The sequence below is a fragment of the Triplophysa dalaica genome, chromosome 25 (genome assembly GCF_015846415.1).
Source record: "Triplophysa dalaica isolate WHDGS20190420 chromosome 25, ASM1584641v1, whole genome shotgun sequence".
Taxonomy (NCBI): Eukaryota; Metazoa; Chordata; class Actinopteri; order Cypriniformes; family Nemacheilidae; genus Triplophysa; species Triplophysa dalaica.
Window position 1 is genome coordinate 11,620,753 of NC_079566.1, and position 288,358 is coordinate 11,909,110.

General features: G+C 37.5%; 10 protein-coding genes and 1 long non-coding RNA gene across 15 annotated transcripts; 4 read left to right on the plus strand and 7 right to left on the minus strand.

Annotated features, from left to right (window-relative positions):
• Positions 1 to 4,021: 4,021 nt before the first annotated feature.
• On the minus strand, positions 4,022 to 15,669 carry snx27a (sorting nexin 27a). The gene is made up of 13 exons (XM_056741050.1): positions 15,145 to 15,669; positions 11,389 to 11,620; positions 10,995 to 11,187; positions 10,089 to 10,153; positions 9,885 to 9,989; positions 9,619 to 9,697; positions 8,940 to 9,103; positions 8,134 to 8,223; positions 7,796 to 7,945; positions 7,046 to 7,174; positions 6,860 to 6,919; positions 6,728 to 6,776; positions 4,022 to 6,077 (listed from the first exon to the last, which is right to left on the minus strand). The coding sequence occupies exons 1-13, from the start codon at positions 15,474 to 15,476 to the stop codon at positions 6,010 to 6,012; spliced, it is 1,716 nt and encodes a 571-aa protein (XP_056597028.1). The 5' UTR covers positions 15,477 to 15,669; the 3' UTR covers positions 4,022 to 6,009.
• A 1,325-nt stretch (positions 15,670 to 16,994) lies between these two features.
• Positions 16,995 to 18,164, minus strand: s100a10a (S100 calcium binding protein A10a). The gene is made up of 4 exons (XM_056741051.1): positions 18,110 to 18,164; positions 17,695 to 17,886; positions 17,331 to 17,496; positions 16,995 to 17,220 (listed from the first exon to the last, which is right to left on the minus strand). Exons 3-4 carry the CDS (start codon positions 17,469 to 17,471, stop codon positions 17,056 to 17,058), a joined length of 306 nt encoding a protein of 101 aa, XP_056597029.1. The 5' UTR covers positions 17,472 to 17,496; positions 17,695 to 17,886; positions 18,110 to 18,164; the 3' UTR covers positions 16,995 to 17,055.
• On the plus strand, positions 18,160 to 27,575 carry trim46b (tripartite motif containing 46b). Its single transcript, XM_056741049.1, has 12 exons — positions 18,160 to 18,319; positions 19,491 to 19,746; positions 19,850 to 20,000; positions 20,852 to 21,050; positions 21,162 to 21,308; positions 21,810 to 21,905; positions 21,981 to 22,234; positions 22,365 to 22,486; positions 23,549 to 23,887; positions 25,679 to 25,908; positions 25,980 to 26,047; positions 26,150 to 27,575. Exons 2-12 carry the CDS (start codon positions 19,497 to 19,499, stop codon positions 26,580 to 26,582), a joined length of 2,289 nt encoding a protein of 762 aa, XP_056597027.1. The 5' UTR covers positions 18,160 to 18,319; positions 19,491 to 19,496; the 3' UTR covers positions 26,583 to 27,575.
• A 12,139-nt stretch (positions 27,576 to 39,714) lies between these two features.
• Positions 39,715 to 41,578, plus strand: dpm3 (dolichyl-phosphate mannosyltransferase subunit 3, regulatory). Of its 2 annotated transcripts, none has more exons than XM_056741505.1 (2): positions 39,715 to 39,767; positions 40,285 to 41,578. In XM_056741505.1, exon 2 carries the CDS (start codon positions 40,338 to 40,340, stop codon positions 40,614 to 40,616), a length of 279 nt encoding a protein of 92 aa, XP_056597483.1. In that variant the 5' UTR covers positions 39,715 to 39,767; positions 40,285 to 40,337; the 3' UTR covers positions 40,617 to 41,578. The 2 variants fall into 2 exon arrangements, with proteins under 2 accessions (XP_056597483.1, XP_056597484.1); XM_056741506.1 differs by lacking the exon at positions 39,715 to 39,767 and adding an exon at positions 39,782 to 39,900.
• Positions 41,579 to 50,331: 8,753 nt separating this feature from the next.
• efna1a (ephrin-A1a) lies at positions 50,332 to 64,492 on the minus strand. 2 transcript variants are annotated; one of them, XM_056741790.1, is made up of 5 exons: positions 64,202 to 64,492; positions 53,165 to 53,460; positions 52,510 to 52,575; positions 52,327 to 52,416; positions 50,332 to 52,222 (listed from the first exon to the last, which is right to left on the minus strand). In XM_056741790.1, exons 1-5 carry the CDS (start codon positions 64,297 to 64,299, stop codon positions 52,098 to 52,100), a joined length of 675 nt encoding a protein of 224 aa, XP_056597768.1. In that variant the 5' UTR covers positions 64,300 to 64,492; the 3' UTR covers positions 50,332 to 52,097. The 2 variants fall into 2 exon arrangements, with proteins under 2 accessions (XP_056597768.1, XP_056597766.1); XM_056741788.1 differs by having other exon boundaries at positions 52,306 to 52,416.
• Positions 64,493 to 64,638: 146 nt separating this feature from the next.
• LOC130415256 (uncharacterized) lies at positions 64,639 to 102,452 on the plus strand. Its single transcript, XR_008905897.1, has 3 exons — positions 64,639 to 64,881; positions 65,549 to 65,663; positions 102,148 to 102,452. It is a non-coding gene; the product is annotated as an uncharacterized LOC130415256 (long non-coding RNA).
• On the minus strand, positions 89,434 to 171,602 carry efna3a (ephrin-A3a). 3 transcript variants are annotated; one of them, XM_056740823.1, is made up of 5 exons: positions 170,385 to 171,176; positions 115,519 to 115,820; positions 113,941 to 114,006; positions 112,869 to 112,928; positions 89,434 to 89,465 (listed from the first exon to the last, which is right to left on the minus strand). In XM_056740823.1, exons 1-5 carry the CDS (start codon positions 170,492 to 170,494, stop codon positions 89,440 to 89,442), a joined length of 564 nt encoding a protein of 187 aa, XP_056596801.1. In that variant the 5' UTR covers positions 170,495 to 171,176; the 3' UTR covers positions 89,434 to 89,439. The 3 variants fall into 3 exon arrangements, with proteins under 3 accessions (XP_056596801.1, XP_056596798.1, XP_056596799.1); XM_056740820.1 differs by lacking the exon at positions 89,434 to 89,465 and adding an exon at positions 107,988 to 109,771 and having other exon boundaries at positions 112,869 to 112,940; positions 170,385 to 171,602; XM_056740821.1 differs by lacking the exon at positions 89,434 to 89,465 and adding an exon at positions 107,988 to 109,771.
• A 16,299-nt stretch (positions 171,603 to 187,901) lies between these two features.
• On the plus strand, positions 187,902 to 190,402 carry si:dkey-266f7.9 (uncharacterized protein LOC100006223 homolog). Its single transcript, XM_056741838.1, has 4 exons — positions 187,902 to 187,950; positions 188,175 to 188,249; positions 188,794 to 189,364; positions 189,926 to 190,402. Exons 2-4 carry the CDS (start codon positions 188,194 to 188,196, stop codon positions 190,196 to 190,198), a joined length of 900 nt encoding a protein of 299 aa, XP_056597816.1. The 5' UTR covers positions 187,902 to 187,950; positions 188,175 to 188,193; the 3' UTR covers positions 190,199 to 190,402.
• Positions 190,403 to 226,215: 35,813 nt separating this feature from the next.
• LOC130416141 (nuclear GTPase SLIP-GC-like) lies at positions 226,216 to 232,138 on the minus strand. The gene is made up of 11 exons (XM_056742240.1): positions 231,896 to 232,138; positions 231,611 to 231,787; positions 231,287 to 231,475; positions 230,951 to 231,129; positions 230,802 to 230,844; positions 228,812 to 228,902; positions 228,594 to 228,730; positions 228,317 to 228,488; positions 228,067 to 228,220; positions 227,803 to 227,926; positions 226,216 to 226,242 (listed from the first exon to the last, which is right to left on the minus strand). Exons 1-11 carry the CDS (start codon positions 232,136 to 232,138, stop codon positions 226,216 to 226,218), a joined length of 1,536 nt encoding a protein of 511 aa, XP_056598218.1.
• Positions 232,139 to 247,116: 14,978 nt separating this feature from the next.
• On the minus strand, positions 247,117 to 249,961 carry LOC130415858 (uncharacterized). Its single transcript, XM_056741834.1, has 3 exons — positions 249,875 to 249,961; positions 249,694 to 249,763; positions 247,117 to 249,267 (listed from the first exon to the last, which is right to left on the minus strand). The coding sequence occupies exon 3, from the start codon at positions 249,180 to 249,182 to the stop codon at positions 248,199 to 248,201; it is 984 nt and encodes a 327-aa protein (XP_056597812.1). The 5' UTR covers positions 249,183 to 249,267; positions 249,694 to 249,763; positions 249,875 to 249,961; the 3' UTR covers positions 247,117 to 248,198.
• Positions 249,962 to 269,743: 19,782 nt separating this feature from the next.
• On the minus strand, positions 269,744 to 272,761 carry LOC130415856 (mRNA export factor GLE1-like). Its single transcript, XM_056741832.1, has 3 exons — positions 272,674 to 272,761; positions 272,493 to 272,562; positions 269,744 to 272,066 (listed from the first exon to the last, which is right to left on the minus strand). Exon 3 carries the CDS (start codon positions 271,978 to 271,980, stop codon positions 270,886 to 270,888), a length of 1,095 nt encoding a protein of 364 aa, XP_056597810.1. The 5' UTR covers positions 271,981 to 272,066; positions 272,493 to 272,562; positions 272,674 to 272,761; the 3' UTR covers positions 269,744 to 270,885.
• Positions 272,762 to 288,358: the final 15,597 nt, after the last annotated feature.

Here is a 288,358-nt window from a genome sequence, read left to right on the forward strand (position 1 = left end):
TAAGAGTCTCACGGGAGCGTGCTTGAACACTTAAGCTTGCTAAAGACACCTTCAGTCCACCAGACTACTACAAGTGGTCCTATGAGACTACCAGACTCACAAAGATACACGGTAAGTGTTTAATGCTTTGAGTGAGTCAAAAGGGAGGGGCTTTGACAGACACAAACTCTTAATGCATAGCTGAGGTTTGAGGTAAAGTGGACCAGCACTTCATTTGGTTTGACCTATGCATCGTTGGAGTTTAGCGCCGTATTGATCCCGTCTAACCTTATGTACGGCTTCATCCTTCAATTGTGCATTGGCAGTTAGCTTCCCGTTCCCTCTAAACTTTACAGTGCTTTTATGAAGACGTAATTATGTATGTAAACAGTGGGGGAAACATGCTGAAGCATGTAAGTGCATGTTCACGTGCAGTCTGTGGTTTACGGTATAAAAAGTAAATGTGGCTGCTTTATTTGGTTATATTGTCCAATAAAGTATTGATTATTCACTGAAAAAACACAACATGTAATATTTTCATCATTCACTTTGTTAGATTCAGATTTTAATTGTGTGGTATTGTACAAGGCCTACAGCAGATATGCAAAAAATCAAAGTAACCCCCTGCAATTCCCTCGTGAACCACCAGGGGTTCGTCAAACCTTTCCTTGTGTAGATAAACCACCTTTGTATTTTATTAAGCTAAAGTAACTATAGGAGATGAAATACAATTTGTTTTAACATAGATAAATATGGTTTAAACTATTGTTATTGAGGTGAGATTGTAATACATTTGCTGTTACAATGGTTTTACTAAAAGTTAAACCTTAAATTAATACAGAAAAATCTCGTGCAGAATGCAAAACCTTAAAATTCAAGGGGGACGAAAATGAATCTAGGTTTCTTTATAAAATGTTGCGTTTAATATGCTTTCAGCACATTTATCCTCTCATCTCATCGCTTATATAACTCTGCTTCTACAGTCCTAACATTTCCGTGGTGTATTATGTAAACCCTTACTTTCAAAAAGTTGTGCAAATAGCGCTACTTCTGCTGTTGATATCAATGTTGATGGCTCTGTCAGTTTAGCTCAACTATTTCACTTCATGGTTTGCTGTTTCTGTTTATCTGCTCAGGTTGTTCAAAGTCAACAGTCTGCGACGTATTTGAGATCATTTTAATCAGCAATAACGTAAAGCAACTACGGAGCCCCTTAAGGGGCTTGGTGGTGGAAAAATATGAGGTGAGAGAAATATATATTTTTAAGCTTTTGCGTTATATATTGCAAAACTTTTGTGTTCCCCTGAGAAACATTACGTTCCCTCGGAAAGATATTTGCCTTCTCTCGCAAAAGTTGAAACACGTCATGTTGTCCCGCTCCGTACATTAACAATGAAGCGGTTCACAGTAGATTCCAGGTGAAAAATGCACCCCTGCCAGATTAAGCACCCCCTTCACAAACACGCTGTCTGATTGGCTAATTCTAACCACTCCCCTCCTCCTTACACTGTATGCTCTGTTGCTGAATTTAAACTGGTTTTAGATAGCTCCGCCCACCAATATGTGATTGGAATAGAGTTTTCAAACATTTTTGGCTTAAGCATCCCTTTTTATGATTTTTTCAAGACAAGTACCCATTGACCAGACAACAACATTTACCTTAAAATTCAGTGAAATGAGAGTCTCTTTGCGGATGATGTCATCGTGCTGGCCCCATCAGACCAGGACCTTCAGCATGCACTGGGACGGTTTGCAGCCGAGTGTGATGCGGGTGGCTTGCTCACTTCAGGTAGGTGGAGAGTTCCTGCCTCAAGTGGAGGAGTTCAAGTATCTGGGGGTCCTGTTCACGAGTGAGGGAAGGATGGAGCGGGAGATTGACAGACGGATCGGTGCAGCTTCTGCAGTAATGCGGTCACTGTACCGGTCTGTCGTGGTGAAGAAGGAGCTGAGCCGCAAAGCGAAGCTCTCGATTTACCGGTCAATCTACGTTCCTACTCTCACCTATGGTCATGAGCTGTGGGTCATGACCGAAAGGACAAGATCCCGGATACAGGCGGCCGAAATGAGCTTTCTCTGCAGGGTGGCCGGGCGATCCCTTAGAGATAGGGTGAGAAGCTCGGTCACTCGGGAGGAGCTCAGAGTAGATCCGCTGCTCCTCCACATCGAGAGGGGCCAGCTGAGGTGGCTCGGGCATCTTTTCCGGATGCCCCCTGGACGCCTTCCCGGTAAGGTGTTCCGGGCATGTCCCACCGGGAGAAGACCCCGGGGAAGACCTAGGACACGCTGGAGGGACTATGTCTCCCGGCTGGCCTGGGAACGCCTCGGTGTCCCCCCGGAAGAGCTGGAGGAAGTGGCTAGGGAGAGGGAAGTCTGGGCATCCCTGCTTAGACTGCTGCCCCCGCGACCCGGCCCCGGATAAGCGGTAGAAAATGGATGGATGGATGGATGGAGAGTCTAACAGTTATGATATCTAAATGTATTAATTTATATTTTATGCATCTTTGTGTAGTCCTTATTTCATATAAAAATACTACTATGATAATTGATTGATTTTCATTATGTAATCTTAATGTCAGTTTCTCTCACATACCCCCTGGAGTACCCCTGGGGGTACACACCCCCATTTGAAAACCACTGGAATAGAGAAAGTGTAAGAACGAAGCAGTTTCAAACAGCGACGCCAGTGGTGTACAGTCTGAACAGCTTTGGCACTGGAAACTAGGGTTCAAATCAACCTCTCGCTGAAATCGGCCTTTTACATTACAGATCATAAAGGCATTTGTTTTCAATAAAATTGACACAAGACTTCAAATACATTTTTACTAATAAAGTTTGGGTTTAGGTTAAGGTTATGGGTAGGTGTAGGGCTTTAATATCTCAATAAGTAGCCATCATTTTTTATAAATATAATGATTTGCACATTTTTTATTATTGCATAATGTTAAATGCACAACAATACTGAGGTGCAAATAGTAACGTTATCTGCGACTATTTACAAGTACCAATACCACCTTACTACTATTTCTACTTAATCCAATGAAAATACAGCTATTTTCTGCATAAATATCATATCACTAAGAAATGCTGCTTTCACTTGTAAAAGTGTAAATAGCATCTATTGTTCAATTTCTCCTGTAAACGCAATCGCAAATGGTTCGATGGAGACCGTAAACAGCCCCAGGAACCCCGAAACCCCGCGGGTCTCCGGGATTTTGGCAACATAAATGTTGAGTTATTGTCTTCTTGCATTTGGCACCCTGGCTAGAAAATCAGCACATACTATCCTGTTATCAAGCTGTTCCGCAATCATCTGCTCATCCGTCACTTTATAATCTGAATTTTTGTTCTACATAGTAGGCTACTTTGTACTTTGATACTGGACTTTATCGTGGATTTTGGCACTCGCTTGTACGGTGTCTCTGAATTGTCAAAACGCCTCTCAAAATGATTCTTACGTATGCGAAAAACACAGAAAATCGATGTAAAATTATGACGGACGAAAATATCGGGGGCAACGTGTAAATGTGATTTGACACAACGTGAGGTCATATTCATTTTTTAACCTGCGCGGTAATTATGGACGCAAATTTCGCACTCGATGTGCATTGACCTTTACATTAGTCATAAAAACCGGTAGTCCCACCCAAAACTCATGCCATTGGCGGAGAACGGACGTCACGGTTTTCACAGAGGAAAATAAATAAATACGGTCACAAAGAGGAAAAAAGCTGACACAATGTTTTCATTGTTGTCATGTTTATAATAAATCTGACATAAACTTGATAGTTGTTCTTCAATGCTTTGTAGGCATGCAAATATATGCTGTATATTCAATGTATTATTTGGAGATTTATTCTAGGTCATTCTTTTACTGGCAAATTGCACTATTGATCATGTAACTGATCCAGGTACAAGACTAAATTGAAACACATTGCAAAACATTCATTAATTTTGGAAATTATCCATTCAGATTACATGAGGAATGATATATTGCACAGTTTCAGAAGCATACAATCAACCAACTAAATAAAAAACAAACAACTTTCTTCAATAGATCCTTTTATTTAAAATAGTACAGTATGTTACAAGGTTTCACCTACATGTTGTTTCTTAGTTTTTTCATAACTCTGGTTAGTTTAACCTTCACACATTTTAGATACAAAACTATTGTTTTCCAATATTATTGTTAATGTATGCCATTAGCTAGGCTACATGAAATAATGCAACATCTTTCATCTCTCCTTATGCTTCATATCTCTGTTTGCTTACAAAGTCCCTCCCAACACCAAAAGGCCTTGTTTCAATACCTTTGATTTAGCAGAAAAATAAATTAACATTTCAGTCAGAAAGGCTACAAAGACTGTGTCAGCACTACATATAAGCTGTAAATTTACAGAATAAACAGACAAATAGCCGATAAATTTCAAATTCGCATGTTGCCCCCAGCATCGCAAATAAACAGATTTTCCAAAACGCACCGGGTAACACTTAAACATTAATAATACTTTCAAGGCGGCCCTATAATGTAAAGAAAAAAACACTCAATGGGAGGCTAAGCATAGGTTAGTGTCTTACATTTTATAATGATCTTAATCTGCATTTCAAGTTAATTACAAAAAGTCTCATTAATAATCCTCCATATCATAAATACATTCTGGTACATTCATATTCTTTTTTTTTCGGGCACATTGACACAAAATGAACACTGACCAAACAATTATTATTTTATAGCGCTGGTGAATATTGCATGGTTCACACTTTTCTAACAAACGATACAAAAGTGTCGCACCTGCACTCCTGACAAAAGGACAAATTACACGACCATAATACACACACAGTTTTTTCTTTATTCACATTGATCAAACTAGTAACCTAAACAGGAAAATCATTAGGACCGAAGACAAAAATGAATTTGGCCAATTCTGTTAATAGGCTTTAGACCCAAAGACGGCGTTTGCTACGTTACTGCCAAGGTTATAGGAGCCTGTACTCTAACCAGAGAGCAATCGGATGTAGAACACACACACAACCTCTCACACTCATTGATCAGGGTTTTGAAGCCAAGCAGGCTTAAGCATTGAATTAGCGGATTTCTCGCTGTATTGTGCTGGAATGGTGGAAGCTTCGACTTTGCAATAGATGTGCATGTGTGGTGTGTGGGGAGGGGGGTTTCAAACAAACTAAACCGAATAGATATAAATCTCCTTCATATCCACACACAGTGCAATAAACATCGGATTGAATGTGATGTTGGGGCCTCCTACAGGCATCTTCACCAAACTACACTAAAATAAAATATGTTTCAACAGATTTGTGTTTGCGATGTCCTTCATTATAGTTACACAATAAAACAAACACAACAACACAATTTCCAATGTCAGTGCTCCCAGAGACTTCCTTACTCTCATTTCAATCTCAATGCAAGTAAATGTTTTGGGGTAAACGCAAGTCATCGATACTGGGTCAATAATGCTCTCGATTTTCTACACCATTTTACTAATGTATTTATTTTTTAACGCATGGTTTCACCCTCTCCTATATTTTCATTTTTATAATGACTGTGATGCAGTCGCAGATTCAGATCCCAAAGTGTGTTCCTATGCTGCCCAAATAACAATCCCGATTCCCAACACACCTCTCCTTCAGCCCATGCTTCAAAAATCCCAGCCAACAGAAAAAAGGTCTCCTAAACCGATGGCACGGAAGATCTCTAGTTTTATGCGTCGTGCACTTACTTGTGTGTCATCAACGAATGAAATGAAGGCAGAACCCAAGAGTGGTCTTTAAGTGAGGTGAAACAGTTTGGTTACGCGTCTACCTCGCCATAATAATAATGGCATTTCGTGTTGCCAAAGTGACGTGTTTGCCATGTGGAATGCTCTGCATATGAAAAGGCACACTTTTGTCTCCGTGGAAACATGGTTGGTATGGCGTCACCAGGGTGTTGCAGTGGTAGCATGGTTGTTATGGTGGTCCTTTCTGGTGCGACGATTCAGCTCATTTTATGCGGTTTCACTTTGACAGGAAGCATTAGGACGTGGCAATCTCGCCCCCTAGGTGGCACCAACCCTTCTGTTGCTCCAGCGGGGAAAGATAATCTGCAACACAAGTTTCTGTTGCATTATTGACAGTTTAAAGACATTTTCAATTTCCAGCTACCATCTGTTTGAATGTTTTATAGTTGCCCCTAATTTTTTAAATAAAACGTTTTACCTATAAAAAAGTAATACTTGACAAACACAACATTACATGCTAATGCTTTACTATTTCATTTTCATTTGGCAGGCGATTAACTAAACTTTTTTTCATGCCGCTGCAACGCGTCGTTTTAAATTTCAAGACTTCTGTCGTAATTGCAGGCGACAAAATATACCTGATGTACTTTTCATTTTAACTTCCACAAAAAGCGTAAGTATAAAAATAAAATTTAATCCAACACATTCTGTATTGATTTTTGCCTCTTTTGTATTGCACTTAAAATGAAGGCATCTATTATTTGAGCGAAAAAACATGTTCAATAAAAAAGTACATTTGCATTCGAAACGCATTTCTATTGTTTGATCTGTCAAAAAGGGGCATGATTCATTTAACACCTACTGTTTAAATGACATGTGATTTCATAGTCACTCAAGTGTACGCGAGATAAAAATTAACCAGTATTTCTGGTTTCTTTTTATGTGCATCAGATGATACGCTCAGAAAAAAAAAATGCATGTGTGTGTGTGTGTGTGATAACAGGACGTCTCACCATTATTACTACAGTTCTTATTTCCTTTGTCCGAGGCCTCTTCTTCAACCTGTCGGGGAAACACGTTCACATTAACAACCAATGACACCGAAGTTAATGAAACATAAGGCAGAAATGTGTTTAAGTTAATACCTCTTTCCTCCATTTGAGCTCACAGAAAATCCTTTCAAAGCACTCGTGCATGTAGTTAAACTAAAGAAGAGAACAAGCACAGGTCAGGGCTTATCTCTGTTCCACATGCTCCACATTCACATGAATGTTTTTGGAAATATTGAGTTGTATAGCCGTAATGAACGTGAGCAACTGTGCACAACTTACGTAAGGAGTGAAAATTTTAACCCAGCGAGGTTTCTTCTCTCCCCGCACATACTCGAAACAGAAGGCCATACCCTCTTCATCTGTGTCCCATCTCTGCATCTCTGACCATTCAAACATTATCACCTGATTCTGTGAGCGAAACAAACACTTAAACATGAATACATACACCACAGTACAATCAAACAGGTTATCCCCAAAATCTGTTAAAATCTTAAAAAACTGACACAGACTTTCTTCAGAGTGCATCTACATACAGTTGTGCTCAAAAGTTTACATACCGCTTGCAGAATCTGGAAAAAGCTGAAACATTTGGAAAAATAAGAGGATTTTTGGAAAATTAAGGTTTATTTTTAATTTAGTCCTGTTCATTCTAATGACATGACAAACAAGAAACCCTTAAACAGTTATGACTAAACATATAAACTGTTATTGATTGTTTAGATGACATCATACAGTATTAAGAATCAGGGGTATGTACACTTTTGCCCAGGGCTATTTTTAGTAATTCTGTTATTATTCTTTAGTGTGAACTTTATGTTAAAATTTCTTTAGTGAAATAACTTTAGAAAAATAAACCTTAATTTTCAAAAATCCTCTTATTTTTCCAAATGTTTCAGCTTTTTCCGGATTCTGCAAGGGCTAAGTAAAATTTTGAGCACAACTGTATGTCCTTAAAAGAACTTAACGCGCATAACTGGAGCTGTGAGTTTTTTTGTATTATATTGATAGACAAGCTCAAGCCCTGCCCACCTCCAAAGTGCCATCCTCCGTACAAGCGTGCAGTTTGAAATGCTTCATGCCAATTGCCGTGATCACGTGTCCTTTCCTCCGCGAGTCACATGCACAGTGAGGGAACGCGACCTCGTTGTACCCCTCGCATGAGCGCAGAAGACTCAGATACTGAACGAGAGAGGGATCACAGGAGAAAAGACATTCATTTTATGTGAAAGAAACCAGTTCAAAAGTTGCAGACTTGATGCTAAAAGATTTGCTTATAATTTATATTGTAGTCAACTTTTTAGTTATTTACATGTTAAAAATACAAACAATATTTTAACACTATTTGTGACAGGTGAAGGTTGTGATACCGTTGTCATCTTCCTCTGTTCTGCTAATTTCTGCAACTGATAGGCTTTATCTTCTGCTTTAATGAATCCCTTCTTTACATCATCCTGTGCCTGAACAGAGAGAGAGAGATGTAGGTGATGAGATAAGTTTCAACGTTCTTCAAAATATCTTCTTTTCTGTTCAGCAGTAGAAAGTAAGTCTGGATGATGTGTGGATGATTTTTAAATAAACTATGCCTTGAAGTTGAATAACTATGGAAGCCAAGGACGTGCTTTATAAGGACACAAACAAAGGCATCTTCTGTGACTTAAGTTCTTCAGCTATGCAAATATGATGACTATGCAAAGCTACAGTAAAAGAAGATAGGGAAGTAAATGGTGCTTTATCTAGACACTATGCATCCTGTACAAAGTCCATTTTCAGCATTTATGATCTGCATTTCCTGTCAATTGTATAGTGAAGTACTTGTGTTCACAGAAGTCTATAATAAATATTAAAAACAATCTTGTTCAAATCATTTGATGTATTTGGTACTCATACTCAGTCCAACCAAACTATGTAAACGATGCAGGATGAACCAGAGGCTGGGATTAGTGGCTACTGCACATGCTCAGAACATGAGTCATGGTGGCCAAGATGTTCAAGCCTCTCCCTTTGGTATTCAGCAATTTATCCTCATAACAATACTTATTTACATAACCGATCCCAAAATGTAAAACTTAGGAAAACAAAACGTTCAGTAGAATGAAGCAGATCGGCAGACCAACTTAGCAGATAATGGAGTAAATGAAGCTGTACTGATATGAAACAGGCTTGTGGGACTGACCTGATGAAAGCAGTAATGAAGGGCCAGAGGGTTTTCCCGCATCACTTCCTCTTCCTGTGTGCTGAAGAGCCACTTTCGCATCGTGAGACACGTTCCGGGCACTGCTGAGGTGTAGTTCTGAACATACAGCTTGTGTGGGAACTCATTAGGAGCTAATTTTCGCACTTCGGAGAAAACAGAGAAAACTCTTTTAAGACGCAGTCTCAAGATATCCAAATGTGTTTAAGCATCCATCATGTTTCCATAGTTGTAATGACTGACTTAATTCAGTTTGGTTAAAAATGAACAAGTTATTGATCGAGTAGATAAATGTCCAAAACTGTCTTAAAGATTCACCTTATTAAAATTAAGTCCTCATTTACTCACCCTAAAGTTCTTGGCCATCCTACCATAGCAGGATTTTTTTTTTTTAAGAAAGAAGATATAAAGTAGATATTTTGAACAATGTAGGAAAGCAAACAGTTCTGGGGCACTTGACTACCCTTGTCATTTTTCCTACTATTACAGTCAATGGTGGCCAAGAGCTGTTTGGTTACAGAGAAATATCCTCTCTGTGTTTATCAGAACGGAGAAAGCTTTAAAGATTTGGAAAAAGTCGAGGGAGAGTAAATGATGACAGAATGTTTATTTTTAAGTAAACCGTCCCTTTAAGTAAGGCAGAAATGGAGGGATTGCTCACCAAACGAGTGGTTTATAACTTCAAAAAGAGCAAAGTAACTGGCCATGGTGCTGTCCATTCCAATCTTCACGACAAGAGCCTACAAAAAAGAAAAATGACACTCAAATACTGATAATCATCTCTTGGATGAACATTTGATCTTGTGTTGGAGAGGGCACAGGTGAATGAGTTGATAACAGAATATTCTTTGTGTTATATGAATATCATGTGACACACTAGATGTCTACCAGCTGGTGTTGTGTTTATATAACCAGGTGACATTTTACCTGATAAACTTGGTCAGTGGTGCTGTTCTTCCGGACTCTTACTGAGACTGTGGTTTTATCAGGCAGAGCTATCCGTAACTCCACATCCGACACACCGTTGTGGTTCTACAAAGCCAAGGCACACTGAGTTAGCGAGCTAAACGACAGAATTATTTTTATTTTTATTTATATTTTTATTATGCATATCTGCACGCAAATACCAACCTCATTTGTTTCGGAGAGAAATTCTTGCATGATTTCACTCTCACCCATAACCCGTACAGAACACACTGTAGGAACAAAGAAACAGGACGTTTAATTATAGCACAAAAAAACCCATATTAAATCTCATGCAAATACCACAAGCTCTCTGACTCGTGCTAGTGCATGCATCTGTATAAAGTCTAAACTGCATACAAAACCACTTCCATACCGAGTGAAGGCATAGGTACATCAAAACATGACTTAAGCAAAACACGCCTGATGCAAAACAAATGTGCATAACAGCAGTGTGTACATTTTCATGCGCAAATAGTTTCTTCCATCTTAGCTTAATATGCAGCCAACTCTATCCCTTAAAGGGACAGTTCACCTGAAAATAAACATTCTGTTGTTTACTCACCCTCGAGTTGTTTCAAATCTGTATGCTTGTAATCAAACAGTTCTCGGCCACCATTGAATACCATCATCAATGGCTTCCTAAATTCCTCAAAATATCTTCTTTTATGTTCAACAGAACAAAGAATTTTACAAAGCAAATTTTCCTACTATGGTAGTCAATGGTGGCAAAGAACCATTTGGATCCAAGCGTTCTTCCAAATTTCGTTCTCTACGTTCATCAGAAAAAAGAAATGCATACAGATCTGGAACAACTTGAGGGTGAGTGAAGAGAGAATTTTCATTTTGGATGCACTGTTCCTTTAAGTGATATAGTTGGCTGCATATTAAGCAAAGATGGAAGAAACTGTTTGTACATGAAAATGTATACACTGCTCTTATGCACATCTGTTTTGCCGTGTTTGTAGACTGCTTTCCCAAACAATTTATGCACTGTGGCTCCTGGCACTCACAAAACCTGATATAACTTCTGCTGACTTAACCAATGGCATGAGTTTGTCATCCGCATCTCACCTCTCTCCAGATATTCCTCCAGTCCCCTCCGGCGTACATCCAGCTGCTGTTCAGACATGGAGAAGGGCCATTTCCCCGGCAGCTTTGGGAAATTATAGTTGGAAAACTCTCTCTTGAGGTTCTGATGAAGTATCGCAAACTCCCGGTAACGCTTTGAGCACAGCTGTCTCCCTGACATATACACATTATAGACCTAAAACCAGATCATTTGGAACCAAATTTTGAAGATTAATCACAAATGCACTCATACACATTTTGGTAAATTCATAAATTAGGGCAGCAACGAATTCTAAATCATTTTTATTCTCACTGTCCTACAGAGCTACCTTATTTGAAATAAGAATCATAAACCAACGAACAGTCTGAAAGTAGGTTACGAAATGGCAGAACATACCACAAATTTTTCCGAGTGCTGCTCCAAGTGTTTGTATGTGGGGATTGAAATGGGCACAGCCTGTTTGTCGCCATAGTCGTAATTGGGCGTCACCGAACCTTCGTCACCAGGCTCAAGTCCGTCTGCTTCCTGTGCCGGCATAGAGAGGACGGTCAACGCCAGCTCTCTCTCTCCAGCCCTGATCAGATCCACCACCTGCTTGTGTGTCGCCCCTTCTACGCTCACCCCATTACTGCAGGAGAGAGAGAAAAGTGTGTCAGGTCTCAGGGGGGAAATATTTACATAAGCATATATTAAAATGGCATCCACATTAACCTGTTGGTTTCACCACGGAACCAAATCAAACTTTTTTCAAAGGTTTAACTGTGGTCAGTGGTCACATTAAAATCAACCTGTTTGAATGTCAATGTCAAAGCATGAAAACAGAACAACGTCTAGTACTACATCACGCCCATAAACAGTTTTGATTGGTCATCTACTTCAGGCAATAAGAAGAAAATGTGAAATCTATAAGAAAAATCCAAACTTAAAAACAAAACAGACTAAATCAAAAATGCCATTAAAGCAAAAACGTATATTTTCTTCAGCACAAATGAACTAAACATTTCAACTAGTGTTGTGCGATATGGTCAGATCATTCTTTCGCTAGCCTGTGGATCGCTGATACATGATAGTATCAAGGGGCGGGGCACTTAACGCATTAATCTATGACAAATTTTTGGACAAAAACAGAATCTTTCTAGAAAATGCACATTTGTGACTGAAATTAGCATTCTATCGGAGTGTAAATTCAGTGCAGTTGGCAACATGTTACTTCCCAACGCAACCTTTTAACGAGAGAAAGTAAACTTGCTGTAAGTCAATATCGTTCATCCAAATGCGCAAAGTAAAAGCCAGTGCATTACAAACTCTCTCTCTGTCGAGAGGAAAAGCATAAGGAGCGTGCATTGCAAGCTCTCTTGCACAAAGAAATGCACAATGCGCGTTTTAAATATTACTTAGCAAAATATTTTTGCCAACTATCGTCTATGGAATCAGATATCGCCGATATGTCGGAGTATCAGTGATATGTCGGAGTAGCATCGATACACGCTAGTATCGTCAATCGGAACAACGCTAATTTCAACACTGTGAGCACGTTTTCACCCTTTAAAGAAAGTTACAAATATTGTGTAATAAATAATGTAAAACGAATAAATAAATAATAATTATATTAAATATTACTGTAAATAATTAAGCTTATGTAGTGAACGTCGTAGTTTAAGTGAAAGTGATGTAAGTGAATTTTTCATCCACTCCCCCACCTACAATCCCTACTGTTACTGAGGCTCGAACCAGCCACGTTTGGGTTAAAAGTCTGAGTCTATAACCATTAGGCCATGACTGCCCCCAATTCAACGATTGGGTTAACTTAAATTCAACACATAAAAACTTGAAGCATGCCTGAAATGTGTTGAATAAAGAGTTTGTAAAAGGAACAAGCTATTGTGTAATGTGACGCTCACATGACCGGCTGATGGCAGCAAACAAGGAATTATTCCATGAGATTGTGAAAACTTCCTTATTTCAGTGGAGAAGTACTTTTATAGTGAAATATGAGAATGAAGGAGGAAATGTTAACGGAGCATAAAATTTGCAACATTTTATTGCATAAATCAATTCCAAATATCCTCTTTTCTTTCCAAAACGTTCTGAATATGTTCATCCTGTTGAACAGAGGGAGGAGATGCTCAAGACCAAGAATGGAAAGCAGTCCATCTCATATAAATAAACATTTTAAAGATACTACTTCCTTAAAGGAGTTCCTCAGGAAATCAGCCTCGGCTTAGCCTAATGTGTTATGGCTATTAGGATACATTTATTAAGAAGAAAATCATTAAAATAAGTAAACAAATTATAGCATTATTGCTCAACTAATCGAGAAAGTTTATAAATCTATTGATTCGGAGCATCCACACACATTACAGAGAGCAGTCACAATGACCTAAATTCTTTTCATTTAGATTAGTTTTCAGAGCATGTTTCAATGTTAAACACGTTTATGGCACATGTAATAGTTTAGGGTGTAAATTAACGCAGTAACCCTTTTTTTTTACATTTTTTACAGTTTTACATCCTTAATAACATTATCAGTTTCAGTCAATATAGTTCCTTTCATTTCCTTCCGTTATTTTAGGTAGGTGAAAATGTTTTCTCGACATTTTTACTGAATGTAATATGACAAGACTGCACCAACTTAGCAACATCTAACATGCCACACAACCAGCTCATAGTAAATATGAATATTACTACTATTACATTAAGGATGTAAAAACTCAGCTTCCTGACACAAGTTGTGTACAACACTTTGACAGGCTATGACGAATGGTGCCTTTGTTTACACACACATACCATGAGTTGATCTATTGTACACAAATGATGACATGAGAGTGCATTGAGTTCAGGTGGTAAAGACTGCCTGGGAAAAAGACTCACAGCACATCACCATTCAAAGTACTGACCGTAACTAACCTATACTGTACCTCTGTGAGCATACTCAAGTGTTTTGACTTTGTTTTCAATATACATAATGGGGGATACGGTTGCCTCCCATGAAACTGTCTCATTTTTATAATGCTGATCATGTTACACAGAATTATCAGGGGAATTCATAAGGTCCTGGTCAAACGTCAACCCAAACGACATATAAATAAATAAAACTATGCAAATAAATAGTTTTGCATCAAAGATTGCTTTACATTTCACAGTAATTGTGCATATTTGATGGTTCTAATTCATGAGTGTGATGTTTTACTTCAAGTTTGTTTGTAATTTTATTGATGATTTTTTTTCAGAACCAATGTTATAGTTAAAAATAAAATTAGCAAGCACGAGAATGAATAATGCATAAATTAAAAAAAAATAGAAACACAAATAAAACTTATTTGAAGGGTGACACTTAATGCAGACATTACTGTCAGGCTTTGCCAAAGTTACCTTATGATGACTCAATGATGGCTTAATATAGAAAATGCAAAAAAAGACAAAATGTAACATGAAAGAGAAAGAGTCTAAAAGTTTGGATATTCGGCTATTGCTGGGATTCTGAATGTAATAACATAGGATGTACGTATACATATAAAGCCATACATTAAGTTATAACAGTAAGATAGGACAGGCTTCTCTACATAGTTCTGTCACTGGTTCAACACTCGTTCATGGATTTTTATTGACAAAAAATGATAAATTAAACATGTGTCTTAAGATAAATAAGATACATTAAGAGAGTTATATCTGTTATATAAAGTGAGAGATGTTTTCACAGCGTCAATGAAGATGCAACGTTTGTCACATACAGCCAACATGAATTACTGAATGAAAGGAATCAATGACCCTGTTGCACGACAATAGTTGTATAGAACGTATAACATTTGAGAACGCCACAATGCGCCTTTAGTACGTCTTATCTGCTCAACAACTCTTACATAATGATCTATTTACTGCTCCCAACGGGACGTGCTGGCACGCAGGGCCAAGAAGCTCAAACAAGTCAACAGAACCCCGTGTTATCTCGCTTTTCGCGTAAAAATAACGTAAAACAATCAGCGTAATGCGTACATACACTGAACTGATTGGAACAATGTTCCAACGTCAAACGTTTCAAGTGATAGTGACATCACCGCATAGAACGCAGTGAGATTGATACATTGTAACGGATAGTCAGCAGCGCAATTCCTCGAATAAAATGAGTAATAATGTGGCAAATAAACGACTTACACCTCTAGAATCCTATCTCCCTTCACGATCCCGGCCCGATCCGCCGCGCCTCCGGGTAACACGGCGCTGACATGCTGAAGAGGAGCGTACAGCTCCCCGTTAATGCTCCGCAGCTGGCCGCCTTCGCTCACTTGACCGCGTACGTTGAATCCGTAACCCGACTCCGATTTTACTATCCGAACCACGCGCGGACCCGAAGTCAGCACGGTCGGGGTCTGGCTCCCAGAACCGCCCGTCGAGTCGACCATCCCGGATCCGTTCACGCTGGACTCTATGGGTAACAGCGTCGGAGGAGCGGGCCGAGCAGTTTCGTCTCCCTCGATTTCCGCCATCTTTAACTCGGATTTAACCCCCCTCTCCTCCTGTAAGGCCTGAACATTCAAAACAACAGCCCAGAAAAACGCTAGACCCTCCCAGACATCACAAGACTGCTTTCGCTTTCCTTCACTATTCCGTATAAACGGGTCCTTTAGGGGACACAGTTGTATTTTGTCAGTTTATTTTGGTGAATGATGTCATTTTGTTTACAAATGGAACATAATGGAAAACTCCATTTCAAAGTATATTCGAAGCACCTCATCACGTCTTCAGAGAAGTCAAAGCAACAATTGTGAATGTTGGTTTAGAAACAAACTGTTATTGAGCACAAGGGTAGACTTGTGTTAGGGCGACACCTTGTGACATGTTTCAGTAAGACAGGTCTGACGACAGAGACTGTTTGAGTTGTTTAGTTCTCCACTTTTTGTTACATAAAACATCCACCTAGCAGACCAGATAAAGAAACTTTACATTTGATCTACAAAGTTTAACTACACTATGGACCGTTTTTCACAGACGAGGTTTAAGGCTAGTCCTAAACTTAAATTAATGTGATCTGACTTAACTGGATATAACTTGCTCAGAAATATCTTAAAATATATCAGTGCCATTGTTTTGTCTCAAGTTGCAGACCGGTAATGTATTCTTCCAAGGGATGTTTATTAAAGCGACATAAATAACTAAATTCAACGAAGGCATAGTCCTGGCTTAAGCTAAGCCGTGTCTGTGAAACCGCGCCTACATGTGTGTCTAATGCAATAATATAAAGTATATGGAGGGACTGCGTCATTTTTCTTCTAGACCGCCAGAATCCTTTTTTAATTGCAGATTAATTGTTGATTTTTTATTAAAAGTAAACTATTATTTCTAGTCAATACATAATCATTGTTATTCGGACATGTATGGGAAGTTTCCCAGAAAAGGATAAGCTAAAACAAAGACTAGGCTTTAGTTAAATGAGGATACATTGTGTTAAAAACATACTTTACAAAAAAAAACTGGTTTACGCTGAGATAAACATTCATATTTAAAAACTTTAGAGGTGCAAAAATATCCAGAACTGTATTTGGTTCCTTGCACAACACTCTCTGGTTTAATGACCTCAATGCTTTGTTACTATAGCAAAATGGCTATGATCAATCTTAATTTAAAAAAAAAAAATAGTATTGTGAACAATGTACTGAAATAAAGATGACAGGACATCAAATAAACAAAGCGTAAGGATATGAATTGATTCAGGATCTGACATAAACACATAATTCAAAAAGGTCATTCTATCAGTATCACAATAAGGAAAAATTAAGCAGCATTTCCATTACCCTAGAAACCACAATGTATTAATAATAAAGATTTGAAAATTTCAAAGCTGTGAATACTGTTTACGGTGCAAAGAACAATTCAACAATCATCACACACCCAGTGTACTTTAACCCAGCAGCGGCGAAGGAATTCTTTTATGGTTTTCGTTCAATAAATTCCTACCTGTCCCTCCTTACGCATACAATAACACAAACGCGTTAGACATTTTGAAATGTATATTAATATATATTTTAATAGATGAAAAGATCAACATCGATTTGTTCAAATGTATATTCATTTCCAGCTTTGTGTCTTCCTTAATCGCATCCTGTAGGATTCTTCGCAGGCAATAGATAAACCTAAAATCAATGACACAAACTCCTCAAAGTTCACCTCGCCATCCCTATTGGCATCTAGATCCTTCATTAGTCTGTCTACTACGGTCGGGTCCTTCTGAGACTGCAGGAAAGATAAAGAGTAAAATCTGTGTTAGGTATACAACACAGCAAAACAAAAAGACTGAACTGTAGAGATCAGAAACAAAGTCATTATGAAAAGAAGAGGGTCACCTTTAGAAACCCAGAAAGCTCGCTCTCCATCAGATTTCGGAGCTCGCGGCGGCTCAGGGTGCCGGGGGAACCCTCTTTGCCAGCATATCGATGAAACACCATGATGAGGGACTCCATGGCGTGTTCTAGCTCAGATGGCATGACTGCTCGCTGCTGGGATCTAGTACTATGAAGAGACAACATGAAGTCCAATATTAACAGTCCTGGTCTTGCAGCCGGTTCGTATTGATTTTGTAAAAAAATGAACTGCCTTCCTACTCAATGTGAAACTAGTTTGTTTTCCAAAAAGACCTCATTCATTCAGTTTTCTGATAATGTATCTAAGTTTTGCATTCTAAAATAAACATTTATTTAAAGGACCTACCGTGTGGATGTTGGAAATGAAGAAGAGATATGCTGGGTGTCCTTTCTCAAGACTTTATATCATGCCGCCCATGGGCAGGTAAAGGTGTTATCAGGAGCGATTGAGCAACAGCAGGGACTACAGCAGTGGACTTGTGCTTTCTTGAAGGTGTGTGACAAGAGGTTGATGACATCACGAATCATTGTGTTTGTACTGTAAAAGTTCAAGTCCTTTTCTCAGAACTGATGGAAATGTGCTATGTATTAAAGTGCTATATTCCAGACTATATGTTAATATATGTTATACTAAATAAAACCTTAAACATCATTCTTATGAAGGTAAAGGTATGTAATCTTTAATAATAACTCTAACAAACAAAAACATATTTTGTCCTTTTATACTACTTCAAAAGTAAAATAAACATATGTGTACATACATCTTACAGGCAATGTGAAGGCGCGGACGTGCTCGTTGCCACGGAAACGGGATGCAGGCAGGAGGCTGATACCGTTTGAAAGCATCTCCAGTCGCGCACCGATGTAGCGACATCCTACTAACCCACATTTTATCCAGAAAGAAGCAATGGCGTCCAAAATAAGATTTCCTGAAATATGAAAATCGACTGCAAAGACCCTGAAAACAAGCGGTACGTACTTCTACTCGCTACCGTGATAAAGATCATGATTATTCCGCATTGTGCATGTGGCTATGTGGTGCATGCGTTGTTCTAATAACGTCATTTATTGAGCGGCTGAAGCTGCAGATGGACTTTACGGTTATCGCTATTAAGATGTTTGTATGACGGTAAGTCCCAGGTTGTTTTGCGACAGTACTGATCCCAGATGAGCAAAGACAACGTCCCGTAATGGCGACCAAATATCAGGTGAAGGTAAGGGCGATGCCGGACTACCGCACCGAGCCTTTATAGAAGAGTCTCATATGGTCGTTACATCCATTGCATTTATTTTTTATTCAAATTACCATAAAGCTATTGCATTGCAAGGTGGGCTGAGGTCCAGCTTCATCTGACATTGGTAAATGTCAACCGTGACTTAAACTGCTGAAGGCCTAACACGTGTTATACGTTTACATTGCATTGCCTGATGCTTTTATTCAAAGTTCATTTAAGGGTTATTTTCGTTATGTGATGAAAAATCTATATCAAAATGTATGTTATTATTACTAAAATGTGAAAAAAGCCACGGTTAGAGAAAGCTTGTCTGATGCATGCAGATGACATTGTCATTGGAAGGGACAAGGTGACATGTGGTTAATTCCTAGTTAATTCCTTCCTGACTAATAAAGCTCAAGGTTTATAATAGAAAAGCATAATTATATGATGCAGAAAACTGGAAATTGTATTTTTATCCTCTGCCAGGCATATCCGGACTGCGTCATTTGAGATTGGGAGTTCCTTACTCGTCCAGGCCACCCAATAAACTCACAAAAATGAATTATCTAATTTTGTATATTAATTTTTCTTCCATAAATCAAATGTACTATGCATGACCAACCCATTAAACAAACACACATAGTGATAATAATTTATATCAGCTTACAAAGGTCTGCACTGCATTAAACTAAATTCAATTGAACCAGCAGGGCAAAAGTGTGCAGCAACTTTCTAATTTTAACTCACAAAAGTACATTTAATGCAGAAAAAAAAACTTATTTTACAAGATCAGCAGGTGGCGCAAGTCTTCACTGCTTTAATCACTGACATTGTCAATGTTAGAAGTCTCAATGGTCTTATTTGATGATAAATTCTAATAAGAGTAAGACTCAAAACCTTTTTCATTATCTGTTCCTATATTCAGTCCAATATGAAGAGTATGGAGCAGGAGTTGCAGTGTCCGGTCTGTAAGGACATTGTTAAACAACCCATAGTGCTTCCCTGCCTGCACAGCGTGTGTCTAATGTGTGCCTCCGAGGTGCTGGTTCAAAGCGGGTACCCCCAGCCCGAGCTCCCACCTGAGCCCAACTCGCCTGCTTCCACACCCAACACACGGTCCCCTCGCCAGATGCGCAGACCCATGCCCAAATCTGACCGTGTTGACCGCCTGTTGCGCTCGGGTATGTAAAGATAAGAGAGAATATTACTTATGACATGGTTAAAATGAATAGAACAAATGCAATATAAACTTATCTTTATGTCTGTGTGTGTGTGTGCACATAGGTTCAGGGACATACCCAGGTCGTAGGCGAAAGGAGGGTCCTCCTCCACTCATGCACTTCCCTTGCGTCCCCTGTGGGCGAGATGTGGAACTGGGTGAGAGAGGATTGGCTGAATGCTTGAGGAATCTCACGCTGGAGAGAATCGTGGAAAGGTATGACATGCTTATAGTATATATGAAGTGTCAGGAATATAAAGGATTGAGGGGACACAAATTCATCTTCGCTTTTTTTTAGTTTTGACACTATATATATATATATATAATTTTTAATGCATTTGGCAGGCGCTTTTATCCAAAGCGACTTGCATTATCCTATTCATTTATACATAGGTATGTGCAATCCCCTGGGATCGAACCCACAACCTTTCGCAATGCTCTTACCACTGAGCTACAGAAAGAAATATTATTTTAAATTTTGACCGTTTTTACATGAGTTTTGTATTTTTTTTGTATTTGGTTTGTTGTAAACAAAATTTGTTAATCCATATTATAAAAGCATAATTTGATACTGTTCCAAATAGCATATTAAATTATTTGATGGAAGCAAAAATAAATAATAAAGCATAGAAATTATGTGTAATGTTAATTCAGATCAGATCTTTAATATTTTTATTGATATATTTTTCAATCCTAAAACTTTGTGTAATTGTTTTAATCTGGTTTCTGATAGCTGGAACCCACTGTAACTTCACACAGTAAATATGCCATGTCAACAAATGTTTACCATTATTTCATCTCAATTATTTTAATAATTTAAGGAATTTCAACTTTTTAAATAATTTCTCAGTATACTAGATTCATCCTGATTTTAGGTCAGTTTCAATTCAAACTGAAATTACTTGTATGGCAAATCCTATTATACTTAAAATTATATGTAATTGACTAAATTATACCTACAATATTTTTTAAGAGGAATTAACAAACAATCACAATTTAGTCATTATTATTAAATGGATAACAACAGTTACACACGAAATCCTCAATCCTGTTCTCTCTGTCTTCAGGTACAGGCACACAGTGAGTTTGGGCAGCGTGGCTGTCATATGTCAGTTCTGTAAACCGCCACAGGCTATGGAGGCAACTAAAGGTTGTGCCGACTGCAGAGCGAGCTACTGTAATGAGTGCTTCAAACTTTATCACCCCTGGGGCACTCCCCGTGCCCAGCACGAACATGTTCAGCCCACCCTAAACTTCAGGCCAAAGGTGAGCCGCTGCTACAACATGAACCATATAAACCCTGTCCCTGAGGTCCAGTATATGATGAAAGCAACAAGCCTGTATTATTTGAACAGTGTCAAACTGTTAACTGTGTAGGTATTGACGTGCCCAGAACACGATCAGGAAAAGCTGCAGTTCTACTGTAAGTCGTGTCAGATGCTTCTTTGTGCCCTTTGCAAACTGCGGCGAGTTCACACTGGTCACAAGATCGCACCCGTCACCCAGGCCTATCAGACCCTTAAGGTATGTTCTACGGTTGGAGATGTTTTAGTGGTTTACTAGGCAAACTTGACCTGTCTTATATTATGTTAATGTGGTTTTGTATGTTGTAGTTGATATTATATGTTATTAAAGTGGTTTGAATTTGAAAAAAAATCCTGTTTTCAAAAAGCAACAGTGCCCCCTAATGGTATCAATGCGATATTGTGACTTTCTTCATAGCAACTTATAATCTTACTATTATTCGGTTTGATTGAAAAAACATGCATTTAATTGAATATATGAATATGTGTATATACAATATTTTTTTATAATAATCAGGTAAAAAAAATAAAGAAACACAAGTTGATTGTGTTTCAGTATTAATATAATAATTGACGCATGATTACATTTTTTAATAAAAATTATAATGATATAATCATGATTATATCTTTGTAGCAATGCACATACTGGTGCTTTTAAACAACAATAAATGATTCACTTTAGGCAAAATAGTTTTACACTGCATCTTTTTGTAAACCTTAGGACAAGATCACCAAGGAGATGAATTACATCCTGTCCAATCAGGACATGGTATTGACTCAGATCGCACAGCTGGAGAATGCCATCACTCAAACTGAGGTATGCCCACTTCAGTCATCTCTGTCGCAAAAGAAATGCAGACATTTGATTGGTTAAGCAATCGTGTGTGTGCAGGTAAACAGCGTATCGGCCAAAGAGCAGTTATCGCACTGCGTGAAGGAGATCATGGCGTTGCTGACTGAGCGGCAGGCGATGCTGGGCCAGGCGCTGGAAGGCTCACGGCAGAAGAGGGCAGAGGCCTTGTCCGATCAGGTGGCAGAGAAACGCAGTCTGCTGGAGCACGCCAGCCTGATGGCCTTTACTCAAGAGCTCCTTAAAGAAAACGACCCGTCCAGCTTTGTCCATGCAGCCAGGATGACACACAAAAGGTAAGACAATCAACCTGTGCTACTTTCTATTTATTCACTTCTAAATATGTATGTTTGATTTGTTTCAATTTTCATATTTAAAGAGAGAATGTAATTGTGTTTGTGATCATGAAGTCTTTCTCTTTCTCAGATTGGCCCATTCCATTGAATCTATGCAGCGTTTTTCTCTTTCTGCGGATCCTTCTTTCCGTCACTTCCAGCTTGATGTTTCCAGAGAGCTCAAACTTCTCACGGACCTGAACTTCATTCAGGGTAGGAAAAACATAAAAAAAGATGAACACTCAGATATTCATAGCCTTATGAATGGGGGTTAAAGTGGGGGTCTCGCTCTGCTCCCCGCATGTGTGCAGCTATTCTGGTGTTATGGAGCGGCACTCCGTCATGCCCCAGTATAAATCTTCAGAGGGAGATATATTGCATTTGGAGCGCACTGCGTGTCTGGGCGCGCTTGTATTTCCTTTCTCTTTAGGTGCGCACGATTGTTTTAACGTTATGTCGTGATGAGCTGTTTGTGAAGAAAGGATCGACTTCCAAATGATGTCATTTTAATCAAATTTAAGCATACAAAGCGGTTTGTTCATGGTGTGTGCTGCAGCAATGATGAACAAGTTTATGGGTCATCTTAATCATTGTGAATGTTGTATGAAGTTTTGACAGAACTGGAATACACAGGTCATACATACAATTCTATGGACATTAAGATATTTGATATTGACGGACATATCACATGTAGCTTGGTAAACTGCTGGTATCTAGAATGAGTTTGATCAGCATTTTATAGAAGGGCTCTCTCAATTTATATTTTACAGTTTGTCAATTAATAAGATTAAAAGCTTCATATATGCACCCCTCAAAACCCCCCACAGAACCCCTGCACATAACAAATGTTATTGACTTTTAATATATAAATAAAAGTATATTTTCTTTGCTTAAAATGTTGAATTGTCAGAAATGATCAAGTATTTTTTTTTTTTGTTTTTCTGTATTTAGATGAATTTATTTAGGATGTATTCATTAACGTTAATTCATTCAATTGATGTTTAACAACATAAAATGCAAGTTCTGCATTCCTCGTATCTAATGCTTATTATTAGTTCAGAAAAGTATACAAACTTAGTCCATGAACGTTACTTGCATAATACAGAATGAATATTTAATGGTAGAAATGCTAGAATTGCCATTATGGGCTATGACTTATGTAAAAGTTTCATAATATAGTCTCCTTGGACACATGCATACTTCAAATGTATTTTCTTGATAACCTATAATGTCACAAAACATCCGATCCTAACCAAACTTGATATTCCCCTTCAGCCCCTCTCGCACCTGTGATCGACACCCAGCGAACACTTGCGTACGACCAGCTCTTTCTGTGTTGGCGCTTGCCTCAGGACTCCACTCCTGCTTGGCATTTCTCTGTGGAATTCCGCCGCCGTGGGGTAGTGCCAGGGGGTGGAGCAAGAGGGGGTCTCCGAGGGGGATTGGCTGCCGCTCGCTGGGGGTGGCAAAGGTTGGAGGAGGTGACCGGGACCTGTACTGTGATTGACAGGCTGGAGATGGACAGTGTGTATGTCTTGAGGGTGAGAGGTTGCAATAAAGCAGGATTCGGTGAATACAGTGAGGAAGTATATTTACACACACCACCAGCTCCAGGTGAGGACATAACACACCATACTTTTACTGGGCATTTCTCTATATGCTGGTTAGAGGGATTAAAATAAGAATACTTGGTGATGTCACACGAAAGATACATTTTAAAGATTAAAGGAAATTATTTCATTGTGATGAAAGACACAAAATAAATAATTCAAAATAGTTTGCACAGAGTCAAGACATTATCTGAAATGATGCACAATTAATCATCTTTCTACATTCTTTCCTCTTTATTTTTCATTACCATTTTCGCCCTCCTTACAACCTCTTTGTTTTTTCCATGGTTTTGCTTCATTGACAACAGCTCCATACAGCCACCTTGCCTTCTGCCATTTAATAGCCCTTACAACTATTTCTGTTGGTCACTTTTCCCTTTCTTTATTTCTCTTGTTCACATTTCCCTCATCTTTTCATTCTCTTAATCATTTACTTTTTTAAATCGCCTGTATTTAAAATTTCCATATAAACCCTGTGATGAGGTAAAATATTTTAATCTGCTCTGAATGTTGATGTTGTTTTGTAGATATGGGCACACGTTAACTTTTAACGCTGCTAATATTTTTTGACCACATGAAATGTTACAGCCCCATGTTACAAATAAGATTTGAAACACCCAGACAAAAGGAAGACATTCCTGGCTAAATCTAACTGCTATAAGGTTAAAGCCCTTTGTGCATTGAGTCCGAAATTTGCGTCGAAATTTCCGCACGTTAAAAAATAGATACGACCTCAACTGTGTCAATCACATTTATAAATGCCTCCGACAATTTGTCCGTCATAAAAAAATTCAAACTGGGTTCTATATTCTGCGTTTTCGCATCCCTATTCAGAAACACTGTACAAACGAGAGCTAAATACGTAAAAAACATACAAAAATTTCGGACTGTATGTGCAAAGACCTTAAAGCAAAAAAGGGGAAAAATCTTAAATCGGAGATAAATAATAATCAGGCCTGTGATACGATTAATCACGATTAACCACATTCAGAATCAATGTTTGTGTCTACATAATGTCTGTGTACTGTGCATATAAATTTTGTTTTCAAAAAACATACACATACTTTTATGCACATTTAGGAGATATCTTATGTACTTATTTATATTTACCAATGATTTAAATTATATACAAATGTTTATTCATTTTAAGTATATATTTTTCTTAAATATATGCATGTATGTGTATGTTTTTATGAAACAAGCATTAATATGCACAGTACAAAGACTGTATATTATGTTAGCACAAACTTTTATTCTGGATGCGATTAATCCTTTGACAGCCCTAATAATAATATAATAAAAATATATGCTGTGTCACAAAATGATATACACCCGCTGCGGTCCAAATTTTCTTCAGGCTCTGTGAAAAGTTTGCACACCTGAACGCCAATGAATCACATCTTATTATTAACACAATTAAATGCAAAATACAAATTGTAGCATAGACAATGTTTTACTCTGACACCAGCAGCTCGACATCTAACTGTGATCGCATTCTTGGCCTTGAAACTCTGAGATAGTGACCTTTTTCTCCGCTATTTTGCTGGAATGCAAATCATCTTCCTTTTTCTCAGTCTTGCGTTTCACCCTGCTGTTCCCAGTATGTTCTCTTGACTGCTTTCCTTGTTTACTGTTTTCCTGATTCCTGTATTTACGCCCTTTTCTCCTTTTGCACGTCCCTTCTTTTTCTACGTCCCTCTGTATGGTGTCCTGAAAACTTCTCCCGGATTACCTTGCTGTTGTCTCCACCTCCCTTTCCTTCCTTTTGTCTCTGCCCCGCCCCCACCTCTGTCAGTGTTAAATTTTTACCTGGATTCTCGCTGGGGTCTGCACGCGGACAGACTGGTGGTGAGTAAGGAACAGCGATGTGCCCGCAGTGTGCCCGGTCTCTCCCTGCTGCAGGCCGCGGACCGTGCCCTCACTTCCTGTCACCTGACCACAGACTTGCTTGTGGGTGATGTGGCCATAACGCAGGGCAGACACTATTGGGCGTGCTCGGTAGAGCCTGGCTCCTACCTGGTTAAGGCAAGTTATAAAAGGAAATGCCTTTCATTATCAAGAAAAACACATTTTCACGTTTTCTTTCTGCTCTGCAGGTTGGTGTGGGTTTAGAATCCAAACTTCAGGAATGGTTTCATCTCCCCCTGGACATGGCGAGTCCACGGTAAGAGCAAAATCTGCCAAACAGTTAAAGCGAAGAACAGTTAAACATTAATTAAAATGTCTGACATCACTGTGACACAACTCCACCTCTTCCTTCTCACAGATATGATCCTGACAGCGGCCATGACAGCGGCGCAGAAGATTCCCCCGATTCCCCTCCGCCTTTTTTGTTCCTCACGATGGGCATGGGCAAGATTTACCTGCCCTCCTCTGCCAACTCCCATCACGCAAATTCCAATTGCAGAGAGCCCGGCTTCACCAACGGCCCTTCCACTCCGACCGGCGTGACCTATCCTCTCCCTCCGAGGTTGGGAGTGTGTCTCGACTTTGAGAAAGGGCGTGTCACGTTTTACGATGCCCACTCTCTCCGCCCGCTCTGGGAGGGACCCGTGGACTGCTCCGCCCCCGTGTGCCCCGCATTCTGTTTCATTGGAGGCGGGGCTTTACAGCTACAGGAAATGGTAGCCAATCGAAATGCGAATCAAACCCCTGTACGGCGGGTCACCATTCAATCACGTGTTACTAAACTGAACTAAGCCAAGAGATACTTTGATTGATTATTGTTTTTATATATTTAAATTTTACGATTTTTAACAGCATCTCATTTATTTTTTATTCACCATTATCTTTGAGAGGCCTTTATTGTTGCACTGCTTGCTGAGTTATAAACCTCTTCCAATGATTTATTAACTTGATGTCATCTATATAAAATACTCAAAAATTGCTTATCCATAAGTATATATATATATATATATTAAGCATATATGCAAAAATGTAGATTTCCCAACCTGAAGGAGGCAACCTCTGTGTTTGGGTGCAGTACAGGTGCCTCAGATTTTATATTTGCAAATTATTCTCCAAACAGAGAAGAAACTCCAGACTGTTACACAAGGCCTAATTTTGTAACCCAAATTATATGGCAAACATCTGCCATAACACTCTCTAGCCTTGTGCTTTCAGGACAGACCTGTTAAACTCTTTCAGCTGTCAACTGGAGCATTTACTAAAATATTTACTTGACGTATGTTAAACACCAGACCAAATGCTTCTTGCTGCTTCTTTGTCTTTGATGCTTGAGAAGAACCTTGATTTGTGTCTTCTAGGCCGCTGTAAGTCTATGAAAGTATGTTTTCTGAGCAATGTATTATATTGCTGAACAAACCTATATTGTTTAGAAATTGGCAAATATTAAAAACTAAACAAGTTAGACTAGGTAATAATAAACAGTATCTCAAGAATGAAAATCTGCAATGCAGTAGATTGAAGATGCACAGCTTTACTCAATATTTATGACATTGGAAGTGTGTGTGCGCGCGTGTGATGCTCTTAATCCACTATTGTAAATCACTTTATGCAAATTCATACAAAAGCTTGTAGAGAATACTTTTAAGAGTTTGACTCGTGCGATTGATTTCAGTTTGGCTGTGCTTCTCTGGAATGGCTTTAGAGAGATTTGCAAAATCTTTCTGGTAAGAACGAGGACGTGCCCTTTAATGCCACTTAATACACTAATAAAATCACAAAAATGACGTCTTGATACTTTATTCTTCAATGCTGCATTACTGCCTTTCCACCAATAGGGGGCATGAGTTTATGCTCACTATCAAGAATTACACAATTATTGCAAAAGGCAACATTATTGTTTTTCAGCAACACAGCTATCAAAGGAAATTAAGAAAACATTTTATTTGCCATAACGACCGTTTTAGAAAACCAAGACCCGATTATGTTGCACATGGCTGAGATGGCGGATTTAAATAAGCAAAGAAACTTTTTATTTATCTGAAACAAAACATTTGTGTACATGAAGAACATTACATATCACTTAACATCAAAATGAAACATGAAGCTCATTTTCCTTTCCACAGTTTAAAAGTCTTAATACACAAAATGCACATTTTCTCAATTATCCTGCCAAAGTTTTGATGTCAGACTCTTACTATGCAGATATGCACGCGTGTATATGCCGTCTGACCGTCTTATATGAAATGCACATATGTCTTTAATTGTTGCTATATTGGTTAGAAACCAGAACGTGGAGTGGTTAGGTATGTTTCAGCTTAGACAGATCCTTTGAGAAATTATGAGCTGAAGGAGGGGTTAGCCAATGTTTTCTCTCATGGAATGTAAAGTTTCAGAAATGTTAAGTTTTAAAAGCACAGATTTCTCTTTTGGCATACGTTTCTGGCAACGGCAAGACCCCCCACCCCACTTTTCCACATTTCTAGCTGGCCCTAACAAAAAAATCACTGCTCCAGAAAGTGTGATGTACAGATGAGCGCTGGGGGGACGTTTCTGGAAAATCATGCGTCGTGGGTTGATTTTTCTCTCTCTTTCATGTGTCTGTTCTCTCCTTTCATCTAAACGTCGTCCTCTCCATTACTCTTCTTTTTTCCGCAATCCATCTCCAAGTCTAATTTTTTCTCTCTTTATCTGCATATTGATCTTTGTCAGTCTTTTTTCTTCCTTCTCTCCCTCATCCATCCATCCATCTAGCCCTTCTTCATTCCCGGAGAAGAAAAAACTCAAGAGCAGATTGGTGTAGACCGACTGAAGGTATGTAGCCACAACACCACACGCAGATGGAACCTCTAATCCTTACCAGGAAGTCTTATACACAGTCGGGGGGAAATAGTTGGAGGGGGGATTTTAAATACCTCTGAAGCTTTGCAGCTGCTTAACCTTCTGTGATTATCGTTTAATAGAACCAGTCATTTCCCCAAAGTACCAGGGACTAAAATATCCGTGAAGGGTCGCTTCGTAGTCTCTGTGGCCTGTCGCTTTGCTGCGCCCGCTGATCCACTTTGCCATGAGCTTAGACCTCTACCAGCTGTTCTGGGTCTGTACTAGTTGTTACCATCTGTGTCAGGTCTGTAGTGCACAAGACTGGGGTGGGTGAATGGCTAGACGGTGGTAATACTGTGTTATTGTAGGATAATACTCTTCGACAGACCGGTGCACATTCATATTTCGATCACTTTCACCGCAATGTCCATCGACTTCTCAGAACTGTGTTGTCTGTTTTATTCAAAACAACAAAAATATACTGACAGTCAGAAGTTTGTGCACACTTGCTTATATTTTATTAATCATATTTTCCACATTAATATTTTAATATTTTTCAAATATATTTCAAAACTACCAAATGATAGAAATGGAATTTTGAGAGGGAACAAAAATGAATCAGTCATATTGTAATTCATATTCAGTATTACATTTTACATTCTTCCTAACTCGACCGGTCAACCACATCTCTCACAACATTCAAAAAACGACTTAAAACCCATCTCTTCTTTGAATACTTGACAGACAAATGAGAAAACTAACCCTTTCTCTTAACAGGCACTGGTCTGGTTATTGTTGAACTAGTAACTTTGTATTAGCACCTATTATATTATTGCTCCTTTATGATATATAACTTTATTGCTCCCCAAAGTCCCTTTGGATAAAAGCGTCTGTTAAATGACTAAATGTAAATTTCCTTGTTAGATGTGCCATTTTTAAGAATCATATACATTTGTATCATACATTATGATACGTTTGTTTTGCACTTCTCAATGTTTGTTTTGTGCGGAGACATTGTGATAACCCCGCCACAGGAGAGGGGAAATAACTTGAAACTTAAAAAGCATCTAAACCAAACTGTTCCTGTAGTGGCAAACATGTGACTAGGATTGATGTAAAAGACAAATCACAGGTGAGATCACTGTAATATCTCCAATTTAAAAAGAGAGAGTTTGCCTTAAAGTTTCAGAAAAAAACCTCAACAATGTCACAAAATTGAGCCCACATTACTCCGATTAAAAGTCAATTTTTTCAAAGATTTCAATATTAGCTCAAACATTTCTTATCTTTATCCAGATTCTTCTTAAAATTACATTCAGTTTACAGTTCTATACTCTTACTGTATAATTCTAAAAATAATGCAATATAATAATTTTCTTATTTGTTTCTATTTTTATCATAAGAAAATTTAGGAGAGACATATAAAACTATGTTTTTACTTATAAATCTCCTGGTCAATGAAAGCGCAACCTCTGAGACAAAAAAAATCTTCCTCCTAGTCCCTTTCTGAACCAGGGGTTACACATTAGAAAATCCCAAAAGTAAAACCGAAAACATTTTTTTTCCGTGACAGAATTTCTAGCATTCACTATAAACCCATATTGGATTGAATGGATTAGGAATGTAGTGCATTAATTTGAACCACAGACAGACCCTTGTCCCATACGAAGCGGGAATCAAAATTTGATTTAAATCAACCCGTTTCTTATCACAATAAGATTATAAAGCTAAAGCTGTCAGACATCTCCCTTCCCCCAGACTGTAAATGAAAGCTACAGTAATTCTCTCATGTCTCCTTTGGATCCTCTCGTGCGCTGGACCCCACGCTGCAAAGAAGCCAAATTCAACTGTTTAAACTCTTCGCCCCTCCCTGAAGAGCCCGTCCCATCTGTCCTACCATTAGTAAATCCCCAAAGATAAATAGAAGCTTTTGAGGATCATTGCCCAGGCTGGTTTTCAGCAGTCTGAGCGAGACCAAGTGTGGTTGACCTCGATAAAAACATTCCCTTTGCCAGACTTTTTCCACATTTCTCTTGTTTTGGCCAATTGTGTGCACGTGCGATCCGCCTGGCCTGGCACCATGTTGACATTAGGGCGAAATTATTTCATCGCAGGCTAATATTAGAGCAACAGCTGAGTAATGTGGTAATGGTGGCAAATTAGCCAGACAACACATCACATGCATCCAATTTTCTAAAGGCACCTGTTTGGTTTTGCATTGTGTGACATGTGGTTTCATCATTAACATTGGAACACAGTGAAATAATGACCAGACGCTTCACCGTTGCCCAACCCAGGTGTTTTCTCCACTGAAAAGCAATAGACTACACTTCAGATATTTTAAGCCAGTCAAACTTTTATGGCATTAAAAAGAAGCTTTAAATTGCATTGTAGTTTTGCCAAACTGTTGTTAAACTAGTGAATGCTTTGGGATTGTAAATTGATCGAAAAATGAACAAAAAAAATGACACGATTTTTAAGCACAATGCATTACAGATTGACTTACTTCTACGGTAAACTTTGGCAAAGGCAAGTTATATATCATCTACGAAACTCAGTATAATGCATCCCTGTGGACCATGACCAGCATCTGCTCAGTATTTAAGTTTACTTTATCCAAAGTTCATATGTCCTAGATCACATCTGGATACAGCGAGCTACGAAGTTATGTTTCAGCTGCGCACATGTTGTATTTTTAGCTTGTCTCCTTAAAAAAACCTTCCTCATGCTGAACAGCCCTGAGTTGAAACTGCATATTAACCTATTTACCATTGCAAGTGTTGAGTGTACAGAAATGAATGTAAAAAATTATAAATATTTCTATTTTTATTTACATCCCACATTACCTGTTTTTATGATTTCAGACACTTAAAGAGTAAAGCTTCAACCCCAGACAGGTGTGTGACGTGGACCCATTACTCATTGAACTCACTGAACATTGTTCCCATGGTGTAAAATAACACAAATCCATCAGAGGTGATCACCCTCCTCTAACTGCACATAACTGTTTTATATGAAAATGTCCATAATAGTTACTGTTCATTTTTAACAATTTGCAATAATTATGCACAATTATTATACATTTCTAGTGTTTTTTTAAAATTTATTTTTATTTCAATAATGTGAATTAATATTATGCATTAATATCTACTATATATTTTCAATGATAAAGTATGTGTTTTTGAATAGTAAAATAAAACTCTTCTTACTATTACACTGTTTATGAAACATGGAATTTTTACATCATAAATGAATGGGAAGATGAGCAGAAAATATGTATTTAATTGATGAAAAATGAACATTTTGTCATAGTTTACTCACCCTCTTGTCATTTCAAACCTGTACCATTTCTTTGCAGAACAAATGTTGGTAGCCGAACAACGGTGGTGTCCTTTCACTTCTATAACGTGGACACAAAACCAATGCAGTCAATGGGTACCACTGTTGCTCGGTTACCGACATTCTTTTAGTTATTTACAATAATATAAGGAATTGCCAATTTGTTGGATATTAGGAAAAACAGCTAACTTTAATCATAATGGCATTACAAATATAAATTATGGCTTCTTATAAGCCGACCAGCTAGACAAATAATACTGATATACGTGCAATTTATAGTCTTTTTTGACGTCTCCACATCTTACCGTGAAGTTTGACGTTATACTGAACACTTGTCAAACACACCGCGGCTATAAAAATTCCAGGTCCTGTAAAAAAACGAAAAGTCAGAGCGAGGCATAATGTCAACCAGGGGTTTGTAAAGAAAACACATGTTTTTCTGTTCTGCCCTGTCAGGACCAGCTGTGCACACATCACTATACTGAATGGTCACCAGGACATGAGGATGGAGAGACAAAAAGGGATGTGACTTGAAACCGTAAAAGGGATTATATGTAAACACTGTGATATGTACTTGCGTTTGGGGGACAGAGACGACCCGAGAGCGAGCCAGATAAAGATCGGGAGAGAGATACAAGGAGAGACAGAACAATGTCAGATGGAGAAAGTGATAAAATGAAGCTGGAGAGGTCAGAACATTTGAACTTTATAAAGGAGAAAAAGTAAAAGAGGCTGCAGGTATCTGTTTCACGGTCAACACATGCTTCTTTGCTGACACTCTTGAGGGGTTAAAGGTCAAAGTTGGACAGATCCAAGAAGGAAGGTGTTAAAGAAAGCATGCAAAGAAAGTCTAGCGTCAGATACCTGAGGTTGAACTGTGGTTTATACTCATAAAACAGTACTGTAGCGATATTTAAATGAATTCAAAAATACCAAATAATTTTCATCAGATTGTACAATAAATCATACATCATTTAAATCCATAATCATGTTTTACAATGAGTGTTACTCGATACAAAGAACACAATAAATGTTGTTATGAACCTAAAGCAAAATAACATTTTTAGTTAAACACAAAGCCTCTCCTCTTATGAATAGTGACAGGTTTGGTTTCAGTCTAGACGACAGGTATGAATGAACTCTCATGGAGGTCACAACAGTCTCTCATACATTAGCTCATTAAAATGTATGTCTGTTGAGCAAACAGATGAAATAAGTGTCCCGACTAGAGGCCTTTCCCAGCAGGTGCCAATTAAATATGATGTCAATAGCTACAATTAAATTGATATGAAATGAACTGCTGTCTGTAACGTCACGACAATGTTATGAAAATGTGCTTAACACATGGATTTACATGGATTTTTTCACACTTTCTGCAAAGAAATGCATTTGTTGTGTAAAATGAGCACATGGATCAACATACGTTATAAATGACATTATTTTTTTATTTACAGTATTTCAGACTAACATTTTTTTATAAAACATTTTTGGTAATATTTAATATTTAATTAATATTTCCCAAATATGTATGTGTTTTTGTGTTTTTGAATGGAAAACTAATATGCACAGTACACATACTTATATTATGTAAACACATACTTTTATTCTAGATGCGATTAATCGGCCCTAAAGCACTTTGTTTTACATATTTTCATACTGTTTCCATGGCCTTTTCCATTTTATCACATCACATTCTGAGATGGTAAAAGTTCACGCCAATCAAAACTAATGGATGAGACAAAACTGTTTTAAATAAATATCACAGAGTTAAGTTTATTGTTTTATAAAGGCTGGTCTTATAAGACAGGACCACACAGACATGGCATGAGTTTGTGAAGGATTGGAGAGAGCTGGCATCACTTTAGTCCCAAACCGAAGCAGTTTAACAAATGGAAATAGAAGACTGGGCTAGCAGCTAAGAAAGAGCTTCTCCCTTTAAATCCCTTCACATTTCCTTCCTCTCTGTAATGTCAATTATAAAAGATGTTTTTTTGTTCATTCAGCGTGAAATTACCAAAGAAAAGAGCTCTCAATAGACACGCTGTCGTAGTGAGTTGTATTCAATTATAAAATAAAGCTCATCTCTGGGGCATTTTTACATGCTGTGCGTATGAGTGACACTTTGGGAATCGACAGACATTTCTCAAGCCAGGGGTTCATGCCAACGTGTTTGAACACCACCATCATTATGTGCTCACAAAAACTATGATGTGTTTACAAAAGGTTTCCTGTTCTGTAATACACAAAAAAACGTTCCTCCCAACCCTAAAGCATCAAATTTACTGTATGTTTTAGAATTCTGACAGCTTTAATAGCCCTATACGCCAACATCTGACATATAGAAACAAATTTGCGGTGTCAGGAATTTGCGATACAATTGCAGGATGGGAAAATAAATGATTTGTAGTATACTAAATCCCTGATCTAAACCAAGTCTGAGACAGAAGTTTTGATTTAATTTCAAACAGAAGTTTGGAGACGACGACATCTGCATTGTGAAAACAACATCTTTATAAATAAACTCCGTCAATCTGTCATCTGGTAGTTGCAAACATACAATTTCCAGATTCTACACGATTTGTGTACTTAATATCAAGTGTCTTTCAAATGCATGACGTAAATGTGATTGAACTTAATTTCACTAATAATAAATAGTAGAAGCATTGTCTCCAAACACAGTTTGGTGTTTAAAACAATGCAAAGAAAACCTAATTCAATATTTACAATTCTTTGCTTTGTTTATACTGTATCTATTCAAGGGCAACCAACAAAAGAAACTAAAGCAGGATAAGAACTCTATTATTCCAAAAATATATTTCACCCTATTTGAGGTTTGGTTACCAGGACCTTTTGTTCTGTTGGTTTGTGTAGCTAGCAATTTACATAAACTTAAATTCATAATAAATAAAATAAAAGTGCCCAATAGAAACTAAATTCTACTTACGGTCTCATAACTCCATCTCTAAATTCTCAGATCCCTCCACCTCCTATTGATTTACGAGTTTCAATTTTCCCTGCAATAACAAGGCCTTCATTTTTGCTTATGATGTCGATGATATTATTATGGCACAGAAACAGATGTATTATGGGATTTTGAAATAAACCGAAGAATTGCTGACAAGCAGATTGAGAGAAGTGCATTCCTGTTTCCACATGTCCTCCTTTCCATCCTTTGTTTCTCTCTGTTCTTTTTCCATGGCGAAGCAGAAACAGGTGGACCTTGACAGGGAGGGCACAGATCCATCGCTTACACTCACACACACCTTCTGACTTTGTGTTTAGGCATGGGACGTCAGGTTTAAGTTTATGTTGTTTATATTTCATCCGTACGGTGAATATTTATGAGTCCAGCTGTCCCCTGCGCGTTGTCTTCATTAATGGAGCGTTTGATTCGTGCGGAGAAGAATCTGATCCGCTCGGGTTCAATAAAATGCCTAAAACCTCTCTGCCAGGACACCAAAGAGTTGGAAAGTCTCGACTGTCCGTGTCAAGATTTGGCCGGGATGGAGCTCTTATGGTTCTAACAGACAAGAATGATGGTACCATTTTGCCAAAATACACAGATAATGGAAAATGATGACAGATCTAGCCAGGTCGAATAAGAGCGGTGTGAATACGGGAATCTAAAATGTCTGTTTAACCCATTTCATCCTCAGCCAAGTGAAAATATCACTTAGAAAAGTAACAGCACAGCTCTGCTTAACAAACTTGATTTTATTAAGTGTATTGAAATGCTTACACCCAAAACAACAACCAAACTGATATTTGACACTAATAAATCACAACAATGCTTGTTCAATAATTCAATTACAAGGTAATAATTTGTTTAGAATTTTGCTTTTAAAAACATTAGTTTATTGAATTTGTACAATAAAACCATCAAACCTCATGAAACTCAGATGACCAGAGTTTCTCACTCATCTTGTGCGTGTGTGTGAGTTTGAGACCTCAAGCTCAGGAAACAGAGGGTTCCTGTTTGTGAGCCAAGAGCTATTCTCTCTCTCTCTCTCTCTCTCTCTCTCTCTCTCTCTCTCTCTCTCTCTCTCTCATAAACACACTTATCTGCAATTGTTCCCTTTAAGTCATACGGTGTCTGAACCATCCGAGACTTGCCCTGGTGCCATAGAGTTTCAAAGTGATTGTCTCATTTTAAATATAAAATAAAGGTACATCTTCACATTTCAAATTTCCTCCTTTGTCTTTGATTTGTATTGTATATAAGCTGATTTTTTTCCACTGAAGTCTCCAGTGACCTATTTTCCTGTCTATTGTTACTGGTATTGTAACACTGATCGTTTCAAGGACATTTCTACCATAAGAACACACACACGCTAGCACACATGCACACAGTACAGATCGTGTTGGGTGGTGGCAGGGGACCACCATTTAAGTGTGTAAGCCATTTAAGCATCTGGATTTAATGCAGCATTAAGGTCAGCTGCTGACCGGCTTGCACCTGTAACGCTCCCCGCCAAACCCAACACCCCCTCGCCTCTGACTGCTTCCAGCGTGCACTATCCTCCAGTCTCCACACTCCAGAAATAAAATTTCCAGATAAAAACAAAAGGGGACTTTAGGGTCTGATGCAACTGGAGGACCTTTATAACTAGATGGCATCACTCACTGCAAAAACTAAATCAAGAAAATGTTTTTGTCTTGTTTTACAATACAAATGTCAAAAAATTCTAAAATCACAAAATACATGATGTATGAAACTATCAAACATTCAAGTTTACTGAATTAACTTAAAGTTTAAATTTGTACATTTCACTCACTCAAATAAAAATGACTGTAGAAAGTGAATAAGGGCAATTTTTGGAGTGAACTACTCCTAAGTTTATTTTTTTACCATATTTTATTCATTTCAAAAACAAGACAAACATTTCTGTCTTTTTCTTCTACAAGGCAAAAAAGCTTTCCAAGAAAATTTGTAGATTTTTGGTTTTTGCAGTGCTTGCTCTGAAAAGTCTTATACTAAAATGTTTTCATCTAAATCACTTTTTGAGAGAGAAGTTTTGATTTAATTTCAAACAGATGTTTGGAGCCGACGACATTTGCTTTGTGGAAGACAGCGACGCAAATCAACTCTTTCAATTTGTCATCTGGAACTTGCAAACAGAAAATTATGTTTGTATACTTTTTAAGAAATATCTTTCAAATGCAGCCCCAGTATGACGTACATGCGATTGACCTTAATTTGACTGAAGTCAAAAAACAGAAGCACTTCTAAGACAATATATTTGAATGGCATTTAAAACAATGCAAAGAATACATACTACACAATATGTATGTTTATACTGTAGCTATTAAAGTGCAATCAACAACAAAAACTAAGGCAGGAGAATAATGCTTTTTGAGGTTTGATTTCCAGGACCTGGTGTTCTTTAGTTTGTCAATTGTCAAATTGAGATAAACAAAAAATTGGCCTCACTTCTGTAAATAATTTGATTTGACTGCTGAGCTTTACACACAACATTCACTATTTATATTTAGAGTCATGAAGAAAATAGCAAGAGTTTTGCAGGCCAACATGTACCATCTAGAAACAATTATTTTACTTTTTATAATAATTTTACATTCTTCGGATTCTGAGGGCACTTTGGCTACACTAAGAAGGAAACGATGCAAGAAAAATAGACTCCTCACTTTATTATTTATGGCAGTGTTGCATGCTAGTATTGATTTATAGGCTAATGATTTATAGCCTGGCAAGCAGTTTATCGTCAGCGGCGGAAAACTAACGTATATTGCTAAAGACTCAAGGGACAAAACATTGTATTCCAAAGCCCCATGATTTCCACACAGGATTTATTGAGACAAATATTCAACCGAGCCAACTGAACAAAACAACACACTCACGCTGTATTTTCACCTTTTCTGAATCGGCACACAACACACAAATTTGAGCGCAACATTCGCACAAAACTCAACAGAAGCTAGCTAACAGGCGTCCTCCAAAAATCTCGTAGAAAAGTTCAATTTCTTCACTAGTTCATGCTTATTTTTCATATGGTCATATAATTTGCCATAAAAGCATGAGACAAAGATGGTATTATTATGGCATAACATGATCACTGTTGCTGTCACTCATCAGGTCTCCCTGCTGGTCTGGAGCTCAGGGCAAACCCCAGTTAGGCATTTGCACCAGTCTATGCTAATTTAATTTAATACACATAAACCAATACACTGTTTTAATAACTAACATTCAGATAACGTGAAAACAATGATCTACAGTCCACCTCAACATTATACAGTGAACAATTGTCCTTGATAAGACCGAGGCTGCTGAACCCTATTGTTACCAGAAGCCATTAAAGTTAAATTTTAACAATGTGCAATTTTATTTGCTCCAATCGCTCAATGCTTTCATCTTCTCCTGTAATTCTGTGAGTTTATGGGATCCTCCAGCCTTGTTCTCGCCGCACTCCCTCCCTCACTCCCTGTGTTTCGGTGCAGGCTGTTCTGTTGTGTCTGCCAACTGCTCTCTGCTGGATCACAGGTTTCCTGAACTGAAGAATAGGGGACTGGCAGTCTGCAACACTGAGAACGGCCAACTTGCTTTTTTCCCACTGCGCTCCATGTACATTCTGCTCACTGCACACATACGCCTACACAAACGACCACGCAACATACAGAATAACATTATGGAAGCAATCAAATACATTAAAGCTGGATCTATAAGATCTGTATGTGTACATGCTTAGATAGATAATGCATGTTTGTATTAATTACATGCACACTTGCATCTGTTTCAATAAAATAAGCTATTTCTTTTTTTTTGTGTCGTTGCTTCCTTAAAGAAACATATAACCTATATTTTATAAGGAATAAACAAGTCCTTTCTTTGCATGCTACATATATGATGTACAGTATAGACTTATCAGTAAATGTTGTAACCATGATAGGTGCCCTCATGCTCAAACCCCCACTCAAATACCACATTACTTTATTTCCTTACAACCACTTGCACTGTTAAGGGACACATACTGACAAGAGTAAACATCTCTAAAAATAACTTTGCATTTGCTGAGAGGGTGATGATTTGTTTCTCTGTGCACTGTGTGTCTGTGTTGTTTGTGCGTCTTGGCTGGTGAGATGGTGTGACGGGTCATGGACTCTGATGCCCATCAGGGCGCTTCTGAATGGGCGGATATCACCCGCGGCATCCACAACACAATGAGCTGTGCCAACACGAGTGAAAGCTAGACAAAAACAGCTTTCAGATCGATACAAAGCAGTAGTTTCATTTCCTGAACAAATGACAGTGAGTCCACAGGGCAGAAAACGTGGGTTAAATGACCACAACAACTGTATGACTTGAAACAAATGTATAATACAATCCAATGTATGTCGCTTTGGATAAAAGCGTCTGCCAAATGCATAAAAAGCACCAGAAGTAGCCTATATTTGATAAGTTTTCATTATCAACGCAATAAATTCACTGATGTTTTTACACGCAACACTGAATGAAATTATGACTTTAGTTTAGAACTATATTGTTAAGTTGTGCAACATTTTTGTATTAAAAGGAGCATACAATAAGAAGGCAAACATCCAATGTACACGACGGAAATTTAATACATTTACATATTTAATACAGGTTAAGATGTATATTTACAAGTTATATATAACAATTAAAAACAATTACAGCAAATTGTGCTTATAGAAAGTATCAAATTAAATAGCATGGTTCAAAATAACAGAGGGGAGAAACGGATCACAGTAGCGCACTACATGTCCCATCATACCTTTCGACATCGTGGCGTCATCAAAGTGCGCTGTCTGTTCGAAAGCGGTGAGCTGGCTCTGTGAAGCAGGTAAGATTTGCATTGTATCAGTAAAAAGATCATTTTATCGGGTTGTTCGGTGTCATTATGTGACAGAATTTGTTGTCTTGTGATGAAGGATTTCTTAATTTTAAGCCTTTAACCTTTGCTACCGGATATACAAGTAGGGATTGATTCGAATATTAAACTGCATTTATTGTTTGTATTGAATTATATGTTTGGAAGTAGTTGTGTTACATTATATTTGTACAGTACACGTCTGTGTGAAGACCATTAAAATACAGCTGCAGATCACAGGTTTCTTTAAGCTGGACAACAATTTAAAGAGTTATTAGCGATCATTTTAAAAGTTTATGGCATATCAGGTCATGCGAAAATGATTGCAGTTGTCTATGTGAAATCTTAAGTTATTAGTGCATATATTAAACTAATTAATTTGCTCATTATTATCGTATATTTTAATTAAGATTCAAACCATTAGTTCGTCATTAGTCAGTATCATACAGTACCCAGACAAAAAATAATTATTTCACTTTTGTTCTCACAGGTGGATTCTGTCACTCTTATTTTACCCTCCTCTATCCCATAATCCTCTGCACCATGACCAAGCTTCTGGAGTGGGTCTTTGGAGTGTCGTTGATTGGCATCACATGGGGACTTGTTACCTTTGACCTCCTTGATTTACAGCTACCTCCACAGTATAAAGACGTGGCCTGGCCAATGCCCATCTATCTGCTGGTGGTGTTCGGGTGTTATTCACTGGCGACTGTGGGTTACCGTGTAGCCACGTTTAATGACTGTGAAGACGCAGCCAAAGAGCTGCAGGCGCAGATAAAAGAAGCCAAAGGCGATTTGAAAAAGAAAGGACTGAAAATGTGAAGTGTTCGAATACGTGTGTTTCTTATATGAACTTTCATGGACATTTAGACATGTTTTTCTTATCATCTTCATATACAAATGGAAAAGAAGTCTGATGTTACCGTAGGGTCGTGCCCTTTAATTCTTTTGTAACTCTGTAATACACCCTTTGAAGCTGCAGTTGTCCAGTTTCATGTGTAAAATAATCCTTAAAGCAGTCCAACTGAGTTCATGTTATTCCAACATGATGTAAAAGATGGCTGAATAATTGCAATGTAAAACCCCAAAGCTTTAAAATCTGCTCCACACCTGTGAATGATCTTTTTCCAGCGTTAAGTTATTTTACAACGTTACAGAGAGATGTGCGTATTGTCAACGGAGGACAGTGCTATTTCTGTACAACCACCAGAATGTGTGTATTTGCTTTGGCTGGGGAATCATTGTGTATTTTTGACCCAATTTCTTTTAGCAGTCAAATGTCTCCTCCGACTTAGAAACAAATCCACTACTAAAAATTGCACTTGAGAATGTTTGTCTAAATATATTTACAGACAGAATTTTGACTTGAGGATTGTTATTAAAATAGTTTTAAGTTGCATATATTATCTGAACATAGTTTAAAGGAAAATCTTTAAAGGGATAGTTCTGCCCCAAAAATGAAAATTCTGTCATTTGCTCACCCTTGTCATTTCAAACCTATTGGACTTTATTAGATATTTTAGAGAAAGTTAGTAACCAAACAGTGCTGGCACATATTAACTTCTATCGTATGGACACAAAACCAATGCAAGCGACCGGCTTTCTTCAAAATATCTTCTCTTGTGTTCTTCGGAAGAAAGTCATACAGATTTTAAATGATAGAATTTTTATTTTTGGGTGAACTATAACTAAGTTCTGTTTATAAAGTAGTTCGATGGACAATTTTATTTTGCGTTCCACGCAGAAAGCTTGTCATTGATACAAAATACAGACCATAACAATTTTTTGGTCCTCAGTCATGTGTTTACTTGATGCTCCCCCTGTTTTACATTAGATCAATCATTGGGGTTTGCCCCAACAGCGTGTGAATGGAAACTACTGTTGGTTTTACCAATTTTTTGGCCATGGAAATTGAGTTATAATTCTGAAATATGATGCACGCCCATGTGTTGGCTCTTAAAACACTAATCCTAAACCCACTAAGTGCACATGGGCGCTCGATATAGTTCAAAATTAATCTGATGTTTTTGGAAAGCAAAGCCTATTCAGTTCTCCAGGCTTTAAGTAGGCTTCTGGAGGCTTGGAGTGTTTTAGGTCCCTTTCACCCCCTGTTGACAGGCCTATAAACATCTTTTAAAAAAAGAACGTTCTGCACTTTTCTCATATAAAGAAGCTCCACCCCAATGCTGATTGGCTACTGTTCAAAGTGCTGTGATGTCAGCCCCGTAGCCTCCCGCACGCTGTTAACACATGAGAAAGCAGCCTCAGCATTTTACTCCATTGAAACCACATGATAATTAATGTGACCTTACTAAAACACTTGAATTGTTGCTTAAACAAGTCATTTTTCTTAACAATTTGCATTTATTTAATATCTATGCAATGGTTTTTAAATGGGCGATACACTTTTTGTGTCCATTGTTTAGACACAAAACCAAGTCAATGGGTGCCGCTGTTGTTTGGTTACCAACATTCTTCAAAAAGAATGCTTATTTATCTGGGCCCGTATTCTTAAAATCTTCTAAGAAAGATACTAATTTAGCTTAAAAACTTTTATGAAGGAGTCTTAGCTTAAAAGGGAATCAGGACCAATCTGAAAGCAAATCTCAGCAAGGAAAAGACAAAAACTTGTATCTTAGTGAGGAGGCGGAGCTGACCCCATTGCAATACATGACACAGTCTTTTAAAGATTGTGATTGTTTGGCTGGCCAATAAGGGAATTTTTTTTATTTTAAGTATAGGATCTAAGTATATATATATATATTTCAGGTGCTCCTCAATGTTCCAAGAACCAGGTTAAAAAATAGACACCTAATTTGTGGAATAATTTACCTGTACACATAAGAACTGCTCATTCATAATTTGATGATAAATGAAAAGTTGACATAATTTTGAAAGTGTATGTAGTCTGTCTGTCTTTAGGGACTAGTTTATTTTAATAGTGGGTGAAATGGTCGATCATCCAACATAAATGCCTCTATCAGTTATAAAATGAAAAAAAGTTGGTATATTGTTTATCCTCTATTAATAACACCTGGAAGTCTCCACTATTTAACCAGTTTGTTTAGGACGACACAGATTAATAGGCACATTTGTCTTAGTTGACCTGGTTCACTGCTCCCTTTAGGGTAGAGCCATTTCATACATGAAATATAAGACAGGTCATGCATGTCAAGATATCTCCGAACTTCACATTTGTCTGTTTTTCAATGTAATACGTGGCCTGCTCTGTTATTGTTTGGTGAATGAACAGCATGTGCTTCATTTCGATGGAATACGGGACTATAAATCAAACCTACTGTGGCCTCAAAAAGCGTTGGACACTGAAGTCACACAAATGTATGGATGTCATTACATCAGATTACAAAGTATGAAACCCTGTGGCATTTATTTAAAGACAAATATTTCAGGATTGTTTGGTTTGAAATGATAAATGGATTCAATCTATTTAATTAAAATGAAAATATTTGGGGGGATTTGTGCTTGTCAAACTTTGCAAGATGTCTGTAGTAACTGTGATAAATGACATCTGTGGTTACTCTTCTTGAGCACCTGTGTCAACCTGATGTGAATTGACTTCATACATCTATTAAGAATGACATCAGGACCAGAATGAAATGCCTTTTTTATGTCCAAATTCTTTTTCAGGACCCCCTATTTTCCAACAATGACTATTTTGTCCACGGTGTATTTCAAATTTCATTACAATGCAACCAGAAAACCATTCACATGTGTCAAAATGACAGTAAGTAAAACAATATATTCCATAAATGTCTAAAAGTATTAAAGCAGGAACTGCCAAAATGTGAACAAAAGTACCAGCTGCCTAACATTCTCTCTGCCTGTCTAGAGCCTTGTTCAAATAAATACAAATGTTAAAAACGGAGCAAAAGTGATGTGAAGTGCAAAGTAGTGCCTGAAAACAATTCCTTCTGTGAAGGTACGTATGTAAAGTTTATTCTTTAAGCTAATTACCCGCTGTGTTTGGTAACATGTGGTGGCAAGGTGTGTTGATGTTCAATAGAGATGTCTGTATGTACCTTACGGTTTTGTATGTCAAAGAACCTGAGATCATGGGAAAAGAATTCTATTAATCCCAACCTGCTTTCTGTGTGACCCAGACTTTACTATCCACCCAAATATGCCTTTAGAGAAAGAAAAAAATGACACGTCTTTATATACCTTTTCAAAAAAAGTTTAAATAAGTGTGCTGTTTACCTGCTTCATTTAAAGGGACGGTTCACCCAAAAATGAAAATTCTGTCATGAATTACTCAACCTCAATTTGTTCCTAACCTGTGTAAATTATATTTGAAAGATATTTGAAAGAAGGCAAGCAACTGAGATATCTGGGGTATCATTGACTACCATGGTAGAACATTTTAAATACACCTTAAAAAATTCTTCAAAAGATCTCACTTTGTGTTCAACAGAACAAAAAAATACAATATTTTTTTCTACTACGGTTTTCAATGATGTCCCAGAAAATGTCAGTTTCTAACATTTTTGTTGTGTGTTCAACCAAACATAAAAATATAAAAAAAGGTTTGGAACAACCTGGGGTGAGTAATTCATGACAGAGTTTTCATTTTTGGGTGAACTGTTCCTTTAAACTAAACACAAAAGTATTTTTCAGAAAAAGCAGACATAAAACTGGGCCAATTTAGTCTCAAGTAGTACTAAAATGGTACACTTACAAATATACAGTACTATTTACTACATTAAAGTATGTAGTACAGAAAATATGCCTTAACTTTGCGTTATATAATAAACTAGAAGTATACCAATGTTTGTACTCTAGGAGATCAATTCTGTAAACCTTCTCGATTTCAATTTTATTAAACGGGCAGACCAAACCGTTTGCATTCTGCTAACATTAAACCTCTCAATGAAAACCTTTGTCGTGTTTTCTCACGCCAGCAACATTTTAAAGATTTGTGCAGAATGAACGGTTAAACAGATGTCTGAGACCAAACAGTTCGCTGCATGCCTTAAAAGTAATGTCATGCTTAATTTATTCTGAAATTTACAACGAGTAGAACTTGAAATTCAGTCACATTTAGATTTTCTGGACAAGAGTTTTTGCCCAATCCATCAAGCCGAGCTAAAATCATAACTCATTCTGAAACACTATTGACAGTCTTTGTTTTTTTGAATCGCTTGATAATAATTATGCTGTTGATGTATGCATACTTCTGATATTATTGGACTAGTATTTTGTTTCTCTGGGTTTGGCTCTGTGTTCTTGAAATAGGATAACCTATTCAAAAAGGAAAATGTCAAAAACGGAAAATGTTACTGTATCAATATATATGCTTGCTATCAATCCCCATCCCCAATGAATCAGAATAATGACCCAAGAAATCAAAACACTCAAACACTGATTGCATTCATATTTTACAAAGGCAGAAATTATTTTTTGGATGTTCATCCAAGAGGAGAATATTAATCGTAACTTTACTCCCTTTGTTTAAAAATCATGTTTCCTGGAACGGCATGCTCATGTTCTCTCCAAGTTTCAATGAACTTCTCTTAAGGCCAAAAGCTGTCCAAAAGATGCATTTTTCGATTGTGAAATCTGCTTGATATTCAGCTGTGGGTCACTGAGAAAATAAAATAACAGAATTCCATTTGCATAAGTTATTGGCTTAGTTTGAAGGTATAATCATTTGAACTTGCTCTCAGATGGCAGATTTTCATTTGCTTTGGACAAGATTGCTTACAAAACCGATCCTTGTTCTTTTGCAAATCGTATGTCCAACTGCAAAAATAACAGCAAACCAATCCTATTGCAATACGTGAGACATATGTTCATAAACTGACCAGAGATGACATTGATAAACATTGACTAACCCACTGTTTAGCATTTCTATCAGACTTGCAAACATCTTATTTGTAAATATTAACATAAATATGTAGTTTTGCTTACTTGCTGAAGTGTTTCACTGCTCCACACTGATGTCATCATTCTGTTCTCTTTGAAGAATCTGACCAACCCCCATCCATGTTGGATAACAGCGTGAGACATATGCCGTCTGAGGAAGGCTTGTGTTATATTTCTCTCTACACGATTTCCATGCTGCGTCCAGACTAGTATGCTGTTCTCCAACCTGCTTCCTCCACCATGGACTGAACATCTAAACCCTTATAGAGCCAATATGATCCTTGATCAATAACTGAAGCGACTATGGACAGTCATTGTCAATTTATCTTGCCCTTCCTGTTAAGTTCATCCATTTCCTGTTGTGGTTGTATTGTGGCCCTTGTCACTATAAAATACATTTTAGTTTCTCAAGACTTTCTAAAACAAGAGCATTTAGAGCACATATGTCAGAGTCAAGGCCCGCGGGCCACATCCGGCCCGCGAGAAGGTTTTTTACGGCCCCTGGGATGATCTTGATTTATTATTAGAACCGGCCCGCAGACCGCAGCAAGCCGGCAGCCCGCAGATCTTTTACACGCACCAATACTACATTTCCCACAATGCAACGGTGACGCACCGAGCAGTAGGCTGCTTCATTTCAATATTTATTGGCACAGCAGTCGTCAGCATCACAGTAAAATTAACTTTCAGATACCCATCAAAAATGGCAAAACGGAAGGTGGACACTGAGAACCGGGGGTTTCAAACAAGGTGGGAGTCGGAGTATATGTTCACGGAGGTAGCTGGAAAACCTGTGTCTTGTCTTGAAAATTTGAGCCACTTTCCCAGCTGCCAGACCATGAAAGAGAAGCTCTCTACCAGTGCGTTCCCGAGCGCACAGTTGGCTGATAAAATAGGTATGCTTGCCGCTGACTTTCGACGCCGATTTGCTGACTTTGAAGCACAAAAAAGCAGGTTGGAACTGCTCGGTAACCCATTTGCTGTTGACGTGGAAAGCTCACCACCAAACCTCCAAATGGAGTTGATTGACCTCCAATGCAATGATGCACTGAGGGCAAAATATGCGGCAGTGGGTGCTGCGGAGTTCGCCCGTTTCCTCCCCGACACAATGCCCCAGCTGCGCATCCAGGCTGCTCAAACGTTGTCTATGTTTGGCAGCACATACCTGTGTGAACAACTGTTTTCTTTGATGAACCTGAACAAAACATCACACAGAAGTCGATTTACTGCTGAACACCTCCACTCAATTCTGAGGATTTCCTCAGCTCAGAGCCTTACCCCGAACATTGATGAACTTGTGGAAAAGATGGGACACCACCAAGTATCACCCTCAACCTCAAACAAGTGAACATTACTGTACAATCACATATTTAGAGTTTTTACTCAGTTCAAGTTTAAAAGTTAAAGTTTAATATTTGTTTTCACTGCATGTTACTTCTCCTTAAACAAAGTGTTGTTTTTGATTAATAGATTTTTGCACTTTATTTTATTGTATTTCAATCCAATTATATTTTAAAAATATTTCAGTTGAGTGGATGATAGAAAATTGCTATTATTGTTTTTTTCTTTGAAGTAAATTTAGCCCACTTTTGCTAAAATAGAAAATATAGGCTACTGATGGTGCCTTGAATACCGGTTTCTTTCATTTAATGTTCATGTTATGGGGATTTTTATATAAAGGAAATTTGTCTTTTGTGTCTGTTGAAAATTAAAGATTACTGACAGAGCCATAAGAAAATATTGCTTTATTTATCTGATCATATTGGAATATATTTGTTAGGTTTTCAGTAGGTTCAATTAGGTTCACTAGACTATATGCGTCATTGAAAAATTTTTCAATGAACATTCGAACAGTCCGGCCCTCGGCTTGTAGCTAAATTTTTTATTTGGCCCTCCGTCCATTTGACTTTGACACCCCTGATTTAGAGGCACAAATGTTTTTTATTATTGTGGGAAGTATTACATGTTAAAGAAACTATAATCTCATGTAAAATTAGCCTACCATAGTTTTAAATGTCTGCATCCCATCTTTAAATGGTGGTTTTGGCCCGTTCTGTCTTAGAGGTCACATAGCAGGTAAACATGTTTAAAACCATTCAGGCTTTTTTCGTAAAAGTCCACGAAAATGTAATTTAAGCTCAAAATAAATGAAGTGTTGTATCATGAATGGCTGGCCTTTGTCTCTCAGAATGCTGAAAATACAGAAATACACAAAGCCACAAAAACCGCACAAGAATGAAAGATTTGTTGAAAGATTTTTCTTTGTGTGTGTAGTGTTTATAAGCAAACACGCTCTGAATGTTTATTTCTATCTCAAGGACGAAAGCTTTACTTATTTATCAAGATTGAAACAGATGTTCAGAGACAACCTCATACATCTTGCAAACACAAAAATGTCAAAGTAACATTTTCAGTAGAAATATGAAGCAGATAAGTGTGAGCCAACATTTCTCTCAGAAGTTAGCTCAGCTACTGACTTAAAACTCTGCGAAAGTGCCCTCACTTTTTAAAATGTTATTAACTTCACCACAGACTGGGTTAGTAAGAGATTTTATCACACTAGTCTCATGTTATACTTTCAAAACAATCTTTTGCCATTTATTCCTTTGCAATGCCTTGCCCAAAAGACAATCAAATTATTTTAAAAAAAATTTTGGCATAAATGACAGAGCTTACAAAATTCGGGGAACATTAAGCTCCATAATATCTTTAACATAACTTTAAGAGTTTTAAATCTCCAATACTTAGATTTTGGGCAGTCTGATACATGTAAACTCAGGGTAATTGATTCAACATATAATAAATCGCATCCAACCTGATCTCACAGGAATTCGAAACAATCGTATAATTCATATGAATTTGTACGATGTGAATCTTCAAAAATGTTTATTATTATTAAAAATGATTATTAGAAAAGAGCAATACTGAAGCCCCTCCCCTAACCACACCCCTAAACCTAACATCACTGGCGGCAAAGAAAATTGTTAAATGTACCAATTAGATTGCACAAATTTGTAGCCACATCATAAAATAATTATTTGTCATATCTGCTTATAGACCTTTTTTTGTTTATGGATATTAGCTTTTATTTTCCTTAAAAACTTCTAATTTCATGTTCTATAATCTATTTAGAAAAATAAATCAGAAAAAGTTTGTAAAAGCATTACATTAATATTCCAGCTAAAGTCTGATGACGGTAAATCTCTTCTGACTTCTCATATTAACCACCAGTTTTCATTTCCTTCTGTTCATTTAAAATCATTTTATTCAGTTTATGCGCTTTTTCACATTTATTTGGTATTGCTGCCTCAACAGATGTTCTTTTACCACATCCCGCTGATTTCTTTGTCCCCAGACATAATTTTTTATACCGGCTCCTGTTGTTTTGTGTTGTCACTCCTTCTTTGTGCTTTCTCCGCATCAATAATGAGCATTTGGAGCAAAAGTCCTTCAGTGAAGAGCCACTTATTCCCTTCAAACTCTTTAAACTCTTCACATGAGGTCAGATGGTTAAGAGAGAAGCTGATTTACAGTCAGAGGGGTCAAAGTTCTGAAAACACACAGCCGGGGTGTGAGCCGCAGAGCCGGCCAGCCGCCTGACGGTCACAGCCATAAAAAGAAGAATAAAGGCCTCTGGAGATGAGCAGGAGGAAGGGAGCAACAATGGTCCGTACGAGACGAAGGGAGGAAAAAAAAGAGCTCCAGGGATGGTAAACTGAGGCTGTATGACATTAAAAGAGAGAAACAGAGATGAAGTAACTGAGAGGTAAATACAAAAGATGTGTGAGAGGAAGAAAGAAAGGTTTTGGAAGCGATGGGGAAAGAATAGGAGGCTGGAGAGAGAAAGCGAGGTTAAGTGAGAAGTTCTAAAATGGAAAACAATGATAGAAGAAGTGTGTGTTTGTTTACTGAGCTGACTGGCGAAGCTCCAAGTGTAGATAGAATACAAAGGGAAGAGTCACACCTGTGTTATCCTCCATAAACACACACACACACACACGGTCAAACTGATGCTCTGACCTCCGACCATTGTTATTTTCTTCCTGTCTGTAGTGTAACATAAACTTGAGGAGCAAATACACTGTTTTCAATCCGCTCAATGTTCTAAATTAGATTTAATATAGAGGATTAATTACAAAATTTTGATATTGATGCTGATTGGTCAATAGCTACTGTCACTTTTAACAATAAATATCGTAATTTAAATGTATAACTTTCTTTCTTCTGCAGAACTCAAAAAACGATATTTTGAAGAACGTTGGTAATAAAACAACGTTGGCCTCTATTGACATTCATATAAACGACGGAGACATTTCTCAAAATATCTTATTTTGTGTTCCACACACAACAAAAATCATGCAGATTTTGAACGATTTGGGCTAACAAATGATGACATAATTTCTACTTTTGGGTGAACTGTCCCTTTAAAGCTGAATTATCTATAAAAAAATTTGGGTGAATCCATTGACAAAAGTGGTATATAATACATAACTATGTCTTCAGAGGTGCGTAAAGACCTTCCATGACAAAGCGTTATGTTTTTATGACCTTAGAATGAGCCATTTCTGTCTACATACACCGCAGGTGCCCTTGAACGGAATAAAAGTGTGTACGCACTTAAAATGGATAAGAAAAAACAAGGTCGGCAACAAGCGGATTTTCCAAAAATAACATTTATTTTCATTTTCACATAGGAATCTTCACATTAACTGTTTTTTTTTCTTTAGCAAATATTTTTATATAATCCTCTTTATATACATAATATACATTTTACACAACACATGTACAAAATAAGAATAAGAAAACGAAATAAAAGAAAAGGAAAAACAAATCGGAGTGACCTAAGGTTAGTGGTATAAAGCTGCGTCAATCGTACGAACAACTGCTACATTGAACGCTCTGTCTTCAGTTAGAGAATCTAGTGTTTTGTTCATAGTGCTTCTGCTGATTAGTGTTAGAAATGTGCCTTTCCCAAATCATAAACCTGTCCAGTTTCCCCACATTATGCTTTTCACGGTAAAATAGAGATTTACATATATAATAGACTGATATATAAATCCGCCAGGCTGAATAATCTGACAAAATTTGGCAATTTCATAGGTATTGACAAGTATCACTCTACATATCTTTATCAGTTTACCGCAATAACAATTTATAGCTTTTGGTCCAACTGGCATACAACTGAAATACAATTCATTCTGCATATTAATCTTCTGCACCGAACAATAGGTTATGTCTGGTTAGCTGTTTCTGTCCAAAAAACACAGGATAATTGTTCAGGTCCAATGTGAGGTTTGTGATCTGTGCTTTCCGAGCGATTGTGTGCTTTCCATCGATTGTGCTTGGCAGTTTAAATGCTGAGGATGCTGTTCTGACCCAATAATATCAGGACAGACCAATCACAGTTCTTCTGCTTAAACACACACTTAAAAACCTGTTCACACCAAGAACAATAACTATACGGACGAATCAATAGAATTATAACTATATTAACCAACGGAAGATAATGTTACATTTATTTTATCTGCCTGTCCCAAAAAGTCGTACTATTTATTTACATTTACGATGATTTAAAAATATTCTTCTTCATATTTATAGTTATCGTCCTTGGTGGAACGGGCCTTGTGTGTTTTTAGCCGATCAATATTATTTCCTCTTATTTTTCACTTACACATCAAAATACACATTCAACCAATCAATTAAACTCTCTCTCGTCCCATTTTCTCTGCCTCTCTCTCGATCCCACAGTAAACATTTCTGTACGCTATATACAGTCATTTGTTCTACAGCAAACCTAATAATTTACTAACTTTAAACAATGAATGTACAAAAACAACAGCATTGTGTCAGCGGGTTTGGTAAACAGTATCGGAGTGTGTGTCTGTGTGTTGCGCTGTATTTCCGTTCGGTTCGGTACATAAAAAGCAGTCTTGTGAATGGAGATGTCGAAAATAAACCCCACTGCACTTGTGCTTCATAAATTAATACCCATCTGGACCAATCAAACACGAAAAAAGATCGCTTTGTGGTCTTTGGCTCATTCTTGGCTTGCGTCCCCTAATCATGACACAAGGGTGACAGATACAAGGGTGGTCCGTTTTCAAGACCGTCACAAATAAAATGTTTCAGTTTGTTATTTAGTCCGGATTAAAGCAAAAGGGGTGAAAAAAACTCCTTTCGCATAAACAATCTTTCCAGAAAAATACTGACGTCTTGTTTTTTCCTTAGAAGTGTCCGAAAGAAAGCCCACTTCATTCCAGTAAGTCCTTCCCAGTTTCCTCGTTGTAGAAAAGCTTAATTTCCTATTAGATTCCCCCAATGGCCAGCACTGGGCTTTAAAGAGCTACCTTTGTGTTTTTATCAACACAGGACTGTCTGTCTTTGTAGCTTTAAGTGTAATTTAAAGTCCAGTTGTCCATCTCAGTGTAAGACTAACAATAATACGAGAGGGAGTAACGTTGTGAGGACGGTCCAGGATGCTATCGACATGCCAGAGTTTGTCCGTATGCTTTTTTGTACGTCTGGCAAAGATACGATCGGATCATCTGTAACAGACCAAAAAAAGCTATTTCAATTTTTTGCAGTGCTAAATATACAATAACAACTTAAATGGAATTTTGAATGGTACCTAGGTGTGACGTTATCGTACCTGCTGGTAACCGATTGGACGGAGTATGAGCTCCGCCCCGTGTGCTCGGCCTGGTTCCACCCCCTGATCCAACCCTGGCTTCTTGTGAGCCTGAATAGACAAATTAAAACACAGGTCAACCAAAATCCAACACGCATGTAGACCCACCCATAACCTACAGACCACCAGGGCGGCAATACTCACCATCATTTGCAACTACCTCCACTGTGAGCCTCAGACAGTCCTGTCCATGGTGATGCAGAGGTTTGGCTGCGAGGTAAAAAAAGAGGAAGGTCATTATGATGATTGAGCAATGAATGGAGTTAAACAGGTCATTAGAAACTAGGTTAGTAGTGTAATCCATTTTCCGCGGCTCACTTGAGATTTAAGTTGTGACCATCTGTGATACAGTCAGCAATCTAATTCATACATAGACGTTCATTTAAACGAGCTCACGTAGAAAGATTTTTTCATTTCTTTCGCCAGTGTTCATTTGAAACTTTCATATTCCAATGCACATTCTCCCCGAGGAGCCGATGCGGACGCCAAAAAGACACGTAGCGGTTTCTGTTGCCAGTTTAGCTGTCCATAAACAAAGCCTGACTCCAAATGCAATGCATGTATTCATTACCGAGTGCTAACGGTCGGCTCAAACATGACTCACAGGCGCAGTATTCCCTGCATGGTTTGTGGGGCAATAAATCTAAAACTGGGGTTATAAGAGCGCTGGTTGCATTTTTCAGATCTTGTTTCGCCCTTAAACATTTCATTCTTCGAACCAATCCACCGTAAACTTTATACACATGCATCTACATTTATAGCTCAGGTGCAAAGATGGCTCATCAAAACCAGTACTCACAGATATAGTAGTAGCTCTCGCCCTGTCTGAATTCTTTTCCCAGAGTGAATGGAGTGAATCGCTGGAACTTTTCAGAAAACTTCTCCGGTGCGTGAGGGGCAAACGGATGGCCGCATTCCCATCGCATTTGGTCGTAGGACTGGGGACGGCAGGAGTCGTAGTCTTCGCGTTCCACCATGTAGAGCACGTAGCGCTCGGCGTCTTGCGACGGTATCTCACCCAGTGGGTAGTGTGGGCATACGATGTCAAGGTAGTCGTTCAGCTGCACCTCAACCGCGTAGTTGTCCCATCGGAACCTGAGAAAACAAAAGAGAGATTTAATAAAAAGACAATATTTCCCTTGATTTTTTATTTCTTTCCTCTAGCCACCTTGAAATGTCCAAAATTAGGACAGCTTCACATTTCGTCTCTAAAACCGCTCGGAAAACAAGAGTCGGCACTTTCTCTCATCGAATGACCACTCCGAAAAGTTAAACTATTTCCATCTTGATTCAGTGCCTAGTAAAATGTGTGCAATTCGCTAGTGCTTTCTGCGTGTCAACATTTAAAAACAATGAATAAGTACGCAGAAAAGACACGAAATGTGAATCAGGCCTTATGCTTCGTAAAACTTACATTACATGCCTGGTTAGAAAATGCGAACTTTTGCCTCTATCGCCATCTCAGTTGAAAACTTGAAATTGCAGAATGTTCTCTGTACTCATCTTTATGCAAGTTGAAGTCAAATGATGTCAAACTGACATTTCCTGCTAAATAATACCATTTAAATTATAAATCTATGTTTATCGTTGTAAATTGGGGTATGTACGACAGTTTAGAACACTGACTTAAATGCATACAAAATATGAATAAAAATATAGCTCACAAGATCATCTACCATCGCAAACAGCCAGTCCACAAAAAGCCTGAAAAGCAGAATAACTGCATTGATCTGACAGTGACAGGCAGACTTGTTCATTTGGAGAACTTTAAGAGCGTCTGACGTGAATGCCATGCCATGCAATCACATCTTCAATTGCCCTCGCATTGATCTACAAAACTGTCTCACTGACAAATCACAAAGGGACAGAGACAGGGAAGAAAAGAACAAAAAATGCCGTATGAAAGGGAACAATGGAGCCAGATGAGAGCTCTGATTTCTATACTCAGACAGAGACAGATGCATTAATATGGATTATTCTAAACACCGGTCCATTGATTAAACCACACGCTCTTCGTGTTCACAGAATAGGTCAGAACCAGCAAGAATGACAGAAACATTGCTGTGAGTGTGTATTGATGTATTGCCTCGTGATAGCAGAGTCTCAATTATGCAAAGACTTCAGCAATCAGTTGAGTTGCATCACTGGGTAATGACTTATTGACTAACCTCACATACACACACATGTACTTACAAAGAAACAAACAACAATATAAATCTGTTCAGTCTGACACACTCCCTTACTCATTAGAGATAAACACATGCAGTCCGACTGACAGAATCATACACGCCCTGTCTCTACCACACTCCTCCCTTTCAGCTGACAGATATGGAAGGAGGCGATGGAGACAGTCTGCTCCTCATTGGTGTATTATCTGTCTCTGTGTAGCCCACTGATAGAAGAATACCAGGGCAAGAAGGAAGACCGACGTTTACTTATTTATGCGTTCTCTCATCCAGAATCGCATGACTATGTGTTGGTTTGTAAAATAACTTGCATTTTAGATCCTTTATTCTCTGAACATTCAACAGGTCAACGATAAGCTATTAAAAGTATTATGGCTCATAGGGCACAACATTTTGGATGGTAATTAGGTTCAGGCGTGGCACAATATATGGACAGCTGCACAAAATGTATATCAACAATCGTTAGCACCGATAGCATTAAACATATGATAATATTGTAAACAATTCAGTTTCAATATCTAATTCTGTCATGAATCACTAACCCTCAAGTTGCTCCAAACCTGTATAATTTTCTTTGTTCTGTCGAACACAAAGAAAGATATTTGGAAGAATGCCAGCAACTGAGCGTTTTTAATGACATCATTGCTTTCCTGTAGCTCAGTGGTAAAAGCATTGCGTTAACAACGCAAGGTTGCGGGTTCGATCCCTGGGGATTGCATATACCGAAGTATAAAATGTATAGGATATTCCAATGTAAGTCACTTTGGATAAATGCGTCTGCAAAATACATAAAGGTAAATGTCATTGTCAATCATAGTAGAAAAAAAACGTAGTCCAAAGTGCCCCAGAATGGTTTGCTTTCCAAAATCCTTCGAAATATCTTATTTTGTGTTTAACAGAACGTAAAATAGTTTTTAATAAATATCGCCATAATATTACTGCCATAAAATAAAATCTGAAAATACTACAGCCCTAGTTCACATGCTACTCTAAAATATATTGTCTTATCTTGAAAGTTTGAGAGATCAAGTTTGACAAGATTCTTTCAATTTTGGAAGAAATTGTGATTGACGCTAATGCTAGAGTTTGTGGGTTGTTGTCAAGTCATTTTGATTTTTGTCAAGGTGTTTTATTGTGTGGGGTTGGGCCCAAGTCAAAAAAGTGATATTTGGTCTCTAGATTTACCTTTTAAAACCCTACAAGTTTTTCCCCCACTACATTACAAATGAAAGAAATACATCGTCTTAAAAATGTAAACACCTCAAAAGCGTATGTTAGTTTTCATAAACATTGTAATGGATTAGCTGATAAAATATCAGATCGTAAACCTCTAAAGAGGTCATTTGAGAGTTTGACGCATCTCTTCCCAATATCTGGAAATTTCAGCATTCCTTCAGTCCTGCTGGACACAACAGTAGCTTTACTTCTGTGGGTGTTTCTGTGTGGCAATATCCACACGTCTGCTCAATGATCAAAGTCGGCGAGCGACTCTCTCTCTCTCATTCCTTCTCTCTCTCTCTTTCTCTTGTTTGTTGATGGAGGACCCCCTGGTTTAAGGACAGACGATATGGCTCCAGACCTCTTCTAGTCTTACACACACCAGCCTTTTTAATTAGCCTGCTGCTTTCACTCACAGCAAATCCACACACACACACTTACCCATAAAGCCATTACACTTATCGCTACCAATTCAACCCTCACGAGGCCGAGCACGGCAGTCCAACACTGATCCCAGAGGTGATGACTTAATTTGATGAATGAAGCACATATACTTCGGCCCCAATAATACTTTACATGTTTCACATTCTTTAACGGCTGTCACCAGATGCTTTGGTGCACTCGTCTGGCGCACCAGCGCACACGCACACCCCGCTAAAGCCCTGATTAAAATCTGTTTGTGGTATGGCCCCAATGTGTTCATCAAAAGGGGGTCGGGAGGGGGGGCAATTAAAACACAAAGAGTGGAATTAAAGTGGCCCCAGAGGGGGGCAATTACGCCGTCCCCCCTCATCCCCCAGGGGCTGGGAGTCAAGGGAGGGGGTGGGAGAAAGCAGTGGGGGATGGAATGTCTCTCAATACGGGGTCAGCGGGTGCCCACCAGACCAGTGTCCTTTCAAAAGCTACAGTAACTTTATCAATGGCTTTATTCATACAGTAATGCCCTTTTCGAACATTTTCTTCGATTCTCACAGAAATACAAGGGTACATGTCATCTTGAGCAAAAACCACCATCGAAAAAATGACTGCAATGCTTTGGGACAATTACAATATTTTGCATTGTGACATTTTCATGATGATTAGGCGCACAAGTATTTTTTACAGTATACTCGAATAATTTTGTATAAATGAAAGTAGCAAAAACAAAAGCAGATAATATGATGTATGCATATTCAACAAGTACAATGTAAAACTCTCATTAAAGTAATGAGAATATGATTTGCAAAAATATGTAACTGTAATTGACCAAAGCAATTTTTTCTAACTTTCTAGTCTAATACACCATCAATATTCATATTAAGAACAATTTCTATATCAATTGCACTTTTTACTGTCATTGTTAACGTCAGTACACCAAGAAAAAGTGTAAACACGCAATACTTGGCAATAAATGTGAAAATGTAATATCACAGGTTTTGTGCGATTCAGCCATAAAGGTAAAGAGACAGTATCATGACATTAAATATACTCTGCTCACTCCAATCTCTGTCTCTTGAGTAAAAATGAGAACGAGTGAACTCTATGTTTGATTTGCGATTAGCTATGACTGAAACCTGGCGAACGAACATGCGGCCGATTCTGAGTCACATCCCCATTTACCAGAATGTGTGAATAGCTAACGTTCATTAATCCTGAACTCACCGTCTGTTCTGACCGAGCTCAGCAGGTCACCCTATCAGGAGACCTAAATCAGTGCCAAATGGGCAACCAGAGGGTTAATCTATGGTCTCTTAATCTTTAGTTCAAAGTTTTTTGTTGTTGTTGTTCTTTTTCACTCCCTCTGGTCTGTCTATCAATTGGTGTCCAGCCTCTCCCTCTCTGGTTTCAACACTCCATCAGACACTGGAATGCTGAAGCTGGGGGTGGGGCGGCGGGGGGGGGGGGGGGGGTTGAGCGATTGAGGAAATGCTCGATTCAGCATGACAAACCTTTCTTCTAGATTTCGGTAATATCTCAATGGTTTTTCCGTGTCATCAATGAGATTAAATGGAGTGCGAATGTTACATTTGCGTATGTCTCCTGAAGAAAAAAGCGAAATCTTAAAAAATGTTTTCTTTCGTGTTTTAGAACAGATCTCAACTATGTGACGAACTGAGCTCAGATTTACTTGTTATTATTGTCTTATCAAATTCACCCAAATCCAGTTTATTTTACCTCTACATTCATTTTCTAACTTCATACCCTTCATGTATTTTAGCAATGATCTCTTTGTTTTTATATTTTTCTTCTGAGCAATTTCATGAGAATCATCTGAAACTTGAAAGAATCACAACTGAGAGCTCCATAAAACAAGAACAATCTTCATGCAGTACAAATTTCTTCTGGCCGCAGAAAAGTTAATACTCTAGAAAAATGAGCAAGTTAACACTTCCTCTGGATCCACCTGTTTCACGGGGAAAGTTTAGGGTATTTGAACACACCCACCCACACACATTCCAACAATAGGTCAACCAACATCCCTGTCATCTGATCTGTGAACGTTTGTGACGTTCACCACCTGATACTGCAGTCGAAGGAATTTGACAAAACCCAGACCCGGGATCTGTTCTACCACCCATTCTAGTTTTGTTTATCCCTCCGCACACCTGCATCGACGGGCTGAAACGTCTGTGTCATTAAGGTTGAAACCTCGCGCGGATCGCCTTCCCTTGCTGTTTTAATTCAGCGCTAATGCAGGCGATGCTGTTCTGGGTGACTGGTTCGGAATGCAGTGCGGCTGGATCATAGGGTGCTCTGGGATTATCCTTCCTGGGTTGCCCAGGGGCCGGGGGTCTCATTCGGTTTAGGGAGAGACAGTGAGGGAGCAGAGGGGCCCGTCGCAAGCGCTTTTATTGTTCGGAAAACAGTTGGAGCGTTACAGTGGAGTGACTCGGTTGGAAACGGAACAAAGGCGAAAGCGATAGAAAAGAAGACACAGAACAGGAAAGAAAAGAGAAGGGTTTTAGTCTGGATTTTGTTAAACAAAACTGCTTTGTAGTGTTCAGGTGTAAGAAAAATAAACACGAAAAGAAAAGTGGAAAAAATGAGAAGCATCCTTTGATACATCAGAGCAGGGCCGGTTTCACTCTTTCATCTTTTCTTCGGTCCATCCGTCTCTGTCCACTCTCTCTTTCCTCCTTCAGTCCGTCTCTCAGCGCTCAATAAGCCTGTTTGATCCCCCATTCATCAACCGGTGACCCCGCCCCCAAGATGTTTTCAACCAATCGGAGTTGGAATTTGTGGCATGTTATTTAGTGACCTATGTTGGTGGACACTAACTCTGGCCTTTGTGATTACCGTGGCAACCAAAATCCAACCAGTTCTCCCTTTTCGGGATATATTCCACACCGGGGTTTTTCAATCTGTCATGTTTACATACAACTTATGCTCATCAATCTTCTTTCCTTTCCTTCAAACCCCTCAACCTTTTGACTCCAAGTTTCATCGATCACGTTGTCGGATCGCTTTTTTCTAATAACTGAACTCCTTCCTTTTTGTGAAGATGCTTAAAGGGATAGTAAGCAGACCAAAAAATGAAAATACTTCCACTATTTACGTACTCTCATGCCATTCCAAACCTGTATGACTTTCTTGCAAAACACAAAAGAAGAAATTTTGAAGAATGTTGTTGACCAAACAACATTGACTACTGTTGTATGGACACAAAACCATAAAGACATTTCTCAAAATATCTTCTTTTGTATTCTGCAGAAGAAAGAAAGTCTTACAGGTTTGGAATGACATGAGAGTACGGAAATGATGAAAGAACTAGTTTTTAGGTGAACTACCCCCTTAAAAGAAAAACAAAGAATTTCCATTTTAACAGTTTTAGTCAATTTAAAAAAAAATCATAAAAAGAGCAAAGCCAGCACACAATTAAAATCTACAAAATCCTACAATTAAAAATCAAACTAGGATGATGTTGTTAAAGGTACTTCAGAAATTGTGCTTGCAAGTATTCATCTGACCATTCAACTGTCTTATACTTGCTTCAACACAGGTGAAAGCAAGGATTAAAAAGAACGGCTTGAAATAAAGTGAAAAGGTAAGAAATTGGCTTTGGTAACTCCTTGTATTGTTCAGGAACAGGCTCGGCCAGCCTGCAGGGGGAGTTGCCTCACACGTCTAGTCACAGCATGCAGAAATAACATGCGTGCGACGTGTCGTGGGAATGGACCTTTGCGTCAAAAACAATTCCATTAAAGCGCAGGACAAACAACAAGAGCGCGGAGCCAAAACGCCATGCTAGGACTGCGATTATGACAACAAGATCCCGACACACACCTACAAATACACGCGTGCAGACTTAACCTTTGCTGATAATTCACTCACCGTCACAACTCGCTCTTATCTCTGACACAACCTTGTTTTGAAGAGGTTCTGAGTTTCTTTGCAAAAACACATTGAACTGATCCAGATGCATGTGTGCAGTAGAAACTCATTAAACGAGAACGTTAATCAAAGTCGTCTCAAGAATGAGATGAAAGTGAGAGACATAAATTACCGTCCGAGCGAACAACAATTGTGGGGTTTCTGAAGGGGTGAACGAATGGAGTACAGATGTGTGAAGAGAAAGATAACAGCATTACTAAGTCTTGATCTGTGGATAACTCACATTCTCAAGGCCTTTAACTTGTGAGTAATAATTCATGTGTGGGTAAAGGAGGAAGAGCGTGTCTGAGACTTGTGTAAGAAACCAGACGCTTGCATGCGCGAGTGTGTGAGAAAGGTATTGTTTATTGTGCGTGCAGGATGTGCAGTTTTCCCGGGAAAACACTTGGCCAGGAAACTCACGCTTAGCAAGGAAAAGGCGGCGGCCTCCTCATGACACGGATAAACACGCCTCTCTCATAAAAAAATCCAGTACAACCTTTCACTATCTTGCTCATTCGGGTTTGCAATCTTCATATAGTGTAAGAACAAATCAATTCTGGCCATGTAAAAATCCAATATGGTTTGACACATATTTCGCAATAAACTCAAACACTTTGTGTAGCAACATACAAAGCACTTACTCTACTGGAGAAGATTATCACTGGTCAACAATCTTTGTCAAATTCAATTCAAGAGACAGCAGATTAAGAGAGCAGATTGTGATTCAGCGGACGGACGGTGGGAGGGAATGCAGAAATTACTAGAAATGAAGTATCGTCATCATTTCAAGGAAGATAGCAGAGGGGACCATACGTACACATCTACATGGAATTCTACTTTTGTCCTTAAAATGGTCCAACCGCTATCTTTATATGTTTTTTTCTATTGTCAATAACACATTGGTTTATGAAAACAATGATCAACTACTGTAATGCTACGTAGACAATCATAAAGACATAATAATATACAGCTCAAAATAAATTGGATGTGTTTTTAATGCATCGTGGGAAGGTAAAAAGGAAAGAGAAGAGGGTGTGGGCTTGGTGGTCTTGCCTGCCAAAACCCAAAAAACTGGGGCCTAGGGAGGAAAAATTCACACCTACATTTCTTTATTCCTCCTCCATTCACAGAGGAAAAGGGAAATAAGGACAGGAACCGAATAAAGGCATTGGCATGTATGAGTGAGAAAAAAGGTATAGAAGCAACAAGAGAGAGACCAAGCAAGCCAAAAGAATGAGGTGGGCTTGAGTGGCAGGCTCCCTATCTGAAGACCACCAGAGAGAGTGACAGACTACATCAAATGAATGGCACTTCATCACTTCATATACACTGTGTTTCAGTGTAACACGCACACACACTCGGATCTGATGAGTTTAATGCTAAGTGGCATATAGACAAAAGCGAGACGGCACTTAATCACCGGTTTCTAGATCCGCTTCTCCACTCGTCCGCACGCGGGGACAGGCGCACTGCATGAATGGCCCTCCATCGCGGCGGTGAACTCTGCCCCGAGATTGGTCACAGTAGGCTCGGTTTTGTTCGCCGGCATATCTGCGGTGGGAGCGCGCTAATTTGGCCGGGACTTATAACAAAAAAGCACTTAGCTGGCAAAACCTCACAAGCAAAGCCTTTAAAAAAGAGATAGGCCTACCACTGAATGGGACATTTTGGGTAGAGAACCGAGAAAGAGAATTAAACCGTGTAAAAGGGCTCTTTCGAAGGGTGAAACAGTAACACAATGGGGTGACCGCGGACAAGCAGAGAAGAAAAAAAGATGTGAGGAGGTCGGAGAATTTGGGGATACAGATGGAATGGGACAGCGTCAAATAAGAGAAGGAAAGAGTTAAAGGGAACAGAGGAGAGGCTGAACTTTGTACCAGTTAACCGTGCGGTACGGGGCACACAGCCAGAGGAAAGATATGGGAAAATCAGGTAGAAGAGAGAGGCCGAGAGAGACAGAGAGAGAGGCCGAAAGAGAGAGAGAGAGAGAGAGAGAGAGAGAGAGAGAGAGAGAGGGAATCTCATTTCAAGCCTTTGAGAGCTAACAAAATCCCAGAGGAAAATGTTATTCCTCATTCATAGCTCTTAAATTAGGTCTCACTTATGCATCATATCATGTTTGTCTAAAAAAATTTTTTATTCCATATTAATTTTAAGGTTAAACTGGAAAATATAAACAACTGTTGTCAAAAAACAGTGAAATAAAAGATTATATGTTATATGTAAACAAGACCAAAAGCAACAAAGGTATTTAATTTGGAATAGATCACAACTACTGACTGGTTCTATAACAGTACTTTCATATAAAGTAAACACACAACACACTTTATCACTGTTTGCAAGAGTGTCCAGAGGACTTAATTGAGGAAGCTTGGTTAATAAATGTATGAGTGAGTCAGTAAATCATACCCAAGGGATGGATTACTCTATAAACTACTCACCCGGGCACACCTTAACCACATACACAGTCTTCCAGTTGATCAACTATCGAATGTGCAACAACAAACACATGTGTTCCTAACAAGCAGCAGCAAGCGCAACCGTAGCACGCAGCAACATATTCAAACATGCACTTTTTACACAACTTAACTCTAAATCACCCTGCATGAAAAAAAAACATGCTGAGCTGCATCGGTCAGTCGACCCTGGAGTCAGCCTTCCCCCAAGGCACATACACACCTTTACACTCTGTCAACCATGTGCATAGGAGGCAGGAATGCATAACCAACACACATTACATACTCTGAAACGATTTATTGTGAATTATTCATGAACTTGCTCTTTTGAAGAAAGAAATAAAGGCCAATCTCTACTCAAACATTTCTTAAAAACAGGATTGTTAGTGAATTATTACTTTAAATGATTTGGCAGTCAAGAAAGAAAGAAAGGGAGAGAGAAAGGGAGAGAGAAAGAGATAGAGAGAGAGAGAGAGAGAAAGGAAGGGAGAGAAAGAGAGAAAGAAAGAGAAAGCGAGAGAGAGAGAGAGAGAGAGAGAGAAAGAGAAAAAGAAAGAAAGAAAGAAAGAAAGAAAGAGAGAGAGAGAGAGAGAGAGAGAGAGACAGAGAGAGAGAGAGAGAGAAAGAAAGAAAGAGAAAGAAAGAAAGAGAAAAGGAGAGAAAGAGAGAGAGAAAGAAAGAAAGAAAGAAACTCAAACATTTCTTAAAAACAGGATTGTTAATGAATTATTATTTTAACTGAGCTGATAGTCGAGATTGCAGCGCTGAGCCATCGGTCTGAATGTAACATTCGTACTAACGTGTTAAGTACGAGAATTTACGTTTGGAGAATCGGTTCACCAATTCGTTTGAGGCATTATTATTTTTTATAATAAAATACATATTTGTTTACATTTTAACAAAGTTCAAAGACTCGCAAAGGCTTGGCAATTGATTCGACCGAATCATTAAAATGAATCGTTTCAAAAGAACATCGTTTCAGCGATCTCGGTTTTGCAATCCCAGCACCAGCGTGAGCTGTAAACGTATTTCACTCAACATCCACACACATTTCAACACCTCATTGACACGTAAATTACACTGTTTCCTCGCATATTTTCGTTCATGATTAAAACCTGACACGACATACATCTGTAAAAAAAAATTAAGTATCCCGTTAATTTAATACCACGATATAAAAATCGTTGCATAAAAGTTAATCAAGTTTGTTTATGCTAAATGCATATACGGTAACTGTAGCAGTGGGTATGACGTCTATTACGTTATCGTTCTAGATACAAGATCTGTACTTTTGTATTACATCATAAACTCGAGCACAGGTAAACAAACAGCAAAGTGATGCATAGTAGGTGGATTACGCAATCTGTTACAGGTAACGTAAACACGCCACAACTGCTGGGTCGTAATGCCTCCAATAACTCATAATGTAAACAAGCATCATCGTCAACTCATAAAACCAAGATGCTGGTTAGAAGCAAAGAAGCAATAACAGTTGGAAAAAAGGCAACAATTACTTCAACCCCAACACGCTAATTTAAATGCCACAATTATTATTACTGTTTATTGTGAACCAAGAAGATAACACACATTAAGGTAACATGGCAAAAGTGGTTATTTACTTACTTAGGGTTGGTACTATTCCAGAATACGGTGTGTCTTTCAGCAGATGCGAGAGAAGCGCAGATACTCGCCCCGATGCAAAAGATCCACAACAGATCCATTTAGACCCAATCCAAGAAAAACACCCAGTAATAAGTAACGTGTGTCTTATTTGCCTCGTTTCCGTACAGCTGTGTATGTAAACTAAACCGTTCTTTGGTTATTTAATATTTAGTTCGCACTCAGCGCTGTAAAGAATGGCAATAAATCAACAGCTCCGCGTCTGCGACCTATCAAACCAGTTCTGAATGAAACTTTCTCCTCGCGCTTTGGTTTTGTCAAAAGCCGTCCGGCATTACCACGCCCTCCTTCTCCGAACACCCAATCAGTGCTCAGTATTATTTCCAGTCAATACGGAAACTGTCGGTCGCCCTCTGCAGACAGACGGAGAAGGTGAAATATCGACTGTTGTTTCAAACATAGTGCAGTTATGAACATCAATAAATACGACGGAATTCCCTATATCCAATAAACATGATGGACTTCCAGGAATACACTGTGAGTTTTAAAAATGAACGTTTTATCGATTCGTTCACTTTGTGGGTGATTTTGGTTCATGGAAAGCGCCAGGCGAACAGCATCGCGATCTGATTGGATTACGCAAGTGTGATGCAGTTCGTGCAGACCTCTTTCGACACTTTGGGGTGAATGCTTTCATCTTTCCCGAATCAACAAATGTCTGTATGAAAGAACAAGTCATTAAAACTTTCACACAGACTAGACATCCTAATTGGTCTTTTCTCAATAACATTATTGTTTTCATTTGTCCTATCTTGTTTTACAACTGTTTACTGTTGATAGTAGCGAATCAACAACAATGAATCAGTCAACACACATCAAGTGATCACTGCCTTTGTTCCATTGAAGGCAAATAAAATGCATTAAATAAGGTTTGTAGTAAGGTTTAGGAGTCTCTCTCTCTCTCTCTCTCTCTCTCTCTCTCTCTCTCACTGACAGTGTATTGCACAATACACACTGTCTTTTGGCAGATTTAAGTAGTGCCAGCAGGCGTTTTAGCACGCTTGTCATAACAGCAGTTACTTCTGCTGAATGCTAATACATAATTCAAGCACCTCCAATGGAGAAAACCATAGCACTCATGTCTCCCCTTAATAATGAGGTGCACCCAGCATCCACTCATCCCACAAAAAGCATATATAAAACACAGACATCCAACTGTTTTTCATTATATTGCTTGTTAGAAATACCCTATATAATAAAATTGCTCAGATATATATGCAGCTTTAATGGATTTCATCCAATTGGTGTATTGCACATCACATACCGCTTATTGCTATTTCATGTGTACAGGTATGAGACACATACTCCGATTTACCTTCACATCTATGACACGTACTCCATCAGGATGTGATGAATGTAGTACGACTTCTGTACCGGTTCGATCCAGTTTGGTCCCGGACGACAGGTATGTAGCATAGTCTGCAACAGCTGTAAGTCATAACAGGTACAGAAAACCAGTCAGAACAGGAGCAGACATCACAAGAGACAACCATTTCCCATTCACAGATGACTGTTCTTTTTAAAAAAACAACGATTGCATAAATCAAGCTAGTTATTAGTCAGTCTTTGTTTATTTAAACATATATGAGAGCCTGTGCTTTCCTCAACTGTAAAGCAAACGTATTAGCTCTATATGAAAACTTAGAATGCAGACTTGACAGCAAATGAAAGCATCACAGGTGCGCTCCTGACATGTGGGCAGTTCCAAAATGAACATAATGATGCTTTTACGAAAAGCCTTGTTCATCGTATTTATGTTTTGTGGAACAGGCAATCCCAGAATGCAGCGCACTAATTGTAATGAAAGCTGACGAAGCAAGAAAAATGTATTTTGATTATATTGTATTCGGTATTGAATAGCTAAAGTAAAGCCGTTTCATGTGAGGCCTATGTAGAGCATTCCAAATAGGTCACTTATCCCGTTGAGTGAGTATGCTTCTTATGTAGGTGCAGTAGACCAGCATACAAGGTTTTGGAAAAAAGCCACTGTAAGCTCGTTGCGACGTGTTTATTTCTTGTCATGGTCTTGGCAGCAAGTTGAACATTTCACAAAATGCTACAAGGAACTGATTTTTCGTTTCCCTTTTCCTCCTTTTTTGCCGAGCACTGCTTACATTTATTTTAGATAGAAGGGACGCAGCGCTGAAACAAACGCAGAGACGGCCATACCACAAATTACACGTTCCGAGACTGACACAAGTGGCACAAACATTTAGCTCAGTTCACATTATTTTCTCACGGTGTGTATTGTAAGTCGCTTTGGATACAATCGTCTGCCAAATGAATAAATGTAAATCTAAATGTATTGCTTCCATATCTGCTATTGTGTAGTAGATATTCTCCTTGGTGATATATAGACAGAGAGACAACTCATTTTTTTCTAACAAATAAAGAAAGGAAATATACACTAGAGAGAAAAACTGAATGTTATCAAACCGTATTCTTGACTCTGAGAGCTGGATTTCCTAGAAACAGATTCTTGAACTATAAAAGGTAGGGAATTACCGTCAACGGTGACCTTAAGAGCAACGTTTTTGTGAATGTAAAACTGTCTATATAAGAACCTACTTGCAACCTTTGTGTAATTTATTGGACAAAGTCTAATGAAAAATTTGGCTACCAAACCACAGCTTCACTCCTCCACACATCTCTTCCATTGACACGACATTCAAGCAAACTGAAACTTTTGCCCTCTGTGCATTCTGAGCAGCAAGTTGCAGAATACGAATACAAATAGACAACAATGCAATAGGACTAGTTCCTCCCACGTGAAGCCAAACAAACAATGACAAACGTTTAGTTGGTCTGCAACTCCTACTTTGAGTGGCTCTTTTCAATTTCGTCTTTCATAAGAGTTTTATGTGTGCAGATTCTCTTGTCGGTTATCTGAAAGTGTTTATTGGCCGGACACTGTAGGATTGAATTTACATTTAGCAGACGCTTTTATCCAAAGCGACTTACAGAGAGTTCAGGGAGCAACAAGCGATATGTCATAAAGGAGCAATAATACGATAGGTGCTGATACAAAGTAGTTTCAACAAAAGCTAGACTACTGCCTGTTGAGAGAAAGAGATTATTTTTATGATTTCTCTGTCAAATATTCACAGAAGAAAATCCGAGAAAGGTTGTTGTTAGTGAGGTTAATTTAAGACTTTCCCAGGGATGAACTTCTGTCAAACAGCACGTGACCGTTATCCGGTCAGTAAAACTATACAGATACATTTTTAGTCTTCCTCTTGCCACTTCAAAACATTACACAATCTTTTCCTCTAACGTGCAAAAAACGTGTGGATGGCACACTTAAAAAGATCTCAAAGTCTGTTCATTTTATTTCCAAAACGGTTTTGACATTGCGATACATTGCGATGGCATTTTGGTCAAATGTAATTATGAAGCGGAAAAAATCCCAATCCCACAATTTTTTTCCATCTCTGGAAAGTAAGTCAATATTTCAGATATTTTGCTGATAAAAGCATTTGTGTTAAATGCAGAGGAAGTGGCCAGGGAAGTAGAACATTATGCGGTGGTCATTGTGGACACATAAAGAACCACGATTGTTGCATCTCAAAGACAAATTAAACAGAGGCCAGACCACCCGGACGGATACACACAATGTCAGCTTTCCCCGAAACAACAGCACTATGCCAACAGCCTGTCTAAAATTATAGCAGTTCTGCTGGGTTATACACACACATATCTTGCAGAACCTGAGGCCAGATGTCAGAGATAAGTGGGATGTTCCACACTGCATCTCTCAACAACTAGGTGTTCTCATTAACCCAAAAACACACGCGTATACACACACTCACACATCATCCATACAGTCTGTTCATCCACACAGGGCTGTCCAAAGATGCCAACACCTCGTCCTCAATGAAGAGAAACTGTCACTGGTTTGGGAGTAGCACAGAATCAGGTCCATCACTGTGAAGCTCAGACCTTTGCAGACACACTGTTCCTCCTGGCGCACAAAACATGATTTACTGACGGTGGCAATTTTTTGACAAAAAATGTATGTGTACTTCAGTATAAAAAGTGAGTTTCAAAATCTTAAGCAAAATTTAATGAAGTTCAGGTGTCATATAAGGGATAATGTACTGGCAGCCGGTAGTTATCTCAGAAATAAGCCCTAACAGTGTGATCAGGACTTGTATCACACTAAAGCGCCTTATTGTGCAATAACAGCCGGCTGCTTTGACATTATCCCACTTATTACATGGTTCTTTCCACATGAGAAAAAACCTGTACATAAAATATGAATTTGAAATATTTGATTAGATCATTTTTACCGAATGCAGACTTTCCGCTAGAAAAAGCTGTTAAGTTTCGAGATGTTGAAAACAACGTTCAAACGTCACCAACAGGCAAATTGGTTTAATCTTTGGTAAAATTATATTAAATATGTTACATATTTATAATACATTTTTGTCTAATATTAAACTGCATCCCCCAAATAGATTTGCAGCATCCAGTTTACAGGGTGTTATTAGTATTGAGCGGTTGTTATTTAAAAATAACAACCCTAGAAATGTTAAGACTGGCCAATCAGAATCAAGCATTCAAATGAGCCGTGTAATAAGGAGAAATAAAAAGATGAAGAAATCTGTAGCATGTTACAGTCCTGCTTCCCATGACATACTGTATACTAATTACAGTAAATATAATAACTGGGTAATAACTAGGTACCCTGAACCCCTAAACTTATACTATGTAGTTACTTTATACTACGCAGTACTTTCTTAGGTAAGAACACTGTAAGTACACTAGTGGTACACGTACTGTAATGCAACCGAAATATCACTTTTGAACAAAGGAATTAAGCATTTAGCCGGTTTATAAAAATAATCAGTCAAAAATGTCCCTTTTTACCGTTGTTTTCCATAATTTCCCTCACAACCTTATTTTTACATTACAGAAGAACTGTTCAGATACAGATTTGGGTAATTTTGATTCAAATGTATTCAATACAAGTTTATTTCTAAAAAAATAAAATAAAATAAATATCTGTTGGGTATATATAAAAATATATATATCACTTAATGTTTGTTTGTAATAAAAATATTTCTATTATTGCTCGGACCACATGATAAGTGGTCCTTATACAGTATTGACCCGTATACTTGACATACATCCACAGGCACACATGAACATCAGGCAATCCTTATAGTCGTAAAGATACATTAGATTTTTATATTAAACACAATACATGGTATTAAATCTTTCCTGTAGCTCAGTGGTAAGAGCATTTTATTAATAACGCAGGGTTGTGGGTTCGATCCCAGGGGATTGCACATACCTATGTAAAATGTATAGGATAATGCAAGTCGCTTTGGATAAGTGTCTGCCAAATGCATAAGAATGTGAAAAATGTAATGCAAGTCTTTCAAAAGTTAAGCAAAAAATACATGCATTAGCAACTCTCTCTGTGTGAATAATTATCTGTGGGTTTTAATTAGACCGTTATATTAATAGTTCCATCAAGTATGCATGCCACATTTTTTTAATCTGTAGTAATATCTATATATGCTGTTAGTTGGATTTTATCTACAGTACATTGTTATATTCATAGCTCTATTTAGTATTTGTGTCACATTTATGCAAAATGTACATGAGAAACAGTTTGAGCCCCAAGCTGGAAAATGACTATATCATGGGAGTACAAACAGGCAGCATCCAAATGCACGAGCGTGAGTCATTTAGAGCAGTTAGAGGTAGTTTGGGAACAGAACCGCAAACATCCACCACTAACACAGGATCTATACTGCAATTAGACGAAAGACAAATCACATCCAACAGCGATTCCCTCAGAAAACTTAAGAATGATGTCATAATGGAATCAAGAGCATTTTCACCCGTCCCCCTGCTGCTGGCAACATGGTTCCAATGTTTTTCTCTTGCTTATGCACGAACCAAATGCATACTGAGTTTTATATGGTAATGAGCCTAATGCGTTTAAAGTGGCACTGATTTAATTCTGAACTGAAAAAGGAAAACTTTGATGTTGGAAATCTTGTTTGAGAGGTTAAAAAGTCTTTGAAGTTTGTATGCACGTGTACTTTAAGATCTATAGGGAAATGAGAATCGGGTCTATTCTATATAGGAAAGATATTGAAGGAACAAGGGAGGTTGTTTTTCTTGTAAGTTTAAACTATGATTAAATCCGTCATTGCTGAAGCCTATGCAAATTGGCAATATTGAATCATGCTCCTAAAAAAACAAATAGACAACATTCCTTATAAGAAGAGGTTCTTTGCTGGACCTACGGTGTTTCAAAAATGCTCGGCTTGTCAGGTCTCGCTGGGTCAAATAAAACTTGTAAATATACACACAAGAGGTCACTCTGGTTGTTGGTTTACCGTGTGTGGTCTGCATCCATTATGGTGTGATAAACCGATGGCTGTTGCTCTGTTGGGTTCTAGTGTGTACTAATAAAAAGCACTTTAATGGCCATCACCCCTCCCTTTCACCTCAGCGTCCATCCTGTCCCCATCCGTACTGGCACACTTCTGCATTCAGCGTGCTTCACTGCTCAAGAGAAGAAATACATTTTACTGCCTTCATCCATCACTCTTCCGGTCAACCCCTCCATCTGCCACACTTCTACTGATTAGAAAATGAACTGTACCGTCCTCCCCTCCATCCTTCCTCTCCTGCCGTAATATCACACCGCATTAACTTCTGATTAAAATTTAGAACAAGAAAGAAAGAAGAGAGAGGGCATGGGCACTTCATGAAGAACTGTTGAAAAAGTGTCGATTCGTTTAAAGTTTAATGAACATCTCGGGAAAGGATGACAGAACGCTCGATGCTCTAATATTTCCTGATACCTTTAAAAATAAATAATGCAGGATGTCATTCTAATGTCATCTGCTGATGTAATGTCATTCATTTATGAAACGGAAAAGTTGGTCGAGACAAACTCTGGATTTGTCTGCAAGTTTGAAGGTTAAATAGGCCTTGCAGACCAAAAATCGGTGTAATTCATTAAAGCTTAAAACTAAAACCAGGTGAACCTGCCACCTACCACAAAATGTTCAAATCAAATTTACAACTTTCACTTTAAGACCTTCCTCGACGGAACAAATCAAGAGAAAGCGGAAGGGACAGATAACCAAACCTCTCGTTTACTCACATTTCTTTACTCATTCCTTCTGTCTTATTACTTAAGAGGAAGTTCTGCATTTTATTGCTCTTTAGAGCCCCTCCTTCAGTCCAAGTGGCACACTTTCACGATTACCTTCTTTGTCTGCTTTTTCGGTTGAATCATCTTTTAAGAAAGCAAAAAGTAAAGAGAGATTAATTGCTTCACTTCCCTCTTGACACTTTAAAACTGCGCTTACGGTCATGTTTTACCGTAGCGTTTATCTTTCAATCTCTCATCATCCTTCTATTGGTCTTTAACTCGCTCTCCTGCTGTCGGTAATGATACCGATATAAAAAAGAATACAATTTGGCCAGATATATCTTTTCGAAAACCAGCCGAATCCAGCTCATCCTTACATTTCAAAGGCTGGTACGTGAAGTCCATCTATACTAGGGAATGAATCCCATCACAATCATTACATTCCCCGAGCAGCGTTTGTCACTGTGACACCCATTGAAATGACCTTATAAAGAAAAGCACATTCTATTTTCCACCTTCAACACATCACTTAAAAGTTGGAGATCAATTTTACAGCTTCCTTCTTCCATCTGTCCTTTTGACTCATCCACTCTTTTTAAAGAGGCAGAAAATCCATTTTAAAGGTCTTTCCCGAAATGACGCCCCTTTCACAGAGGGTAGAGAATCGATTTAAAAAGCCCACCTCTCCTTCGGCCGCGACACACGTCAAACTTCTCCGGTGTGTTTTTTTGACTTAAACTCCGCGAAGCCTCCTCAGATGAGAAACAATAGGCACAAGCCATCATCTATTACTATTGTTTTACCTCTTCACTTCAAGAGATCCATAAAATCTTCTCAATGGTCATTCACAGGCACACACGCCCACCAACCACAGCAATCTGCTCTCTTACAATACATACACTAAACCGCATGCGGCATTACCATACAGGTGCTCCTTTCCTCTGTAAGACACACTTCTCTTCAGATCTGTTAACAATCGTGTGTTGAGGAGAACTGGGGGTCATTGTTTTAGAAAGATGAGGTTTTGGAGACAATCGAACACCCTTTGCTTTTGGTATTTCTGCGGCACCTGTTACACCATTGTGATGGCAGGTTTGCTGTTCATCTTAAATCCTTTCTCCATTCCAAACATGCTCTCACTGAGCAACCGTATAACTGCTTAGCAACACCCAGGCAACCACCTAAATCACCCTAACATCTTAGCAACACTAAGCACCTAGTTTTCATTTTTTCGAAAATATAACCACGATTCAATATTTCCACATTATATGTTAATATAGCAAGGCATCTTTTTTTTACCCATGTGCCTTAAAGCGATGTCGGCTGTACAAAGTTTTATGAGACATACAAAGTTACACTTTAATTATCACGGTGAGAACCAACGTACAGATCCCATCCCTTCATCTTTATATCTGGCCTGGAGGAAATCATGTCTAGATGCGTCTAGATGCAGTTTAGATTTCAAATATGGAATTTTCATGTAATACGGTAAAGGCAGGTTTTGACATATGTCCAGAATATGAACCTTATATCTTCACACATATTGTAAAAAATGAGAACATCTCCGAACGTTAAAGTTCGAAGAAGTTTCGTCTTTCGCAATTTCAAGTAGGTCAGATGTGGCTGTAATTGACAGAGCGTTGGAAGATTTTCTTCTGGCTTCAGCTTTAGCGCATGAACATCGCCTCAAAATGTTTGGAACGATGAGGAAAGAGATTGTGTGTGTGTGGCAACGTTTTTGAGATGGAGGCAGATTCTCAAAGACCACAACCCCTAAACATATCTGCAGGCCAGATGCTAACCACTCCGTCTCTCTCTCATTAACGTTATAATACTCCCACAATCTGTATATGCACACAAATCTGTGAAACTCAGTGGACGACGGTGTAGCTGTACATCTGTTGGAATGATTGATATTTCTCCCCCATGCGTACAGCTCTGCTTTATTGTAATGTTGGTCAGAATATATGATTAAGTGTGTGGTTGAGTGTGTGCGTGAGGAAACCATACGGTCACTATCTCATTAGTGTTGTGCTGTGTCCTCAACCCTTTCTGAGTTAAGATGTCATTGGTTTGGAAGGAAAATTCTCAACGCAGCCCTCGCCCAAATCTATTGTGTGTGTGTGCGCATATAAGTGAATTTACGGGCCTATACCACCCACATGCAATACAGTGCAACACAATTTTCCTTCGACTGGGGAACCGAGAATGTTTGAGAGTTTGGTAAAGATGGAAGAATAAGGGGGTGAGATGAGCTGTATTTTGAGGCTGACTGAACTATACATAAAATGAAATGTAATGGCATTAGATGTATTCTTTCATAAGCTGAGGCATTAAGTTTGTTAGGTCTAAACAATACTGACCTGCTAGACACAAAGCAAGCTGCTCAAAAATAACATACGCCTTCAACATACATATGCAAACATACACACACATAAATACTGCTGCGTCTGAGGGAACTTTCCTGCAATTGACTATTTTGGCTTTTTTGCATTATGTTCTCGTAGAAATCTCAGCGGACGTGTGCATTTAAAATAGAACCAATGGAGTCGGTCAGCAGGCGAGCAACCGCACAACGAACTCTGAGAACTTTTGTTTCACCCTCGTGACACGGTTTACTTATCTACTGTACCTGTAGTGTATCCTCATACTTCATAAGAGTTCTGCACTTCAGTCACGTCCTCAGGGTACAGAACAGGGAAATTCAACACTAGTGTTTATTCCAATACTATTCCATCTACAGTGCAGAACAATAATCTACTGTATCTGAACTCTTTAACCTTATAAATCACATAGCATCAACAACATAACCTGTAGGTTTGTTTATGTACTCAAAAGATGCTCTTTTAAAGTTTCGGAGAGCATCAACTTGGTGTCAGATTTTTCTCAAAAGAAACTTGAGGAGAAATAAAAATGAACTAGTTTTGTGAATAAAATATTGTATTATATTAAATAGTTGTATTATATATATATATATATATAGTTGTATTTGCCCAAGTCTCGGGGGGTTAGGTGGTTAATAATCGTTAGGAGTATAGATAGTTTGGTCTTTTTTACGTACATAAAAAAAAAAAAAACTGACCTTTTGGCAAATGTGATCACAGGTTGTTTCTTTAAAATCTCATCTCCACAGTTTTTTAACTTTACTAAATCTATATTGAATATCTTTTTGTAAATTAAAATCAAATTAAACAAATTAATATTCATTCAAAAACTTAAATTTTAAAAATAGAAATGTATTACCTGGAAAACACTAAACTAAAACTGAAATACAAGTCAATTAAACTTATGTGGCAAAATTAAAAATAGAGAAATAAATAATAAAATGACAAAAGTACATACAAAAATATTTTTTACATGAAAAATATAAGCTAATCAAAAATGTTTACCAAATTACAATAAAACTCATCTGAAACTCTTTTTCACAGGAAACAATCTGGCAAGCAGAAATAAGCAAAAGTCTCACTTTGCTCTCCTTCAAAGTACGCACATGTTGGGTTTCCATGTTTTATGGGGTAAAAACATAATGAATTTAAATCATTTTATACTGTTCAAACTGCATATTCTATCCCATAACCCTCCTAATAATGGATTATGAAGTTTTGAAACTTTGAGCATCATTGATAAAACAACTCTGACAAAGTGTCAGACCACTCACAGCGAGTTCCAAATAACGCCCACCTACCGGGAGAAATTCTACCTCAGCGCAGAACCGAGCAAGTTTGGCCTTGTGACATGATAACTGCAGTAAGGAATGAAGGTGAGACATCTGATTCCAGATCAGGCCTTTGGGACCGCCTTAGGGTCAGTTGTAGTCAAGCTGAACAGACTCTGGGGTTTTCAGTGGGGGTTTGAGGTCTCACTCTTACACCTTAGAACACTTAATTTTAATTACTGCTGCTAAACACTATCAGCTGTCACACACACACATGGACATATTCCTGAAAACCTGTCACACGCTCATGCTATTATATACACTAAGCAATTTGACATTAAAATAACACGGGAATCATATTTCATAAACACCAAACGTTTGACAGTCACAGCAGAATAGCAAAGGTTATACAACATTTGGACTTGCTTAAAAGTGGCAAACACACATTTTCTGAATGGAAACGGAAATGAATAGAAATGGAAATGGAGATTTTTTTGGGATGTATGAACAAAATGGGAGAAAAATAGATGAACTTTGTGTATGTAGGCGAGAGCGGATGAATGCACTAGTGGGTACACAAACGCACACATTTCAGATGAGACCACAGTGTTGTACAGATGCCAAACAAATGTCTCCAGCATGTCAGCGCAGTCAAATCTCTCTCCCCAATATCCATTTTCTCTCACAGCACGTCTGTTTCATTTCTCAGCCTATAATCTTTTGGCTCTTTCTATTTTTGCTCCGTCTACCCTTTTTATAATTTATTCCAGCTCGACTCTTTCGAAACGATTAGCTGAAGACTGTATTAAATCAGAGATGGAAGGGGAGATAATTGGTCTTCATTCAGGCAAACTATTAAGGGTTATTTTGCCTGTGCCCCAAGGCCTGCAGGTCAAATTGTGGGAAACAGTTGTATTTTCAAGCATAATATATTTTTTTATGTTGCTAACACCTAGTATAAAATCCATCAAATTCTCCCATAATATGCTTCATGTAAAAATTGAATATGTTATACATTTTTTCCAATAGCTGTTGGGTAAGCAAGTGAACACAATTCAACCATTGATTCAGAAAAAGCACAATTGAACTACACAATTAAAGATATATTTCCTAAATTTCTGGTTGGGGTAAGTTGTCCTGTTTTTAATTTACAATATTTGTTAGCCAAAAAAATTACTGATCAACTGTTTGTGTGTGTTTTTTTGTGTTATCATTTATAGTTTTGTGCTTATAAATGGTATACTGCTTAAATCCATTTGAAAAGTGTACAATAGCCTTTTTAAAGGATTAGTTCATTTGAAAATGTGCCCCCATTGACTTTCCATAATAGAAACAGAAATTACTATGGAAAGTGAAAGGGGGCAAATTTGAAGTGAACTACTCCCTTAAAGAGTACATAACTGGGTATTTCTGAGTGTCCAATAACAAGTGTATGTACAAAGAAGGTGTAAAACACTATTATTTCATGATAATAGGCAGTTTTTCTTACCTTACTTCTTTACTGACTCTGTCTCAGTCTGTCTAATCCCCTCCCTTCCGCTAGCCTAGTCTGTGATTGGTCAGATAGTCTAGCCTGCTGTGATTGGTCTACCGCGAATGATGCTCACAAACTACAATGTTTGGGGAGAAGAGTGAAGTTTTCGCGGGCAGTCCTAGCAAAACGTGGTGGGGACTATATGTAGTGATGTAAATCCGTGGCTGTTCGCGAATCGGACTAGGGACGACTCATTTGCGTGATTCAGAATCGACTCCCTTTTTTTCTAAACCAATAACTTTGTTATTCGTTCACCTACAGATTTACAACTTGGTCGACGGTTTATTTCAATCACAGCAACATTAAAAATGGTCATTTTCATGATCAAATGTTATGGAATCGTTTAGAGCATGTTCTGTGACAACTTACCCCATACACGAATGCTCTGCTATTTCAACATGATCTCACAGGAATTCGTAACTACTTTTTTTCAATGTGAGTTGTACAAAACGTAAGATTTTTTGAAAAAAAGCAAAACTGAAGTCCCCCCTAACCCCACACCTTAACCTAAAATCACTGGTGCGAAAGCAAATCGCAAGACGCAGATCTATTCAAAATAGTAAGCAATTCCCCTTTAAACCTTGTGCCTGTACAAAAGGCTTTTTGTGGCTTTTAAAAACAAACCATCACTAAAGTGGAGGTGTGACAACTAGCCCCAGTCTCCCTTCACAAGGTGACATTCAGAAAGTCACACAGGATCATTCTAATGTGTTCACCTCATATGTGAGTTTACTTCAGATGCCCCTAATGAACTATTAGATCATTGACCCTCCGATAACGCTGCCGGTTTGGCAAAAATAACATTGCAGAGAGTTTTTCCAGCTATTCAGTGAACTGAAATGATGCACTCTCTATTTCCACAAACCATTAACCACGGACCATTTTCAAACCGCATCAAACTTTATTGATATTGCAGAAAATTCTTCGAATAAGATGACCTGGCTTAATGCACTTTGAGGGTTGAGTGGTAACGCAGGGAGCCAATTGATTACCAACACTTTGTTTCGAGGCAGCGGTTGATGTTTTTTCCGGATGACTATGAGTCGGTCCAGTGCTGTTGTGGAGTCATAACCAGGAGTCTGACCTTAAAGTGGGGAACACAGAAAGTACAGAGGGGCAAAAGAGGCAGTGAACCAAACCCTTTAGCTTTGAACTGATATCTGGACACTGGGGGTGAAATGAGTTCACTGGCCACACATATGCTTTTAAAATGGGGATTTGATTTGACAATAATATTCCTCTAGCACAAATGACAACAGCCCAAGAAAACATTATTGGTCACTATTCCACATTTTTGTCCACATATTCTGAGCATAGTTGTCACATCAGTGTCCAATCACATTAGACAATATATGTTTGAGGTCAGATGTTAGAGCAGATCATATGCTCACCTCGAATTGTTTCTGGAGCAAAATCCACAATCCAGCTTGATAGCGTGACACTTGACTTCCACAGAAATGAAAGAAAACAGTAGCGGAAGTTGTTGAAATACGAGCGGTTATTAAAATGTCTATAATCATCTCTTGACACATCTTTTGGGCATCTTAAATACACACAAACATGTCTTAGGTGAGTCGCTTCCCACCACCCTTTCTTATTAACAAGTGTTCTACTCACAATTATTTTTGTGTGTGAAATCACTTCTTGGGATGCCATTTTGTACAAAGTTATGTATTGCACAGGATCATATTAATTTACTATAGTAATAATAATAAAGTAATAATATTCTACAACAGATGCCATATTAACAGTATTCTTTGTGGGACTGCAGTCTATGTGTGAAAGAAGGATGTTTATTGTTCGGCTAATGTTTTTGGATGAAATACTACTAAATATTAACAGATGCAATTGAAATTTGGGTTTGGTTTCAGATGAGGACCAAATGTTTGACAATTCTGCATTTAAAACACTGTAATCCAGATTAAAAAGACATTCAGTAGAGGTTGTTTTGAATACGTTTCCAACAGGAATCAATGTGACAACAGGATAATCCATCTGTCTTGACATCCAAGTGCTTTTCACCTTAGCTTTAAGAATTAAGAATAATTATTCAGTTTAAACAATGAAAATCATTGAGAAAACTGGTAAGAAAAAGAGAGAATGTTTTTGCAAAAACATGATGCAAAATTTATTAACGTGCAATTTGAAAAATTATTAATTTATCCAAAGTAAATTTATTTTGAGGCCACAATATGTTAGTCTGGTATGTACAGTAGCCCCCAAAAAGTATTTGGATACTTTATTTCTCCCTTAAACATGTCTGAATATTGCATTAGATTACCAAAGCAAATTACATTAATTCTGAAGACAACACCAGTATTCTTTTCAATTTGTGTTAGGTTTAATGTCATAAAACAACACCGATCCCAATGTTAAACATCCAAGCTCGATAAATTTAGAATGTACAATTCGTTCCATTGTCTAGCAAAACAATATTTTGTTGGCCAGGGATATGGTGAGACATACTGCATACTATACTAAACACTACTTTGAGTATATTTATAGTATAGCAGACTATGTCCTGCTGGTAACCTCTACTTTACGTCTGATGGAGAATTAGGAGATAATGTGGTTTCTCTGCGATGGGGAGTTGGCATTTTTTTCTAAGCTATCAAAATATTGACAAAACAGAAAATGGGACGGCGATCAAACAGTGTAATCTCACTGTCAGTCACGCAAGAAAAAAGATCTTGTGATGTAAAAGAGTGCATTGTACTTCTGTCAGTCTTTGTCTTCGGAGGCAGAACACAGTGGAATCAGATGAAAAGTGTGCAGTTGGTCTTGACAGGTCGGGCTGGTGTTCAGAGAATCACAGGCCTTTAGGCCTCCGACACACGCTACGAAACACTTCAACATGAATCATATCAAACCCGGCCCGTTGCACCTACCTAGTTCTTGCTGGGGCTGTTCAACAAGTCGAGAGAAGTTTGAAAGCAAAGATTCAACAACAGCATGCATTTAAGACACTGGATCAAAATGAATACTGTAAAATATAAATACAGTTTTTTTATAAAAGTATAGAAAAACATTGGTATGTACGGAGCCCTTTTGGGGACATGGTGGTGGAAAAAAAATTAGAGGGAAGAGAAAAATATTTTTTAAAACTTATGCGTTATCTCGCAAAATCTTTGCGTTCCCCCGAGAAACATTGCGTTATCTCGCAAAACTTTTGCGTTCTCTCGCAAAAACTTTTGCGTTCTCTCGCAAACATATTTGCGTTATCTCGCAAAACATTCAAACGTCCTGTTATTCAACTGCGTACATTAACAATGGAGCGGTTCATACTAGATTCCCGGACCAATAACTTGTGAGCTAAACGTTGTTATAACACGAACAACACATTATTCTTAGACAAGGATCAACAACCTAGTCTTCCTCAAAACGAGAATATAAATGTATCTCTATATGAGCAGGAAACATGGGGTAGTTCAAAGAGACCGTCTACAAATTGACTGTAAATCCAAAAAGCGTTATTAAAAAATTGTCATTAATAACTTAAATGTTACACACTGTAGTCTCACCAAATTCAGATTACACATTAATGGCCTCCTGCTGAATCTAAACTGGTTTTAGTTATACTACATTATGTAGCACTGAAGTGAATTACTATTTTGAGTAGCCTAATGATCTTCTGGGTTTGCCCTTTATAGAGGATCCCTTCGGTCTTGTCTCAGCCGGCTCCCGCCTGGGGCTCGTTTTGTTAAAATATTTAGTTCATGTTCATTGTTTACGTTACGTAGAATGAGGTATCATTTGTGTTATAAGAACCTTTAGTTCACTAGTTATTAGTTCGGGAATCTGCATATATAAACCAATGTTTAAGGAGCTAGTCTCAAACTCAGCCAGCAGGACATTAAATATATTCCCCTAATATTGTATTCTGTATTTATTCACACTGTATATCCTGCACTTGCTAATTGCACTTCTGGTTAGACCTAAACTACATTTCGTTACACTGTACTTGTATATGTGTAATGACAATAAAGTTGAATCTTATCTAATCTAAACAGGAAGTGTTTGTCCGAATTCAAAAGTTTTGCGAGATAACGCAAAGTTTTTGCGAGAGAACGCAAAAGTTTTGCGAGAGAACGCAAAAGTTTTGCGAGAGAACGCAAAAGTTTTTGCGAGAGAACGCAAAAGTTTTGCGAGAGAACGCAAAAGTTTTGCGAGATAACGCAATGTTCCTCGGGGGAACGCAAAGATTTTGCGAGATAACGCAAAAGTGTAAAAAAATATTTTTCTCTTCCCTCTCATTTTTTCCCACCACCATGTCCCTAAAAGGGCTCCGTAGGTATGTTATAATAAGAAATAATAAGAATAATAAGAAAGAAATTCCGTCATCATTTATTCACCCTGTTATTATTTAAAACCTGTATAAGTTTCTTTCTACTGCAGAACACAAAGGAAAATGTTTTGAAGAATGCTGGTAACCGAACAATGTTGGTACCCATTCTCTTCTATTGTATGGACATAAAACCAAAGCAAGTCAATGGTGTATCTCCGTTGTTTGGTTTCTTCTGTGTTCTGCAGAAGAATGAAAGCCATACAGAAATGACAATGAGGTTGAGTAAATGAGGGTTTCATTTTTGAGTGAACTATACCTTTAATGTATTAAGTTGATGTACAAAAAGTACACATGGTGCAGGTGAAATTCTTAAAAATGTATTTAATTTCAATTCAACCTTCTTAAATGGAGATTACCAATTCACATTCAACCATTGAAAAGCAATAGAAAAGTCATTGTTGAATTCAAATCTCAACAGTGTCAGAAAATATCATTAAGTATTTCATCAACAACAAATATTCATCAAAAATGTAAGTTTCCTTCAGTTGTATGAATTGGCAAAGGTTACTCCTGCAGCATCACTTCTGAGCATTTAAAAAATCTGCACAGCGGGTGTGTGTTAGGGTGACCACCACCCAACAAACCAAATGTGGGACACCATTGTGAAGGTAGCGTGAAACTGGGATATAATAACATTTTCGTGTTACTTTTAAGCATAATTTTTTTGTAATTAAGTCCATTCCAACCAAAAAATAACTAAAGCATAGATAAAATGTTATATAACAAAACAATTTAAATGGCGATTTCAATTTAAGGGTCACTTTAAATGTTGAGCACAGATCAGACCCGGAGTTATCATGTTGATCACACTTTGAAGATCTCCTCAAAAAGAGAAAACTAAAGGAATAAAGAACAAACAGATAATGAAAAAGAGATTCTCTTTTAAAATGCATCATTGTTAAATAATGCATTTCATGATTTGCAAATCATTTTATTTGAATACGCTAACCACACCCTTTAGGCAGACACGGAAAAATAAAAGTTTCAAAGCCATTCTGTGTTCGTGACTTTCTATTTGGCAAGTTAACATGGGAGGATCGTTCACCCATCTACTGACAGACGTTTCAGCCTCTTGATGACTGAAATCGCCGCCTTCTTATACACTGGATAAAAGGCTTTCAAAACTCGTTTTTACACCGGGTTTCTGCTTTTGACACAGCGCTGTTAAATAGTTAAACAAACATTTGCACAAACAAGCGTCTCATGTGCATTTCAGGTTGAAGAACGTGTTTCGTGAAAATATACGTGAATATATTTTCTCAATATGTGCTGGACAAGGAGTGAAAATGCTGTGCGATACAATGTGAAGCGGGACCGGTGGTCACCCTAGCATGTGTATGAAATCTTCATTTATGTTCAGACTGAAGCAGTTTAGGAGCTCAGCCCAAGGGCTGTTTTATCCACCGGTTCATATTCCAAACAGCTGACCCTCTTTCTGCTTGACCTGTTTTCTTCAGGCCCGACTATTATCCACACCGAAGCCATTTTCCCCATGGACTTCGACAAAGCTTCATTTCGCCCCGAAACCCTATATTCAAATTTGCATTAATGTAAACAGTGTTTGTGTATAATTTGTTAGCTGGGCCTTTTTGCTTGCTAAGTGAAATCTAAATAAAAATCATTATCTTAAGAGGATCGGAGAAGAACAAGGGGTGTACTCTTGAATAACAGAACTATAGATATTCAAAGAGGAAGTCCTGAGGGTTCAGACGTATGTGAAACCAAAGATGAGCAAATCTGTGTAATCTATACATTTCTTTCCTAATGAAATACAGGAGTTGATGTAATCTAGCCCATCGCCATGATTAGAGAATGTAAATAATGTTTTACCCTTTTCTCCTGTTCCTCCCTCAGTGATGTCCGGGGTTTGTTTGAGACACTCTATCAACCTTATAAAGCAAGTCTACCACATAATTTATATACATCAGTATAACACATAAACTTATTAAATTAGGAACAAATAGTTGGAATGGGATTGTTTTCACACTTTGTCATACAACAGATGACAGTAGTGAGGCAGAGTTTCATTTTCTCATTTTCAATCCCAGAATGGTTGTGGTGGTGCCCAGACAATAATTTGCACCATAATGCACTTAAACTAACTTAGAGTGATCTGTTTTAATGTACTAACTTTGTAAAAAAATTATTGTTTTTGTAGTACATTCAAAGATAATCTTAAAAAGACTAATCTTAGTGTACTGTACTGTGCTATTCTATTCTGAGACACCATGAACAGAAGTTAAAAAACGATATATTTTGTATATTACATAAAACATTAATGTGTGACAATAGAGCAGTATAAATATATTATGGAAGCTTACTTAAATAAAGTGTACCTTTTAACCTCGGTGATGATATTCCCCTAAAAAATATATTTAAGTGTGCTATTAGCATACATCTTTTAAACAAACAAAAAAAGTATACTTTCCATCTACTTTCTACAGTATACTTCTCAGAAATAAACTTTCACAAAAGCATTCTTGACTTTTTCTTTACTTCTTTTCAAATAAGTATATCGTCCAATACTTTTCCTCAACCTTTAGAATGACATATTCTGAGGATGCTTATAGTTGTGTTTACTCTTTACATTTGAGTAGCCTAATACTTTTTCATTGGCTGTATTAAGCTTAAGAAAACGTACAAATATTTAAAGTCTTACAAGACATAAAATTATAGTACTGAGAGTACACTTCAAAGTGTACATAAACAAAAACTGTTGTTTAAAAAGACATATTGGCCTGAATAAGATCGAGACTTTCTCAAGCGAATGCGTCCTGACTGCAATCTTACGACATTTCAACGTGTCAGTAGAACTTAGTTGGTTCAACCTGAATTCCGTCTGGAGCTGGTAATGCCTTTTTGTGCGCATAATGCAGTAACATAATACATACGGACTGTTTTGATATTGACCCCATTTGTGCAAAAGCCTAGGGTTTTTTGGGGGGGCTGGCACATGGGGATGATTCGTACTGCAGTCTTTGCAAATCTGAACATTGGAGATCAAGATCGGATCTCTTGGAAAACTCAATGCTCTTATACCTGGAAATTTGACCAAGAGGATTAAAGCGCATTTGCAGCCTTTTTGTGTGGATTTGTTCCAAATATAAACACAACACATGGGTGTTAAGATGTGATTTAAAGAAACAATCTGTTTGACAGCTATTAATATCCTGTGGGAGTTTAGCATCCTTAATGTGTGTTACCGTGTCTGTGAGATTTTCCTCCAGGAATTTGTAAAATTTCAATATGCTTCACTTTCATCCATGTTACCTTTAATCTCCGTCTTCATCTAGAACTCTGGATATGAGCACTGACACTGAAAAGCAGCGAAAGATTAAGAAAGCTTAGAAACCGAAACGCAACCAGATGGAACAAGTTTCAGTCCGACGCGAGTGAATTTAGGTGAGAAATTATTGCCAGACTGGTGCAAAGTATAAATTCACAGCCGAGCTGTTGAGAAGGTTCTTTTTACAGTGCATTCATTGTGCTGCTCAAACGCAGGGAGTAATGTGACATGTCACATCAAAGACTATTTTAGCTCAGGTCAAATATCATAAATCATTGAAACTAACACAAAAGGCTGAGAGCCAGTATTGAACAAAATTGAATTGCACTTTTGTGAAGTGGGGAGCAAAGATTGTCACGTCTAACAAAATACTAATATGTTAAAGTCCATCAGGCTCATTCTTCCAGAATGAAGCATAATCGATCTTGACATTAAGATGCAATAGTAAAATGAAGCATGTAAAAGTCATAAAACAAAAACAAAAACTTTGCTAAAATTTGTACATTAAGTCTAAATTAAGAGTGTATTTGCAAAAACAGATAATTTTTAGTTTTTAGAAACTTTAAGATACTTTTGCATCACATTTTTATTTTTTTACTTATTATTACTTAGTCAAAACAACCCAACTGAAGTTTGATTGATAATACTTGGAATGCACAATAATTTTTTTAAGTTTTCTGTTTTTGCCAATGAACTCTTTAAAAAAAATATATGTTTAAATCTCATGTCTCTCAATACTTGGTGTTGTGATTTACTGTAGGCTCTATAGAGGGTGTGTCTAAGATGAGTGACAGGCGACACGGAATAGTGTGTGGGTGTCGCATTCCTGCAGACATTTGAGATCACGTCCACGTCTAAACAGTTCTTGATACTCTTGACAGCCACACTCCAGGTAGAACTTTAGAATCATTCTGCTGTTCTTGGGATTTCCAGGAATCGAGTCACGTCTACATCAAGACATACAAGACAATCCAGGCGCAGTACTGCCAACAAAGATGTTCATTGTTATCTCATGTGAGTGAAAAGATCTAATGACGTAGATGGTGTATTGTGTTGCCTAGTTCTGTGTTCAGTCCAGACAGAAAGATAGAGGCCAAAAAATTCCTAGAGTAACATTTCTATCAACCAACCATAACCCTGACCACATTCCTGAAGTCTCGTGTGTTAATAAAATGCTGATTCAGTATCGTGTCATGCTTTTCAACTGAAAGTCATCATTTGTACAAAACCCATTGTTGTGGCAGTCACATTTTCTATTTAAAATTGAGTAACAGGTCCATTGTCAGGGGCCCACTAAGGTCCTATTGTCTATACATTGGGAGGGAGACGTACATCCATTAAATGTCCTGTGCCCAACAAATTGCCATTTACATCAGATAGTGACCCGTCTATGACCCGCTTCTACTATCAAGATCATTTCTTTGATTTTCATAGAAAAGAAGATGCATGTGCATGTGTGTGTGTGTGTGTGTGACTTGCGTGCTGATGAGGAGTGTATATGGTAGCGTGTCTCCTCCCCTCTAGTTTACCGGCTATTCTGGGGAGTTCCAAATTACAGTCTGTCGGTGTGTGGTTGGGTTGTGTGGTTCCCAAACACTGTTTTTCTCCTCCATCCAGTTTTCCCCTTTACACTATGGCCTCAAGCCTCACAGGAGTTTCCTCCAATCTGTACCCCATCTACACATCAAACCACCTTTTCTTTTTCCATCACACACTTTAGACTGTATTTAGACCATTAAACGTTCCATAATTACTATCGCATATGGATCTCTCTTATAGCTCCACAACCCATTTGAAAACACAAAAACAGCCACAAATAATGTATTCTGTATATGCTGTAAATAGGCGCGTATAGAACAAAATACATATTTAAGGACTTATTACCATAAATGAAAATTATTTCATTATTTATTCATTCTCATGTGATTCCAAAGCTGTGTGACTCTGTTCTGCACAACACAAAAGATGATATTTTGAGGAAAGATGCTAACCAAACTACACTGACTCCCATTGTATAGACACAAAACAAGACATTTCTCAAAATATCTTCTTTCGTGTTCCACAGAAACATAGTAAAATACAAGTTTTGAACAACACAAGAGTGAAATAATTATGACAGAATTGTGTTTTTTGGGTAAACTATGCCTTGTGCAGCATAATGTAGCTTATATGTTTTTCCTGGCAAGTAGGTACTAACGTTACTTTTGTTTGTCTTGTTCATCTGCACTTTTTAACTATAATAAATGCCAGCCTTGGAAAAAGAAAGTGCTCTCAGACACACAAAAACACAATGTTCCCTCTATATTCCCACATTTTGGAGGTTGATCCATAACTATAGTGTGTGCATTGCAAGCTGGAAGGACTGAGGTACAACTTAAAGTCACGGACAGAGAGCCAAACCTATTTCCTGTTGACGTCATTGAAAAAAACCCTGAAGATAAACAGTGTAGAGCAGTGATACTGTTTTCTGTGACCACTATAATCGTTTACCTTTGGATTCATTTAGATACTGTATATAACACACTGCAGTTTAAATCTATCCTTAATAAACACACACATGCACAAAAAGGCTGAATAAGCAAGTTCTATCTTGACAATTCCTTCGTAATATCAGTATTACTATACTTGTGAAAGCATGTGTTCAGACGTAGCACATCACAGTGTTTCATCATGTTTAAAGCTATCATCTTTTACAGTAAAGCCATCAAGACTGTGAAACACAAAGTAAAGTATGGAAATTACACAGCGACCACAAAATGTTAAACAAATCAAAACAATTTTATATTTTAGCTTCTTCAAAGTGTCCACCCCTCCCTCAGATTATAGCTCTGCACACTCCCGGCATTCTCTCGACCAACTTAATGATGTATCCACCTGGATGGATTTTAAACAGTGTTTAAGGAGTTGGCATGTATGCTGGCCGCTTGTTGGCTGCTTTCCCTTAACTAACCTGTCCAATTCATCCAAAAAACTGTGATTTTGACTTGCCTTAACAAGTCATGACCTTGACTAAATTCATCCAATGTGTTCATTTTTACTTAATATGTTGAATGTTTGATATAAATTCACGTTTTTTACTGTGTCCTAAATGATTGATTACACACAGATGTCATTTTTCAACTTTTCATGAATACAATATTATGTACAAATATTACTGTTGTATTGAAAAAAATATTAAATGAGCTTGTTGTCTTTGCTGTATTTGAGGTATTTTCTGTAATTTTGACCCGTTTCTCCAGTTTTCAGTTTTTTAGTTGAAATTAGGAGAAATATTAATAGTTCAAAGAATTAAACAAAAATTATAATTTTACCTAAACAAATACCTAGATAGTACATTTTAAAATCAGAAAAACTGGCTGTATAAATATATATAAACATATTTTTAGTCATATTTGGCCTATATTAAATATAACCATGTTGCCCATTATTGCAGTGATTTAAGCCGCCTTTATGAAAAACGATGTTATTGGTGTGAATCTTGAGACGAAACAATGTCAGTCTTCCGTTACTAAAGCTTAAACATCATTTAACTCTAGGACTAGCCTTAAGCCTTGTCTGTGAAACTGTGCCTTTATGCTTTTTCAATGTGTATTGCTAAATTATAACAAAATCACAAAAAAGCTTTTTATTTAGACACAAATTATAAAATGAATAGAAGATAAAAGTTTTTGGAGGGTTTGGCAGTTTCATCCACTGACCATTGGTCGAACCAGAAAAGAAAATGACTTCATTCACTTTCAGCTCCTGTATTTTGTGCTCTATTTGTGGAAAGCGAATGTTGGCAATGTTTGCTGCAGCAGATGAATTTTAAGAACAATAGTAAATCATGCTGCAGACTGACATTTTAACATTTTAAAATCTGTTGCCGTGCACAGACTGAAACCTTGTCTTAGCATATATACACACTCTTGAGTTGTGCTGCATGCATGAGTGACCAGGTTCAGAGAATCAAGCATCAGGGCCAAACCTAGAGGAAGTGGCGAAGCTAAACTCTACACACACACACACGTACTGTCTCTTATTCATTCAGCCTCTCTGGGGTCAGGATGTCTTGCCAGGGCTCTCCTGCACCACACAGAGATGTTTGCTCTGGTGTCTTGGTTACTGACACAAATAAATATAATCTGTATGCAGTGCAAGTGTCATTCGGGTGGTTGATGTGGTGACCGACAGTGCCAAAATACTCATCAGAGAATTCACAATCCAAATGCTTTTATAATGACTTCGACTTTGGCTTTTGACTTGACGGTCATCTCTGATGGTAAAAGTTTGGGCCAAATTGCATGTGGATTTAACAGAACTTCTAAATTAAAGGGTGAAGTAAAGCTGGATGCAAAATGACTAATTGCTCAAATATGACCATGAGGTCATGCGTTCTTGTTTTGACGAATAACTGTCATGTTGTGTTCTCTGTTTATGGTATTTTCGTATAAATGCTCCTGTTGCTATGCAAAGCAAAAGACTTGCACACCACAAAACAAGCAAACAAATAGAGCTGGGCCGTAACGCTGCAACATAACAAAACGATTGGTTTTATGGGCCAGTTTAACAGTATTTCTCAGTAGTGAGGAAGCAGTATTTTAGTATTAAAAGGATAGTTCATCCAAACCAAAAAAATCTGTTTTTATTATTAACCCATCCTTTATAAATGTCTTTGTTCTACTGCTAAACACAAAGGAAGATATTTGGAAGAATGTCACTAACCAATACATCTCATCCCCCATTTACAGTCATAGTAAATAAATACATAGGGGAGTTATAGGGGATGAGATCTGTTTGGTTACCGACATTCTTCCAAATATCTTCTTTTGTGCTTATCAGAACAACGAAATGTACACAGGTTTGGAACAACCTAGGGGGGGGGGGGTAAATGATAACAGACTTTTCATTTCTGGGTGATCTTTGCCATTAAGTTTTTAAGCAGGCAAGTCATGTATCATAACCCCAGTCCAGCCAAGAAAATATATAGATGTTAAACATTATACCATCAAAACACTAGAAAGGGTCAAATGCTAGCATGCCATTTTACTGTATATTTCCTGTCTGGTTCTCTGAACTTCGCACTATATTAACAGATATAAAGAATAGAAAGAAAAGCCAACACTTTGCCCAGTGTGTGTGTGCGTATGTGTGTGTGTGTGCATGTGAGAGACATTAAATCAGATGATTGGTTAGTGGTCACAGTGTACGGGGTTATGTGAGTTTGGCTCTTTCAGTGAAAGTGGTGGGTGGGTCACATCATCGGTTGACCAAAGGACACACAGCTGTAGAGGGAGAAAGAACAAAAGAGAAAGATCAAGATTTAATTTACAGTATGATTGCTACTTTGTTTTCACTAATGCGTTTTAGTTTCATTTTATTGTAAGATAGCGTAACTACTGTATATTTAAGTATTTTTTATTTCTCTGTCTATGAATGAGGTCTTTACGAATAAAACAGAATAAAGGCTATTGAAAGAGAACAATACATCCACAGGATTCTCAGCATCTTCAAGTGGTGTGAGGCCCAGTGACTGGCCCAAAAGAACAAAAGACTACAGAATCCCTCTCATCCCCACGTCTCTCTCTATTCTCACATGTGCGTTTGTGTGTGAGGATATTCAGTTCCTTTGCAACACTCAAACAAAACATTTGTTTCATGCCTAAACCACTAGACTATTTCTGCTAATGCCAACTCTGATTTTCTAACACTTGCATAACTCAGTAGATTCAGGGTGTTATCCGTGTATCATACTCAAAAGTTTTTTCTACAATTCTTATGGAAAGTACAAATAGCACAATATAATTGGTTACGACGTGTGACAACCAATAGCATTCGGATTTACTGACGCTGCTTGACAGCTCCAATGCTAACTCACACGGGTTTGGAAAATAGCAACAGAAGAGTCATTTTGAGTAAACTTTTGCGTCTGTTTAACTGGTTTAAATGTGAAATTGTTTTCATACGAGACAACTTTTTTCATTTCTAGCATATGATATGTTCAAGGGGCTGACTGTAATGCACCGCATCCCAGAATGCCACAGTTCACAGTGTGGTAACAAACATCTCCCGGGTCATTGAGAAACACCACGTGTCCTTGACAAAATATCACGATCCCTGTTGCTTCAGAGGTGTTGAAATATGGTTGAACCTTTCTCCCCTTCTTGGTCCGGCACTGTATGAGCTTAAGACAAAAAAGCACTGTTTGACGTATCGTGCTCCTGAAGGATCGGTGTCCTACAGAGTTGAACTCCAGTCCTAATGAAACACACCTGAGGCTGAGCAACTCAAGGTCTTCAGGAGAACTTGAAGATCGGTTGATTGACATTGGACAAAAATCTGGATTACAGCAGCCCTTCTGGAACAGTACACGACTCCCTTGACATCATCAACGTTTACCAAAGTCGTTCCCAAAGTGCATTTGCATTCACAACATCACCGGAACTGCAAAATGATTAAACACGGTTATTATTCCCTGCGCTTCATGTTTCTCCTGAGACTTTACATAGAATCCGGATATAAACAATCAGCGTCTAACCCGTCCTCGTAAAGTCATTAATTCAGGGGTTGGGCTGAATGCTAATCCTCATGCAGTGTGGGTTTAACATCTGGTGTGATGAGCTAACTGCTCAATGTATCTCGCGAGGGCCGTGCAAAAGGTTTAAGAGCTGGATGCTAGCCTTGACTTTCAATGCTTTGAGTTGGTCCAGGAGACGGTCACAACTCTGAGGTAATTCAGATCAAGAGAAACCAGATGCTAATGGAGCTATAAAGCGCTTTAAGAGTCACACAGGAAAACTTGTTGACTTGAGGAACATGGAGCTGTGTTAATGAAGGAAAGATCAACACATGCCTTCCTCGCTTTTTAGGTTTTGATTTGTCTCAAGAATCAGATAAAAATTCCTCAGATTTATTAAGAGGGGGTCAACATGCTAACGGTTCATTTCATGAGCGCTAGCACAGGAATAGGTCCCTTAGCAGTTTTCCCTAAAACAATGACGGACAAAGTATTATTGTACAAAAGTAACAGTTGTGTGAAAAGAAAAAGGTTGTATGTACAAACTGAATGCAAAAACTATCTCAAGAACCTTATAATTCTCTCTCTCTCTCTCTCTCTCTCTCTCTCTATAATGTATATACATAACCATGGATAAAATTAAGAGACCATGCATTTCAAAATGAATTGAATTTCTGAATTGACTATTTATAGGTATGTGTTTAGGTAAAATTATCAATTTTATTTAATTCTGTGAACTACTAACAATATTTCTCCCAAATTTAAAATACGACAATTGTTTCTATTTGGATTTATTTGCAGAAAATAAAAACTGGAGAAACAGGTGAAAATAACAAAAAGATACATTTGTATTTTTCAGACCTCAAATACTGTGAAGAAAACACGTTCATATTCACTTTTAAGTTTATTTAACAGTAATATTAGTAAATGTATTTAGGACTTGATTTACGTAAGACAAGATAAAAAGATAAAATATCTCAAGATAAAACTATTTATGTGCAGAATTTCAAACAAACTGTCTTTTAGCAAAATGTAAATATACTGTATATATGTATAAATGACACATAAAAGTATATTTCGTCAAGTAGCAACGTAGTTAAAAAAAGTTCATTATAATACACTTAAATGTTCTTTAAGTGCTTTCCACACACAATTTTTTTACTAAATATGCAAAAATGTGTATAATAAGATTTACTTAAGAAGTGTACACAACTGGGCTAACAGTTTTTTTAGTATATTAGGTACAAATTAACGCGTGACAATAGAGCACTTTATGTACATTATGGAAGTGTACTCATAAGTGCACTTTTATACCAGAGAAGAGTCATATTTTGCACTTTAAAAAGCTATTAAAACCAATAGAATAGAAGTGTAGAGAAAATGTTCTGTGGTTATTTGTGAACAAACTACACTAGTGAGAGTGCAAAATGTGTTATGAGTTCATTTTGAAATATTCAAACTGAATGTTAGACTAACTGTTCACATTTCAGTGCAATTCTTCTAATCCTGCTTTTATAACAGCATTCCTCTTTTTTTATCATTTTCATATCTACTTTAGTGCATATTTACGGCACAGTTTCATGGAAATGAATATGCTGTTCCCTTTTGCTGATTCTCAGCGCTTAGTGTTTCATAATAGCTGCATGTGAGTGGAAGCGCGCATTTACGCCGTCGTATTTCTCTCACAATGTGAGTGTTTCATAAGCAGTTTGTATTATGGTTCTGCTTCAGGTGCTCATTACACTGTGAAATAGAGGAAGGGTTAATAACCCGGGGAAGGGGAGTCACTGAGGGCAGACAGGGCCAAACCAGGTCTGCACATCACAATGTTCCAAACTAATCTCTTATTTCTAAAGCCCATATATTTATCCTAACAGTTGGTACTTTTTGGGCTTAAAAAAGGCAGCCAAAGACGAATGTCATTATCAGTAATCGCTACCTCAGGTAGACCGAAAGATTCACACCGCGTTTGAGAAACTCAAGTGATCACATATTGTGTTGAATTAGGCAGGTTAAGTTGAGACATCTGTGGGTCTCTTCGAAATCACCCGGTAATGACCCTGAATTTGAAGGACAGAATGTGAAAACGAAAAAAAATGAGCTCTGAGGAATTCCTGTCCGCTGAGATTCTGGAGTGGAATTGTTAGTTCTGTAAATGGATGCTGGAACTTAAGTCCTTCAGTTCTTTTTCAAGTTAAAAAAAAATCAGAAAGCCTAATAAAAGTTAAATGTATTAAAACAAAAGATGCTTAAGTACCGTTTAAGAAAGTCTCGCTAGTTCTTGTGCTAATATTCATTTTTGTGCAATCCCTCTTCTAAAGCATGAGACACAAATAACATTCATTGTCCTTTTTAAATCTAATGTAAAGATGCGTTTTTAACATTGCAACATGTTTTGTGACTTTTTTGTGAAAAATCAACCATCTAAAACCATAAATATACATCTACTGTTATAATGTAAGAGTTTCTGATAGAGATAAAGCAGCCAGAGACATATTATCCTCAATAGACCCTTCATGGGAAGAGGCGATGGTGGACATGAGGTCAGTTATGGATTTGTCCAAATGGCAAATACTACAGTTACTCAATCCAAAGCAAACCCGGGCAACCTCAGACATATTACATGAATGATGGAACAAAACATTTATTTGCAAAAGCAGATAACTCAGTTTTTAATATTTTCTAAAATTACATTTTTTATTATGTTAAGATATTTTATTGAGTTTTATTGTGTTGGTTTGCTGTATTTTTTGTTTAAATTTAAAACATTTTTTTATTTTTTTCAACTATTCCAAAATACAAAAATGACTACACATAATGAACTTTAACATAGAACCTTGCTTATCATTAACACTCCTAACACATGTGACCCTGTTAAAAAGAGCAGCCATAAAATAAAACAGTAATTGTTATTCTTAATCTATCAACTGTGATGATGTTTCATTGTATCTCCTTAAATGTCTTTGTCTATATATAGTTCACCCAAAAAATAAAAAATCTTCCTTTATGCAAAGGTTTAGAAAAATGTGTGAGACACTTAAGTGACAGAATTGCATTTTGGGTAAGCGCCCTCTTTAAGTGAGAAATACAGGCAATGCAAATATTTATTTGCACCTTGACACTTTCTCTTATGTGCTTTTAAAATAATCTCCATAGAATATTCGTTTCCCATCTGTAGAGTTCATAACAGATAATTTTCTTCACTTTTGACTGTTTTTAAATACTTTAATTTGACGTTGCCCGAAGGGGGTAATTTAAAAATCACTGACGTTTTCCCGCATGTTTTCTTTTCTTTCATACACATTCCTTTATATATTTCTGGCTTTTGTCACCCTTATGTCTATGACTTTACGCTAACAGGAGGCCCCAATATTCTTATATAAATATCAGTAAAAATGATTCATAATTAATCTTAACATTTCAACACTGCAATATGATTTCTCTTTGAATTTATAAATGCAAAATGACCTGAAATAGCGGGTAATTCTCTACATTCCATATGTCTAAAAAAACATAATTCTGTTGTGCATCAAAACCATTTTGTGTCCGTCTGGTCTGATCCGTAAATGTGAGTTTATGGATTAAACGAAGCCCTTAGCATTTTTTTTAAACATAATGCATATTTCTAAAGTGGATTACTTTTATGTATCAGCACACGTGGATAATACCAGGGTTTGTGCTGTAAAGTTCACCATGGGTCTTTGAACAGCAGATGTTTACTGTTAGTGGTCAGAGTACAGTTCATATAGGGTAATGGGTTAAGCCCCGCCTCCACCTTTCCTGACCTTGACTGTAATTTATTGAAAGTAAGATTATATTGAGTTTATGGTGAAGCATTTGTGTCCTAACAGCATGAGCATCTATACTTACCCTAGTATGACACATGTATGACCTTACACGACACAAAGACAATATTTTAGAGTTGTACATTTGCCAGTTTTCCTGGGATAGCATAGTTAATAATCCTGAAAGCACACAGATACATTCTAGCGTTCCTTCTACCACAACCACTAGATTACCCTTAAGCACACGATTTTACCTTTGATTCGTACTGGATGTTCACCATATTATCGAGGATTTTCACGTTCACCTAAATTGACGTTTGACGTCCGTTAAGTGCATGTCTGGAACGACGGCCGGAGGCCTTTAGATGTTACTTAGATAAGCAAAACAAAACATCTGCAGTGGCTTTCAGTTTCATCTCCTGTAACACAACGCAGATGTATTCTCTGCTGCACTGTACGGTTCACTTGATGCTTTTTGTATTTGTATTGTTGCTCTATAATGAACAGGGGGAATAAACACACATACCACGGTAAGCAATCAAACTAAGAACATAATGACATGATGATATCTATATTTATATGATGTCAACCGTGACAGCAGGTGAGTACAAAAGCAGCGCTAATGTTCCAGAAAGGAATCTTTATTTATCGTCGCACAACAGGGGCGGTGGAATTAGTTTTAGTTACTTTTTCACGCAACATCGCCACAGAATGGCCACATTAAAACTCGACAGGTCAGTCTCTCCGGGGAAAACAGGGGTTGTGGGACATGCCCAAAGGCATCGTGGCTTACTTAGAGGGTCAAACCAACAACCATACATTTGCAAACCTTAAACCTTGACCGCCACACCAAGCCTATAGAAATTTTGAGCCGGAAGGGCGAACGGCATCAAGTCACATGTTCAGTTCACCCCCCCAAAAATCTGTATTTATTTACCCTCTTCTCGTATTTCATTCTTTATTTTGAATAATTTTGGTATCCCATTCAACTTCTATTGAACAGACTTGTGTTCTGCAGAACAATAAGTCACACAGGTTTGAAACGACAAGAAGGTGAGATAATGATTTTTCATTCTATTGAATTCAATGTAAACATTTTATCTGTATGTGTGTTCCATGGGAATGAAACTCACAATCTTTGCGGTGTTAATGCTACAGTAGTCTCAGTCTCAGACGTCACGATCCGTTGGCTGAACGTCTGATGCATATGGCACACTTTTCTGGAAACACATAAGAATTCATCCCGATCAACTAAATGCTAAATTCTTTAAAGTATGCAAAGTTCATGGCATAAACTTAATAATCATTGTTGTGTCTGTCAACTTCTGACACGTTCGTGAATGTACATCGGTCTGTTACTGCGGGGACATTTCCACGGCTCTAAACATGACGCGGCACAAAGCGAAACGTGATTGGTTGCATGACCTGTCAGTCATTTGGCATCTTGGGCGGGCCTTTCCAAAGAAAGTGGCGATAAGGTCTGGCTACGCGAGACTAATGCTACAGAAACACCCCATCACAACTGTCCAGCTTTTGAAAGTTGTCCTTTATTCACACAAACTGTTCTTTTGAAGTCGATTTGTCTTCTTCACTCGAACACTTCAAAGTTACAGACATCCTCATTTTGGTGCAGTAATGAGTGCGCTACAGCAGAATAAATGAGTTTGTTTCTTGTGCGGAATAAGCTGTGATGTCGTTGTCCAGTACACACACTGCAGGGCGTCTCTCCAGGACGCAAACTAATGACTGTCTCATTGCCATCAATTAAACCGTCGCTTCGCCTAAAAGCTCCAGGGGTTCCGTCACGATTGTAGTTCCCCAGAAAATCTGCTGAACCTTTCCAGCCCTCGAGGATTAGTATTACACTGCCTGGAACTCTTTGTGTGTGTGTGAAGTATGTAGACACATCATCTTACAGTAGTCTGTGTGTGTTTGTGTGTTCATGGGGGTGTGTGTGTGTGGGTGTGGATCTTAAACTCACTCCCAGCTGTTGAGCGCCGTGCAGATGCAGAAACAAAAATAGAGGATTAGACCTAAATATAGGCTAAAAGATGGAGGGAGAAAAACGACGACTAGAAAGAACGAGACATTCATGCGTGGCAAACATCAGGAAATCGGAGGAACGAAAGGATTAAAAAGCAAATAAAGGAAGGAGAGAAGGAAGATTAGTACGGATTGTGAAAGTGTTTGAAGGATGGAGACAAAATGAAAGAGAATGACTAGATGAAATGAGACGAAGGGAAAAGAAGTTCTGAAATACTAAGCAAACAATATGGATATTATCCAAACTGTCAGAGATCAAGAGAGAAGTGACACACATTAAAAGTTGACATGAGTAACTTTGGTGTGGTGTCTTTGATGGATGATCTGATGTGATTACGCAACAAATGTTATTATACGAAGATTTGGCTTCAAATAGAAGTTGCGCAAGGCCAGACATAATGTTTTAACGTCTCATTCTTCACAAATATAATCTTTGTGGAGATCACGGAGGCGTTTATGAGAGTAAAGTGAAGCGGAGCTCCTCTATCATTTCTGCTCAAATGGAAACGTATAGCACAAAAAAACTCACGACCTCTATAATTAACATATAGCACCAGACTCACTGCCATGTCTGAGCCTTCCTACACATGTGTATTTTTGACTTCGAGTTACCAAGTCCAATTTAAAGCTTTTATGAGAAGAACAGCAAGGCAATTATAAAAATGTACGTTTTCAGAAGAAGACATTACAGCTTGTACCTCCAGCGGAATGCTGCTGCAGGGTGGTTGCTAGGGTATTCCACTTGGTTACCATGGTAAATCAAAATCAGTGATAAATTGAATAAACTCATGTGCATGACGGACTGATTCACAATCTGAACTGAGTTTTTCTTTATGTCATGGTTGTCATTGCCGGACCATCACAGGGGCCCCAAATTAGCGTTGGCTGAAAACCCCTCGAGGAACCAGGAGCTGCTTGTGCTCAGATGCACGCTCACACTTTCCCCATCTCCAGCTGAGCTGCTTTTCAAAAACAAAAACTGTAATTGCGGGATGTGTTTCGACTCGTCTGTGTGCCAGAGGCGCCTGAACCTCGAGGTGGCCAGCAGGAGTTTTGGACTCTGTGTTTTGAATTGACTGAGTTTGTCATGCAGCTAAATAGTTTAGAGAAAATTGATCTGTAGTGAGATCTGTGTTTTTACTCAGGTTGTTTGGTAAATAGATGGTTTGGTCTGCTGCCAGTTTAACCTGTCAAGCAAGCATGAAGGTATTGCATTATTTGCATGAAAAGTCTGAATAAAATATATGGATTGTTGGCACATGTAGGCAGATACAGTGGAGACAGAAAGTTCTCAATGTTTTTATGATAAATTCTAGTATGAGCATTTAAGTGTTATTCCTTGAATTTTAGAGTTTATCGGATTTTGTAAATCCCCCTTTTACTCTGGAACAATAGTAGATTCCTCACAGTGTACTCTCTTAATGCAAAACCTGATGATCTATGGGTCTCTTCCAAATCTTTTCATAAGATGTATGAATGTCCTCCTAAAACTTTTCTCAAAAACTGATGATAGTCGATATACAATAATGATAATATTTACCAGGATCATAAATGCAATCATAGATACAGCGGCTGAAAACTACAACTATTCTTCATTTTCTTGTGGTCATTTCAGTCCAGTGTCTAACCTCAGGAGTGACTAAGTCATCCAACAGCAATGTGAAAGAGTGACAGCATGACAAGACACATGAAAACCGTGATAAAATCCAGGTTATCATATATAAATGTATTTTTTTACTTTTCCTAACTACATGTACATTTGGCCCAACAAATATTGTTATATACAATTGTATATAATTGTGTTGTTTTGCCTAAAAGCAATACATGCAAATACAATCAATATCTGTCCTAACCTATAAATAATAATTACAGAAAAGCTGAAAATTATTTTTAAATGGTCTCTTATTTTTTCTGTGGCTGTATTTAGACCAGAAGTGTAGTCGGGGCCATACACATATATATATATATATATTAATAAATGCCATATTTAACTGTAATAAATGACATGTTACTAGAAAAAAAAAACATTGACATATCTTTTTTGGCCATTTGGGGTCCTGGGTAATGTTGTATAGTATAGTACACCACTTTTTTTGTTAGGACTACACCACTGATTTGGACCCCACTGTTTATAAAGCCAAACTGAAGTGATTAAATGAAACACAAAACATTAGAGTTTCAGTTAAATGATCTCATACTGAAAGGCTCAATGCTATCAGTCTGTTCAAATGTTTTATTATGTGTCTCTTTATGATCCAGCCGTCTGTTCAACACAGGCCCAAACCTGCTGCCTCTAAATGACTCCGTGTCATGAGCGTGTGAGCTCATTTCAGTTTTACCTTATGTTAAGCCTTTATGTTTTCATCTTACCACTTATCTCTGGCATGTTATCTTTTGTTTACCTACAACTAACTTTGTAATGTAGCATATTAAAGCATATTTCACCATCCACTACAGAAAACTACATTTTAATCTCCATCTCAATTTTGCTCTGTTCACGTAATCGTGATTGAAAGCTCGCTTCCCTTGAGCCATCTGATGTATGTCAACTCGATAATAAATGAAAAATAAGGTTCGTCTTTACATGAAATATTCATGGATCTGCATATCTCACCTCTGAGCTGTGGGAGAAGGTGAAATACTGAAGATTACAAGAATAGATGAGTACAATGACAGAGTTCCAGGATGTATTTGTGTATGTGTGCAACATTCTCCATCTCTATAAATATATATTCTCTCCATACCTACAAGAACTTATACGATATTCAATGGTGAACTCTTTGCATACAATATCTGTTTAAAATAATGTATCCCTGAAACCAGATATTTTCTATTTTGCATATATCTATTTAATATGTAAAGTCATATTTTTAAGTATAAAGTGAAGGATTTTTAAGCAAAATAACCAATGTTATTCCAGCATGGTTGGAGAATGTTAAAAAAAGAAAATCTGCTATTTTGCACCAAATAGTAAACGTGGTCAATGTCACGACTGTGCTTATAAATAGTGACCTAGAAATAGTGCTGAATCTAAAATCTTCAATTCTGTTTACATCACAATGTTCTCCATAATGAACCGAATGATCCTAAATTTGGCTTCCTCTGGGATTAAATCATATTTGAAACCCCAGATTGTCAGTGCTGTTACAATATTTGGTATTATGCCCAAGCAATCTTACATGAATATGAAATGCATGTCATATTCGACTTGCACATGTCAATGAGATGGCTCACACACCATTTGCAATCTGAAAAAACAGCAACAAAAATATATATTACAAGCAGTCAAAATGTGATGAGTTGTCCTCTTAAATCCATTACGTAACGCATTGTTAATAAGCATTTGGACAGTGGTTTATATAACCACTGCTGGCATAGGACTCTTGAGTCAGAAACTGAGTATAAATTGGGGCCCCCTATAGGTAAGCACATGAATTAAAATTAAATCAGTAGTGTAGCATATTTGAGCAACAGATATGTATCCTATTATTTAAAAAACTACTATAAACGAATGTCAATACAAAAATATATTATTAAAACGTATAACACAACTATATAAAATAATGCTAATATAGGCTAATATCAAAATTATAGAGCAACCAGTTTAAAATATAATGCCAATATAAAATATATGATTAAAAGTATAAAGCAAATATATAAAATACACTTCCCTGTCGCAAAAAAGTCACACACTCATTACGGCACGCATTCGCTGTGACATCATTTCGATAAGCTTCTGCAATGTCCAGAACGTTCATTTTTTCTTGTCCAGAGTTGCAGACAATTTTCGCCAAGATCTTGTTTTGATGATGGGATAGTCTGACCCCGGAACACCCCAAAGATTCTCAATGGGGTTAAGGTCAGTACTCTGTGGTGGTGAATCCACGTGTGAAAATGATGTCTCATGCTCCGTGAACCACTCTTTCACAATTTGACCTTGATGAATCCGGGCATTATCATCTTGGAATATGCCCGTGCCATAAGGGAAGAAAGGACTCATTGATGGAATAACCTGGTCATTCAGTATTTTCAGGTAGTCAGCTGACCTCATTCTTTTGGCACATAACCTAGACCTCCAATCCCATGGGAGGCTCTATTTGCTTAGTTTAATCCAGGTGGTGACCTTTTGACGGGTAGTGTATATTGCCAATTTAAACAATATATGAACCAACCACTATAAAATATAATGCCAATATAACCATTTATTAAAATGATCAAAATATAAAGCAACGCTGTCAAAATTACTAAAATGTTTTTGTTGCATAGACAAAAATGTAAGTAATAAAATGTTAAGTTTAAAGTATTTTTTTGTTATTTTGAGAAAATTCAATAGTTAGAGAGCAGTATCTGTTTTCAATATTATAGACCCTATAAGAGATCCCCACCATTGATTATTCCGCAGGAATATGTGAGTGGAATTTCAACTCTCAAAAGCATTAAACATGTCCTGTACAATATAGATCTATGTTACACATACACCGATGTGCTATATGATGGATTTATTGTTGGAATTTCCAAGTACATTTGCTGTTTAAAATGCACTCAGTCTCAACCTGATAAATGAATTAAAAATGCTTGCATGAAATAAAGATTCCAGTCACATCAGCAGCCTAATACAAACCATATGATTTTATACAGAGTCACATGAGTCGCTTTCTTTACATCAACCACGTCTGACTGCCAATAACACACATTTGTCGGCTATTCACAAGGCGAGAGCTCAACAATGTCTCTTTGACACAATTCGCATCCTAATCCCTGTCGTAGACATTTTGCTTCAAAGCCAAAAACAATTTACAAGATTAATTCTACATAATCGTTGCAACTGTAGACTCATTTCACTCATCATTACACTTGCAGCGCAATAAAAAAAACGCATTGTTTCTAAAGGAAAACATCTGAGTGCAAATTGATGAATTAAGCTGTGCCGAAGACATTTCTGCAGCGTTCCGAGGAAACGAGAGAGAAAAAATGAGAAAGACGCAACAGCAGGAGGGCGATAAAAAAGATTTAGAGTTAATGAGAAAAAGAAGAGAAACAAATCAGCATGGAGAGGGAGAGATCATCAAATCTGGCAAGCTTTGTGGTTGCATCTGTATCTGCGGCGAGTCCAGACGGTGAAGATAGACCGAGGACCACACACACGCATGAGCACGCACTCACACACACACACACACACACAGATGGTTTATCTCTGCACTAATGATGCTGAAAATGTAGAATAAACCCAAAGTGACTGCCAAATAAATTGTCTCGGCTCCAATTGATGACTTTGTCTTCCCTATCAATCAGACGACAGTTGTGCGATGACATGAAGCTACTTAAGCAAACAAACATTCAAGATTACATAAATGTACGTTCGCATCATATTCTCTCTTATAAATAAACATTCTTCAATGCTTCTTATAGCACTTGAAAGTAACCGCACAGATTTCCAGTGAAGGATGAAACTTTGGTGGAGAAATTTGTAAAGGACCAAACACATTTTATTTTGTGTTACGCAGAATCATCTGGTTTGTAATGACATACAGGGGAGTGAATAACAGATTTATTGGGGTGAACTTATCGCGTGTGTGTTGGTGGGTGTGTCAGACCTCAGAAATGATACCGGTGTTCTTTCAGGCATTGATCTTGGAGGAGTGGCACCTTTAAGCTCATAATGACTGGAGAAGGGAGGAGTAAAGCTGATCCTGATCTGAAGATTGGAGCCAAGTGTCAGCCAGAGGGAACTTCATATTGACTGCTTCTCACATTGAGCGTATGAGGAACACTGGGGTTCATCTGCTCCAGACGCCAGCAGCTAAGTTCTGATTTACACCTCAGAGCCTCAATAAGTGATTTACATCCCCGCTGAGAACTTGAGAGGATTTTTAGATATATAAGAAACGTATTTAGTTTGAATCTATTATGTGCGAGTTGCTATGAAGTCTTGTGGTAGGCCATATTCAACAAGGCAGTCATCTGACATGCAAAATAAACATTTGGTACCTACATTACCTATTTATTTGTCTTATCTTACTAAGCATTTTGTCTTGTTCTAAAATATTCTTAAAGCAAATTTTTGCTTGTGAATTATAACCGTGGCTCACTCCACCTCTGCCTTTCGAAGCACTATGGCGGCTGAGTAAAACTAAAATGTCATCAAGTTTTTTACGTTTTTACGAAATACGCTCTGTAGAGCAGTTTGTCCGTTTAGGGCCACTGTAGAAACAACATGGTGAATTCCGTGTAAGGCTACCCGCGGCTCATCCTCAGGTAATAAAAACATAACGCTTCATTATGTAAGGTCTTTATATGTGTATCAAGATACGTTCACTTGTATCAGGATACATTTACTTAACAAGGAAGACGAGCGAGTTTAAATAAGCTAAATAAATAAATACAATTTCCCATTGAGCTAGGAAAAATAAACTTAAATTGGGTAGGCTACTTAAGGAAAAGATCACACTTACTTCAAGGTTATTTTTCTAACCCTGTGGGCAGTATTTTAAGATAAACTTAACTAATACATATCTTTAATTTCATAAAACAAGACTAATCACTTTCCTAGTCGAGCAAGTGTATCTTGATTTAAGAATAGTCAAACATTTTCATGCATTTTTAACATTTAATTGAAAAGCAAAATGACTATGTTTCTAGTTTTTTGAGAAAAAACTATGTCCATGCTTGAAACAAGCAAAAATATCTGCCAATAGGGTGAGAAAAAGGTTTTTTTCCAGAAAATTAATTTAATTTTCATTCAAATTCAAGTCATTTGCACTTAAAAGTAGTAAAAATACTTAGTGATGCCGCAGTCAGACTAGACTTTGAGCATGCTTAAATAAGTTTGGACGCTGCTGCGAAAATTGGCGGGAGCGATTCCTCCATCTTTTACATTTCTGTGGCGTGAGGTCACGAACACGATGTGACGTCTCGATCTTCTGTTAGTCTCTGTTGGTCTCATGCCCTTTGTGAGTTCGCAGGTCAGAGTTCACCGAAGTTTGACTTTGCTACGCAGCGAAATATCTTCGGACTTGCGTTTCCGTTCTGCCGCTTTCACAGGGAGCAAAAAGGTAAGTGTGAACTGGGCTCAAGAAATTCATTTGTTGCAGAGTACACCCGTGCTATATGCAAATATCGCAACAAATTTATGCATGTTCTCCGAAAAAAACAATTGCATTAAGTCACCAAGAGTAAACTCCCCATTGGTTACCAACAGAAATACAGTTTAGGTTAGAAATCAGGTCGTGTGTGATCAGCTTAGACTTTAAGCTTTGAATTGAGTCGGGATTTGCTTCCGTGTACAACAATGGAACGAACGGAGGGAGTTAGCAAATTAGCATCTAGCTGTGCAAAAACAACTAGCAGGTTGCCTTTGAAAACAACTCATGTGAAGATAACAATACAACAATGCGATGCCCTTTTAACCAGCGTTTTTTTTTGTTCATTTTAAAAACCATGTCACCTTTATCCCATCTCCATGTGTTTGGCATACAACAAAACAGACAAAGCAAAATTCTAAAAGATTAAAATGAGCCTAAAAACAGGGTGTAAATACAGCTACGACACAACTGATTTCTAAATGAACTATATAGGAGCTCGATTTGTACCCAGTGTTGGTTTTCCCATCTGTCAGATGATACAATCAGCATTGGCAATAGTGCCATCCTCCCATTTACATCATGTGTAATAACTAGCATTGCTGTTGTTAATGGTGCAGGATAATTGGGAGTTGAAGCCCGCAGTTGAACCCGACACCCTCTGGTGGTACACCCCGGACTAATGGACCCCTCTGTACCTGGGAAAGCTGCCAGACCAAATGTTGAGATCAGCGACTCGCTCACGGCCGCAGATTACACAACCAGAGCGTAGACATCAGTTTGAGCTTAAAGGATGAGTTCACCAAAAATGTGATAATGATGTCATCGTTTACTTACCCTCATGCTGTTTCAAACTTGTCTGCTAAAAATGTGGAAAGAAAAAGAACTTTGAAGAACCAATTTTTCCAGTAAAAGGTCTTCCGACAAGGAATCTAACACCGTTTATACACCGGACCTGACCAACGCAACACGGTTTGTTTTAATACACTAACCAGAATAAAGTAAATACTACTAATACATTTAGTTTTTGTTAAAATATCAAGTAAATGGTATCTTTAAGTAAACAAAAAAATACGCTGAACAAAAACACATGTCTAGCTACAACCTCACGGATCACTTACGTTCATATTGAAATATACCTTTTTTTACAACATATATGGTCGAGTTATAAGAGACTAGTGATATCTGTACTGGTATTAGCACAGTTACTGCACAATATGTGAATTAACACACTTCATGACTAATGTTATGCCTCCCTCAGTCTAGGCCCCATCACAGCTCTTCTTAACAATGGTAACAACTTAAAAACCAAAATTTAAAATAAAAAAATTCTAGAAGATATATCAACAAAAAAACACGAACAAGTCTTTCCTTATACTGAAAAACACTTAAAATGACAGTTAATCTTGAAAATTAATCTCGTAATGCAGTCACATACAATTTATGCTGGGAACTACATATCAACTGCCAAGGTAGTTATATCATAAAAATGATATATGTAGTCACAACACAAAATAAATAAGTAAACTTAATTTGACCAATTTAAATGGGTTTAACATAATAAAATTGAGTAAGATTTACTTAATAATTTGTTCAATTAAAATGACTCAAACAAAATAATTAAAATCTTAACCAAAATTTGTACATTTTATTCCCAAGATTTGTTTTAGTTATTTTGACTAATTCTTTTTATATTTTAATAAGCTGTTTTCATAAAATCTAAGGGACATAATCATTTTTCAGTGTTGTCGCGTTGCACTGAATCCAGTGTCGACAAAATTTCAAATTCTAATGGGTTCTAATGTATTTTATTGTCTTTTGTTTCGTTGCGCCTCGCCCGGTGTAGACACGGTCTAAGGGTGAGAAGGGCGAAATATAGAAAGTAGATGAACCAAAAAGCTGAAATACAAAACTGAACAAAGATGCCAAATTTGAGTGGGTAGTTTCCAAAGAGCGGGCAGCAGCAAGTCAACTTTGTAGGTGTGTTTCCAGGCATTTTTGTTAGCGATTTTCTGCATCCACTCACAAAAAGAAAGTTTTGATATATTTATGCAACAAGGTCTTTTCTTAATATCCTTACGATTTTTGGCATAAAAGAAAAACCTATAATTTTTACCCATACGATGCATTTTTGGCTATTACTACAAAAGTTCTCATGCTACTTAAGACTGGTTTTGTAAACCGGGGTCACATTTGATGTTTTTAAGAATTCCTCACAATAATCAAACTGGTACTAAGATCTAGAAGTTGAAAGAGGGTCAGCGATGAGCTTGTCTTACAAAAGTTGCTGATAGGCATCAGAAAAGAAGCTTCATTCAGATCAGTGCAAATCATATTTCAATATATTCTGGCAGTAACTCACAATACGAGAACGGTGTGATTGACACATCAGTGATCCATGCAAAGACACAGCCAATAATGTTTCTTGAGAAGTTATTGGACCGCTCATAGGCAAAAGCAGCACGAGAACATTGACTGGTGTGTCTAATGAGACATTAAATCTCGGTCACCCTTGTATCTCGAGTGTCTCATTTGTCTGCGCTTGTACGTTGAGTGTCCTTGGATAGAAAAACAGAAAAAGAAAGTCAAGCAGATGTGCACAAACACGTTATGCTCCAGGGTGTTTTGCCTGCAGATGGAAGTGGCGAAATTAAAAAGAAAAACCGCATCTTCCCAGGACTGTCTGTGTTTTATGATGATGCTTTTGATTTGTGTGCTGTAAGAGGAGTGTATGCAGGTGAACGGCTTGAGTTTCTAGGTTCAGATTCTCATCGCTACACAAAACTTTTACCTGAGACAGACAGACGTGTGTTTGGTCTGCTTCAGTCTGAACAAGTCTGTCTGGTGAAACTGAGAAAGGACACAGCGCAGAGCAGATGGACAGATAAAAGCTAACACAGACTCAAATGTGAGGGCTGTTCACAGAGTATTATAAAAGTTTGTGTAAAAAGATGATTTAACGTTACATTATTGCATAACTGTCAATAAAAAAAGATATTTATTACATTACATGGCTACTTTCATGAAATGAAATTTTAAACAAATGTGTACAAAGATGTGGTTCTTAACGTAATACGTAAGGCCATGTTCAGACTTGACTTCTTTTTCGAAGCTGCTAGCGTCTGTTTTACATTATAATCCTTTGGAGTAAACTGTGTTTTCAAAAAAACGTCCTGAGCGCTCTCTTAAACGCCAGCATCTGCGTCTTTTTTGCACGTCACAGCGTCTTTTGATGTTTCCATTACAAAATGCGAGGAACGTGATTGGTCGAGAACGCTCAAGCTCGAAACATTTAATGGTGGCCAAAATGTCTGATCGAGATGTCCAGGACCTCTTGTACAAACGTAAGTTCACATCAATAAAGATCTATTGAACAGTGGACATGGGGCATTTTTTAACTCTGTGTGTAACAACCTATCTTGTGTTATTGCTGCAAAAAAACTTCCAGTTCCAGTATGGCAGATTAATATAATGGAGTTTGTGGTGATGGAGGTGCAGTTTTCCTTTATTATTATTAAATGCTTTGTGACCACAAAATTAATCTGATAACTGCAATTTTCCATCTGTTCTCTTTGAAGAGTCTTTAGCCACTCAAATTCTTCTCCTCGCTGTGCATTGAGACAGTATAGACACACATCCTGTTTCAAGCAGATTTTCAACATCTCCAGTCCATTAAAACCTCTTGATCATTGAGATTTTTTATTGATTTAACTATTTCCTTAAAGCCAAGAAAATGTAAATATCAATGGGACTATACTTGTGAGGTATTTTACTAATTTAGTCATAGTCATAGTTATTTTTTAAGGATGACAATAATTGTGACCAGGGTGTACCAGATATTTTTTTTTCATAATGTTATATTCCCCCACTTCAAAATGTTTTACTTTAATGAAATCTTGGAATATTGTGGATTTTTTGAAAATAATAGACCAAATGAAACAATGCTAATTTATTTTTACTGCTTCTTTGCTCATATTTACCAAGTATGCCAATATTAGTGGAGGGCACTGAATGCTGTAATTTTATGAAAATAACTAAGTTTAGTGTTTTCTCCATTTTGAACAACACAACCCATATTTTGATGGTTCAATTGAGCCAGAGCAAGAGTTGAACTTAAATGCATTCTTCTACATATTATGTATGTTCAGATTCAACCTGGTAACAATGTGTCTCTTTACAAATAGTGATTGACAATCAGCACATCGTGAGATTAAGGAGCGGCTTAAAATCTTTTCAGGCAAAAGAAACAAAAAGAACGATTGTCCTTCACCAAGCTTGAATGAGTCTTTGTACGGTGGAAGATGTTTCCAGACGTCTTCACACGAGACATTCTGACATCAATGTCATACTTACCATTCCAACAAACCACACACAACAAGACTGTTAAAATAAGAATGGTTTATTAAGTTTCATTCTGGTAATTGTCATTCATGGTTCGTTTACATGTTTAATCATTCTAAGGTAAACACGATTGATACTGTTGTTTCCAACAACGATAAATGCTTTCGTCATCATCCGCCACATTCTCGCCTCTCACGCAAGCTTGAATATTCAAAACCTACAAATGTGTATCTAAATGAATATGAAAAGGCCAAAATGTATACACGCTCTTCCATACCATCCCCTGTAAAGTGCACACTCATAAAACACACATACAGACACATTTACAAAGACATGTACTCTGCATGGCGGGACTATGCAGCCGTGCGAGTAATTCTGACGTCCGGTAAGCCACGCCCACGAGAACCCCCCTAACCCCGCCCGCTGATATAAACTACAACAACCTCACAATGTCCTATAATAACGACTCTCCTTATGGAGAATTTAACTATTTCAATTGAGAGCAATATATGAAATGCATGTATGTTCCTCCATAGGATTGAACTATGAATTGCTGAATTTGCTGGCGCATGAACCTGAAACAAGCTGTGAAACAAACAAAAAAACGAAATAATTTGGCATCAGCAAAGATAAGGAAGGAAGATCCCTCGAGAATGCAGAAGAAAACTCACAAAGTTCCAAAAAAAGATCAAATGATCAATAAATAACTCAATAAATTAAGTTTATAAAGCTCTATACTCAAAGAGCAATTGTTTAAATATGTATTGTGCGGTTAAAATGAATTCTGCAATGCAATTCCTTGATATAAAACAGTGAATTGCAGTGTATGACTCTACCGCTCTTTCAAAACCACTGAACGGTACCTTCTCGTGATAACATAAACATACTACATAAAATGAAACAAGACCGTCTAACTATCACTGTTCCGTCTCCACTCCCGTTCATTACAGTGTCCTACAACGCAAGACTCGGCTACGATGACCAAAGCCTTTTGGTCACACAATGTTCATCGTACAAAAGTGATGGACCGACCGATAATGCGCCTTTAGTCTCTAAATTTAGGAACAGAACTTTCTATCACAGCTCACGGGCACGGCTTCAGTCCAGCAACCAGCAGATATAGCAGCTGCGATCGATAACGTGAACTTACACCTCAAGTTACGGACTGCCAAATGAGATTTATTGATCTGTAACGCATGTGTCATGTCTGTCCACAACACACACCGGACTCTGAAGAAACAGGGGTTCGGAGCGAACTTTGAGATACCCTTAAAGGTCTCCACAACCCCTTGAGTTCCTCAGCAATGTTCGAGCCCAAAGAAGAGGGCGGATCACTGTGTAATCCATTTTTTCAATGAACGCTGCCCTGGTCGGCAGTCATTAACCCGGCGTCTGGAGGAACGGAGACCTCAGAGTCATTCTATCATTTTCCTCCCCGAAAAGTGGATGTTTCATCGAAAGGCAAATTCTGAAATGGATGCCTGGATGAGCGTGTCATTCTCAGTCCTAAGGTTTCGGTTTGGTGCGTATCAAAGTTGTGGAGACAAAGGCCACTGTTTAGGTGCGGTAAGTCTACGATTGGCTCCCGTATTAGGGCTCAGCTAGTGGTTATTCTGTTCTGATTGGATAATCTCCCGCACAAGTTGAACGAAAGGCGATCTTTTGGGGCTCGGTCCTGTTGCCGCAGTCATGTTAGAGAGACGGTTGCTAGGACACGAGGAGAGCAGCGAGGAGGAGCGTCGCCACGGTGATCAACAGCCGGTCTCCAGACGGACTGCTGCCGCTGACGCTCTTCTCCAGTTTGGGGATCTCAGGGTTAAATTCATCTGAGAGAGAAAGACAGACAAAGAGAAAGAAAGAAAAGAAAGAGAGGAATGAACAAACGTATCCCAATTTCCATGCACCAACTTACTAAAGAACAGGAAAACAAGACAGCAGGAAAAATAATGACTTCCTCTTTTCTCTTTGACTAATATCATCACCTAAGGAAATCTTAGTTTCTCCTGTTTTTTCTTACAGTCATTTTAAAAGGAAGATAAAACACATCCATTCATTCTCGCTATTACCACTGGCCCAAAAACTCAACGTATAACATTTTAATCGATAGAAAGATAAAGCAGTGAGAAAGAGAGATAGCGAGAGAAAAATATTTATAAATCTACGGAGAGAATGTGTGACATTTCTTATCTGTGTTGGCAACATTGTACGATGATAAAGAATGCTCGGGCAGCAGAGCTGTGAGTGAAACTTGTGAAAACTATCATATTGTATTTTGACAAAAACAAAATCTGTATGTTACATAAAAAAGAAAATGACATTTAAAGGAATAGTGGACCTTCATCATTTACTTACTCTCAAATCTTTACAAATCTGTAAATCTTAGTATCTTATATGAAAGTTTCATCGGACGCGCGTGCACCTGCACCCCAGCTAACTTCTGGTTTGTGTTTGGCTAGTGTATAACTTAATATTTTATTTAATCTATGTAAATATTCATTTATAATATGTGACCCTGGATCACAAAACCAGTCTTGAGTAGCAAGGGAACATTTTTAGTAAAACCAGGGTCAGGGTCAAAATTATAGATTTTTCTTTTATGCCCATAATCATTAAGATATTAAGTAAAGATCATGTTCCATGAAGACATTCTGTAAATTTCCTTTTGTGAATATATCAAAATTTTATTTTTGTGAGTGGATGACCAGTAACAGTGCCTCTTATTACCAACTTCAAAGGCGATTTTCTCAATATTTTGATTCCTTTGCACCCTCAGTTACTAGATATTTGAACAATCTCCACCAGATATTATCATATCCTAGCAACCCATACATCGGTAGAAAGCTTAATTATTCAGCTTTCAAATGATATAAAAATATCGATTTCGAAAAATTGACCCATAAGACTGGTTTTGTTGTCCAGGGTCACATATTATTTTATTGTATAATCATTTTATTATATAACAATTTGTAGAATTTTTTTGTATATTCATTTTATTAAATAAACAATTTGTTGAACGGGTCCAGTAGTTCGGTACATTGGTAGGTTTGGTACATTGACATCTAGTGGTTGAACTTGGCATCGCAGTCTAAATTCAAAATATTGGAGAGACAAATTTAGCCAATTAACGCTTCTTCTCATTTTTTTTTTATTGTTATCAATAGGCACTTTATTGTTTGTGAATGTGTTCGGGAAGTTAAGGCGAACCACATAAGTGCGCATGGGCAGTAACGTTTGCTTATGTTGTTAAGATGAAATCGTCTATATAATGAAAGTGAATAAGGACTTGTGGTTGCTATGGTAACCTAAATGTTAGTGAGTAACAGCTGCAGCCCCATTACATTTCATTCAATGGTTAAATAAAGAGCAACATTCTTCTCATACAGAAGAAAGTCAGTCGTATGGGTTTTGAACAGCATGCGGTTGAGTAAATAATGACAGGATTTTCAGTTTTGAGGGGAACTAACTCTCTAAGCAGAATAAATGTTTTAACACAGCGTCGGCGTAAATGATGGAGTTGTGAACAGGAAACAGAAAGTTCCACCGGCTCTTTAAAATCGCTGCATTCTGCATCTACAGACATTTGTCATCATTAGACTCGGCTGACCTGTCAGCGATGTGGTATTAAATACAGCTTTCTTATTACGGTACAATTTTGCCTTGAGGACAGATACAAATGTTTTCACGTTAAATCAAAAAAACATATTGATTGATATGTTTAACTTATGAGTTGAGAAACAATACAAACATTTTAAACTCAATGGTGTTGTGATGCTGACAAAGCTTCAGAGTCAGCCGAGTTCATGCAGTGCATGTATGTCATGAACAGATATTCCATTTTAATACAAAGTGCATTTACACACACACACATGCTGCTGCTAGAGAGCGTCTGGATGCCTAGAGCAGTGTGAAGCACCAGCTATTTGTGCTATTATGCATTTAAGCAGAAGCATGTGGGAGTCGAACCGAGCCGTACTTCCAGTTCCCAGAATGCAATGCAAGAGCCTGAGGTGTGTTTGGATGAGCCTCGTGTGAACTTGGACTTCTTGATAGTTCATTTCAGATGCCAATAATCCAAGAAAATTCTAATTTGCAATGTAAAATAAAATATAAATGTGTCTAAATGCAAATTGGCAGCTCGGTCGAAAGCGTCTTGTAGAAAAAAGCAGTATTTGTGTGAGGTTAAAGTGCAAATAATGATAAATAAATAATGGAAATTAATAAATGCATTCATTTGTATGTTGATTGCCAAACCCCTGGTCACTCTGAGACAATACCTGGGTTAAAGGAGTCATAAGACACAGCTAACATGAATGTTATTATAGATGTAATGCAATGTGTATACACCATTTAAGGTTCAAATAACATGCATGTTTGTATCTCCTATTTGCCCCGTCTCCCTGAAACGTGCAGATCTTTTACAAAGCTCATCGCTCTAAAAAGCGAGGTGTGCTCTGATTGGCCAGGTTACCAGTGCGTTGTGATTTGTCGTATACTGCAAGCATGTGACGGAAATGTAACGCCTCTTACCATATTTGGAATATCAGGTTCCAAAGCAATTGTACTGACAAGTACACCCACCTTCCTTGCGTATACATTTGGGCAGTCTTAGTCAAGTCATACGAACTGACGCAGATTTGTGGGGGTGTGGTTACACAAAGCGTTTCAGGCAGGTCTGGGTGAGCACTCGCTTTTAGATAGATTGCATCTTTTCCTTGACACTTTCATTTGTGCAAATGTACGTGTCTAATACATGCATGGGCAACTTATAACACACCAATGACACAGAAAAACACGTATATGCGCCATATGACCCCTTAAATGAATATTGTTATACTTTTATTCTTATACTTTTTATGGAAATTATCAAAATAAAGAAACAGGGGGTCAAGTCCAAACCTGTCAACATGAGGTGTGTTTACTTACCGATGTCATGGAGTTTGGGTCTGACGGTGTAGTCAGGAGGACTCTGGTCCGAGTCGTCATCTGCGGTAGAGACTACCAAATTAGAGACACAATCTCACTACATACACAGGGTGAGTAAAGCCAATGTAGAAAGGTGGGTGATGCATTAAACAAACATGTATTTACCCCAATTCAACCTACATGAGTTTCCTTATTTAAAGGAAATTCTGCCAATAAACTATTCTATTCTATTTTTCGTCTGTTCTATCCTTGTGCTGCATCTCAATACACATACTATCCGTCCTAAATAGTATTCGACAATAGAATAAGTATGTCCTAAATCATATTATGCTGAAATGAGTTTTCTCAAAGTACCCGGATAGTCTACTATTATTCTAGGAAATAGTTCAAAGTGTGAATCCATGGACACTTAATGGCTGATATAACCCACAACTCACTGCGAGAGGGCGGAGTTTAGTGACGCTCCACTGAATTCATAAGATTAAATAAAGCAGAGCAGTGTGAAGCACCAGCTATTTGTGCTATTATGCATTTAAGCAGAAGCACGTGGGAGTCGAACCGAGCCGTACTTCCAGTTCCCAGAATGCAATGCAAGACCCTGAGGTGTGTTTGGATGAGCCTCGTGTGAACTTGGACTCCTTGATAGTTCATTTCAGATGCCAATAATCCAAGAAAATTCTAATTTGCAATGTAAAATAAAATATAAATGTGCCTAAATGCAAATTGGCAGCTCGGTCGAAAGCGGCTTGTAGAAAAAAGCAGTATTTGTGTGAGGTTAAAGGGCAAATAATGATACATAAAAATAAAAGATGCTTTGCTAAATTAATAAATGTAAGTATACAGTAAAGAATACAAATGAAATAATGAATGAATACATAGTTTTTTATAAATAAATAAATAGTTTTGCGACGCTCTAAAATATACTACGCACTGAAAGCATGTAGTGTTTTTCTCATGGAAAAGTATATGGAAGTAGACCAATTGAGACACAGACTTCTATTCTATTCTATAGTGTGTATTTGTGTATATGGCTGTGTTTTTGTGTATTACTACTGTATATTAAGATGTTTACCTGTAGAACAGCAGACAAACACCCTCAGTCTTAAACAGCTGTGTCCGTGGTGGTGGATTGGTGTTGCTGTAACACAAGATACACACATATTAACCTACTGCCACCTAGTGGACAATGATGCGTACTCATATTTGTATTTTCAGAATGACATCCTTGCATTTGCCTATATCTGCAGTATATATACTGTTCCTTTAAATTATCTAAAGCATTGCTCCTCTGGATCACATTGATTGAAACGAGATATGGCGTAGGATTATTAAATTATCCATTTCCACACACTAAAGATACCGTCTTTAATTTATAAACTGGCTCCACCTGAACTCCCCCGAGCGACAGCAAAGATAACGTTTCTTGCGTTTGAAGTTGACAAACGTATGGGCAGCGTTATCTCATTTCTCAAATACGTCCGCTGTCATCGTATCACAAACAACCCGCCGGTCGCAGCAATTAGAGACTGTGCTAATGAAGAAGACAGATTAGGTGAGATATTCGTCAGAAAAGTATCATTAGCAATGCTCTATTAACACTAGCTTTATAGCCGGCATTAAAAAAGAAGTTTTCAATCAAGACGGGTGCACACTAATTGGTAGCGATTGACCCAAATGCCAGGAAGATTGATGATGAGCGGCCCTCTGTAACGTCCGGATCCCGATAACAAGCTCCTATGGCAGGCAAAACTGTCTCCATTTTTCCAACAAAGCAGTTTCGAGAGCAAACAGAATGCTGGGTAAAATGCATTTGCCTCCTTTATTGCTGTCTTTTATATTCCTGGGTCGCTTTTTGGGAACATGAAAGACAAATGGCTGTGCTTGAAATAACCCGCCGCCTACCTTTAAACTACCATTTCATAATAATAAAACCCTTTAAAAAACGATTCCATGCCCAAATTGAAGGTTTTTCTTTTGTAAACTACATTTGTATGGTGGAAATGTAGCATTGTCCATGGGGAAAGATCACAGCACTCAACATTAACTCAGGAAAAAAAACCTACTGAATTCCGGATGGGAGGGGCCTGGATCGACTCATTGGTACAATCTCCATACTATGAAAGAAAAGCTCCTGCCAAAGCACTTCTGCTATCAATGTCCCCTTGAACAAAGCACTAAACCTCCATCTGCTCACCAGTATGCCGTTGCTTGTGTAATAACCTTCTCTGTCACTAAAGTTTAGGTGAAGTATGTCTACTGAATTCTGGAAACTAACAGCAAAGAACAGTAAAGGAACATATCAGGCACTTTATAAAGTGCAGAGACGCATATATCCTGTTCACTTGTCGTGGAACTTAAAAAGACTTTGTGAATAACCTACAGCTTTTTTTATAAGTTCACCTTCTTTTCAGCTGTAAAAGGACCAAAAAGCTCAATATGATTCTTGCAAAGCATTTAAAATCACCTGTAGCTATTAAACAGCTTTGTGTGAGAGCTCAAAAAAAGTATATTTACTAAATGTTTCACATTTCTGTTCCGTTTCCAAGAAAAAACAGCACATGATTTAATTTTGATTTTCAAGTAAAACAATTTAATGTTAGAATGTCTCTATTAGTTTATCAATTGATACTGAATAACATTATATACTCACATATATAGTAGTACTCATGACCCACGTTGAACTCGTACCCTAGCGAGAAAGCGCTGTAACGCTGAAACTTCTCTGAGAATTTAATGGGCGCGTGGGGGGCGTGTGGCCGGTTGCACTCCCAGCGTTTGAAGCCCATCTGCGGGTCACAGGTGCGGTAGCCTCGGTAACTGACCATGTAAAGAATGTATTGCTCGGCCACGCCGCGGTCCAGCGACCCCCGCTGGCTCTGGTTATAGTGCGGACAGTAGATGTCAAGGTAGTCGTTTACGCTGACCTGTACGGTGTAGCCTTCCCTCCGCAAACTAGAGAGAGAGAGATAGAGAGACATAAAGGGGAAAGATTAAATATAATGTTTTTCGTTTTTCAAATGACATCAAAATGAATGTGTTCAATGAAATACTATTTAAAACTTTATTTAAAAGGATTTCTGATCAGATATCATCTCAGAAATAAAAGTGTAAGATGTAATTTAAGGCAAGTATTTGACAAAAAAAAATCACAGTCCGTTAGACCTTCCGGTTCATCTATCAATCTGAAAATGTAAGGTCAAGTGAAGTGCGTTGCATTGTGGGATACAACATGTTTAAGCACATTTGGCTGGTCATCTGGGTATTCTTTGCATGCAGAAAACATGCCAACATTATAAAGAACCAGTAAGAACCGTGTACAGTCGACAGCAACTGACATTTCTTGTCGACTGCCTGTAAATGACACAGAAAAGTGAAAAGAGAGACAGAGAGCAGGAAGAGAGAGGGTTGATTTATCTCACTGACCTTTCCAAAATGTACAAGTCCTGCTTGAGCGGAAAAGCAGTTTTATTTCAATGCTTTGTCAAAGTATTAAAACGGACCATTATTCATCCTTATGATGTGTAAGTCACAGATCAAACGATAGGGGGCAGTGTTTCATTTCTCTCATTTGGATCTCTTTGTCTTGCTCACACGGAAAAGCGTGCAAACACACGCTGGCACGCTTCTGGGTCAGGTCCCGCAGGAGATTATTATTCAATTACAAAACGAGGATCATAAATGTCACCCACTACTTCTGTATTTCTCTCCACACATCCACCCCTAACCCCTTTTCTTCTCGCATTTGTTCTTTACTACTTTTTGCTTCCGAATGCACACTATTCAGTTTTGTCCCCTTTAGCTCACATCACAAATCTTTGTCTTCGCTGTCTTTGCTTCTCCTGCATGCCTGCAACCTCTTTTTAGACCTTTTATAGTAAAGTCTAGAAACTTGACAGAAACTTCAAGGCAGACATAGTACTGTGTGTACGTCACGGTTATGGAATAATGCATTATGCTTTTACGTTGGCTGATAGATGCAAGCAAGCACTGTTTGACGTACTGAAGTGTCTTTGTGAACGCAAAAAACATATTTCACCAAATATTTAATAATAGAAGACAGGATAAAGAATGCTAAATTACGATACATGACTTTACTTATAATTCTTCCCGTGGCCACTTGGTTATGGTCCGAGGGGGCCTTAAAAATTGCAGATTATTTCAGATTTGCATTTTTTCTTTAATCAATGTCTTTTTTTAGCCTTTTATCAATACACGACAGATGGCAATCACATCCTTGATTAATGCTCACTCGCTCTCTCTCTAACACGCGCACACACACACACACACAGAATGAAGAATTTTTTTGGGGAGGGATTCTTCAAAGCTTCTATATTTAGGAAGATGGAGAGGGAGCAAACATGATAGAAGGAGAAGATGAAAGAGTTTGGAAAGATGAAATGAGCGTGCTGGAAACAAAGGATTGAGAAGGAAAGAAAAGGCACAGAACTGATAAGGGGGTGTAGATGACACACTTTTGAAGAGGATGTTTGAACGTGCGGGCTTACATACACTACCTGTCAGTAGTTTTGAAGTCCCACCGAATGTGGTTTTTTTGACAGCTTATGCTTAAACATGTGAGATTAGTTCCGTAGACTGAAATCAAATGGAATAAATGAAATATCTGAATATTATTGTAAATAATGGATAGGACGGTGAAGGACGATCAGCCAACAAGTGTCCAGCATGCAGTGGAACTCCTTCAAGACCGGTTGGCTACATGTAATGTTGGTTGAGAGAATGCCCAGAAAGTGCAAAGATGTAATTTTGGCAAAATGATGCTACTTGAAAAATATTTCCTTGATTAAAAAACAGTTTGGTTGCTGCATATTTTCCCGAATTCTGTTTCATAGTTTTGAATTCTTAACTATTATTTTTAAATGTTACAAAAGTGCAAATAAAGAATGTATCACTAAACTGAAATGGTAGTGTAGGAATATTTTGATGACAAAACCCAAACTTGACTAAATCTGACATCCAGTGATGTTTCCGAAAATAAAAAAGCTGTACAATGTGTTTTTTCTTTCAGTAGACTGCACTAGACCATCATCCCTCTCCAAACCCAACACACCAAAGAAAGTCCAAACCCATACCTGGCAGAAAAAGCACTCCCTCGACTCTATCATGCTGTTTACAAAGCCTAAAGTTTGAGAAACTAGTTTCAGTAAAATCTATCATGTAACAGTTTCATACGTTGTATTCCAAAAACAAGAACAAACAAAACAGCACCTTTCATTCTACATCCTACAAATAAAGACACTTTTTTTTGTCAGGGTGCACTTATTTAATATTTAATGAGCTTATATTTTTGTGATCCAGAAAACTGCTGAAAACACAATTTTTAATCTGTGTAACTGAACAAGTAAAGGATGTAAGAGACTCAATAAATGAACATGGGTAGGCTACTTCAGCAGTTGTATAGGTGTACTGTTATGCAACTATCTATATATTTGAGAGTGAATGAGGGAGGGAGAGATACAGAAGAGTGAGAGAGAGAGATGGATCACTCCCCAGGGATGTGCACATGTATTGAAGTGTGAAAATGGAGTAATGGCTTTTACTGTTTCTCACTCCTCCATTCTGCTGTCTCATCATCATTCTCTTTTGGGTGGGAAGGAAAACCTTGTTAGTTAGAAGGCAGAGAGAGAGAGAGTGTTAGAGAGAGAGAGAGAGAGAGAGAGAGGTGAGGCGATTCAGATAGAGGTGATGTATCCTGCTAATAATCGCGCGAGGATGCAATAAACAGCCGCCAGCATAAATGCATCAGCGCTAAAGTCGTACAAAATTCATCCATCAAGACACATTACAGAAATTTTCCAGTGTTAGAACTTTAAACTTGTAGTTTTGTTGCTCAGATGATGGTCTGTCGGGGATGATTGACTCATAGTTCTCTCACAGGACTGGAAATGACAACATCATTAGTCAGACTGTTTGGTTGGCGGTCGAACAGACGGACGGTAAATCTTCAGTGTTAACAACGCTTCTGTTGTACTATCTGTAAATAATGATATCAGATCGCACGGTTCGCTTTTTCTCGGCTATTTGTTTGCTTGATTTTACCATTTACATTTTGTTTACCCTTGTAAAATCGAACACTTTAGTACGCCATCAGATGTATACTTTAAATTCTCAGTATTAAAGGCAAAACGTGCTATAAGTGACTGTTAAAGAGATACATCACAACATCTAACAAGCATTCAGTTACAGTATTGAAACTTTGACAAAGTTAGGAATGTTCCAATATCAATCTCAAACTAGTTTGTTTAGTTGATGCCTACACAGTAAACTGCAGCTTTGTGTACACTTTGCTTTTTGGGATTTAAACCATCTGAGAGAAAGTGAGATACAGAAATGGAAGAAGATTCTAGAGTATCTTCTGTACATAATCTAAACTCAAACACCCTGCGGTTAGATCCCACAGAAATGGCCTTTATCTTGGATGAATACGTTTTAGGTACAATGCCAAACGCACTGTTTGCTATTAGCTCAACCATCATGTATCCCTAAAAACCATTTAAGCATTTTAAGGCATCAGTGTTCACACGGACCACAATTCACAGCGGGAACAGACAGAATTCATTCATTTTCAATGAGACCTCTGGCAGCAACTGTTGGCAATGCAACGTGGGTGAATCTTAGGAAGGTCTACATAATAACTGGAGAAAGCTTTCAGATTTCCCCAAAAATAGGAAGCTTTTCTATTTATGTCAAAGGTAATTGTTTGGTTGGTGCAGAAGACATGAATCGTGTCATCGTTTCTCTATAGATTACCGCAGAGATGAGATATTTTTGTATGCAAACCCCCAAAGCGGGTTAGCATTTTAGCACTTCCGGTTCCGTTGCGCCAGACTCAATGTTTTTTTTACTAGGTTTTTGGTACATTGCCTGAAATAAGATCCGTGGTTAACAAAAGCTCTATATATTTTCACATTTTAACCTATGACAAAAAACACACCGATTATAACGTCATTGCGCATAGAAATCTCACTAATAATGCGACATGATGCAACATCTCTAGAAACATGAATGGGGATTCAATCACGGAGTAGTAACTTACCAGGAAACACATTTATAATAACGTTTGAAAAGTTGTCGGAGGCTTGTTGGTGTTGATATCGAGCGACTGTGGTCGAGTCTGTTTATAGCCTCGTGTTAGTGTTTTACTTCTGCTGATTGTATTTAGGCTTCAAAAATGGGATATATTGTGTTAATTTGTGTTAATAATCTCTTAATAGACAAAACTTGTAAACATCATAAACCGTTGTTAATCACATATCTTATTTTTTGCGATCTTCCAAAAATGCATAGGGTTTTGGTTGAGGGAACCAGTGCGGCGCTAACTTCCGGGTTGGCCTACAAAATAAAACGGCATCTCTGTGGTACTCTATAGAGGAGCTCAAATTGAGCAATAAGCACTATATGACTAACCAATCAGGAACTGTACGAAAATAACATTATCTGATTGGCTGACAGAAGTATAGGAACACGCCCAGCACCAACTCCTGACACAAATAACAACAGAAAAGTAACTCAAGTTTAGACTTAAACTTACAGTACTATAATATGATGACATGGTTGGGATGTTTGTGTTGCTTGCAAAACACATTTGGTCAGAATATACACTTTGTCCAAGAAGAAAAAGGTGGAACCAGATGGTGTTGTTACGGCTAAAACCAGCAGGAGATCGAGAGGCCTTGCTAACTAGCCCAACCCTGACTGCTAACTGTATCAGCAGAGGCAACAAACTCAAGCAAAGTTAACTTTAAGAAAATGAGCAGTGATGCAATGCAGCAACTTTAAGAGTAAAGACTCCCGTGAGGCATTATACTGAAAGCTAGATGAAGTTAATAATACTGCGATTTGTCTCTGCCCACATACAGGGACGTAAAAACTGATGCATGTCAGAAACTGTCGGCATTATAAGCGAGCTTGATTCATACACTGATAACCGTTCATCTTGTTCATGATATGATATATTATCCACTGCTACAATTTATGTAGAAACACGTTCCCATCCAGCATGTGAATCTTTTTTCTTTAAGACAAGAACAATGATTCATTGTCAAAATGGAATGAATCTGCTTATTGAATGATTAGATTGTATTTTCCACATCTAAACTTTCTTTTCTACCATTAACAACTAACTTTTTAGGGTTGAAGGTCTAGGGCATCTCTATCTGTACTTCCTTACATATTATACAAACTGCAGTGCTTTACAGTACTGAAATAGACACCCGCAAGTGCTTTTATTAGACACTTAAGTAATGAATGAAGTTTCACAATAAAACCGCCCACTCCACAAGCTGCAAGTGTGTGAGAGTCAATAGGCAAGCTTTTCATTTCGGCGCATACGACAACACTGGCGTCTTATCTCTTGACACGTTTCATTCTGAAGAAATCGCTGCACAGCGTTTCATGGAGGGCACAGACAGAAAAACACTCACTCTCGCTCGTCTTTACTCCTCTCAGTGAGATTGAAAAGGTGAAGCGTCTGTGTGCTCGACTAAGCCTTTGAATAGCATGTATTTAACTTGAAATCCAGTTCATTTTGCATATCGGATTCATCTTGAAAGGGGATTTAAAGCATTTTACGGGATTCATGTACAAGTGGGGGTGACTTGTTCAGAGGTCAGGGCAAACAGATTTGAATACATATATTATTTGATCAATTTATTATTTGATCAATTTATTATATTACTAGCACAACGAATACGAATGTACAAAACGTTGTACTATTTGCTATGTCCTTGACAGCATGCACTTAAGCTGGCATGGATTTTACAGTTTACACAAAACCTGAACAATGTTACATGCTTCAAGATGAAACAAGCTTTTTCTTGCATTTTCAATCCCCAAAACTTGATTTCCAAGATTTAATTAATTTTTGTATCATTTAATGTGAACACTTATGCCTCCCACTGTGCTTTACAAGTGAAACACAAAACTCACTATTCAACATCTAAGAGACTCTCAAATCAACATAATAGCAATTCTTGTAGACTAGAGATGTCGGTGTGTGAACAATTACATGCTAATCAATATTATCAAACATTTATGAGTATATCAATTATTTAGGTCTATTAAGATCTCTCTCTCTCTCCCAGCAGAGCTCTTACAGTACGCGTTCAGACACACATCACCGAGAGCTTTATTTGGCAGACAAATTACAGTAAACCCACTTGTCTCTGTTCAAAGAGCTGAGAGTGAGCAGCGCTCGCTTTGAAGTCAACAGTACGATGGGGAAGCGTCACTCTCTTCACGCTCTAATGTTAACTCTTGCTCTCCTCTGCTGTGACACGCCTCATGATTCAATGGTAGAAAAGAACGATTTTTATATAATAGTAAAATATTGATCCTGAATCTTGCGAGGGTGGTGAATATATCTGGATAATATTTCACAACCCAAATCCAAAATCAAACTACAAATTGTCTTTTGAAGAAAAAGCCTAGTTTTAGGGCATTGAAGGAGTAGTTAATTTCAAAATAAGCCCCCATTGACTTTCCGTTGTATTTTTTATTCCAGCTACTGAAAGTCAATGGGGCTTATTTTGATGTGAAATAAGATTTTCTTTATATCGAGAGAATTGTTAAAGGGATAGTTCACCCAAAAATGGGAATAATGTACTCACTCTATTTTCATTTCAAACCTGTATGACTTTCTTCTGCTGCAGAACACAATATCATCTTGAAAAATGTTGGTAACCGAACAACCGCGGAAGAAAGAAAAAGTCATACAGGTTTGATATAACAGGAGGGTGAACGATGGCAGAAGTGATATTTTTAAGTATTTTAAGTGTTTGTAGTATGGTCGTACAAAAAAAAGTAAAGATCTGCATCTGCATGTCTCTTGATACGTTTTTAACTGTTCAACACAGCACAAAAACAGGTGCCAAACAGCCTTCTTAAGTGAATCTTAACTGTAAATCTAAAAATGACAAATTCACGATAAAAAAATAAACTCTCAAAAATCAGAGTTCGACATCTTGATGCATTCTGTTCGATTTTGAGGTGAACTATAGACCTGGACATGTTTTCGTTAGAATCCCCTATAATGTAAGTTATTTATTCTATACTCATTTGGAATTATGTAAATTTGAATCCTTAGACGTCATGTGCGAGACGGAAACACAGTTTCAAACCCATCCTTCATTGTGACCTTATTGCATTAAATAAATTATTTCCTGTTTCTTCTCTTCATTTCCTCGTCTAATCAATGGCAAACAATAAACAAACAAATAAACATGCACACCCTTGAGAGCATTTTTAATAAACTGCATGTTAATATGATTTAAGCTAATGCACAGTAAACCGTATCTCATGTGCCTATTCTTCATAATTATGTTTGATCATGCATACACATCCACACACACGCACGAACGTTGCGTCACAGAAGGCCTCTATCCTCCATGAATATTTGATCATATCGTAAAAATAACCAGCCTTTTAAAATAACCGTTCAAACACCCCTGAGGTAGAGCAGCCAACGAGAAAGCTTGAGTAATTATTTACACTTTGCACACAATAGCATAGACACACACACGGACACACACCGGGTGTGCTGTGATGATGCTCCGGTGTGAGTCGGTTGGATACAGAGGGTGAGATGGGGTAGAACAAACCATCTGCTGCTGTGCTGTACCATATAAATTAAAAATTTACAACCATTTCCAACTCTCTCGCTCGGTCTCTCCTCACCTCCCTCTTTCTCCCAGCTCTACCGAGACATCTAACTTATATAACTCCCATTACATCAAACTGCCTCCCAAAGGCATTCTGGGAATAAATGTAGGGTCTGTCTGCTGAAGAGAGGGTGCTGTGCTATCAGGTTCACATCAAATAGAGGACCCATCAGAAGGTCAATGTCTTTCATCAGTTGGAAAGCGACGAGAAAGGCGAGAGGCCATTTATCTTAATAGCTCCTGTGGTAAGGAATGTCAGGGGTAAAACTGTTCCTCTTAGTCTCCTGCTAAACGGGAAATGGAGCTGTAAATTAGCCAAGGTTTGCAGGCCGGTCAAACCAAATTTTATAGATTAAAGGGTGTATCTGTCCACTTTATAACTTTAGATTTTTTGAAGTTTTCATAAAATCAGGGTTTTGTGGAGTTGTGAAATTGTAATTGCAAGGTTAAAAGATCAACTAAACATGCATACATTTCAAAATAACAGTCTTACATTTTTCTCACCATTTTGTAATTGTTTTATTGGAAAAAGCTAATGGTTCATAGATGTATTTGAATGGAAACCAATAGAACTTCTGTGATGGTTTCTATAGTTTTTTCATTGCGACGAAAGACTATTGGCTATTTTTATTAATGAAAAGGTGCTTCAGCAATGCATTTGTATGGCTGCTTCCTTCACTTCAACTGTCTGCATCAATAATCTTCAGTAAAACCACTCGAGAGAGTATTTAGATTAAACGCAGGCTATATCTGTACTCATTCTGATTCTCCTTCCCTTACTAGAAGAATATTTTCAACAAGATTGTACATTTTCAGCAAATATCTTATGCTTTGTAAATTTCGATTACATGTGCATTTCTTATAATGCGTTTTTTTGTCCTTTTAATCGATTTTAAACTGTAGATCATAATTCAATCAAGAATGATCTTTCTTACATTCACTTCTCGTATAAATACTGACTGAGGGTTCTCGAATTCAAGTTGTGACAAATGAGAACCTCTGTAACTTAGTATCCCACCTTTGAATATTCATGTCACATTCTGGTATGTTTAAATGTACCATGCCAATGAGATTTTGGGTCCAAACGAATCCCAGAACACAGCCAAGTGTAGGGAGTGTCTTCATTGTTAAAAGTGAACCCTGTCCTATTATCACAGGCGTCATTGGACATCTTGGGAAGCTATCCAAAGATACTTTGCTTTACATATCCCAGAGGATTAATTTGTTCGCTCTGCATGCTAACAAAGCACTGGCATAAATAGGTTTCATGCCTAAATTTACCTGTGCGCAAACATCATGAGGAGAAAAATCCACAAACGCATTAAAAAAGATTCCTCGCATGTCAGAGCCGTGGCTTAGTGGCTACGGCTTCGTGTGTTAAAATCCTTGGTGCTCATTCAGAAACACCAGGATCAAATTTATGCCATAACCCAAAATCATTTTTTGTCTTTCTACTACTGTGGCTGTCAATGCAAAGTGGCAAAAATGCATTCAGTCGCGCGTGAATTTGCATCTGACATTCTTTCTGTAAGCACGCAACAGAGAAAATGAAATATAAAGGAATAAAAGACTAGCGGGATGCCTCCGAATCACACTTTCGATGATTAATGTAACATTTCGCTTTCCTGTGTCAGCGGGTGTGAGTGGGCGTCGACAGTGAATCCTTGTCTGGCGCGCTGTCATCCGCCCACACCCGAGGGGGAACCTCAGGGGCTGAAGCGTTACTCGCCAAGAGCATTAGCGTTCGGTTTTTGCAATGAATCAAGCTACTAAACCATAAACGGACCATAAATTCACAGACTGCCGAAAGTAAAGCGCGCAGCTTGCGTGGGCCGTTCTACACCAGCAGCTGCTGCAATGCGCAATATGTTTGTTTGCTCGCGGCAAATGACTGCCGCCCCCTGAGCGTATATGTTCACATCAAACAGCAGCCTCGGCACGCGCTGGGCGGTTGGGATACATTTCGGTGACAATTACAGTTTGAGAAAGCATGTGTGCGCGACAGTGTGTGTACAGACATTTATGTACACACCCTAGAACCTGGAAAATGGGTTATTAGCTCAGGAGCCAACAGAGACCACACAGCAATTCGGAGATCGGGTCTTGCTCAAGGGCTAATCAGGTAACTCCGGTAAAGCCTCGCTCGAGACCCTCCAGGAGCATACGAGCGACCCGCTTACTATAGAACCGTGAGCCATAGGGTTATAATCACAATTCTAAATCAGTGCCAGGAATCTGAAGAACCGTTTCAAACTGAAAGACATAAATCAGAATGTTAGCACATGTTGTCAGAGTCGTGGTGGGTTTGGTATATCTGTCATCATTTCAGCCTTACGTCTTTCCAAACCCATATGACTTTTCAGAGTGACTAGAGGCTGTATTTACACAAAGGCTTCGAATTTTGTGTTCCAGAAAGTAATGCAGGTTTGGAATGACATAACGGTGACTAAAGAACGACAGAATTTTCGTTTCCGTGTGAACTATTGCTTTTACCAATGCAGGTGTGTTTTAAGGAGGTGTGAATGACTTTCGTTGCACATGAGGAAATGACAATATGCAAAGAAATGAAATTTCACAAATGACACACGGGCGAACCCATACAAACTCGCTTCCTGAGCCACAGCTGTTTCTTAGCCCATTTTCACTTTCGCACCACAAGCCAGACAACAATCCTCAAAGCTGGTGTGCTACACACAAACAAAAACACACACACAATGTGTGAAAGCACCGTTAGCTCTTCTAATCAGTGTTAATTACTCTACGTACTGACAGTCCCACCTGTCAAACAATAGCTGTGATCCAAAACCTAATGAGCTGCCTATCTAGACAGCATCATGTGTCCTTCTAATGAGACCCTATTGAACAAACAGCTTGGGCCTGGTCTAATATGGTCTTCAGTTTCGGCAGGTTGGGTTCCATTTTAGAGGAGTTTTGGGCAAACAAAATACCAGCTTGACCAGGCTGAAAGACCAGCACAGCACATACACATTTACGAATTAAGCAGAGACTTTTATCCAAAGGAAACATATGAAAGTAGAGAAAGAAATCCCAGAATGCACTGCACCAAAAAAAAATGATGGATGTTGACTATAAATTAAATTAGATACCAAAATTGGAAAATTATATAGATAATAATTAGATTATATTATTGAATTAGATTACATTCATATGTTAAGTTATTTTCCTATAATGTTATATTATATTTAATAATTTATTACATGAAGTTATTATCATAATTATATTATTAAAGCAGTAATTCATAATGTTTGCCTCTCTGTTAGAAACATAAAATTACAGGTTGTTTTAAGTACTTATCTTTCCATGTGAAAAAATTGCACTAAAATGCACTTAAATGTATTTTAAATGCTCGGTTTTCTTAATATACAGGAAATGAATTAAAGAAGATTTAAGTGTACTCAACTGTGCTATTTTAAACCACCATGAATAGAAGTACTGAAGACTTCTTTTTTATATATTTAGTACAAAGTAATGTGTAAAAATAGAGCACTTTAAATAAGTTAAGGAAGTGTCCTAGGTGTGATTAAATAAAATGTATTTTAGTTCACTTTTTTATCTTGGTTTACATGGGTTGAAATAATGTCAGACATTTAGCAAAATCCGACCCGCTAGCGCAACATATAAATATTATTAGGCTTACCATTGCAAATCGGGGAAATAAAACCGCTCTACAAGATTGCAGCTTCAATAATAGTTACAATCTATAAAGAAAATATTTGTGTGCATTTTAAGCTTTTGTAAACAATCCATTCACGCATACATAGACTCCTGAATCCCTTAAGAGGTTTCATTTCTGTTAGTACAATATGCCGTCTTATAAGGTTGCTGCCTGTAGCCAGTAAACAAGTTTACAAGGTTTGGAACGGAGCTAATGAGAGCAAGCCAAAGAAATAATAATGCTGTGAGGTGCGTGTTCACTTGGCTCTGGCCACACTCATATACACATAGTTGTTTGTGCCCGCCACGGGAAGTTTTGCTGTGTGTTTGTATATTTCAGCATACTGGCATGCTGGTTAACCTTTCTCTCGGTTTGTGTGCATGCACAATCTGTGTGAGCCGCAGAATGTGAAATAGTCGTCTAAAAATACCCAGACTGCCCAGTGTGCACAGAGGCTACTGCGGTTTGATGTGCCTAATCTCCCTTTTCTAACTCTGCTATACTGTTTCTCAAAGAGAGAGCTGGAAAGAGAGAGCAAGGAAGAGGCGCTGACCCGGCCCAACACAACCATCCCTCATTACACCGGGGAATACGGGACCGAGCGGAGCGACAGGGTGAGAGAGAGAGAGAGACAGACAGCTAGAGGACGAGAAAGAGATACAGGGAAGCCTGTGGTCCACAGGAACCGGGCAGAGATACAAGCGGAGGAGATAAGCGCAGGGACGGAGGGAAATTCAGTTGTATGTAAAGAAACAGCATGTCTCCAGATATGGACAAGAAAGAAGAGAGAAAAACGGAGAAGGAAGACATGGTCAAGAATAATAAATACATGTAAACTATGAAATAACACAAATGGTACTGTGGGAATTAAACATTTCAAAGAAAATGTAGACTTGCCATAGCATTTATAAGTACTTGTATTATTGGGATATTTATGGAAGTAGTCAAAAGAAACGCATTACTATGTAAAAACACATAGCAAATAAAGAAACTGAGAATGGTTTAGCAGTGACGACAAAAGACATTTAGGTGAGCATAGAAAACACACAAAAGAATGAGAGTGGGAACGAGAATGTTGATAATAAACGTGCTGGCTGTTTAATGGTCATGACCTTCAGAGAGATAAGAGTCAGAGAGATTTTACCAGCATGGAGAGATCTTTACTGCTGGTGTAAAGAGTGATTAGTATTGCGAGGAGAGAGCGAGGGAGAAAAAAGCAGACGTACGGGTGAAGAAGTGAGAGGGAGGAACTGGACCTGCTCATGTATGCAGGAGTGTGTAGAGAGTCTAAAGGAGACTGTCTGAGCACTGATGCATGCAGAGTCACCCCCTGTTTGAGGTCACGTGTCTTACGTTAGATAACACCCATCTATTTTAATGCATGTGCAAGAGAGAGAGAGAGAGAACTCAGAGTAAATTGAAACATTAAAGCTGAACCGTGTTGAAATGTAATACACTAAATGCTTTGCTGGACAGCATGTCATTTCTCTCCAGTGCTACGTTAGCTTCCGACTAAGAGAAATAGAAAATGTGTCGCCATTAATTCACTCTTTTGTCATTCAAAATCCCTTTCTTTAAAAGAAGATATTTTAATAATTGTCACTGGGTTTATATGTCCATAAAAATAGAAGTCAATGTCGGTCGATGTTGTTTGGTTGCCAACATTCTTCAAAATATCTTCTTTTGTGTTCTTCAGAAGAAACAAAGTCATACAGGTCTGGAATGACCTGAGGGTGAGTAGATGAGAGAGTTTTTATTTTGGAGTGAACTTTCCCTTTAATTAGTTTTACATTTATCTGATGTGTTTTTTTACTTCAGCACCTGGCACCAGGGTCGGAAATTCACACTCCCCAAATTGTAATAGAAATTGGCATTGGCGTTTAAATAAAATGTTACCATTAAAGGTTACGGGCTAGTTGGAATGACGAAAACAATGGTTTAAATCCTTTCCAAATCTCATTAAAAGACAGAAATGGCCGAATAAATTCAAGTTACATGTGGTGTCAATTGCAATGGACCACAGTCAGTTACAGACCAATGGTGGAACAAAACAAAGCTATAAAAAAAATATTCTCACCCATATCCACTGAGGAGAGAGTCATTTTGTTTCAACGCGCTATATTTATTATCTTCATGTATATTTTGCTTACTAAACAAACTACAAATAATCTATGTTAGTTTTTTTTTAAATGCAGTGCAAATAGCATCTGTGATGATTCATACTTTGTGTAAATAACATCAATCACTAACACAACTTCTGTGACCTGTCATGTCATGTTTTATATAATCAGATATGGCAATATTTAGAGGGTCAGCAGTTGTGAGTACAGAACATGCTATACTGATCCTAGTCTTGGCCTAGATCTACAATTCCACAAGACAGACAGACAGACAGACGACTAAAATAAGGACTTGATCCACGCCTGTTTGAATGTTCAAGGTGCTCAGAGACACTTCTGGAATGGTTTGCTAATTTAGATGATGGAACCAATGACTTAACGTCTAGGGTTATTTACCACGCAGCTGCCCGGGTGAGTAGACAGCGTTTGTGCTGGAGGACGGGCTAACAGCGGGTTCTTAAACAACTTTGTGCAGTTTGCGACCACGAGGACAACAGACTGACATAAAGGGCAAATGTGCGAGATATCGGTCACATCATTTTTTTGTCACGATAGACAAATATAAATTAATAACACATTTAGCATGTGAGCTGAAAATATTGAAAACACATAATGTGCTTTCTTCATGCTCCAAAGTACTATAATATACATCACAAAAGGTGTATGTTTGTGATTGTCGTTCATCAATGGTGAATGGCTTTTTAATCCAATGCTTTTTTCTTCCCGTTCGCCTTATTACGGCTTATTACTTCTCCAGAAAAACAGCCGTCACGTAATTTATTAAGGTGAGCGCCCCTTTTCTGAAACAAATTGAGAGTAATGTAAACCAGTGCTTTATTTAATTGCTTTGTGCTGGGCTCCGGCATCTGTATTTGAGCTCCATCGACTGCGAGAATATTAGATTTCTATATTATTATTATATTTACACTTAAGAGACTCTTTTGCTCCGTTTCAAAACACAGAGAGCTGTCCATGGAGGCAGCACAGGTACACGTGTTAAAAGAAGGCAAATTGATCAAAAGGGCCAAATTCGGGGAAAACATTGCATGCAACAGAAAATAAACGAAAAGACTTAATCTATTAAATTCATTTAAGCTGCGATTTTTAATGTCTGTCTCTCTAAAGCCATCAGTTTAAAACATAACATCGTACTTTACATGGGTTGCGAAATGACATCAAACTGACATTGCAGATATTTGTTAATCTTCAACAAAAACGTTACAGATCGCAGCTTCCCAAACAGACAATTATTAATAGAAAAATAGTTGAGGATCAATTAAAGGTGCTGTGTGTATTTTATTGGTGGATCTATTGACAGAAATCCAATGTATTCAGAGGGGTATAAAGACCTTACATAATGAAGCGTGATGATTTTATTACCTCAGAACATTTCTATCTACCTTTTGTCCACTTACATGAAATTCAAAATAAAAGGACAAACTACTCTACAGTGCGTGTTTAAATAAATACATCACCTTCGGCAAACAATCGAAATTGTGATGACATCTTAGTTCTGTGTCATCCACCATCCTTCCGGGAGGGATGGAGTGAGCCGTTGGTTGCAATTTGCAACCTCACCACTAGATGCCACTAAATTTCATACAATCGACCTTTAAAACAGTACTATTTTACTCAATCTGAGTATTTGCCAAGTATGTTTGTGTTGACTAGAGTATCGCGGTTAATGATTAAGTAGACCAAGATGCAGCTGGCTTAGTTTAAGAGCAGAGCCTTTGTGTGACTTTCTCTAGGTAAAAAAAACGCACGCCTTTCCTGCCACCACAGACACGGGTCATCGCTTGCAGTCACACTGACAGACACCTGTCATCTTCCCTTCAGGTTCCTCATAGCGCACGAGTGTGAAAGAATGACAGGAATATGGCACGAAGAAAGATGAAGAGAAGCGTCCACGAGCGTCTGGAGGAAGGCAGATACGGGCGGAGAGATTTCAGGCCTCTGTGAGGTCATCTTCACACCCTCTTGTTTTCTTCATCCTTCCTCTCTGTGCCTGTAACCTTCACCAGGAGGCCACAGCGGACATGATGAATGGAATCAGAGCCGGGAGAGAGGACAAAGATGAGGGCGGGAGAGGCAGATGAAAAATGACAAACTCTGAAGAGGAAAACAGCGAGAGAGACGGAGCAGGTAAACTTGAACAACAGGCGAGAGAGAGAGGGAGCAGATGAAACTCGAAAGGAGAAGAGAGAGTGCAAGGTGTAATGAGATGAGAAGATGAGGGTGAGAGGGCAGAAACGAAAGATTGAGGGTGAAAGAGAAGGTACATAGAGAGAGAGTGAAGGTGACTGAGACGGTGAAGGGTGAACCTCCACGAAGCTGGTTGATGGGCGATGATGACCGCCGCAAGATAATAACAGCTCACACACACAGCGTGCCCTCTGTATGTCTGGTGTCCTCACGTCGAGAGAACGATTTAAGTTTTAAAGTTACAGTTTGCCAGACAATGGATATTCGGCGCAACACAAAAGGAGACGTGACAATGAAAGTAAATTGGGATGGATGCTTTCTACCACTAAAAAAAGACACAAAAAGCACCATAAAAGTAGTCTGTGTAGTTTTCTGAAGCCATATGACAGCTTTGTGTGAGAAGACCAAAACTGTATTTTTGTTACTTTCAGGTTACATTCAGATACAGCCAGTCTGGGTTAGACGTCAATTACGTCTCGTGGGTCTCATATAAAACTTGTATTTCAAAAGAGAAATATCCATATTTAAAGGGATGGTTCAGCCAAAAATGAAAATCAACCTCAAGTTCTTTAAATCCTGTATAAATTACTTTGTTCTTCTGAAAACGATGAAGATATTTGGAAGAATGTTGGCAACTGAGATTTCTGGGTCTCCATTGACTAGCATTAAAATGGTTGTCAATGGTGCCCTGGAACTGTTTGATTTACTAAATTCTGCAAAATATTTTATTTTATGCTTAACAGAACAAAAAAATAATAAAGTAATTATTTCTACCGTGGAAGTCAATGGTGCCCCAGAAATCTCAGTTGCTAATATTCTAAAATATCTTTCTTTGTGTTCAACAGGACAAAGAATGTATACAGGTTTGGAACAAGTTGAGGATGAGTAATTCATGACAGAATATGAATGTTTGGCCGAATTATCCCTTTAAGGCAAAGCTTTTTTTCTTCACCCCTCACTAATCTATTGTACCAACCAAGGGCACATATTAAAATGCTGTTGTATTTACCAGCTTTACTTCATTGTGAAAACTTTTATGCATGAGCTCTTTGCAGCGAAGTCCAATTTAATCACCATTTCACACATTTAACTTTGCTTCTAATTGATGGAGCTCTTATAATTAGGCACAAATTACATCGCAAAGCAGCAAACTGCACATTCCAGGCACAAAAAATTGTGGCGGTTGCCAAATTCTGAAGACTGAAAACTGCACGGCCAAATAATTCTGAAAATCACAGTCTCGTGCCTTCTTTCTTCTACACCCCCAGCCGCTCCGCAGCCCGGCACAGACGAGTGGAGTGACAGCCAGAGACGGCAGGGCCTCTTCCCCAGAGAGCGGGAACGCATTCATCCGTACTGATCTTAAAACAACAGCCCACTCCTCCTCTCTCTCCTTTTCACCCCTCACTCTCTTCTTCTTTCCCTTGACAACGTACCCTCTCTCTCTTACATGATTGGCTCGCCCTCCATGCATTCCCTCTTCCTCTCACCAGCCTGTGGATCGGCCACATCTTTCACCTCTGTTCCGCTCGTCGTTTTTTTCCTCTTTTCATCGTGCTGACGCATCTTCCGTGCCATTTCCTCCCTCTACAGCTCATTCATGCTTCTGAGGTGCTTTTCTGTCCCCTCACCTGTTACCTTCACTTTTTGGTCTGTGCAAAAATCGTGTTATTCCATTTAATTTATTCTATTCAAACAATTCAGGTCATTTTTCAGCTCAAAACCAGAAGAAAAATGATACATTTTTGAATCATATTTAATTTAGCTAAATGAAGGGTCTCAGCCACACTTAGTATTTTAAATCCCTTCATGCTTTTTTTCAGAATTCATAGTATTAGTGAAAATTACCGTTTCACTGTAATGAATTTCTTAAATGAATATTTTACTATAACGAGAGCCTTCATGGAGAAAAATGAAATCAACTCAAAGAAAAATATGATGACATGTTGAGCCAATGAGAATTTCAGTGGAAAATGTGTCAAGTTTCTGTCCAATGAGCATACAAATCGCTTAATTTTTTCATGCAATATATTCCAATATTATCTTCTAAATAATGTTAAAAATCATTTGACCATGTTATTGAGAGTCATCCTTAGATATTCCAAGCAAAGGTCTTCGAAGTACCTCATCGAAATTAACTCTATCATAGCTTCAGTGAAACGCCCCATCCAAAATCAAACCTTTTTTATTCCTGATACATTTTTTTATTCTTGTTGTTGTTGCCTTAAAATGAGAAATTTCAATTTTGACTTTAAAAAATGTTTTTAAGGCAATATTCACCTTTGCAAATCCTGTTGAAATGCCTAACTTTGCTTTATTTGCTTACCAAATAAAAGAAGTGATAATCGACATATGGCAAGTGACAGATGCGAGAAAAACACTGACTTTGAAAAGTGTTATTTTGAACCCTAAATGAATAATCAATACTTTGTTTACAACATAAATAAACAGCTTGAGTATCTTTGAGTAGGATGGTATGAGGCATATGTGTTAAATTAAATTTTAGGCTTGCTTGAAAGTGAGTAAAAACACCTTTCAAGAAAACCTGCATAATATTAAAAAGTTCTGCTTAGAATTCTTCTTCCTACCATAAATTTAGACCCTTTCTGTCGGAAGCAATACATGTGGGACATGTTCAAAACTTGCCTATTTTTAGCTTCTGATACAGTACTGAAGTATATACTGAAAGTGAGGCTTTCAACTGCTTTGAAGTTCATAGCCAGAAATAACCAGAAAAGCTTACTGACAGTTTAGAGTTTCAAAACTATTAAGAAATATGGCTTGTATTAGTTAAAGGAATTCTACAAGACAAGCAGGATGAAAAAATGAAATTAAAGGGGAAAGAAAACCCCTATAAAATGATTGTAGAGCGGCACGATTAATTGTTAAAAGATTGTGATCTTGATTCAAACACCCACACGATCTCATTTATGAAAACAAACGATTCTCATGTGTCCATTAATTTACACTAAAATCATAAAGCCTAAATCTGTGTTGGTGCTGCAGCCCAAACAGAGAAAGCATTATCATCCTTAGGTATGAATGGATGTCTTTTCAACCACACACTATCATTGTTTCTGTGTCGAATGATCACAGAAGACGAGACACAGGCGTTCACAATCTCTCAGTCTGCCCAAATTAATCTCAAACCAAATAACATACCATCATAAAGTAAATACAGCCTAGCAACAAAAATGCTCTTATGATAGCTTTCAGGGTTTGTGTTACATTGTTCTGATTATGCTTCACATCTTAACCGGACAGGTTTGAAACAAACTTTACCGACTGCAGTTTGTAGTGCAGACAAATCCGAGTGTGTGCTTATATGTCAGTGTTAAAAACACATACAGTAATGAGAGTGTGTGGCGCTATATTACTGTGTGAACGCTAGAGAAGCTGCGCAATAAGAGCTTTTCATAAAGTTGCCCAGCATTTCATGTTTTCAGGTTATTTTGAACGGTTGACAGGTGTGTGTTTCTTAAAGACATCTTCAAGAAGTGTGTAGATTTCAGACAAATTGATAAATTGCAAGTAGTAATTTGTTTTAGTGTAGAAATATGTCATATAGAATTAACTTAAATGTATTAATACTTTTGAGGAATTTAAACTTTTACATCTTAATTAAAACTTAAAAAATTACCACTTTAGTTGTATATTTATATTTGTTGTAAAAATGTTCTCACTATAGTTACTGTAGGTTAACCATAAAATATGTAATAATATAAAGCCCTAAATATTACATACCTAAATAGACAAATTTTTGTCAGAACCAATGATGTATTACTTTTAGTCGTCATTCAGAATAGTAAAAGTATCGCAATCTCTGTTTGAAACCAAAGAATCCTGATTCTCAATTTATCCAGATGATTACAAATTAAAACAAAATGAGTACCTGCCTGCGAAAGTCCAGCTAAAGTCATTTTTGTGATGTATTGTTTTCTACATATAATCATCGCGTAAAAAACATCCTGTGAAAATATAACCTTTATATATTTAATACTGACCGACTAAGGCCATGTCAAACATTGAAATTATAGTCAAATTAATGACTGAAATAAAATGTTGATGCTTGTTTGAGATTTCCATCTGGTGTTCACAGGCAGGGTCACATAATTCTAACAAACATGTTTTGATTAGAGAAAGGAAAATAACATTCAGTTAATTCTTAATTGCCATTCTTTTGCATAAAAGTGCTGTGTCAAAGCACCTGTGGACATGGCAAAAAGACTAAATTAGCTGAAACCCCATGTACGTCATGTACATCTTTCTCATAAAAATAACTAATATGATTTCCATCTTTTAGAACGATTTGAATAATTCAATATATAAAGACTTACCGAATGGAGAAATTAAAATGTACCCCATAACAAGAATGACACCATATACTTTCAGATACCTCCAAAAAGCAATCAAAAGATAAAGAGATTGAGCCAAAGGAAATGCTGTGAGAAAATTCACATGAGCAAGCCTGTGGCTTTAAAGCTTTTTTAAACAGGTGCACAAAATTAAACAACTGTGAGATTCTTCGTCCCTCATGAAGGTAAGATGGGGATGATACAGACAAGACTGATACATATACGGATTATAGGACCTCTGGTGATGCACTTATATTTGTACATTCTTTGTATTTAATATGCAAAGACATTTGTAAAATTGTAAGGAAGACTTGCAAGTTATTTATTTTAGCCCAGTTTTTCCCTCTTTTGGTTTCTTTTAGTCTGATTTGCCTTTGAATCAAACTCAATCAGTGTCCAGTGTCTGGCTGTTTCTACAGCTCGCAGGTGTGATAGACCCCCTGCTCGCGGCCTGACCTTCTCTACAGTCTCCCGCCCTCCTTAGTGCCCAATAAAGAAGCTTTTTCTCGACCTCCACTCTCATGCTTTCAGGTCGCAAACATTCTGCCTCAGACTGGGCCCCCAAATTGATTTTGTGGTGCATTGTTCGCACTACCCCACCCGTACCATAAAAAAGCATGAAAAGATGGTTCCAGCTGGGGTAAAAACTCAATCGTCAGAACCGAGAAGAATGCAGGTGTCGCTTTTGTTCATCACAACATAGACAAAACGCGGGTAATTTCACTTGATTGGGCTTCTCCAGCTCAACTTGATCAGCCGTTTTTCTTTGTGATGCCCTGCAAATCCTCTCCCCAATCTTTCCCATTTTCCCCTAACAAGTTTGACACACCCGTCGTCTCGTTTTCCGGTGTAATACTAATATTGTCTCTCGTGCACACACAGGCTTCCCTGCAGACGCTCTTTCTCCAGGTGCACATTGACCCTGCTGCTCCGGGGCTGGTAGAGGGGCTTGTTCCTCAGAGCCGCTCCACTGAACATGACTGACACAAACCACAAAGACTGTAGGAAGGAAACGAGCGAGAGATCCAGAGAGAGAGAGAGAGAGAGAGAGAGAGAGAGAGAGAGGGGAAAGAGTGTAATGTATGATCGATGGCGTTTCTCAGATTACCATCCAATTAGAGTTCCATCTCCTCTGCTGGTGTTACTTAAAGCTGTACAGGCGAATAATGCCATAAACAACTGGCAGAGGATTAGATATGTGCGCACACACACACATCTTTTTGTCATGGAGATACCAGATACACATTACAAACGCCACTACAGACACCGATCAAAGGGAGGGAAACATAGACACATACACGCATATATAAAACACACACACTTACATATGCACATATATAGGCTACACACCAGCGGTTGTGTTAACTGAATATTTTAATTCAGAATCTGAAGGCCATCCTTCATTTTGACAGATTACACCGAGGGTGATTTGTTGTAAGTTTTAACTGTAATTTCTACATCTTTGTCCAAATGTCACGGCAGCTGTGTATGAAGTCTGAGGAGGAAGGTTTTAGTTCAGACAATCAGACAAAGTCGATTTTAGTTCAGTTCATTTTTTATCAGTTTTGTGTCTTTGTAATCTTAATTCTATTTTTGTAATATTGATTTATTCATAAAAATCTGATCTGTGTGATGCTGAACATCATTGTCTGATTTATAAATAAATGTATAATCAAGCCTACATGCTTGCACTGCAAGTTCATGATTATAAATGAAAATATGAATATTTTATAAAAAACATGATTTTTTTTGTTCTTTGTTAAATGTCTTATACACAGTCAAATATAAAACATAAAAAGATGTGTAATAGATTGACACATTTTTACAACTGACCATCAAAACGACGGACAATGAGATAGTGTATATTCCGTACAATACATACTGTAAACTAGGTTCACATAATATATATATACATTAGTAATAGTAGTTATTATTAAATTATAATGTAAATGTCTCCAATGATGTCGCTATAGTACCTAAACTTCCTATTTTATATATACACATACATACATACATACATAATATGAAAACACCACACACACACAAACACACACATGCACAGACACACACACAACACCACACATGTGCATGTGTGTGAACTAAAATGTCAAAATGGAGCAATTGTGTGGGAGATGCAGGTGAAATCCAGCTTGTCAATGGTGCTGTGTAAGTTTATTACTTTAAGATTAACGGCGGTTCAGGAGGCTAAAGCCTGCTAATACATCAGCGCTGTTTTAGTACAGCCCAACACTCTCCCAGTCAATATGAAGCGTGAGAAATAGAGAGTGGCCAACCAGAACCATAGAGACAGGCAAAGGAGAGGGGAAGTGCTAGAAAAACTGTGCTGTAAAATAGTACAATATTGTATAGCACGGTCTAATACACTAAACAATAATACAGTATAGTATTACCACATACCACAGCGTTTTAAAGTATAATAAAATAGATATCATTTTAACTTAATTCCATCAAAGGGCATGGTTGTGATCACAAAAAACTTTTGCTCTTCAAATGACTACAAACACAACCTTCAGTTTAAGGTTTTAAACAAAGCTCTAAATTATTTAGACGTTGCTGCATACTAATAAGACTTTAATGGAGTTTATTCATTTCCACAGTGTAACGCTCAGAGAGCCGGAGCTCAGTATTGAATCCGGATAGGAAATGGGAGCCAGTTCCAGCCGGCTGGACACAGTTGAGTTAAGTATTGATTTTCAGGGGGAGTTTGAAACCCTCAGACACACTGCACAGTAATCCAGGCTCAGGAAAGCATCTAGCATCAGTGGGCAACTGAAGTGTGTGTGTTCCACAAGGCCCACGGGATCTTTGACCGCAAACATGGGGAGTATGAGACCCTGTTCGTTCACCATCAGCGGGGGCTACTGGGACGATACTCCCACTTTAATTTTGTTCGAAATTAAATTACAAATAGGTTGGGAGAAGCAACTTTTTCAATACATGGGGGTATATACATTGATGCACTACCTTATACCTAAATTCATGATCTGAAAAAATAAACAAGCCAATTTGACTTAAAAATGCGATCGCATTTTTCAAACTTCGGTTACTGTGTAATATTGCTATGATAGCATAAATAATACTTGCAAAAGGATAATGCTCAAATTTAAATGCCAAGCGAGATATTGTCTTCAACAGAATTCACTTTTCAAGGAATACAGAGAACAGCTGGAATTGACTACAGCTCTCTACTTCCCGGGTACATGATGTCACTATTCCGAATGCATTTAATAACCTCCACCCAAAGGAATACGCCAAAAAAGTGTCGAGGTCTTCCTTAGAGATGAAGAAGAGCCGCTGGAGTAGTGTTTGGTTATCAGAGATTGTAACCATTTGACTAAACCACGCGCTTTATTACTCTCACTTTCCTCACAGTCCTACATCTGGTGATAAAAAATTAAGATACACACATTCTCAGATAACCAACGGTCAAATAACAACTTCCACGACTTTCACATTGGCTGTGAAAGCCGTTCTGTATAATACACTGATATTGTGTGTGTACGCGCATACCTCTGTCTAAAACAATTCTATGAAACGTCCTCTGAAGTCCTGCTTGCAGTCTCCTAGTCAATCTGTTTATTATCCAACTCATGTCCAATATAAAAAGGCAAAACTAATGCTTCCGTTATTAGTGATAATATAACCGGTCTGACCCAACCGGTTCGGTGTCATTTCCCACGCCATAGTAGAAAAAAACGTGATCTCCAACAAAGATTGACTCTTGCGTAAGCACTAGCAGACATCCATTACAATTCGATCGTTCCGCATGTTTTTAACCGATGAAGTGAAATTGACGCCATTGGTACAGTTTATTGCTTAAAGCCAAAGATTTTGAATTCATGTGCACTGAGAGGGGGACCGACCAATCACAGCAGCTTGAGGAGCGGAACTCGTTGATATGGTATGGGTGGGACATCTTCACATACACACTCTTAGCGGGGAACCAATAACGTCAGACCTGGTCAGCTTTACCAATCAGAGCGTTTTGGAAGATTGGACTGAAGGAACCGGAAGAAATACAACGGTGGATGATAGACTTGACATATGTGAAATATAAAGGGTTTTTTTAAAACTAGAAACATGAACATTCATTGCTAAACACCCAAAAAACACAATCAAAGCTTCGAAAACAGGGAAAAATGGGGCCTTATTTGTCCATATTTGCAATACCTGTGGGCAGCTATTTCAGTCAAGACCAAATCCTGTCAACTTCTATTGGCAAAAAACATCAAATCTTTAAATATACTCACAATGGTTGCAATAAAACAACAAAATGCTATCAAGAATCAGCTATGCCATTGCTAGTTTGTTTCTTGAATTCAAATTGCCCTGAAAACCATTGTTCCCAACTTTTCCAGGACGTCCTTCACTACAGCAGCTGTGTTGCGCATTGCACTTTCCCTCATTCACAGTAACAGCACTGCAGCATCTTGTTAATACCTACAGTCTTTGGAAAAGAACTGCCTTAAATGACTTACAGAAATGTCAGAGCTAATAACCAAAACGACCCGTGACAAACAACCGCTAAATAAGAGAACAAACTAGAATTCCAACTCGCCGCACTCACAGAGTTAGCAAGCAGACAGAAATGGGTCATTGTAATGTACGGTTTCTGGAGGCTTAGCTCCTTCTATCCCTCTTTTCTAACGTTCGCAGCTAATGTATCACATCTGTTTTCATCTAAAAGCATATTCATATAATAAACTTATCTATGCGTCTTTCTAGGAGCAGTGTTGGTAGGAAAGGTCTCTTCCCCAATTCAAAGAGCAGCCTGATGCAATCTTGGTTTTATCTTGATGTAAAGAGACGCAGCAGACCCAAAGAGCACCACATATAATCCTTCTGAGAGGCGCTCTGTGGGAATTCTTTTACAGAATATAGTTCAAACCAATGCTTCTGCTGAGAGTTTTTCACCAACTCAGCATCACTTTTTTTGCACTGGTTTTTTCCCCATACGTAGAAGACGCACACTTGGACTGTTACAATGGTCTGAGAATGTTGGACTTTCAAGTCACATTAAAGTGAAAAGCAAATTACCAAAAGCAAGAAAGAATTAAAATAGTTAACAAAAAGTCCCTTGATCCAACTTGTTCACATACTGTTATTCACTTTCATGTGTTTCAAAATCAGTACATGAATCTTTTCTTCGTGGATATTTTGCAAAATGTTTAGGTGGTTTTGAGTCCTTACACTGGAAGCCAATGAGGGTCAGTCTCGTTTACCAACATTCTGCAAAAGTCATACAGGGTTGAAATGACACGAGGGTGAATAAACTATAATTATAATATAACCCTCCTTTAAACAATCACAAAGAAAGGGGGAACATTGCATACTGTAGATACATTTGAAATCTGTTTGTTTCCGTTTAAGTTGAATAAAGCCTTGGTTAAAAAGACACACATGGAGTCTAACAGATCATTCATCCGAATATAAAATAAGGATTATCTTCATTTACAGCAATGGGTTGTTACTCCTTTGTTCTCTGTCCTTTCTCATTCATTCCGTCTTTTTAGTTTAAGATCACCCGCTACACTCCAAATTTATTTCATTTGAATCCAAATTGTGTCATTGTCATGACAATAAATTCTTTTTTTGTTGGCAAGCTGTGAATGCAAACAAACAAATTGAGCAAGGAAACAACGAGCGTGAACAATAAGCGGTAATTATGAGGAATAATCACGCAGCTAATCCAATGAATAAGCGTACGACAATTAACGTGCCGAGATGAATGGCTGCGTTGAGTTAGTGTTGGCGGAATCCCGCTGTGACGCGGGTCATGACAGGTGGCTGCTTGAACGCACCTGTCATTAGAGCGCACCTCTGTAACTCTCTCGGGAGGGGGTCGATTACCGTTAAATCACACGACATTTGTTGGCAGTGTTAAAACAGTCAGCGGTGAGCGGGCTAGTTTGTCTCTGTGCTTTAGATCTTGGGCGTCTGGCTTCCTCTGATTTTGTGCACGTTACTGACAATGATATACAAGGGTAAACATGCACATCAATAACATAATCCATATGCTTCCAACTATATCAACATCATGATTTTATTCCTGAAAATCACTATTGACAACATATAGCAGCTCAATTCATTTAACTGAGTAAACTATCAGCGCCTGTTTGTTTTTCAATCTACATCAACAAGCCACAAGCCACAAATACTATCAGAATGTGATATTCACAAAAATAACAACATAACTATGCCACGAAAGACAAAATCTTGTCGAACGCCCACTGTGTCCTGTAAACAAATGAGCGTTTTTATTGCACGCTGCCAAAGAGAAATGAAATGAAAACAAAGCTTGCCATGGGAAAAGACAGTTAACTTAAGCAGACTGCTTAAGCAAGCAAAACATCGCAACACAATGGACAAGAGCAGATGGGCAGTTTGAGTACAGTGCAATACATCAAGCTGTTTCACAGCACAGCATTAAACTACATTTAGCGAGGAAATAATTATGTCCCAAACAACTGCTCTTATCCTGAACAAGCCAAAAAACTTTAAGTGTCTTGCTACCTTTAAGAGCCTGAACCATCATAAACCATGCAAACCATAAACCATGCTCTTAAATAGGATTAATTTTGATTTATTACATTCAGAATAAGAGTTTGTGTCTACATAATATTTGTCTGGGTAATGTGCATAAAGTTGTTGTGTCTATAAAAACTTACACAGACATACATATATTTTAGAAAAAATATAAAAACATTACTAAACATTTATATATAATTAAAATGATTGGCAACTATAAAAAAATACATGTAAATATTTCCTAAATATGTATACATGTATGTGTATGTGTTTATAAATACAAAATTAATATTAGCAGTACACAGACATGTATTATTTAAACAAAAACATTTTATTCTGGATGCGTTTAATCGGTTGACAGCCCCAATATGTTTTTATTAATATAGCACATTAACATTATGTCAAGTCTGATTTTTCAAACAATATGTAATGCAATATATTCCCTATGTACGGCCTTTTTGTCCTGCAGAAAACAAAAGAAGATATTTAGAATAATGTTGGTAAACAAAAAACGTGAGTCCCCATTGACTTGCATTGGTCTTGTGTCCATAAAAAAGAAGTCAATGGGGACCAAATGTTTATGTTCACCAACATTCTTCAAAATGTCTTCTTTTGTGTTCTGCAGAAAAAAAAGCAAGTCATAAATGTTTAACGGTGAGTAAATGATGACAATATTCATTTTGGGATGAACTATCCCTTTAAATAACCGTTTCACTCAAAAAATACATTGGGATTGGGTTGGAAATTTCTCGTTAACCTATGCTTCCTCTTGTCTTTTAAAAAGATACATAAAATGTTGTAGGCGCTTCTGCAAATATGACTAAAATGACTCCAAGCTTCATTTATTGCCTCTAAAAAGACTAGAGGCAACGCTCCAGTACCTTGGCAGACCTTTGTGTTGTGTCAGCCAATAAGGGTGTGATACAAAATGCTATAGGTGACAAGAACTTTGCCAAAGCCGGATGCTGCCAATTGTGTGCAGACAATGATGGCACCAACAGGAAAAACCCTGAGCCCCCTGTTGTCAGATCAATGTTGAAAATAAGGAAGGATAAACAGCTGGCACTGGATTAATACTGTCTTCAAGATCTCATTAGAAGGTTCTATTTAAAAGTTTGCAAATTATGAAACAAGCAACATCATTTTGATAAGTATAATGAGATGGATAAGATTAATTGTGCTAGTACACAAAAGTGAATCAACATGTGCAATATTTTCTGTCAAGCTAGATCATAATTCTGTATCAATAGTACATACAATATCCATAAACTAAACTGTACAGTCAACATTTACAAACTGAAACTGTGACACTGTTGCACTGCATTAGGAGGAAAGATTACCGTTAGAAAAGGACATCGCATTTTAATACATGCATGGCAATGAGCTTTAGTCCTGCAGTGTAAGAATGGCATTACTAACCCATGCGTCTTAAACATGCTAAGCTCTATCAGACTGTGTAATTAGAGAAAGTGCTTCAGTCTTCCCATTTTTCCGTCCGAGATGCGCTCAGCATGCCGTCAGTTTATCCGTGCGACAATTTTGCAAGTTGTCTTTCATTCTAGCCCTCGCTTTGCTTTCTCTGCGTGAAGGTGCATCAAGATTCCTGTCTTACTCTTGCCCCCTTGCTCCTCTGCAATGGCAGCTAGTCTTTGATCATTGAAAAGCACTGTGATGGGATATATTTCACAGTTGGCTTAATTCCTAATTCTGGCGTAATTCTTTCGGTAATGCTGTTGTTTTGGTTGATTAACAGTCTCTGGAGTTTCTCTAATAACCAGTCAGTATTCTGGGCACCGTCTAACAATTCGGATAATCTCAAATGGCGTAAAAATGAGCTTGCTTTAAGAAACAGTAATACCAAAACGAGAATGTTGTCATCATTTACCCAACATGATGTTACAAACCCATCTGACCCATATGGTTTAGTAGATTTGGGCCAAAGCTTTTATGCTACCATTATGGTCATTTTTTGTCTCTTTTGAAAGCCCATTCATTGTGGAAAAAATACAGCATAATCTCCACAGAAAAAAAATCATACTTTATCTTCAACAGAGGTGAGTGAATAATAACAGACTTTTTAATAATCAAAATTTATTGGAAAATAAAGGTCATTATTTTGAGCCCTAGGGTGAGGTACAATTGATATGGGTCGCTAGGGATCGAACTTGTAACCTTGCCAGCTCTAAAAGGTATTTATCAGATCGAAGCATTCTATAAGATACAAGGTCAATTGCTTTACCTATGAATTTCCTACTTCTGTACACTTCTAGATTAACTTGTTACCAAGTTATGAATGTAAATATGGATGCAGATGTGCTCAACAGCAAATAGCCCTGGATCCCCCCAATGCACATTTCCTTTCTTTTTGAATACGGCCTTGGCATTTTGTTGGAGCCGGGATGGGGAAAATGAATGTAATTACAGTTAAACTGCGGCACCCCACTATTCCAAAAGCGCCACGAGCAGCTAAAATTATTCTAGGAGGCCCAAAGCCTTGCGGACGCTGCGGCGTGAGTTATTGTTGCCATGTCACTCAGTCCTCTGAAAGCCGACGGGATCGTGGGGCGAGTGCTCGCGCTCGGCTAGCTCTGCCTGCTCTCTGCTCTTGTCCGCTTTTGAGTGGTGAAAAAAGCCCCCCACCCCATGAGCAATTCTGGCCAATTTTTCTCACACAGTAAGAGCCTGGGCTCTATTAGCATGGCGATGGTGCCCCTGGGCCCTGGCGCTTTTAGAGAAACGGTGGGCAGCGCTAATTCAATTCCGCTCCATTCAGCACTAATAGCTGCCACTGTTCGGAAGGAAGTGAAGAGAAAGAGAAATACGGGGAGGGAGAGAGAAGTGATTATAACGTGCCAGATAATGTACCTTGTACTTTCACGGCCACGATCTCACCTTTTGTTCTCTCTGCTTGACTGCGTCACTCTCACATCTTTCAAACCTAACTCCCAAAGTCCTAATTGTCCTTCATTACACAAACTCGCACACTTTTGTCCATGTAAGACCTAATGCACAGAAAAACAGACTGTTGAACTGTATAATGAGGTGAAAAACAAGCCAAAAGACAAATAAAAACTTACAGCATCAACAAGTTATATAAGCGCACGAAGAAAATGGTTTTCCTGACATAGTTTTGCATCCACCCTATAAAGGTTTATTGCTTTTTGATGCTTCTCAAGTATGCTTCCTTTAAAGGTTAAGATAAATGTTGTACGACTCAAATTAAACTAGTCATTATGCAGTTCCAAATGCAGAGAGTCTTATCTAGACAGTATTTTCTGGAGGTAAAGATCCAGCTTTGTTGTGCTGCCAACGGGTTGAGATATTTGACTACGAACACTATAGTGCCAATTTGCAATGTTTAGGGTTGCAAACTCATTTGAGGGGAAAAAGGTGAGACACTCATTGCAGGTGTTACTGATTCTAATGCTTTTGTTAAGATATTTTAGGGATTGAACAGTAGAAAACGGTTTGGGCAAATTAACTTTGCAAACGGTGAATTTAGCATTACTGAATGTTATCAGAATCGGGAGGAGCTTTATTGCAGAGTATTTTTACACACACAGGGAATTTGACTTGGCAACAGGAGCTTAGTGCAGAAGAAAGTGTACACATGGTGTAAACATAGTGCAAATATACATCAAGATGTATAAATTAAATAAAAACAATAATGCTAATACTATAATTTATTATATATAATACTATATACAAAAAGTGGAAAAATATAGACAAAAAAACAACATAATTTTTTTGAAATCTCTCTTTTGTTACAAACGAGCTCTTAAAGAGAGATTTCACCCAAAAGTGAAAATGCGATCATCATCTTTTTCACCAACCTTTCTTCGTATAAGCTTTGTTTTCAGCCGAGCACAAAAGAAGATTTTTTTAAATGTTCAAGATCCGAACAAAACTAATGAAAGCCAATGGGTACCACTGTTGTTCAATCGCCAACATTCTTTAAAATAGCTGCTTTAGTGTTCATACAAAGTCAGACATGTTTAAAAAGACAGGAAAGTGAGTAAAAGATGACAGATTTTTCATTTCAAACCATTCCTCTTTAAAAGCATCCTTATGGGCAGGGATGCTCTTTATTCAAGTTAGTATAAAGTAAGATTAGAATTCGCATTAAAAGATGATGTTCAACATTTCAGCCTTGCAAATACATCTCTGCTGGTCTGTTTCACTGAGCTCTCCTCCTCGCTCACAACCCCTCTTTGAATCAGACAGAGAAATGTTACAGCATGATCAAAACATTCTCGCTCTCATTCAATTCCTATCCGACATGCTCTGTCCTCCCGGTCTTTTTACTTCTGTCATTATGTGAACAATTTTGTCACAATTATATCAGCTTCTTTCTCTGTTCTTTGGTCTGTTCTGTACTGTACAGTCCTTAGTCATTGTCATTACTTTCAAGACATACATTTCTGCTTTCCTCATAAATCCAAAATTCTTCAAATAGATTTGACTTTAGTTTTTCATTAACTAATGATTTCTGTTCCACAGAATGAGAACCATTATCATTCATATAAATCAAGATACACATTGTACAAAAGTTTACTTTTCGGATTCTAAAATACTAATTTATGAGTATGCCAGATCAGGTAGAAATCCGCATACTCCTCAGGCAAGCATGCCGGAACTGTGCCATGCCCATCGCATCCAGTCCTACATTTTTTAGTGTTGTCGCTGTTACGCGATTTGCACAAAATCCTTGAGGAACTAGTTGATAAAACAACAGACACTGTGCACATAAATGACGCCCAGTGGGTGCAATTCTTCCACCTGCACTGTCTCTCCTCAGAGGTCTCGTCTCATCAGAAGGATATTTTGCGATTTGTGCCCCTGTGTGGTCGTCTTCCAGTCTTTTCCACAAACCTGTTAAAGCAACTGTGATGGTGTCCTGCTGCGTAACTTTCATCGCTGTTTTCCATCAAACCACACGACCAGCATTTCTAGGACACTTCATATTTACTGAAGGTTGCCAAATTGTATTCCAAATCTCATCTTTTCCATACCCTTCAGACCTGTTCATATCTTTGTAAATATTCTCTGCTTTTTGACATCTTCCATATGTAACAGCGTGGATTAAGGTCAGGATTTGTTTTTTAGCAGTTTAGTTCGTTTTAAGATTGTTAAAGACTACAAAGGACGTATTAGCCTATTTATGTTCCGGCAGTTAAGAAGGTTTAATTCAAAGCAGCTTATACACAGTAAATGAATTATGCAATAAAGCTCTGAGGAGGTTTTTTTTTACCTCTCATATCCTACCCAAGACAGGCACTGAATATTACACCACAGGCTCTGAAGACCAGTGAGAGAAAGAAGGAAACAGAAGTAAAGAAAGAGCAGCATTCTCTACTGTATATGACCTCTGTGTTTAGGCAAACAGTAATGTCTTATCCATTCAGTTAATGAACTAATCCTCTTAATCTTATTATTCATATTTATGCACTCACAGTCCGTTGACTCCCTGCAGCTCAATACACAAGGGATTTCATTTACCTACTCATCTGTTTATTAGGGAAGGTCACTGGTGGGTGGGATAGTTTAGTTTATTTACACACCTTGAACTTATAAAACTTTGCGAAGAACAAGTCATTAACAACTTCCCATGTGTAGTTACTGGTGGAACAAATCAAAACATGTTCCCTGTGATCCACACATATGTTAGTAAATCAGAATATGACCACACGCCCTCTGCCAGCATACTGCTCGAAGGCCTTCGTTGCTCTTTGTCTGCTTAACAACCTGTCCATCAAACCTCCGCCAAGGTCTCAGCTCACCCGTCCTCGCGAATATTCAGGAATATCAATCACGCCATATCAGTGCATATTCCTCTCCAGAATGTTTCGGGAGAGAGTCAGGTCAGAGCACAGCCAATCAATCTACAGACCACTGGATCGGGCCAAGTTATGACATCATGTGCAGATGGCGCGCTAAAGCGTCCCAACCAGACGCGGCTGTTTGGGAACGCTGACCCCCCCTCGGTATCCATCGTCCCCCTGTCATGGAAGAGATGGGCGTCCGTGGCTGTAATTTGGAATTAATGGGATGGTAAAACTTTTCATTCAAGCGCTGCCTTAGGGACAAAAGCATTTGCATACAAATGAACACAATTTCCTGTTTGTTTCGTATGCAAATGCTGGAAAGGAGCATGCCTAACGAGCGCGGTGTTGTGTTTATGTATGCACGGGGGGCGGAGCTTGGCAGCTCAAGCTGAGCGCTGGGCGAACGCCGCACCAGACGCCCAACTGAGCACATCAAAAAACAAAAAGAAAGGCGTCTGCGCTATCAGGCCAGGGCAGGAGGTGAGCAGAGCTTGTCCCTGAAGAGAGGCAGATCCTGGGGGAGAACTTTTTACCAGTGACCTTTTTCTCTGCCACTCACACCTGAACACAACAGGCGGGAAGTCTGTTTGTACCTCCATCCCTTCTTGAATACCATTATAAACCGCGACTCTGGGGCGGCGTGGTGGAAGAAAAGTCGATGGTGCCAACCCAAGGATAGAGGACACACAGTGTCAGATCGTTGCATAAAAAGGCGAAATATTTAGCAGCACCATTAATATTCTCATATCGTTAGCAGTTTTGTGTTGAAGTTTGCCCTTCTACAGAGTTTGTGGGTCAGTTCTCCTTCCAACAACAGTAGGAAACTGGACCGAAATCAATAAACTTGCACTTCCTTCAGCAGGCGGTGTACAAGAACAATTATTCATAATGGAGGTAACTGCAAAATTGAACATTTTACTAATCAACCTAGCAAAGGCTTATGGTACTCGTAGTTGCAATACCGAACATAATACATGTATTTAACTTTACTGTAAATCATATCAAATAAGAAAGGCACAAAATTCACTTTTAAGTTAAGTTAAGTTGAGCAGATAGAGTTACCAGCCGATGCAGATCATTGTAAAATGCAACGATCTGTCGATTTATTAACTTCACCAATATACAATCCTCATAACCAAGAAGGTCTGGTTTGGGTCCAAGCTATAGAGCATACAAAGAAAAATATAATGACATATTTGACATTTCCCTGCAAATACTTCAAGCGTTTGTTTACTCGAAGCTATGCTATACAGTACATCATTACGTCATTTCACAAAATGACTCAATATTCTGTTCAATATGAGACATGCTTTAGCAGTTGGACTGGTCATAAGAAACTTGCTTTTTATAGCTTGAGTCGATGAACAATTTCACAACATTAAATAAAGTCTTCATCTTCTGAAGCGATCGGACACTGCTCACTGACTCCGAGTTCAATGACGTTTAATAAAATTTCTTCAATAATTGTTTCACTCGAGGGCAAAAATTAAGCACTCTTGAACCAACCGTGCTTCTTGTCATTTTCTTCAAGAGAACGGACCTGAGGGACCATGTTAATGAGCACTTTTAAAGACTGAACCCTTAATTTATGAATGCACTAAAGCCTTGGAATTTAAAACAAAATTAATGTTTGCGATCTAGCACTAGGACGGACATACATCAAGAATATAGTAGAAACCCAATGAAGTCTACAAAATCACTACATATCATTATCTCCACACAAATCATGTCAACTTGCTATGATTAAACACATACTGAAAACAATAGCAAGACTATATAAGACATCCATAAAAACAGATGGGACTAAAAAGAACTCCAAACTGCTAACACCCGTATCTTAGATACTTTAATTAAGTCCGGTGTGGTTACATTGCCCTGTCATGATTGATGGGCTCGCACAGAATTAAGGATGATGTGAAATAGGAATGGGCGGTATGATGCAACAACGCACGGTGGAAGAAACAAGTCGAACGATAGAAAGCAGAAGAGATTTCAGAATTCGAACTCTAAAATACTTAAAATTGCAAAAATGAGCAATTATAATACATGACTTTTTTTTTTAAATCAGAAGAAAAACGTTTACTGTATAAACCCACAATTACAGAGATATAAAAATAATTGTTCAGTGGTTGGATCCGGTCTTCTAATTTGAATAAACTGGAAGCAAGGAGCAGTTTATGAACGTCTGCATTTTCTCTAATTTTAGAAAACTGTGGCCAAATTGCGTTTCATTTACTCAACACCTTTCGTTTTCTAAACCAGTTGCATAAACACAATAAAACATTCATGGACATGCAAAATACAGTCTGATTCATTGTAACGGCACTCTTGCTCATGTGATACTGCTTTATCAAACCATGATATAAGATTTTGGTCATACCGTTTGTCGCTGATCTCAACCACTGCACATTTAAATCACTCAAGCTACGTTAATGAGACCTCTTCCAGAAACCGAGAGGGTGACGCCGCACTTTTATTAGATTCAGACAGCCAGGGGAAGATGTGGCACAGGGGAGCCATATTTCATACGGCGCTGCAGTTTTTTTTTTTTAAAGAACCTCACACATCCTCCGAAACTTGCCACAACCGTTAGCAATACCTCACACGCAGAAATGTCTCCTCTTTCTCTACTCAATTACACAGGCTTGCATTGCCGCCTGTAATGAAAGATGAGCCGCTCCTTAGTCTTCTCACTGCCAGTTGGGCCGATAATTCAATCGTTTCATTATTTAAATAATCGAGTGTTTGTGTCAACACAGAAATCATGCTCGGCTCTCCCTTTTTGCATAATCACCCGCTGTGTTTAGATGTGCTAACTCAGGCGGAGAGTTGGGCGATAACACAGTTTATCATTCCCATGCTCCTCCACTCTACAAAATTAAAGGAACAGTCCACTCAAAAATTCTGTCATTATTTACACACCTTTATGTTGCTTCAAATTTTAGTCTTTGCCACATAATGACCATGCCTTTCAAGCTTTAAAAGGACAAAACATGAGGTCCATATGGCTTGTTTGATATATGCAATATATCAGTTTTGTGTCACAGCATCTGCAAATATTCCCTTATAGTGAGCTTGAAATCAGACCATTAAAGGAACAGTTGACCCAAAAATTCTGTCATCATTTACTCACCTTTGGGTTGTTCCAAATCTGTTTAAATGTCTTTGTTCTGATGAACACAAAGATATTTGGAAGAATGATTGTAACCAATTTGGCCACCATTGACTACCATGGTAGGAAAACTTTATATATAATTTTAAACAACGAAGAAGATATTTTGAAGAATGTAAGACAGCAAACAGTTCTGGGGCACTTTTGCCTACCATTGTGATTTTTCCTACTATGATACTCAATGAGGCCCTGTTTGGTTACAAGTATACGACTAAATATCTTTCTCTGTGTTCAACCAAACAAAGAAATGTATACAGGTTGAGTTACTCAACTAGAGAGCGAGTAACTCATGACACAATTGTCATTTTTAGGTAAACTATCCCTTTAAGTAAGCAAGTAAATAAACTCAACTTAATCAATATAATTGGTAAATAAATCTCTCATGCGAGCAAATTTGTTTGAATCAGCTGATCTTAAATTTACTATGTCGGTGAAAATTGACATTGGTTTTATCTCACACATTCCTATTAAATGGCTTGAGAAGAGGAATATCAACTGCTGTTTTGTGTTCCATTTACAAAAATGAAACATTAGGGTGGGTAAATAATGACCCTTTACTTTATAGGAGATGAAAAAATTTAGATATTGAATTTAACACTCCCTGAGACCGTTTTAAGTAAGAGCCTAGAAAGGCAATTTCCTTGCCATTTAAAAAAAACACAATTCCTTTCCAATCCTCCTCTCAAGCTCAGCTGCATAGACTTCTCATTAAAACACACCTAGATACCTTATTCATTAAATATGAAAGATACCCCAAAATTCTCAGTGGACACTAACTGACATGTTGGATTGAATCATAGTCCAACCTTTAATCTGTGCCAGGACGGAAACTGGGCCAGAAAACCCAGGCCGAGGAATCTAAGGGTACTGTGCAGATCGCATTGCACATTTACATCCCGAAACATAAGGCCTGATTAAATCTGTGCTTAATTGGATCAAATCTAGTCGTGATGGAGCGTGCCTCCTCGCGTTTAACCTGCGGCCCTCTGTCAAGTTGGGAGTGGGAGGTTGAGAAAGACTAGGGAATTAAGAGCTGGAAATGAATACCAATGATAAGTAATGCTAATCATCTCACTCAAGAGGTCAGGACCACACGTGATAGATACAGGTATGAGCAGAGGTTCAAGGAACGAGAACTACAGAAACCTACTCAAAATATATTAGTAGGTGCACGTGCCCTTTACAATCTGTCTGCAATATGCCAAGCACTCGGGGAGATGAATGCACGTGCAGGTTGATAAAATGCTTGAACTATGGTTTTTAATTCTTCAACCCATGTGCTGTACGCCAGGTGCAGAAGAATTATGTAAAATACAAAATGTGGGTGTAGATTTCGAAGCTGTGGTCCTTGTGCTTTAACAATCCAAGAATTGGTGCACAATTGGTTGATGCATAGTCATGTCCAAGAGATTTAAAAGAAAATGATGTCATCGTTTATTCACCCTCATGTCGTTTTAATTTCTACTGTGCAACACAAAAGAAGATATTTGGAGATATGTCTCAGATGTTTTTACAACGTAAGTCAATGTGGGCCAATATTGTTTGGATTCCAAATTCTTCCAAATATCTTCTTTCGTGTTCTCAAGAAGAACGTCATATAGGTCTTGAAAGAATTTTCATTTTTTGGTTGACCTATCCCTTTTAAAGATGTTTGGCTGAATGCCCTTATATATAAAAGAATCAATGACAAGAAGACAAATGCAAGAGTTCAACTCTAAAGTTGTTTTACACAAATCTATGACATAGATTTAGTACTTAGTTCGGAGCTCACAGCTTCTCTCTCTATTAAGTTTCAAAGAGCAGCATCACTATTCTGCCTTTTGTGTTGCACAAGTGTCACATCAGCATCAAAAAAACATTTGTTAGCGCCATGTCTCCATCTCCCGACACTGATCCACTCATCAGTCCATCCACACGCTCTCAACAGGAGGGCCGTGATTACAGATGCGATTGTTAACACAGTTACCCTGTGGGTTAGTGAAAAGCAAGATAAACCATTTAGCAACACTACCGAATCAAGCTAAAGGTTATTTAGAAACGCGCATCTGGCAGCCATCAAGCACCCGAGATCGAACCCTGCCGATATCTGTTGGGATTGACTTTATTTTCTAAATGGCACTGTTGCTTTGGGCTGCAGAATCATAGAAGACAATGAGCTAATTCTAACCTCCCCTGTGTGGTGCGAAAGCTAAAGAGCAAACCTGCGCCGCCTGCAAAATTAACCAAAACGGCATATTCGTGAATTATTCATGAGGTGACTGACTGCTGATGAGATGTCTAATGAGAGGAGAGGGTGGGGCTGCTGACAAGTTCCTTTCGTGTTGGGTTTTAAAAGTGAGAATACGCATTCAATCTGCGCAATGGGAATGCTAATATCTCTCCATTGCTCATACTGGACTGTCATTACCCACATGCAAAACATCAGTCAAAAAGAGTGAGCGTCTGACATCCTAAACTGGGATTGGGCAAACTCCAGTCATGCAGAAGTATTACACACTTACCTACACAAATTAAAGCCAACGGGAGGCTGTTAGTTAATAAAACCAGCCAATTATGCATAATGCCTGAGGTTAGCAACTTTTTAATGGATAATGGCTACACCTTTGGGTTAAAATTATTTAAGCTAACAATAAAAACAGGTGGATTCTGAGGTTATATGTTATTGGTACTGCCTATGTACACACATTCAACTTTATCAAAACACTAAAAACCCTCTAAATCGGGACAGTCTCTGTCCAGCAGACCTGCAAACAGATACTAACACACATTAAGTAACCCAAATAGCACAAGTACGTCTGCTTAATATCTGGAAAACATCTGCAGTGTAAAAACACCTTAGAAAGAAAAAGAGTTCAGTTTTACATACATTCTAAATCATAAACATCTTACAGACATCTTCTAGATGTCTATGTGACATCTGACAGCAGACGTCCCAGAGACGTATTGCAGATAAGCAAACAATAAAGAAAATCTTTCAGCTGTAAATGGAGATATCAAATAAATGTCTGCCAGATGTGTATATGAGCTATAAGGGAATTCTAATAACTATCTCTATAAATATCTCTTGTGTGTATGATCAACAAACCAACCGATCTTTCCTACACCTGGTTGAAAGCATTACAAAATTATCCAAAATGTTAATAAAACAAACACATAAACTGGAGGGTGTGCAGAACGTTGTGAATGATGAGCATTTGTATTCTGATGATGTGCAGTTTCCAAGCTGGCCAACCGATGATTCATAGCTTGTGATAATATTGACGTTTCATTGTTCTACTCAGTATTCTTTTCTACGAACATCTTTTTTTAGTTCAGTATTCCCCACGATGCGATATCCACGTTCGCCTTCCTTTTCCATTATTCTATATTTACTTTATTCCCACTCTCCTCTATGGATATAACCTTACCTGTCATTGTCCATTCACTAAAAGACATCACACAGGTATGTGCGGACCACGCCACGGGACACATTCTCTCTACCTACAATCTTGAACATCTCAAAATCTCCCTTTTCTTCCCCCCCCTCTCTCTCGCCTCCCATTTCTGCAGCTTGTATCCTTTTTTCTGTCTGTAAGCTAAATCTGCCCTATGACAGGTCTTGTCAGAGATTTCACAATCCTGACATAGTGTTAACTCGCAAAGCACCTGTAAGAATGGATGTGCGCGTGTATGTCATAACAAATTGTGTTCGAGCAGGTTTTGTGTTATGGAAGTGAAACAGGCTACAGACAGCCATCACGGCTTGATTACAATGATCCACAATCAGTGGAGGGCAGCACGGCTTCAGACGCTGATGAGTTCAGATTGAAGACTAGTGCAGAAGAGATTCTTCTAAAATATAGAAGAATAGCGCCTTACACACGCTATAAAGCAGGGTTAAATGTGTGTGTGTGTGTGTGCGTGCGTGTCTAGGCTGTCACCGAATCAGAATTTAATTTGAATTGAAATAGCAAACAGGATATAAAAATTTAGGAAATTAAAAAAATCCAATACATAAATAAATAGAAATTACTGTATACATATCTCATGTGTGTTGGACATGTTGTAGAGAGGTATGGCAAAAATAAAACAATGATGATTGACCTTGTCTTTCTAATTCAACATTCTGTGGGGTGTGGTAAAATCAATTAACATTCCAACTCATGAATTCATCTGGAGCTAATTCTTTATTTTGTCCAACGTTTGACATTTTTTTCCTCCAAATGTGAACCTGGCAGGTCTCTCCCTCAACACACGCGAATAGGTGACCCTTGTTTTCCAAGCACTGCTCTGTGTGTGTGTGTTGATCATTTCTTGAGGGAGAAAAGCTTGTGGTCTATGAAGAATCTCAACTGTCTGACACAACATTAATATTCTCACTGCCTGCGTTTTCTCTTTTCCTGCTTTCTCTCCCTCTGTATCTGTCTCTCCATCAATCTTTGTATGTCCCCTCTATCACTCTTATCAGAACATCTACAACCTCCACAAACCTTTTTAAAAACAAAGACAAAAGTATTTTTCTTGTCCTCTCTTTATTAATCAGAACTCTCTCTCTTTAAGTTCCTTTGAATCTTTACGTTGCTGTAAAATCAAACATATGTATCATAACATTGCTGCCCAGCATTTTAAAATGAATTTAAATACAGTTTCTATACATTTACAATGTATTTTAGTCAGCAGGCACTGTGCAATATGTACGGTGTGCTCGATATGTAAATTTTATGCATGCATAGAAAACCCGGATGAATTACAATCTTTGCTAGAATTTTCAGTGTGCAACCTGAGCACACTGCATTGCATACTAAACTGTCTGGAATGCTCTATCCCACAATGCACCTGGCTCCACCTGACCTCATTTATGAATGACGAGCAATATCAACTGCAATTTCTGTGATTGCTACAATAAAAATGAGAGTTTTACCAAAAAAATATTAAATTAATAAATTCTTGATGATTTTTGCCAAATATAACATGAAGTAATGTGGTGTACTACTATTAGAAATGTTAAGTGATGTTAAGAATACCAGTGTCTATTTACATGAAGTCCATATAGCTATTTTCATTTAGCTTTCACAGTAACTGTTCAGACAACTTACATTTACATTTATGCATTTGGCAGACGTAAGCGACTTACATTGCACTATCCTATACATTTTATATAGGATCGAACCCACAACCTTGCGTTGTTTACACAATGCTCTTAACACTGAGCTACAGGAAAGCTACATTACACTTCGCATTTTACTGCTATTAACATTGTGTGTCAACATTGTGTGTACAACCGTTAGCACATTGTAAACGAGATGTCGCTTGAATACTGTGCCTGTTAGTATTCCATTCTGAACTTAGACTTTGCAGAAGCCTTTTTCCCAGTAAATACATCCTCATAAAACACCAACCTTCCACATCCATGCCCTCCTCTGGGATTTTCAATTGATGCATAGGTTGAGCAGTACCCTTCTACCGGGCTGTATGAACTACTTCCTGTCTCTCTCGTACCCACACAGAGTAGAGTTGCTTATTTGGTGCCCCCCACAACCAATATTAAGTAAGTATTTTACCAGGAAACACATATTTTTGTGTGGGAAGAGGAGGACTACAAAGACCAAGAGCTAAATGACTCCCTGACATTGCGTACAAACTCACCCACGCAGGCTACACACTCGACGCATCCACCTACTCGCACACCAACACGCATCCTGCCCTGGGCTCCTGCAGGCTCTGTGGATCTACGCACTTTTAAAGCCCACAATGAGCGATTAAACAAACAATAAAAGCTTCTACGTTTTAATAAACAATAAAATTGCATATGTTACCTTTGTGTGAGAACACACAAACACTAACAGCTTTGCACACATTCTCTTAGGGGCGGACGAGAAGAGAGCACAGCAGGACATTGATATTCAGCACACCCACACACAGTGTGGTTAGGATCTGAGATCTGGACTCTCCGAGAGTTTCCTACTTAACGCACACCGCAGTCCTCCGCAGTATCATCATTAGGCCGGCTGGCTTGCAATGTACACAAATTTACTCGCATTCTCACGGTATTATTCCGGACCAAATTGCCCTGTGCATTGTAAACACAACAGATTTTGCTGCCCAATAAAAATACAGCAAAAACGTAACTCAATATGCACAAACGAACGCTGATTTTCTTTGCTCATTGCCAGACGGACAAAATGCATGACATAAAACACACATGCAGCAAGTGATGACGTGTGCACACGTATTGTGTGACGAGTAAAAGAGTCAATAAAACCAGCACAGATTAAACCTTGTGAATGTTTGTAAAGGGTTGGCAGATGATGCCTAACCTCATGTATTAAACATAAAGAAATTTACACATCAAGGCAGCCGAATGGATTTCTGAAGCAGGCCTACACGAGACGTGAGTAAATGATGAGGCCAAAACGTGCAGGAGCGCCGGGCGCAACAATCTGGAGCCGCTCGTGTCAATGTTGGGAGGGAGGGGGTTATCGATCTCTGTTTGTGCTTTCTGGTCCAAGTTTAGCCGTGAAATGGGGCGGCGCTGACAGACTCAAGGCAACTTGAGCTTAATCAATGGAGATGAAGGTTTCGTTTCCCGTTTTCACTCGCTCAAGGATGACACATTGAGGATAATTGCCATCTTGTTTTTCAATCAGCGAACAAATGTGGGATGATGAGAACTATGTAGCAAGCGCTTTCACCTAAGCAATGAAGTAGGTATTAGTTCCACTAACTTGTATTTGGAGGAGTTGGTGTTTAAGGCTTCATAGTCTGTCGCCCTTCAGCAGAAACGCTGCATGCAATTTCCTCTGCAATGACGCCCTGTCTATACCGCTTAATCTGAATCGAACTCCATCGGCCGCGATGCCGTAATTAAATGGACTCGTTTCGCTTGGAAGTTTTCCCTCAGATTTTAACTTTCCTGGACGTTTGAAGTAGTCGGATTTAACTTCTGTTCGCCCCTGACTGCCACTGAGGAGAGGTCAAATTACATTTTTGCCTGAGTGAATGTGCACAAAACTGGAGCGAGATTTCAATTTCTCTCTGATGTTCTCATTACTGTGCTGATGGCAGCCAAAGGGTCTGAGATCGTATAATTACTGCATCAATAGGCAAATTCTCAATTATAACAGAATAACTAATTATTACGTCCAGATTCAAAATAGCCTTTCTTGATAAGTTGTCTGAAGTGTCCCGTTTTAACAGTGCTCAAGGGAGAGTCAGAGGTGGTTGTGTCTTTATTAAAACCAAAGGCTTTAAACTTTAGCAGAAAAGAAATATCAGACATAGCACCCAGCGGTACAGTCGTAAAAGTCAAGCGCAGACAATGCACAGAGAGATTTGAGGAAATGAAAACTCCAAATCTAAATGCGCTGTCAGTGCTTATACAGACATGCCATAAAAGTTGATGCCTCACGTAGGACTAGGCTATAAACTGAATATTTGCAATCAGTTTTCGGTGATTAACTTTTCACAATAAACATTTTTCGTCTAATTTGCAACAAATGTTATTTAGTTAAAACTAACCGTTCACAGTTAATTTCTAGACATCTATAAATATTGCAGACAGGTTTTAAACTATAAATGAAGTTTGAGTTTTTTTGGAGCTCCAGTATATGCCCAAGTCTTATCGTCACATCTATTTTTATGATAGCGCAATAAACACCGCCCTGTATGGAAAACATCATCATGTTTTCCTCATGTCAACCCAACTCATTAGGCTTCATGGATCGGTGATTTTCATTGCTTAACAATGTGTTAAAATTTGCATCTTAACAACAAAAGCAATTTTTGAAGCTAGTGAAAATAATAGCGTGTCTTTAGCGTGTCAGGCATACTGTAAATCATTGTGATGAGAAGGGACTCACAAATTCAGGGTGGCTATTCACTTCACCATTTGCATTCATTGAGTCTGGAATTGGGTTTATCTGTCTAGTGCGAACCCATCTCTACAGGATTTGGAGGTTCGGTTAAATGAACACTCCATAACCTTGGAACCAATGGAATACTAATGACTTCTGAATAGTAAATCTGAACTTTCTTCTTGCCTTCTACCAGCACTATCCTCCCATGATGCCTACTACACTTACAATACAGCTGCAACTGGATATCTAGGAGCTGACAAGTGTACAACGTATGGTTTAGTATGTTTCTTTCGGTTGTCATGGCAGCCACATACAGAACATCTAACCATCTGACCTTTTGACAACTACGACACCTTAGGTTACAATGTTGACAGTACTTTTTCACGGAGGCTATCAGAGGGACTGGAGAATGTGATGTCACACACGACAACCTTTCATAAAACAAACAGACCTCACTGGAAAATGGGTTTATCCGTCACATGAAACTCCTGGAGTGAACAAAAAGCATCTGGGTTGTAAGGGGTAGATGGAATATTTGAACATGACCAAAAATGAGTCAGCGACGACTTTTGATGCTTGTTCAGGACCACATAATTAATTTTACTATGATCTCCATTTTTGACCTAACCTTACTCAGTTAATATTGAAGAAATTAAGATAATTTTTCAGATTATGTCACATTTTACCATGGGCAAATCTGCAGATTTTTCACATATTAGCATCAAATCTGAACTTCACCCAGGTACGTAACAGTACATCATTTTGTACAAATTTATATCCCTCAACGCATTTTCTTAGCTTTTCAGTCTGAAAGGTCATCCTCCTCAGGTATGAAAAGAGGCTTGCGTTTTCATAAAGAGGACATCCATCAGCACTCAAATCAGTTTGATGAAATTTGACCATCTGTAGTATTAGTTCCAGGTTTTTGTATAGCAAAAAGTAAAAAAATGAGTAAATAGCCTAACTATAAAATCATTTTATATTAGACTGTATTGTTTTGTGTTGTCATTATAAGTGTGTTTGGATAGACCTAATAAGTGCATGTGTGCAGTTGCGCGCAATGTTTGTATACTTTACCCAACTCTGAGGATAGTGGGGGTCTCGAATCCCTGGCACTGTTATATTAGGGGTCGTGGGCTGAAAAGTTTGGGAACCACTGGTATAGAGCACAGTTTTAAGGAGGTATATCGACAAAGAATTATAATAGACAATATATTCAGTAGTATTATACAATGTACTGAACTCAATTTGGCTTTCTTTGTGTTTATACCAACATGGATAGCTTTAGAGATTATTTTAAAAGCACTTGTACCTCTACAGGTCTGACAGAAGCAGTTTTCTGAAGTGAGAGTAGGTCACCACAAACAGTGCATTTAAGCGTTACATAAATCCACAGGCACTCTCAGAAGATCTAAAAATGACAGTAAAGACATTTCTTTTACACATATGGTGCACAAGTCTAATTCATCTTTAACATCTACAGTTTATGATTTTTATATCTTTTGGTTTAGCACCTGAAACTAAAGTGAGAACAGCTGTGAGATCAGAGTTTACCAAACACTATTTTAAACTAGATTTACCATTACAGGGGAAAAACGTTGAGTGGTGCTTGCCTGTGTGAAACCATGATGCTATTCTGGGTCGCTGCCAGTGAGTTTCTAAAATGTCCAGAGGGGTTGTTAGTACATCTCTATGCGGTTGCTGTGCTGCTCAGGGTTGTTAGGGGGTGTCTAGAATGGTTACTGTTCACTGTTAGAAGCAAACCTATATAATACGCAGGTTCCATGATCCAGGTCCATCTTCAATGCATGTTAAAGCATCTCTAGCCTTAGGTTCCTCTAACACTGTTGCTTGCCTTAGATAGCATCACAAGTAAATGGAAATGCTTCACCTTCATAAAAGTATTTATTTTAAATGACCCATATCTACCTCTCCGCTGCCGACTACCCATTCACATTACTTTCCTTCTATCTACATTTTCCTTTGGTGTCTAAAGGCTGTGACCCCAGGCTAGAGAAAGCTCATCTTTACCCTCACTTCTCTAAAATTCAAATCAATTTCTCCTCTCTTTGCCCACTCTGGTCTCAATTCTAATTGGTATTTCTCACACACCGTCACATTCAACCAAAAATGAATTTACGCATTGATTATCACGAGGCCTGAAATCGACCACTCTTCAGGCACCGAAGGAGCTCATTTCTAATGGTTATATATTTATTTGGAGGCTAGAGGCCCTTCCTGCATTCAGCTTGAATCGATCACCCTCTCTTTCCTCAATCTAACTTTCCCGTGGGAACGCCAAGGAATTACACAGTGAGCCATTGGTTTTACTTTGCAGAGGATGTAGGAATGAGTCACAGAGTGGCAGGGAATTCACAAGGTCCTTACGGACTGTCATCCTCCATGCCGAAAATAAAGAGGAGGAACAAGACGGACACATACCTCTTTGCAGTAATAATGGGCGCTATACCAGTTTATACCGAACACCAGTGTATTGCTGTCATGACATGAATTTTAATATTAATATTAATTTTAATAATACTAACGATGTATGTCTCTTAAACAACGTGCAGAACATTGCGAAGCGCGACACTGTTTCAGTGGGCTCCCTTTTCACTGTTGCACTGTCACCGGCCATTGGCACAGATTGCGTCTTTCTATGCCACGGCACTAGTCTCATAATTTTTCTATTTAAACATGTGCTAAACGGAGGCGTTTGGATGTTCGCCTGCATCTCGCACAACAACGGAACATATTCTGTTCGTATCACAAGGGGAGCATGCACCGCGTGGCTTAACAGCAGACTGTAACACGTGTAGCAATTGCAAGTTCGGATTACATTATATTAAATACACTCACAAGCAAACATCTTCGAAAACGGAGCGTGTACCCCTCATACCTGGCTCAATATAAGCATAAAACATGATGTTTTTAGCTTTACCTGATTATCTGTATGCTTTGATGAAAAATAAGGGTCAGTAGAGGAAGGAGGATTGACAGTGTGATGCGATCGCTTTCCTCTCACAAGTCTAATTTAAGCCTTTGATTTATAATTAAAAAATATGATTTTTTATATCACAAGCATGTTTTCTGCTAAAATTTTTACTATTTTGTCTACAAGTATTCAGACAGATGGGTGGGTGCTTCTAACTCTTGAAGTGCTACCCATAGATATGGTGCTACCAAGGAAAAAAGTTTATTTCTAGCACTGTTCTCTATTTATTTTCATAAATATCATGAATGCAAGTTGCCTTAGCATGATATTCAGTTAAAGAAGTCTAAACTTTGCAGTTATTATAGGGGAATGGGATTGTTTACATTGAGTAGTTGTGCAGTTACAAGTTGTTTGCGAAATTTTCACAATTAAGAGGCTATGTATATTGACTGAAACTGTCATGGATCATGATTCCTTCAATTCATCATTAGTGCCACTCTTTATAAACAGCATCATTTTGTGGGTCTTGCAAACCTGTAAAATACTAGTGTGGAATCTTTCTACAATATTCACTCACCATGACAGTATAAAAGGGCATTTTAAGTCAATCAACTGCAGTATTTCCTCTCTCAATCAGTAGAAAATGTGGTTTTAAAAAATACTATCATGTACCAGGAAGACGTTATAAATCTGGGAAATACAGTTATATTAAGGTCATACCGCCCAGCACTACCATGCAGCCGCTCTCTATACGTTCTTCCAGACGGTAGAGACAGGCTTTTTCTTTATGCATGCAGAAGGCAGAAGACTAGAGGGATGTTAAGTACAGATGTGTCAGTTCTACAGGAATGATCCAGACTTGTTGGGAGCAACAGAAAACAGGCTGTAGTGCATTCACCTCATTAAAGATTCACTCAAGTAGATCACACGTCGATTAGGGTTCTGACTGATTAGGTTTTTGGAAGATCTGATAGCGAAAGAGAGAACACTATTTGTATGCTAAAGCCTGTGCAAATCATTTCAAAAATAGCCATTTCCTATTTATTCAGAAACAGACATTGGCAAGGAATAGCTTAATACAGCATGCTGGTAAATAAGGTACATTTGGTATGCAGAATCACCAAGTCTTTTCCATCAGGCCAAGCCAGATGGACTGCCTCTCATGTAATCTGCTGTCAAATCCACTTGTCTTTTTCTTTCCTTGATAGCGTTGCTATGGCATAACGGAGTACATCATTTCACTTTTCTTTGTCTCACAGCACAACGATTACTGTCACACATAGCTATATTATTTTCCTACATTTAACCTTTTCCAGGCAAAAATCTTTTCTAAATGATTCCCGCATTCTATATCCTCCATTTCCAATTAACTTTCTAATCTTCATTCTTGCTCCTCATTTATCCACTTTAATTAATTTGCCAGTCCCAACTGTTTTAACACCTTGAGTAATTCCTTGCTCTGCTAATAATTTTATTCTGTGTTCCATTTCATCAATACCTGACTTTCCTCTTGTTTCGCAGACTAAAAAACATGCTCAAAGACTGAAATAGATTTTATCTACCTGCACAAATTAAGTCCCTTGCCATGAGGACTAACTTGGAGAACCTGAATTCATTACAATTTCACATCCAAGTTAGACAATGCAGGACCTAGATTCAGACAAATGCATTTCTGACATTCAATTATTGCTAAAGCAAATCTGTAGTAATCACAAATATAATTATAGTTTTGGTCGTGATGTGCACATATTAAAAGTCAACATGAAACATGAGTTGCGATTGAATTCATTTCCGTATCATGAAGTATATCAGTGTGTGTCGTAATGCGCCCAGAGTTGGTTAAGGCTCAGAAAACACTGATTATAATCCCCAAAAGTGTTTAATTGAGTGCAAAATTGAGATGAAACATGTCCACCATAGTATAAAGAACAAAAAAAGAATAAAAATCGTACAACCAGTTCACAAACATAATGTCACTAGACTTAGTGCATACATTGTCACAACCTGAATAAAGAAAATAGTTGCTTTAAGCAGCAGAACAATATACAGCGCAAGGACCACTCCCCCTAAAGTTACAACTAGACTGGCTTAAATAACCTGGACCAGCATCCCTTATAGAAGAACCCTACCAACTATAGGGGTGACAAAATCTCACAATGAAGATATACCACATATGACCTTTAAAGGTCTCATGAACTCTGCTTGTTTATTGTTTTATATTGTTATATGAGATCTACTTATGACATTCGCGTGGTTTTTACATCCAAAAACATCAAAATCAATAAGTAATAGGCTATTTTCTACACTGGTTTTGAGGCCAGCTCTGCAAATGCTCGGTTTTAATGGGCATGCCGCATTGAAGACACTTGAAAGTAAACGCCCACCGCTTTACTTGGATAACAGTTTGCGTAGTTGGTGCCTTCTGTGAATTTGGTTTGAGACTTAACGTTAGGTTAAACATAAGCACCATTCACAGTTTTTGCAGGGCATTAGTATTATCTGGAGACCTCCTGTGATTTATAAATGAACTCCCCACATCAGTATTTCATGTGACACAGTCGCACGAGATGATTTTACTTAAATTTACAGCCTTATTTCCCGGATGTGATGGCAAGGCTTTGCGTATGGTCTGTATAGCCTATACTTCTATTGCGTTTAATGATAAATGACCGCACCTGTCAGCATTTCAGACCAGTGATCTCGAACCGGACAAAGACTGTTTTTGAATTTTAAACTCTCCACATATTCAGTGTCGACCTGTGCCTTGTTCACAAGGAAACCTCGGAGAAATGAAACGAACAAACGCTCCTTGTCTTTCCCACATGAGCTTGAACGTCTTTCAAAATAAAATTTAACCCCGCATTCCTAATATGGGAATCCGAATGAAGGTTATGCAGTGACTTTATTCTTCCAGAACCAGGGATGGCACAATATTTAGCTATCTTTAACAGCATGTTTGTTTATTGATTGCTCGCCCTATCTGGTTCAACGGCACATCAGAATTGTCATGTGGGGCTAGAGAAGTAGTCGGTGAAATTTTTCTGTGGACGAGGTGTTCAACCTATCAATGTCGTCATAAATAGGTGCATTCCAAAACCTGGCGTTCGCTAGGCATGGTGTCAATAACAGATGTAATCTCAGTAACAAGGGCGTTTTTAATTCTGACACTTTCATGATTTCGTGTGAAAACGATTCCCTCTTTTATAACAAAAGCTTTTTTATTTTAATTCATGCCTCCTTTAAATAATAAAATCAATGAAGAAAATTATTTAAATTATAAATCTTACTATTGTATTCAACTCTAAACAGCTTTGAAGACCCTTGGTCACAACCTTAAGCCTAAAGATATATTAGGCTACTGGCCCCACATTCCAATATGATATGACCCACAAGAATAAATAAGGACAACTATTGTCCCGCCCTCTTAACAGGAGGTACCAATCCAGGAAGTGGTGAGAATGCCACAATATGCTACAAAATAAATAATTTAAAATCTTCAATTGGTCTCGGTTTGTTTGAATATTGCTTATAGGAACTATTGATGTAAAATAGTCTGACATTGATCACTAACATGTGCTCCTATCAGTGAACAACATAGCTAATGTTAGCAGGTGTACATTGGCAAGATTCTCATTTAATATAACAACACTACCCAAAACTTAATACATAAATAAAAATAAACTATGAATCACAGAAACCCATAGTAATAAACATTCCAAGAAAGGTTTAAGTCTGCAAACAATAGTGGCAAATTACACAAACCTCATGGTAAGCATGAAAGTGATGACTACAATGAACAAATCGTCATCACAGAGTGATGCTCTTCCCTTATAGATAGGTTTGTTGCAATTTGGGCCTCGGGGAGGGCTAAAAATGCCATGCCTGGCCATTGGAGAGTCAGTACTCCTACCTCATTGTTGTTGAGGGGAGAGTAGCTTAATATTTTTGAATAAAGATAACAAGTGCGAATAAATAAAAAAAATAATGGTGTGCCTGGATAAATCATGTATAATAATCACTGCATTACTGTTTAAAACACTTAGAATTTCATGGTGACTTTAAAATAAAGTAAAGTGTCTTTATGTGTTGCTTACCGAAGCAGACATTCTTTGTTGTCAGCAACTGTGCTCAGTGTGCGACCTTGTTTTTCTGTGTGAGTTTTGTCAGATTTTTTTCATTAATAGGATATATGTGAATGTAATGAGCTGCAGGAGGAAGCCCCCCCGCTCGGATGGTCATTGATCACTCCACCCAATGCCTCCATTTCCCAGGGAAGCCATTTGTCAAGATGATAATTTGCTCTGTAGCAAAGGAGATTGTGCACTAAATATTAGAAAGTTTCCTACTCCTTGCCACTGTTTTTCCCACCAACTAGTCTTGTTTCATCTAACAGTAAAGCAAAATGCAATCCGACTGGTCTTATATTAAAGAAAAGATCCATAATGGTAGCAACATTGCACTGCCACCTCCGTAATTAGATTTTCTTCTTAAAATCAAAGCTTTACATCAAAGAACATACAGCAGCACTGCTACAATAAAACATGCTCCATGACTACTTAGACCTTAAAACAGGAGCAATTCTAGACTAAAACTTAGGCCTGCTTAAAATCACTTTAATGCCACTTGGTCCACATTTTGGTTATCTTGGCACCAACCCCAGAGAGCCATCACAAGCAACACAACCGACATGCAATTACAGATCATATTTACTTGAATTGGGAATAAGCAATTGCTAACTGCCGTCCAAACTTACATTTCAATAACATATCACTAATACAATCTCAAACCAATCGTCTTTATAATTTTCAGGTTGGTGCTGCTGCAGCACGTAAACAGGAGGAAATGGCTTTTACCAATGAGGTGATTTGCAGTGAGACAGTATATCAATAGATTTTTTCCAAACAATTCATGAAAATAAAAAATGCTTAAATTCATTAAAACCCACTTGACTGAACAAATGAACTACTTCACGAGTTTCAAAATCATCTGACCCAGTTCTTGAAGGTGTATCGCAGCATTTATGTTTCTTTTACACAGTACAATCCCTGAGATGACAATTCTATTGTCTCTCTCCTAACGTAACTCTGCTCTTACATAAGCAGTACTCGTGCCCTTCACCGCTGCCTAGAGCGCCAAGTGTTTTTAGCTGTGCTATCTGAGAGCAGGGCTCTCATTTGTTATCATCATGTTGACAGAGGTTGACCAATTAATGGGCCCTGCTCTGATACCTGGCAGTGACACCAACCTTGTTCTGGGTGCAAAAAGCCACACCGCCACAGGAAACGTACCCTACGGCTACCATGCTCCGCTGCACATGTACCGCATCAAACTTCTCTAATGAGCAGAGAACCTGGGAGCAGCATTGATTTATTGTGTGTGTGTATGCATATGTTTTTTTTCTGGTCACTTCATGTGTACTCGTGTACTTCTCATATGCTGGCTTGTCAGTTCAATACGCATTTTGTACATTAGCATGGACACTTGTGTGCTACAGATTTTGCATGTGCTTTTGAAAGCACGTATCTAAATGACTTTGTGTGCGAGTGTGTGTTCCATTAGCCGGGACAGCTGTAATGAGCTTGGGTTGCTGGCACTGCCACTGCAAAAGCTGAGAGCGTTGACTGCTAATGGGGCCGTGCAGATGCAATCAAAGCCCAGCCGTGTGTTACCGAGTCATCCCCACCATCCGTATCCCTGCACTCCACGCTTATTCTATTTGCTTGTTTACACCTATCTGAGCTACTCAGAAGACTCAGTGCAAATTCCAGTTCTATTACACTAGAATCCATGTTCTTTCTGACTTTATCCCGATTTGGCATTTTCCCCAGACACATCATCTCACGTGATTGATTATCTTCCATTCGCTTGACTTTCCAGAGAAATTTCAAACAGATTTTGTGAGCGTGGTTTCTCGCTGAATCCATGAAATTGCTTTTATCAGTCAACACTTTTATCTGCCTCTGCGTTGCGAGCTGGGAGCCACGGGCCTTTTTTACACTTTCTGCGGGCGTTAGCCACGTAACTTCTCACTGGATGTCCTGATGTTGCCATCTGGAAGGAGCGTTAAGCTTACAGATGTTGCAAAGTAGGGTCTCAGCTAGAGCGGTGACGACCCACTGGGCCACTTCCCTGGCCACAAACACTCACATACCCTTGAGGGGCTCATGGGAACCGGTTGGTAAGGAGATTGTTGCTCCAGTTTGTACCATGCCTGTATGCGCTTCTGAGCAGCGTGTGGCCCGGAGCTTTAAGCCTCTCAGGACTGATCCGGGATCAGTATTCATGCCGAAGGCCTCGGCGGGTTCCTCAGCTACCTGCAATCTGGGTCAGTTTACGCATTATTTTACAGATCTTTTCCCAGTGTGGGAGTAGAAATAGGCTCAATACTAACAGAAATATGCAGGTAGCGATGTTCTTGCACAGAGTTCTGAACATGAACACAACTAATAGAAGTATTCATCAGCTCTAGAGACACTACAGGAACACAAAAACACATCACCAGTCCTCACAAATGGTGTTTTTCCTCACTACCACATTCAGTCTCACCAGGCTTACAACTGCCAAGGCAAATAATAACCACACACACTTTAGAACTGTATGCTTTGTCTCAATTGTTCAATCTCACATAGACGTACACACTTTTTATATTGTCTACTGAATAAAGTAAACCAACCACCTGGTTATTATTAATCAATGAAGCCCGTTTTTTATCTCACTGTATGAATTCAGATAAATAGACATCTGTAGACATCTAACCAAAACTTGTGTTCAAAGACAAAGGATAATTAAAGGTAAAAGATAACAGCATCAACAGAATGTGACACACAGGAAAACGTGTGACTGCTGTGCACTTTGAAGATGCTGCGGTTAAGATAATGAGACCTTGGGTATTAATGAGGCTCTCTTCTCATCTCATCTCTACACACAAACACTCACACACTAACTCTATGACACACTTAATTGCCACTGCAGCTGGTGCTTGTTGTGCTGGTTGTTCGTGCCAGAGGTTTTTGAGTAATGCCAAAGCCAAGTTGGGAGTGCAATACTCCCTTGCACCCATGGGCCATTTATTCTGATGCTCCGTTTAAATATGACGATTTATATATTATTATTTATATCAAAGACAAAGTGATGCATATCAAAATGTCAAGACAAGTGGGAATAATACAGCAAAATAAAGGAATAAAAGTAGGTAAGCAGAGCGGGTATGCAGAAAATCGTCAGGAGAAAAGTGGATGAGATGAATACAAATAGACATGGGAGGAGGCGGAGGATGGGGCTCGCCCTCCCTTTTATCAAAGGAGAGATAAATGCGATTAATCTTAAAATAATAACACTAAAAGCACAAGACTTCTCATTTATCACCCTAACACTTCTTGTAATTATAGAAAAAAATAGAACATAAAAGATGAAAGACTACAGTAGAGAAGACATATACACAAGGGGAAGGGGCAACATGGGCAGCATTGGTACAAACATAAAAAACCTCTCGTTTCAATATAAAAAGAGGAGAAATGTAGCCAAAAGCAACATAAATATATCCTCACAGATTGTTTAGCCATCTAGTGTCGGCTGTCAGATAATGTGAATTATCACCTGTCAGCACACAACCACAGAATCCAGTTGTATGACAGCGAGAGAAATAAATCGGTCTGGAGGTAGAACCAAACGTGACTCAATCATGACACTTTATCAACGTGCTCAGAGCACCAGCCAAAAATGTGGCACGTCTCTTAAACCAAAACTTACGAGGAGAACTTGAAGTGTGTGTGCGTACGAAACCTGCCAGGAACACGTCCGGGTCATAAATCATTTCAAAAACCAAGAGAAAGAAATACGCTGTTTTCTCTAAACTATAAGAAAAACGACAAGTTATCATTGACAACTGGTCTTGGAAGTCTAAATAAAAGTTTATTAAACGGTACAGTAAGATTATGGGGTGAACAATGTCAAAATAACGCAACAGTGTAAAGCGATCGTCATTAAACTATGCTTTGTTTACAGTTAAAACGTAACAGACAACATTAACATGATCTTGACATATTTTTGACAGGTGCCGTGATACACCTGTGCCTGTTTTCTCAATCCTTCTCCACGTATCATCCAACGCACGGGAATCAGTCCCTATACATCCGTATTCTACAAAGAAAACTTGCAGACACACTTACTGTATGTTTGAGCTGTTCCAGTACACGGCGTGGCGATTGTTCCCGTGGACCTGACGCGAGTTCATCCACGCGAGCGCGAGGAGGTAAAGGCAAACCGCCGCGAGAGCCATAATTATATCCCTCCGTTACCTTGCACCCGTCTCCCACTGTCGATCTTCGCCTTCTTCCACTCTCAGTCCACCAGTCCAAACTAACGTTTTTATAACATTCTTGCGATATCGCCAAGCGCACGGTCAGTCTCAACGCGTCTCTATCTCAAAGCCTTGCCGCAGTGTGGCTGTTTGTTAGTCAGAGCTTTGCGTTTTTCCCAATACAACTCCAAAGAAGAGAAGCGCTCATCCAAGGCATCCTGAGCAGCCCTGTCGGAATTCACTGAAACAAGTTACAAATCAATTCCTCCTTGTACAAAAACGTCTAAAAGGAAGAAAAGTGATCTGGTAAAATATCGAGATACAAAAGAGTCCGTCGCGGCAGGTGACTGCTTGCCTATATGACCAGCGTTACCATTGACTGACTGTCTGAGGTAAAAACTAAATGACTCTTTAAGTCGGACAACTTACAAAACCTGTAACGGAACTTCTGTGAGCTTCTCTAAAATCCCGCATCTACTCTCGAATACACGCTGTCACAATGCAAATCAGTTAAATCAAAATAAGGCGACTGTGGGGTCCTCACACACGCTTTCTCCTCAGACTGCCGCCGCGCTGTGTGTGATTGACAGGTTGGTTGCTGTGTTAACGGCCACGCCCCCGGCTCTCACCTTAACTGTTTGCTATACGCGATTAATTGCCCCTTTTTCTCTTTATTGAGGGTCATTTGTTGAGGAACTGTTGGTGTTGTGTTGTGGATGGATTTTTGTTCTCCCTTAGTGCGTTTTATGTCCGAATTTGAATTCGATATGTATCAAGGGGCTGTTAACATTGATAACGTTACATAGCGGCGTCAAGCTGTGTCGAAACATGCAACACGATAGTACAAAGGCCAGGAGACATAAAAAGCACGTCCAAATTTACAAAATCCATCGAAAGACTGTCTGAAACCAGTTTACCACTTCAATTTGGACTCCACTAAATGTTAAGCTGCTTTTGATTTAGCATAAATGTTTAGGTGCATGTTATTTTACATAGGCCCACTTCAATTTGGACTCCACTAAATGGTAAGCTGATTTAGATTTTGCATAAATGTTTAGGTGCATATTATTTTGCATAGGCCCACTTCAATTTGGACTCCACTAAATGGTAAGCTGCTTTTGATTTAGCATAAATGTTTAGGTGCATATTATTTTTCATAGGCCCACTTCAATTTGGACTCCACTAAATGTTTAGCTGCTTTTGATTTAGCAGAAATGTTTAGGTGCATATTATGTTGCATATGCCCACTTCAATATGGACTCCACTAAACGTTAAGCTGCTTTTCATTTAGCATAAATGTTTAGGTGCATGTTATTTTACATAGGCCCACTTCAATTTGGACTCCACTAAATGGTAAGCTGATTTAGATTTTGCATAAATGTTTAGGTGCATATTATTTTGCATAGGCCCACTTCTATTTGGACTCCACTAAATGGTAAGCTGCTTTTGATTTAGCATAAATGTTTAGGTGCATATTATTTTTCATAGGCCCACTTCAATTTGGACTCCACTAAATGTTTAGCTGCTTTTGATTTAGCATAAATGTTTAGTTGCATATTATGTTGCATAGGCCACTTCAATTTGGACTCCACTAAATGTTTAGCTGCTTTTGATTTAGCATAAATGTTTAGGTGCATATTATTTTGCATAGGCCCACTTCAATTTGGACTCCACTAAACGTTAAGCTTCTTTTGATTTAGCATAAATGTTTAGGTGCGTATTATTTTGCATAGGCCCACTTCAATTTGGCCTCTACTAATTGTTAAGCTGCTTTTGATTTAGCATAAATGTTTAGGTGCATATTATTTTGCATAGGCCCACTTCAATTTGGACTCCACTAAATGGCAAGCTGCTATTGATTTAGCATAAATGTTTAGGTGCGTATTATTTTACATATGCCCACTTCAATTTGGACTTGGAAAGAAAGTTGTTGTCATTATATTAGTAATAAATGCAAATCTAATTTCACTGCACTCTATGGGGTCTCTAGACTTCTAAGTTTATATATTTGAAAACAAACCAGTGATGTATGACTAATTGATCTATCCTCTATCTCTTGCTTATATGGGGGCCTATTGTCATTCCCTACATCACTCTGTACCTCCGTCTTTTTTTGTGCATCTTTCAGTTGCTCCTCTCCTCTGTTGTTTTTGTCAGGGTTGCTGCCTCTCTCGTGTCCCCTCCAGGCATGTTGCTGTGGTGACAGCGGTAAAGGGGATGAGAGAGATGGAGAACTATTACTTCTTTAACTCCCTGTATCTGCCATCCTTGCGTTTGCCTGTGCATAGAATGTCACGTCAATTGAGTCTGTTGTCAATCACTTTCTTTTTTTCCTCTCTCTTTCTCTCTCTAGTGTCCATTTCTCATCTACAGTATTGAACTGTTTCACTTGCAGTACCCCAGGTCTTTGTGTTACAAGATTCTCACTTTATCTTCCTGTTGCAGAATCAAAGTTTTCTGAAACTCCGCAGTATTGGAGCAAATGGGTGTGATAGCGGTGGGGGAAAATCAATAAATAAAAAGATTTGCCATATTTCGCTTAGTCAACAGTGTATCAATATTGATGTGGCAGAGTCATTATATTATTCGCATGAATAATTTTGGCAAGAAGTGATGAAAGGAAAACAAGTAAGTTTTATATCATAGTATTAAAAACTTTATCCTTTATGTAAAGAATTTAAAAACTGAGTCAATATTTTTATCCCTGCAGAACTCCACCTGTTATGCATGATGGACACCCATCCTGTCCTGTCAGAGACTTTTGGATGAGTACGTAAGTTTAGCATATCTGCATGTTGCTAGCATGTGCTTGCTTATTATGTGCATGTTTACATACGGTTTAAGTCACATGTTCTTTATGTGTCTATAATCAGATACATTTGGCTCCTGTTTTGAGCGATGGCGTGGTGCTGATTGTGGCTCAGGCGTTGCTAGGCAGCGGGAGACATTAGTAAAACTAGGCTGTTTCTGTTTGCTTTCCTGTGTTGGTTGTGATTAATTCATGAGTAGTCCTGCTATGGGCACATTGATTATCCAGATAATCCATTATCATCAATCTGACTCGCTGTAGTCATGTATCCTTGTTTGGTGTTTAATTGCTTTTCCCAAGGTTTTTATTCACGGGGCATACAAGATCACACGGAGATGGGTGCGTTCTGTTCTCCGCCTCCTCTGTTAGCTGTCCCTCATTCATCTTTTTCCCAGTGAACTAATTCATTAATTTTTCCATATTCTTCCCTGCGTCAGTTGTCACGCCGTGTATCTGAACATTTCAATCTTGCGCGTGTTTTATTTACTTATTATTATTGCTGTTGTGTACTTATTGTCTCAATCAAGTAGTTTTTATATCCCACAGACTCAAATGCAATAGAATAAAATTGTTAAAGTGTGTTGTCGCGGTGCAGGAGATTAACTCGAGATTTATGTTTTTGTGTTTGCTGCTTTTAATATTTTCATGTTTTTATATATGTTGACATTTTCGCCACAAACACCTGGGCTACATGCTTACATTTCCTTGGACTATATCTTTCAGCTGTGGATTAAGGACATAATCAAGTTTGTGGAGCAAGAAATACATTTAGCTCTGTGAAAACTATTTTTCCTTGAATTTGTTAGCTGACATGATTAGCAGGTTTTAGCGACACCTGCAAAACCTTCAGGTTTTTTTAGATAAGAGTAAAAATAGCAATTGTCTCCGAATTAGATTCATAATAATAGAATATGAATTCATGTGTTTTAAAGGATGCTGTTCATATGTGCATGCATATAAATGAAAGGATCAAGAAGTCTCTCTGAAAACGTCCAGATGCATGTCTCTGAATGCAGATATCAGTGTGTATCAGTGAATCTGAACTCCATGTGGACCTCTACTGTTTGTACCCTTGAGCAGCTACTTAACCTGATTCGCTTCAATGCCACCCAAGCTGCATCATTGGCTAATGTGATTGTGCAAACGGGCCTTGAATAAAGGCATCTGCCAACCAAAATCGCTGATAATATTCTGCAGTGGCACAACTTAAAAGCTGATTTAGATTGAGGAACCAAGGGTGGAGAAGAGAGATGAAGAAAATGAGAAAAAGAAAGATGTACTGATGCATTAACAATTTGATTACAAAGATGAATGAAGAGAGAGGGGATAAAGAAAAAGGATAAGACAAAGAATAGACAGCTAGTAAATATGCGGCAAGCGGCAACATGAATAAGATAAAGGAGACAAAATTGTTAGAAATGCTAAATGTTTATATAGCTGCAGAAAACAGTTGTGACTCCTCTTAAATATATTAAATACTGTTTCGTTCAAAGCTCAGAATGAGTGAACGCATTCTAGAACTGAACTGACTAGCTTAAATTGCCATGTTTCATACCTGTATTTTGAAAGTCTGTTTGGTAAACAAGTTCAGGGGAAACAGAGCTCCACTGATCAACTAGTTTTTCATCAAATAGCCTTTCGTGTGAATGTTCACAGGGTGCAGCATTGATCATGTTGGGTACTTGTAACACTGAGATTGAGATTTGAGTTACAGTAAATGCCATGTAAAGGTTTAGATTTGATCACTGTATTCCGCCAGAGATCTATTGGTTTTTTGTGATCTGAGTGTGACCCAAGTCTTGCCCTACACTGTTATCGGTTAATTCAAGAATAAATTCACCCAAAAAGAAAATTCTGTCATCATTTAGTCACCCTTTTGTTGTTCAAACCCATATTACTGTTGGATTAGACTCGTATTAAATTAATTTGTGACTTTGATATAATGGATGCACATTATTCACTTAAAATAAAACACCCAAGAAAATGAATGATGACCGCCATGACACCTCGTGATGTGTTTATTCATTTAATTATGTATTTTTTGTTGTAAAAAGGAAAGGAAATGTGACTGAACAACATTTGGGAATTATTGATGAAAGATTTTTACATTTTTGTAAACTGTCCCTAATGTCTTGTGCTTTTGATTTTGGTTGTTAGCTCATTCTTAGGTATTCAGGTAATTCTTGTAAGTTGTTAAACACAAAAATTCAAGAGTCCAATTTTTTTAAATGGTGTCAATTAAAATCAATAATCGTGTGAACATAGTCAAAAAGAATCACAGTCTTTGGCATCTGGGACAGTTTATTCAATTGGCCCATCTGAGATGATTGAGCAAGGTTTGCAAAACGCTGACTCAAAGCAAACAATGAAACAGTCCAATAGGAAATTATATTTTGACAGTCTGAAGGTGCCAATGCATAAGACATCAAGGTCAAAAATAAGCAAATGTTAAATGACTTGGAATGTCTTGAGAATATTGAAAGAGTTATCTAAATGGACATGTGTGATCAATGTAACCAAGGCTACAAAGTTGTGTGGAGTCTGCCTTTTTAATTTTTAAGAAAGAAAAGGAGGAAGAATAAGATTAAACGGGAAAGTAAAATGTGTCCTCTTCGTGATTTGCAGATTGAGAGGTGAATTTGTGTGGCGGCTGTGTAATATCTTCATCTACTTAAAAGACTGCAGTTTCGCACTCAAAAGTAATTTCAAACCAACAACCAGTGGAGAGACAAAGCAGACTAATTACGTTGTCTAAAATGCAATTTAAGGCAAATTGGCAAGGAAACACAAAAGTCAATTTCAATCACACTGTGATGGCAATATACAGAATTTGTTAAAAATAACAAGTAGTTGCTCTGTGCCAAAACTTTGTGAGTAATACCAGTTCAGAACTGACAACTCCTATTTTCTACGTCCTATTAATTGATTATAACGTAGCCTGTTAACTGTCACCCGTTCCGTGTACGGGACACCTAAGTTTGTGTCAATATTGTGCATGTAATTTCTAATCGAATCATGACAAACTATATATCATTCGAAAGGTCTAAAACTCTAGAACATAGAGTTCTTTGTTGTTTTTTAAAATAAGTTATGCAGGGAGATTAATTGATTCTTTTTTTATAAAGAGTGTGCTTAGATTTTTGTTATCCTTTTGTGACCCGTATTTTTTTAATTTATTTTTTAATCAAAGAAAAACATAAACTTATTTTTTTATTTATTTTTTAACTTAAACCTAACAACATACATTTAATTATTTTTGTGTGTGATTTTTTTTTTTTTGTTTGTTTTGTTTTTTTTAGCAATAATCAGCCACTTTTCTTTTTTCAAACGAGGACAAATCTAAGTCTGCATTCTAAAGAATTTAGGAGTTACCGCCATTTTAGTTCCAACATGGGTAATCGAATTCTGAGAACTGCATCAAATCCCAAATATCCAACTATTAAAATCAGAGCAATTTCTTGAGCATCTCCTTAAGCCACAGAAATTTTCGATGAGTACAGCAAAGCTAACACACAATCAACATACGGCTCAATAACTGGCCCCATACCAGCCATCTCCACTGACCAAACAGCAATCAGGCCGATCGATTAAGGAAGTAATTAAGTAAGACTCCCAATGAATCCATATGTGTGGTCATTGGTTGTTTTGTTGTTCTCTGTTTGTCTTTGTCCTTTTCTTCACATTTCTCATTATCTCTTACACTGCGTTTGCTCCTATTGCCTTCTCTGATAAGATAAGCAGTGTAGTCCTAAAGGATTTAAAGACGTTTGAATTTGGCCTTGCCTGAGCCACTAGTATAGGAAGGACTCTCCTCTGCTGAGCTCGGCTCACTATTTAGTCTGAGATTAGTTGAAGAGTGACTGATGACTCTCTCTTATTGATAAGGTCACGCTAATGTGCCACAATGCACTAATGTTGATTTGTGTGCTTAGAAAGATCTAAGAGAGAACATGCTCCGCTGAGGTTGGACACAGGATAGATGTGCCAGCTTGACAGAAATACATCTTTTCAAGTGGTCTTACGTAATGTTTAAAAGGAAAAGGTTTAAAGGTTTGAAGCAGCACAATAATTAACTGAGTAAACTCATGTTGCTTTTGGATCACTGATGTCCTTGGGCGCTGAAGTACTGTACTTGTAGTCGACTTGATCCTTCATGTATTTCTCTGCAGTTATTGAAACACTTCTTGGAAAATTGTTTTGGAGCACTTTGAGTTTTATTGATGTGAAATAAAATATTATACAGTCTTTGCATGGTTTTAAAGCGCCTGTAAAGATGACTTATTTGCATCATTGTAATTATTGTACAATGGAGGATAATTCATTGTGATACGTTAAAAGAACCCTGTTATAGTGATGCAGATTTAAAACCAGTTGTTAAACTCTGATTAGAATTCTTGCTGACATATTTAACTTTATAGTCACCTCTAAGTCAGTTGTGTGATAAAATAAAAATGTTTAATGTCTTGTTTTACACCTGATTTTCAAGAGCTTATAAAATTGCCTATTGCACAATGGTCGTTTGAAGCTGGTTGGCTGGAGAGTTCAAAGTTCTGGTGTGCATTACCAATAGTATTCTCTTTGCCGTACTTTTTGACCTGTATATATTTTAGTTTTGTGGATTTCTTTTGCCTTCAGTATAAATGTGATTCCAAAGGTTCAGGATAAAATAATGGTGCTGTTGACCTTTCTCCCTGGTATGGCAAGATGAAGGCAGGTGGGAGGTAGAGAAAGGCTCCTACACAAGATTTAGAGGTAACACAGGGGATCAACAGAACCCTCAGGGAGAATAGATGAAATGTCACAATGGCTATCAGAGAGGGGGCTCACTTTGTGTGTGTGTTCCTCTATACACAATTCTTTCTTTCGGCTTTATAAGTGGGTGATAATGTTAGCACTTGTGTTTGGATGAACATGAAACCATATTTTGTGCTTGAGGCATATGGTCATTTACGTCTGTTTTGAAAAATTACATTCAGTTATGCAATTCACATTGTGCAGAGGGCAACTTATTGGTTCTTACTGAAAGAGGAAGGAAAATTCAATGGATGTTGATTGAGGTGGGCAAAGCAGGTGCCCCCTACTGACTTAATCATTTTGGCTGTGTGAGTGTGAATGTGTGTACGTGTGTTCACCATATGGGGTAACCAGCCTCTTTCATTTCGCATTATTTTGCAAAACCTAATTGCCGACGATCAATGGTAGGTTTTTGTGGTTTAAGTCAACATGAAATGCACTTTATAACCTGTTTGAATTATATAGCAAATTTCTTAGTTAAAAAGATCTTTCACCCGCAAGACAAACGTTCCTATTTGTTCACCCTTATGTTGTTCAAAACATGTTTATGTTTGTTTCTTCTATGCGAAACAAAAGAAGATATTTTCTCTTGAAATGTCTGTGGTTTTGTGTCCATACATGGAAGGCAATGGGGTCCAAAGTTGTTTGGTTACCAACATTCTTCAATACATCTTTTGAGTTCTGCATAAGAAAGAAAGCCATACGGTTTGGAGTGACACAAAGGTGAGAGAACAATGAAAGAATTGTCATTTTTGTACTTCAAAATCTTCTTGAGTTAACCAATCAGATCTTTAACTGCACTGTGTGAATTTCAGATCACACTGCAGAGTTCTAGAAGGTTCCATAAACTGTCCGGAATTTATAACAAACTCTGGAGACCGGCGACCACCTCAGGAGTTTTTTAGTTGCCGGTACATCCAAATGGGGAAGTGAGTTGCAGGCCAATCATAGATTCTGTTGTTTCGAGCCCTGAGGCGGGAGGGTCAGTGGGTCAGCCTGTGGTGTCTCATGCCTGTGCGCTGTTGGGGCCTAAAGGAGGCGAATGACCTAATTAGCCGTCTGAATAATAGCCTGAAAGTCTGTTTGAGGTCTGTTGGGGTCAGTTCTGTGTGTGTGTGTGTGGGCAGTCTGAAAGATAAAAGTTTTTCTTTCTTGAGGTAAAAGAGAGCTGAATGTAGGAATGTAGGTAATTATGTTATGTGATTATGGCTTTGTGATTGCATTTGTATGTTGTAGTTTGCTCCAATGTACGTCTGTCTACGAAAAAGCCACAAGCTCTGTTCTAAAACCTAGAGGGCTGTATACTGCCTCATGTACATAAGCAGCAACTCAGGAGATTTAAGTTGCAATTGATTTTAGTTGTATCTGGTATCAGCATGTTGCTCAGCTAATGGTGTGATACTACTATAAGCATAAATGGTATGAATATTGTGTATACAAATACTGGGTAAAATCATTTGAACTTGTTTGTAGGAATACCTTTCATTTCGAATGAACTGTAAGCTTCATGAACATGAATCCACATCACGTATTTTGCAGGAGTACTTCAAATCCGATCTCATGGGAATTTGGCGAATTTGTATGTTGTGAATTGTACAAAAACGTGCAATTATTAGAAAAATGCGATACTGAAGCCCCTTCCCTAACCCTGCCCCCAAACCTAATATCAAATCAAATCATACCGAAACATATGAATAGAAATGTGCAAATTATAAAAAGTTACGATGTGAGATTGTGTTGGTACATATGATGCCTACACTTAGTGTCTTGCTCCACATTGTGTTTTTTATAACAATATTTCAGACCAGCGGGAGTTCTGCACGAGAAGGAAATATCGCCCAGACCTGAAGAACCATGTCAGTGTATAATGAGCTACGGCTTTTCTTTCAGAACCTGATCGCGATTCACAAACAAAAGACAGCTTTAGGCTGTGTGGCTGATCAATCGCCGCCACGGTAGAATCACATAGATTTTATGGCGTTACATCTCATGTTTTATTCTGAACGCTGTTGGGTTATTGCATCAGAAACGCTGGTCTACATTCTCGCCTCTTGAGTTAGTTCAGCTATCTTGGTCTAGATTCTCGTGGGAGATTTGCTGAATTTTTTTAATCATATTGTGGCTGTCTCAAAAACCTAGTATGTACTGCTTTCCCTTACACAATGTTTTGAGGCGAATTGCATGCGTCTTTTAGTGCATAACGCATTGTGACAATCTCAGCAAAGATTTCCTTCCTAGATAAAGGGCATTCAATAACAACATTCAATTTCTTTATATAACTATTTTCTTGTGCAATGTTACGAAGCATCTTCACAAAAGAAATGGGGAATTGTCTGTACGTTTGCATTCAGTACTAAACCAAATTTAAAGAAAATAGTTATTTCCAATTAATTGTAATGTCTTACTCCATACTTTGCATGTATTCACATAACCACCAGTTGTCTAATGTCAGAATCAATTACCGTATTGGCATATTTGTGGATTTAAAGAACATTCTCGTACCAACATAGTCAAAGTCATACGGATTGGCAATGGCATTGGGATGAGTACATCTTTGCCTAAACTAATTCATTAAGATCCTTCCGCCACCCACAGCTTTAACACTTCCTGTGCTATGTGGCTTTATTGTTGCTTTCACTGCACTTCTTCTATTGCTTACGCTGCTTATTAGCAGAGCTCTGATCTGTAGGAGTGTGACGCTAGTCCTATGGGAAATCAATGGCTAATCAGAACGAGGGTCATCCAAATCTTCCGTAGTGATTCTGCCTCCAGTGTAGCTTCACTGGCTGTGGAGCCAAATGAAAACACGTAGTAAAGACATACTGTACGCCCTCGGACCTTAATCGCCTAACCAGTCAGGGATAAACAGTTCTGCTTAGAGATGTAGTAATGTGATCGAAATTGGCCCGGAAGAGAAACCTGCAACATTCCCTTTGAGGATTCAGTGTTTGTTTGGGTTTAATGAGTTTTTTAGTGTGGTGTGCCACAGGAAATGTGCTTGTGTTTGTGCTGCTAACCTCTGCTTTATCTCACAGATAGAGATGGCGAGAAGCGAGCGAGAGGTTGATAGCGGAGAGATGCTCTGCCTCACACGCACACGATTTAATAATAATAAACAGGTACGATTACCTTATCGGCTTTTACTGAAACAAACAGCACAAATGTCTCCGAAATGAAATGGGTTGCAACACTTAATGATGTTGTAGAGAGACTCTAAGAAAACAAAAAATCTGTTTGATTTAGCCGAGTGGGATATACAGTGATATCAAAAGCCTCACGACGGCTGCTTATTAATACAAAGAGCGCTCGATGACACAGAGGAGCGCGACGTTTTCCAGAGAGCCGAGCTGTAGCGCGCTATTGATTGGCTCGTGAAGAGGTCCTCGTGCAACAAGAGCCGGCGCTCAGTCCTCCATTATGTTAATTGGGTTGTGCATCACATCTGTCGTATCAGCACTGGCACAACCAATGAACAAACAGTGACAGTAATGATTCTGCTTTGTTTAAAATCGCCCTTCATCCCTTTTTTTATGCTGATGATGGTGCATTACAAATAGATTGAGCAGGCCTGATGATGGCCTTGAGGCAAACAAACAGATTTCATTACAGGGAATGAAAATGCTAATGTTTGTTTTTCTGTTTTTTTTATGAAACCTGTGGTGCATGTGTGGTCTGTACAATGGAAAATATATTTTTATTATTATTTGCTCAACCACATGTTCTTCATCCATTTTGGACCTTTCCTACTAACTTGATTTGAACATTAGGGACACTAACACACCAGTGGTTGGGAAAATATGGTCTCACAAACCAGAAGTTAAGAATTGCCCAGACATGGATTTAAAAGGTCAAACTTTGCTAAAAAATATTCAAGAAACAAACATGCCCAGGAGCACAAACATGTACAATCGCACAACATCTCCCGTTGAGGGCCGATCAGATAACAGCCCCACTTACCACTGGGGCTTTGCCCCGTTTCTGTTTGACATGCTGGGCGTGTCCCAAAGGAACCCGCTTTCATGAAGCAAACGTTTGGAATTAGCATTTTCACCAAAGGGCAGCAGGGTTCTCTTGTCGGAAATGTTTAAAGGTCATCGGGTTCCTGAATCAAGACTCCCGCAATGCTGTTATGCCACTCATCTCTGCTCACCCGTACGATCAGCGAGGGCGTCAGAAATTTAGCGATAACTCTTCTCTATCTCCGGTTACATTACAAGGGTCGTTTAGCACTAAGATTGAGGGCCGTAATTGGTTATGGGAGGTCTGGCACAGAAATATGGACAGAGTCTCCAGACTCAGAAAGCATGGAATACATCCACACATACGCAGTCACTTCTGATCTTGGCTAGCAGAACAGCTGAGAGGACAGGCGCTGAGGCATGCCGCCTCAACTTCAATGTGTCCTTCTGCCGGGGCTGGTAGAGCGTTGCACGGTTGTCTGTCTATGAACCAGCCAGACGTGGTCCCCTTCGGAGACGACCTTCCGTTGGGTGGGAGGTGTGCGTTCCTGCTGGTGTCAGGAGGGAGGAGTGGGTGGCGTTTTTGATGGGTTACATGCTTACACGGATGAGTTAGCTAAGCCGAGAGATAACAGAGACATGTAGTGGCTTTAAGAATGAGGCGAAGGTTCAGTGGAGAAGATATCCAGCTGTTGTGAGTGTGTAATCATTGATGGAGAGGACAGAGTCATACTTCAGCAAAGCTATGAGGCTTAACTTAAATTCCAGCTCTTTTTTAACTAAATGGAGACATCACTTTAGTGTATGACAATGAATTGACTATTTCTGTTATTAAACAGAATCTGGAGTGGTATTGCAAACGGTTCACTGTGATTTGGTGAAGATAGTTGTAGTTCTGTTTTATTCAGTTTCATCCAAGTGTATAATGTTGAGTATAACATGTCTTTATACATCCTAGTATAAAGATATTGCAGAACATCCAGAGTGCTCAGTACTGCACGTATTGTATTAGATGAATTATAGATACATTTTACACATTATTTCAACGTTTTTTTATTTTTAATATTATATGCATTTTATTTTTATTTAATATTTGTTTGTTTATTTTTTATATTTTATATTGAATTTATTTAAATGTTTAATAAGATATTTATTTTGATCTATCATCAGTATATCAAATTGTGGATTTTTGTTGAGAATGAGGAATTAATGTCACTACAGGGATTATTAAATAAAAAACGCTCTAATACTAAAACCATATTGCTATTATTAAAACAGAAAGTGAAAACAAAATTTAATGGAGAAAAAATTGATGTAATGGGAATGGAATACGGCATGAGCAAGACTCGACATCCATCTTCCATGAGAGCGCCACAGCTTTGCTTCAGAGGACGATCCATTGAGTCTTAGCTTCATCAATATTCAGTAAAATATGAATATTGTATATACCTAAAAAAAACATCTCACCGTTGAAGTCATCAGCAAATAAAGCCTTTGATTGATTTTACCAAATAGCAATTGTTGTGTTTAAATAATAAATGAAATCCACTCGTTACAGTAAAACAACAATCTTTCAAATCTATAAATATCTCTTGACATTGAGCAGTCAAACTGTGCCGTTTGACTTCTTAATAGCTCATGTGGCATTTACTGTAAGTGCATATTGATGTATTTCTACTCTATTATATACCTCCACAGCTTATCTATCACCACAATGTAGATATCGCACATCGCCGGCAAAGTGTGTGTCAAATGTCTAATTCCACAGTGTGAGCTACAAGCACAGCTCAGCATGGTTCCTCACCGCATTAAGTGTATTCAATTTCAATCTGACATCTGGTCATTATCATCTCGCTTTCTGCCCCCCACTCTCATATACCCACTCATCGTAAACAATTCCGTTTGAAAGCCTATCCTGCTTCTTATGTATTTTAACGTCTTCTCAGCTCTCTTCTTAACATCCCCCCCTCCTACATCGTGTTCGTCCTTTAGTCCTTTAGTTTTACATTGGAGCAGGTGAGTTAATCACAGAGATGCTGAGTTGGAGATAACGAGCCGATGGGGGATTCTTCACGCTGCGTATGCGGTGCCCGAGGCTCAATAGAAGACGAGGGACAAACCAGCACAGATGTTCACATGATGCACCGTGATGGAGCATCGTGGGGATGAACTCTGCATGCCTCTGAGGGGCCTACAAACCGTGGTCCTTATTGAAAAGGTGAACGAGGTGTGTCATTTTGCATCGCTTGTGTCACCATTTTCAAACACTTTTAGTTTTGCCGATGGTTAGACAATAGAGAAATGAAGAAACACCCATTACGAATCCTCTATATGCTGTTAGCTTCATAGAGCCATTGACACTGAAACTGATTTGAATGTAACCAGATTTGTTTTACAAAAAAATCCTTTTGTAAAGAAAATTAAGTAAACTAGCCTTTAATTTCATGTTTCAAACACAGATGCTAGATTATGTTACAAAAGTTACAAATTTCATCTTTAAGACAGACAGCCACAAACATTCTAGATATTTATTTTCAGTGGCTCTTACGACTGACGGACAACAATGAGCAGTATTGATCCAGATATGCGTGTGTGAATATGAAAACCCATGTTTCTGAATGACCACACCTGTAATCTGAGTACTGCTACAGTGTACGTCTACCAGCTCAAGCTGCACAGAAGACCACCTGTGTCAGTGCATCTCATTTACATTTCTGCATTTTGGCAGAAGCTTTTTATCCAAAGCGATTTGTTCTCTGGGAATTCGAACCAGTGACCTTGGCATTGTTAACACCATGCTCGACCAGTTGAGCTACAGGAAACCACCTGCAGTCCACCTGGATAATCTCAGGTGATGTTTAGCATGTGTGAGATCAAGACCCATAAACATGATTATGTTTTATTATGTATATTTAAACAACAAATAACTTTATATACTGTATATTATATGTACTGTATATGTAAGCCAAAAATTAAGGAACTTCGTTTCTTGACATATAATGATGGTATTTTCAGCCTTTCGCCAAATATAAATACAGTAGTGGCCTCAAAAACACTTGTATCACACATCAAAGCCGGAATGTCTAGTTATCTAACAAATGTTCACTTATTTTTAGAGACAGATGGTCTGCATGCAGCCTGACTTATCTGCATCTGCATGAGTTCTACCAAGTGACTGATGAATTTGTGCCAAATTGAAGCAGCGTTTGATCATACAGCCTGTGACATAAAGGTATGGAATTTATTTGACCATTCCATTTATGCATAAAGTTGCATTGTATTGCTTGAGTTTAGCTTTGTTTTCGCCCTACCGTCTGTGACCCCATCAGAACAGACAGCAGTTGGGAACAACTGTATTACAAGATAAAGAGATTTCTTGAGAACGGGGAATAGATGTAGGCAAAGAGAGGTGCGAGATGGATAAAAATATACAGTTTTAAGAGGAGTAATAAATAAATGATTTTTGAAGGACGTAAGGTGTAGCTACACTTTGAAACCGTAATTAATCCACCATAGAGAGAGAGACAGATAAGAGGCATCAACCAATAGGAAATTACGGTTTTAACTACAAATACAAAACAGAGATGGAAATGAAACAAAAGGCTTCTTCACAATACACATCCAATTATCACAGACGGAGAGAGAGAGTATTTGTGAAAGTGAGAAAGATAAAAGGGTAAAGCTCAAGTCTCTTAATTTAGAGACAAATCTTAATATAAACAAATGATTATCGGCTTTGGTTATAAAAATTGCAGTTTTATGAGTATATTCATTTCTTGGTCTCAGGAAATCTTAATTGAGTAATGCGGTGGGGTAATTTTAGTGTTTAACAGGCTCATACAAGGTTGTGTAAATGATAATGAAAAATCATTAAAAGCATTAGAAATGAACCCTGGTTCTTATCACTTACACATTCTTGCAGATTATTATAGATTTGTGACGGCATACAAATGAAATGTTTGGAATTATATGCAGAATTGCTCAACAGCTCATGTAAATGAATTTCCACATGACTTGTTGTCAATAATATCGCACATATAATAAAGTACTTTAAAATATGCATTTGAAACATTGAGCTTCTGATTGGACTCTTGCAGATGTAACCAAAGGTTGTAAAGTTAATTCAGTTCCATTACATAATATTGTTCACTTAATTGTAACTTGATGTTAGCACATTAAGCTCGTTGGCTCTTATAAAAGCCTTTCATGTTGAAATTACTTACAAAAACCAGCACAATCTACGGTTTTAATAAAACCACAAACATCTGAGAAAACCTCCCTTAAAACTCTGAGGAAAGAGAAATTGAGAAATCGCATTGATCATGCTTGTTTGTGAAAGCAAATGCTTGAAGTCAGAATCATTGTATTAGGATTTGCGTTATTAAATGCTTGATGGCCTCAACACAATAACATATTTGCAGACAGGAAAAGCACAATCGGGTAAATTAGGATTAAAGGAGGAACAAGGCACATTTTGATTTTAATTGAATTTGTTTATTATTTATTTCAGAAGATATGGTTCAGGGAACTGAGCGGATAAACACCCTGATCTCAAATGCATGATGGGAAATGGGAGACGTGAGATGCATCGATAACAACATGCTGGGCACCAGTTTCATTTTTAATTGAGTTTGATTAGTTTCGAAACTTCAGAATTGTAAACATGAATGTGTTTTGTGGAAATGTTGTTGCTTAATACTGTAGAGCCATGATTAACAATAGGAACGTTGTTCGAATGATTTCTCTTTGTTAGGTTGCTGCATGATGAACACATGAGTAGTCTTCTCTCTTGCATTGATTTATATTATTTGCAGTTTTTTCTTTATTTACAAAAGTAGTAACTAATAGTTGTTTTTCCTCGCTAGAAACCCTCTGTTTAAAATTACCTTCAAGGATTTAGAGAGTTTTTTGAATACCTAATGGTGGTCCTACTGTATCATTATCCTTATCTATTTAGGCAAATGAACTAACAAAGGTACCGCAAGGTTAATGGTGAATTTAAAAATGTGATGCATCTATATTCAGCTTCCAAACGTAGCATAGTTGTGTTCGTTTTTTATTTGTTTTTTTACAGTCTTCAAAATACAATGAGATGCATGCTCTCCATACCTTGTACACCAACAAAGCTGTTTGTTCTGTTTTATTCCATGTATTCTGAAAGCAGGAACATTTCCAGGAGTTTGAAACTTTTTAGTTTCCCCTGGGAAAAAGAACAGTAGTGAGATCACAGAAAATGTAAACTTATATCTTCCCAAAAACCCTGCGAAAATATATCTTTAGCCGTGTTTATCCTTATCCGACCTGGCTTCATGTTTATTCACCCTGAACCGACCTGTTTACTCTACAGATAGTGTATCTAACAGTATTTTCATCTATATTTATTTAGACCCACATGGTAATACTATACTCTCAGCTGTTCTTTTCTTAGTTTCATTAATAAACATAAATACTAGATATATTATGATAGTTTTTGGAACTTCTAAAAGAGTATACTTTAGATATTGAAAGATACTTTTAGCAAGGTACTGTACTTTTGCCTTGAAACTATAAGTAGCGCACTTCATAGGCACTATATATATATTATATAAACGTTTATTTATATCTGTCTGATGCACATGCCAGCCAAGTTCAGTTGGGACTGTTTTGTCTGCGATCATCGAGTCAGCTTTTACTGTACATTTCTAAAAGGCACAATAACCCCACAAACAAAAAGGTCAGTTGGTAGTGGTGCCTCCAACAAGTTCAAGCCAGATCTGTGTACTTGCTGGGAAAGACAGCAAATACAACAGCTGTCGTTGAGGCTAACCTGAGTAGTTTGTTCTCCGTGGCATCAAACCGCCGTCTTTGGTTTACTGGCAAATCCGAAAAACAAGGTAAGATTTCTTGGCTCGGTTCTCTGGCTCTAATAATGAAACCAGTATTGACTTTGTTGGAAGGTCTGAGGTTTTCCATTTTTGTGGTAAAAAAACAAGTATACAATACATTGCCATAAAATAATTACGAAATGTCTGCTGTTTAAGTAGGGTTGTGTCAGAAAAAGGGCTGTAATTGTGTCAGTGAAATGTAAATGTAATTATTTTAATGATTATCTTTATAGTAGAGGATCAGTGGCCATTATGGAAGGCACCAGAGGACACATTTTGGAGCTAATGGTAATGGGCATTTTGCTGGGGTAAGGTTCTTAAAACCCATAATTGTACAACCTTTTCACAGTATACTACATAACAAATTGCAGTTCTTATTTCATAAAGGAAAATCCATTTTACTGCGAAGAAGAAGTCAGACATCTGCTATCCATTAATTTAACGTGTGCTTTTATACCAGACTGGCCAAATGTTTTCTCTTTGTCTACCTGCTATTATCTGCCACACACGAAACCATTATCTCATTTTATTATAGCCAGCCATTATAAATAATCTTGTATCTTTTAGTAAGACGTAAGGTTTTTTATATCAAAGGGGTGTAAAAATACAAGTACATACGTAAGCTTAATTAAGTAACAAGTCAAGTATTAAAAGTGAAAGTTTCTGAAAGGCATGCAAGGAAAAGTTTTGTCGAAGGCCTTTCACACTTAATTGAGTATTTGATGGTTAAAACTAGACTTTCTTTGCTTTGGCTTACAGACTGATGAAATCAAGAGACAGTAAAGATTTTCTAATTTAAGCAACTTTGATGCACAGCCTCACCTCTTTTTGTTTATACTATAAAACCCATAGCGTGGCCAGCCGGGGACACGGGGTCATCCAAACACCTGACTATGATGACACCTCCACGCCTGAGATCCTAAACCCATCATGGATGTCCACAATCCCTAACACCTACCCCCTGTCAGACGTGACAATGCCTGGCACCCACAACACCATGGCCCTATACGGCGGATCGCTCGCCGAGTGCAACTCCTGGCCTCTTGCCCTCCAACTTCGCGCCGGAATCCGCTTTCTGGATATCCGGGTTCGTCACGTTAGAGGCAACCTCACCATCCACCACGGGATCTCGTATCAGTATGCTCACTTTGGGGATGTGCTGAGAGACGTGGTGGCCTTCCTGAGGGAGTATCCGACCGAGACGGTGCTGATGAGACTGAAAGAGGAGTTAAGTGACACAAGAGATATCTACGAGGCAGCTGTGCGCTACATTCATGAGTACGCTCACTGGGACCTGCTGTGGCACAGCCGCGAGATGCCCACCCTGGGTGAGGCACGAGGAAAACTGATTGTTCTGCAGGATTTCTCAGGGCCTGACATGGGGATGTACTACAACTCGCTGGACATCGCAGATCATTGGATGGTAAAGATAATAATTTTAATAGTAATAATAAGTAAATACGTAAATAATAATAAGTATACAAGTCATCATTAGTAAACAAATAATATAGCAATAATAATTTAAATAATTTCATAACAATTATTTATAATACATATTTAATTTTATCATAATAATTTCTTAATAAAATGTAATTAATGTTGTGTGCATAATTAATTAAATTGTGTGTACAAATAACATTGTCTCATCATTAAAACTTAAGATTTCTGTTATTTTGTATTTCGTTAAACTTTTTAATTATTGATTGGAAATATTCAGTTCACTATTTAACCTGATCATATTTAATGTGTAATACATTATGCATTATTTATGATGACCCTATTATAAGATAAAAAAATATCAAATAAAAATAAGTTACTTTCCAAGTTTCACGTTTCCAGATTTGTTCCGATTGTTTGGAGACTATTTATATTTAATTTCCAAACTCTGATGTTCATTCTGTCAACTGTCAATCCATCAGAGAGAGTTTGAGAACCCTCACCACATAAATTAGCTAAATAAATCCATCACTTTTTCTCGCTGCAGGTATCCTCTTTACAGCCAGAGGAGGTGGAGAAGAAATGGAGAAGTGTGTACACCCATCTGGAGGAGGCTGCGGTGGGTAACAAAAAACATATGTTCCTCACCTACAGCAGCGGAGCCAGCATCCTTGCCCATCCCAACGCTCTGGCCAAGATCATAAACCCCCGCCTGCATGAATATCTGAAAGCCTCTGTCGGTCAAAGGAAACGGTTTGGTATTATAACAATCGACTTTCCCGGTGCAAATTTAGTGCAAACTATTATAGGATTCAATTAAGAGAAGTAAGCCAATACCAGTATGCCTGGAACAACCCAAGATATCCATTAATTGACACAAATTCGGGACATATCATATATCTGTGACTTAAAATACCCATAACTCTCACAATTTCAAAAATTGACAGAGAAAAAGTTTGAGCTTGTGTGTGGCAAGTTGTGGAATATATGGCCCTTAATAAAGCACAATGAAAAGTTTCAGTGTCATATCACCATGTCAAGACATAATATTAAATAAAAATGCTCTTCAGTGAACAGTCTTAATTTCCATGCTATTGAAAATTGAACACAATGTTCTCCGTATCTCTCTTTAGCTGTATATGAACATCACGGGTGTAGAGACCAATTATAACTCTTTTTAACATGGTGACACAGAAATTTCTACATATGTAATTATTTCTTATTAAGTAGAAATAAGGAGTTGATGGTCTTTTCTAGACTCCAGTTTGTTTCTTGCATCTATTTTATTTCTGGTTGTCCTCTCTATTACCCTGCCAAAGACCAAGATATCTTATGTATCTCGATCTAACATTTACATTTGTTCATTTGCCAGATGCTTTTATCCAAAGCGACTTACATTGCATTATCGTATACATTTGTTTTCTAAGTATGTGCAATCCCCTGGGATCGAACCAACGACCTATGCGTTGTTAGTGCCATGCTCTTACCACTGAGCTATAAAGGAAAGCTTACGTTACTAGTCAAACTGAAAAAGTAAAAGTTAAACATCTGTTTAACTATGTGCACAGCCAAAATGGAAATTCACATAATAAAAAGACTAAAACATTTAACTCATACTCTACTTGAAACAAATGGCTTAAATTTATACAGTTTCATCCAACAGGATTTGTTTTCTTAACATGTGCATTATGATGGAGGGTAAACGATGAAAGTTTGTAACACATGCCCACCAGTAATGCACTGAACACTGGCTTCCAACCGCCATAAATGTTACAAGAACACCTGGCCCCGTAAAATAACAGTTTTAAGACCGAGCAGAAGCATCTGTAAAATGGCTGCAGTAAAAAAGCAATGCTGCAGTGACCGGCATCTATCTACCATCGTCTTTTCAACACATCTGGTACGATGGCTGGGACTCAGATGTTATCAACACAATCCTTCTCACACGTAGACACTGCGTTTCTCTTTCACACAGCTTTCTCTAGAAACATTAAAACGTTAGATATCTGGTGTGTCATTTGTTGGTAAGCAATCTGTTCAACATTGGATTCTGCAGAGTTACTCTATAACTGTAATAGTCATGGAAAAAATTTATTTGCTCATGACTTTGTATCTGTACCTTGATGTGGGGGTTAATGTGTTGCCTCAGACATAAAGATATTCAAAAATGTATAGCAAGGAACGAGATATGTGTTCATTGTATATTTCATATATTTCTATAATAAGTGTGTATGATAAATGATTTATAAGTGGTCCCAAAGAGGGCTTTGGGACATTGAACTATATAAACATGTAAAGTACACACTAATAAATGCTGGGTTATTTTCAATGCAGTTTTGCGTTAAAAAAGGGACTGCCGTTGGGTTAAATTAAGGCCGGAAAATGTTGACCCAAATGTTTAAAAAAATCCCTGCATGCATTTATTTACAACCCAACAGTTGCTTTCGTGCCTTTTTGACCCAGAAAATAACAAACAACTTTTTAGAGTTTATCAGTAAAAGTTATTGTATTAGATGGCAAAATACTTCAACTAGCTGGTGCTAAGGTGTTTTTATAAAGTAGAAAAAAATATAGTGTGTTTTAAAGAGTAACCAGCTGTACTATAGTTTATCACAGTAAGTATGAACATGTTCCACTAAGCAAAACATATGTATATATTTTTAACTTATTTTTAACTTATTTTATATATAAATGTCCTCGTTCCAAGATGTGAAATGTATGTATTGTAGATGAACAAATTCAATAAATACACAGAAATCGACACTTTAATTCTGTAAATATGATAAATATCTTTTGTGACAAAGCACACACTTATAGATGTTTGGTGCTAATGGAGAATGTGTGCTACAAGAATACAGACCGAGTATGCATGAACATACATTACCTAAATGTCCTCAGTGTGCCTTTTCTATAAATATAGGATGTGTGCGAACATGAATTCTGGTTGTAGGAGATGCTCTAGCAAATAGTCATGGCCCAATGCAAGGCGCTAGACTGTTAACCGGTGGTGTAACGCAGCAGGAGGTAACCAGCTTTGCATCCTCAAAGTCACGCTTCTCACCCCATCCCTCCTCTCTCCCGTGTCTGTGACATCCCGCGAATGCCATCCGAGGAGCGAGACACAAAAATCTAAATCCCAAGAGGACAAGAGATGGATGACAGGAGGTGAGTGAATGTATTTAACACTGTGTCCAAATTGTTTCTCTACCCTCTGTCAAATGCACATTGGGACAATGGAGAAAGCAGGCATCGGTTTCCAGAGCCTGTGACTGAAGTCCATTAAAGAACAAGCTTTTGACTGAAAGCATGTGCGCAGTGACAATCTCGCCATTTGAAACGTAGGTTCCTTGCTGCACAAAGCAAATAGCGCCAATTACAACCGTCGGAACACAGTTCAGCTATACAGTACGTCATGGTGGTTAAATCAATCAGTCTTTTAGCTTGAATGCCTCTAATGACAAGCCGTTTGCGCGGTACAACCCTCGCTGATCTGAATACTTTAAACTCAGCGTGCTTTGGCTCGGCTGAATTGATTTCACAGTGTAAAAAATAATAACCGTATAGGGTGTGAAATCTGGTGAGTCATTAATCTGTTCCCTGTTTTGCTCGTGATTATGACCGGTCTGATTTGTACAAATTCATCATCGACTTTCTTTGCTCGAGTCACAGGAGCTAATTGTAATGCAAGCGCTCAGGCACTAAATAACAGTGCCATTAGCACAAATTAAACTGGCTTGCGTAATGGGGCAAAACTAGTTCATCGGCTCTTGTGCTATAGACGGTTGCTATAGGTAACGTTGTGACTTCTCCAACAGCGCTGAGCTAATGGTCTTGTACCGGCTAACTTGTTCTCCTTATTTAAGAGTCAAAGGCAATTATATTCAATTCCCTGCTAGTTTTATACAATTAGAAAGTAGACAAGCTTATCTGTTAGCAGACTTGTTAAGTAATTTAGTGAATTTGTTTCTTCGGTTCTTCACTTGTGGCACTTTCGAAGCACTGTGTACTTTGCAAGGTGTTAAAAGAATAGTTCACCACATAATAAAAATTCTGTATTTATTCTTTCACCCTCATGTCATTCAAAACCTTTATATGTACCTGTGGAGCACAAAAGATGTTGTTTTGAGATTTGTGATATTTTGAGATTTGTGGTTTTGTGTCCAAACAATGAAAGTCAATGAGGATCAGTGTTTTTTAGCTACCAGTGTTCTTCAGAATATCTTACGTTTTCTGCAGAACGAAGGAAAGTCAGACAAGTTTGGAATAAAATAAGGGGAAATGATGCAAGATTTTTTATTCTTGCGTGAACTATTCCTCTACAGCACTCTAAACAAAGATGGCGTGACAAATGTTTGTGTAACTTCTATCTTTTTCTATTCTTTTCACTGTTTATAGCTCATTGTCTCTTTGCTTTGCAACTTAAAGGGTTAGGCAAAACCTAATACATATTCTACATATTCTTCATAAATGGACACAGGAAAATGTAACTATTTTATGTTTTATAAAGAGCCATCCCTTCTACATTCATTCGGTATTATAGCTTTAGGATTGTGCATTTTATTTTACAGAAATCCTACAAAGTTTATCGTTTCCCAAAAAACACGTCCTTTTTGGTCATATCCAGGTGTTTGTTTCCCTTTATTTAAATATATATATTTTCCATAGACTGACATTTTTCAACATCAACAAGGGTTCAGTAAAATATGAACAGGTGGTTCAAAATAATCGTAACAATTTCATTCTCTGAGCATTTTTATGTCACGTCCATAACGCAAAATGTGACCGTGTGTGTGAAATCCAGGTTGAAGTTTCACTAAGATGACAAGCATTACTGTGCATTCAGAACGCCAGCGACTGTGTCGCTAGTATCTTGCTACAAGGTCTTTAGAAAGCTCTAGTAACATTAATAAACCAACCCTGAAGTTGTTGACAAGAGACGGATAGCTGCTTTACTCCTATTGGTAGACTCTAGACACGCCCACTTCCTGTTGCCGACGGTCACTGTCAATCGTGTCGGTGGAAGTCGCCGGCTCTCCACTTAAATGAATGACATCGCCTTTCTTTGTCGCTGGCGGTCTGAGCGGAGCGTTAAAATTAATTTCAAGCTTTACATTTACTATGATCTTCAATCTTTGACATGGCATTGCTTAGACAATATTACATTTTATAGACAATGTTATATTTTTTCTCTTTTTTTTTACATTATTTTAAAGACAATTGCATGTTCTGTATTTATAATGAAAGTAGATTTTACTCTGAAAAGCACCTATTAAATGATTACTCACAAACCTCAAATCACAAAAATCTCATTTGTGTATGAATAATCATTCCGTATACATACTGTATTGTAGCGACAGAGATTCTTCAGAATGTCTCAGATCATAAAGGTTTGACTTGTAAATGATACAAATGACACAATTTTTGAACTATTTTTTAGATGCCAAAACAATCTTGCTCCATGCTGGTCGCAGAGCTTATTTTCTGTTTGTGTCTCAGAGGACCAATTAGAGCAGATTGTGTATTTGAATATGAAGATTTATTACTTTTGCACTGTAAGCTCTCCCAATGTCAAATGTCACATACTGTGTCACGGTTATACATTTTTACAGTTTGTTTAAAAATATCTGCATTCTCAATAGAATTAATTTGACTAATGCAGATAACGTGTAGGTGTTTTATTTGTTTAGCAAATCATTTTATTTTATCGTCCAATACTTTTTACAGTCCAATTTGTACAGTGATATCCCTCATGATTTTTAAGAGACCCTCGTCGGGACAGAAAGGCAGCTTGCGCAGTAAACATCTTGGATTATTAGTCATTTGACGCAGCTGTTTAATTGAGGTGGGACCAAGGGGTTCTCTGTAGTGAAAGATTGGGCAGGCTGCACAACAAATCAAAATGTGTCATAGACGCCAATCGGTCTCGCGATGATCCAAATAAAGAGAAAATGGCAAAAAATAGTATTGAGATGGAGAAAAGGGGATCGTAAGCCCCAAAAATGAAACGTGTCTAGAGAAAGCGGGGGAAAAGAAAAATAAAGAATAGACGCCTCGCGTGACAGGAAACGCTGGCAGGGAAAAGCAGAAAGGGAGGAGGAGAGAAACGGGGGAGATTGGGAATCATAAAAAGAGGAAAACGCATTTATAAACACGTCTCTATAGTAACCAACTGGTAAATTGGCTGGTGGGAGAGGAAGAGAGCAAGGGAGGGCATCGGGGAGCAGCATTTACCATAGGCCTGTTATTACGAAGAGAGAAAGAGGAAAGAGAGTGAAGAATATGGGGATAAAAAGACTAGAGAGATGGTAATACGAAAACGATGGATAGAGAGAAGGGTTGTATTAAGGGAAGAGGAAAAGAGTGTAGAATACTAAATGAAGGCGAGTAATAGGACAAAACAAGAAGAGATTTGAGGGGGATAGAAAAGGCAGGAAGACGAGATTATCAAACAAATTTCAATGGGCTCGGAGATCTGTCAGGACTGAGCGGCAGAAAGCTTTTATCTGATTTTCAATCACTCTTTAAAGGTTACACCAAGCAAATTTGCTAAATTTGACAATCGGAAGACGGAAAATCCATAGAGGGGACGTGAAAAAAACAGGTTGGGTAAATCGGTTCCTTAGTGCTGTCATCCAGTGAAATTTGGATTGTGGTTATCTCATTTAGATCTGTTTTGGTTGCAAGGGTTATGGAAATTGAGAACCATTGCTATTCAGAATTAGTGCCATTGTAAAAAAAATAAAAAATCAGGTCCCATAAATGGTTTTAAACATCTGTGTTTTCTGTCAATGAAGAAGCACTGTACTTAAATACAGAATCCACAGCACCATGACAAACATCTCTATACAGTATATACAGTATAGAGAGACAGTGTCTTGTATCGAAAGATACAAATTTTGGACGTGTCACAGAGCTTGAATTAAAAACTGATAGAACAGCTTTGGGAAGAATTTAAAGGTCTAGTGAGTAATTTTGTTGGAATATCTATTGACAGAAATGCAATATAATATACAGTACACAACTATGTGTTCAGAGATGTATACAGACTTTACATAATGAAGTTATGTTTTTACTTCCTCAGAATGAGATATTTGTATCTACATTCACCGTGGGTCCCCTTGCATTGACTTCGTCATGTTGTTTCTACAGAAGCTCTAAACGCACAAACTTCTCTACTGAGTGTGATTGCATTATCTCTTTTGACAAATAAGTGAAAACATAACGACATCTTAGTTCTTTGTCAGCCTTGTTCTTAGTGCTTCGAATGAGTGAGCCGTTGGTTGAAATTCGCAACCTCCCCCCTAGATGCCACTATATTTCAAAGCAAAAATGTTGTGATCGCAATCAGTTTAATATTTTTTTATTCCTATAATAACGGCAAATATAAGGTTTCATTTGTTACCATTAGTAAAGGCATTAGGTAACATAAGTTAAAAATGTGCAACACAGTTTTTCAGCATTTATTCTCTTTCTAAATGTTAGTTAAGTAAATTGTGCATTTACTTTGATTACGTTTTTTGTATTATATATTTATATTACTTTTTCTTTTAGTGAATGCCAAAATGAACCAACTAAGATACATAAATGCTGTAAATCTTTTGTTCATTGTTAAAGTTAGCAAATATAACCTTGATGTAAAGCGTTACCTTTAACTGCATATAACACTATATGTTATGGTATAGTTAGCGTGAAGAATTTTTGGCATTTGTTGCATCATGATTTTTATCCTTTTGCTTAATAGTTTTACTGTAGTTTGAGTGTGAAGTAAATTACACGTTTCTTGTGCCATCTCTTCCTCAGTGTGAACAATCACCCACACTTATGACCGAGCATCAGATCCCTGATAATAGGGCTTGCGCCGCCGAGACATCACTGTGGTGGGTTAGCGGGTGTGTGTGCGTGAAGATCCTACATGTGATACACACACCCATGTCTGAGCGAGTTGCATTCTGTGGCAGTCTGGTTTCACAAAAGCTGTCCAGCTGGAGAGGGTCTAGAATTGTAACGGGCTGTAAATTGGACCATCTTTTGCTCCAATTTCGCAGCCAACTGCTGCCCCAAATTTCAAAATTGTATTGGAATTGACCTCGTCTGTGCCAAAGTGATTTTGTCCAATGTCTTTGTGGGACAGTGTGAGCACAATAGCGCACACATTTTGTCTCATGTTATGCAGGTCTGGATCCACCGTCTTTGGCAGGGGTACGCTGGCGGTTCTGTTTCTGCTCCTCCCGAGGCTCTCGCATATCGGGACACCCAAGAATAATAGTAGAGTCGCAGTCTCACCAGCTCCAGCTAAACCCCCTGGAGACCGGTTCCCTTGATGGGGGAAAATGAAAACTTCTAGCCTAGAATGCAACATTAATCACATCTCCACTCCCACAGGACCATCCGGGGCGCACCGCTAGGGTTCAACTACGGTGAGTAGAGTATTAACAGCCGTGTACCACTGTCTCCATGAGTGATGGTGCGGGGCTCCAAAGGGAGTTTTCGCCTTAATTCATAAACCGGAGGAGGTGGAATAGGACCCAATGTCACACTAATATCGCTAACGGTGAGCAAAACAAAACACGGCCCTGCCCAGCGGGCTAGCGTGAACCTATAAAGGCACGTTGTCAAGATTAATGTGCAGAACAAATCTACTTATACGCAGCCTGGATGTGTCTTGACCAGAGGTAGCCTCCAGGTACAGTATTTCTTATGTTTTGACTGTTGCATTCTGGGAAAGGCCCATGGGGAAATGTATGGGGAACTAATGGCTGTCTGACGTGACACTCATAGTCATAGCTGCTGTTATGCTGTCATACCCCAGTGGTGGCGCTTAAGTATAGACTTGTTGTTTCTGCACAGAAGGTGGCAATAAAAGCGCTGAGGGGAAATTGACTTCTCTGGAGAAAGTTTTTGCTAGACTTGACGTACATATTCTCTTTTGTGAGCAATAGGAGGACAGATTCTAGTTGACACAATCGATAACACCGTACAGAGTATTGAACCTATGGAATTACAATTAAACGTTTATAAACCACTCTTCCCCAAAGTACTTTCCAGACCATTCTGTTTCATAGCCTTTCGTTTGCCTTTTCGTTGTAGATTATTGTAAACTACTAAACGCCTTTGTAGACTTGGAGAGGCGCAGAGATCTCACAGTATTGCTCTGGCAAAGGGGTTTTCATCAGGGGTTACAATGGATGAAGTTTGAAAAATAAGTTTCTCTAACACTTTACAATTATTTAATGCATTAGTTAACATGAATTTACAATGATCAATACTAAAGGATTTATTAATACTAATACATGTTAATTTCAGCATTTACTAATGCATTATTCAAATCAAACATTGTCACTGTTAACAATAGTTAATGCACCATAAATTTACACAAATAGCTGTAATGACATGAACTAACATTAAGGATTAATAAATGCTGAAAAACAAAAAAAAATCCTTTTTAGCTAATGCTAGCTAATGCTAGCTAATGCTAGCTAATGCATTTACTAATGTTAACTAATAGCACCTTATTGTAAAGTGTTACCGAAATTTCTTAGCCAATCCATATTCTGCAAGCTTCGGTGCCTTTGAATTTTTCTTTGTCACCTTTTTATGGAGTATTGAAGCAACCCAAAATATATTCTTAGGATATAGTTTGGTGCAGAGCTTCACCTTTTGACACAATTATTTTTGGAATATCATACCGTAAAAGTTATACTAATTTACAGTAAAATTAGATTTTATATAGCTGTCCCTTAAGTGTTTATTTTTTACCGTACAGGTACAAAACATCAGATGTTGTAACTTTTTGAGTACATAATTGTACCCTAGCACCTATAGTGCATCAAGAGGTTTAAAAATTGGTTTAGAAAGGTTTTAAAATTGCACCTTCACGGAATCATTTTAACATGCACAATTGTATTGCCATTAACTTATTAGAAAAAACTAATAAATGGTGTGAAACTGTTTTGCTCATTCAAGAAAAAAAGTAGAAGCAGGCCAGAAATACAGCAAAGAAAGAAACAAGCAAACAATCCACGTTTCCCGGAAGCATGAATAAAACAAACTGAACATAGCACATGAGAGCTGAGATAAAGAGTGATTTTTTCCTTTCTTTCCTGCCAAACATTGCTTCTTTAGGATAAAATGTCTACAGCCTGCATGCCCCTCTTCCTCCTGCTTTCAGCTGGCCATGGTGGGTTCAGACAACCCTCTGTTGGCCCACAAAAACCCTGGAAGAAGCGGTTTCCCCAAGCAGTAGTGCGTTTCCATGTAATCCTGCTAATCCAGCATCTCTGTGTGTGCGGCTCAATCTTGCTTCTGTGCTTTGATCTCTGGCCTGCTGAGAAGCTGTCCCAACTTGTTCTCCATCACTGGAAGTCAGGCTGGGTCTCTAACCCCCCACTGACCCACCAGGAAACTGGCAGAGGAGTTGTTCCTCTCCTGAAATATTTAAATCAAGTAAAAAATGGGAATCATTTGTTTCAGTCAAATTCGCAACGACCTTGATACGTCTTTCATAGCATGGCAGACGATAATTATTACTTCAGTTTTTCGGCTGTTTTTCTGTGGCATTCTGTAAATATTCACGTTCTGAATGGTCTAGTATCAAGCTCTTGAATGGAAATCCCATTTGTTTTCAAATATGCTAATACTGCCGCATCTTGCCGTGAAGTATGCAAATGAAGACAAAATGCTCGCAGGCGTACTTCCAACACTCAATAATCCACCCACTTGCACACCTACGCGTGCACACACCCTCATGCATGAGACCGGGCAAGAAATAAATGTCTTGGCAACTGTCTGGTCTCTCAACTAAAGCTGGTCTCCAAGGTCGGTCAAGATGGTGTATTTCAACTTTATGATTTAATTCAAAAACTTGGCCAGTCTTCTCTCTTTGAATAATTTGTAAATCATTCATTAATAATTCAGAGTAATGAAATGGGTTTTTAAAAATCTTTTTCATCTTCTCCATCATCTATTTAAATATTCAACTGAAATTAATGTGTTTGGTTTGTTATTTTCTCTTTCTCTCTTCTGTTTGGTGCACTAAATTTGGCCTGAGGTTCATTTGCCTAATAAGCAGGAGATATGTTTTAATTCGTGGCAAAGGCTACTGCATCTCGCAAGCATAATTGCAGACCGCTGTTTGCTAAATGAACTTGTTTACAAGACTTCTGAGTGTCTGAGGTAATGAATGGAACAGAGGAAATCAACAAGGAGGGAAAATGTAAGAGGTTTGTTTAACAATGATGTAGCGTGGAATCGATTTTACATGTAACAGTCCACTCAAATAAACATTTATGTTCTGTTGTGTTCTTTATCGACCCATTCTATTCTATTCTATTCTATTCTATTCTATTCTATTCTATTCTATTCTATTGAAAGTGAACATCACACTCACTAGCATTTCTCCTTCGTTTGTTCCACAGAAGAAAGTCATATGGGTTTAGAACAACTTGAGAGTGAACTGTCCCTTAAAGGATGTTCTTGTTCTAGTGTTTCAAACTGGATGAACAGTGTTGTGTTTTCCTACTTTCTAAGAGAAAAGTTTGACAATAACTTTAGGATAGTGCAGTGTTCTCGGTCTTCTATCTTTTGCTTTGAGATCTTGTTTGTTTTATTCTGTATCTGCGCAGTGTCTTTCCTCTAGCTTTCACCCTAGACTTAAAGAACTGTGTTTATATCTGTTTTATTTATTTATTTGCTCATTTACAAACAGAGCTATGTCACAATGACTCTTATTCATGTTTTTTTTTCATAGCACAGATCACCAACACTACAGTTGAGCTGAGTACAGTGCATGAATTGAGGGGGACTGGAGGGATCCAGGACCCTGCATTAGGGATCCCCTATATGTGGTTATATAATATTATTTTTATTATAAAGATATAATATAATAATTATCATAAAAAATTCTAACAATGACAATCTTCATTTTGTGAAGACAAGATACTGTTAATATTATAAATTAATTATTTACAATAATAAAGTAACATCTACTTTAACGCCACTTGTCATGTGCCCCAAAATGGTGGGTCCCCCATGATTCAATACGAGCACTGGCTGAGTATTTAGTCATTGTAGTTCTTTTCAGCAAAGATGTGCCTTATTTCTTTAAAAGAATATATCATTTGAATAGACTACTATTTGCCAGACGCAGTTTTCACTCACCTATTACAAACCAAAAGGAAAATGAATGTGGACAAAATTCTGTGATGCTGACTGGTCCTAGTACTAGTATGACACGCTGTTTCCTCCACAACGTACTGGCCTGCAAAATGAGCAACTGCAGCATGCAAATATCATTCTATATATGCATGTTTTTTACTAGAAATAGCACAAAGAGTTTGACAGCATTAGCATAGTGTAGTCATGATACTGCTGCTGAGAAAGCACTTCATAGACTTTTTTCCTCCAAATGAGCTCTCTAAACCTCAAGATCTGTCTGCTGAACAACTGAATGATCTACTCGGTTCTGACTCACTGGAAACTCATTAGGGACACAACTGCTTACAGTTATTAGCTTAATGCCTACTGATGTTCATTCTTAAAGCAACAGTACACTTTTTTTGATTGGATGGTAAGTATGTTTATATCTTAAAGGTGTTTGTTAGCACATCTCAGTTTGACAGTGTTTTTTATGTTTTTTTGTCTTTTAGTATTTACCAAGTTCCCTCTATAGATTTTTTTATATTGAACATTGAAAATATCACAGGGAATTTATGAGGTCAGCGAGAGGAGAAGAGTAGTTGGGAAGGAGCCAGGACTTAAGCTATTGCCACTGACATAATCTGCCATTTTAAAGCAGTTTAAGAAATAGAGAATTTGGTTGTGTGATATACAGCCACAGAATAAAAGAAATTGTAGAACATTTACAAAAAGATGCTCTTTATTTTTCAGACCTCAAATACTCCATCGAAAACAAGTTCACATTCACTTTCAAGCAATAAAACACTTACAGTTTTATATGTATTTAGGAAAAGTATTTTTTATGGAATAACCTCACAGTTTTCATGTGTCTTTCACATTGCTGTTGGATGACTTTGTAACTCCTGAGGTTTGATTTTGTTGAAATTCAATAGACATGGCCACAATACATCTAGCGATGCTGATTTAATGAACATTTGGAATGGTCTCTTATTTATTTCCACATCTGTAAGTAGAGAGTTTTTACATGAATCTGATTCATGTCTGGCGCATATGCACATACAGTATTGCAGAGTTGGTATTTTGTCATTTAATCGGAGGAAAAGGAGTTTTAGGATCAGGAAAATTTTAAAGCATGGACAAACAGGCATAGAAAGAGAGGAGCTATTTGTCATTCTGCACTATTTGGAGATTGTTAATCAAACGCAACCAAATATGTGACATTGACCATGTTAATATCTTTGTAGAAAGGTCAAATTTTCCCTGCTTCCACTGAGGCACATGTGATGCTCTTTGGATCATTTTGAAATGATAAAAACATAAATCATGCACAAACTTGTGAAGTCCATGCCAGCTCAAGTGCATGCTGTCATTAAAGCAAAAGACCACAAAGCAAATTCTACATAATTATTAAATTCCTTTCAAACATTTGACTTCGTTTTCATAATTGCAAATTCATGCAAAGTGAAATATTTTTTAGTGGATCAAATTTGTACCCCACTGCATAACTAATGTTTATTTATTTTTTGTAAAAGTTGATTAACAGCTCTAGTAACACATCAGTCAATTCAAAAGAGTAGCACATCCTCCAAGTGGTGTGAAGTTTATGTCATATTACATCTCATCTCCTCTTCAAATTAGAGTTCCGATACCTTACAAACCCAAGCACCACATCAACAATGCTGGACTTTATCATCAAGACAGTGATTTCCATATTTCATACATAAACCCAGAGAGAGAAAAGGGGAGATGGCAGGAGAGGCATTGCGACAGGCGTAACACCTGGGCCGGGCTGGTTGCAGGTGCAGGAGTAATAAATTCTGAGCGCTGTGGCGTGGGCACTGGCTGTTGCTTGTAATTGCGGGCGTCCTCCCTTAGTAATTGTGCGGATAATGAAGACACAGAGGAACCACGGAAACCATCTGTGCAGCTATGAGATTGCAACGTCCACCAGGACCTAAAAAAATGACAGAGCGGGAGAGGGACCAAGAGTCAGGCTGGATGGTGCGTTTTGGATAGATATGTATGCTTTTGAGATGCTGGGCTTGTTTTGAGTCGTTCTGGCCTGTTGGTTGGATGTATAATCAAACCCTCTGGCTGTTTTCAGTTGCTGTCTTGACTTGAAAGCAAGCCTTGACACAGATCTGGGAATACTTTGACTACATTTTGTGAAGCTGAGCTTGTGTGAGGAGGAGAGAGATGTGTTGTGTTTGTAAGCACACTCTTGTGTGTGTGTTTGTAAGCTCCCCTCAGGTATGAGTGTGCGCCTTTGCAAAACATATTTCACTACCGCAGATGGTCTCTTCATAATGGACTAAAGCCATCCCTTCTCGCCACGTCAAACGAATAATTCAATTTTGGAGGACAAACGTGGGGCTGAAGGAACAACGCACAACGCGGGTGTGAAAGGAGAGCGCGATGGAGATCGGACACATACTTTATTAGTCTTTCTGAATCTTCGCATACATTTATTCTCCTCAATTCATCCACCTTTTGGTCCCTGTTCCACAAATGAAGTGAAGCTGTGTATGTGTGTGTTTCCCTTTAGGAAAGTAAAATCACAAATAAGCTCTATTTACATTATACATTTGGCAGATGCTTTTATCCAAAGTGACTTACAGCACAGTGCATGTGTGCGCTATTCATTTATTAATTGAATGCTAATATAGCATGATTACAGCCAGTTGATACTGTATGTGAACATGTCTACATGAATGTACTGTATGTATACTGTACATTAGAGGTCTTTGTGCATGTGTGCGTATATGTCAGCCTCAGTACATGTGTGTATATGTGAGTCTGGGTTCATGTGTTTGCACATGTGCACTCAGAGAGAACGCCCGAGTCAACAGGGAGATGACACATTAGAGAAGATATGAGAGAAGGTGGACAGGTTGAGGGCGAGTCATCAGACCAGAACTCTCTAAACACTAGAAGGTCCTTTGGGAAATGGAGGGAATGAGAGAGAGTGAGAGAGAGAGAGAGGGGAATCTGGTGAAGGGCTGCTTCTGTTGTTGATACAGTCTTTAAGGTAGAGAGTGCAGAACAGCATGCTGGGAAACACACTTAGTTGTGCAGGTGGTACAGTATGTTCACCCATAGGCAGTGTACTGTCAGTAAATGATTCATCATCTCATGTGTTATCTGTTAAAATGATATGTGATGGTGTTTAATAATAACTAGGGATGCACCCATGCCATGTTTTAAAGTATCAATATTTTTTCCTGGTCCTCGCCGATAACAATACTTTTACCTGTATTTTTTTGTAAGGTTGCAATTTTACAACCATGAAGACTAATAGAAATACAACCTCATAACTACAAACAACTCTTCCTCAATCACATTATGAAGAAATAAATACATGCATGTGTTTTTCACAAACTTTCAAGGCGCAAACTTCTGTCAGTTATGTCACATGAGGTATCGCATCGGTCTTTGGTCGCTGTGTATTTGTAGGAGTACATGAGCTTCGCATGAGTGCATCCCTATTATAATAACCATATTTTTCAATAAGAAAAGAGTAAAAAGTCATATGGCCAACACAGAGTATTTTTGGAATGCTCAGTTTTTCTGAAAGATCTAAATGACCAATTTATGTTTTTCCATGTATAAGCAATGTCTTCATTCAGAAAGGCTCAACCACTTTTTAAATATATTTGAAGAATTTAGGTTATGGTAGGTTTGTGACGGTACCATAAAGATATGAAACTATCACGATGCTACCAAAGCACCGGTACACCGTGCGACCCTAAATGGTTATCGTGCAGATTATCATCATTCTTTTGTTTAATGATAATCAAGTCTGTCATTTTGAGAAAGCTTGAAACTGAAGAATAACTGTATATATATAGTATATAATAACTGAATAACTGAAGAAATCTGTGTTCTGTTTTTTTTTCTTTAAAAAACAAGCTAGCCAAAGTGTGTTTTTTAATAGTTAAATTTGGCTCACGTTCAGCCACAGATCTCTCAGAAGCACCAGCATCGTCTTTGAAGAATGGCAGAATTTCAAAACCCTTTTTCTAAAGAAAAAGAAAGAAAGAAAATAGGAGAAAAAATGCATTAAAGACAAGAGGAATTGATGTACGCTTAGCCAGATAAGTGTCATTAGTCGGGATAAAGAGATGTCGAGGCAGGTATCTCAGAAGGCAGACACACAGAGGGATAGTGTGCTAATGGAAGTCGAGTGTTTCTCGAAGAGATGAGGAGGAGGGAGGAAGAGGGCGGGTCTGTCCTGCGAGAGAGAGCGCAGAGCACTGACCGTGAAAGTGTTTAAATAAACACTGCAAGAGAGGAGAGGAGGAGAGGGAGGAACAGAGATGAAGAGATGAAGCAGCAAATTGAACCAGAAGGTAAAGAAGAGAATATACAAACACAATCGAAACACTGAGACTGATGATCAGAAATCTGCCGGAATCTACATGGTCTCCAGTTTTTGAGGTCATTGTATTGGACACGTGAAATTGGATTCATAACACTGGTTAAATGAAAGGAGAGAGAGTGACGACGCTACAAAAACAAACACGCATACAAAGAGAAAGTGTTTATGATAATGAACAGATAAGCACCAGCTGGTGTCTGGCTGGGCACATCACAATGTGTTGTGATGATGTGGTTCCTGTACATCTCGTAGGTCAAAGGTCAAAGCCACAGCTGTCACGCCGTCCGCGGTGCGTTTGCGACCGGGCAGGCCTTCTGTGTAAACGCATCCGAGCGGAGAGAAACCCACTGACAGAACAACAGTGAGGTCACTGAAAGGAGGGCGGCCCAGAGAATGCCATCTACGAATCGAGGAACACGGTTGCCATGTCCACTTATAATAAGCAACTGCAGGGTTTGCATCATTTAGGGACAATCACAAATTTAAAACGATTAAAGTTTGAGGGTTTTGGCGTTGCAATCCGGTTTGTCTTTCAGGAGGGAGGAAAGTGCAGTGATTACAGACACGGATGGGAAATGGCCGCCGCTCCGCTTCAATACTTTTACACAGAGGCAGCGAGCGGGAACATGGAGGTGAGTGACCTCTCTGACCCCGGGTCACGGTCACGTGTAATCACTCTCGTGCCTGTTTAGCTCTGCACTGATTCTCTATCTCTCCCGGACTGTTTATTTCTCATCTTGTTTCCTCCTTTTGCCACTGTTTTTTATCCCTGTTTGTTTTTCTCTCGCGCTCCGCTGCTCCGCTGGCTTTAGGCAGTACTGTCTATTCACTTTCTTTACATGGTACTGAGAGAGCCTGTGCAGACAGTGAGAGAGAGAGAGAGAGAGAGAGAGAGAGGGGTGATGTGATTTGGCCTGTTATACTGTAGGTGACACGGCCAACAGCACTATTCCAAAAGCTAGTGAGCTGCCGACAAGGATGCTTCCTTTTATTTGTGTGTTTTTTTTGCGTCCCCTAGCATGGATTTATTTTCAGTAAGCTTATTGCAATGCATTATGGGATTGCATTTAGTGTGAAGGATGTGTGCAATGCTGTGGCTGAATATAGTGTTATAGACGTTAAAGTGTAATTATTTTGCAACCTTTGCATCAGATGTCTATAATGCAGCCTATAGCTCAGTTGGTTTTAGACCAGAACTTATGTTGTTAAAGAGAGAATAATATTCTGACACAATTTCCTTACCCTAATTTGCTTCAAAACCTGTATATGACTCTTTCTTCCGTGACAAATGTCCATATAATGGAAGTTTTGTGTCCATATAATGGAAGTCAATGGGAGACGTGTTGTGTTTGGTTATCAGCGTTAATCAAAATATCTTCTTTTGGTTTCTGATAAATAAATTTAGTAACACAGGGTTCAAAATAGAAATTTTGTCATCATTTACTCACCCTGTTGTAATTTTTTCATCTTTATGACTTTCTTCTGCAAAACAAAAAAGAAGATATTTTGAAGAATGTCGGTAACCAAATTGACCTTCAAACCAAAGCTTGATACCAACATTCTTAAAAAATATATTCTTTTGTGTTGTGCGGAAGAAAGAAAGTAATACATGTTTGAAAAGAAGAGGGTATTTAAATGATAACAGAATTGTAATATTGAAGAACTGTTCATTTAATGCGCCTCTCTCATTCTAAGGTCTTGTCCTCTGTCATTCTCTTCTACTGAGATAAAACAGACCTGAAACTGTGGTCGAGCGGATAACACTGTTGGTTCAGACCACTATCTCCTACGCAGGGGTGTCCTTTTATTCCGTGAGCCTATTTCAAATTCATCAAAGTTCACCTTTGGCTCTGCACACTGAACGCAGCCGTGGTATCTATTAAAACAGCGCAGTATTGATTTAAAATGCATCTCATTCAGTTATCCTCTCTGAATCTGCTGGATTCTGCACCTGTATGCAACATGGGTGTAATATCTCTCTTCAGCGACTGCAGCTACAAATAATGTATGACTGCTTAAATATTTAGCACACACTGCCCCTCACTTTAGTCAAACATCTTTCTATTATATTATGCAGTGGAGTAAGAGACCTAATCTGAACGATTGTGCTTCCAAACTGAGTGCCATTGTGTGATGCGTATCTTCATCATAATCTTTTTGTTTTCAATTAGTGCCATTCATCACAGAGCTTTGTGAAATGAACTAAGAGCTATTTCCCTTATGAGCACAAAAATCGAATCACTGTTGTGTGATGGTGTTATTTAACCAAGTGATGAATCGCTCCATTTTGATGATCACATGCACCGCTGGCACAACCGTCGTTTTATTGCACATGCTCGAACCCGTAAGACTAAGTTATACATTTGGGCACATTGCTTGTCCCATATCATTTGTGCTGTGGACGTGAATGATAGGCTTAAATCATACAGCTTATTGAGGTGAGTGGTAGCAATCGCTCTTATAAGTTATCAGACTTTGTCATAGCTTTCCATTTATAAAATGTGCTTTTGTAGGGAAAGTTCACCCAAAAATGAAATGTCTGTCATTTTCTCACTCTCTTGTCATTTCAAACCTGAATGACTTTCTTTCTTCTGCAGAACACAGAAGAAGATATTTTGAAGAATGTTGGTAACTGAACAATGGCATACCCATTCACTTGCATTGCATTTGTGTTCGTACAACGAAAGTGAATAGATATCGTTGTTCGTTTACTAACATTCTTCAAAATATCTTATTTTTATCTTTCATGTTATTTTTCTGTTTCAAATGACACGAGGGTGAGTAAACAATGACAGAATTTTCATTTTTGGGTGAACTATCCCTTTAAGGAGATTTAGATCTGTATTGACAAGAATAAAAAACATTTGTATATGGGTTCTTTTAACTTGGGCCCACAAATAGCCGCCCGGATGACCCTAAAATGTTAAAATGTGAGAAAAAATATATATTTTCTTACAGTATGTAAAAATGAGCACACAAAGTAACCTGCAATTTTATGTTTCAGACAGAGATGGCGATAGAGAGCCTTAAGTTACGTAGCGCAGCTTGAAATGTGCGATGTATTGATTTAAATTTTGATAACATGGAGTGATAAATATTCGTCACTTCTATTACGTGGTAACATGTAATTAAACCCACACCTTCATAATGTGTTATGCTCCGGCAGTGGAATCTCATGAGCCCTTCATCATGCTTTCGGTAAACATGATTACCACATGATTCTTGCCCTTGGCTACACTTTCATCAGCTTCAGCTATAAACAAATGTACTATCACCTTAATCTCATCCATTTAGCATCCTGATCGTTTTCCTCGTTTGTAAAATCTTTTGCTTGTATATGCACATGCTAATGCTCTACGACACAGGCAGATCACGCTTTAGATAGGGTAGTATTTAAAGCTGTCACTCAATGCTGGTGTTCAAAAGCATTTCAGCTGTCATCTCTCTCCTCGGTTGACAAAACTGGGTCACACTGCCAAGCTCACGATAACTAGAAAGTCAGTGTTACTACGGCACTGTTGTTGAAGTCAGGTATGAAATCATCAATGAGGTAAAACCTGAGAAACGTGAATTATTTAAGATCAAGGTCAGGAGAGATTTCTCTGAGTATTTCTCACCTTAAGAATGAGAGGTCGCAATTTATCTTGAATTTCTATTTTTTACAATACCTGTTTAGTGACCTTTTGTGTGTTTTACAGTAATGAAGATCCAATGAGAAATGTTGATCTTATCTTATGTTTGGTTCTTGAGACTAGTTGTCATCGTGTAATTTGTTTTTCTTTGTTTATTATTGATTTATTTAACAGAGACAATGGAGATTCAATGACTGCGCCAGAATTAGCTACAGAGTTAAATTTCATCTGTAGTCCCTGGGTTGAAATTCTGACACAAATTACAAAACTAGTACATTGAATCTTTGATTATAAAATACTCCTTCGCATAGCACCAAATAAACCAGATAACCGGGTACAAAAATGACTTCAAGCGCCCCCCTAGATGTTTTCTTATAAAACTAATAAATCCAGTACAGAATATTAATTTTTTAAATATAGTCATCAAAACCACAACAAAGACACAATAAAAACATTATTCAATGATCACATGCTTGGCTCATTTTAACCATAGTTTTAAATTTAATCTTAAATTGTGCAAAATTATCATTTTTTCAATTCTGGGACTTTTTTAAAACAAAATTGTGCACAGTCAAATAGAATTGAAAAGATTTCTACTTTAAAACAGCTCAGAATACAGATAAAACCTTTTCCGAGGTTATAATTAACCTTTTTTATATTGGTTATAATTCTTTACAACTACATGTAATGCATTACAACACACATTATAAAGAATTTTAATGCATTATACATACATGGTTCAAGGAAAGTGTTACCAAAAATTCAAAGCCCAACACAAAATTTTCCAGTGAATGGTAACATTTTAATAGATCACTTTTAAATGAGCATTTGTAAATTTACAAAAACCAACTCAGCTAAATTCAAATTGTAGATGCATCAAGTCAATCCAAAATTATTAGTTGGAGAAAACTTTGTTGACATGTCACCATATTTAAAATTATAGCTCTGAACTGTATTTTGCCATGGATATGTATCGATATCATATATGGACCACTAAGTAAGCCCTAACCCAACATTTTTTGCTCTCACAATCATATCATTTAGCTTCAAAAGACAATTAATAACCCACTGTAGTCATGCATGTGTTTTAGAGCCCCATTTAAGAAGAGAAAACGACAGCATTTTAATAAAAAATATGATTTGTGTTCAACTTATAAAATGAGGTATAAACATCTGGAATTGCATGAGGGTAAATAAATCATGAGAGATTATTCAATATTGTGGTAAACTCTTCCTTTAATATATTTTATTGACGGAATTTAAAGTGAACAAACCATAGATGTCAGACAGGTCATAAAATCACAGATTAGTTTTCAGGGTGGCTGAAATGGAGGAAAGGACGGGACTCAAATACTGAATATGGATCTAAATATGTAAAGAAATGTATCTTTTACCAATACACTTAACTACAGTTATTGCATAAACAAGACCAATCTCAATGATGCTACCATGCTCAGTCCTATCAGCTTTGATCTTATTACTAATACTGGCTTGAGCTTTCAGCTCCAAATTTGATTGTTAGCAAGATGCATAGCTTCTGGAATCCTTCCCCTTTGAGTTAAACTGTTATTAGCTTTTGCTGTCCAGGGTTAAGAATTAATATCGTAATGGAGCGTCACTGGGAACATGTCCTCACCGCGATCTTCAAGGTCATGGATAAATCATTCTTGGCTTTATAAGAGCAGTGGCTTTTAAACATTGACCCTTAAAGGGCTAATAACTTAACTTTAATCAGAGCTGAAGATCAAGCATGAAGGCAACTGACTAGCACTCACCAAAATTAAAACATATGCTGTCCTCATCTCTACCACGATTCGCATGCATGTCCACGAGCAGATCTTGCATCAGGGGACAGATCCGGTTTAATTTGTGTTTTTATCACTCCCAGGTCAGTGCAGTTGGTACAGAGAAACCATGAAGCTAATTACAGACTGTTCAAGGACAAAAGACGCATTGCTGTCTTCTCCAGTCTGGTTATAATAAATGTTAGGACTCTGTTTGCTTCTGCGCTGATTCGTCCTTGATTCATTGCAATTAGCATTTATCCTCATTATCAATGCAGATAAACACTTTTTCCTGATTGGAATGAATGACAGTTTACTGACCCTAAATCAACCATACGGAGAAACAAACTCTTAATGTTTCAGTCCACCGTGAGAGAATCAGCGATTATGGCTTGAAGAGAGAAAAAGCACTTGGCTTGAGTGACGTCTGGATTGCTCACGCTTCCGGCTCTTTCTTCCTTCTCCATAAGTGCAATTTACTGCTACTTGTGTAGAGAGTAATTCATTTCTTATAACGCCATCCTTTTAATAGCATTCATATCTAAAGCATTTAGGATTAAATGAGCTCAATGCCTCGGAATGTCAATCTATGATGTGCTTGCTTTCTATTCCTAGAGAGTCATGCAGGATATGGATGTGTGTATATGCATGTACAGTAGTGGCCAAAAGTGAAAGAAGTCCAGCTTTATCATAATAATATCATTATCGGGAGCTCTTTTGGCAATGATAATGATGTAGGGGAAATCTGATATGTTATCTGCCCTAGAATCTAATTTTGTAGTTTGCTTTTTGACAAATTTGGTGAAAATAAAAAAAATTTTCTTTTGTACTTTACAACTCATATTTTGGTTTAATCTAACCTGATGGTTTATTAACATCTAATATTGAACAAATGTTTCCCCCCTGGACATCTCTTTTAGCCCCTTCTGCATGTACAGTACTGTTTATATGAAGTTTGGTTCCAAAATGCTCTGTTTAAAAAAAAATCTTGTAATCTTTTTTATTGTGCATTCCAATTAATATCAACCAAACTGCATTTGGTCTGTTTTGATTCAAGCAATAATAACAAAAACATATACAGCCAACTAACACAATAAAAACATGACAACATAATAAAAAGCATGATTTTTAAATCAAATCGGAGTTATCTCAATTTGGAAACAAACTCTTTATATGCACATATACTGTATACTATGTGTATGTGTGTGTATATATGTATAACATATGCACTTCATTTGTTAGCATGCTTCTGAGATCTGACATGTATTTCTTCAATTCTACTGCCCTCCACTGGCACCAGATATCATTACAATGTTGCATTTACCAGCACATTTTTATCTAAGCATATTTTTTAATCTGCATTAAGTCTTTCTTACAACAAGTGCATCCTTTCTTTATGTTTCCATACCACGAGCATCTCCAGAGAAGAGTTTACAGGCAGCACGCTCATATTGTGAAGCTTTGATTTCCGAGCGTGCATTTAGGCAGGACCTTGCTGTGTAAAACTGCATCTCCTGCTGCTTTCATTCTCAGGGTCTGGAACGGTGGGCTTTGATGTAGCTCTGAGCTGTTTATGGCTCGCTGCAGTGGGCTTGAAGGAGCTCGGGGTGAGGGAGGTGAGCGGAGATAGGAGCTCCAGCGCTTGTTAGAGCATCATTAGATCATAGTGCACCATTAGTCTGACAGCCTTCAGAGCCGCTTAATGCTGCTGATTCATTTACCTCGAATCCATTAGTACTCTGACATGTCTGTGTGTGGTTCGATCAAGTGTGTGTTTGTTTGTTTGTTTTTGTGGATAAGTAAGATAAGTGAGGAGGAATGTGAAATGAAGTTCAGCTCCTGGAATGTTTTTGTAATTGTTCCCAGAGGAAAAATCTCTTCTTTAATGTCTCAATAGTTTCTCTTAGACATTAAATGGACCGCCTAAGTGTTTTTGCACAGGCCTCGTCCTTCTGAGAATTTTTTCCGTGGAAAAAGACCTGGGTAATGTCATGTGTCTTCCTGAGATTCAGAGATCTTGTCAAACCTCAGCAAGGTTTGTGGCGCTGTTAAAATAGCCATGTAGTCTGCAGCATCATTTCTCTTCTCTACTGTATAGATCAAATCATCTGGTCTGTACTATAGACCACTATAGACCACTTCGCAATATGTAAACACTAGTCCAGTAGCATGTTTTGTTTTAATGTATTTTATTTTTATGTATTTTTAATCGTACATATAAAAAAATCGAAAAGATGTTCGTTTGACATTTTGATTAAGTTGGTTGCATTTTAACAGTTGTATAGTGTTAAAAACTGTAACAGGAAGTTCATCTGGACCAGCATTGTTTACGTTTTTCAAAATGACCTCACTTATTTTCTTACAATTATCTCTTCTTTTTTTAATATTTTTTAATATTTAATTTTTTTAGGAAAAACATTGGAGATAGACATGCAAAAAACATGTTGATGTTTGAACAACACACTGAGCAGTTTTCCGGGTTAGACATATTTCTTGTTGAAACGTTTTTTTAGCTTTTCTATACCTTATAACTTATGAATCCTGATTTTTGCGCTAGTATATAGATGACCTTAAATATAGAAACACATGTAGTAAAAGACACAATGAGTAAGTTTCCTTTTGTTAAAAGTTAAATTGTGTCTATATTAAAGGGCTAGTTCACCCAAAAATAAAAATTGTCATCATTTACTTACCCTCAGGTTGTTTCAAACCTGTTTAAATTTCTTTGTTCTGCTGAACACAAATACAGATATTTGTAAGAATTTGAGCAATTTTCTGTTCTGTGACATCATCCTCTATCATAGTATAAACAAAAATATTGTATCATTTTTTGTTCTGTTGAACACAAAGTGAGATATTTTGAAGAATTTAGGAAAACAAAAGTGTTTTTGATGTCACAGAATTGAAAATGGCTTACATTCTTCCAAATATCTTTCTCTGTGTTCATCAGAACAAAGTAGTTTAAACAGGTATGAAATAACATGAGGTTGAATAAATGATGACAGAATTTTCATTTTTGGGTGAACAATCACTTTAATATTGAATGTTCATTAATATTAATTTTTGTTTTAAAATAACCTAAATAGTGTCCATTCTGACCCAACCATGATTGAAACAAACCAGCATAAGTAATTTAAACCCAACACTTGGGTTAGTCCATATATTACCCAACCATTGCTTAAAAAACTGCATTTCGTACAGTGTATCTAAAATGCACTACGAGTTTCTAAGAACATGTAAGTATATTAGTATTTAGCATAATTCAATTCAATTTCAACAGGTAAATTAACACAAGAAAATGCCTTTAATTTACATTATTAAGTGCATTGTTGCAGCTCTCAGGTCAAGATCAGTGGACCTTATTAAAATAAAAAAATGGACTTCAAGAAAGACTTTAATGTTAGAACGAGAATGTAAGAAAGAGACTGAAGCTTTTCATTCTGTGAATTATATAAATGGAACACCATTGAGCGGTTCAACAACCTGAAGCAGAATTCCCACCCATTTGTTTGGCACAACATTCATCAGGATGTGTCTCTCTCTCTCCATCTCTCTCTCTCTTCACTGCAATAAGCAACAAAAGATGATTGATCTGGCAGGTTCCCTGATGGCTGCCGGCGCAGTGGCAGTATCACACGCTCGGCGGACGATTGCAGAGAGCTCTATTGTCTTACAGTGATGTGGTTAAATGAGGCTCTTTATCAAAGCGTGCACGGAGGCGCCGGCGTCTCTTAATTGAGACGCAGTGCGATTGTCTTGGGCCGAACGCTCTGATGAGCCATCGATCGCCGGGGTCTTGTTTATGTCACATTTGACTGAGTCTGATCAATGCTGTCCCTGCATTGTAATTGATCACCGATGGCCAGTCACCTGTATTGACTGAGACTCATTCTGCTTAGAATAATAGCTGTCAGCCACGGGAAGAGAAATTTCGCAGAGCTTTGGTCTTCATTTTTCATGTCGGTTTTGGCACTTATCAATAAAAGCCGAAATGTCACAAATGTTGTTTTGCACCAACATTTAGATGTCATTTAGTTTTTCAAGACCATTTTTAACGTCTCCACTTGATGCATTTTTTTTTTACTAAAAAAATCCTTTAAGATGTAAAATAATGGCAGAAACCCAAAGGGTTAAGTCGGAGTCAGTGTTTGCAGTTGAGGTTTTCTTGGACGCTTTTGAGTTCTGAGAGCTGCAGTATGTGTATTTTGAACTCTTATCTCAAAAGATCGCTGTAAACTTAATTCATGACATGACCCCTTTACATTTCTCCTCCAAACATTACCATTCTGTATTTTTCAGGACTCCAACAGCTTTATTGAGTCCATCTGTGAAGTTCTGTCCCTTTGGTCAATCCTTCATTTTCTCTCTGCGGGCCCGTCCCGATCCATTCATCTCTGTCTCTGCCCTTCCACTATCATCCATCTTTATCTCCCCATGTGCTTCAGCTTTGCCCTGCCGGTACCTCTTAATTCAATCGCATTTGTACTGTAGCTGTACGTAAAGTGTACATGTACATTTTTCTATTTTGATATGCAATGAAAAGTACATTTCAGTAAATGATAATATGACATGAAATATAGTTTGACCTTTTAAATGAACATTTATTGAGAAATAAATTTAAACTGATAGAAGACATTTGCACAATTTGGTTGAAATGAATTATTGATTTATTTTAGCTGTATTTTACTACATGCCATATATTATAAACGCAATAAATCCTCCCTTTGACGTGTTTATAAACATTTGAATTTCTTTAAAGTTGTCCATACATACTGTTGTACCTGTGTCAGTATATGTTGATACATTTCAGTGTTTATTCAAATGTAGACACTGACAAAAAATTGTTTTTACCCATTTTGGGGTAAAATATTGACAAAATATGGTATATTGACAAAACCAACCTATACATTATATTGAACCAATTCTGGGTTGTTGCTCCATGAGTGTTGAAACCGTAAAGGTCAAATCGGTTTTGTCCATATTTTACCCAACTATGATTTGAAACAACACAGCGTTTAAAGAATGTATGAGAATGATGTACTAGAACAATACGATTATAAATAAATATTTTCTCTTATTCTTTCTCTTGCTATGTTAAAATAAAGCCATACACACACGGTTGTTTATCCTGTCCAGTGCTCCATCAAACTGTTCTTTCATTTGTCTCCGCCCCCTATTTCTTACAGGCCAATTAAATTGGATGCAGGCTTGATCTCTGGCTCTGTGATGCCACCATCAACACAAACCCCTCTGTCCATCGTTCTTTCTGTCTGTTTAACTGATCATTTTTCTTCTGTGCATCACTATCCTCATCAATTTCAATCAAAAGGACAAATATTGATTTGCTGTTGTCTGGGTATTTTTTATATCCTGTCAGCCCAGTTCTTACTTCCCTACCAGTGTTCCCAGTTAAAAGGCAGACAAGATTTCAAGAGGTTGCCATGGAAACAAACATCAGACTGTTTTCCCGTCTAGCAAAGGGAATCATTTAGACATGTGAAAATCAAGATGTGGGACTCACAAATGACACAATATAGACAAAAGCATGTAAATCTTGCTGGAAATATTAAATACACAGTAGTTCAAAGAGACAGTTCACTGTCAGACATCATTTATTCACCCTCATGGTTTTTAACACCTGTATATGACTCTTTTTTTCTTGTGGAACAGAAATGTTTCAAGGGTTGTTCATGTCCACACAATGAAAGTCAACGGGGTCCAATGGAGTTTGGTTACCAGAATTCTTCAAAATATCTTCGGTTATGTTTTGCTGAAGAGAGAAGAAAGGAAAGGTGTAAAATTCATCAAAGTCATCTATTTTTTGGATGAACTATCCCTCATCTAAATTTCCACTCTGTTTACTTAAAGATTTAGAATTAGATTTTATAACTCAGACTCATATTTCGTAGGTTAACCTTCCCTAGAAGATTTCAAGTCTTTAGAAATTGTTTTCTTTTGGTTTGATTGTACATTTTTTGTTCATTTTATTTCATATTAAAATAATTGACATGCCACAAATTTAGCTCATGATGTTCTTTCAACATCAGTAAAGATGCACGACATAATACATCAACTAGTGATGGTGTCTCTTTTTTTCCAACATGTGAGATTTATTTTGTATGATAATTTGCGAAAACATTTACAGGAATCGATATACAGTAGGGCATTGTTGCAATAACTTTTAGAAATTTTAGTTTTGTCTTGTTTTAAAAAATGTTCATTCAAATCTGTATCTTCACTTGTATCTTCTGTCAGAATTCACAGCTCTGTATAGATATGATGTAAAGTGAGATGAAGAAATGTTCTCGCATGCTTCTCTCAAGCCTCTCACTCCTCGAGCAAGACTAATCCTCACTGAACCTCCAGGATTCCTCATATTCCACACACACATCCCTGGAGTGGCACTAATCCTTCACTTCTCCTGGTTTCATCTCTCTTCTCTGGACTCTTCTGTTTTTCTGATCTGTCACCACAGGAGCAAAACTAATCTTGCCCCGTCCACTTTCCTCTGTCACACGTCACATTCTCTTCATCCTCATCTCTTGGTTTTCATTTTCCTCATTCTTTCCTCTCTATCTCCTCTTCATCTCATCTCATTTTCACTACGCTTCTCATTCTTTCCTCTCCATCTCCTCTTCGTCTCATTTTCACTTTGCTTCTCATTCTTTCCCCTGTTATCTTCTCATTTTCAATTATTTCTCCTCTGCTCATCTCTTCTAACTTAACATTGGCATAGTTTGAGTATTTTATCTAAAGTAACATTAAAAATGTCTGAATTTCTTTTTTATATTGCTCCTCATGTAGACCCTTGTAGCATCAGATTCATCACACAATCCCTCAGAATCTCTTTTGTGGTCTTTGGTTATAGCATGTTGCTCTTCTCACAGATCACAGACATTTATAATCATTTCTCTTTTCCACACACACATCCCACACTTTTCTCTTGTGTTCTCTGAAGTCTTTCTTTCCTCCATCGCTCATCTTCTTTTGTGTCTCTAGCTCTCTGACAGGTTACGGTTAGCAGCGCTGGTCACGAGGGTCGCTTGACAGCATCATTCTCTACAGACGGAGGATATCCGAGCTGGTCACATAATTCCAGTCTTATCTGAACCATTCACAGCCCCTCATACACTGACAGAGAAAGAAAAGACCCCAATTAAGCAATTATCATTAAAGCTGTTGCCTAATGTAGTCGCCACTGCAGTGCCCGATAACTAATCGTAGCGGAGCCAAGATCACACTTTTTCACAAACACAAATGAGGGGAAACTGGGAGACACCTAAACCTGACAGATCTCCTATGAAAGATACTAAGCCAGACTGAGTTCTGTTGTTTTTTCCACTTTTTTCATTGCCTGGTGCTCATTCTTTTCTCTCTAATTGATCTCTTTGTTTCTCTCTCTGTTTCAGCTGTATGCAGCTATTAATGGTCAATGTGACACAACCCCAGCAACAACAACAGTCTTTTCTTTTTTCAAACATAAATGTGTCCACCTTTTATGTCGCCCTCCTAACCTTTTTTTGATCATTGAAGTGATGGCTGGTTTGATGGGCGATGCATCTATGATGTTAAGGTGTTTGTGTGGGGAGGTCTGGTGTTTTCTTTATTTGTATCTGTCAGATTAGGACACGTGTTACAGAGATGATAGAAATCACCTCAGAATAAAGAAAGGAAACAAACAAGCCAACAAAGGAGAAAAGGGAATGTGTCACATCTCTTTGTCTCTCATTAAAAAAAAAAAATCTCATTAAAAAAAAAAATTGGATCTTGTTGTTTCTACAGTAGCCCTAAACAGACAAACTACTCTACAGAGCACGTTTGGTAAATTTGTTTTCTCCATCAGCAACGAAGCGGAAAAGTGAAGACGTCTTTGTTCCGGAGTTGTTGCATGTAACGTGTCATTGCGTTACATGCGTAAGTGTCCAACTCCCTAATGCTTTCGTGTTGCGTGCATTCGCGTTTAAAATATGTCAGTCTGTCCGGCCCAAGCGTCCATTCCGGCACCAATCATTAGCAGACCACCAGGGAATATTTCCGGTACCAAATGATGGCCAGTCAACCCCTGATCACGGTCGTAGGCCGTCGATGGGATGGCCGTTCAGGACTTTGACAGAATGTCCAACAGGTCAGTTAGCCCATGAGCGTGATACTTTAAGAAAAGTATGATTTTTAAGAAAAGCTACAGTATATTTATCTTGTAATAAAAATATTTCAACAAGTTGCAAAGATAAAAGCAGATATGCATTTCACTCAGATTTACATATTAATTCAGTTGCTTCATGCATGGTAAAATAATTAACTCTAAAGGGGGACTTCTATAACAAAAATCTATAACAATCTTCTAGTCTTGTTTGCTATACATTTAAAATAATAAAAACATGTTTGTAAATTTTGATACAACACAATATGTAAATATATATCCCATCAACCCAACATACGAAATACCTGTTCAGCAAGTGATTCTTTTAACTAGGGTGCCCTCTAGTGGGCAATGAACATCGGTACAGAATGCTAATGTTTGAACTTTTTGGGTATTTAAGGTGGGTCTCCTTACACCAAAATTTCCAAAATCAAAATTCTGTCATCATTTATTCACCCTCTTGTCATTTAAAACCTGAATGACTTTCTTTCTTCCGCAGAACACAAAAGAAGATATTTTTATGAATGTTGTTAACAACCCCCAATTAACTTGCATTGGTTACAACAGAAGTGAATGGAGGGCTGTGCTGTTCTATTATCACAATTTTTTCAATGATCTCCTTTTAGGTTCTGGAAAAGAAAGAAAGTCATACAGGTTTGAAATGACAAGAGGGTGAGTTTTTTCTCTTTTGAGTGTGAGAATACTTTGATAAACCTAATAATTATTTCTTTGTATTCAACTTCTGATAATATACAATGCCTCCTTAGACCTTTGATCTGCACATGAACATCCTGTTAAGCCGGTTGTTCATAAATGACAAAAGAAGATTCACTTGTAAAATAGTGAATGCATGAAGTCAAAAATAAATATATAAGAAAAAAAAATGGGCTGTTGCTTTGTTAGGCTAACATGCCAAAAGTTGTAAATTGGAACAACACCCACAGGCAAACCTCATTAACTCTTGTCATGTCTGGCAAAATAAGTAGAGTTTTAAACATAATAATGTTATATTTTTCTTTCAGGTTCTCTAACAAATTTAGGTAATTTTCACCAGTGAATCTTACAATGACATTTTCTCTAGGAATATAGGTTTGAAGGCTTTTGGTCTTTCAAACTTTCAATCATTTCATGAGTAATATGTTTAAATCACAGTGTCATCAGCGCTGTAGTCAAGGGGCAACCCTTGTTCTTGTTTGGGGCAGTTCTTCAGGATCTTGCCAAGAATCCCAATCTTAAATCTAACCACTAACACTGTGTTTGTCTTATTTTCTTTCCACTTTTTTTAGTTTATCATCGCCAACAGTGTAATCTGCTGAATGGACCTCTGCAAGTGGCTGTAAAGTCATCTGGCCATGATGGTGGCAAAAAATCAGATCAAAATTATATACGTAATGAATCTTAGATACTATGTTCCTCTTGTTGAAGGTGTTTTGGATGTTTGTTGGTTTTTGAAGTATTTTATGATAAAATGTGGAATGAGAACATGTGAGTAACTCTTATAGAAGGACAGTGGTATACCATCTGGATGTTTAACATCATTTACTACCAAAGACCTCACCGGCACTATTCATAGCAGGTGTCTGGGGATTTATAGACAAATGAAGGGTCAACCGGTATAACGTTTTCAATTCAACCAGTGATCCACAACTAATTCCTGAAAGCTTGTGATATTTTCGTTGTCTGTACTGATATCTAGACATTGGTTTCTCGCTGTCTTTTTGAGACATGCTGATTTCAACCACAACTGAATAATGTTCAGAGCAGCTTTGTCCTGGACAGATAAAACACTTGTCAATATATTGACTCCTCTGGTACAAAAATGTAGTTCAGTCTTGAATTGATATTGTTTTGCTGGTAAGAATATTGGGGGTGACGTCTTCTCCACACATCTACAATATTAAGAGATGTCACTAATTCCTCCACAACTGGTTTAATAGTGAGTGGTGTTCACTCCTCTTTGTAGATGTTCTGTGCAGATATGGATTCAGAGGAACATTGAAATCTCCTCCTGCATGCTTCTCAAGTTCACTTCTGAGTTTCATCTTGGGTTCTATATTAGATTGACAAGTGCATACACTCACAAGAGTGAAGAGTTGTCCTTTATGTATAGATAATGTATCCATTATGTATATGCAACATATGTATTTAATGTAGACAAAAAGGTGGTTTTCCACATTGGGGTTTAGCATAAAACCAGGGCTAGGCATTGGTTAAATTGAGATATCGAAGATTTTAAAAACATACGTCACAAAAAAACATTACTGTGTGCATCTTGAGACAAAACAATCACACTGATATATTTTTTAAAATAAAATAATTCCATGATCAGTTTAGTCCGTGTAGTCTCTCGAGTGAGATTCTAAGTGGTCATTCAGCCACCTGGCCATGATGGTTGCCAGAATCAGATAGTCAACATTATAAGTCCCGTTTACTTTTCTAGTCGTATTAAAAGACTCTGGGACTTTTGTTGGTTGTTTAAGTAAATTGTGATAAAACACACACAAATATGGAATGAGAGCATAAGAATAGCTCCTATAGAATAAGAGTGATATACCATCTGGCCGTGTATCTTTGTTCTTGTTTACTGCCAAAGACTGAATTGCCTTTTCAACATCCATAACCTGATATTTTTCAAAAGCACTGTGATCAAAGGTCATATCAAATTTCTGACTCCATTTCTTTTGTTTTTCAGTGAGCCATTGCTGTGAAACCTCTGCCACAAATTTTGAGACATCAGATTTTTTTGTTGTTTTGATGACATCCAAGTCATTTGTTGATTTTTTCTTTGTTTTGCGCCTGATTTTAAAAAGAACTGGCTGATGGTCAGAGCGGCAGCTTTCCTCAGAAATCTTACATCTTTTAACATTTTGTACTGTTTCCTCTGGCACGAAAAGATAGTCTAATCGTGACTTTGTTGTTTTTGAAGGATTTGAAAAGGTATATTGCCGACATACTGGGTTGAACCTCCTCCATACATCCACAAGATGAAAAGATATCATAAATTCCTCTACTGTTGGTCTTAACATAAAATGTCGTTCATTTTCTGTTATAGAATTCCTGTCCAGAAATGGATTCAGAGGGATGTTGAAGTCTCCTCCGATTAACAAAATGCCTTCTGCAAAATTCTCCAGAATCATTCTCAGTCTCTTTAGAGGTCTTGAATCTATTTGGTGAGTAAATACACTCACAAGTGTATACAGGTGACCTTTCAAGGTACATTTAACTGCATTGTAGCAGCCAGCAGCATCCTTGCGAATATCGATCTTTGATTTGGATAGAATATCTTTTCTTATTAAAATAGCTACCCCTCTAATCTTTGAGCTATACTTTGTAAAAACTGATTTCCACTTGTCAAGTCTCATAAAAACATCTTTGTCAGTTGGCCCAATGCGTGTTTCCTGAATGAAGGCAACATGGCACTTGTGTTTCTTTATTTCTGTGATCACCTCATTAATCTTAGATTTGAGCCCATGTGTATTCCATGTCATAAAAGACTCGGTAGTATTCATATTTACAGAGCCATATGTTATAGGGCAGCCACTTTAAAATCTACAAAGAAAATAAGGACATTGAATTAAAACATTGAAGTTGTCGGAAATGTTATCTAAAAATAGTATAGTTTTATTTTACTGCTCTGACCAGGTTTTAGTTTTGTTAGTGGATATTCACATCAGTCCATGAATATAAAAATTGTTGTGAAACATATTTATGGACAACAAAACCAGTCTTATGGGTCAATTTTTTGAAATTGATATTTTTACATCATCTGAGAGCGGAAACAAATAAGCTTTCTATTGATGTTTGAGTTGTTCGAATATGACAATATCTGTGTGAGATACAACCTTTTAAAATTCTTGAATTCAAAAGTGCAAAAATCTAAATATTGAAAAAGTTATCTTTGAAGTTGTTTATCAGAGGAACTGTAGCGGGCCATCCACTCACAAAAATAAAGCTAGGCCATTTGCAAAATATCTAAATGGAACATGATCTTTACTTAATATCCTAATTATTTTTGAAAATTATTATAAAAGAAAAAAAGATAATTTTCTATCGTATTCTACTAAAGATGTTCCCGTGCAACATAAGACTGGTTTTGTGATCAATGGCCACACATTATAAAAATGTCTATACATCTACATTTATTCAAAATAAAAATGTAAATTATGTTAAAAATTTGTGTTTTTAAAGAGACATTTTGTGCAAAATATTAACTTAAATATTGCAGCAATAAATTATAAAACAAAAAATACTTACATTCATTGAGTTCTTTGGTTGTGTAACCATGAGAGCTTGTCAGTTTGTAGTGAGCGATTGTCATCTTTGCAGAGTTATAACTTCTGTAAGTAGGATGGGCTTAAGAGGGTTTGCCTTGAAAATTCATTATGTTTGTCTTTACTCTGTTAATATAATGTGAACATGTTTTAAGCAAAACAAATTAATCTTACCTTAAATGTTTTAAAAGTTTTTTTCAACATTTTAATGTTCATGACAAACAATCACAAAGCGTGTTAAGCAATATACAGAGCCTGTAGCTGAAAGCAACTGTCAATCCAAGTCTAGTGTACACCCTTTTACACCCGGAGCAGTCGGCAGCTATCAATAAAGTGCCCTGGAGCAAGTAAGGGCAAGGTGCCTTGCTCAAGGAAACCTCAAACATTACCCAGCGACCCTGAGAATCAAGCTAATAGAGGCGTGAAATTACATTAAAAACATTCAAGTCTGTATTTTGGTTTGTAACCACCCTCCATTATTAATCACCAGTGTGTAATTCAAAATATAAACTGTGTGTGACATTGAAGGCAATACATTATTCAACTGAAATGCTTTCTTGAAATATATGTTTGAAAATATATATATATAACCTGCAAACATTTCAGGTAATTTAAAAAAGATAACATTATTGTCTTGTTTAGTGTTTTATCTTAGTTCGCAATAGCTTTTAGGTTAAATGGTTACTTTCATCAATAAATTTGCATAGACACCAAGTGGCAACCATCCGATCTCTCTCATGAAGCCAACACATAAGTGAGTTAAACTGCAATTCATTGACTGGCCGATAGAGTCTGGCTCGAAAAAGAGAGCAGAATCTCATTGAGCCCCATATTAAAATGGGCAACTTTACAGCAGGAAAAAAGATGTTTACAGCCTGGTAAAAAAATATTTTGGTCTAAATACATTTTTTATAACTCACCCGTTTAACTTATATTAAGCCTTGAAATTCTGCAAATTAGGTCATGGCCACTTGAGTGACAAGTGGTTTCAGCAAACAGGTGCCTCAGCTCCAACCACGTCATGCCGATTATCTGGGAGTGATGAGCTGCTAAGATGGCGATGGCCAGCTAGGGCCACTTTAAGCTTCAAAACAGCTCCTCAGAAAACTAAGGGGGAAGTCACGGACACTACGTCCATATTTTATACAGTCTATGGCAGTCTACAAGAGGTGTGCCCCGAGGACCAGGATTGGGAAAGACTGGGGTAAATGATCCTCATCCCCAAGTAAAGTGAACTTAAATATGCATGTTTTGGAAGGAAACAAGTTTACATTGATTCAGTCAACATAGTAGACTTTTCAGTGTGAAAAAAGTAAATATTCAACCAGATATTATTGTCAGTGTTTTATTAGTCATTCTGCAAAAAATGTGCTGCCTACTGTGAAGCTGAAAGCAATGTATATCAATCAAACCATGCCAAAACCAAGCAATGACATAATATTAAGAAAATAATATAAAGAAACATTCTGCTACAAAAGTTTGAGACTGAGGCATTCCCTTATCTGTGACCGAACATAAGATTTAACAACATTAATAAAAAACAGTAAAATTAGAAATTAATATTAAAGTAAAGCGTGATCCTGCCTGTGAAAACAGGCCGTTTTTTACAAAATTCAATCATCCTATCCGATGATTGTAAATTACATTCTGTGAAAGTACGGAGTAACTTTGATATCTATAGTATTGGCTGAGTAAGAATAAGTCAAAGATTGAAATCAAATAGAACTTCATAGATTGAAATGAAATTGATGGTGGAAATCAAACTATGATGCTTCTTATCTCAAAATTACATTTTTGAGACATTATCCTGGTTTTCACAGATTGTGACACATAGGAAAATTCTAAACGAAATACAACAGAAATGTATGTTTACATTCTCAAGTCAGAAAATTCAGTCACCTTTAAGATAACATATCTAAGAAACACATTAGTACATAAATAAACCTTTAGTTACTTTAAAAAAATCTGAAATCACAAAAAATGTGAAAGTTAACGGAGAACAATAATGGGGAGTAATAATTAATTAGTATAAAGTAGCAAAAATCAAGAACAATGAGTGTAGTTGCAGAATAGTCTGCATTTGGCTCAAAAACATGTATAATTCAATTCAATATTATTTATATAATGCTTTTAACAATGTGCATTGTTCTAAAGCAGCTTTACAGGAGAAAATTGTAAAAACACTAAAAGGTAAAAGACAGCACAGTGCATGGTGTTAGAAAAAGCAAGATCATTCTAATAAATAATCAATAATATCTAATCTTAAAGATATTTGTTTAACATGTTCATCAGTTATCATTGTTCTGCTGGTTGCATTTTATTAAAAAAATGGTGTAGTGTTAAAATCTGAAAAAGGAGGTTCTTGTTTAAATCTTCTGAAGTGGTCTGTTTCTAATTTAGTTGCGATTCTAACATTTGCTTTTTAACAGAAAAATATGATTTTGTGACCAAAGCTGCTCCGTTTGACCTCAGTTAGATATGTGCTGTGAAAGTCCTTCTAACTCTTGAATCTCTTTGGAGACATCTGAAAAACACATTACATGGTGTCATATCTGAATATTTATTGATTTTTGGACATTTAAAATATTTAGTCAGAGCTTGGTTTCTTACCAAACATGGTTGTTTCGCTGGTTTTTGAAAGCGAGTGCTCCACTGATCTCTTCAGCTCTGATTCAAGAGTTGTCATTATATGAAACTGTGTGTGCAACATAGTTTGAAATATATTTCAATGACTTGAATTTAAATGATGATGTAACAAACTCACATAAACATATTGAAATATTGATGAAACTCATCAGCCGGTCTTTGTAACATTTATTATTCATAGGGGTGGCAAGAAAGTACCTGTAAGTTTTTGAACATCTTAAGCACTTCATCTTTTGCCTCATTAAACATTTTAGGTTTTAACTCCTCAATTGTATTTGTTATTATTTTCTCCATCCTCATCAGGCATCCTTCCCCTTTCTCTTCTGCAGCTTCTACAATACAATTCATTAGAAAACAAGAACTACAATGATTTAGTTTTTTTTAGATCAGATCAATTGTACAACACCATTTGGAAAATGTATACATATTTCTGTGTGTAATGAGTATTAATGGTTTACTCTGGTAGCCTTGAGTCATTTTCTTCTGAGTGATGGTATAGATGGATAAGTAGATTTCCTTCTTTTTCTCAATAATGTGTGTCCCGAGTATTATCTTCAAATTGTTTTCCTATTAGAGGGATGAATTGCAGTAAAACATGAAGTTATGCTTAAAGAGTAGCTAACATGACATCATGAAAATGACTTTCATGCAGTCTGTTATGTTGCCGTGTTTGAAAGTAAGCTGTCTGCCAAGTTGTAAGTCCGAAGGTGAATAAATAACAAAGTTATTTGCTTATAAAAATGGGAGTCGACTCTGAATCACACAAACGAGTCGTGGACTCATATCTACGTCACTATACATAGTCCCCATCTACGTTTGGCTGAGACTGACGCGAAAACTTATCTCTCCTCCCCCAAACACTGTCACTCGTTATAACAACAGACTAGACCATCTGAATGATCACATGACACAAGGTTAGAGGGTAGGCGGGGCCTAGACGGATGAATCGCGGAACGAATCATTTGAGAGTCAGTCAAGAAGTAAGGTACGAATAACTGGCTATTATTACGAGATTATAGTGTTTTTACACATTTTATGTACATAAACATGTTGTAGGACACTCCATAAACCAAAGTAAGGCCTAAAAAAACATATGTTAGGTACACTTTAAACAAACGTATTGACATACAAATTTCAACTTTTGGCTTTTTTGGACTTGAAACCGTTGGTTTAAACTGACCAATACCTTTCCGCAACTGACACAGCACTGTTTCTGTGGTTATATTTTAAAGGATTAGTTTTGCCAAAATACAAATGTATCTTTTATACAACATGACATGAGGGGGGAGTAAATAATGACTACATTAGATACACACACTCTCTTCTGTCTCTTGAATGAATACGGACATTGTGCATTATTATGAAATACAGGTTCCTGTTAATGTTTGGATAAATTATAATAAAATAAACCACAGACACACTGGACAACTACACTCACCTGTGTTTTGATGAAATTCTCAAAGTGATATTGCATGGATGCGCTCGGGGAGACACGCTGAAAGATATTAAACTTATCAAGATAGTCTTGCATTGATTTCCCTTTCTTGTCATTGGCATCGACACTGGAAAATAAAAATGTAAAATTTGACAAACCACTCTAAATCAGTTCATAATTTAGTCATCCAGGGTGCGTTTCACACACGACAACTAAACTCAGCTAGCTGAAAGGAGTTTGCATATGATATGAAAGAGAGGAACTTACGGAAACATCAATTCAAACTCTGCATTAATGTTGTCATACATGTGTTTGATCAAAGACTTGTTAAAATCTATAGGTTCATTCCAGTTTTGTGGCCAGTGGCACCCATTTTTCCTACACATCGCTTGATATGTATTATAGCACAATTTGTTTTTCTCTGGTCGAACCTGAAATAAAAAAATGTGACTAGAGTTAGAGTGCTCAGAATTTTGCATAATAGTGAATGCGTATCTCCACAACAATTGACTTCCACTTACAGGCAATATTACGCCACGTGTGGTCTTAACAAATGATTTCACTGATTCTTCTACACCCTTTGAGAGACATCGCTCCAGAATCTCATAAAGTGAATCAAACTGACCATCCAGTATCTTCAGTTTCTTTTCTAGACTCTTCTCCAGTTTCATCTGGACTCCTCTTTTTGTCTAATTTATAGGACACAATCATACAGTAGAAATGAATAACAGAACAACAAATTAGATGCGCTATATGGACCTTTCCATGTAAATCCCTGTTATTATATTTCATACCATTTTTTTATCTTCATCCGGTTGGAAGCTTTGGATCAAGGACAAAATTCCTTTTGCTTCATTGATATAATCTCTGGTAAATTTTTCGCTGATGCTCTTGTTAAGGCTTCTGATGACATTCTGTAGCCTTGGGATCTCTAAAGATAATTTTGAAATGTATTAAACCATTTTATTACTGCAAACATGTAAGACTCTTACTTCCTTGCATGATACTTTACCGGTTTCAGCAGGTTTCAGATTTGATTTTTTATCGAAGTATGCTGTGGAGTTTACAGTGAAAACATCACTAATGAATCTCTCCTTTGATTCCTGTATAACAAATATCAATGAAATGCATGCATAATTTCTGACAAACTACATATTTTAAAGCACACCCCAGTCTGTACAAATGTCAAACATACATGACAAAACCAAATGCACCCTCTTCTATTAAAATTCACATGAGACCCCAGGAAAAATGCATCTGTGAGATAAATTTGAATACTACAGTAAGTGATGAATATGCAGATCAATATTGTTTATATTGAGAAGTAATAAGCTACATCAAAAAAAAAACATTGAGTAGCGGTACGGTAAAACACAGACATTTTTTTATGTTTTCAAAAAATCACAAAAACATTCAAAAGCTTCAAAGACATATACTTACTTTACATGATTCATTTTTAAATTTTTTGTTTACTGCATCCTTTGCACGTTTGTTTCTATGAAGTATGCATTGTTTATACAGATCCTGGAAAAAAAATTCACACATGACAGAAAAGCATTTAAGTGAAATATCTGTACAGAATAAGCATAGGACTTTTGGTCCCATAATTGGTAATATCCGAATATTTGGATAAAAGTTGTAGTTTATGGAAACGGAACTACAATCAAATGGCAATTCAATGTTATGTCATCAGACTTTAAATTCTGAAAATGTATAAAAAACTTTTGCATCATACTGTAATAACCACAGGGAATGTTTTACAACATGATACAAAATAATCATACATACCATACCCTAAGCAAAACTTAATAAACATATATTGTGCTTTTCTAAACATCTTTGATGTGTACATTTAATTATACCATGGTCTGTCTGTAAACTAAATTCCGATTGGCTGCAAGGTGTGCATTAAAAGCATCAGTTTCATCACTGTTCTCTCTCTGAATGATTAAGTCAAATAAATGCTACAAAACTTATTGACCTCGGTCCAGTATAAGCGGGATAATCCAAAACTAGCCATGTATTAAAGGATTTTAAATTAGTTTTGCAGAGGATTACATCAGAGAGTACAAGGTGTGTGAGTGCATTTATTGATAGATTGGTATGATATGACATCTGCATCGGTGCAGTTCTTGTAATTGCAGTTTACATAATGTTACTGGACCAATACACGGTTGGGTTTCTCATCCAATACCTGTACGTCTTCGCTGCGTTCACCTTCAGCCCTTATCACAGTGTGATAGTTGTTTTTTCTTCCAACAAAAATGAAGCGATTAACACCCATGCAAACATACTTTAGAAAACAATTTATTTTAATTTACTTTTTAAGATTTAAAACATATTAAGGTGTATCTCGGCATTACTTTATGCAGCCATGCACAGAAATGGTTAAATACACTGATCATTGTCTGAAAGCAACAAATGGCACAGAGAGAGAAACATCATGTGGAGTTATTTTGTTTTGTTTTATTAAATACATTAAGTAATAATGAATCATTAGTGTATCATGATACATTAGAGTAAGAGTAGAGTAAAAGGATTTGTGTTTTATTTTAAGTAATTGATTTATAAAATTGGCAAATTGATAATTCATGTTGTTACTTTTAATGAAACGTGTGTACTTGTGTTTGTACACAGTGAATAATGAATCAGGAACTCTTCATTTTAAAAAAAATCTACATTCCCAACTCAAATTTTCTTGTGAGTGGTCACATCTAAATGTTTCAATTGTTTTTACAGTGTTGTATATGGCTCAGTCAGTACTCCTACTCCCATATATAAAATATAGGGAATACAATGAAATAGTGACTGGAATAAGGTTAGTAGTATACAACCCTACCCTATAGTCAAATCATATTTTTTTAATCATACCCTTATTGGGGGCTGAGCCCCCCTAAAATGAAAATCCTAGAATCACCCCTGGGTATCCCTTATATATCCGACAATAGATATCCATCAATTCACATAATATGTTAAACATTACAATTATTATATACAATTACCTGACCATCTCTTAAAATGTCTTTCTTAGCAAGCTGTTCAGATCTAACAAAAAGGAAGACAGTTTTTGATTTGTGTATTAATATATTTGTTTGTCCTCAATGATGTTAATGTTGCAGAAATTTAAAGACACAGAGCTTCTTATTCTCACCTAAGATATTCTGCTGGTTTCATTTCATCAGTTTTAGTACAGATGAAGTTTATGTGTTTGCATTCTCCTCCAGGTCCCAAGTCTTCAATGCAGTGGTCTAATATTGCCCAAGGGTTTCTGTCTGATTTTGCACGCTTGATGTTACTTACTATCCACACAGCAGAGCACTCTCTTAGTTTCTAAATAAAAAAATAATAATTAAATGGATCTACTTTTAAAACCAGGTATATGCATGCTATAAGATATTTTAATAAATCTATAAGATTGTATAAGACCATATTTAAAACATAGAAAAATATGATGTCAAACAATCCTTCAGAAGGATATAGTGTTTACAGATTTCCATAGGTTATCTCTGATCTTGTTGCAGTCTTCAGACCCAGGAAGATCAACAAAAACAATGTGCTCCAAGAGATCCTGACAGTTGGGAATCTTAATTGTCATGGTCTTCACAATCGGCCAGTAACAGCCACCCTCATCTGAATGTGTAATATAAAAAGTAATCTTATTGGCAAACGTGGAGCTCTGTTGAAAAAAAGAATTTGCTTATTTTAAACTAATTGAGAATATTTTCATCAACATTGTTTGATTGAATATTCAAATTGATTACATTTGAATGTTCTCCACATTTATATATATATAGAAAAACATTTAACTTACACTTCTCTCTGAGATTATCTTCTTGGTAGACAATAATCGCTCAAGTTTAGCGTAGTCGTCCTTTTTCTTTAACTCCTCTAATATCATATCTTCTGCATCAGCTCCAAACAGTGCAGTCATCATATCTTTACAGGTTTGGTCATTTTTATCTAAAGAAGGAATCAGATTGTTCCATTCCTGCAAAAGTATAAAACAGCACACGTCACATATATTCATTTCATTTGATTTGTTTATACAGTATAATAAAATAGCAAAATAAAAATCATAATATAATAACGAGCAAACCTCTTCAGAAATGAATTCAATCTCTGCAATGTAGTTTGAGTCATGTAGATTTGCCTCCACCTGAGTTATGACAGATGTACATGCACCAAAACAGCCAGGGGGCAGTAGATTCTCTTTTTCCATAATTGCATTTAACAAGGAGCTTTTTCCTTCTCCTGTTCTTCCTAAAACCACTATGGTTGCCTTTTTTTTGACTTTCTCCAACTTGGAAATTTTTCCTCTGTACACAGTGATACACGGCATGTACTGTTACAGAAAATTGTTTTTAATAACAAAAGGAATTTACAATAATTTCAAGCACTTACGAAATATATAATGCAGTCTTTCTGTCACTTGTGTTCTCAACTTCTACATTAATTCCTTGCATGATCAGCATTGCTTTCCTCCTTGGGTCAATGTCTGGGTTCAGTTAGGGAAAGAATATTTATAATAGTAATGATTTTACTCTCACTATACAGAAAAAAGGTGATAATACTTTCTCAATTTTGATAATCATCAGTATATTCAAAGATTCATTTTGGTCTTGGACTTTGAATTTTGTCTCCATAAATATGTGTAAAAGGGATGCCATTAATTAAATATTTTATCCATGAGCAAAAGTTTAAAATTACTGTAATCAACTGGTCTTGTGATATCAACACATCACCATGCATGATGTGACCTAGTATAAAAAACTTTTTTAGACAACTCAAATTAATTGTTCAAAATTAATATTACAATATGGTTTACATGTTTGTGTATAAATTCTGCAGACTTAATAGTTGCTGTATTAGAAGAGGACAGATTCAAAATGTACTTGCCTGGCGTCAACAATCCTTGGTCCCTTTTCCTTTTAGTACCTATCAGAAAAAAAATCCACTTAACAAATATCCTAAATCGAAGAGTGTAAAGCAAAACACATTTCATTTTTTTATGTTTAGGAATTTCATACCCTGTTTAGCCATTGTAGCACTGAGTCAAAGTCCTTGTGAGAAAAAGCATATGTTTACATTAACAAAAAATTCTAGTGATTCTACTCATTTATTTGATACCATCATTCATACTGACATCAGCTTACCATCCTCTGCTTTTCATAGAGGAATGGGACAACTCATTTTGAAATGTGACCTCAGATGTGTATAGGGTTTCAGAACGTCAATTACTATAAAAATTGCGTTGTACTGTCAGGTGGACATAACATTTTATAAACATTATTTCCAAGATCATGTGCAACAGCAACGTTTCTTTAAACTCTTTACTAGTGGTGGGCCGTTAACGGCGTTACCAGTGAGACTATTATCGCGCGTTAAAAAAAATGTCGCCGTTAATCTATTCTCAAAGTTGGGTTGTGAGCTGGGTCTATACTACGCAAGCTATGATGACTTTCACCTTGATATTTTAGCGCGGATGTATACCATTTTAACTGCACTGTACGGGGCGAGAACGAGATTTTTCAACTCGCGTGATTCGCGTCATTCGCGGAAGCAGAAGCCGCCTCATCATCTCATAACCAGGGCTTCATTCGCGCGATTCGCGCAGCAAGTAGGTCTATTGGCTCTTTTCATTAACATATAAATCACTCGCGCTTGAGGCGCCATTCGCGTTTGGTCTGAACACAACATAACGTTACTGTGAAATTACCGCATCAAACGTGACGTGCTAACATGGATGCAGCTATGAAGCCGCCGGGTTTGCTTCAGGGAATATTAATTTTTAAGAAGCTTCCCAATAGAAACATCGACAAGACTAACGTTGTTTGCACCTTGTGCAATGCGGAATTGGTTTAAAAAAAAACACTTTCTCTCAACAGGTAGTGGTCTAGCTTTAGTTGAAACCAGTAACTTTGTATTGAGATCTAATGTATTATGGCTCCTGTATGACATATCGCTTGTTGCTCCCTCACTCTTTGTAAGTCGCTTTGGATAAAAGCGTCTGCTAAATGACTAAATGTAAATGTACTGTAGGAGCTCTTCCAGTCTCAAGTACCACCTAAACGGAAATCATCCCTTAGCTAATGCGGAAGTAAACGCAAGTTCATCTTATTGAACATAATTTAATTTTCATCACCAATTATCATAGTAGAACAGCTTTCTCAAGCAATTTGTGATGCATTTTGGAAACAGGAGATGAGCCCCTGGTCTAATGCGCCACCTGGCTTGAGAAACCCGTTCTCAAAGACTTACTTTTAGTCATTATTTGGGTAGCACACATATTCTGAGTGCCTTCGGCAGAATTCAAATGAGCCATTTTAATCTAGATTAATCTAGATTAATTTTGGAATTAATCTAGATTAATCTAGATTAAAAAAATTAATCTATGCCCACCACTACTCTTTACATATTGTAAACTGCAGCTTTCCAACAAGAATATTTCAAGAATATTTTATTTAAGCCAAACCTTTGCCATGTATACTTGGTGAAGTATGGTCAAACTGACAAAACTTTGCCAAGTATACAAGGCACAGGCATGGCTTCAATACAGTTCAGTGTTGCTTGGGGTCTTTAACCCCAAGCAACACTGAACTCTGACACTACGACCCCCCCCCAACTTTACAAACTGTGACCCGCACCAGTCACTTTGTGCGTCACTGCAGCAATGATCTCTGCCTCATCAAGCATTGTCTGAAATCTACCTCTTCTGACAGTCTGATAAAAGACTGTTCTTTGTTTTTCTTGCACTACTCGCATCTACACAGTTTTGTTTTATTTAACTGGTTTGCACTCTATCTGCCATGTGCCTATTGTCACTTTATCTCTTTTTTATTTGTTTTATTGTTCTACAATGTCCTCCTTTGTATATCCATATAGTTTGTATGTACATATGGTTAAACCGTATTTATCTATATTTCAACGTCTACTGTCAGTGTTTAATGTTAATTGGATGCACCAAGGGTCTGAGAGTAACGCAATTTCAATTCTCTGTATGTATGTACTGTACATGTGGAAGAATTGACAATAAAGCACACTTGACTTGACTTGACTAAAACAGGAAGTCTGTGAAGAGTGAGAGAGTCTATAGTCCATAAGGAAAGAGGGGGCCTTTCCTTACACCTGCATATGGACATATTTTTTTGACAACATTAGGGTAAATTACATTACAAACTTGATGTGAATAAATTTTCTTTTCCATGTTTTAGTGAAGACCATACAGCATTAATGATTGCATGCATCTCCTTACACAAAAAAATGAAAACGTTCATAAAAAGGACAACAAATAAAATATAATACATTTACAAACAGATGTCTTTTAGTTTCATTGGAAGTCCAGATTGTACAGTAACATTTTACATTAAGGTAACATTTGTAAAGCATTTATAAATGTGTTCATTAATGATTTTATGTAGTTAAAAATGTATTATAAAGCAGTTATAACTTAACATTAATAAAAAGGGGTATTTTAACGAAATACCTGCCAAAGAGTGAGCCATTTCAATCAAATGATATAAATGCTTAATAAATGTATTTATACATTTTTCTTATTTTTGTATATTTCATATATTTTGTCACTTTTCAAACGATGTGGCTTACCTGATCCTATTCCGACTGTCTAGCAGTGCCCTGCAGAATGCCTTCAGATTTTTATGCTTATCCAAAGCAGTTTTTTCCCGCTTACCAAGATAAATTCATAACTTTTTTATTACTTTCAACGGTATAGCACAAAGGGTTACTAGCTTGTTTGTTAATGGTGTTCTATTAATGATTCAATTACTTCCAAACTAATAATGTTTATTTAATATTTATTGTAGAAACAGAATGCTGACTCACAAGGCTTCATCTCTGATGTGAGTAATAAATTTATAGGTATTGAAAGCCCATGAAAGTGCATTTTAAAGAAAGGTGGATGCCTGTGAAGTATTCATTAACAACTTCAAAACAACTTATAAATGTTGAGAGTTATAAAATGTTAGCAGACCATGAAATTGTGCCATAATATAGTGGATTCATGTGAACAACTTATTAAGGAGTTATGAACATTAGTAACCTGTGAAAATGCACCTCAATGTAAAGTGATGACCTGTATTATTAGAAAATGAAATTTACAATAATAAGAAAAACAACATAACACCCATTCTCCTTTTGCAAACAACATAGAGATAATAATAAATCTTCTTTCGAGTAAAATAAATTATGAATAAATACATTTATTAATGGCTCACTATTTGGCATGTTTTTCGTCAAAATCCCCCATTTTATTCATGCAGTTATAACTGCTTTATAATGCATTTATAAATGACTTATTAATCATGAAAAAACATAAAAAATGCTTTATTTAGGATACCTTAATGTAAAGTGTTACCGATAAAACATAGTGATGCAATAATTTTATGTGGAAATTTGCAAAAGATACAAAAAAAGAACCTCACAGTGCCACCCGAGTGATACAAAAGATACATGCATTCACGTTTATGAGCTGGGCAAAAATAATGCATGAAATTAACTGTCAGTTACTTAAGGATTTTTCCTTGTTTGAAAATTGTGTAAATATTTGTAATGTTTTTACTTTAATTACTTAAATACTTAAAGAATTTATATGAATGGAAATACTTAATAACTCTGATTGATAATGCTTAACCTAATACAAATAAAATTGAAAGGTTTTGAAGTAAGTTTTTAGGTAAACACAAACAGCCAGTGGCTTAACTGCTGATGTGAATGAGCTGCTAGCACTTAAAGACTTGCGGTAAAGCGCGGATCCTGTGATACACGTCCCAAAATGTTTTTCCCTGTTTGTGTACTTCATAATATAATAGAAAATACATCTATTACAACCAGGGATTTCAGGGGTAAACAGCAGTTGGGGATGATTCCTGTGTACTTTCCACTTATACTTTAGGGCGCCACCTGCTGGGCACCTAAACTAGCACATTTGGCCTCTGCAAATGCACAAATCCCTTTCCCTCCATACATCACACAGATATGTGTTATGCACATAAACCTTAACATTGAACACACAAATCTCAACCATGGTAACAATCAAAAACCGTCATTCATTAAATTAACTCTTAACTCAACAGATAACATACATTAACAACGATTTTAAAGCTTAAAAAAGCCACCAAGAACGAAAACCTTAATCTTTAAAAGAAAAACTAATAAGAAACACAGAATTGAACATGCTGCAATGCATCTTGGGAATTTTCCAACTCTTGCAATATTGCTAGCTCAGAATACACTGTTTTGTAAGTTGGGCAAACTGTCTGACACATTTTGGCCAAAAACTTGAGAAACTAAGTCCAGTCAACAAAATAATCTTTGTTGGAAACATGTTTAGGCCAATTTTGTTCAGTATATGCAAAAACAATCATTTGACTCCTTTAAGTAAAAATGCAATGTTCTAGTTACTTATTTATCTTTGTAGGAGAACATTTTGTATGTATGATTTTTTTCAGTGCATTTTTACTGCAGTAATTGTAACAAAAAATGTGAGTGAATTAGTTTTCAAATTTGTAGACTTTTTTGTAGAGATTTGTGCACTTGCACTGAAGGATTCAATAAGACGTCACTGTTGTGTTGTGTTTGCAGAGAGAGAAAAAAATCTACAAGTTTGCAACATCAAAATTGACTTAAAATATGCTGATTCACATGTATGGCAAACCTCATACAACTACAAATTCCACTCTCACAGGTGTTCAGTTGTTTTGCAGCAAAAATACCTTCATTCACGAGTTCGCCTTGCAGCTAATGAACTGGTAGAGTTCCGAGCATCTTAACCTGTAGTCATATGAGATGCAGGCAGGCTGAGCATGCGACGGTGCTGATAGAATGGTAGCCTTGCAGTGTAAATGCATTTAGTTTAAGACTCCAGGGTGATTGGTTTTCTGGAGTCTGGGCTGGGCTGGGCTCTTTCAATGCCTTTGATGAGTAAAATGTCTGAGAGTTGGCTATTGGTGGGGAGGGTGAGCCATAGATGAGTTTGTGAAATTATGTATTTCAGCCATGGTACCTTTTAATGGAGCTGCCTGGAGGTATGCAAGTGCATTTTTGTAACCAACCCATAATGGACCATTTATGCTTAATCTAACCTACATTTTATTGTTGATGAACAGAATAAATAGCCTATGGTTTGGCTTGAGAAAGTAACAAGAAAACAAATATCCATAAAATACTGTACTACGTCACCACTAGCAAGCCTTAGACAACTATTTCAAATGTTCTTAAAAATGTGTATATTGATAAGTAACTTTTTAAGCTTTGTGCACATTTAATTATTTGTGAATTACTGTCCCCAACAATATATGTAGTCGCATTTTAGCCACTTGTAAGCGACTGCTGTTTTCAAGACACAAAACTTAAAAAAGCAGGTCATTACTGGTGTTTTATGTCATACAATAAAACAGGAAAATATATAAAGCTTTTGTTAAAACCACATGCCTTATTTCAGGAATTTAACTATTGACTTAATTGGACAACAGAACAATAAGTGTTAAAAGTGTTACAAGATGTAAACTTACAGAAAGCAAATGTTAGTGGTGTTTTTCTATGCGCGTAGCACTTTGTATTGTCATGTTTTTGCTTATTAAATCGCAATTTATATGGCTTTATTATAAAAAAATGCCCAACATGTATCAAAAACACAACTCTGGTCACAACATCAGTTGTTTATGTAAGGGATAATGTACAGCCAGCTTGCTGTTTTTGCAGAATAAGTCCCAATGGCAGTGAAAATGCAAGGTCAATTACTGTTTTTTTAATTTCCCTTTTACATCTTACACCTATAGGCACTGAGATTATATGCAAAATATAATATGTGAAAGTCACAACAAAATACCCTCATTTAGCCATCCCCAATTATATCTATTTGAAAGCACAACAGTTGGTATACAGTATGTTTCACATTTATTTTATTTTATTGTACATGTGTTCTTAAACATTTTGTTTGGGCATGTTGACGTGTTAGGTACAAGAAATAAAAACAACAATCAGGGGTAATGAGTCACACCGGGTCAAAATTAGGGTGGGTTAAAATGAAAGGACAGAGGACCACCAAGACAAAACATTTATCAAGCTTTGATTTGATCCAATTTTATTGAGAATGCATAATATATGTTGTTGCATCAGATTAATAATTTAACAGTTTAGATAAGAAACAAGACAGAGCTCTTAGAATATCTGGAGCAGTTAAAACAACACCAGTCTATTCTCTAATTGTCGAGGCAAAAAGATCAACATTGGATTCGCGTAAAATTGTCATATTGTCATAGTGGACATATGTAAAAATTATATTGGAAGTCATTTTGCCAAATATGTTTCTAATAACTGTTGGGAAAACAGTATATAAAAAGGAAGGGGATAAGGATGGAGTATAAATCAGTTAATATCAAGTTGAAGGTACTGAATGTAGATTGTCACCTGTACAGGCAGTAGGTCCTGTTTTGCGAGAAACATCTGAAGACCCACCTCTTTCGTCAACTGTTCTATCCTGTCTATCTATCCTCTTTTGCATTTCACCTTTGAAGGCTCTGTATTCCAATTCAATTCAAGGTTTACAGGAGCAAATAAGAAAATCAGAGAAAGGTAAAACACAGCCCAGTGCATGGTGTTTATAAAACAAGCAAGATAATTCTAATAAATAATATCTTATAAATAAATAATTAAAGGATGCGAGGAACCCAAACTCAAAAATATTAATTAATGGATAATTAATCAATTATTTGCTCTTGATATTCACAAACTGCTCAACAGTTCGTTGTTTGTTATTTGTTGTGAACTATTTCTTTTCCTCAAGTAAAAAAACGTATTTACGTTTGTTAATTTGAAGAAGATTTCTTTGTTTTCTCACCAAAGTAACATCACAGTAAACTTCTAAAAATTAAAGTGCTCAATTGTTTTAGTTTTTTGCCTTAATCAGCTTTGTTTCTTGCTCTGGTACATAGAAGAAGTCAAAGGCTGTTCACAGCAGCTTAAGTGGCAATGATCCAAAGGCATTGGCAAGATCTAGAAAAAACACATGTAGGTCTTCCTTCTCCTTTTTTTCCATTTGCAACTGGTGGCAGATGATGTTAGCATGTTCCAAACATCCAGAGAAATCCCATATGCCTGCCTTCTGCAGAATTGATACCTAAGAATAATTAAAAAAGGTAAATAGTTAGTTTGTTTATAGTAAATAGTTTTGGTCGAAACATATACATATATAGTTACCCCCCCCCCCCTGCGCCCACCATTCATCTCATATCTGAAGTCGGGCCTGATTGCAGTACATAATTATCTAATGGATAGGATAAGAAAAGACATATATCATTTAATGGACTAGACATGTTTTTGTGTCATTCACCACAACAACAGCATGACTTGACTTTGCATATTGCATGTTTACTATTTTTTGCTTCCATGCATGGAAGTCACAAATTGATTGACTTTTGGCTTATTTTGTCCTCTTTTAAATATTTTAAAGTATACAGTGACCATAAAGACTGATACCCTAAAACATCACAAATACCTTTACCTAGTTAAATCAGTTTTTATAAAGACAAATTTTCACCATTAAAAAAAACCTCAACATATAACCTGTTTTCAATCAGGGACCACATATGCTGATAAAATCAATACCTTGCACCATTATTTGCTTTGGAAAAAAGCATCTCCCAAATTCATAAGGTAAAAGTAAATTTTGGTAATGGGATGTTGGAGAAATTGTGTATAAGAAACCCAAACAAGTCTATGACTCCGTATGTTACCAAGAGATATACTTTTTTTTTAATTTCAAGGTAATTTATTGGCATGATTGCGTGTTCTTACAATATTGGAAAAGCATTTAACATACACTCACATAAAGGATTATTAGGAACACCATACTAATACTGTGTTTGAACCCTTTTCGCCTTCAGAACTGCCTTAATTCTACGTGGCATTGATTCAACAAGTGTTGACCCATTGATAGGAAAGCATCTTGCAGTTGATGGAGGTTTGTGGGATGCACGAAGCTCCCCTTCCACCACATCCCAAAGATGCTATATTGGGTTGAGATCTGTTGACTGTGGGGGCCATTTCAGTACAGTGAACTCATTGTCATGTTCAAGAAAACAATTTGAAATGATTGGAGCTTTGTGACATGGTGCATTATCCTGCTGGAAGTAGCCATCAGAGGATGAGTACATGGTAATCATAAAGGGATGGACATGGTCAGAAACAATGCTCAGGTAGGCCGTAGCATTTAAACGATGCCCAATTGGCACTAAGGGGCCTAAAGTGTGCCAAGAGAACATCCCCCACACTATTACACCACCACCATAATTGCATTAATGAGAAATTGAACAGGTGTTCCTAATAATCCTTTAGGTGAGTGTATAACATATAACAAAAGACATACAATAAGTACAAATATTAGAGTAAAATTAAAATAATGTGCTGAGTAAGGCATACATATAGAATTAAACAAAAAATAAAGTATATGTAAGAAAAACGTAATATGCTTACTCAAGTATATGCAATCTCTGCTCTGATCAACCATGAAGCGGATACAGAGATGCACGGAAGAACATACTATATGAGGCAATAGACAAAATGATGTTGAATAAAATATTTTTTTATTATTAAATAACATGAGTTCCCCTTCAGTCGGTCTCTCGAATTTGTGTTGAAAGAAAGACTGGGGTTTGATCGTTAGAACCTGTCATCTCCGAGACACATTTAAAATGCCAATGGGCTTGGCGAATGGCACACACATGCCAGTCTCCGCAAAGTACATACGGATATAAGAGGATGATGGCGGTGGTCATTCAATCCTTTGTTCTTCGTAACCTGTGTGGCCCATGTTGCAGCTATTCCCTCTTCGAGACCTTCTACTGCTGGAAACATACGACGCAGAGCAGCGTCACAATAGACAGCACCAAAAAGGTGGACCAAAATGTGGTACTCTGTCAACGATTGACCAATTTCTCCATTGGGCCACCACAGGAACTAAAGTTAACATCATGAGGTGACACTTTTACATAATGGAACATTCCTTCGATATATGCCATGATTGCAACAGGTTCCTGACAAAACCTTATGATAACTCCAATGAGGCTATTTGAGAGATCAGGGTCTTGAAGAAGCTCTTGATTTAGGGATGTACCCTTGAATTAAGATGCACAATCAAACACAACCCTAATGTTCTTTCTTTTAAGGTACACACCATTGTGGGGTATGTGCCAAACTCATCCAGGCTTACCAGGTAAATTATCTTGTGGCACCTTTTCATTATGACCATTCTCCAAATGAAATCATACATTTCTTATAGTCAGCAAAAAATGTATCATCCCTTTGAAATCTGTTCTTGAGGTTGATAGCTCGCTATTCAGCCACCCTTCAATTGTTAGGCAAGCAAATGTCATCTTGACGGAATGGAAGCCATAGTTGATAATGGCCATCATGTCTAACTACAGACTCTGCTGCAATTTTTAGGAACATCTTGTCTTCAACTGAATTCTCAGACTCCTCACAGGGTCTTTCAGAAAAATCATAATTAAACTGGCACACAAGAAGATCGTTCAGACTGTTAAGTGAGATCCTATTACAGAACACCCTTTGTTGGTCATTTCTGCTTATAGTGAGGCTTCCGCCTAATGGGCCATTAATATGCCCTCCTAATTGAGTTAGAACTGCATAAGGTCCGTTTCCTTGACTATTAATGACCCTTCATGGTTACATAAGCTTTGGAGCATTAACTCCAATCAACAATCCAACTTCTGCGTCAATGGTGTTCAAACTGACCTCTTCAAGGTATGGCCAACATTTAATGTCCTCTTCAGTAGGAATGTTCTCTTTACAAACTCGTATAGAAGCCCTAGTAAAAACATCTGGCAGGAAAATTATTATTACTAAGACTGCTTACTTTTAGCACATACAGTCTGTATGTAAAAACTGGTTTCTCTTTTCCTATAGTCCTAAGAAGTACCTTTGTTCTCCTTCCACTCAAATTCAATACTTCCAGTAGATTTTCTGTACAGAAGGTAGCAGAACTTCCAGGATCAAGGAAGATGTATGTTTTTATTACCTAACTGGCATTACAGGCTTTCACTTTTATTGACAGAACGGCTAATTGTTGGTCTAAGGAACCAAATTTTACTTGTTCTGCGGATACCATAACAATTGTTAAAGATTTTCTCTCATCCTTTATGATACCTTCCTTGAGACCTTTATCCTTCTGAGAAATATGAAGCTCTTTAGCATTCATGTTTTCAACATGCAGAATTGTTGGATGTCTTTTATGACAGATCGTAGAGTCTTAACGTTTCCTGCATACTTTACTCATGTGTGCCTTTAAAAGGCATGGGAAAAACAATCCTTTCAAATTTTGGAAGTTGACCTTCTCTTCAGGTGACTTCAACACTATCTGATGATATGATTCCAAACCATGATTGCCAGTACAGAACAAGCAGGGTAAATGCAAGGCAACACCTGTACTATCAGCACTCTTTATCTCATTTGTGCTGGCAGACAATAGTGATATGGAAGTACCAAAACTTTTTTTCCCAACATTAAAGGACGAAACTCTATGTTTGATTTAATTCCTGTTGTTGAAGACACGACAAATTATATTTAACCAAAAAGGGGGTCTTGAAGTAAATATTTCCAAATAGTAGAGTCTATCTCTGCAATTATCAGTTTTATCATCTATGCCATGTTCAAAAGCTTGCATAAAGGAACAGAATTTTAATGGATATCCATCAAACACTGTAATTTCTCTTGAAGGTAGTGAAGTCAGTCTTTGCTGTTGAATCAAAAGTTGTGTAATATAATTTTGCCGTTGCAACACGTTTGAAAGATTCATACTTGTAAGCTCCACGTCAGTCTTAATGTTTAAATCAATTTGAGTATTTGTAGTTGATTAAATTAAGTGTTTTTATTGAAGTGTCTTATGCTGTCTTTGTGTTACTTGATTAAGATTTGGGGAGTAAAGCATTCTTCGCAAAGGAGTATTTGGGATAGCACCAAGTTGAACAAATTCAAAAGACGGCGATTGCTCAGGTAGCACTTGTTTTTCAGTCAGGGGCTGCTCAGAGCCTTAAAGCGTACGTAACATGACATCATGAAAATGACGTTTCATGCAGTCTGTTATGTTGCCGTGTTTGAAAGTAAGCTGTCTGCAAAGTACCAAGTCCGAAGGTGAATAAATAACAAAGTTATTTGCTTGTAAAAATGGGAGACGACTCTGAATCACACAAACGAGTCGTGGACGCATATCTACTTCACTGTACATAAACGTGTTGCTGAGACTGCCGGGAAAACGTATGTCTCCTCCCCCAAACACTGTCGCACGTTCGTGATGCGTGTGTATCATGTCTAGAGTCTGTGTTCTACGGTGTGAAACTAAATCCGTCTTATTTAAACTACCAAAGAAAGAACGTCTGAGGGAAAAATGGTTACAATTCATTTTTCAAAGAATACCGTAGGAGTGTAACCCCCGGATTCTACTGTGTGCGCGTCATTTCAATGATGATTGCTTTGATAATCTTGGCGCGTTCAGTGCAGGATATGTGAAACGACTATTCTTGAGAGAGGGGGCGATACCAACTCTATTTGGACCTTTTAGCTCCAGCGAGTCCCAACCTTTAAGTGTGACTTTTGATATTTGTCTGAACTTCAAGAAATATTTTCGTATCTTATGTCTGTGTTTAGCTAATGCATATAACGCTAACATTAGCATGTAGCGTTATTTCTGGGATGTTACAGTTTGTTTATCTTGCTATTTACACGCCGGATTTAATTGTTCAATCCAAGAATTCTCAAAGTATTTGTTTCAAGAACTAAGTCGAGTACTACCTGTATTGTAATAACATCTGAAGATATGAACACCGCACACTGTATGCCGTGTCAACTAGTCCATGTATAATACTGTTACAAGAGAATTGTAAATGTCCTTTTTCTTACTGGGATCTGCAGAAGGATGAATTAATTCTCTAAATACTTTAAACGTTTATGAACTTAATAGAATGTTTTATGAAATAATTTTGGATTGGAATTAAATGATTTATATAATTCTTCTTTTAGAGTACATCTCATCAGACCATTGGGTCACAACAAATTTCAAGTCTAGGCTAACGTATTTTAAGATAAATATTACTTTTTACTATAGAATTTATTTCATTGATAAGGAGAACACAACATGCATGTTGTCACACTGAGAGTTTTAATGACAAGAGTTGTCACTTGCCACTGACTAACATCCTGCTCCAGTCGTGGTGGAGTTTGTGGAGGATTAACGTCTTCTTCATCGTCAGACTCGGGCTCATATATTGGTACTGTAAAATCGCCGCCATCTCTATCTACACATATATATAAAGACATCCAACCACATGTAAACCGTAATCCTGTAATGATGGTAGGCGTTCCATTTGCGACAAATGATGAACGCGTTTGACCAATCACAACAGACTACACCATCTGACCAATCACATGACACAAGGTTACCGGGTAGGAGGGGCCTAGACGGGTGAATCGCGGAACGAATCATTTGAGAGTCAGTCAAGAAGTAGGGTACGAATAACGGCATATAATTACGATATTAAAGTGTTTTTACACATTGTATGTAAACTTGTTGTTGGACACTCCATTACCCAAAGTAGGGCCTAAAAAATAATATGTTACCTACTCTTTAAGCTTCATCCTTCTTGAAGTACTCACTCATATCATCCTTGGGTTCAAACTGTTGTGCTGTTATACTGGCTCTGATTGGTAGAATTGAGTTTGCAGCAGTTTTAAAATCTTCTAGAACCTTTAACATTCTTCCACATCTCAGGTTCACTCATAAAATTCTCAAACGCTTCCATTTTAGGTTCAAAACAGTAAATATGCTCGTTTTCTCTTATATCATCAGGCAAACTTTATTGTACAAGCACATGAGCAGTCTTAAATTCCTCAATTGCCATATTTAATGAATTCAAACTCCTTTTAATCATCTATGCATCATCAGAATCTACAGCAGTGTTTTCAGTTCATTCATCTTTCGTGAACACACACTCCAAGTCTCCCTCTACGCATAGCACTGAGTGATACAATGCTTTGCTCAACATTTTTATTTTGAGACATTTCATGAGCCATGTTTGACAAACTATCACACTCAAAAATCCATTGGATCCTCAAGCCACAATGCTTGCACATAAGCAACAACTCTTCATATCACACACATATCCTTAATCAGATCCAACATTTGTAGCAATAGCCACAGCAGTAGCTTTGTAAAAGTTCATCCACTGGATGAATTAACGAATCGTTTTAAGTTCTCTATGTCTTTCATAGATGACTTGTCCCTTTGAGTGAAGGTCTTGTTTGGTTCTACCACAGGCATCACCTTATAGTTTTGGGAGTTTTTGACTAATGTTACGGCTTTTCTTCTGCTTTTGCCATTTCTAGTTGGAAAGTATATTTGACGCTAATAAAGACTTCATCCAAAGTAATTTATTGTGTCAAAACTGGATTCACTCCAAAACAAACTGTGATTACCTCTGTTACCCATCCCACCTGCCTTGCCACATCACTTCCTGCCAAATATGGCTACATACAGGAAATGCAAAGACTGGTGCAACTTGCGCCTCTACCACAGGGGGAGCACTATAATATGTGTCAATGAACATAAACAATGGACATAGATAGCGTGTTACATACATAAATATGGCATCTACACAGGCTTATTTGAACCATTCACAGCCACTCATTAGTTTGAAACGGCACAATTTTGGCAATTTTTATTAAATGTGCCATCTAGCAGAGTGGAGATGGGACTTTTTAATAAACAAAAATGAGGGAGCCTCAACCACTCCTTAAACCTGTTTTATTAAGGTAAAAACACATTGACTGAGCACATCTCATTGATGTGGTGAAATTATGAACTGTATATTCTTTTTGGTGTTTGAGAATTGAAAGAAATCGTTAAATATTACATTTATTTTTGGGAACAACTTAGCAGAGAAAAAGTTTTTAGCTGCCCTAAGGTTCCTCTTCCCTGCTGTACTCCTGATGAGTTGGCTCATAGGTAGCCTACAGCATTTTCTTCATGTGCTTTTCCTTGCACTATCCAGAGACTTAAAGTTAAAGGCCTCTGTAAGTCAGAAGGCGAGTGGAATTTTGATTTGAATGATACATTCCTTTTACAAGCACTTTTCAAGGCAAGATTCATTACCAACCCTTATAAAAATGGTTCTATTTAGCATTGAAAAGGGTTGTGTTAATGTCACTGTAAACACTGTAGAACTTATTTGGTACCATGTGGAACCATTTTTTCACCATAAGAGTGTATGTTATAGGAAATAGAGGCAAATAAAAAAGTGTACACTGTTTGTTTTATTGGAACTTAAAACACAAACATAATTCATAACCATAGCCAGTAATTTAAAAACTTTTAAGTGCAAGGCTGCCCTCTATTGGTAGCACAATGGAATTATTTTTAAGCAAAGGAAGACACTTCATTATGGACTTTTAACCTTAAAGGACTGACACCTTGCACTATGGTCCCACAATGCAATACAATAAAAAAATCAAGACATTTCTTGGAACATACAAGAATATTTTGATTATTTTACACACAATATTAAATTTCTAGTCCAACAAAATAAAAGCAACAAGGCTTATACTAAAACTATTAAAACATGTATGTTATTGAAAATCTACTGGAATATCAGCCTAAAATTATTTAATAATATTAACATTAATAAATCTTAAGTAATTACTTAATATTTAACAGAAATATAAGATTAAATGGATACTGTAACACTACACATAGGACAGAAGGACAATGACACAACAAGACTTTGTGATGATGAAGGTTAAATAAAAATCCAAGGCAAAAAGGTATATTCCACAAGGGAAAGGTGATCCACACGGTAAACAGGAAACATCCACAAAGTAACGACATCAGCAAAAACCAGGAAACCACGAGAGAACAAAGGGTCGGAACTAGAATGGTAACAAAATACAACCAGATCTGACCGCAAACTAAATACAAGCAAGAGTACATATAGTGTACATGGGATGAGTATCAGGTGGCGAGTACAAAGGATGATGGGAAATGTAGTTTGTGAGAGTCAAAAGTCTGGGGAAAGTGAATTGGTGATTCTGGGAGAAGGTGCTGATGGAGGGGGTTTGGCTGACAGTGGTGGAGATTTTATAGATACACTAAAATATTTTGATTAGGTCTAAATAACATGCCCCAGTCCCAGTTACCATGCTGCGCTGCTCTAAACATTTTACATTACATTTACATTTAGCAGACGCTTTTATCCAAAGCGACTTACATTGCTTTATCCTATACATTTTACATAGGTATTTGCAATCCGGTGGGATCGAACCCACAACCTTGCGTTGTTAACAAAATGCTCTTACCACTGAGCTACAGGAATGCTTTACTTTCATACATTTTTTATGATTCTTGTGGTCAGCAATACAGGGAAGTGATCAGATATTTTGGACCAGTCGTGTTCTTTATTTTCTTCCTGTTCTTCCTGTCCTTCCTGTTGTAACTTTTCTTCCTTTTTTACATGTTCTTCCTCATCAGTCTTTTCTTCCTGTTGTTTCTTTTCTCCAGGTATTACACAGTTTACAACATATTCATAATCCCTCTTTAACATAAACACATAGTCTAGTCTAGATATAGGATCTTTACACGAGTAAGTGTACTGTATTTTTTTTCCTCCATTTTTTTCTCTCCAGACATCTACCAGCTTGACATCTTGGATGAATTCATTAATTTCATTTCTTCGTGTAACGTGTGTTAGGTTAGGTTTAGCTAGGTCGAGTTCAGGATCTAGTGTTGTGTTAAAATCTCCTCCAATTACAAGTATGCTCTCTGTCCATGCTTTTGGTTCATGTATTAGAACGCTTTGGTGAATCCTCAACATGAGACCAGATTCATCTTTGTGGTAATAAACACTTACAAATGTGTACTTCTTTTTATCAATATCAATGTAAACCCAGGCAAAATCTCCACCCTCACTATATGCCTTTAGACAATTGTGGGATTTATTGACAAGAATGGCAACACCTCTGGACTGTGAATCAGAATGTGTCTGATACAGGACAGGTCCCTGCTTGACACCAGGTTCTGAATGAGTTTTATCTTCTAAGATTATGTCTTCACAATCAAACTCACTGTTTATGTTCATAGACTTCATTGAGTCCGTCAGAGCTTCAATATCTGCCTTTTTTTTACCCAAGTGGGTTTCTTGCAGAAGAACAATATCAAAATCTCCAAAGACTTTCTTTAAATCTTTTAACTTTTGGTCATTCTTTTGTTTTGTGTGTTTTAATCCATTGACATTCCAGGAGATCACTTTTAGCTCAGTTTCATGTTTATCTGCTGCCATGGTGTCAAGTTTTGTAGTACAATTGGCCATAAATATTATTGATCAAGTATCTTTAACCTTATATAGAGATTCAAACAATTTTAAAAAATTGTTGAAATTATGGCACTTGAAAGACCTGTGAAGTGAAAAAAATAGTATATAATGTAAAATTGTATCTATCATGTACAAATATTTATACTGTATTTATATAATAATTAAAGATTTAAAACTATAATTTATATATTTCAAATTTACATCATTTACATCATTACACTTTGAAAGCTCTATATCTGTATTAAGGCTTACAAAACAAAAAATCTGTTCAAATAATTTCACTCTGATTAAGTTTTTTTGCGATGTTTTAGTCTCGGTGTCCTCATTTGACATGCAGTTTGAAAAGTTAATTTATATCATAACATAAGTATAAAAATTAAATCGCTTTGCTTTGTTTCCTCTATGTTATTCTACAACAGATCTAAATTATGATTTAAATCTCTGCTAAACCCTGTTACTTGAGACAAGAATAAACTAGAAGTAATAAAAATGATATATAGTAACCTACCTTCGTTCTCGGTATGCACAGTGTCTTTTGAACCAATGGATTCGATGAGAAACACAGCTGATCACAGATACTGTGAAAAAAGAAAATCAAGACGAGAAAGAAAAAGTATTTACAATTTAAGTAAGTATTAAGAAAAAATAAAGTATTGTACATGTAATATTAAATTAACACACCAACCTACCAATTTATGATGTTCAAACGAAGATGTTCACAGCACAGGGAGGTAACATGAAGTATTACTGCATTTTGTGCTGAGTAATTTTGAAGATTTGCGAACCTTTAATATTACACAGAATATAAGACACACCCACATGTACGTATTAACAAAACACATCCACTTAAACTTCAGGGGGTGGTTTCTTGTACAGGGTTTAAGCAGGTACTAGACTAAAGAAAATGTTAGAGCTGCTTTCCTATATCTCAGTGGTGAGAACATGGCACTATCAATTCCAAGGTCATGGGTTTGATCGCAGCGGATTGCACAAACTCCGATATAATTTATAGTATATTGCAATTATAAGTCACTTTGGATAAAAGCGACTTCCAAATGTATAAAATTTACATGTAAGCTGTCTAAATGGAAAACAACTTGCACTCACATATCCTAAAATACAGTATATCAGTGCCATTATTTTGACTCAAAATGGACACAAGTGATGTGTTTTTGGATGCCATGTTTGTAGAAACTACTTAAATGTCCTAATTGAACTAAGCCCTAGTTTTGATTTAAGATCATCACTGTGTGGGAAACCACCCCCAAAAAGAAACCTCCCAGTTTTCGATTATACTTAATTTATTAACTATTGGACTTTGGTGGCCTATCAGGTCTCATGGCCTCTTGGTAAAAAACTGACACATTTGATAGAAGCTTTCACCCAAAGCAACTTACAGTGTACTAAGCCTTTACATGTCTTTCATCAGTGTGTGTTTTTGACATTAGATCTGCTTACTGGCATGCTGTAAAGCAGGTTAAAAGTTGTCTATACAAGATTCTGTTTGTACTGTAGATCTAAATGATATAATGGCATATGCCGTAATCTTTTGCTTTTAAACCCTTGACTTGACCTTTTGACCATATTAGTATTATCTTGGTCAAAATGCCCAGCTGATGACTTATAAAAAGCACATGTCATGTTTTTACTTTTAGGTGTGAAAATTCAGCATTGCCAGCCACTGACTACTAGGTGCTACATTCTCTCTGCAACCCAGCTTTAAAAATCACAGGGTGCCATTCTCGCTACAATATCAATCCAATTTCAATTAAAAGTCCCAAAATTTATTTCACTTCCTCCCTATTATATACACATTTATAGACCTTGCACTGTAGTTGTAGCCGCAATCTTAAACAGAAAGACATTTGACGTCAGATTTGCGTATGAACACCGTGTAAAACAGGTTGGACATGGAAAAAAGATTCCATAGAAAAACTAAAATGGCATAATTGCACACAATAGATTTTTAATCTTTAGTCCTTTAATGTCATACAAGCACCTCATACATTACAAGTACATTGAACAACATTCTTACCCTATTGTTTGTTTTTCTCTTTTGTTTTTTCCATTCTAATGCTCTGAGTTTGTCTTTAGTTGCAGATTCTGTGTTTCAAAGTGTTGTCAAACTGCATTTTATGTCACCATCCCCCATTATTAATACCTAGTCAGGAAAAAGTTAAAAAATGAAAAAAAAGGCTGAGCATCATACAGCTGTAATGTTTGCTTTGTGAATATATATATATATATACTTACCAAGGCCGGACTGAAAAACACATTCAGGCCGGGATATCCCACACTCATCCAGGCCACAAACCACCAATCTATTTTTTTAAATGTAGAATGCTTTGTAATCATGCGCCATCACTGCTTAATTAAACTGACAGTGCATTGTTTATGAGCAAAACAAATACAGTTTGGCTTAAAAAGGTCCAAGGAAGCACATCTTATCAAGTGGCCAAACCACAAAAGCACGTTTAAATGATTTATACTGCAAGTATATCTTAAACAGAAGATTAATTCGATCTTTTAGGTTTTATAATTAAACAACAAAAACACATTATATGCTTAAATTGCATGTGTGAAGAGAAGCAATTGAATCGTGACTTGTTTCCCTTTAACTGCCATTGACGTTAGGAATGTGAATGGCACTTTGTTGACGGTCTCTAAATTCACAAAAATAGATTGTCCAACGTCAAGCCAACTTCAGTCTTTTATTGACAAATGTCAAGAGCACGTTATTTTACAAGAAAGTAGGTCAATATTGATGTGTGAGCACGAACGTATCCGCACGCAAGCGGATTTATCTTGCACAAAAGTGTATGCGTGGCCTATGATTCCCTGTGCATAAGCAGCACTCGTCCAGTTTTGATCGAGAGCAAAAGAAATCCGTGTGAGAGCGACGTAGGTTTGCGTGCGAGCGACATACTTTATGTACAATGACATGCTGTCAACATTTTTCTACAAAGTATGCCACAGGTGGCAGGCAGCAGGCCAAATCAGTCGACAGGTCACCGGGAACTGTCCCTGTTCTCCCGATGGACAGCCCGACCTGATATATACAAACAAACATGCACACACATAACACAGACACACAGTTTATATATTAATAACCACACTGTAAACCCTGAAAATCCAAAACAATAGGGAATGTTCTTACTCATTTGTTTGGAGGAAATTAAATAAATACAGTAAAAATGTTCATGTACTGCATGTATTGTAAGAATTTGTGCATTCGTATGGTTACCTGTCTGTATCTGTCTGTCTATGCAGCATATTGTCACTTTTAGAATTGGTTATTTCCAGTCATGAAAAAAATGATATACAGTATTCTTTACAATAGTAAATAAGATCACATATATAATAATTTACTCTAATCCACTCCTACACAAGGCATGCTGTGAAAATCACCTATAAACATTTCTGAGCGAAGTGACTTATTGGAAGTCTATTAACAGGTATTAGCACCTGTTTAGTAAAGCACCTGTTCATCTCTTGTGCTTTTTTTTTTGCTTAAATGAAAGTACATTATACAGTGAAGTACTTTTGGCATATTTTGTGCATTTCTGTTTTAAATCTGACCTTTAAAAGTATATGGACACTATATATTTGCACACTGAGCAATTTTTGTTATTTTAGCTGTTGGACATAACACATTTAAGTTCCAGTTATATAATAGAATATATGGTTACACTTTATAATACTGTTCATACTTAATATGCAGTTATGCAGGAACTAATGCAGAACAAATGGTCAGTGCTGGATTAACACTGTGATCATTACTTATAACTAAAAAGAAAGAAAGATGAACTAATCAGTAGGTAACAGCATACTGATGTTTAAAGTAAAGTAAAGAACAATTAGTTACATATTACTTTTTAAATAGATGTTAATAACAACTAAATGCTGTGTCCAGTCCATTAACTATTCACTAACAGTTGCGAACAGTTCCCCGTAAACAGCCTAATAAAGATACCTGTTGGGTATTATGATTAGTTTTTTTCAATTGCTAACATCCTTTTGTCCAATCTGTAATCACATTTTCAAAACTCTAAACACAATGAACACAACATCGGTCTGTTGTGGCCATACCATTAACAAAATTCATGTTGTTTTCACACAAAATGCAATCAATTAACACGTTTCTAGAATGCCTACATTTTCTTTACATATAAGCATACCCAATACCAAAATCATGGATCTTTATAGTGTTTTTTACAAATGCTTAAACGCAGCATGCCAGAAATGAAGACCTATTGTTCCAAACCATAGATACAGTATAAAATCTCTACTTCTGCAACAATATCAGCTCCAACGTATTGAAACAAATATTTAAAAAATATATTCATACAGCTGATAAGCATTTTTACGGTAAATTACTGATAATTTGAGTAAGAAATAGCTGATTACAATCTCAATCAGAGACATAGCCAGATGTTGAAGACTTTCCATTACATGGAAATAAACAATAAAAAGGCAGTCTTTGGATTGGTTTTCTTCAAAGCAACACATAACAAAACGGAGAAAGAGAAAAAGGAAAGACAATGTCTGCACGAGTGAGAGGACTTGTTAGACGAAGGAGAGGACTAGATGGTTGAGGGAGAGGAAGAGATGGACCAGGGAGAGGACAAGATGGACCAGGGAGAGGACAAGATGGACCAGAGAGAGGACAAGATGGACCAGGGAGAGGACAAGTTGCATTTTTGTTCTTCTAAAGCGACTTCCTCGCTCTGGGGGTAGAAGAATGCTTCTCAGTGAAGACCAAGAACATGCCATTGTAGGATGGGTCATTGCTGACAATGCAATAAAACTGAGTGAAATTCAACCTGGTACTCCAAAACGTGGAAGTTGTACACGGTTCCATTTGAGAGAAACAGTGATCGGGTCAAGGAACTCTGGCACCAATACGTCCAAGTATGATGTCTATACACCATGTATGCACACTTTACTGTAAATCAAAGGCCATGTATGTTTGTCCTTGTTTCGTATTGATCACTGACAGCAATTTCATATTGCTGATAAAGTCTTCACTGCAGCAATTCTGTCGCTTACTGTTTTTTTTTCCAATTGTACATTCTATAAAGTATTGATGACTCCTTCACATTTAGATATTATGTTGTACACATCTAATGCACCATGAATTCTCACACACACACACGCACGCACACACACACACACACACACGCGCACACACACACACACACACACACACACACAGCTGAATGAATGAAAAAAAAGATTTCATACTGTATGTTCTATACAGAAAGAACTGAAACGTGACAAGTAATGCAGTTTTTGTAATGCCACCAACTGTTAGTATTTTGACAGTCATTGCGGTATGATTGACTCTGTGTTCAGGTTGGATAGAAAACGAGTGCTAAAGTTTTGACCAAATGATTCGATTTTGAAACGGGTTTGCAGTGTTTTGATAGAGTTAGTGTATATTGAAAAAGTTTTTAAGGGTTTTGAAATGTAGAGTTTGTATTCATTTAACTGGATCTGGCCAGAGAATTTCATCAACATCGCAGGCAATGTTGTCATTAGCAAGACACCTTGGAAAGAAACGTCTTGAATGACGAATCCATCCTTGCATTGCTGCTACCTCCATCTGGTCACAGGCCTCCTCCATGGCTTGGATGAGGGGTACCTCACCCTGGAGACGGAGATCATATACCTTCCATCGCCATGCCAAGAAAAATTCTTCTATAAGGTTGAGGAATGAAGAGTATGGTGGAAGATATTGGACGGTGAAATGTGGATGTTGCTGAAACCAGTTCTGAACCAGAGCAGAGCCGTGGAAAGACACATTGTCCCAGACAACAATGTATTGCATATGACCGATTTGATTTGCTGCTGTTATGTTGTGCAATTGGTCCAAGAATGTAAGTATGAGTGCTGTGATGTAAGGGCCCATATGGGCATGGCAATGGAGGACCCCCACGTAATGGCTGCACAGAGTGTTATATTACCCCCACGTTGCGCTGTGACATTGACTATAGCCCTGTGGCCAATGATGTTTTTTCCCCTCCTTTGTGTTCTCGTCAGGTTGAACCCAGCCTCATCTACGTAAATAAACTCATGCTGGAACTCCTCTCCATCCATTTGTAAAACTCCCTGAAGAACAGTGTCAGGAAAAATTGTGTAGTTCAGTGTAGATCTAGTATACATATTACAGTACAGTAAAAGATTATGAGACAGTATGCAAGATCACACTGCTAAAGTGAATACATACCTCTGTATAATCATGCCGCAGTCGTTTCACCCTTTCGGAATTGCACTCGAAAGGGACTCGATAAATTTGCTTCATTTGAATATGTTTTTTTTAGGAAGCGTGCCAGTGTTGATGTTGAGACCTGATGGTCTGATCTCATTTGTCAGATTCGGTCCTCTTTGAGCACCTTCTTGTCTTTCTCTACCTCTACCTCCAGCATGGCCTCCATCTCTTCCTCTGTTGATTCCTCCTCTGTTGATTCCTCTTCCTCTCCTTCCTCCTCCTCCTCGTTCTCCTCCTTGTTTTACTCTTTCTCTGACTCACCTGCTGCTTTTTATAGTGCTTATACACCTGATTGGTGTGTCTACAATTAAGCAAACAAGTGTTTGCACACCTGATGACTGTGTTGAACCAATTGATTGGACGGTGCTGTAATTTGATAGTCATTGCTTTGATACTGCAAGGAAGTGACTTCATGATAGTTTTTTGTGTGTAATGTATGTGTAACGGGGTGAGAGACACGACACAGGCAGAAGGGTGATACGAACAACCCCAGTGGGGCATTTATTGCACAACTCAACAATAAACAATAGAAGATGTGTCACCCAGGTTGCTCGTAGTGTAAAGTCCGTGCTCGTGCAGGTAGGTCGATCTAATTTCGTGTCTCCCTCGCTGTCCCCTCTCTCCCTCGCTGTCCCCTCTCTCCCTCGCTGTCCCCTCACTCTCTCGCGCTGGGGGTCAAACAAGGACAGCGGTGGTTGCGAATAAACCAGGACCCAGAGTGGTGTGAGCACATGGCTTTTACGCCCAGCAGCTAATCACATCGGGTGGACGCAATCAGCGTTAGCTGCCGGGCCGTTTCTAAGGCGACGCTGATCCTAGGTCGGCGCCTCGCCACAGTATGTTAAGTGTGTTTACTGTTTTGCAAATCACTGTGTGTAGAGTTTTGCAACAAGTGTGAGGTTGACAATGTGCTTATAGTTGTGCAAATATGGGCTGATGTTTTGCTTCTTGAGTGTAAGGTTTTGCTTATAGTGTACTACTTTTAATTTTAGTGTGTAAGCAATCCAAAAAAACTGTAAATAAGACAAAGCATAAAAGCAGAAGCGCAAAGCAGGGAGCGCTAGTAAATGCGTCCGATCAGTAGCAAAGCCGGAAGAAGATCTACTCTCAAGTTAGTTTTTTTTGTTGATAAAATAAGAGGGCAGTCACCTAGCCCATATTCAATTAGAGAAATGTTTACTATTCCAGTAACAGGGTTTCCCCCAGAAAATGTGTTAGTTTTGTTAGTCCTTAATTTCATGCAAGGAAAAGTACTGTTTAGTAATGGCTTTCCTTGCACTTGCCATTTATATGTTGTAGAATGTTTGGCGAACGAGGATAGATAGCGCGATCATATTCCACCAGATGCCGCTGATCGGAGAGTACACGGCGGATAACGCTCATTATATATATACTTTTTTTCTACTAAGGCTAGTTAAGGAGGCAGGCATGTGTTGTTTAGGCGGCCGCTGTAAAGTGCTGTGGGAAACCCTGCAGTAAGATATTCCAGGTGAAATAGAAACCAAATCTAACATTCACTTTGTGAATGTAAAGTCTAACCTGACGTTAGCTAGCTAGCTGGCATTAGCTAACAAGAAAAAAAGGTTGGTTTATTTTAATATTCTTGATCAACATTATCAGGAGATTAATTACATTTAAATTGCTCATAAGGTGGATTATCAACATTTTTAGTAGCCTACGTTTATTGCGTGTTATGTTAGTTACTGTCATCCAAACTATTATGTGATTGATGTTTATACTTCAGTTCCTCCAATTTTTTTTTTTTTGAGGGCCGGTAAGAGCACCCCTCAAGAGTTTTGGCATAATTCAAAATTTGGTTGAATCTGTTTATACAGGCAACCTTATTTATTTTACACATGGTATCAGTGAGTTTCTTACAATTTTCCAATACATATATTTAAATGTCTGTTTTAATGAATAACATACATTCTAATAAACAGGTTTGATTACTTCAGTCGTTTCCGTGAGTATTGTGTGTATTGAGAAGTGTCTGTTCTTAATTGTATGGCAACAGTTTGGGCAGGCCCCTTTTCTATCACAACATGACATGCCACTGTAAACAATGCAAGGTTAAAAGAGGAATGATTGACTCAATCTAATGTGGAAGAACTTGACTGGTCTGCATAGCCAGACCTGAAACCAGCTGAACTCCTTTGAGACAAACACACTTCACCAAATCCCATTTCCTGTAGCTCAGTGGTAAGAGCGTTGTGTTAGCAACGCAAGGTTGTGGGTTTGATCCCAGGGGATTGCACATACTAAGTATTAATGTAGAGGTTACTGCAATGTTAGTTGCTTTGGATAAAAGCATCTGCCAAATGCATAAATGAAAATGACTTGTACACACACATTACTTTTATCTACATAGTGTATGTGAAAAGAAATGAAGGGAAATGAATACTTTCAAATGCCACAACGCAAAAAAAAGGACAAAGCTATGAATTCTACTCTGCACTGTTTTTTTTAGCAAAACAAGAACACATAAGACATTTGACGTTAAAACTGTGTATGAACACCCTGTAAAGCAGGTTGGAGATGGAATAACTGACATTATGGAGTGTAATACATTTTACATATGCCTTCATCAAAGTCCTTTATTGTCATACAAGCACCTACAAGCATAGAGAATGTGAAAGTACATTAAAAACATTCTTGGCAAAAACATTGTTTGTGTGTCTCTTTTGTGTTTGTGTGTTATTCTAAGGCTCTGTGTTTGTCTTTAGGTTGTATGTGTCAAAGTGCATTTTGTTTGTCACCACCCTCCATTATTTATCACCAGTGAAAATAATAAACATAAAGTGCAAACTGTGTGTGACATTTTAGGCAATACAACTGAAATGCTTGATTGGAATATAACAAATAAACAATAAAACAATATAACCTGCACACATTTCAGTAAATTTAAAAACTATATCTGTTTTTTCTTGTTTTAGTATTATATCTTATTTCAAAGCTTCATAAGTCCAAATGGTGTTTCTTATTTGCTCTGTTCATTTGCCTCATTGTGTTGCTTCTCTTGTGCTTTACATTGAATGTCAACAAAATGAATGTTTAATGTGTGGGCAGTACAGCACCTGTTCCTCTGTTGTGTTTTATTTGTGTTTTTGCTTAAGTGAATGTACTTTAAAAGTGAAGTCTACTATAGTTTTTATATTATTTTTGCATTTTAAGTATTTACATAAAGTTATTTCTGCCCTGCGATGGGTTGGCACTCCATCCAGGGTGTATCGTGCCTTGATGCCCGATGACTCCTGAGATAGGCACAGGCTCCCCGTGACCCGAGGTAGTTCGGATAAGCGGTAGAAAATGGAATGGAATATAGTTATTTCTGTATTTCACATTTACATCTAACCTCAAGGGTTTGGATTTGACCTTAGGGTTTTACACAAATGAAAGTCACAACAAACTGCTTTCAGTTCTTTAAAAACTTGTGTAAGGTCATGTTCAAGTGTTTTATGCACTGAGATATGTTACACTTTTAAAGCTTTTTCCTGGCGAAATAAATCCCTATTCGGACGGGACCAGTTTTACTGGAAGAGGTTTGAGAAATATGTTTTGCAGATGTATTCTGTCATTTTAATCCCGTACAAATCTGACAAGTCTGTTTTCTCCTCACACTGCACACAATTCTACTGTTTTGGTTGAGTTGTACTCTGGGGTCTGTCGTGATTGATTAAAATATATTTTCAAAAAGTGTTTCTTTAAGTGTTTTGGCCAATGTGAACTGCCGTAAGTTCTTACTGATATAAGAATATATTTCCTGCATCCCATAAATTAAATCATATTCAATAGATGTGGATGATTTTGCAATTTTGTGAAGTACAAAAATAAAATTGAGATGAGACGAAACGAAACGAAACATGTAAACTGCTGAGACTGGCAACTGTAATATCAGTTTACTGATGTCAGTCATGAACTCCACTTTATTTGTTTTCTCAATTACGTATATGAAATGTTATTTGATGATAAAAAGAAAGTATTATATTAAATAATTGTGTTTACTTCATTTCTATGGGTTTATTATAAGCAGGCTGCTGTTGTGGGTCATAAGACTATACGAAATGCATGTATCCAGAGGTACGTGCTGCGTCCGAAATAGACACTTCCATCTCTGACATCAGAACATAAAATCACATACTTTGTGTAAGTACAGTTGTAACTCAGACGTCGTTCAGAAAACTAGTCAAGTAAGGGTTAACAAGAGTGATACCTGAGATGTATAATCTGAAGCGTGTGATTGACGTTGGCACGTGACACTTTAGTTTTTGTCTATTCATTGATTATTAAACATATACGGTATTTACATGACATCATGTCATATCTAAAGTCTTTAATTCCAAACATCAATGCAATTTAGTACAATATATACAACAAAACCAACAAGAAGCAGAAAAGACGCTTTGTCAGAAATGCCCTGAAGATAGACATTCAGTCAAATGTGTAACACTTTAGAAGCATTTAGTCTAAATAATTAAATTAATAATCTCTTTCTCCTGGAATCAACTTACAAACAATGAATAGTTGATTTAATTGGAGCTTGAACGTTGCATCCTTAGAAAACATACACTACAACATTACACAACATTCTCTCTAAAATAGATAAAATATGAATATTTAACTGAAAGAACTTTATAACAAAATGTGAAAGAAATGAAAGGGTATGAATACTTTCGCAAGCCACTGGTGAAAAGGAACAAACCATGAACTCATCTGTCAAACCAACATGAACATTATTTATTATGGATAATTGACTACTTTGTTTTGAAAAGTTAGTCTCTTACCAGTCTTATTTAACTCCGTATTTCAGAGTTAAGAGCATCTTTTATGTACTCCTTTACAAAAAAAGATTTTTGCATCATTTCACATTATCTGTAAGGCTTGTGAGGTAAACAATTATATTATATTTCAAAATACAAAGTTCATTTTGACGATTTATGAATGTCAGACAAATTTAATGAAATAATAGAGAAGTTCCAGCACTGCACATGAAACATGAATCATTCAAGAAGTGTAATAAACTCCTCCAGCACTTTATCTTTTGCGTCTTTGAACATCTCATGTTTTAAATTCTCAATTCCTTCTGTCAGGGTACTCTGCATTTTCTTCATGGATCCTGTCCATGTGAATGTTGCAGCTCCTAAAGTAATTTGTTTGGAAAATTAATATTTACTTCACGAGTTTTTGATAGACAGAACAATTCCCTCTAACAGTATTTGACCCTTAACTTTTGTGATCGTAAAAAATTGGCTTGAAGGTAATGCTAATAAAATAAATCAGTTATAAATTATAAGTGTTGGCTTACTTTCATAATAGGGAGCCATTGCATCCTTAATTGTCATTTGAATGGATAAGTAGATGTCCTTCTTTCTTTCAACAACTTGTCTTTTGAGCTTTATCTTGAGTTTGTTTTCCTTTCAGGATTCAAGTAAATTAACAGCATTTAAAAATGGCAGTTTGCATTGTTTTAGACATTTTGTATTAAGCAGTTACTTAATGTCCTTTACGCAATTCAGAGTTTCGGGAGTGACAACAACAATTAAATGCAGGAGTGAATACCATATATTATCATTCCATGTGTAGAGAGCAGTAATAAAGGTGAACAAATACCACTACCGAGTGAATTCTGATTGGTCGAAAGGGCATATCGCATTTAGGCTAAAAACAGGTACAGGATTTATAGCGTTTTGGAAAGAAACTGCGTCATGCAGTACATTTTAAGCAAGGAAATATAGCGATTTGGCATGAAACATTGATGGAGCAGTGAATAGGTTTAGTACACAGCAAAATGGCATTACAAACTCTTTTTTTTTTTATTTGGCGTTTAATGCGTTTTGGAAAAGAGCTCTTCATATCTACATGTGTCACTTTCTAATTGTTAATAACGATTTACAATTTTTCACAACAGTTGTATTCTACAACTCATGCTACCTAAAAACGCAAGTACAGATTAAATCCATTGCAGAAAGATTTATGATTTATTTACTACTTCTACATAATCTATTTTATTAAACACTGATGAAATATGAATTCATACATTAATCAGATTGCACAGACATACATTTAGTGTTGAATTAAAGAAAAAAACGAACTCCGGTGCTTTGGACTAGTCGTTTTCCAGAGCTGTGTAATTTTTGCAGGAAAAGTGTATATCTGCAACGCCTGCAGGCACTTCACGTCATCTCATGCCTTGTAACGCCCTTTGGCCGTGACTTATTCACAATACTATACAGTACAGGAAATCGTATTATGTAAGTACAGTACAGTGCCAATTTGAGCTCTCACATTCAGCAGCATCTTCATCAGAATCAGAAAGAGCTTCATTGCCAAGTATGTTTGCAAATACAATGAATTTGTTTTGGTGACAGGAGCATCGAGTACAAAAAATAAGCAACAACACAGAGACCATCAAACAATACAAAAACAGTTACACAGATGATTTAAATAAGGGCCTATGGGAATAAAAATTAAGAAATACGATACAATAAACATAAGAGTAAAGTTATGTGTGTATGTAAATATGTACAAGTAAAAAATAGAATAGACTATTTCAGTAAAAGGTATGTGTTATATACAGCAAGATGAAATATAATATACAGAAAAAGTTGTATAAAAAATAGATAGTGTATTATCTGAAGGATATTGAAGATTGCACTTTATTATTATTGCACAGAGTTAATTGCACACAAGAAGTCTTGCACGCAAGAATTTTTTTAAAAAATAAATTAACTGTTTAAGAGGTAGATGGCCTGAGGGAAGAAGCTATTTTTGTGTCTGGTTGTTTTGGTGCTCAGTGCTCTGTAGCGCCGACCAGACGGCAGCATTGAGAAGAGATGATGGCTTGGATGTGTGAGGTCCAGGGTAATTTTCTGAGCCCTTTTCCTCACTCTGGATGTATACAGTTCTTGGAGGGTGGGCAGGGGAGCACCAATGATCTTCTCAGCAGTCCGAACCGTCCTCTGTAGTCTTCTGATGCCTGACTTTGTGGCTGAGCCAAACCAGACAGTGATGGATGTGCAGAGAACAGACTCTATGACTGCTGAGTAAAACTGTTTTAATAGAGTCTGTGGTAGAGGTTGAACTTCTTCAGCTGATGTAAGAAGTACAACCTCTGCTGGGCTTTTTAGGCAATAGAGCCAATGTGATTGTCCCACTTCAGGTCCTGAGAGATGGTGGTGCCCAGGAACCTGAATGACTCCACTGCTGCCACAGTGCTGTTCATGATGGTGAGAGGGGGGAGTGCAGGGGGGTTTCTCCTGAAATCCACAATCGTCTCCACTGTTTTAAGCGTGTTCAGCTCCAAGTTGTTATGACTGCACCAGACAGACAGCTGCTCAACCTCCTGTCTGTAAGCAGACTCATCACCATCCTGGATGAGGCCAATGAGTCTGCGAACTTCAGAAGTCTTACAGAAGGGTCCTGGGCAGTGCAGTAATTTATGTACAGGGAGAAGAGCAGTGGGGAGAGAACACATCCCTGGGGGGCGCCAGTGCTGATTGTGCGAGTGCTAGATGTGAGTTTCCCCATTCTCACTAACTGTTGCCTGTCTGTCAGAAATCTGGTGATCCACTGACAGATAGAGTCAGGAACAGATAGCTGGGTTAACTTTGTCTGGAGTAGTGATGGGATGATGGTGTTGAAAGCGGAGCTGAAGTCCACAAACAGGATCCTTACATAGGTCCCTGGTCTATCCAGATGTTTCAGGACAAAATGCAGCGCCATGTTAACTGCATCCTCAACAGACCTGTTTGCTCTGTTGGCAAACTGCTGGGGGTCTTGTAAGGGTTCTGTGATGTCCTTCAGAGAAGCCAATACCAGTCTCTCGAATGACTTCATGACCACAGATGTGAGAGCGACGGGTCTGTAGTCATTCAGTCCTGTGATTTCATGAAAAGTTAAGAACCCATTTAACCAAACTGATCAATGTCATGAGTCACAATGAAATTCTGCTGGTGGCTCATGTCGTTTCTAGTCTAGATCATCAGTCACCATCATTGAAAATAATAAAGACATGTACTGTAGAGTTCATGTGTACTTTTTTAGACTGACAAAACCTGCTTGAGCATTACAAAAACAAAACCTTCCTGAGCATTACAAAAACAAAACCTGTTTCAGCATTACAAAAACAAAACCTTCTTGAGCATTACAAAAACAAAACCTGTTTGAGGATTACAAAATCAAAACCTGTTTCAGCATTACAAAACATTCAGTTACATGAATAGTGAGGGCCCTTTATGCATCTTTTTAATGAGGTCACATGTAAATTCCAAAAATGTACCTGTGGATACACAGATGGGTGTGGTAACTATTTACAATTTTTCACAACAGTTGTATTCCACAACTCTTGCTACCTGAAAACGCAAGTACAGATTTAATGCATTGCAGAAATATTTATGAGTTATATACTACTTCTACATAATCTATTTTTTAAAACACTTATGAAATATGCATTTATACATTAATGAGTTTGAATAGACACATATTTAGTGTTGTATGCTAATTTGATCTCCGGTGTTTTGTACTAGTCATTTTCCAGAGCTGTGTAATTTTTGCGGGAAAAGTGTGTCTAAATCTGTTAGGTCTACAGGTACTTCAATTTATGCCTTGTAACGCCCTTTGGCCTTGACTATAGAGTTCATGTGTGATTTTTTAGTCTGACAAAACCTGCTTGAGCATTACAAAAACAAAACCTGTTTATATTGTGCTTTTCACAATGTGCATTGTTCCAAAGCAGCTTTACAGGAGCAACTAATTTTTTTTACAGAAAGGTAAAACACAGCCCAGTGCATCGTGTTTATAAAACAAGCAAGATAATTCAAATAAATAATATCTAATATATAAATAATTAAATAAATACAGTCTCCCGGTGAGCACGCCAACACTGCCCTGTAGTGCCGAGGAACCCAAACTCCAATTTGATTAATGGATAATTAATCAATTATTTGCTCTTGATATTCACAAACTGCTCAACAGTTCGTTGTTTGTTACTTGTTGTGAACTATTTGTTTTCCTCAAGTAAAAAAACATATTTACGTGTGTTAATTTGAAGAAGATTTCTTTGTTTTCTCACCAAAGTAACATCATAGTACACTTCTAAAAGTTAAAGTGCTCAACCGTTTTAGTTTTTTGCCTTAATCAGCTTTGTTTCTTGCTCTGGTACATAGAAGAAGTCAAAGGCTGTTCACAGCAGCTTAAATGGCAATGATCCAAAGGCATTGGCAAGATCTAGAAAAAACACATGTAGGTCTTCCTTCTCCTTTTTATCCCATTTGCAACTGGTGGCAGATGATGTTAGCATGTTCCAAACATCCAGAGAAATCCCATATGCCTGCCTTCTGCAGAATTGATACCTAAGAATAATTAAAAAAGGTAAATAGTTAGTTTGTTTATAGTAAAAAGTTTGGGGCGAAAAATATACAAATATGGTCACCCCCCCTGCGCCCACCTTTCGTCTCAGATCTGAAGTCAGGCCTGATTGCAGTACATAATTATCTAATGGATAGGATAAGAAAAGACATATATCATTTAATGGACTAGACAGGTTTTTGTGTCATTCACCACAACAACAGCATGACTTGACTTTGCATATTGCATGTTTACTATTTTTGCTTCCGTGCATGGAAGTCACAAATTGATTGACTTTTGGCTATTTTGTCCTCTTTTAAATATTTTAAAGTATACAGTGACCATAAATACTGATACCCTAAAACATCACAAATACCTTTACCTAGTTAAATCAGTTTTTATAAAGACAAATTTTCACCATTAAAAAAAACCTCAACATATAATAACCAATGGAAGCTTTACTGGCTTTTACAGTGGTGGTTGACGTAGGCAGAGCAAAGTTTTCAATCAGGGACCACATATGCTGATCAAATGAATACCTTGCACTATTATTTGCTTTTGAACAAAGCATATACCAAATTCATAAGGTAAAAATAAATTTTGCTAATGGGATATTGGAGAAATTGTGTATAAGAAACCCAAACATGTCTATGACTCCGTCTGTTACTCAGAGATATAATACATTTTTAATTTCAAGGTACTTTATTGGCATGATTGCATGTTCTTACAATATTGCAAAAGACAAAAGACATACAATAAGTACAAACATTAGAGTAAAATTAAAATAAGGTGCTGAGTAAGGCATACATATAGAATTAAACAAAAAATAAAGTATATGTAAGAAAAACGTAATATGTTTACTCAAGTATATAGTAGCGTCACAATAGATAGCGCCAAAAAGGTGGACCAAAATGTGGTATTCTGTCAACGATGACCAATTTCTCCATTGGGCCACCACAGGAACCAAAGTCAACATCATGAGGTGACACTTTTACGTGATGGAACATTCCTTCGATATATGCAATGATTGCAACAGGTTCCTGACAAAACCTTAGGATAACTCCAATGAGGCTATTTGAGAGATCGGGGCTTTGAAGAAGCTCTTGATTTAGGAATGTATCCTGGAATTAAGATGCACAATCAAACACAACCCTAATCTTCATTCTTTTAATGTACACACCATATTGGGGTATGTGCCAAACTCTTCCAGGCTTACCAGGTAAATTATCTTGTGGCACCTTTTCAGCATGACCTTTCTCTAAAAGAAATCATAAATTTCTTATAGTCAGCAAAAAATTTATCATCCCCTTGAAATCTATTCATGAGGTTGAAAGCTCGCTGTTCAGCCACCCTTCAATTGTTAGGCAAGCAAATGTCATCTTGATGGAATGGAAGCCATTGGTGATAATGGCCATCATGTCTAACTACACCCACATGGAAAGAACCTATATGAGGATATAAGCACATATATGAAACCTATATGCAGTATATATATGCAACATATATACTCATATATATGCTGCATATATGAGTATATATGCTGCATATATGCGTATATTTGCTGCATATATGCGTATATTTGCTGCATATGTGCTGCACATATACGTATATATGCCACATATAGGCATAATTGAGATGCATATATGTGCATATACAGGCCATATAGGTCTCCTGTATTGCTTCTTTATATCCACATATAAGCCCTATATGTACATACAACATATGTCTCCTATATAGCTCATGGCAGGATCTGGTGATTTTGTAGCTTATATCCCACACGGAAAAAACCTATATAAACCTATATGTTTTAATATAGGTTTTGATATAGGTTTTTAATATATGTGACATATATAAAATTGGCCGTTTTCCTATATTATATGTACATATATGCACATATATGCGTAAATATACGCGTAAATATATGCGTACATATATGCACACATATATGTACCCATATATGTACGCATATATGCACGCATGTATGTGTATATATGTACACATATATGTAGACATATATGTACGCATATATGTGCATGTATGTACGCATATATGTGCATATATGTACATATAATATAGGAAAACGGCCAATTTTATATATGTCACATATATTAAAAACCTATATCAAAACCTATATTAAAACATATAGGTTTATATAGGTTTTTTCCGTGTGGGCAGACTCTGCTGCAATTTTTAGGAACATCTTGTCTTCAACTGAATTCTCAGACTCCTCACAGGGTCTTTCAGAAAAATCATAATTAAACTGGCACACAAGAAGATCGTTCAGACTGTTAAGTGACATCCTATTACAGAACACTCTTTGTTGGTCATTTCTGCTTATAGTGAGGCTTCCGCCTAATGGGCCATTAATATGCCATCCTAATTGAGTGAGAACTGCATAAGGTCCGTTTCCTTGACTATTAATGACCCTTCATAGTTCCATAATCTTTGGTGCATTAACTCCAATCAACACTCCAACTTCTGCTTCAATGGTGTTCAAACTGACCTCTTTTGACCAACATTTAATGTCCTCTTCGGTAGGAATGTTCTCTTCACCAACTGGTATAGAAGCCAGAGTAAAAACATCTGTCAGGGACAAGAAATTATTATTACTAGGACTGCTTACTTTTAGCACATACAGTCTGTATGTAAAAACTGGTTTCTCTTTTCCTATAGTCCTAAGAAGTACCTTTGTTCTCCTTCCACTCAAATTCAATTCTTCCATTAGGTCTTCTGTACAGAAGATAGCAGAACTTCCAGGATCAAGGAAGGTGTATGTTTTCATTACCTAACTGCTATTACAGGCTTTCACTTTTATAGGCAGGATGGCTAATGTTTGGTCTAAGGAACCGAATTCTACTTGCTCTGCGGATACCATAACAATCGTTAAAGATTTTCTCCCATCCTTTATGATACCTTCCTTGAGACCTTTATCCTTCTGAGAAATATGAAGCTCTTTAGCATTCATGTTTTCAACATGCAGAATTGTTGGATGTACAGTATTTTATGACAGATCTTACAGTCTAAAATGTTCCTGCATACTTTTCACATTTAACCTTCTCTTCATGTGACTTCAACACTATCTGATGACATGATTCCAAACCATGATTGCCAGTACAGAACAACCAGGGCAAATGCTAGGCAACACTTCTACTATCAGCACTCTATCTCATTTGTGCTTGGAAAAAATAGTGATATTGAACTAGCAAACTTTTTTATTTCCCAACATCATAAGACGAAACTCTGTCTTTGATTTAATTCCTGTTGTTGTAGACACAACAAATTGAATATTACCAAAAAGGGGGTCTTGAAGAAATATTTCCAAATAGTAGAGTCTATCTCTGCAATTATCAGTTTTATCATCTATGCCATGTTCAAAAGCTTGCATTAAGAATTTTTATGGATATCCATCAAACACTGTAATTTCTCTTGATGGAAGTGAAGTCAGTCTTTGCTGTTGAATCAAAAGTTGTGTAATATAATTTTGCTGTTGCAACACGTTAGAAAGATTCATACTTGTAAGCTCCACGTCAGTCTTGATGTTTGAATCAATTTGAGTATTTGTAGTTTATTTATGAAGTGTTTTTGACTTTGCTTGCTATTTACAAGCAGTGTTTTCCGTTCATTCATCTTTCGTGAAAACACACTCAAAGTCTCCCTCTACGCATACCACTGAGTGATACAATGCTTTGCTCAACATTTTTATTTTGAGACATTTCATGAGCCATGTTTGACAAACTATCACAATCAAAAATCCATTGGATCCTCAAGCCACAATGCTTGCACATAAGCAACAACTCTTCATATCACACACATATCCTTAATCAGATCCAACATTTGTAGCAATAGCCACAGCAGTAGCTTTGTAAAAGTTCATCCACTGGATGAATTAACGAATCGTTTTAAGTTCTCTATGTCTTTCATAGATGACTTGTCCCTTTGAGTGAAGGTCTTGTTTGGTTCTACCACAGGCATCACCTTATAGTTTTGGGAGTTTTTGACTAATGTTATGGCTTTTCTTCTGTTTTAGCCATTTCTGGTGGGAAAGTATATTTGACGCTAATAAAGACTTCATCCAAAGTAATTTATTGTGTCAAAACTGGATTCACTCCAAAACAAACTGTGATTACCTCTGTTACCCATCCCACCTGCCTTGCCACATCACTTCCTGCCTAATATGGCTACATACAGGAAATGAAAAGACTGGTGCAACTTGCGCCTCTACCACAGGGGAGCACTATAATATGTGTCAATGAACATAAACAATGGACATAGATAGCGTGTTACATACATAAATATGGCATCTACACAGGCTTATTTGAACCATTCACAGCCACTCATTAGTTTGAAACGGCACAATTTTGGCAATTTTTATTAAATGTGCCATCTAGCAGAGTGGAGATGGGACTTTTTAATAAACAAAAATGAGGGAGCCTCAACCACTCCTTAAACCTGTTTTATTAAGGTAAAAACATATTGACTGAGCACATCTCATTGATGTGGTGAAATTATGAACTGTATATTCTTTTTGGTGTTTGAGAATTAAAAGAAATCGTTAAATATTACATTTATTTTTGGGAACAACTTAGCAGAGAAAAAGTTTTTAGCTGCCCTAAGGTTCCTCTTCCCTGCTGTACTCCTGATGAGTTGGCTCATAGGTAGCCTACAGCATTTTCTTCATGTGCTTTTCCTTGCACTATCCAGAGACTTAAAGTTAAAAGCCTCTGTAAGTCAGAAGGCGAGTGGAATTTTGATTTGAATGATACATTCCTTTTACAATCACTTTTCAAGGCAAGATTCATTACCAACCCTTATAAAAATGGTTCTATTTAGCATTGAAAAGGGTTGTGTTAATGTCACTGTAAACACTGTAGAACTTATTTGGTACCATGTGGAACCATTTTTTCACCATAAGAGTGTATGTTATAGGAAATAGAGGCAAATAAAAAAGTGTACACTGTTTGTTTTATTGGAACTTAAAACACAAACATAATTCATAACCATAGCCAGTAATTTAAAAACTTTTAAGTGCAAGGCTGCCCTCTATTGGTAGCACAATGGAATTATTTTGAAACAAAGGAAGACACTTCATTATGGACTTTTAACCTTAAAGGACTGACACCTTGCACTATGGTCCCACAATGCAACACAATAAAAAAATCAAGACATTTCTTGGAACATACAAGACTATTTTGATTATTTTACACACAATATTAAATTTCTAGTCCAACAAAATAAAAGCAACAAGGCTTATACTAAAACTATTAAAACATGTATGTTATTGAAAATCTACTGGAATATCCGCCTAAAATATTTATTAATATTAACATTAATAAATCTTAAGTAATTACTTAATATTTAACTGAAAAATAAGTTTAAATGGATACTGTAACACTACACATAGGACAGAAGGACGATGACACAACAAGACTTTGTGATGATGAAGGTTAAATAAAAATCCAAGGCAAAAAGGTATATTCCACAAGGGAAAGGTGATCCACACGGTAAACAGGAAACATCCACAAAGTAACGACATCAGCAAAAACCAGGAAACCACGAGAGAACAAAGGGTCGGAACTAGAATGGTAACAAAATACAACCAGATCTGACCGCAAACTAAATACAAGCAAGAGTACATATAGTGTCCATGGGATGAGTATCAGGTGGCGAGTACAAAGGATGATGGGAAATGTAGTTTGTGAGAGTCAAAAGTCTGGGGAAAGTGAATTGGTGATTCTGGGAGAAGGTGCTGATGGAGGGGGTTTGGCTGACAGTGGTGGAGATTTTACAGATACACTAAAATTCTTATCTGAAAAAGTAAACTAAAACTAAAAAAACAACTAAAATATTTTGATTAGGTCTAAATGACATGCCCCAGTCCCAGTCACCATTCTGAGCTGCCCTCAACATTTTACATTACATTTACATTTAGGTATTTGGCAGACACTTTTATCCAAAGCAACTTACATTGCTTTATCCTATACATTTTATACATTAATACTTAGTATTTGCAATCCTCTGGGATCGAACCCACAACCTTGCATTGTTAACGCAATGCTCTTACCACTGAGCTACAGGAAAGCTTTACTTTCATACATTTTTTATGATTCTTGTGGTCAGCAATACAGGGTAGTGATCAGTAATTTTGGACCAGTCGTGTTCTTTATTTTCTCCCTGTTCTTCCTGTCCATCCTGTTGTACATTTTCATCCTTTTCTACATGTTCATTCTCTTCTTTCTTTTCTTCCTTTTGTTTCTTTTCTTGAGGTATTACACAGTTTAGAACATATTTATAATCCCTCTTTAACATAAACACATAGTCTAGTCTAGATTTAGGACCTTTACATGAGAAAGTGTATTGGTTTTTTCTTTCTTTTTCTTCCTCCTCCTCCTCTTCCTCCTCTTCCTCCTCCTCCTGCTCCTCCTCCTCTTCTTCTTCTTCTTCTTCTTTTTCTTCTTCTTCTTCTTTTTTTTCTTTTTTTTCTTTTTTTTTTTCTCTCCAGACATCTACCAGCTTGACATCTTGGATGAATTCATTAATTTCATTTCTTCGTGTAACGTGTGTTTTGTTAGGTTTAGCTAGGTCGAGTTCAGGATCTAGTGTTGTGTTAAAATCTCCTCCAATTACAAGTATGCTCTCTGTCCATGCTTTTGGTTCCTTTCTTAGAACGCTTTGGTGAATCCTCAACATGAGATCACGTTCCTTTAAATGGTAATAAACACTTACAAATGTGTACTTCTTTTTATCAATATCAATGTAAACCCAGGCAAAATCTCCACCCTCACTATATGCCTTTAGACAATTGTGGGATTTATTGACAAGAATGGCAACACCTCTGGACTGTGAATCAGAATGTGTCTGATACAGGACAGGTCCCTGCTTGACACCAGGTTCTGAATGAGTTTTATCTTCTAAGATTATGTCTTCACAATCAAACTCACTGTTTATGTTCATAGACTTCATTGAGTTCGTCAGAGCTTCAATATCTGCCTTTTTTTTACCCAAGTGGGTTTCTTGCAGAAGAACAATATCAAAATCTCCAAAGACTTTCTTTAAATCTTTTAACTTTTGGTCATTCTTTTGTTTTGTGTGTTTTAATCCATTGACATTCCAGGAGATCACTTTTAGCTCAGTTTCATGTTTATCTGCTGCCATGGTGTCAAGTTTTGTAGTACAATTGGCCATAAATATTATTGATCAAGTATCTTTAACCTTATATAGAGATTCAAACAATTTTAAAAAAATTGTTGAAATTATGGCACTTGAAAGACCTGTGAAGTGAAAAAAATAGTATATAATGTAAAATTGTATCTATCATGTACAAATATTTATACTGTATTTATATAATAATTAAAGATTTAAAACTATAATTTATATATTTCAAATTTACATCATTTACATCATTACACTTTGAAAGCTCTATATCTGTATTAAGGCTTACAAAACAAAAAATCTGTTCAAATAATTTCACTCTGATTAAGTTTTTTTGCGATGTTTTAGTCTCGGTGTCCTCATTTGACATGCAGTTTGAAAAGTTAATTTATATCATAACATAAGTATAAAAATTAAATCGCTTTGCTTTGTTTCCTCTATGTTATTCTACAACAGATCTAAATTATGATTTAAATCTCTGCTAAACCCTGTTACTTGAGACAAGAATAAACTAGAAGTAATAAAAATGATATATAGTAACCTACCTTCGTTCTCGGTATGCACAGTGTCTTTTGAACCAATGGATTCGATGAGAAACACAGCTGATCACAGATACTGTGAAAAAAGAAAATCAAGACGAGAAAGAAAAAGTATTTACAATTTAAGTAAGTATTAAGAAAAAATAAAGTATTGTACATGTAATATTAAATTAACACACCAACCTACCAATTTATGATGTTCAAACGAAGATGTTCACAGCACAGGGAGGTAACATGAAGTATTACTGCATTTTGTGCTGAGTAATTTTGAAGATTTGCGAACCTTTAATATTACACAGAATATAAGACACACCCACATGTACGTATTAACAAACACATCCACTTAAACTTCAGGGGGTGGTTTCTTGTACAGGGTTTAAGCAGGGTACTAGACTAAAGAAAATGTTAGAGCTGCTTTCCTATATCTCAGTGGTGAGAACATGGCACTATCAATTCCAAGGTCATGGGTTTGATCGCAGCGGATTGCACAAACTCCGATATAATTTATAGTATATTGCAATTATAAGTCACTTTGGATAAAAGCGACTTCCAAATGTATAAAATTTACATGTAAGCTGTCTAAATGGAAAACAACTTGCACTCACATATCCTAAAATACAGTATATCAGTGCCATTATTTTGACTCAAAATGGACACAAGTGATGTGTTTTTGGATGCCATGTTTGTAGAAACTACTTAAATGTCCTAATTGAACTAAGCCCTAGTTTTGATTTAAGATCATCACTGTGTGGGAAACCACCCCCAAAAAGAAACCTCCCAGTTTTCGATTATACTTAATTTATTAACTATTGGACTTTGGTGGCCTATCAGGTCTCATGGCCTCTTGGTAAAAAACTGACACATTTGATAGAAGCTTTCACCCAAAGCAACTTACAGTGTACTAAGCCTTTACATGTCTTTCATCAGTGTGTGTTTTTGACATTAGATCTGCTTACTGGCATGCTGTAAAGCAGGTTAAAAGTTGTCTATACAAGATTCTGTTTGTACTGTAGATCTAAATGATATAATGGCATATGCCGTAATCTTTGCTTTTAAACCCTTGACTTGACCTTTTGACCATATTAGTATTATCTTGGTCAAAATGCCCAGCTGATGACTTATAAAAAGCACATGTCATGTTTTTTACTTTTAGGTGTGAAAATTCAGCATTGCCAGCCACTGACTACTAGGTGCTACATTCTCTCTGCAACCAGCTTTAAAAATCACAGGGTGCCATTCTCGCTACAATATCAATCCAATTTCAATTAAAAGTCCCAAAATTTATTTCACTTCCTCCCTATTATATACACATTTATAGACCTTGCACTGTAGTTGTAGCCGCAATCTTAAACAGAAGACATTTGACGTCAGATTTGCGTATGAACACCGTGGTAAAAACAGGTTGGACATGAAAAAAGATTCCATAGAAAAACTAAAATGGCATAATTGCACACAATAGATTTTTAATCTTTAGTCCTTTAATGTCATACAAGCACCTCATACATTACAAGTACATTGAACAACATTCTTACCCTATTGTTTGTTTTTCTCTTTTGTTTTTTCCATTCTAATGCTCTGAGTTTGTCTTTAGTTGCAGATTCTGTGTTTCAAAGTGTTGTCAAACTGCATTTTATGTCACCATCCCCCATTATTAATACCTAGTCAGGAAAAAGTTAAAAAATGAAAAAAAAGGCTGAGCATCATACAGCTGTAATGTTTGCTTTGTGAATATATATATATATATACTTACCAAGGCCGGACTGAAAAACACATTCAGGCCGGGATATCCCACACTCATCCAGGCCACAAACCACCAATCTATTTTTTTAAATGTAGAATGCTTTGTAATCATGCGCCATCACTGCTTAATTAAACTGACAGTGCATTGTTTATGAGCAAAACAAATACAGTTTGGCTTAAAAAGGTCCAAGGAAGCACATCTTATCAAGTGGCCAAACCACAAAAGCACGTTTTAAATGATTTATACTGCAAGTATATCTTAAACAGAAGATTAATTCGATCTTTTAGGTTTTATAATTAAACAACAAAAACACATTAATGCTTAAATTGCATGTGTGAAGAGAAGCAATTGAATCGTGACTTGTTTCCCTTTAACTGCCATTGACGTTAGGAATGTGAATGGCACTTTGTTGACGGTCTCTAAATTCACAAAAATAGATTGTCCAACGTCAAGCCAACTTCAGTCTTTTATTGACAAATGTCAAGAGCACGTTATTTTACAAGAAAGTAGGTCAATATTGATGTTGTGAGCACGAACGTATCCGCACGCAAGCGGATTTATCTTGCACAAAAGTGTATGCGTGGCCTATGATTCCCTGTGCATAAGCAGCACTCGTCCAGTTTTGATCGAGAGCAAAAGAAATCCGTGTGAGAGCGACGTAGGTTTGCGTGCGAGCGACATACTTTATGTACAATGACATGCTGTCAACATTTTTCTACAAAGTATGCCACAGGTGGCAGGCAGCAGGCCAAATCAGTCGACAGGTCACCGGGAACTGTCCCTGTTCTCCCGATGGACAGCCCGACCTGATATATACAAACAAACATGCACACACATAACACAGACACACAGTTTATATATTAATAACCACACTGTAAACCCTGAAAATCCAAAACAATAGGGAATGTTCTTACTCATTTGTTTGGAGGAAATTAAATAAATACAGTAAAAATGTTCATGTACTGCATGTATTGTAAGAATTTGTGCATTCGTATGGTTACCTGTCTGTATCTGTCTGTCTATGCAGCATATTGTCACTTTTAGAATTGGTTATTTCCAGTCATGAAAAAAATGATATACAGTATTCTTTACAATAGTAAATAAGATCACATATATAATAATTTACTCTAATCCACTCCTACACAAGGCATGCTGTGAAAATCACCTATAAACATTTCTGAGCGAAGTGACTTATTGGAAGTCTATTAACAGGTATTAGCACCTGTTTAGTAAAGCACCTGTTCATCTCTTGTGCTTTTTTTTTTGCTTAAATGAAAGTACATTATACAGTGAAGTACTTTTGGCATATTTTGTGCATTTCTGTTTTAAATCTGACCTTTAAAAGTATATGGACACTATATATTTGCACACTGAGCAATTTTTGTTATTTTAGCTGTTGGACATAACACATTTAAGTTCCAGTTATATAATAGAATATATGGTTACACTTTATAATACTGTTCATACTTAATATGCAGTTATGCAGGAACTAATGCAGAACAAATGGTCAGTGCTGGATTAACACTGTGATCATTACTTATAACTAAAAAGAAAGAAAGATGAACTAATCAGTAGGTAACAGCATACTGATGTTTAAAGTAAAGTAAAGAACAATTAGTTACATATTACTTTTTAAATAGATGTTAATAACAACTAAATGCTGTGTCCAGTCCATTAACTATTCACTAACAGTTGCGAACAGTTCCCCGTAAACAGCCTAATAAAGATACCTGTTGGGTATTATGATTAGTTTTTTCAATTGCTAACATCCTTTTGTCCAATCTGTAATCACATTTTCAAAACTCTAAACACAATGAACACAACATCGGTCTGTTGTGGCCATACCATTAACAAAATTCATGTTGTTTTCACACAAAATGCAATCAATTAACACGTTTCTAGAATGCCTACATTTTCTTTACATATAAGCATACCCAATACCAAAATCATGGATCTTTATAGTGTTTTTTACAAATGCTTAAACGCAGCATGCCAGAAATGAAGACCTATTGTTCCAAACCATAGATACAGTATAAAATCTCTACTTCTGCAACAATATCAGCTCCAACGTATTGAAACAAATATTTAAAAAATATATTCATACAGCTGATAAGCATTTTTACGGTAAATTACTGATAATTTGAGTAAGAAATAGCTGATTACAATCTCAATCAGAGACATAGCCAGATGTTGAAGACTTTCCATTACATGGAAATAAACAATAAAAAGGCAGTCTTTGGATTGGTTTTCTTCAAAGCAACACATAACAAAACGGAGAAAGAGAAAAAGGAAAGACAATGTCTGCACGAGTGAGAGGACTTGTTAGACGAAGGAGAGGACTAGATGGTTGAGGGAGAGGAAGAGATGGACCAGGGAGAGGACAAGATGGACCAGGGAGAGGACAAGATGGACCAGAGAGAGGACAAGATGGACCAGGGAGAGGACAAGTTGCATTTTTGTTCTTCTAAAGCGACTTCCTCGCTCTGGGGGTAGAAGAATGCTTCTCAGTGAAGACCAAGAACATGCCATTGTAGGATGGGTCATTGCTGACAATGCAATAAAACTGAGTGAAATTCAACCTGGTACTCCAAAACGTGGAAGTTGTACACGGTTCCATTTGAGAGAAACAGTGATCGGGTCAAGGAACTCTGGCACCAATACGTCCAAGTATGATGTCTATACACCATGTATGCACACTTTACTGTAAATCAAAGGCCATGTATGTTTGTCCTTGTTTCGTATTGATCACTGACAGCAATTTCATATTGCTGATAAAGTCTTCACTGCAGCAATTCTGTCGCTTACTGTTTTTTTTTCCAATTGTACATTCTATAAAGTATTGATGACTCCTTCACATTTAGATATTATGTTGTACACATCTAATGCACCATGAATTCTCACACACACACACGCACGCACACACACACACACACACACGCGCACACACACACACACACACACACACACACAGCTGAATGAATGAAAAAAAAGATTTCATACTGTATGTTCTATACAGAAAGAACTGAAACGTGACAAGTAATGCAGTTTTTGTAATGCCACCAACTGTTAGTATTTTGACAGTCATTGCGGTATGATTGACTCTGTGTTCAGGTTGGATAGAAAACGAGTGCTAAAGTTTTGACCAAATGATTCGATTTTGAAACGGGTTTGCAGTGTTTTGATAGAGTTAGTGTATATTGAAAAAGTTTTTAAGGGTTTTGAAATGTAGAGTTTGTATTCATTTAACTGGATCTGGCCAGAGAATTTCATCAACATCGCAGGCAATGTTGTCATTAGCAAGACACCTTGGAAAGAAACGTCTTGAATGACGAATCCATCCTTGCATTGCTGCTACCTCCATCTGGTCACAGGCCTCCTCCATGGCTTGGATGAGGGGTACCTCACCCTGGAGACGGAGATCATATACCTTCCATCGCCATGCCAAGAAAAATTCTTCTATAAGGTTGAGGAATGAAGAGTATGGTGGAAGATATTGGACGGTGAAATGTGGATGTTGCTGAAACCAGTTCTGAACCAGAGCAGAGCCGTGGAAAGACACATTGTCCCAGACAACAATGTATTGCATATGACCGATTTGATTTGCTGCTGTTATGTTGTGCAATTGGTCCAAGAATGTAAGTATGAGTGCTGTGATGTAAGGGCCCATATGGGCATGGCAATGGAGGACCCCCACGTAATGGCTGCACAGAGTGTTATATTACCCCCACGTTGCGCTGTGACATTGACTATAGCCCTGTGGCCAATGATGTTTTTTCCCCTCCTTTGTGTTCTCGTCAGGTTGAACCCAGCCTCATCTACGTAAATAAACTCATGCTGGAACTCCTCTCCATCCATTTGTAAAACTCCCTGAAGAACAGTGTCAGGAAAAATTGTGTAGTTCAGTGTAGATCTAGTATACATATTACAGTACAGTAAAAGATTATGAGACAGTATGCAAGATCACACTGCTAAAGTGAATACATACCTCTGTATAATCATGCCGCAGTCGTTTCACCCTTTCGGAATTGCACTCGAAAGGGACTCGATAAATTTGCTTCATTTGAATATGTTTTTTTTAGGAAGCGTGCCAGTGTTGATGTTGAGACCTGATGGTCTGATCTCATTTGTCAGATTCGGTCCTCTTTGAGCACCTTCTTGTCTTTCTCTACCTCTACCTCCAGCATGGCCTCCATCTCTTCCTCTGTTGATTCCTCCTCTGTTGATTCCTCTTCCTCTCCTTCCTCCTCCTCCTCGTTCTCCTCCTTGTTTTACTCTTTCTCTGACTCACCTGCTGCTTTTTATAGTGCTTATACACCTGATTGGTGTGTCTACAATTAAGCAAACAAGTGTTTGCACACCTGATGACTGTGTTGAACCAATTGATTGGACGGTGCTGTAATTTGATAGTCATTGCTTTGATACTGCAAGGAAGTGACTTCATGATAGTTTTTTGTGTGTAATGTATGTGTAACGGGGTGAGAGACACGACACAGGCAGAAGGGTGATACGAACAACCCCAGTGGGGCATTTATTGCACAACTCAACAATAAACAATAGAAGATGTGTCACCCAGGTTGCTCGTAGTGTAAAGTCCGTGCTCGTGCAGGTAGGTCGATCTAATTTCGTGTCTCCCTCGCTGTCCCCTCTCTCCCTCGCTGTCCCCTCTCTCCCTCGCTGTCCCCTCACTCTCTCGCGCTGGGGGTCAAACAAGGACAGCGGTGGTTGCGAATAAACCAGGACCCAGAGTGGTGTGAGCACATGGCTTTTACGCCCAGCAGCTAATCACATCGGGTGGACGCAATCAGCGTTAGCTGCCGGGCCGTTTCTAAGGCGACGCTGATCCTAGGTCGGCGCCTCGCCACAGTATGTTAAGTGTGTTTACTGTTTTGCAAATCACTGTGTGTAGAGTTTTGCAACAAGTGTGAGGTTGACAATGTGCTTATAGTTGTGCAAATATGGGCTGATGTTTTGCTTCTTGAGTGTAAGGTTTTGCTTATAGTGTACTACTTTTAATTTTAGTGTGTAAGCAATCCAAAAAAACTGTAAATAAGACAAAGCATAAAAGCAGAAGCGCAAAGCAGGGAGCGCTAGTAAATGCGTCCGATCAGTAGCAAAGCCGGAAGAAGATCTACTCTCAAGTTAGTTTTTTTTGTTGATAAAATAAGAGGGCAGTCACCTAGCCCATATTCAATTAGAGAAATGTTTACTATTCCAGTAACAGGGTTTCCCCCAGAAAATGTGTTAGTTTTGTTAGTCCTTAATTTCATGCAAGGAAAAGTACTGTTTAGTAATGGCTTTCCTTGCACTTGCCATTTATATGTTGTAGAATGTTTGGCGAACGAGGATAGATAGCGCGATCATATTCCACCAGATGCCGCTGATCGGAGAGTACACGGCGGATAACGCTCATTATATATATACTTTTTTTCTACTAAGGCTAGTTAAGGAGGCAGGCATGTGTTGTTTAGGCGGCCGCTGTAAAGTGCTGTGGGAAACCCTGCAGTAAGATATTCCAGGTGAAATAGAAACCAAATCTAACATTCACTTTGTGAATGTAAAGTCTAACCTGACGTTAGCTAGCTAGCTGGCATTAGCTAACAAGAAAAAAAGGTTGGTTTATTTTAATATTCTTGATCAACATTATCAGGAGATTAATTACATTTAAATTGCTCATAAGGTGGATTATCAACATTTTTAGTAGCCTACGTTTATTGCGTGTTATGTTAGTTACTGTCATCCAAACTATTATGTGATTGATGTTTATACTTCAGTTCCTCCAATTTTTTTTTTTTTGAGGGCCGGTAAGAGCACCCCTCAAGAGTTTTGGCATAATTCAAAATTTGGTTGAATCTGTTTATACAGGCAACCTTATTTATTTTACACATGGTATCAGTGAGTTTCTTACAATTTTCCAATACATATATTTAAATGTCTGTTTTAATGAATAACATACATTCTAATAAACAGGTTTGATTACTTCAGTCGTTTCCGTGAGTATTGTGTGTATTGAGAAGTGTCTGTTCTTAATTGTATGGCAACAGTTTGGGCAGGCCCCTTTTCTATCACAACATGACATGCCACTGTAAACAATGCAAGGTTAAAAGAGGAATGATTGACTCAATCTAATGTGGAAGAACTTGACTGGTCTGCATAGCCAGACCTGAAACCAGCTGAACTCCTTTGAGACAAACACACTTCACCAAATCCCATTTCCTGTAGCTCAGTGGTAAGAGCGTTGTGTTAGCAACGCAAGGTTGTGGGTTTGATCCCAGGGGATTGCACATACTAAGTATTAATGTAGAGGTTACTGCAATGTTAGTTGCTTTGGATAAAAGCATCTGCCAAATGCATAAATGAAAATGACTTGTACACACACATTACTTTTATCTACATAGTGTATGTGAAAAGAAATGAAGGGAAATGAATACTTTCAAATGCCACAACGCAAAAAAAAGGACAAAGCTATGAATTCTACTCTGCACTGTTTTTTTTAGCAAAACAAGAACACATAAGACATTTGACGTTAAAACTGTGTATGAACACCCTGTAAAGCAGGTTGGAGATGGAATAACTGACATTATGGAGTGTAATACATTTTACATATGCCTTCATCAAAGTCCTTTATTGTCATACAAGCACCTACAAGCATAGAGAATGTGAAAGTACATTAAAAACATTCTTGGCAAAAACATTGTTTGTGTGTCTCTTTTGTGTTTGTGTGTTATTCTAAGGCTCTGTGTTTGTCTTTAGGTTGTATGTGTCAAAGTGCATTTTGTTTGTCACCACCCTCCATTATTTATCACCAGTGAAAATAATAAACATAAAGTGCAAACTGTGTGTGACATTTTAGGCAATACAACTGAAATGCTTGATTGGAATATAACAAATAAACAATAAAACAATATAACCTGCACACATTTCAGTAAATTTAAAAACTATATCTGTTTTTTCTTGTTTTAGTATTATATCTTATTTCAAAGCTTCATAAGTCCAAATGGTGTTTCTTATTTGCTCTGTTCATTTGCCTCATTGTGTTGCTTCTCTTGTGCTTTACATTGAATGTCAACAAAATGAATGTTTAATGTGTGGGCAGTACAGCACCTGTTCCTCTGTTGTGTTTTATTTGTGTTTTTGCTTAAGTGAATGTACTTTAAAAGTGAAGTCTACTATAGTTTTTATATTATTTTTGCATTTTAAGTATTTACATAAAGTTATTTCTGCCCTGCGATGGGTTGGCACTCCATCCAGGGTGTATCGTGCCTTGATGCCCGATGACTCCTGAGATAGGCACAGGCTCCCCGTGACCCGAGGTAGTTCGGATAAGCGGTAGAAAATGGAATGGAATATAGTTATTTCTGTATTTCACATTTACATCTAACCTCAAGGGTTTGGATTTGACCTTAGGGTTTTACACAAATGAAAGTCACAACAAACTGCTTTCAGTTCTTTAAAAACTTGTGTAAGGTCATGTTCAAGTGTTTTATGCACTGAGATATGTTACACTTTTAAAGCTTTTTCCTGGCGAAATAAATCCCTATTCGGACGGGACCAGTTTTACTGGAAGAGGTTTGAGAAATATGTTTTGCAGATGTATTCTGTCATTTTAATCCCGTACAAATCTGACAAGTCTGTTTTCTCCTCACACTGCACACAATTCTACTGTTTTGGTTGAGTTGTACTCTGGGGTCTGTCGTGATTGATTAAAATATATTTTCAAAAAGTGTTTCTTTAAGTGTTTTGGCCAATGTGAACTGCCGTAAGTTCTTACTGATATAAGAATATATTTCCTGCATCCCATAAATTAAATCATATTCAATAGATGTGGATGATTTTGCAATTTTGTGAAGTACAAAAATAAAATTGAGATGAGACGAAACGAAACGAAACATGTAAACTGCTGAGACTGGCAACTGTAATATCAGTTTACTGATGTCAGTCATGAACTCCACTTTATTTGTTTTCTCAATTACGTATATGAAATGTTATTTGATGATAAAAAGAAAGTATTATATTAAATAATTGTGTTTACTTCATTTCTATGGGTTTATTATAAGCAGGCTGCTGTTGTGGGTCATAAGACTATACGAAATGCATGTATCCAGAGGTACGTGCTGCGTCCGAAATAGACACTTCCATCTCTGACATCAGAACATAAAATCACATACTTTGTGTAAGTACAGTTGTAACTCAGACGTCGTTCAGAAAACTAGTCAAGTAAGGGTTAACAAGAGTGATACCTGAGATGTATAATCTGAAGCGTGTGATTGACGTTGGCACGTGACACTTTAGTTTTTGTCTATTCATTGATTATTAAACATATACGGTATTTACATGACATCATGTCATATCTAAAGTCTTTAATTCCAAACATCAATGCAATTTAGTACAATATATACAACAAAACCAACAAGAAGCAGAAAAGACGCTTTGTCAGAAATGCCCTGAAGATAGACATTCAGTCAAATGTGTAACACTTTAGAAGCATTTAGTCTAAATAATTAAATTAATAATCTCTTTCTCCTGGAATCAACTTACAAACAATGAATAGTTGATTTAATTGGAGCTTGAACGTTGCATCCTTAGAAAACATACACTACAACATTACACAACATTCTCTCTAAAATAGATAAAATATGAATATTTAACTGAAAGAACTTTATAACAAAATGTGAAAGAAATGAAAGGGTATGAATACTTTCGCAAGCCACTGGTGAAAAGGAACAAACCATGAACTCATCTGTCAAACCAACATGAACATTATTTATTATGGATAATTGACTACTTTGTTTTGAAAAGTTAGTCTCTTACCAGTCTTATTTAACTCCGTATTTCAGAGTTAAGAGCATCTTTTATGTACTCCTTTACAAAAAAAGATTTTTGCATCATTTCACATTATCTGTAAGGCTTGTGAGGTAAACAATTATATTATATTTCAAAATACAAAGTTCATTTTGACGATTTATGAATGTCAGACAAATTTAATGAAATAATAGAGAAGTTCCAGCACTGCACATGAAACATGAATCATTCAAGAAGTGTAATAAACTCCTCCAGCACTTTATCTTTTGCGTCTTTGAACATCTCATGTTTTAAATTCTCAATTCCTTCTGTCAGGGTACTCTGCATTTTCTTCATGGATCCTGTCCATGTGAATGTTGCAGCTCCTAAAGTAATTTGTTTGGAAAATTAATATTTACTTCACGAGTTTTTGATAGACAGAACAATTCCCTCTAACAGTATTTGACCCTTAACTTTTGTGATCGTAAAAAATTGGCTTGAAGGTAATGCTAATAAAATAAATCAGTTATAAATTATAAGTGTTGGCTTACTTTCATAATAGGGAGCCATTGCATCCTTAATTGTCATTTGAATGGATAAGTAGATGTCCTTCTTTCTTTCAACAACTTGTCTTTTGAGCTTTATCTTGAGTTTGTTTTCCTTTCAGGATTCAAGTAAATTAACAGCATTTAAAAATGGCAGTTTGCATTGTTTTAGACATTTTGTATTAAGCAGTTACTTAATGTCCTTTACGCAATTCAGAGTTTCGGGAGTGACAACAACAATTAAATGCAGGAGTGAATACCATATATTATCATTCCATGTGTAGAGAGCAGTAATAAAGGTGAACAAATACCACTACCGAGTGAATTCTGATTGGTCGAAAGGGCATATCGCATTTAGGCTAAAAACAGGTACAGGATTTATAGCGTTTTGGAAAGAAACTGCGTCATGCAGTACATTTTAAGCAAGGAAATATAGCGATTTGGCATGAAACATTGATGGAGCAGTGAATAGGTTTAGTACACAGCAAAATGGCATTACAAACTCTTTTTTTTTTTATTTGGCGTTTAATGCGTTTTGGAAAAGAGCTCTTCATATCTACATGTGTCACTTTCTAATTGTTAATAACGATTTACAATTTTTCACAACAGTTGTATTCTACAACTCATGCTACCTAAAAACGCAAGTACAGATTAAATCCATTGCAGAAAGATTTATGATTTATTTACTACTTCTACATAATCTATTTTATTAAACACTGATGAAATATGAATTCATACATTAATCAGATTGCACAGACATACATTTAGTGTTGAATTAAAGAAAAAAACGAACTCCGGTGCTTTGGACTAGTCGTTTTCCAGAGCTGTGTAATTTTTGCAGGAAAAGTGTATATCTGCAACGCCTGCAGGCACTTCACGTCATCTCATGCCTTGTAACGCCCTTTGGCCGTGACTTATTCACAATACTATACAGTACAGGAAATCGTATTATGTAAGTACAGTACAGTGCCAATTTGAGCTCTCACATTCAGCAGCATCTTCATCAGAATCAGAAAGAGCTTCATTGCCAAGTATGTTTGCAAATACAATGAATTTGTTTTGGTGACAGGAGCATCGAGTACAAAAAATAAGCAACAACACAGAGACCATCAAACAATACAAAAACAGTTACACAGATGATTTAAATAAGGGCCTATGGGAATAAAAATTAAGAAATACGATACAATAAACATAAGAGTAAAGTTATGTGTGTATGTAAATATGTACAAGTAAAAAATAGAATAGACTATTTCAGTAAAAGGTATGTGTTATATACAGCAAGATGAAATATAATATACAGAAAAAGTTGTATAAAAAATAGATAGTGTATTATCTGAAGGATATTGAAGATTGCACTTTATTATTATTGCACAGAGTTAATTGCACACAAGAAGTCTTGCACGCAAGAATTTTTTTAAAAAATAAATTAACTGTTTAAGAGGTAGATGGCCTGAGGGAAGAAGCTATTTTTGTGTCTGGTTGTTTTGGTGCTCAGTGCTCTGTAGCGCCGACCAGACGGCAGCATTGAGAAGAGATGATGGCTTGGATGTGTGAGGTCCAGGGTAATTTTCTGAGCCCTTTTCCTCACTCTGGATGTATACAGTTCTTGGAGGGTGGGCAGGGGAGCACCAATGATCTTCTCAGCAGTCCGAACCGTCCTCTGTAGTCTTCTGATGCCTGACTTTGTGGCTGAGCCAAACCAGACAGTGATGGATGTGCAGAGAACAGACTCTATGACTGCTGAGTAAAACTGTTTTAATAGAGTCTGTGGTAGAGGTTGAACTTCTTCAGCTGATGTAAGAAGTACAACCTCTGCTGGGCTTTTTAGGCAATAGAGCCAATGTGATTGTCCCACTTCAGGTCCTGAGAGATGGTGGTGCCCAGGAACCTGAATGACTCCACTGCTGCCACAGTGCTGTTCATGATGGTGAGAGGGGGGAGTGCAGGGGGGTTTCTCCTGAAATCCACAATCGTCTCCACTGTTTTAAGCGTGTTCAGCTCCAAGTTGTTATGACTGCACCAGACAGACAGCTGCTCAACCTCCTGTCTGTAAGCAGACTCATCACCATCCTGGATGAGGCCAATGAGTCTGCGAACTTCAGAAGTCTTACAGAAGGGTCCTGGGCAGTGCAGTAATTTATGTACAGGGAGAAGAGCAGTGGGGAGAGAACACATCCCTGGGGGGCGCCAGTGCTGATTGTGCGAGTGCTAGATGTGAGTTTCCCCATTCTCACTAACTGTTGCCTGTCTGTCAGAAATCTGGTGATCCACTGACAGATAGAGTCAGGAACAGATAGCTGGGTTAACTTTGTCTGGAGTAGTGATGGGATGATGGTGTTGAAAGCGGAGCTGAAGTCCACAAACAGGATCCTTACATAGGTCCCTGGTCTATCCAGATGTTTCAGGACAAAATGCAGCGCCATGTTAACTGCATCCTCAACAGACCTGTTTGCTCTGTTGGCAAACTGCTGGGGGTCTTGTAAGGGTTCTGTGATGTCCTTCAGAGAAGCCAATACCAGTCTCTCGAATGACTTCATGACCACAGATGTGAGAGCGACGGGTCTGTAGTCATTCAGTCCTGTGATTTCATGAAAAGTTAAGAACCCATTTAACCAAACTGATCAATGTCATGAGTCACAATGAAATTCTGCTGGTGGCTCATGTCGTTTCTAGTCTAGATCATCAGTCACCATCATTGAAAATAATAAAGACATGTACTGTAGAGTTCATGTGTACTTTTTTAGACTGACAAAACCTGCTTGAGCATTACAAAAACAAAACCTTCCTGAGCATTACAAAAACAAAACCTGTTTCAGCATTACAAAAACAAAACCTTCTTGAGCATTACAAAAACAAAACCTGTTTGAGGATTACAAAATCAAAACCTGTTTCAGCATTACAAAACATTCAGTTACATGAATAGTGAGGGCCCTTTATGCATCTTTTTAATGAGGTCACATGTAAATTCCAAAAATGTACCTGTGGATACACAGATGGGTGTGGTAACTATTTACAATTTTTCACAACAGTTGTATTCCACAACTCTTGCTACCTGAAAACGCAAGTACAGATTTAATGCATTGCAGAAATATTTATGAGTTATATACTACTTCTACATAATCTATTTTTTAAAACACTTATGAAATATGCATTTATACATTAATGAGTTTGAATAGACACATATTTAGTGTTGTATGCTAATTTGATCTCCGGTGTTTTGTACTAGTCATTTTCCAGAGCTGTGTAATTTTTGCGGGAAAAGTGTGTCTAAATCTGTTAGGTCTACAGGTACTTCAATTTATGCCTTGTAACGCCCTTTGGCCTTGACTATAGAGTTCATGTGTGATTTTTTAGTCTGACAAAACCTGCTTGAGCATTACAAAAACAAAACCTGTTTATATTGTGCTTTTCACAATGTGCATTGTTCCAAAGCAGCTTTACAGGAGCAACTAATTTTTTTTACAGAAAGGTAAAACACAGCCCAGTGCATCGTGTTTATAAAACAAGCAAGATAATTCAAATAAATAATATCTAATATATAAATAATTAAATAAATACAGTCTCCCGGTGAGCACGCCAACACTGCCCTGTAGTGCCGAGGAACCCAAACTCCAATTTGATTAATGGATAATTAATCAATTATTTGCTCTTGATATTCACAAACTGCTCAACAGTTCGTTGTTTGTTACTTGTTGTGAACTATTTGTTTTCCTCAAGTAAAAAAACATATTTACGTGTGTTAATTTGAAGAAGATTTCTTTGTTTTCTCACCAAAGTAACATCATAGTACACTTCTAAAAGTTAAAGTGCTCAACCGTTTTAGTTTTTTGCCTTAATCAGCTTTGTTTCTTGCTCTGGTACATAGAAGAAGTCAAAGGCTGTTCACAGCAGCTTAAATGGCAATGATCCAAAGGCATTGGCAAGATCTAGAAAAAACACATGTAGGTCTTCCTTCTCCTTTTTATCCCATTTGCAACTGGTGGCAGATGATGTTAGCATGTTCCAAACATCCAGAGAAATCCCATATGCCTGCCTTCTGCAGAATTGATACCTAAGAATAATTAAAAAAGGTAAATAGTTAGTTTGTTTATAGTAAAAAGTTTGGGGCGAAAAATATACAAATATGGTCACCCCCCCTGCGCCCACCTTTCGTCTCAGATCTGAAGTCAGGCCTGATTGCAGTACATAATTATCTAATGGATAGGATAAGAAAAGACATATATCATTTAATGGACTAGACAGGTTTTTGTGTCATTCACCACAACAACAGCATGACTTGACTTTGCATATTGCATGTTTACTATTTTTGCTTCCGTGCATGGAAGTCACAAATTGATTGACTTTTGGCTATTTTGTCCTCTTTTAAATATTTTAAAGTATACAGTGACCATAAATACTGATACCCTAAAACATCACAAATACCTTTACCTAGTTAAATCAGTTTTTATAAAGACAAATTTTCACCATTAAAAAAAACCTCAACATATAATAACCAATGGAAGCTTTACTGGCTTTTACAGTGGTGGTTGACGTAGGCAGAGCAAAGTTTTCAATCAGGGACCACATATGCTGATCAAATGAATACCTTGCACTATTATTTGCTTTTGAACAAAGCATATACCAAATTCATAAGGTAAAAATAAATTTTGCTAATGGGATATTGGAGAAATTGTGTATAAGAAACCCAAACATGTCTATGACTCCGTCTGTTACTCAGAGATATAATACATTTTTAATTTCAAGGTACTTTATTGGCATGATTGCATGTTCTTACAATATTGCAAAAGACAAAAGACATACAATAAGTA

Coding starts and splice junctions, on each gene's coding strand:
- LOC130415856 (XM_056741832.1), bottom strand. CDS start 271,980: ATGGCCAATTGTACTACAAAACTTGACACCATGGCAGCAGATAAACAT.
- s100a10a (XM_056741051.1), bottom strand. CDS start 17,471: ATGCCATCTGAGCTAGAACACGCCATGGAGTCCCTCATCATGGTGTTT. Junction 17,221..17,330: donor AGCTTTCTGGGTTTCTAAAG/GTGACCCTCTTC, acceptor TCTTTCCTGCAG/TCTCAGAAGGACCCGACCGT.
- trim46b (XM_056741049.1), top strand. CDS start 19,497: ATGAAGAGTATGGAGCAGGAGTTGCAGTGTCCGGTCTGTAAGGACATT. Junction 21,309..21,809: donor AGGCCTATCAGACCCTTAAG/GTATGTTCTACG, acceptor TGTAAACCTTAG/GACAAGATCACCAAGGAGAT. Junction 22,487..23,548: donor GGACCTGAACTTCATTCAGG/GTAGGAAAAACA, acceptor ATTCCCCTTCAG/CCCCTCTCGCACCTGTGATC.
- dpm3 (XM_056741505.1), top strand. CDS start 40,338: ATGACCAAGCTTCTGGAGTGGGTCTTTGGAGTGTCGTTGATTGGCATC.
- si:dkey-266f7.9 (XM_056741838.1), top strand. CDS start 188,194: ATGGAAGGCACCAGAGGACACATTTTGGAGCTAATGGTAATGGGCATT. Junction 188,250..188,793: donor GTAATGGGCATTTTGCTGGG/GTAAGGTTCTTA, acceptor TAAAACCCATAG/CGTGGCCAGCCGGGGACACG. Junction 189,365..189,925: donor ACATCGCAGATCATTGGATG/GTAAAGATAATA, acceptor TTCTCGCTGCAG/GTATCCTCTTTACAGCCAGA.
- efna1a (XM_056741788.1), bottom strand. CDS start 64,299: ATGGATCTGTTGTGGATCTTTTGCATCGGGGCGAGTATCTGCGCTTCT. Junction 52,576..53,164: donor CGAGAGCTACTACTATATCT/GTGAGTACTGGT, acceptor TTTACCTCGCAG/CCAAACCTCTGCATCACCAT. Junction 52,223..52,305: donor TACGATAACGTCACACCTAG/GTACCATTCAAA, acceptor GGTCTGTTACAG/ATGATCCGATCGTATCTTTG.
- snx27a (XM_056741050.1), bottom strand. CDS start 15,476: ATGGCGGAAATCGAGGGAGACGAAACTGCTCGGCCCGCTCCTCCGACG. Junction 11,621..15,144: donor GGAGATAGGATTCTAGAGGT/GTAAGTCGTTTA, acceptor TCTCTCCTGCAG/TAATGGGGTGAGCGTAGAAG. Junction 7,175..7,795: donor CGGAGGATGGCACTTTGGAG/GTGGGCAGGGCT, acceptor TTTCGCTCACAG/AATCAGGTGATAATGTTTGA.
- LOC130416141 (XM_056742240.1), bottom strand. CDS start 232,138: ATGCCGTGTATCACTGTGTACAGAGGAAAAATTTCCAAGTTGGAGAAA. Junction 231,130..231,286: donor GAGATAACCTATGGAAATCT/GTAAACACTATA, acceptor TTTTTTATTTAG/AAACTAAGAGAGTGCTCTGC. Junction 228,731..228,811: donor TCTGAAACCTGCTGAAACCG/GTAAAGTATCAT, acceptor AATTATCTTTAG/AGATCCCAAGGCTACAGAAT.
- efna3a (XM_056740820.1), bottom strand. CDS start 170,494: ATGGCTCTCGCGGCGGTTTGCCTTTACCTCCTCGCGCTCGCGTGGATG. Junction 112,941..113,940: donor GTTTGTCTGCTGTTCTACAG/GTAAACATCTTA, acceptor CTAATTTGGTAG/TCTCTACCGCAGATGACGAC. Junction 109,772..112,868: donor ACCCAAACTCCATGACATCG/GTAAGTAAACAC, acceptor TTTCTCTCTCAG/ATGAATTTAACCCTGAGATC.
- LOC130415858 (XM_056741834.1), bottom strand. CDS start 249,182: ATGGCCAATTGTACTACAAAACTTGACACCATGGCAGCAGATAAACAT.